This window comes from Anopheles moucheti (genome assembly GCF_943734755.1).
Source record: "Anopheles moucheti chromosome X unlocalized genomic scaffold, idAnoMoucSN_F20_07 X_unloc_8, whole genome shotgun sequence".
Classification (NCBI taxonomy): Eukaryota; Metazoa; Arthropoda; class Insecta; order Diptera; family Culicidae; genus Anopheles; species Anopheles moucheti.
In genome coordinates this window covers 62246-350603 of record NW_026453592.1, presented here as the reverse complement: position 1 = coordinate 350603, position 288358 = coordinate 62246, and the positions used below count along the sequence as shown (strand labels likewise).

Genomic DNA, 288358 nt, shown 5'->3' with positions numbered 1-288358 from the left:
ACCGCCGTGCCCGTTGCAGTGTGGCCGATGCTGATGTTCTTGTCGGCCGCTGGTCGAAGGCAGTTTAGCGCTGAACAGCACATAGCTGTGGTCGCTACCGGAGTATCTGCTACTCACACTCCAACTGCCTGGCTCCGCTACGCAGGGACTCGAGAAGCTCACATCGATGACGCTTTCCCGTGCAACACCGTTGCCCTTGAAAGTGGGTGTGTTCCCTCGGTTGAGCGTCCTAAGACCGAGGTGCTCAACAACACTCAACAAGTCCTCACCCTTCGCCGTGGTTCTTGAGCTGCCCCACTCCTGGTTCCAGGCATTAAAATCCCCAGCCAGAACCATGGGATCCTGCCCCGTGAGCGTGAGCTCAACCGCTTCCAGGTAGTCGCCGAGATCCGCTTGTCCGATGTTGGGGGACACATAGCAGCTGGCAAACGTTATCCCGGCTATGGTGGCAACTACCAGCCCAGGCACCGATGAACTCCCCAGTCGTTGGATGGGGTAGCCGCCAGTCGCCACTACCGCTACGCTCTGAGCCTCGTCGACCGCCCACCGCACGCTGTCTCTAGGTGGTTTGTACAGCTCGCACGCTATCACCACCTGCGCTCCGATCTCCCTAGCCGTCTGCAGCATGATGTCCTGCGCTGCACGGCTGCGCCCAAGGTTAATTTGCAAGACCTTCAGACCTTCCGGGTGCAGGACGGGTGTCCTACTCGGTGAGGGCCCTTGCAGACCGCACAACACACCTCCGCTGTGCAGGCTCGGGCCAGGTGACCCGGTTGGCCGCAGCGGATGCAGTGCGTCGATCGATCCGTCCCGCTCTTGCACTGGTGCCGCAGGTGTCCGTGCTCCAGGCATTTGAAGCACCGTAGCTGGCCCCGCGTCGGTGGTGTCAGTTTCGTCGCCAAGCATGAGGTGTGCAGCACTCGTACTCGCTGTTGGTGCATCAACTCCGCCGCCTTGAGTGTCATCCGAACGTACGCCGTCTGCGTACCGTTCCACGCCTTCACTAGGTGCACAGCGGATTCGCTCACCGACTCCGAACTGGTGGTCGTCACCGCCTTCGCCACATCCAATGCCACCGCTAAAGGGTCCACCTCATCAAGGCGGACCTCCACCGTTTCTGTCACCAGGCGGATGGTGGCCGGAGCTGCAGACTGTGCAAAGACCTCCTGCACTCGTTGCAGGATTGCTTCAGCATTGGCGCCGTCCTCCAAGTTCATGACCAGCCGGTCCCGCGTCGTTCGTCGTCCCACTCCAAGCTTGGCCTGGTCTTCGGCCATCGACGGAGCGCTGCGTATCAGCTGATACGCGTCGGTCCAAGACTGACCCTCGCCTGGGGCAACCTCGATGGCGTCCAGCTTCTTCTTCGCCGAATGCTTCGCCGCCGCAGATTGTGGTCGCGGCTTGGCCAGCTGCTGCTGTTGTTGTTGCTGCTGCGACTTCTGCGGTGCTTTACGAGGCCCCACCACCGTCCAAGAACCGCCCTGGGAAGCCTGCGTGCCGGATGTCTCGGCCGCCACGTTAGCATACGTCATCCGCTGCTGCTGCTGTTGTTGTTGCTGCTGTTGCGGTTGCTGCAGGGAGCTCTGCGATGTCACCTGCTTCGACGGAGGCCGTTGCTGTTGCTGTTTCTGCTGCCTCTGAGGCTGCTGCTGCGCAACAGCTGGCTGCGCCTGCTGCTGCGGTTGCAGAGCTTGGTTACCGCCGCAACCAAGCATCTGTGCCAGCAACTCCTGGTGGCACGCAGTCTCCTTTGCCAGCTCGCCTCTGAGACGCTGCGTCTCTTCATACCACTGGCGGGCCTGGTCCTTATTCCACTGCAGCTCCTGGTGGAATTTCTCTTGCGCCAGCTTAAATTCTTCGCGGGCCAGCTTCCGCTCCTCCCGGGCCATATCTTCGTTGGCCACGGTACGCTGTCGCAGCATCACCAGCTCTTGCTGCAGCTCCTTCACCATGGCCCGAAGCTGCTCATTGGCGAGGGACATTTCCCCGAGCACCTTTCGCAGTTCGACCATGTCCGGGTTCACCGACTTTGAGGCCAACGCCGAGGCTCTGGTGAGAATGACCTTCGGCTCTACCGCCGAAAGAGATCGCCCCGGCCTTTCCTCTGTCGATTCCGACCGAGGACGCGATGTACGAGTTGTCGCCATTTTAGAGACCCAAGCAGGTCTTAGTGGTCAGGGGGGGTGTTTCCCTGCTTGCAAACGCCTTTCCGAATTTTTGCAGTCGTTCCCAGATTTTTCCCGGCAATTTCCCGCACAAATCGGGAATTCGAGCAGTTTCGAGCTCGATAAAAACTGTCCGAATCGAGCAGATTCGAGCTGCCGATGACCCCCCACAGCTTCCCAGAATTTTCTGCGTCTTTTTTGGTTTCGAGCAGTTTTCGAGCAGAAACCGTCAATTTAAAAAATTGTCTGTTGGGGACTGCTCGCCTATCACTTTTTGTCTGTTGGGTCGTCCCGGGTTGTCACAAAAATGTCAAAAATTATTTTCGCGATTTTCACTATTTTTATGCACGGATCGTATTAAATGCACTAAAACTAGCACAACAGTGCAAACCGCAGCCAAATCGGACCAAAACTCGCGAAGTTATTAACGTTTTTGTATATACAACTGTCACTTCCAGAACACGTGCCGCAGCGGTAGCACCATGCGCGTTTTTGCCGTCACTGTTTTTTCCCAATTCTGCACCGATTTTCTTCCGGTTTTCGGCTATTGGGCGATCGGGGACACAGAATCTATCGTTTGCCACCTCATCCGGCCCGATTGGACCGGATTTTTGCGCAAACTCACAACACGCACGCACTATTGTTGTTGTTGTTGTTCCAAATGTATGCACAAATTTGCCACTCCGTATTTTTCGCTAAAATTCGCCGGCAAACACTGTTTATAGGTTGAAAACACTTCACTGGCGTCTATTTATGCGTTTTAAACGCAAACCGCGTTGATTTTCACCAATTTAGCACGGTTTTATGGCCAAAATTGTTCCCCATACAAAATGTATGGGGCAATGTTTTTCACTTTTTTGGCCCACTAATGCACCGATTTTCGTCCGGTTTTCACTAAAGTCACTCTAAACACCCTCTTATAGACTGATTATGAACAAATTCGAGACTTTCCGAGGTAATTTAACGCCACAATTTTTAACTCGCTCAGGAGCAAAATACACCACGTCCGAACAGCTCGACTGCTCGAATGTCACACACAGGGATAACTGGCTTGTGGCCGCCAAGCGTTCATAGCGACGTGGCTTTTTGATCCTTCGATGTCGGCTCTTCCTATCATTGTGAAGCAAAATTCACCAAGCGTAGGATTGTTCACCCTTTCAAGGGAACGTGAGCTGGGTTTAGACCGTCGTGAGACAGGTTAGTTTTACCCTACTGGTGTGTGCTGTTTGCCGCTATCTTAACGGAATTCCTGTGCAGTACGAGAGGAACCACAGGTACGGACCACTGGCTCAATACTAGTTCGACCGGACTTTGGTATGACGCTACGTCCGCTGGATTATGCCTGAACGCCTCTAAGGTCGTATCCAATCCGAGCTGATAGCGCTTCTCAAACCCATTAGGTGATCGGAAGCTAGCGGGCTTAACAACCCTCCGAGATCCGTCGGTGCTGCCCCGCGCACACTGACGTCTCATCCCCGCTATAGCACTAGACTGAGCCGCAACGGGCGGGAGCACGCTGCACGTGGAAGTACCTTACCACAGGGAACCCTGGTGGCTGTGTTTCCGTCGACCGTGGATACAACTAGTTTCGACACCTTCGACCGCCCGCAAACGACGGGACTACAGGCTGGGAGCTGCGAGTTGTAGAGATGCGTTCGCATCGATCCTCTCAGGCGACCCATGCTTGCTGGTGCTCGCGTTCACTTTGGGAATGGAGTGTTCGCGAGAGTGATTGTTGTGTTGTGTGTGTACAGTTGGTGCTTGCGTGCACTCCCATAGTGGAGTGTTCGCGAGCTTAAAACGCTAAGTCCCGATTAATACTCTCCTCGCAACATTATGTGCGTGGCTCCACGCCAAGTGGGATTAGCGGTGCGAAACGCGATTGGTAAAGTCGATGGTGATGTGCGTACCAACAGGCGATTTGTTAAGTCAAATGCGATCTGTGGTGCAACAGGCAATGTGTGTTTATTATCAGGTGTTGTTGGAAGTCAATACGATTTGACTTTCAAAAATTTTTCTAAGTCCCGATTTTTTTTCTCGTCGAGTAACTACAATGCACTATTTCTATCGCAGCGGACTTGTTGTTCATGGCCTAAATGATCGCGAACGAACACGTATTCGCAAAAAAATTTTTGTATGAAAAAGTCACCACTCGGGTACCTCCATACAAAAGTACCAAGTTCGGGTCGAGTGGTCGATGGACGTCGAAGGTGAAAATTTTTCATCATCGAAAATTTTTTCCAAAGTTGAAGCAATTGGGCCCTAGAGTATGAAAAGTGAAACCACGGATCGATATGAGAAATAAAAATTTTTGTATGAAAAAGTCACCACTCGGGTACCTCCATACAAAAGTACCAAGTTCGGGTCGAGTGGTCGATGGACGTCGAAGGCGAAAATTTTTCATCATCGAAAATTTTTTCCAAAGTTGAAGCAAATGGGCCCTAGAGTATGAAAAGTGAAACCACGGATCGATTTGAGAAATAAAAATTTTTTGTATGGGAGGGCCCCTGCTAGAACATTTTTCCCAAGTGCGACCATTTTACCCAGTGAGTCAAAAAAAATTTTTTTCACGGTGACTCAAAACTTCAATATTAGACTCCCCTGAGTATGAAAAGTGAAACGAAAATCATTTTTGAGAAGAAAAAATTTTTGTATGGGAGGGCCCCTGCTAGAACATTTTTACCAAGTGCGACCATTTTACCCGGTGAGTCAAAAAAAAATTTTTGTATGGGAGGGCCCCTGCTAGAACATTTTTCCCAAGTGCGTCGATTTTGGGTCACCGACACAAGCTCGGGTCAAAAAATTTTTTTTTTCACCGTGACTCAAAACATCAATTTTAGACTCCCCTGAGTATGAAAAGTGAAACGAAAATCATTTTTGAGAAGAAAAAAATTTTGTATGGGAGGGCCCCTGCTAGAACATTTTTCCCAAGTGCGTCGATTTTGGGTCGCCGACACAAGCTCGGGTCAAAAAAATTTTTTTTTCACGGTGACTCAAAACATCAATTTTAGACTCCCCTGAGTATGAAAAGTGAAACGAAAATCATTTTTGAGAAGAAAAAAATTTTGTATGGGAGGGCCCCTGCTAGAACATTTTTCCCAAGTGCGTCGATTTTGGGTCGCCGACACAAGCTCGGGTCAAAAAAATTTTTTTTTCACGGTGACTCAAAACATCAATTTTAGACTCCCCTGAGTATGAAAAGTGAAACGAAAATCATTTTTGAGAAGAAAAAATTTTTGTATGGGAGGGCCCCTGCTAGAACATATTTCCCAAGTGCGTCGATTTTTGGGTCGCCGACACAAGCTCGGGTCAAAAAAATTTTTTTTTCTCGGTGACTCAAAACATCAATTTTAGACTCCCCTGAGTATGAAAAGTGAAACGAAAATCATTTTTGAGAAGAAAAAATTTTTGTATGGGAGGGCCCCTGCTAGAACATTTTTCCCAAGTGCGTCGATTTTGGGTCGCCGACACAAGCTCGGGTCAAAAAATTTTTTTTTTCACGGTGACTCAAAACATCAATTTTAGACTCCCCTGAGTATGAAAAGTGAAACGAAAATCATTTTTGAGAAGAAAAAATTTTTGTATGGGAGGGCCCCTGCTAGAACATATTTCCCAAGTGCGTCGATTTTTGGGTCGCCGACACAAGCTCGGGTCAAAAAAATTTTTTTTTCTCGGTGACTCAAAACATCAATTTTAGACTCCCCTGAGTATGAAAAGTGAAACGAAAATCATTTTTGAGAAGAAAAAATTTTTGTATGGGAGGGCCCCTGCTAGAACATTTTTCCCAAGTGCGTCGATTTTGGGTCGCCGACACAAGCTCGGGTCAAAAAATTTTTTTTTTCACGGTGACTCAAAACATCAATTTTAGACTCCCCTGAGTATGAAAAGTGAAACGAAAATCATTTTTGAGAAGAAAAAATTTTTGTATGGGAGGGCCCCTGCTAGAACATTTTTCCCAAGTGAGTCGATTTTTGGGTCGCGACACAAGCTCGGGTCAAAAAAAATTTTTTTCACGGTGACTCAAAACTTCAATATTAGACTCCCCTGAGTATGAAAAGTGAAACGAAAATCATTTTTGAGAAGAAAAAATTTTTGTATGGGAGGGCCCCTGCTAGAACATTTTTACCAAGTGCGACCATTTTACCCGGTGAGTCAAAAAAAAATTTTTGTATGGGAGGGCCCCTGCTAGAACATTTTTCCCAAGTGCGTCGATTTTGGGTCACCGACACAAGCTCGGGTCAAAAAATTTTTTTTTTCACCGTGACTCAAAACATCAATTTTAGACTCCCCTGAGTATGAAAAGTGAAACGAAAATCATTTTTGAGAAGAAAAAATTTTTGTATGGGAGGGCCCCTGCTAGAACATATTTCCCAAGTGCGTCGATTTTGGGTCGCCGACACAAGCTCGGGTCAAAAAATTTTTTTTTTCACGGTGACTCAAAACATCAATTTTAGACTCCCCTGAGTATGAAAAGTGAAACGAAAATCATTTTTGAGAAGAAAAAAATTTTGTATGGGAGGGCCCCTGCTAGAACATTTTTCCCAAGTGCGTCGATTTTGGGTCGCCGACACAAGCTCGGGTCAAAAAAATTTTTTTTTCTCGGTGACTCAAAACATCAATTTTAGACTCCCCTGAGTATGAAAAGCGAAACGAAAATCATTTTTGAGAAGAAAAAATTTTTGTATGGGAGGGCCCCTGCTAGAACATATTTCCCAAGTGCGTCGATTTTGGGTCGCCGACACAAGCTCGGGTCAAAAAAATTTTTTTTTCACGGTGACTCAAAACATCAATTTTAGACTCCCCTGAGTATGAAAAGTGAAACGAAAATCATTTTTGAGAAGAAAAAATTTTTGTATGGGAGGGCCCCTGCTAGAACATTTTTCCCAAGTGCGTCGATTTTGGGTCGCCGACACAAGCTCGGGTCAAAAAAATTTTTTTTTCTCGGTGACTCAAAACATCAATTTTAGACTCCCCTGAGTATGAAAAGTGAAACGAAAATCATTTTTGAGAAGAAAAAATTTTTGTATGGGAGGGCCCCTGCTAGAACATTTTTCCCAAGTGCGTCGATTTTGGGTCGCCGACACAAGCTCGGGTCAAAAAAATTTTTTTTTCTCGGTGACTCAAAACATCAATTTTAGACTCCCCTGAGTATGAAAAGTGAAACGAAAATCATTTTTGAGAAGAAAAAAATTTGTATGGGAGGGCCCCTGCTAGAACATTTTTCCCAAGTAAATTCGATTTTACCCGGTGAGTCAAAAAATTTTGAAAAAAATATTTTTCCAAAATCGTGTTCATTGCCTATTATAAGGGACCAGGTCAGCTCACACGCATTTTTGGAGACCATATGGAAAGTGCGTCTGGGATTGCGGAAATTAAGTTTAGAGTGTTAAATGATGGTTTCGCAATCCCGAAAGGCTCAAAATCCACCCTAAGGTTCCCCGGGTGAAATGTGGTTTCCAAGGTGTGAGCACTATCGGTGATAGAGTTGGAATGTGATTTCCAGAGCGCAGGGCGACTGGGCTAGAGCGAAAATCATAGACAAGGGTAAGTATTGGACTGAACGACTCGAAGCAAACGAAAATCATAGACAAGGGTAATGGACTGAACGACTCGAAGCAAACGAAAACCACACACAAGAGTAATGGACTGAACAAATCGAAGCAAACGAAAATCACATACAAGAGTAATGGACTGAACGAATCGAAGCAAACGAAAACCACAGACAAGAGTAATAGAGTGAACGAATCGAAGCAAACGAAAGTCATGGACAAGAGTACTGAAAATCGGACCAAACCTCTCGAAGCACACGAAAACCATGAACACAGGGATAACTGAGAACGAACCTACCTATCAGAGCATGTGAAAGCATGGACAAGAGTACTGAAAATCGGACCAAACCTCAAGAAGCACACGAAAATCATGGACAAGAGTACTCAAAAACACGGACCAAACCTGTCGAAGCACACGAAAACCATGAACACAGGGATAACTGAAAACTGACTGTGAACCTATCAGAGCATGTGAAAGCATGGACAAGAGTACTGAAAATCGGACCAAACCTCAAGAAGCACACGAAAATCATGGACAAGAGTACTCAATAACACGGACCAAACCTGTCGAAGCACACGAAAACCATGAACACAGGGATAACTGAAAACGAACCGAACCTCTCGTAGCAAACGAAAAACATGGACAAAATTATTCGAAACGAACCGAAGCTCGATGCGAAAAATATGGAAAAGCAAGCCCGTAAGTCGCACTATCAAGCCCATAAGTCGCACTATCAAGCCCATAAGTCGCACTATCAAGCCCGTTAGTCGCACTATCAAGCCCATAGGTCGCACTATCAAGCCCGTTGGTCGCACTATCAAAGCCCGTTAGTCGCACTATCAGGCCCATAAGTCGCACTATCAGGCCCGTAAGTCGCACCAAAAAGCCCGTAAATTGCCCTATCAAGCCCGTTAGTCGCACTATCAGGCCCATAAGTCGCACCAACAAGCCCGTAAATTACCCTATCAAGCCCATAAGTCGCACCAAAAAGCCCGTAAATTGCCCTATCAAGCCCATAAGTCGCACCAAAAAGCCCGTAATTCGCACCAAAAAGCCCGTAAATTGCCCTATCAAGCCCGTTAGTCGCACTATCAGGCCCGTAAGTCGCACTATCAAGCTCGTAAATTGCCCGATAAAGCCCGTAAATTGCCCGATCAAGAGCCAGCGCTGCATTGTCGGTTAATCCCGTCGATCGCGTCGGCTATTTCTCAGAAGGTTGTACGGACACCATACCCGGTGGCAAGTACCGCGAAGTTTATAACGCAACAGAACGTTCGCCAGTCGGACACAAGAATTGGAAAAGCTCGTTGTAGTGTACAGGAATCGAACCGAACCTCCTAGCGAGAATAGGGTCCCGTGAGCAATCGCGCGGACCTATGTGAAATGGTTTAGAGTGTGATGTGATGTGATACACGGTGGAAGCGGTGCATGGTGACATGCATCACTCGGAGAGATATGTGGAACCGGTGGTCTTCCAGTTGCTTCAGTGCTTCGGTTGGCTTATGGTTAAAGAGTGTGAATTCGATTCACCCCGGTATCGAACGTGTGTGGGATACTCACGCCGGTACGAGAGAGAATTCTGGTTGATCCTACCAGTAATATACGCTTGTCTCAAAGGTTAAGCCATGCATGTCTAAGTACGAACATCAATGAATGTGAAACCGCATAAGGCTCAGTATAACAGCTATAATTTACAAGATCATAAACCCAATGAGTTAGTTGGATAACTGTGGAAAAGCCAGAGCTAATACATGCAACATGCCGGGACTGGTACCCTCGCCGGGTGCTGGAACTGGTGCACTTATTAGTTAAACCAATCGCCTCCGGGCGGCTTGAGTTGAAGTCTGGATAAGCTCGCAGATCGTATGGTCGCTCGCCGACTGACGACAGATCTTTCAAATGTCTGCCCTATCAACTATTGATGGTAGTGTAGAGGACTACCATGGTTGCGACGGGTAACGGGGAATCAGGGTTCGATTCCGGAGAGGGAGCCTGAGAAATGGCTACCACATCCAAGGAAGGCAGCAGGCGCGTAAATTACCCAATCCCGGCACGGGGAGGTAGTGACGAGAAATAACAATATGGACCTCTCTAACGATGGTCCATAATTGGAATGAGTTGAGTATAAATCCTTCAACAAGGATCAAGTGGAGGGCAAGTCTGGTGCCAGCAGCCGCGGTAATTCCAGCTCCACTAGCGTATATTAAAGTTGTTGCGGTTAAAACGTTCGAAGTTGATTCCCCGTCCAGACTCGCGACCGCCGCGGGCGCCCGGTTACACGCCGGGACCGTCCGTGAGCGAGCTCGCGGCTGCGACTCACAATGGTGTGCCTGGGCGTTTACTCCGTGAACGGGTATCGGTTAACCGGTTCAGTCCGGCCCGGCCCCTCATGGTGCTCAGGGTACTCACGTTTACCTTGAACAAATTAGAGTGCTCACAGCCTGATAACCCAAGGCAACCGCGGAAATCACATTCCATCAACACCCTCTTTGGTACACAGATTTCACAAAATTATTTTTAAAACATAAACACTTACACAGGCTCATCCTTTTTCCCACTCATACTGTATTCCGAGGAGCACGTCTGACCACTTGAACTGATAATCGCGGAATGATAACCGGGAAAGGATAATCGCAATAGGAATGGTATCGAAAAACGTGTTCATTATTTGCTACACTTTTTCCACGAATTTGGGTACCTGCTATTTGTTTGTACCCCAAGCCGATGCGTTTCTCTGTGTGCATAGAACAACCGCGTTGCGTGAGTAAGAAATGGTTTCCATCTCGCTTCTGCGTGCGTTGGTGTCGTATGCTGTGTTGTGGAAAGTGTCCATCGTTTTGTCCGTGTGAACTATTCGCGGAAGGTTGCAAACAAACATGATGATCATTTCCTTTGTGCAGTGCGTTGCCCGCGATGATTGTTCCGGTTTTTTTTTTCAAACCATAAACGTGGGGTGGTTGTTGTTTTTCTTTACACTCCATACTTGCTTCGACAAGCGCATTGAATTTGGAGCTAGGAAAAAAACATTCGGTGCATGTTGTGGGTAGCGCGTACTTCTTTTGCACACGAATCGGCATAAGCAGCATGAAGGATCGTGCCGTCTTTTCCTCTTATGGGGTTTTCTGCGTCGATCTGCTACAGTGCATTGTACTGATTAAAGGATGAATTTGGAGAATTTTTCTCTTCCGTTTAGATGTTGTCCTATGTTCTATGGGTTGAATTCCTTAGAAATGATGTTGTTTGCTGTATGTTGGTAGTGCGTCTTTACGCGTAAAAAATTGATTCGCACAGCTGTTTCACTTGGATTTCTTTAAAAAAAAAATAATAACAACAACAAAACGTTGGGGCGGTCAAATCCCATTCGGACCAAACCCCCGAATAAAGGACTGACTATCCGGCTACGTGGTAAAAATAAGTCGATACGATCAGGCCGTTCTAATGAAAAAAAACAAAACAAAACGTCCCTCTTTCGTTCCTATCCTGCACAACGTGCAAAAATGTAGCTGTGTTTGCATTCTACAAGCATGAAGTAAAAAAGGAATTGCACAAATGCGTGAGATATGCACATGTATCGTTAATGCTTTGGGTCATCCTGCTGTCTAGCTTTCGCGTATGTAAAGATGTGAACAAAGTATTGCAATTTTCATCAAGTTTCATAGTTAGGCTACGCAGTGTACAGAAAAACGATAAATAATTATGTGCATAATTTTATTATACATTTTTAAATAATCATTACAATAAATTTTAAAAGTGCACAAAATGCACCGAAAACGTCGTCGACCGAAAATTCGATACAAAAGCAATACATATGTTAATTTGTTAATTTTAACGACAGGCTATGAGACGTCGTAAAAATAAAGTCGTCAAAAGTGTACGCGAAACAAATTAATACCGTTTTTTCAAACAGCTCGAATTTGTTTCCTATGTGATTTGACAGCTATCGTCAACTGATTTAACAGTCGTCAATTTTAACAAAAATGACCATGGAATGAATTCGATTTAACAAAAATGAATTTTTGACGACGGTTAAAATTTGTTAAACCGTTCGCGATGCCGGCTACTATCTTTTTCAACTTATTTGGTCCATCCAAAACGAACTTTGCATTTTGCTATGTAGTTTCACAAGAAATGACTTTTCATATCAAAAACTATCTTTTTCAACTTATTTGGTCCATCCAAAACGAACTTTGCATTTTGCTATGAAGTTTCACAAGAAATGACTTTTCATATCAAAAACTATCTTTTTCAACTTATTTGGTCCATCCAAAACGAACTTTACATTTTGCTATGTAGTTTCACAAAAAATGACTTTTCATATCAAAAACTATCTTTTTCAACTTATTTGGTCCATCCAAAACGAACTTTGCATTTTGCTATGAAGTTTCACGAGAAATGACTTTTCATATCAAAAACTATCTTTTTCAACTTATTTGGTCCATCCAAAACGAACTTTGCATTTTGCTATGTAGTTTCACAAAAAATGACTTTTCATATCAAAAACTATCTATTTCAACTTATTTGGTCCATCCAAAACGAACTTTGCATTTTGCTATGTAGTTTCACAAAAAATGACTTTTCATATCAAAAACTATCTTTTTCAACTTATTTGGTCCATCCAAAACGAACTTCGCATTTTGCTATGTAGTTTCACAAAAAATGACTTTTCATATCAAAAACTATCTATTTCAACTTATTTGGTCCATCCAAAACGAACTTTGCATTTTGCTATGTAGTTTCACAAAAAATGACTTTTCATATCAAAAACTATCTATTTCAACTTATTTGGTCCATCCAAAACGAACTTTGCATTTTGCTATGTAGTTTCACAAAAAATGACTTTTCATACCAAAAACTATCTTTTTCAACTTATTTGGTCCATCCAAAACGAACTTTGCATTTTGCTATGTAGTTTCACAAAAAATGACTTTTCATATCAAAAACTATCTATTTCAACTTATTTGGTCCATCCAAAACGAACTTTGCATTTTGCTATGTAGTTTCACAAAAAATGACTTTTCATATCAAAAACTATCTTTTTTAACTTATTTGGTCCATCCAAAACGAACTTTGCATTTTGCTATGAAGTTTCACAAAAAATGACTTTTCATATCAAAAACTATCTTTTTCAACTTATTTGGTCCATCCAAAACGAACTTTGCATTTTGCTATGTAGTTTCACAAAAAATGACTTTTCATACCAAAAACTATCTTTTTCAACTTATTTGGTCCATCCAAAACGAACTTTGCATTTTGCTATGTAGTTTCACAAAAAATGACTTTTCATACCAAATACTATCTTTTTCAACTTATTTGGTCCATCCAAAACGAACTTTGCATTTTGCTATGAAGTTTCACAAAAAATGACTTTTCATATCAAAAACTATCTTTTTCAACTTATTTGGTCCATCCAAAACGAACTTCGCATTTTGCTATGTAGTTTCACAAAAAATGACTTTTCATATCAAAAACTATCTATTTCAACTTATTTGGTCCATCCAAAACGAACTTTGCATTTTGCTATGTAGTTTCACAAAAAATGACTTTTCATATCAAAAACTATCTATTTCAACTTATTTGGTCCATCCAAAACGAACTTTGCATTTTGCTATGTAGTTTCACAAAAAATGACTTTTCATACCAAAAACTATCTTTTTCAACTTATTTGGTCCATCCAAAACGAACTTTGCATTTTGCTATGTAGTTTCACAAAAAATGACTTTTCATATCAAAAACTATCTTTTTTAACTTATTTGGTCCATCCAAAACGAACTTTGCATTTTGCTATGAAGTTTCACAAAAAATGACTTTTCATACCAAAAACTATCTTTTTCAACTTATTTGGTCCATCCAAAACGAACTTTGCATTTTGCTATGTAGTTTCACAAAAAATGACTTTTCATACCAAAAACTATCTTTTTCAACTTATTTGGTCCATCCAAAACGAACTTTGCATTTTGCTATGTAGTTTCACAAAAAATGACTTTTCATACCAAATACTATCTTTTTCAACTTATTTGGTCCATCCAAAACGAACTTTGCATTTTGCTATGAAGTTTCACAAAAAATGACTTTTCATACCAAAAACTATCTTTTTCAACTTATTTGGTCCATCCAAAACGAACTTTGCATTTTGCTATGTAGTTTCACAAAAAATGACTTTTCATACCAAAAACTATCTATTTCAACTTATTTGGTCCATCCAAAACGAACTTTGCATTTTGCTATGTAGTTTCACAAAAAATGACTTTTCATACCAAAAACTATCTTTTTCAACTTATTTGGTCCATCCAAAACGAACTTTGCATTTTGCTATGTAGTTTCACAAAAAATGACTTTTCATACCAAAAACTATCTATTTCAACTTATTTGGTCCATCCAAAACGAACTTTGCATTTTGCTATGTAGTTTCACAAAAAATGACTTTTCATACCAAAAACTATCTATTTCAACTTATTTGGTCCATCCAAAACGAACTTTGCATTTTGCTATGAAGTTTCACAAAAAATGACTTTTCATATCAAAAACTATCTTTTTCAACTTATTTCGTCCATTCAAAGCGAACTTTGTATTTTGCTATGAAGTTACACAAGAAATGACTTTCATACCAAAAACTATCTATTTCAACTTATTTTGTCTATCCAAAGCGAACTTTGTATTTTGCTATGAAGTTTCACAAGAAGTGACTTTCATACCAAAAACTATCTTTTTCAACTTATTCCGTCCATTCAAAGCGAATTTAGCATTTTGCTATGAAGTTTCACAAGAAATGACTTTCATACCAAAAACTATCTATTTGAACTTATTTCGTCTATCCAAAGCGAACTTTGTATTTTGCTATGGAGTTTCACAAGAAAGGTCTTTCATACCAAATACTACCTTTTTCAACTTATTTCACCTATCCAAAGCGAACTTTGTATTTTGCTATGGAGTTTCACAAGAAATGTCTTTCATACCAAAAACTATCTATTTGAACTTATTTCGTCCATTCAAAGCGAACTTTGTATTTTGCTATGGAGTTTCACAAGAAATGTCTTTCATACCAAAAACTATCTATTTCAACTTATTTCGTCCATTCAAAGCGAACTTTACATTTTGCTATGAAGTTTCACAAGAAATGACTTTCATATCAAAAACTATCTATTTCAACTTATTTCGTCTATCCAAAACGAACTCTACATTTTGCTATGAAGTTTCACGAGAAGTGACTTTCATACCAAAAAATATCTATTTGAACTTATTTCGTCTATCCAAAGCGAACTTTGTATTTTGCTATGGAGTTTCACAAGAAAGGTCTTTCATACCAAATACTACCTTTTTCAACTTATTTCACCTATCCAAAGCGAACTTTGTATTTTGCTATGGAGTTTCACAAGAAATGTCTTTCATACCAAAAACTATCTATTTGAACTTATTTCGTCTATCCAAAGCGAACTTTGTATTTTGCTATGGAGTTTCACAAGAAATGTCTTTCATACCAAAAACTATCTATTTCAACTTATTTCGTCCATTCAAAGCGAACTTTACATTTTGCTATGAAGTTTCACAAGAAGTGACTTTCATACCAAAAACTATCTATTTGAACTTATTTCGTCCATTCAAAGCGAATTTAGCATTTTGCTATGAAGTTTCACGAGAAGTGACTTTCATACCAAAAACTATCTATTTGAACTTATTTCGTCTATCCAAAGCGAACTTTGTATTTTGCTATGGAGTTTCACAAGAAAGGTCTTTCATACCAAATACTACCTTTTTCAACTTATTTCACCTATCCAAAGCGAACTTTGTATTTTGCTATGGAGTTTCACAAGAAATGTCTTTCATACCAAAAACTATCTATTTGAACTTATTTCGTCTATCCAAAGCGAACTTTGTATTTTGCTATGGAGTTTCACAAGAAATGTCTTTCATACCAAAAACTATCTATTTCAACTTATTTCGTCCATTCAAAGCGAACTTTACATTTTGCTATGAAGTTTCACAAGAAATGACTTTCATATCAAAAACTATCTATTTCAACTTATTTCGTCTATCCAAAACGAACTCTACATTTTGCTATGAAGTTTCACGAGAAGTGACTTTCATACCAAAAAATATCTATTTGAACTTATTTCGTCTATCCAAAGCGAACTTTGTATTTTGCTATGGAGTTTCACAAGAAAGGTCTTTCATACCAAATACTACCTTTTTCAACTTATTTCACCTATCCAAAGCGAACTTTGTATTTTGCTATGGAGTTTCACAAGAAATGTCTTTCATACCAAAAACTATCTATTTGAACTTATTTCGTCTATCCAAAGCGAACTTTGTATTTTGCTATGGAGTTTCACAAGAAATGTCTTTCATACCAAAAACTATCTATTTCAACTTATTTCGTCCATTCAAAGCGAACTTTACATTTTGCTATGAAGTTTCACAAGAAGTGACTTTCATACCAAAAACTATCTATTTGAACTTATTTCGTCCATTCAAAGCGAATTTAGCATTTTGCTATGAAGTTTCACGAGAAGTGACTTTCATACCAAAAACTATCTATTTGAACTTATTTCGTCTATCCAAAGCGAACTTTGTATTTTGCTATGGAGTTTCACAAGAAAGGTCTTTCATACCAAATACTACCTTTTTCAACTTATTTCACCTATCCAAAGCGAACTTTGTATTTTGCTATGGAGTTTCACAAGAAATGTCTTTCATACCAAAAACTATCTATTTGAACTTATTTCGTCTATCCAAAGCGAACTTTGTATTTTGCTATGGAGTTTCACAAGAAATGTCTTTCATACCAAAAACTATCTATTTCAACTTATTTCGTCCATTCAAAGCGAACTTTACATTTTGCTATGAAGTTTCACGAGAAGTGACTTTCATATCAAAAACTATCTATTTCAACTTATTTCGTCTATCCAAAACGAACTCTACATTTTGCTATGAAGTTTCACGAGAAGTGACTTTCATACCAAAAACTATCTATTTGAACTTATTTCGTCCATTCAAAGCGAATTTAGCATTTTGCTATGAAGTTTCACGAGAAGTGACTTTCATACCAAAAACTATCTATTTGAACTTATTTCGTCTATCCAAAGCGAACTTTGTATTTTGCTATGGAGTTTCACAAGAAAGGTCTTTCATACCAAATACTACCTTTTTCAACTTATTTCACCTATCCAAAGCGAACTTTGTATTTTGCTATGGAGTTTCACAAGAAATGTCTTTCATACCAAAAACTATCTATTTCAACTTATTTCGTCCATTCAAAGCGAACTTTACATTTTGCTATGAAGTTTCACGAGAAGTGACTTTCATATCAAAAACTATCTATTTCAACTTATTTCGTCTATCCAAAACGAACTCTACATTTTGCTATGAAGTTTCACGAGAAGTGACTTTCATACCAAAAACTATCTATTTGAACTTATTTCGTCCATTCAAAGCGAATTTAGCATTTTGCTATGAAGTTTCACGAGAAGTGACTTTCATACCAAAAAATATCTATTTGAACTTATTTCGTCTATCCAAAGCGAACTTTGTATTTTGCTATGGAGTTTCACAAGAAAGGTCTTTCATACCAAATACTACCTTTTTCAACTTATTTCACCTATCCAAAGCGAACTTTGTATTTTGCTATGGAGTTTCACAAGAAATGTCTTTCATACCAAAAACTATCTATTTCAACTTATTTCGTCCATTCAAAGCGAACTTTACATTTTGCTATGAAGTTTCACGAGAAGTGACTTTCATATCAAAAACTATCTATTTCAACTTATTTCGTCCATTCAAAGCGAACTTTACATTTTGCTATGAAGTTTCACAAGAAGTGACTTTCATACCAAAAACTATCTATTTGAACTTATTTCGTCCATTCAAAGCGAATTTAGCATTTTGCTATGAAGTTTCACGAGAAGTGACTTTCATACCAAAAACTATCTATTTGAACTTATTTCGTCTATCCAAAGCGAACTTTGTATTTTGCTATGGAGTTTCACAAGAAAGGTCTTTCATACCAAATACTACCTTTTTCAACTTATTTCACCTATCCAAAGCGAACTTTGTATTTTGCTATGGAGTTTCACAAGAAATGTCTTTCATACCAAAAACTATCTATTTGAACTTATTTCGTCTATCCAAAGCGAACTTTGTATTTTGCTATGGAGTTTCACAAGAAATGTCTTTCATACCAAAAACTATCTATTTCAACTTATTTCGTCTATCCAAAACGAACTCTACATTTTGCTATGAAGTTTCACGAGAAGTGACTTTCATACCAAAAAATATCTATTTGAACTTATTTCGTCTATCCAAAGCGAACTTTGTATTTTGCTATGGAGTTTCACAAGAAAGGTCTTTCATACCAAATACTACCTTTTTCAACTTATTTCACCTATCCAAAGCGAACTTTGTATTTTGCTATGGAGTTTCACAAGAAATGTCTTTCATACCAAAAACTATCTATTTGAACTTATTTCGTCTATCCAAAGCGAACTTTGTATTTTGCTATGGAGTTTCACAAGAAAGGTCTTTCATACCAAATACTACCTTTTTCAACTTATTTCACCTATCCAAAGCGAACTTTGTATTTTGCTATGGAGTTTCACAAGAAATGTCTTTCATACCAAAAACTATCTATTTGAACTTATTTCGTCTATCCAAAGCGAACTTTGTATTTTGCTATGAAGTTTCACAAGAAGTGACTTTCATACCAAAAACTATCTTTTTCAACTTATTCCGTCCATTCAAAGCGAATTTAGCATTTTGCTATGAAGTTTCACAAGAAATGACTTTCATACCAAAAACTATCTATTTCAACTTATTTCGTCTATCCAAAACGAACTCTACATTTTGCTATGAAGTTTCACGAGAAGTGACTTTCATACCAAAAACTATCTATTTGAACTTATTTCGTCTATCCAAAGCGAACTTTGTATTTTGCTATGGAGTTTCACAAGAAATGTCTTTCATACCAAAAACTATCTATTTGAACTTATTTTGTCTATCCAAAGCGAACTTTGTATTTTGCTATGGAGTTTCACAAGAAATGTCTTTCATACCAAAAACTATCTATTTGAACTTATTTCGTCTATCCAAAGCGAACTTTGTATTTTGCTATGGAGTTTCACAAGAAATGTCTTTCATACCAAAAACTATCTATTTGAACTTATTTCGTCCATCCAAAGCGAACTTTGTATTTTGCTATGGAGTTTCACAAGAAATGTCTTTCATACCAAAAACTATCTATTTCAACTTATTTCGTCTATCCAAAACGAACTCTACATTTTGCTATGAAGTTTCACAAGAAGTGACTTTCATACCAAAAACTATCTTTTTCAACTTATTCCGTCCATTCAAAGCGAATTTAGCATTTTGCTATGAAGTTTCACAAGAAATGACTTTCATACCAAAAACTATCTATTTCAACTTATTTCGTCTATCCAAAACGAACTCTACATTTTGCTATGAAGTTTCACGAGAAGTGACTTTCATACCAAAAACTATCTATTTGAACTTATTTCGTCTATCCAAAGCGAACTTTGTATTTTGCTATGGAGTTTCACAAGAAATGTCTTTCATACCAAAAACTATCTATTTGAACTTATTTTGTCTATCCAAAGCGAACTTTGTATTTTGCTATGGAGTTTCACAAGAAATGTCTTTCATACCAAAAACTATCTTTTTCAACTTATTTCGTCTATCCAAAACGAACTCTACATTTTGCTATGAAGTTTCACAAGAAGTGACTTTCATACCAAAAACTATCTTTTTCAACTTATTCCGTCCATTCAAAGCGAATTTAGCATTTTGCTATGAAGTTTCACAAGAAATGACTTTCATACCAAAAACTATCTATTTCAACTTATTTCGTCTATCCAAAACGAACTCTACATTTTGCTATGAAGTTTCACAAGAAATGTCTTTCATACCAAAAACTATCTATTTGAACTTATTTCGTCTATCCAAAGCGAACTTTGTATTTTGCTATGGAGTTTCACAAGAAATGTCTTTCATACCAAAAACTATCTATTTGAACTTATTTCGTCTATCCAAAGCGAACTTTGTATTTTGCTATGGAGTTTCACAAGAAATGTCTTTCATACCAAAAACTATCTATTTGAACTTATTTCGTCCATCCAAAGCGAACTTTGTATTTTGCTATGGAGTTTCACAAGAAATGACTTTCATACCAAAAACTATCTATTTCAACTTATTTCGTCTATCCAAAACGAACTCTACATTTTGCTATGAAGTTTCACGAGAAGTGACTTTCATACCAAAAACTATCTATTTGAACTTATTTCGTCTATCCAAAGCGAACTTTGTATTTTGCTATGGAGTTTCACAAGAAATGTCTTTCATACCAAAAACTATCTATTTGAACTTATTTTGTCTATCCAAAGCGAACTTTGTATTTTGCTATGGAGTTTCACAAGAAATGTCTTTCATACCAAAAACTATCTTTTTCAACTTATTTCGTCTATCCAAAACGAACTCTACATTTTGCTATGAAGTTTCACGAGAAGTGACTTTCATACCAAAAACTATCTATTTGAACTTATTTCGTCTATCCAAAGCGAACTTTGTATTTTGCTATGGAGTTTCACAAGAAAGGTCTTTCATACCAAATACTACCTTTTTCAACTTATTTCACCTATCCAAAGCGAACTTTGTATTTTGCTATGGAGTTTCACAAGAAATGTCTTTCATACCAAAAACTATCTATTTGAACTTATTTCGTCTATCCAAAGCGAACTTTGTATTTTGCTATGGAGTTTCACAAGAAATGTCTTTCATACCAAAAACTATCTATTTCAACCTATTTCGTCCATTCAAAGCGAACTTTACATTTTGCTATGAAGTTTCACAAGAAATGACTTTCATATCAAAAACTATCTATTTCAACTTATTTCGTCTATCCAAAACGAACTCTACATTTTGCTATGAAGTTTCACAAAAAATGACTTTCATATCAAAAACTATCTATTTCAACTTATTTGGTCCATCCAAAACGAACTTTGCATTTTGCTATGTAGTTTCACAAAAAATGACTTTCATACCAAAAACTATCTTTTTCAACTTATTTCGTCCATTCAAAGCGAACTTTGTATTTTGCTATGAAGTTACACAAGAAATGTCTTTCATACCAAAAACTATCTATTTGAACTTATTTCGTCTATCCAAAGCGAACTTTGTATTTTGCTATGGAGTTTCACAAGAAATGACTTTCATACCAAAAACTATCTATTTCAACTTATTTCGTCCATTCAAAGCGAACTTTACATTTTGCTATGAAGTTTCACAAGAAATGACTTTCATATCAAAAACTATCTATTTCAACTTATTTGGTCCATCCAAAACGAACTTTGCATTTTGCTATGTAGTTTCACAAAAAATGACTTTCATACCAAAAACTATCTATTTCAACTTATTTCGTCCATTCAAAGCGAACTTTGTATTTTGCTATGAAGTTACACAAGAAATGACTTTCATACCAAAAACTATCTATTTCAACTTATTTTGTCTATCCAAAGCGAACTTTGTATTTTGCTATGAAGTTTCACAAGAAGTGACTTTCATACCAAAAACTATCTTTTTCAACTTATTCCGTCCATTCAAAGCGAATTTAGCATTTTGCTATGAAGTTTCACAAGAAATGACTTTCATACCAAAAACTATCTATTTCAACTTATTTCGTCTATCCAAAACGAACTCTACATTTTGCTATGAAGTTTCACGAGAAGTGACTTTCATACCAAAAACTATCTATTTGAACTTATTTCGTCTATCCAAAGCGAACTTTGTATTTTGCTATGGAGTTTCACAAGAAAGGTCTTTCATACCAAATACTACCTTTTTCAACTTATTTCACCTATCCAAAGCGAACTTTGTATTTTGCTATGGAGTTTCACAAGAAATGTCTTTCATACCAAAAACTATCTATTTGAACTTATTTCGTCTATCCAAAGCGAACTTTGTATTTTGCTATGGAGTTTCACAAGAAATGTCTTTCATACCAAAAACTATCTATTTCAACTTATTTCGTCCATTCAAAGCGAACTTTACATTTTGCTATGAAGTTTCACAAGAAATGACTTTCATATCAAAAACTATCTATTTCAACTTATTTGGTCCATCCAAAACGAACTTTGCATTTTGCTATGTAGTTTCACAAAAAATGACTTTCATACCAAAAACTATCTATTTCAACTTATTTCGTCCATTCAAAGCGAACTTTGTATTTTGCTATGAAGTTACACAAGAAATGACTTTCATACCAAAAACTATCTATTTCAACTTATTTCGTCCATTCAAAGCGAACTTTGTATTTTGCTATGAAGTTACACAAGAAATGACTTTCATACCAAAAACTATCTATTTCAACTTATTTCGTCCATCCAAAGCGAACTTTGTATTTTGCTATGAAGTTACACAAGAAATGACTTTCATACCAAAAACTATCTATTTCAACTTATTTCGTCCATTCAAAGCGAACTTTACATTTTGCTATGTAGTTTCACAAGAAATGACTTTCATATCAAAAACTATCTATTTCAACTTATTTGGTCCATCCAAAACGAACTTTGCATTTTGCTATGAAGTTACACAAGAAATGACTTTCATACCAAAAACTATCTATTTCAACTTATTTCGTCCATCCAAAGCGAACTTTGTATTTTGCTATGAAGTTACACAAGAAATGACTTTCATACCAAAAACTATCTATTTCAACTTATTTCGTCCATTCAAAGCGAACTTTACATTTTGCTATGTAGTTTCACAAGAAATGACTTTCATATCAAAAACTATCTATTTCAACTTATTTGGTCCATCCAAAACGAACTTTGCATTTTGCTATGAAGTTACACAAGAAGTGACTTTCATATCAAAAACTATCTATTTCAACTTATTTCGTCCATTCAAAGCGAACTTTACATTTTGCTATGAAGTTTCACAAGAAATGACTTTCATATCAAAAACTATCTATTTCAACTTATTTGGTCCATCCAAAACGAACTTTGCATTTTGCTATGAAGTTTCACAAGAAATGACTTTCATACCAAAAACTATCTATTTCAACTTATTTCGTCCATCCAAAGCGAACTTTGTATTTTGCTATGAAGTTACACAAGAAATGACTTTCATACCAAAAACTATCTATTTCAACTTATTTCGTCTATCCAAAACGAACTCTACATTTTGCTATGAAGTTTCACGAGAAGTGACTTTCATATCAAAAACTATCTATTTCAACTTATTTCGTCCATTCAAAGCGAACTTTACATTTTGCTATGAAGTTTCACAAGAAATGACTTTCATATCAAAAACTATCTTTTTCAACTTATTTGGTCCATCCAAAACGAACTTTGCATTTTGCTATGTAGTTTCACAAAAAATGACTTTCATACCAAAAACTATCTATTTCAACTTATTTCGTCCATCCAAAGCGAACTTTGTATTTTGCTATGAAGTTACACAAGAAATGACTTTCATACCAAAAACTATCTATTTCAACTTATTTCGTCCATCCAAAGCGAACTTTGTATTTTGCTATGAAGTTACACAAGAAATGACTTTCATACCAAAAACTATCTATTTCAACTTATTTCGTCCATCCAAAACGAACTTTGCATTTTGCTATGTAGTTTCACAAAAAATGACTTTTCGTATCAAAAACTATCTTTTTCAACTTATTTCGTCCATCCAAAGCGAACTTTGTATTTTGCTATGGAGTTTCACAAGAAAGGTCTTTCATACCAAATACTACCTTTTTCAACTTATTTCACCTATCCAAAGCGAACTTTGTATTTTGCTATGGAGTTTCACAAGAAATGTCTTTCATACCAAAAACTATCTATTTGAACTTATTTCGTCTATCCAAAGCGAACTTTGTATTTTGCTATGGAGTTTCACAAGAAATGTCTTTCATACCAAAAACTATCTATTTCAACTTATTTCGTCCATTCAAAGCGAACTTTACATTTTGCTACGAAGTTTCACAAGAAATGACTTTCATATCAAAAACTATCTTTTTCAACTTATTTGGTCCATCCAAAACGAACTTTGCATTTTGCTATGTAGTTTCACAAAAAATGACTTTCATACCAAAAACTATCTATTTCAACTTATTTCGTCCATCCAAAGCGAACTTTGTATTTTGCTATGAAGTTACACAAGAAATGACTTTCATACCAAAAACTATCTATTTCAACTTATTTCGTCCATCCAAAGCGAACTTTGTATTTTGCTATGAAGTTTCACAAAAAATGACTTTCATACCAAAAACTATCTATTTCAACTTATTTCGTCCATTCAAAGCGAACTTTGTATTTTGCTATGAAGTTACACAAGAAATGACTTTCATACCAAAAACTATCTATTTCAACTTATTTCGTCCATCCAAAGCGAACTTTGTATTTTGCTATGGAGTTTCACAAGAAAGGTCTTTCATACCAAATACTACCTTTTTCAACTTATTTCACCTATCCAAAGCGAACTTTGTATTTTGCTATGGAGTTTCACAAGAAATGTCTTTCATACCAAAAACTATCTATTTGAACTTATTTCGTCTATCCAAAGCGAACTTTGTATTTTGCTATGGAGTTTCACAAGAAATGTCTTTCATACCAAAAACTATCTATTTCAACTTATTTCGTCCATTCAAAGCGAACTTTACATTTTGCTAAGAAGTTTCACAAGAAATGACTTTTTATACCAAAAACTATCTATTTCAACTTATTTTGTCTATCCAAAGCGAACTTTGTATTTTGCTATGAAGTTTCACAAGAAGTGACTTTCATACCAAAAACTATCTTTTTCAACTTATTCCGTCCATTCAAAGCGAATTTAGCATTTTGCTATGAAGTTTCACAAGAAATGACTTTCATACCAAAAACTATCTTTTTCAACTTATTCCGTCCATTCAAAGCGAACTTTACATTTTGCTATGAAGTTTCACAAGAAATGACTTTCATACCAAAAACTATCTATTTCAACTTATGCCGTCCATTCAAAGCGAACTTTACATTTTGCTATGAAGTTTCACAAAAAATGACTTTCCATATCAAAAACTATCTTTTTCAACTTATGTGGTCCATCCAAAACGAACTTTGCATTTTGCTTTGTAGTTTCACAAAAAATGACTTTTCATACCAAAAACTATCTATTTCAAATTATTTCGTCCATCCAAAGCGAACTTTGTATTTTGCTATGAAGTTTCACAAGAAATGACTTTCATACCAAAAACTATCTTTTTCAACTTATTTGGTCCATCCAAAACGAACTTTGCATTTTGCTATGTAGTTTCACAAAAAATGACTTTTCATATCAAAAACTATCTATTTCAACTTATTTGGTCCATCCAAAACGAACTTTGTATTTTGCTATGAAGTTTCACAAAAAATGACTTTTCATACCAAAAACTATCTATTTCAAATTATTTCGTCCATCCAAAGCGAACTTTGTATTTTGCTATGAAGTTTCACAAGAAATGACTTTCATACCAAAAACTATCTTTTTCAACTTATGTGGTCCATCCAAAACGAACTTTGCATTTTGCTTTGTAGTTTTACAAAAAATGACTTTTCTTATCAAAAACTATCTTTTTCAACTTATTTGGTCCATCCAAAACGAACTTTGCATTTTGCTATGAAGTTTCACAAAAAATGACTTTCCATATCAAAAACTATCTTTTTCAACTTATTTGGTCCAGCCAAAACGAACTTTGCATTTTGCTATGTAGTTTCACAAGAAATGACTTTTCATATCAAAAACTATCTATTTCAACTTATTCCGTCCATCTAAAGCGAACTTTGCATTTTGCTATGAAGTTACACAAGAAATGACTTTCCTACCAAAAACTATCTATTTCAACTTATTCCGTCCATTCAAAGCGAACTTTGCATTTTGCTATAAAGTTTCACAAAAAATGACTTTTCATATCAAAAACTATCTATTTCAACTTATTTGGTCCATCCAAAACGAACTTTGCATTTTGCTATGAAGTTTCACAAGAAGTGACTTTCATACCAAAAACTATCTTTTTCAACTTATTCCGTCCATCCAAAGCGAACTTTACATTTTGCTATGAAGTTTCACAAGAAATGACTTTCATACCAAAAACTATCTATTTCAACTTATGCCGTCCATTCAAAGCGAACTTTACATTTTGCTATGAAGTTTCACAAGAAATGACTTTCATACCAAAAACTATCTATTTCAAATTATTTCGTCCATCCAAAGCGAACTTTGTATTTTGCTATGAAATTTCACAAGAAATGACTTTCATACCAAAAACTATCTATTTTAACTTATTTGGTCCATCCAAAACGAACTTTGCATTTTGCTATGTAGTTTCACAAAAAATGACTTTTCATACCAAAAACTATCTATTTCAAATTATTTCGTCCATCCAAAGCGAACTTTGTATTTTGCTATGAAGTTTCACAAGAAATGACTTTCATACCAAAAACTATCTTTTTCAACTTATGTGGTCCATCCAAAACGAACTTTGCATTTTGCTTTGTAGTTTCACAAAAAATGACTTTTCTTATCAAAAACTATCTTTTTCAACTTATTTGGTCCATCCAAAACGAACTTTGCATTTTGCTATGAAGTTTCACAAAAAATGACTTTCCATATAAAAAACTATCTTTTTCAACTTATTTGGTCCAGCCAAAACGAACTTTGCATTTTGCTATGTAGTTTCACAAGAAATGACTTTCCTACCAAAAACTATCTATTTCAACTTATTCCGTCCATTCAAAGCGAACTTTGCATTTTGCTATAAAGTTTCACAAAAAATGACTTTTCATATCAAAAACTATCTATTTCAACTTATTTGGTCCATCCAAAACGAACTTTGCATTTTGCTATGTCGTTTCACAAAAAATGACTTTTCATATCAAAAACTATCAATTTCAACTTATTTGGTCCATCCAAAACGAACTTCGCATTTTGCTATGTAGTTTCACAAAAAATGACTTTTCATATCAAAAACTATCTTTTTCAACTTATTTGGTCCATTCAAAACGAACTTTGCATTTTGCTATGTAGTTTCACAAAAAATGACTTTTCATACCAAAAACTATCTTTTTCAACTTATTTGGTCCATCCAAAACGAACTTTGCATTTTGCTATGTAGTTTCACAAGAAATGACTTTTCATATCAAAAACTATCTTTTTCAACTTATTTGGTCCATCCAAAACGAACTTTGCATTTTGCTATGTAGTTTCACAAAAAATGACTTTTCATATCAAAAACTATCTTTTTCAACTTATTTGGTCCATCCAAAACGAACTTTGCATTTTGCTATGTAGTTTCACAAAAAATGACTTTTCATATCAAAAACTATCTTTTTCAACTTATTTGGTCCATCCAAAACGAACTTTGCATTTTGCTATGTAGTTTCACAAGAAATGACTTTTCATATCAAAAACTATCTTTTTCAACTTATTTGGTCCATCCCAAACGAACTTTGCATTTTGCTATGTAGTTTCACAAAAAATGACTTTTCATATCAAAAACTATCTTTTTCAACTTATTTGGTCCATCCAAAACGAACTTTGCATTTTGCTATGTAGTTTCACAAAAAATGACTTTTCATATCAAAAACTATCTTTTTCAACTTATTTGGTCCATCCAAAACGAACTTTGCATTTTGCTATGTAGTTTCACAAGAAATGACTTTTCATACCAAAAACTATCTTTTTCAACTTATTTGGTCCATCCAAAACGAACTTTGCATTTTGCTATGTAGTTTCACAAAAAATGACTTTTCATATCAAAAACTATCTTTTTCAACTTATTTGGTCCATTCAAAACGAACTTTGCATTTTGCTATGTAGTTTCACAAAAAATGACTTTTCATACCAAAAACTATCTTTTTCAACTTATTTGGTCCATCCAAAACGAACTTTGCATTTTGCTATGTAGTTTCACAAGAAATGACTTTTCATATCAAAAACTATCTTTTTCAACTTATTTGGTCCATCCCAAACGAACTTTGCATTTTGCTATGTAGTTTCACAAAAAATGACTTTTCATATCAAAAACTATCTTTTTCAACTTATTTGGTCCATCCAAAACGAACTTTGCATTTTGCTATGTAGTTTCACAAAAAATGACTTTTCATATCAAAAACTATCTTTTTCAACTTATTTGGTCCATCCAAAACGAACTTTGCATTTTGCTATGTAGTTTCACAAAAAATGACTTTTCATATCAAAAACTATCTTTTTCAACTTATTTGGTCCATCCAAAACGAACTTTGCATTTTGCTATGAAGTTTCACAAAAAATGACTTTTCATACCAAAAACTATCTTTTTCAACTTATTTGGTCCATCCAAAACGAACTTTGCATTTTGCTATGTAGTTTCACAAAAAATGACTTTTCATATCAAAAACTATCTTTTTCAACGTATTTGGTCCATCCAAAACGAACTTTGCATTTTGCTATGTAGTTTCACAAAAAATGACTTTTCATATCAAAAACTATCTATTTCAACTTATTTGGTCCATCCAAAACGAACTTTGCATTTTGCTATGAAGTTTTACAAAAAATGACTTTCCATATCAAAAACTATCTTTTTCAACTTATTTGGTCCATCCAAAACGAACTTTGCATTTTGCTATGTAGTTTCACAAAAAATGACTTTTCATATCAAAAACTATCTATTTCAACGTATTTGGTCCATCCAAAACGAACTTTGCATTTTGCTATGTAGTTTCACAAAAAATGACATTTCATATCAAAAACTATCTATTGCAACTTATTTCGTCCATCCAAAGCGAACTTTGCATTTTGCTATGAAGTTTCACAAAAAATGACTTTTCATATCAAAAACTATCTATTTCAACTTATTTGGTCCATCCAAAACGAACTTTGCATTTTGCTATGTAGTTTCACAAAAAATGACTTTTCATACCAAAAACTATCTATTTCAACTTATTTGGTCCATCCAAAACGAACTTTGCATTTTGCTATGTAGTTTCACAAAAAATGACTTTTCATATCAAAAACTATCTTTTTCAACTTATTTGGTCCATCCAAAACGAACTTTGCATTTTGCTATGAAGTTTCACAAGAAATGACTTTTCATATCAAAAACTATCTATTTCAACTTATTTGGTCCATCCAAAACGAACTTTGCATTTTGCTATGTAGTTTCACAAAAAAAGACTTTTCATATCAAAAACTATCTTTTTCAACTTATGTGGTCCATCCAAAACGAACTTCGCATTTTGCTATGTAGTTTCACAAAAAATGACTTTTCATATCAAAAACTATCTATTTCAACTTATTTGGTCCATCCAAAACGAACTTTGCATTTTGCTATGTAGTTACACAAAAAATGACTTTTCATACCAAAAACTATCTATTTCAACTTATTTGGTCCATCCAAAACGAACTTTGCATTTTGCTATGAAGTTTCACAAAAAATGACTTTTCATATCAAAAACTATCTTTTTCAACTTATTTGGTCCATCCAAAACGAACTTTGCATTTTGCTATGTAGTTTCACAAAAAATGACTTTTCATATCAAAAACTATCTTTTTCAACTTATTTGGTCCATCCAAAACGAACTTTGCATTTTGCTATGTAGTTTCACAAAAAATGACTTTTCATATCAAAAACTATCTATTTCAACTTATTTGGTCCATCCAAAACGAACTTTGCATTTTGCTATGTAGTTTCACAAAAAATGACTTTTCATATTAAAAACTATCTTTTTCAACTTATTTGGTCCATCCAAAACGAACTTTGCATTTTGCTATGTAGTTTCACAAAAAATGACTTTTCATATCAAAAACTATCTTTTTCAACTTATTTGGTCCATCCAAAACGGACTTTGCATTTTGCTATGAAGTTTCACAAGAAATGACTTTTTATATCAAAAACTATCTTTTTCAACTTATTTGGTCCATCCAAAACGAACTTTGCATTTTGCTATGAAGTTTCACAAAAAATGACTTTTCATATCAAAAACTATCTTTTTCAACTTATTTGGTCCATCCAAAACGAACTTTGCATTTTGCTATGTAGTTTTACAAAAAATGACTTTTCATACCAAAAACTATCTTTTTCAACTTATTTGGTCCATCCAAAACGAACTTTGCATTTTGCTATAAAGTTACACAAGAAATGACTTTTCATATCAAAAACTATCTTTTTCAACTTATTTGGTCCATCCAAAACGAACTTTGCATTTTACTATGTAGTTTCACAAAAAATGACTTTTCATATCAAAAACTATCTTTTTCAACTTATTTGGTCCATCCAAAACGAACTTTGCATTTTGCTATGTAGTTTTACAAAAAATGACTTTTCATACCAAAAACTATCTTTTTCAACTTATTTGGTCCATCCAAAACGAACTTTGCATTTTGCTATGTCGTTTCACAAAAAATGACTTTTCATATCAAAAACTATCTTTTTCAACTTATTTGGTCCATCCAAAACGAACTTTGCATTTTGCTATGAAGTTTCACAAAAAATGACTTTTCATATCGAAAACTATCTTTTTCAACTTATTTGGTCCATCCAAAACGAACTTTGCATTTTGCTATGTAGTTTCACAAAAAATGACTTTTCATACCAAAAACTATCTATTTCAACTTATTCCGTCCATTCAAAGCGAACTTTACATTTTGCTATGAAGTTTCACAAAAAATGACTTTTCATACCAAAAACTATCTATTTCAACTTATTTGGTCCATCCAAAACGAACTTTGCATTTTGCTATGTAGTTTCACAAAAAATGACTTTTTATATCAAAAACTATCTATTTCAACTTATTTGGTCCATCCAAAACGAACTTTGCATTTTGCTATGAAGTTTCACAAGAAATGACTTTTCATATCAAAAACTATCTATTTCAACTCATTTCGTCCATCCAAAACGAACTTTGCATTTTGCTATGAAGTTTCACAAGAAATGACTTTTCATACCAAAAACTATCTATTTCAACTTATTCCGTCCATTCAAAGCGAACTTTACATTTTGCTATGAAGTTTCACAAAAAATGACTTTCATACCAAAAACTATCTATTTCAACTTATTCCGTACATCCAAAGCGAACTTTACATTTTGCTATGAAGTTTCACAAGAAATGACTTTCATACCAAAAACTATCTATTTCAACTTATTCCGTCCATTCAAAGCGAACTTTACATTTTGCTATGAAGTTTCACAAGAAATGACTTTCATACCAAAAACTATCTATTTCAACTTATTTCGTCCATTCAAAGCGAACTTTACATTTTGCTATGAAGTTTCACAAGAAATGACTTTCATACCAAAAACTATCTATTTCAACTTATTTCGTCCATTCAAAGCGAACTTTACATTTTGCTATGAAGTTACACAAGAAATGACTTTCATACCAAAAACTATCTATTTTAACTTATTCCGTCCATCCAAAGCGAACTTTGCATTTTGCTATGAAGTTTCACAAGAAATGACTTTCATACCAAAAACTATCTATTTCAACTTATTCCGTCCATTCAAAGCGAACTTTACATTTTGCTATGAAGTTTCACAAGAAATGACTTTCATACCAAAAACTATCTATTTCAACTTATTCCGTCCATTCAAAGCGAACTTTACATTTTGCTATGAAGTTTCACAAGAAATGACTTTCATACCAAAAACTATCTATTTTAACTTATTCCGTCCATCCAAAGCGAACTTTACATTTTGCTATGAAGTTACACAACAAATGACTTTCATACCAAAAACTATCTATTTCAACTTATTTTGTCCATCCAAAACGAACTTTGCATTTTGCTATGAAGTTTCACAAGAAATTACTTTTTATACCGAAAACTATCTTTTTCAACTTATTTGGTCCATCCAAAACGAACTTTGCATTTTGCTATGTAGTTTCACAAAAAATAACTTTTCATATCAAAAACTATCTTTTTCAACTAATTTGGTCCATCCAAAACGAACTTTGCATTTTGCTATGTAGTTTCACAAAAAATGACTTTTCATATCAAAAACTATCCATTTCAACTTATTTGGTCCATCCAAAACGGACTTTGCATTTTGCTATGTAGTTTCACAAGAAATGACTTTTCATACCAAAACCTATCTATTTCAACTTATTTGGTCCATCCAAAACGAACTTTGCATTTTGCTATGTAGTTTCACAAAAAATGACTTTTCATATCAAAAACTATCTTTTTCAACTTATTTGGTCCATCCAAAACGAACTTTGCATTTTGCTATGTAGTTTCACAAAAAATGACTTTTCATATCAAAAACTATCCATTTCAACTTATTTGGTCCATCGAAAACGAACTTTGCATTTTGCTATGTAGTTTCACAAGAAATGACTTTTCATACCAAAACCTATCTATTTCAACTTATTTGGTCCATCCAAAACGAACTTCGCATTTTGCTATGAAGTTTCACAAAAAATGACTTTTCATATCAAAAACTATCTTTTTCAACTTATTTGGTCCATCCAAAACGAACTTTGCATTTTGCTATGTAGTTTCACGAGAAATGACTTTTCATATCAAAAACTATCTTTCAACTTATTTGGTCCATCCAAAACGAACTTTGCATTTTGCTATGTAGTTTCACAAAAAATGACTTTTCATATCAAAAACTATCTTTTTCAACTTATTTGGTCCATCCAAAACGAACTTTGAATTTTGCAATGTAGTTTCACAAAAAATGACTTTTCATATCAAAAACTATCTTTTTCAACTTATTTGGTCCATCCAAAACGAACTTTGCATTTTGCTATGTAGTTTCACAAGAAATGACTTTTCATATCAAAAACTATCTATTTCAACTTATTCCGTCCATTCAAAGCGAACTTTACATTTTGCTATGAAGTTTCACAAGAAATGACTTTCATACCAAAAACTATCTATTTCAACTTATTCCGTCCATTCAAAGCGAACTTTACATTTTGCTATGAAGTTTCACAAGAAATGACTTTCATACCAAAAACTATCTATTTCAACTTATTTCGTCCATTCAAAGCGAACTTTACATTTTGCTATGAAGTTTCACAAGAAATGACTTTCATACCAAAAACTATCTATTTCAACTTATTTCGTCCATTCAAAGCGAACTTTACATTTTGCTATGAAGTTACACAAGAAATGACTTTCATACCAAAAACTATCTATTTTAACTTATTCCGTCCATCCAAAGCGAACTTTGCATTTTGCTATGAAGTTTCACAAGAAATGACTTTCATACCAAAAACTATCTATTTCAACTTATTCCGTCCATTCAAAGCGAACTTTACATTTTGCTATGAAGTTTCACAAGAAATGACTTTCATACCAAAAACTATCTATTTCAACTTATTCCGTCCATTCAAAGCGAACTTTACATTTTGCTATGAAGTTTCACAAGAAATGACTTTCATACCAAAAACTATCTATTTTAACTTATTCCGTCCATCCAAAGCGAACTTTACATTTTGCTATGAAGTTACACAACAAATGACTTTCATACCAAAAACTATCTATTTCAACTTATTTTGTCCATCCAAAACGAACTTTGCATTTTGCTATGAAGTTTCACAAGAAATTACTTTTTATACCGAAAACTATCTTTTTCAACTTATTTGGTCCATCCAAAACGAACTTTGCATTTTGCTATGTAGTTTCACAAAAAATAACTTTTCATATCAAAAACTATCTTTTTCAACTAATTTGGTCCATCCAAAACGAACTTTGCATTTTGCTATGTAGTTTCACAAAAAATGACTTTTCATATCAAAAACTATCCATTTCAACTTATTTGGTCCATCCAAAACGGACTTTGCATTTTGCTATGTAGTTTCACAAGAAATGACTTTTCATACCAAAACCTATCTATTTCAACTTATTTGGTCCATCCAAAACGAACTTCGCATTTTGCTATGAAGTTTCACAAAAAATGACTTTTCATATCAAAAACTATCTTTTTCAACTTATTTGGTCCATCCAAAACGAACTTTGCATTTTGCTATGTAGTTTCACAAAAAATGACTTTTCATATCAAAAACTATCCATTTCAACTTATTTGGTCCATCGAAAACGAACTTTGCATTTTGCTATGTAGTTTCACAAGAAATGACTTTTCATACCAAAACCTATCTATTTCAACTTATTTGGTCCATCCAAAACGAACTTCGCATTTTGCTATGAAGTTTCACAAAAAATGACTTTTCATATCAAAAACTATCTTTTTCAACTTATTTGGTCCATCCAAAACGAACTTTGCATTTTGCTATGTAGTTTCACGAGAAATGACTTTTCATATCAAAAACTATCTTTCAACTTATTTGGTCCATCCAAAACGAACTTTGCATTTTGCTATGTAGTTTCACAAAAAATGACTTTTCATATCAAAAACTATCTTTTTCAACTTATTTGGTCCATCCAAAACGAACTTTGAATTTTGCAATGTAGTTTCACAAAAAATGACTTTTCATATCAAAAACTATCTTTTTCAACTTATTTGGTCCATCCAAAACGAACTTTGCATTTTGCTATGTAGTTTCACAAGAAATGACTTTTCATACCAAAAACTATCTTTTTCAACTTATTTGGTCCATCCAAAACGAACTTTGCATTTTGCTATGTAGTTTCACAAAAAATGACTTTTCATATCAAAAACTATCTTTTTCAACTTATTTGGTCCATCCAAAACGAACTTTGCATTTTGCTATGAAGTTTCACAAAAAATGACTTTTCATGTCAAAAACTATCTTTTTCAACTTATTTGGTCCATCCAAAACGAACTTCGCATTTTGCTATGAAGTTCCACAAAAAATGACTTTTCATATCAAAAACTATCTTTTTCAACTTATTTGGTCCATCCAAAACGAACTTTGCATTTTGCTATGAAGTTTCACAAAAAATGACTTTTCATATCAAAAACTATCTTTTTCAACTTATTTGGTCCATCCAAAACGAACTTTGCATTTTGCTATGTAGTTTCACAAAAAATGACTTTTCATATCAAAAACTATCTTTTTCAACTTATTTGGTCCATCCAAAACGAACTTTGCATTTTGCTATGTAGTTTCACAAGAAATGACTTTTCATATCAAAAACTATCTATTTCAACTTATTTGGTCCATCCAAAACGAACTTTTTATTTTGCTATGTAGTTTCACAAAAAATGACTTTTCATATCAAAAACTATCTTTTTCAACTTATTTGGTCCATCCAAAACGAACTTTGCATTTTGCTATGTAGTTTCACAAAAAATGACTTTTCATATCAAAAACTATCCATTTCAACTTATTTGGTCCATCGAAAACGAACTTTGCATTTTGCTATGTAGTTTCACAAGAAATGACTTTTCATACCAAAACCTATCTATTTCAACTTATTTGGTCCATCCAAAACGAACTTCGCATTTTGCTATGTAGTTTCACAAGAAATGACTTTTCATATCAAAAACTATCTTTTTCAACTTATTTGGTCCATCCAAAACGAACTTTGCATTTTGCTATGTAGTTTCACAAAAAATGACTTTTCATATCAAAAACTATCTTTTTCAACTTATTTGGTCCATCCAAAACGAACTTTGCATTTTGCTATGTAGTTTCACAAGAAATGACTTTTCATAACAAAAACTATCTTTTTCAACTTATTTGGTCCATCCAAAACGAACTTTGCATTTTGCTATGTAGTTTCACAAAAAATGACTTTTCATATCAAAAACTATCTTTTTCAACTTATTTGGTCCATCCAAAACGAACTTTGCATTTTGCTATGTAGTTTCACGAGAAATGACTTTTCATATCAAAAACTATCTTTCAACTTATTTGGTCCATCCAAAACGAACTTTGCATTTTGCTATGTAGTTTCACAAAAAATGACTTTTCATATCAAAAACTATCTTTTTCAACTTATTTGGTCCATCCAAAACGAACTTTGAATTTTGCAATGTAGTTTCACAAAAAATGACTTTTCATATCAAAAACTATCTTTTTCAACTTATTTGGTCCATCCAAAACGAACTTTGCATTTTGCTATGTAGTTTCACAAGAAATGACTTTTCATACCAAAAACTATCTTTTTCAACTTATTTGGTCCATCCAAAACGAACTTTTTATTTTGCTATGTAGTTTCACAAGAAATGACTTTTCATATCAAAAACTATCTTTTTCAACTTATTTGGTCCATCCAAAACGAACTTTGCATTTTGCTATGTAGTTTCACATAAAATGACTTTTCATATCAAAAACTATCTTTTTCAACTTATTTGGTCCATCCAAAACGGACTTTGCATTTTGCTATGTAGTTTCACAAAAAATGACTTTTCATATCAAAAACTATCTTTTTCAACTTATTTGGTCCATCCAAAACGAACTTTGCATTTTGCTATGTAGTTTCACAAGAAATGACTTTTCATACCAAAAACTATCTTTTTCAACTTATTTGGTCCATCCAAAACGAACTTTTTATTTTGCTATGTAGTTTCACAAGAAATGACTTTTCATATCAAAAACTATCTTTTTCAACTTATTTGGTCCATCCAAAACGAACTTTGCATTTTGCTATGTAGTTTCACATAAAATGACTTTTCATATCAAAAACTATCTTTTTCAACTTATTTGGTCCATCCAAAACGAACTTTGCATTTTGCTATTAAGTTTCACAAGAAATGACTTTTCATATCAAAAACTATCTTTTTCAACTTATTTGGTCCATCCAAAACGGACTTTGCATTTTGCTATGTAGTTTCACAAAAAATGACTTTTCATATCAAAAACTATCTTTTTCAACTTATTTGGTCCATCCAAAACGAACTTTGCATTTTGCTATGTAGTTTCACAAAAAATGACTTTTCATACCAAAAACTATCTTTTTCAACTTATTTGGTCCATCCAAAACGGACTTTGCATTTTGCTATGTAGTTTCACAAAAAATGACTTTTCATACCAAAAACTATCTTTTTCAACTTATTTCGTCCATCCAAAACGAACTCTGCATTTTGCTATGAAGTTTCACAAGAAATGACTTTTCATATTAAAAACTATCTTTTTCAACTTATTTGGTCCATCCAAAGCGAACTTTGTATTTTGCTATGAAGTTACACAAGAAATGACTTTCATACCAAAAACTATCTTTTTCAACTTATTTGGTCCATAAAAAACGAACTTTGCATTTTGCTATGTAGTTTCACATAAAATGACTTTTCATATCAAAAACTATCTTTTTCAACTTATTTGGTCCATCCAAAACGGACTTTGCATTTTGCTATGTAGTTTCACAAAAAATGACTTTTCATATCAAAAACTATCTTTTTCAACTTATTTGGTCCATCCAGAACGAACTTTGCATTTTGCTATGTAGTTTCACAAAAAATGACTTTTCATATCAAAAACAATCTTTTTCAACTTATTTGGTCCATCCAAAACGAACTTCGCATTTTGCTATGAAGTTTCACAAGAAATGACTTTTCATATCAAAAACTATCTTTTTCAACTTATTTGGTCCATCCAAAACGAACTTTGCATTTTGCTATGAAGTTTCACAAGAAATGACTTTTCATATCAAAAACTATCTTTTTCAACTTATTTGGTCCAGCCAAAACGAACTTTGCATTTTGCTATGAAGTTTCACAAGAAATGACTTTTCATAACAAAAACTATCTATTTCAACTTATTTGGTCCAGCCAAAACGAACTTTGCATTTTGCTATTAAGTTTCACAAGAAATGACTTTTCATATCAAAAACTATCTTTTTCAACTTATCTGGTCCATCCAAAACGAACTTTGCATTTTGCTATGAAGTTTCACAAGAAATGACTTTTCATATCAAAAACTATCTTTTTCAACTTATTTGGTCCAGCCAAAACGAACTTTGCATTTTGCTATGTAGTTTCACAAGAAATGACTTTTCATAACAAAAACTATCTATTTCAACTTATTTGGTCCATCCAAAACGAACTTTGCATTTTGCTATGTAGTTTCACAAAAAATGACTTTTCATATCAAAAACTATCTTTTTCAACTTATTTGGTCCATCCAAAACGAACTTTGCATTTTGCTATGTAGTTTCACATAAAATGACTTTTCATATCAAAAACTATCTTTTTCAACTTATTTGGTCCATCCAAAACGGACTTTGCATTTTGCTATGTAGTTTCACAAAAAATGACTTTTCATATCAAAAACTATCTTTTTCAACTTATTTGGTCCATCCAGAACGAACTTTGCATTTTGCTATGTAGTTTCACAAAAAATGACTTTTCATATCAAAAACAATCTTTTTCAACTTATTTGGTCCATCCAAAACGAACTTCGCATTTTGCTATGAAGTTCCACAAAAAATGACTTTTCATATCAAAAACTATCTTTTTCAACTTATTTGGTCCATCCAAAACGAACTTTGCATTTTGCTATGAAGTTTCACAAGAAATGACTTTTCATATCAAAAACTATCTTTTTCAACTTATTTGGTCCATCCAAAACGAACTTTGCATTTTGCTATGAAGTTTCACAAGAAATGACTTTTCATAACAAAAACTATCTTTTTCAACTTATTTGGTCCAGCCAAAACGAACTTTGCATTTTGCTATGAAGTTTCACAAGAAATGACTTTTCATAACAAAAACTATCTATTTCAACTTATTTGGTCCAGCCAAAACGAACTTTGCATTTTGCTATTAAGTTTCACAAGAAATGACTTTTCATATCAAAAACTATCTTTTTCAACTTATCTGGTCCATCCAAAACGAACTTTGCATTTTGCTATGAAGTTTCACAAGAAATGACTTTTCATATCAAAAACTATCTTTTTCAACTTATTTGGTCCAGCCAAAACGAACTTTTTATTTTGCTATGTAGTTTCACAAGAAATGACTTTTCATATCAAAAACTATCTTTTTCAACTTATTTGGTCCATCCAAAACGAACTTTGCATTTTGCTATGTAGTTTCACAAAAAATGACTTTTCATATCAAAAACTATCTTTTTCAACTTATTTGGTCCATCCAAAACGAACTTTGCATTTTGCTATGTAGTTTCACAAGAAATGACTTTTCATATCAAAAACTATCTATTTCAACTTATTTGGTCCATCCAAAACGAACTTTTTATTTTGCTATGTAGTTTCACAAGAAATGACTTTTCATATCAAAAACTATCTTTTTCAACTTATTTGGTCCATCCAAAACGAACTTTGCATTTTGCTATGTAGTTTCACATAAAATGACTTTTCATATCAAAAACTATCTTTTTCAACTTATTTGGTCCATCCAAAACGGACTTTGCATTTTGCTATGTAGTTTCACAAAAAATGACTTTTCATATCAAAAACTATCTTTTTCAACTTATTTGGTCCATCCAGAACGAACTTTGCATTTTGCTATGTAGTTTCACAAAAAATGACTTTTCATATCAAAAACAATCTTTTTCAACTTATTTGGTCCATCCAAAACGAACTTCGCATTTTGCTATGAAGTTCCACAAAAAATGACTTTTCATATCAAAAAATATCTTTTTCAACTTATTTGGTCCATCCAAAACGAACTTTGCATTTTGCTATGTAGTTACACTAGAAATGACTTTTCATATCAAAAACTATCTTTTTCAACTTATTTGGTCCATCCAAAACGAACTTTGCATTTTGCTATGTAGTTTCACAAAAAATGACTTTTCATATCAAAAACTATCTATTTCAACTTATTTGGTCCATCCAAAACGGACTTTGCATTTTGCTATGTAGTTTCACAAAAAATGACTTTTCATACCAAAAACTATCTATTTCAACTGATTTGGTCCATCCAAAACGAACTTTGCATTTTGCTATGTAGTTTCACAAAAAATGACTTTTCATACCAAAAACTATCTATTTCAACTTATTTGGTCCATCCAAAACGAACTTTGCATTTTGATATGAAGTTTCACAAAAAATGACTTTTCATATCAAAAACTATCTTTTTCAACTTATTTGGTCCATCCAAACGAACTTTGAATTTTGCTATGTAGTTTCACAAAAAATGACTTTTCATATCAAAAACTATCTTTTTCAACTTATGTGGTCCATCCAAAACGAACTTTGCATTTTGCTTTGTAGTTTCACAAAAAATGACTTTTCATATCAAAAACTATCTTTTTCAACTTATTTGGTCCATCCAAAACGAACTTTGCATTTTGCTATGTAGTTTCACAAAAAATGACTTTTCATACCAAAAACTATCTATTTCAACTTATTTGGTCCATCCAAAACGGACTTTGCATTTTGCTATGTAGTTTCACAAAAAATGACTTTTTATATCAAAAACTATCTTTATCAACTTATTTGGTCCATGCAAAACGAACTTTGCATTTTGATATGAAGTTTCACAAAAAATGACTTTTCATACCAAAAACTATCTATTTCAACTTATTTGGTCCATCCAAAACGGACTTTGCATTTTGCTATGTAGTTTCACAAGAAATGACTTTTCATACCAAAAACTGTCTTTTTCAACTTATTTGGTCCATCCAAAACGGACTTTGCAGTTTGCTATGTAGTTTCACAAAAAATGACTTTTCATATCAAAAACTATCTTTTTCAACTTATTTGGTCCATCCAAAACGGACTTTGCATTTTGCTATGTAGTTTCACAAAAAATGACTTTTCATACCAAAAACTATCTATTTCAACATATTTGGTCCATCCAAAACGAACTTTGCATTTTGCTATGTAGTTTCACAAAAAATGACTTTTCATACCAAAAACTATCTATTTCAACATATTTGGTCCATCCAAAACGAACTTTGCATTTTGCTATGTAGTTTCACAAAAAATGACTTTTCATACCAAAAACTATCTATTTCAACATATTTGGTCCATCCAAAACGAACTTTGCATTTTGCTATGTAGTTTCACAAAAAATGACTTTTCATACCAAAAACAATCTATTTCAACTTATTTGGTCCATCCAAAACGAACTTTGCATTTTGCTATGTAGTTTCACAAAAAATGACTTTTCATACCAAAAACTATCTTTTTCAACTTATTTGGTCCATCCAAAACGGACTTTGCATTTTGCTATGTAGTTTCACAAAAAATGACTTTTCATACCAAAAACTATCTATTTCAACATATTTGGTCCATCCAAAACGAACTTTGCATTTTGCTATGTAGTTTCACAAAAAATGACTTTTCATATCAAAAGCTATCTATTACAACTTATTTGGTCCATCCAAAACGAACTTTGCATTTTGCTATGTAGTTTCACAAAAAATGACTTTTCATACCAAAAATTATCTATTTCAGCTTATTTGGTCCAGCCAAAACGAACTTTGCATTTTGCTATGTAGTTTCACAAAAAATGACTTTTCATATCAAAAACTATCTTTTTCAACTTATTTGGTCCATCCAAAACGAACTTTGCATTTTGCTATGTAGTTTCACAAAAAATGACTTTTCATACCAAAAATTATCTTTTTCAACTTATTTGGTCCATCCAAAACGAACTTTGCATTTTGCTATGTAGTTTCACAAAAAATGACTTTTCATACCAAAAATTATCTATTTCAGCTTATTTGGTCCAGCCAAAACGAACTTTGCATTTTGCTATGTAGTTTCACAAAAAATGACTTTTCATACCAAAAACTATCTATTTCAACTTATTTTTTCCAGCCAAAACGAACTTTGCATTTTGCTATGTAGTTTCACAAAAAATGACTTTTCATACCAAAAACTATCTATTTCAACTTATTTTTTCCAGCCAAAACGAACTTTGCATTTTGCTATGTAGTTTCACAAAAAATGACTTTTCATACCAAAAATTATCTATTTCAACTTATTTGGTCCAGCCAAAACGAACTTTGCATTTTGCTTTGTAGTTTCACAAAAAATGACTTTTCATACCAAAAACTATCTTTTTCAACTTATTTGGTCCATCCAAAACGAACTTTGCATTTTGCTATGTAGTTTCACAAAAAATGACTTTTCATACCAAAAATTATCTTTTTCAACTTATTTGGTCCATCCAAAACGAACTTTGCATTTTGCTATGTAGTTTCACAAAAAATGACTTTTCATACCAAAAATTATCTATTTCAGCTTATTTGGTCCAGCCAAAACGAACTTTGCATTTTGCTATGTAGTTTCACAAAAAATGACTTTTCATATCAAAAACTATCTTTTTCAACTTATTTGGTCCATCCAAAACGAACTTTGCATTTTGCTATGTAGTTTCACAAAAAATGACTTTCCATATCAAAAACTATCTTTTTCAACTTATTTGGTCCATCCAAAACGAACTTTGCATTTTGCTATGTAGTTTCACAAAAAATGACTTTTCATATCAAAAGCTATCTATTACAACTTATTTGGTCCATCCAAAACGAACTTTGCATTTTGCTATGTAGTTTCACAAAAAATGACTTTTCATATCAAAAGCTATCTATTACAACTTATTTGGTCCAGCCAAAACGAACTTTGCATTTTGCTATGTAGTTTCACAAAAAATGACTTTCCATATCAAAAACTATCTTTTTCAACTTATTTGGTCCATCCAAAACGAACTTTGCATTTTGCTATGTAGTTTCACAAAAAATGACTTTTCATATCAAAAGCTATCTATTACAACTTATTTGGTCCATCCAAAACGAACTTTGCATTTTGCTATGTAGTTTCACAAAAAATGACTTTTCATATCAAAAACTATCTTTTTCAACTTATTTGGTCCATCCAAAACGAACTTTGCATTTTGCTATGTAGTTTCACAAAAAATGACTTTTCATATCAAAAGCTATCTATTACAACTTATTTGGTCCATCCAAAACGAACTTTGCATTTTGCTATGTAGTTTCACAAAAAATGACTTTTCATACCAAAAATTATCTTTTTCAACTTATTTGGTCCATCCAAAACGAACTTTGCATTTTGCTATGTAGTTTCACAAAAAATGACTTTTCATATCAAAAACTATCTTTTTCAACTTATTTGGTCCATCCAAAACGAACTTTGCATTTTGCTATGAAGTTTCACAAAAAATGACTTTTCATATCAAAAACTATCTTTTTCAACTTATTTGGTCCATCCAAAACGAACTTTGCATTTTGCTATGTAGTTTCACAAAAAATGACTTTTCATATCAAAAACTATCTTTTTCAACTTATTTGGTCCATCCAAAACGAACTTTGCATTTTGCTATGTAGTTTCACAAAAAATGACTTTTCATATCAAAAGCTATCTATTACAACTTATTTGGTCCATCCAAAACGAACTTTGCATTTTGCTATGTAGTTTCACAAAAAATGACTTTTCATACCAAAAATTATCTATTTCAGCTTATTTGGTCCAGCCAAAACGAACTTTGCATTTTGCTATGTAGTTTCACAAAAAATGACTTTTCATATCAAAAACTATCTTTTTCAACTTATTTGGTCCATCCAAAACGAACTTTGCATTTTGCTATGTAGTTTCACAAAAAATGACTTTTCATACCAAAAATTATCTTTTTCAACTTATTTGGTCCATCCAAAACGAACTTTGCATTTTGCTATGTAGTTTCACAAAAAATGACTTTCCATATCAAAAACTATCTTTTTCAACTTATTTGGTCCATCCAAAACGAACTTTGCATTTTGCTATGTAGTTTCACAAAAAATGACTTTCCATATCAAAAACTATCTTTTTCAACTTATTTGGTCCATCCAAAACGAACTTTGCATTTTGCTATGTAGTTTCACAAAAAATGACTTTTCATATCAAAAGCTATCTATTACAACTTATTTGGTCCATCCAAAACGAACTTTGCATTTTGCTATGTAGTTTCACAAAAAATGACTTTTCATATCAAAAATTATCTATTTCAGCTTATTTGGTCCAGCCAAAACGAACTTTGCATTTTGCTATGTAGTTTCACAAAAAATGACTTTTCATATCAAAAACTATCTTTTTCAACTTATTTGGTCCATCCAAAACGAACTTTGCATTTTGCTATGTAGTTTCACAAAAAATGACTTTTCATACCAAAAATTATCTTTTTCAACTTATTTGGTCCATCCAAAACGAACTTTGCATTTTGCTATGTAGTTTCACAAAAAATGACTTTTCATACCAAAAATTATCTATTTCAGCTTATTTGGTCCAGCCAAAACGAACTTTGCATTTTGCTATGTAGTTTCACAAAAAATGACTTTTCATATCAAAAACTATCTTTTTCAACTTATTTGGTCCATCCAAAACGAACTTTGCATTTTGCTATGTAGTTTCACAAAAAATGACTTTTCATATCAAAAGCTATCTATTACAACTTATTTGGTCCATCCAAAACGAACTTTGCATTTTGCTATGTAGTTTCACAAAAAATGACTTTTCATACCAAAAACTATCTATTTCAACTTATTTTTTCCAGCCAAAACGAACTTTGCATTTTGCTATGTAGTTTCACAAAAAATGACTTTTCATACCAAAAATTATCTTTTTCAACTTATTTGGTCCATCCAAAACGAACTTTGCATTTTGCTATGTAGTTTCACAAAAAATGACTTTTCATATCAAAAACTATCTTTTTCAACTTATTTGGTCCATCCAAAACGAACTTTGCATTTTGCTATGTAGTTTCACAAAAAATGACTTTTCATATCAAAAGCTATCTATTACAACTTATTTGGTCCAGCCAAAACGAACTTTGCATTTTGCTATGTAGTTTCACAAAAAATGACTTTTCATACCAAAAACTATCTATTTCAACTTATTTTTTCCAGCCAAAACGAACTTTGCATTTTGCTATGTAGTTTCACAAAAAATGACTTTCCATATCAAAAACTATCTTTTTCAACTTATTTGGTCCATCCAAAACGAACTTTGCATTTTGCTATGTAGTTTCACAAAAAATGACTTTTCATATCAAAAGCTATCTATTACAACTTATTTGGTCCATCCAAAACGAACTTTGCATTTTGCTATGTAGTTTCACAAAAAATGACTTTTCATACCAAAAATTATCTTTTTCAACTTATTTGGTCCATCCAAAACGAACTTTGCATTTTGCTATGTAGTTTCACAAAAAATGACTTTCCATATCAAAAACTATCTTTTTCAACTTATTTGGTCCATCCAAAACGAACTTTGCATTTTGCTATGTAGTTTCACAAAAAATGACTTTTCATATCAAAAACTATCTTTTTCAACTTATTTGGTCCATCCAAAACGAACTTTGCATTTTGCTATGTAGTTTCACAAAAAATGACTTTTCATATCAAAAGCTATCTATTACAACTTATTTGGTCCAGCCAAAACGAACTTTGCATTTTGCTATGTAGTTTCACAAAAAATGACTTTTCATACCAAAAACTATCTATTTCAACTTATTTTTTCCAGCCAAAACGAACTTTGCATTTTGCTATGTAGTTTCACAAAAAATGACTTTTCATACCAAAAATTATCTTTTTCAACTTATTTGGTCCATCCAAAACGAACTTTGCATTTTGCTATGTAGTTTCACAAAAAATGACTTTCCATATCAAAAACTATCTTTTTCAACTTATTTGGTCCATCCAAAACGAACTTTGCATTTTGCTATGTAGTTTCACAAAAAATGACTTTTCATATCAAAAACTATCTTTTTCAACTTATTTGGTCCATCCAAAACGAACTTTGCATTTTGCTATGTAGTTTCACAAAAAATGACTTTTCATACCAAAAATTATCTATTTCAACTTATTTGGTCCAGCCAAAACGAACTTTGCATTTTGCTATGTAGTTTCACAAAAAATGACTTTTCATATCAAAAACTATCTTTTTCAACTTATTTGGTCCATCCAAAACGAACTTTGCATTTTGCTATGTAGTTTCACAAAAAATGACTTTTCATATCAAAAGCTATCTATTACAACTTATTTGGTCCATCCAAAACGAACTTTGCATTTTGCTATGTAGTTTCACAAAAAATGACTTTTCATACCAAAAATTATCTATTTCAGCTTATTTGGTCCAGCCAAAACGAACTTTGCATTTTGCTATGTAGTTTCACAAAAAATGACTTTTCATATCAAAAACTATCTTTTTCAACTTATTTGGTCCATCCAAAACGAACTTTGCATTTTGCTATGTAGTTTCACAAAAAATGACTTTTCATACCAAAAATTATCTTTTTCAACTTATTTGGTCCATCCAAAACGAACTTTGCATTTTGCTATGTAGTTTCACAAAAAATGACTTTCCATATCAAAAACTATCTTTTTCAACTTATTTGGTCCATCCAAAACGAACTTTGCATTTTGCTATGTAGTTTCACAAAAAATGACTTTTCATATTAAAAACTATCTTTTTCAACTTATTTGGTCCATCCAAAACGAACTTTGCATTTTGCTATGTAATTTCACAAAAAATGACTTTTCATATCAAAAACTATCTATTTCAACTGATTTGGTCCATCCAAAACGAACTTTGCATTTTGCTATGTAGTTTCACAAAAAATGACTTTTCATATCAAAAGCTATCTATTACAACTTATTTGGTCCATCCAAAACGAACTTTGCATTTTGCTATGTAGTTTCACAAAAAATGACTTTTCATACCAAAAATTATCTATTTCAGCTTATTTGGTCCAGCCAAAACGAACTTTGCATTTTGCTATGTAGTTTCACAAAAAATGACTTTCCATATCAAAAACTATCTTTTTCAACTTATTTGGTCCATCCAAAACGAACTTTGCATTTTGCTATGTAGTTTCACAAAAAATGACTTTTCATATCAAAAACTATCTTTTACAACTTATTTGGTCCATCCAAAACGAACTTTGCATTTTGCTATGTAGTTTCACAAAAAATGACTTTTCATATCAAAAGCTATCTATTACAACTTATTTGGTCCATCCAAAACGAACTTTGCATTTTGCTATGTAGTTTCACAAAAAATGACTTTTCATACCAAAAATTATCTATTTCAGCTTATTTGGTCCAGCCAAAACGAACTTTGCATTTTGCTATGTAGTTTCACAAAAAATGACTTTTCATACCAAAAACTATCTATTTCAACTTATTTTTTCCAGCCAAAACGAACTTTGCATTTTGCTATGTAGTTTCACAAAAAATGACTTTTCATACCAAAAATTATCTTTTTCAACTTATTTGGTCCATCCAAAACGAACTTTGCATTTTGCTATGTAGTTTCACAAAAAATGACTTTTCATATCAAAAACTATCTTTTTCAACTTATTTGGTCCATCCAAAACGAACTTTGCATTTTGCTATGTAGTTTCACAAAAAATGACTTTTCATATCAAAAGCTATCTATTACAACTTATTTGGTCCATCCAAAACGAACTTTGCATTTTGCTATGTAGTTTCACAAAAAATGACTTTTCATACCAAAAATTATCTATTTCAGCTTATTTGGTCCAGCCAAAACGAACTTTGCATTTTGCTATGTAGTTTCACAAAAAATGACTTTTCATATCAAAAACTATCTTTTTCAACTTATTTGGTCCATCCAAAACGAACTTTGCATTTTGCTATGTAGTTTCACAAAAAATGACTTTTCATATCAAAAGCTATCTATTACAACTTATTTGGTCCATCCAAAACGAACTTTGCATTTTGCTATGTAGTTTCACAAAAAATGACTTTTCATACCAAAAATTATCTATTTCAGCTTATTTGGTCCAGCCAAAACGAACTTTGCATTTTGCTATGTAGTTTCACAAAAAATGACTTTTCATATCAAAAACTATCTTTTTCAACTTATTTGGTCCATCCAAAACGAACTTTGCATTTTGCTATGTAGTTTCACAAAAAATGACTTTCCATATCAAAAACTATCTTTTTCAACTTATTTGGTCCATCCAAAACGAACTTTGCATTTTGCTATGTAGTTTCACAAAAAATGACTTTTCATATCAAAAGCTATCTATTACAACTTATTTGGTCCATCCAAAACGAACTTTGCATTTTGCTATGTAGTTTCACAAAAAATGACTTTTCATACCAAAAATTATCTATTTCAGCTTATTTGGTCCAGCCAAAACGAACTTTGCATTTTGCTATGTAGTTTCACAAAAAATGACTTTTCATATCAAAAACTATCTTTTTCAACTTATTTGGTCCATCCAAAACGAACTTTGCATTTTGCTATGTAGTTTCACAAAAAATGACTTTTCATACCAAAAATTATCTTTTTCAACTTATTTGGTCCATCCAAAACGAACTTTGCATTTTGCTATGTAGTTTCACAAAAAATGACTTTCCATATCAAAAACTATCTTTTTCAACTTATTTGGTCCATCCAAAACGAACTTTGCATTTTGCTATGTAGTTTCACAAAAAATGACTTTTCATATCAAAAACTATCTTTTTCAACTTATTTGGTCCATCCAAAACGAACTTTGCATTTTGCTATGTAGTTTCACAAAAAATGACTTTTCATATCAAAAGCTATCTATTACAACTTATTTGGTCCATCCAAAACGAACTTTGCATTTTGCTATGTAGTTTCACAAAAAATGACTTTTCATACCAAAAATTATCTATTTCAGCTTATTTGGTCCAGCCAAAACGAACTTTGCATTTTGCTATGTAGTTTCACAAAAAATGACTTTTCATACCAAAAACTATCTATTTCAACTTATTTTTTCCAGCCAAAACGAACTTTGCATTTTGCTATGTAGTTTCACAAAAAATGACTTTTCATACCAAAAATTATCTTTTTCAACTTATTTGGTCCATCCAAAACGAACTTTGCATTTTGCTATGTAGTTTCACAAAAAATGACTTTCCATATCAAAAACTATCTTTTTCAACTTATTTGGTCCATCCAAAACGAACTTTGCATTTTGCTATGTAGTTTCACAAAAAATGACTTTTCATATCAAAAACTATCTTTTTCAACTTATTTGGTCCATCCAAAACGAACTTTGCGTTTTGCTATGAAGTTTCACAAGAAATGACTTTTCATATCAAAAACTATCTTTTTCAACTTATTTGGTCCATCCAAAACGAACTTTGCATTTTGCTATGTAGTTTCACAAAAAATGACTTTTCATATCAAAAACTATCTTTTTCAACTTATTTGGTCCATCCAAAACGGACTTTGCATTTTGATATGAAGTTTCACAAGAAATGACTTTTCATATCAAAAACTATCTTTTTCAACTTATTTGGTCCATCCAAAACGAACTTCGCATTTTGCTATGTAGTTTCACAAGAAATGACTTTTCATATCAAAAACTATCTTTTTCAACTTATTTGGTCCATCCAAAACGAACTTTGCATTTTGCTATGAAGTTTCACAAAAAATGACTTTTCATATCAAAAACTATCTTTTTCAACTTATTTGGTCCATCCAAAACGAACTTTGCTTTTTGCTATGAAGTTTCACAAGAAATGACTTTTCATATCAAAAACTATCTTTTTCAACTTATTTGGTCCATCCAAAACGAACTTTGCGTTTTGCTATGTAGTTTCACAAAAAATGACTTTTCATATCAAAAACTATCTTTTTCAACTTATTTGGTCCATCCAAAACGAACTTTGTATTTTGATATGAAGTTTCACAAGAAATGACTTTTCATATCAAAAACTATCTTTTTCAACTTATTTGGTCCATCCAAAACGAACTTCGCATTTTGCTATGTAGTTTCACAAAAAATGACTTTTCATATCAAAAACTATCTTTTTCAACTTATTTGGTCCATCCAAAACGAACTTTGCGTTTTGCTATGAAGTTTCACAAGAAATGACTTTTCATATCAAAAACTATCTTTTTCAACTTATTTGGTCCATCCAAAACGAACTTTGCATTTTGCTATGTAGTTTCACAAAAAATGACTTTTCATATCAAAAACTATCTTTTTCAACTTATTTGGTCCATCCAAAACGAACTTTGTATTTTGATATGAAGTTTCACAAGAAATGACTTTTCATATCAAAAACTATCTTTTTCAACTTATTTGGTCCATCCAAAACGAACTTCGCATTTTGCTATGTAGTTTCACAAAAAATGACTTTTCATATCAAAAACTATCTTTTTCAACTTATTTGGTCCATCCAAAACGAACTTTGCATTTTGCTATGAAGTTTCACAAAAAATGACTTTTCATATCAAAAACTATCTTTTTCAACTTATTTGGTCCATCCAAAACGAACTTTGCATTTTGCTATGAAGTTTCACAAGAAATGACTTTTCATATCAAAAACTATCTTTTTCAACTTATTTGGTCCATCCAAAACGAACTTTGTATTTTGATATGAAGTTTCACAAAAAATGACTTTTTATATCAAAAACTATCTTTTTCAACTTATTTGGTCCATCCAAAACGAATTTCGCATTTTGCTATGTAGTTTCACAAGAAATGACTTTTCATATCAAAAACTATCTTTTTCAACTTATTTGGTCCATCCAAAACGAACTTTGCGTTTTGCTATGAAGTTTCACAAGAAATGACTTTTCATATCAAAAACTATCTTTTTCAACTTATTTGGTCCATCCAAAACGAACTTTGCATTTTGCTATGAAGTTTCACAAAAAATGACTTTTCATATCAAAAACTATCTTTTTCAACTTATTTGGTCCATCCAAAACGAACCTTGCATTTTGCTATGAAGTTTCACAAAAAATGACTTTTCATATCAAAAACTATCTTTTTCAACTTATTTGGTCCATCCAAAACGAACTTTGAATTTTGCTATGTCGTTTCACAAAAAATGACTTTTCATATCAAAAACTATCTTTTTCAACTTATTTGGTCCATCCAAAACGAACCTTGCATTTTGCTATGAAGTTTCACAAAAAATGACTTTTCATATCAAAAACTATCTTTTTCAACTTATTTGGTCCATCCAAAACGAACTTTGTATTTTGATATGAAGTTACACCAAAAGTGAGTGTTCATACCAAAAACTATCTATTTCAACTTATTTGGTCCATCCAAAACGAACTTTGAATTTTGCTATGTCGTTTCACAAAAAATGACTTTTCATATCAAAAACTATCTTTTTCAACTTATTTGGTCCATCCAAAACGAACTTTGCATTTTGCTATGAAGTTTCACAAAAAATGACTTTTCATATCAAAAACTATCTTTTTCAACTTATTTGGTCCATCCAAAACGAACTTTGCATTTTGCTATGAAGTTTCACAAAAAATGACTTTTAATACCAAAAACTATCTATTTCAACATATTTGGTCCATCCAAAACGAACTTTGAATTTTGCTATGTCGTTTCACAAAAAATGACTTTTCATATCAAAAACTATCTTTTTCAACTTATTTGGTCCATCCAAAACGAACCTTGCATTTTGCTATGAAGTTTCACAAAAAATGACTTTTCATATCAAAAACTATCTTTTTCAACTTATTTGGTCCATCCAAAACGAACTTTGCATTTTGCTATGAAGTTTCACAAAAAATGACTTTTCATATCAAAAACTATCTTTTTCAACTTATTTGGTCCATCCAAAACGAACTTTGTATTTTGATATGAAGTTTCACAAAAAATGACTTTTTATATCAAAAACTATCTTTTTCAACTTATTTGGTCCATCCGAAACGAACTTTGCATTTTGCTATGTAGTTTCACAAAAAATGACTTTTCATATCAAAAACTATCTTTTTCAACTTATTTGGTCCATCCAAAACGGACTTTGCCTTTTGCTATGTCGTTTCACAAAAAATGACTTTTCATATCAAAAACTATCGTTTTCAACTTATTTGGTCCATCCAAAACGAACTTTGCATTTTGCTATGTCGTTTCACAAAAAATGACTTTTCATATCAAAAACTATCTTTTTCAACTTATTTGGTCCATCCAAAACGAATTTCGCATTTTGCTATGTAGTTTCACAAGAAATGACTTTTCATATCAAAAACTATCTTTTTCAACTTATTTGGTCCATCCAAAACGAACTTTGCGTTTTGCTATGAAGTTTCACAAGAAATGACTTTTCATATCAAAAACTATCTTTTTCAACTTATTTGGTCCATCCAAAACGAACTTTGCATTTTGCTATGAAGTTTCACAAAAAATGACTTTTCATATCAAAAACTATCTTTTTCAACTTATTTGGTCCATCCAAAACGAACCTTGCATTTTGCTATGAAGTTTCACAAAAAATGACTTTTCATATCAAAAACTATCTTTTTCAACTTATTTGGTCCATCCAAAACGAACTTTGAATTTTGCTATGTAGTTTCACAAAAAATGACTTTTCATATCAAAAACTATCTTTTTCAACATATTTGGTCCATCCAAAACGAACTTTGCATTTTGCTATGAAGTTTCACAAAAAATGACTTTTCATATCAAAAACTATCTTTTTCAACTTATTTGGTCCATCCAAAACGAACTTTGAATTTTGCTATGTCGTTTCACAAAAAATGACTTTTCATATCAAAAACTATCTTTTTCAACTTATTTGGTCCATCCAAAACGAATTTCGCATTTTGCTATGTAGTTTCACAAGAAATGACTTTTTATATCAAAAACTATCTTTTTCAACTTATTTGGTCCATCCAAAACGAATTTCGCATTTTGCTATGTAGTTTCACAAGAAATGACTTTTCATATCAAAAACTATCTTTTTCAACTTATTTGGTCCATCCAAAACGAACTTTGCGTTTTGCTATGAAGTTTCACAAGAAATGACTTTTCATATCAAAAACTATCTTTTTCAACTTATTTGGTCCATCCAAAACGAACTTTGCATTTTGCTATGAAGTTTCACAAAAAATGACTTTTCATATCAAAAACTATCTTTTTCAACTTATTTGGTCCATCCAAAACGAACTTTGCATTTTGCTATGTAGTTTCACAAAAAATGACTTTTCATATCAAAAACTATCTATTTCAACTTATTTGGTCCATCCAAAACGAACTTTGCATTTTGCTATGAAGTTTCACAAAAAATGACTTTTCATACCAAAAACTATCTATTTCAACTTATTTGGTCCATCCAAAACGAACTTTGCATTTTGCTATGAAGTTTCACAAAAAATGACTTTTCATACCAAAAACTATCTATTTCAACTTATTTGGTCCATCCAAAACGAACTTTGCATTTTGCTATGTAGTTTCACAAAAAATGACTTTTCATATCAAAAACTATCTATTTCAACTTATTTGGTCCATCCAAAACGAACTTTGAGTTTTGCTATGAAGTTTCACAAAAAATGACTTTTCATATCAAAAACTATCTTTTTCAACTTATTTGGTCCATCTAAAACGAACTTTGCATTTTGCTATGAAGTTTCACAAAAAATGACTTTTCATACCAAAAACTATCTATTTCAACTTATTTGGTCCATCCAAAACGAACTTTGCATTTTGCTATGAAGTTTCACAAAAAATGACTTTTCATACCAAAAACTATCTATTTCAACTTATTTGGTCCATCCAAAACGAACTTTGCATTTTGCTATGAAGTTTCACAAAAAATGACTTTTCATACCAAAAACTATCAATTTCAACTTATTTGGTCCATCCAAAACGAACTTTGCATTTTGCTATGTAGTTTCACAAAAAATGACTTTTCATACCAAAAACTATCTATTTCAACTTATTTGGTCCATCCAAAACGAACTTTGCATTTTGCTATGAAGTTTCACAAAAAATGACTTTTCATACCAAAAACTATCTATTTCAACTTATTTGGTCCATCCAAAACGAACTTTGAATTTTGCTATGTAGTTTCACAAAAAATGACTTTTCATATCAAAAACTATCTTTTTCAACATATTTGGTCCATCCAAAACGAACTTTGAGTTTTGCTATGTAGTTTCACAAAAAATGACTTTTCATATCAAAAACTATCTTTTTCAACATATTTGGTCCATCCAAAACGAACTTTGAGTTTTGCTATGTAGTTTCACAAAAAATGACTTTTCATATCAAAAACTATCTTTTTCAACTTATTTGGTCCATCCAAAACGAACTTTGCATTTTGCTATGTAGTTTCACAAAAAATGACTTTTCATATCAAAAACTATCTTTTTCAACTTATTTGGTCCATCCAAAACGAACTTTGAATTTTGCTATGTAGTTTCACAAAAAATGACTTTTCATATCAAAAACTATCTTTTTCAACATATTTGGTCCATCCAAAACGAACTTTGAGTTTTGCTATGTAGTTTCACAAAAAATGACTTTTCATATCAAAAACTATCTTTTTCAACATATTTGGTCCATCCAAAACGAACTTTGAGTTTTGCTATGTAGTTTCACAAAAAATGACTTTTCATATCAAAAACTATCTTTTTCAACATATTTGGTCCATCCAAAACGAACTTTGAGTTTTGCTATGTAGTTTCACAAAAAATGACTTTTCATATCAAAAACTATCTTTTTCAACATATTTGGTCCATCCAAAACGAACTTTGCATTTTGCTATGTAGTTTCACAAAAAATGACTTTTCATATCAAAAACTATCTTTTTCAACTTATTTGGTCCATCCAAAACGAACTTTGCATTTTGCTATGTAGTTTCACAAAAAATGACTTTTCATACCAAAAACTATCTTTTTCAACTTATTTGGTCCATCCAAAACGGACTTTGCATTTTGCTATGTAGTTTCACAAAAAATGACTTTTCATACCAAAAACTATCTATTTCAACTTATTTGGTCCATCCAAAACGAACTTTGCATTTTGCTATGAAGTTTCACAAAAAATGACTTTTCATATCAAAAACTATCTTTTTCAACTTATGTGGTCCATCCAAAACGAACTTTGCATTTTGCTATGTAGTTTCACAAAAAATGACTTTTCATATCAAAAACTATCTTTTTCAACTTATTTGGTCCATCCAAAACGAACTTTGCATTTTGCTATGAAGTTTCACAAAAAATGACTTTTCATATCAAAAACTATCTTTTTCAACTTATGTGGTCCATCCAAAACGATTTTTGCATTTTGCTATGAAGTTTCACAAAAAATGACTTTTCTTATCAAAAACTATCTTTTTCAACTTATTTGGTCCATCCAAAACGAACTTTGCATTTTGCTATGAAGTTTCACAAAAAATGACTTTTCATATCAAAAACTATCTTTTTCAACTTATTTGGTCCATCCAAAACGATCTTTGCATTTTGCTATGAAGTTTCACAAAAAATGACTTTTCATATCAAAAACTATCTTTTTCAACTTATGTGGTCCATCCAAAACGAACTTTGCATTTTGCTATGAAGTTTCACAAAAAATGACTTTTCATATCAAAAACTATCTTTTTCAACTAATTTGGTCCATCCAAAACGAACTTTGCATTTTGCTATGAAGTTTCACAAAAAATGACTTTTCATATCAAAAACTATCTTTTTCAACTTATGTGGTCCATTCAAAACGATCTTTGCATTTTGCTATGAAGTTTCACAAAAAATGACTTTTCTTATCAAAAACTATCTTTTTCAACTTATTTGGTCCATCCAAAACGAACTTTGCATTTTGCTATGTAGTTTCACAAAAAATGACTTTTCATATCAAAAACTATCTTTTTCAACTTATTTGGTCCATCCAAAACGAACTTTGCATTTTGCTATGAAGTTTCACAAAAAATGACTTTTCATATCAAAAACTATCTTTTTCAACTTATTTGGTCCATCCAAAACGAACTTTGCATTTTGCTATGTAGTTTCACGAGAAATGACTTTTTATATCAAAAACTATCTTTTTCAACTTATTTGGTCCATCCAAAACGAACTTTGCATTTTGCTATGAAGTTTCACAAAAAATGACTTTTCATATCAAAAACTATCTTTTTCAACTTATTTGGTCCATCCAAAACGAACTTTGCATTTTGCTATGTAGTTTCACAAGAAATGACTTTTCATATCAAAAACTATCTTTTTCAACTTATTTGGTCCATCCAAAACGAACTTTGCATTTTGCTATGAAGTTTCACAAGAAATGACTTTTCATATCAAAAACTATCTTTTTCAACTTATTTGGTCCATCCAAAACGAACTTTGCATTTTGCTATGAAGTTTCACAAGAAATGACTTTTCATATCAAAAACTATCTTTTTCAACTTATTTGGTCCATCCAAAACGAACTTTGCATTTTGCTATGTAGTTTCACAAAAAATGACTTTTCATATCAAAAACTATCTTTTTCAACTTATTTGGTCCATCCAAAACGAACTTTGCATTTTGCTATTAAGTTTCACAAGAAATGACTTTTCATATCAAAAACTATCTTTTTCAACTTATTTGGTCCATCCAAAACGAACTTTGCATTTTGCTATGTAGTTTCACAAAAAATGACTTTTCATATCAAAAACTATCTTTTTCAACTTATTTGGTCCATCCAAAACGAACTTTGCATTTTGCTATGTAGTTTCACAAAAAATGACTTTTCATATCAAAACCTATCTTTTTCAACTTATTTGGTCCATCCAAAACGAACTTTGCATTTTGCTATTAAGTTTCACAAGAAATGACTTTTCATATCAAAAACTATCTTTTTCAACTTATTTGGTCCATCCAAAACGAACTTTGCATTTTGCTATGAAGTTTCACAAGAAATGACTTTTCATATCAAAAACTATCTTTTTCAACTTATTTGGTCCATCCAAAACGAACTTTGCATTTTGCTATGAAGTTTCACAAGAAATGACTTTTCATATCAAAAACTATCTTTTTCAACTTATTTGGTCCATCCAAAACGAACTTTGCATTTTGCTATTAAGTTTCACAAGAAATGACTTTTCATATCAAAAACTATCTTTTTCAACTTATTTGGTCCATCCAAAACGAACTTTGCATTTTGCTATGAAGTTTCACAAGAAATGACTTTTCATATCAAAAACTATCTTTTTCAACTTATTTGGTCCATCCAAAACGAACTTTGCATTTTGCTATGTAGTTTCACAAAAAATGACTTTTCATATCAAAACCTATCTTTTTCAACTTATTTGGTCCATCCAAAACGAACTTTGCATTTTGCTATTAAGTTTCACAAGAAATGACTTTTCATATCAAAAACTATCTTTTTCAACTTATTTGGTCCATCCAAAACGAACTTTGCATTTTGCTATGAAGTTTCACAAGAAATGACTTTTCATATCAAAAACTATCTTTTTCAACTTATTTGGTCCATCCAAAACGAACTTTGCATTTTGCTATGAAGTTTCACAAGAAATGACTTTTCATATCAAAAACTATCTTTTTCAACTTATTTGGTCCATCCAAAACGAACTTTGCATTTTGCTATGTAGTTTCACAAAAAATGACTTTTCATATCAAAAACTATCTTTTTCAACTTATTTGGTCCATCCAAAACGAACTTTGCATTTTGCTATTAAGTTTCACAAGAAATGACTTTTCATATCAAAAACTATCTTTTTCAACTTATTTGGTCCATCCAAAACGAACTTTGCATTTTGCTATGAAGTTTCACAAGAAATGACTTTTCATATCAAAAACTATCTTTTTCAACTTATTTGGTCCATCCAAAACGAACTTTGCATTTTGCTATGAAGTTTCACAAGAAATGACTTTTCATATCAAAAACTATCTTTTTCAACTTATTTGGTCCATCCAAAACGAACTTTGCATTTTGCTATGTAGTTTCACAAAAAATGACTTTTCATATCAAAACCTATCTTTTTCAACTTATTTGGTCCATCCAAAACGAACTTTGCATTTTGCTATGAAGTTTCACAAGAAATGACTTTTCATATCAAAAACTATCTTTTTCAACTTATTTGGTCCATCCAAAACGAACTTTGCATTTTGCTATGAAGTTTCACAAGAAATGACTTTTCATATCAAAAACTATCTTTTTCAACTTATTTGGTCCATCCAAAACGAACTTTGCATTTTGCTATGAAGTTTCACAAGAAATGACTTTTCATATCAAAAACTATCTTTTTCAACTTATTTGGTCCATCCAAAACGAACTTTGCATTTTGCTATGAAGTTTCACAAGAAATGACTTTTCATATCAAAAACTATCTTTTTCAACTTATTTGGTCCATCCAAAACGAACTTTGCATTTTGCTATGAAGTTTCACAAGAAATGACTTTTCATATCAAAAACTATCTTTTTCAACTTATTTGGTCCATCCAAAACGAACTTTGCATTTTGCTATGAAGTTTCACAAGAAATGACTTTTCATATCAAAAACTATCTTTTTCAACTTATTTGGTCCATCCAAAACGAACTTTGCATTTTGCTATGTAGTTGCACAAAAAATGACTTTTCATATCAAAACGTATCTTTTTCAACTTATTTGGTCCATCCAAAACGAACTTTGCATTTTGCTATTAAGTTTCACAAGAAATGACTTTTCATATCAAAAACTATCTTTTTCAACTTATTTCGTCCATCCAAAACGAACTTTGCATTTTGCTATGAAGTTTCACAAGAAATGATTTTCATACCAAAAACTATCTATTCCAACTTATTCCGTCCATCCAAAGCGAACTTTACATTTTGCTATGAAGTTACACAAGAAATGACTTTCATACCAAAAACTATCTATTTCAACTTATTTCGTCCATCCAAAGCGAACTTTACATTTTGCTATGAAGTTACACAAGAAATGACTTTCATACCAAAAACTATCTATTTCAACTTATTCCGTCCATCCAAAGCGAACTTTACATTTTGCTATGAAGTTACACAAGAAATGACTTTCATACCAAAAACTATCTATTTAAACTTATTTCGTCTATCCAAAGCGAACTTTGCATTTTGCTATGAAGTTACACAAGAAATGACTTTCATACCAAAAACTATCTATTTAAACTTATTTCGTCTATCCAAAGCGAACTTTACATTTTGCTATGAAGTTACACAAGAAATGACTTTCATACCAAAAACTATCTATTTCAACTTATTTCGTCCATCCAAAGCGAACTTTACATTTTGCTATGAAGTTACACAAGAAATGACTTTCATACCAAAAACTATCTATTTAAACTTATTTCGTCTATCCAAAGCGAACTTTGCATTTTGCTATGAAGTTACACAAGAAATGACTTTTCATACCAAAAACTATCTATTTAAACTTATTTCGTCTATCCAAAGCGAACTTTGCATTTTGCTATGAAGTTTCACAAGAAATGATTTTCATACCAAAAACTATCTATTTAAACTTATTTCGTCTATCCAAAGCGAACTTTGCATTTTGCTATGAAGTTACACAAGAAATGACTTTCATACCAAAAACTATCTATTTCAACTTATTTCGTCCATCCAAAGCGAACTTTACATTTTGCTATGAAGTTACACAAGAAATGACTTTCATACCAAAAACTATCTATTTCAACTTATTTCGTCCATCCAAAGCGAACTTTACATTTTGCTATGAAGTTTCACAAGAAATGATTTTCATACCAAAAACTATCTATTTAAACTTATTTCGTCTATCCAAAGCGAACTTTGCATTTTGCTATGAAGTTACACAAGAAATGACTTTCATACCAAAAACTATCTATTTCAACTTATTTCGTCCATCCAAAGCGAACTTTACATTTTGCTATGAAGTTTCACAAGAAATGATTTTCATACCAAAAACTATCTATTTAAACTTATTTCGTCTATCCAAAGCGAACTTTGCATTTTGCTATGAAGTTACACAAGAAATGACTTTCATACCAAAAACTATCTATTTAAACTTATTTCGTCTATCCAAAGCGAACTTTGCATTTTGCTATGAAGTTACACAAGAAATGACTTTCATACCAAAAACTATCTATTCCAACTTATTCCGTCTATCCAAAGCGAACTTTGCATTTTGCTATGAAGTTACACAAGAAATGACTTTCATACCAAAAACTATCTATTTAAACTTATTTCGTCTATCCAAAGCGAACTTTGCATTTTGCTATGAAGTTACACAAGAAATGACTTTCATACCAAAAACTATCTATTTCAACTTATTTCGTCCATTCAAAGCGAACTTTACATTTTGCTATGAAGTTTCACAAGAAATGATTTTCATACCAAAAACTATCTATTCCAACTTATTTCGTCTATCCAAAGCGAACTTTGCATTTTGCTATGAAGTTACACAAGAAATGACTTTCATACCAAAAACTATCTATTTAAACTTATTTCGTCTATCCAAAGCGAACTTTGCATTTTGCTATGAAGTTACACAAGAAATGACTTTCATACCAAAAACTATCTATTCCAACTTATTCCGTCCATCCAAAGCGAACTTTGCATTTTGCTATGAAGTTACATAAGAAATGATTTTCATACCAAAAACTATCTATTTAAACTTATTTCGTCTATCCAAAGCGAACTTTGCATTTTGCTATGAAGTTACACAAGAAATGACTTTCATACCAAAAACTATCTATTTAAACTTATTTCGTCTATCCAAAGCGAACTTTGCATTTTGCTATGAAGTTACACAAGAAATGACTTTCATACCAAAAACTATCTTTTTCAACTTATTTGGTCCATCCAAAACGAACTTTGCATTTTGCTATTAAGTTTCACAAGAAATGACTTTTCATATCAAAAACTATCTTTTTCAACTTATTTGGTCCATCCAAAACGAACTTTGCATTTTGCTATTAAGTTTCACAAGAAATGACTTTTTATATCAAAAACTATCTTTTTTAACTTATTTGGTCCATCCAAAACGAACTTTGCATTTTGCTATGTAGTTTCACGAGAAATGACTTTTTATATCAAAAACTATCTATTTCAACTTATTTGGTCCATCCAAAACGGACTTTGCATTTTGCTATGTAGTTTCACAAAAAATGACTTTTCATACCAAAAACTATCTATTTCAACTTATTTGGTCCATCCAAAACGGACTTTGCATTTTGCTATGTAGTTTCACAAAAAATGACTTTTCATATCAAAAACTATCTTTTTCAACTTATTTGGTCCATCCATAACGAACTTTGCATTTTGCTATGTAGTTTCACAAAAAATGACTTTTCATATCAAAAACTATCTTTTTAAACTTATTTGGTCCATCCAAAACGGACTTTGCATTTTGCTATGTAGTTTCACACAAAATGACTTTTCATATCAAAAACTATCTTTTTCAACTTATTTGGTCCAGCCAAAACGAACTTTGCATTTTGCTATGTAGTTTCACAAAAAATGACTTTTCATATCAAAAACTATCTTTTTCAACTTATTTGGTCCATCCAAAACGAACTTTGCATTTTGCTATGTAGTTTCACAAAAAATGACTTTTCATATCAAAAACTATCTTTTTCAACTTATTTGGTCCATCCAAAACGGACTTTGCATTTTGCTATGTAGTTTCACAAAAAATGACTTTTCATATCAAAAACTATCTTTTTCAACTTATTTGGTCCATCCAAAACGGACTTTGCATTTTGCTATGTAGTTTCACAAAAAATGACTTTTCATATCAAAAACTATCTTTTTCAACTTATTTGGTCCATCCAGAACGAACTTTGCATTTTGCTATGTAGTTTCACAAAAAATGACTTTTCATATCAAAAACTATCTTTTTCAACTTATTTGGTCCATCCAAAACGAACTTTGCATTTTGCTATTTAGTTTCACAAAAAATGACTTTTCATATCAAAAACTATCTTTTTCAACTTATTTGGTCCATCCAAAACGAACTTTGCATTTTGCTATTAAGTTTCACAAAAAATGACTTTTCATATCAAAAACTATCTATTTCAACTTATTTGGTCCATCCAAAACGAACTTTGCATTTTGCTATGTAGTTTCACAAAAAATGACTTTTCATATCAAAAACTATCTTTTTCAACTTATTTGGTCCATCCAAAACGGACTTTGCATTTTGCTATGTAGTTTCACAAAAAATGACTTTTCATATCAAAAACTATCTTTTTCAACTTATTTGGTCCATCCAAAACGAACTTTGCATTTTGCTATGTAGTTTCACAAAAAATGACTTTCCATATCAAAAACTATCTTTTTCAACTTATTTGGTCCATCCAAAACGAACTTTGCATTTTGCTATGTAGTTTCACAAAAAATGACTTTTCATATCAAAAACTATCTTTTTCAACTTATTTGGTCCATCCAAAACGAACTTTGCATTTTGCTATGTAGTTTCACAAAAAATGACTTTTCATATCAAAAACTATCTTTTTCAACTTATTTGGTCCATCCAAAACGAACTTTGCATTTTGCTATGTAGTTTCACAAAAAATGACTTTTCATATCAAAAACTATCTTTTTCAACTTATTTGGTCCATCCAAAACGAACTTTGCATTTTGCTATGTAGTTTCACAAAAAATGACTTTTCATATCAAAAACTATCTTTTTCAACTTATTTGGTCCATCCAAAACGAACTTTGCATTTTGCTATGTAGTTTCACAAAAAATGACTTTCCATATCAAAAACTATCTTTTTCAACTTATTTGGTCCATCCAAAACGAACTTTGCATTTTGCTATGTAGTTTCACAAAAAATGACTTTTCATATCAAAAACTATCTTTTTCAACTTATTTGGTCCATCCAAAACGAACTTTGCATTTTGCTATGTAGTTTCACAAAAAATGACTTTTCATATCAAAAACTATCTTTTTCAACTTATTTGGTCCATCCAAAACGAACTTTGCATTTTGCTATGTAGTTTCACAAAAAATGACTTTTCATATCAAAAACTATCTTTTTCAACTTATTTGGTCCATCCAAAACGAACTTTGCATTTTGCTATGTAGTTTCACAAAAAATGACTTTTCATATCAAAAACTATCTTTTTCAACTTATTTGGTCCATCCAAAACGGACTTTGCATTTTGCTATGTAGTTTCACAAAAAATGACTTTCCATATCAAAAACTATCTATTTCAACTTTTTCCGTCCATCCAAAGCGAACTTTGCATTTTGCTATGTAGTTTCACAAAAAATGACTTTTCATATCAAAAACTATCTTTTTCAACTTATTTGGTCCATCCAAAACGAACTTTGCATTTTGCTATGTAGTTTCACAAAAAATGACTTTTCATATCAAAAACTATCTTTTTCAACTTATTTGGTCCATCCAAAACGAACTTTGCATTTTGCTATGTAGTTTCACAAAAAATGACTTTTCATATCAAAAACTATCTTTTTCAACTTATTTGGTCCATCCAAAACGAACTTTGCATTTTGCTATGTAGTTTCACAAAAAATGACTTTTCATATCAAAAACTATCTTTTTCAACTTATTTGGTCCATCCAAAACGAACTTTGCATTTTGCTATGTAGTTTCACAAAAAATGACTTTTCATATCAAAAACTATCTTTTTCAACTTATTTGGTCCATCCAAAACGAACTTTGCATTTTGCTATGTAGTTTCACAAAAAATGACTTTTCATATCAAAAACTATCTTTTTCAACTTATTTGGTCCATCCAAAACGAACTTTGCATTTTGCTATGTAGTTTCACAAAAAATGACTTTTCATATCAAAAACTATCTTTTTCAACTTATTTGGTCCATCCAAAACGAACTTTGCATTTTGCTATGTAGTTTCACAAAAAATGACTTTCCATATCAAAAACTATCTTTTTCAACTTATTTGGTCCATCCAAAACGAACTTTGCATTTTGCTATGTAGTTTCACAAAAAATGACTTTCCATATCAAAAACTATCTATTTCAACTTTTTCCGTCCATCCAAAGCGAACTTTGCATTTTGCTATGTAGTTTCACAAGAAATGACTTTTCATATCAAAAACTATCTTTTTCAACTTATTTGGTCCATCCAAAACGAACTTTGCATTTTGCTATGTAGTTTCACAAAAAATGACTTTCCATATCAAAAACTATCTTTTTCAACTTATTTGGTCCATCCAAAACGAACTTTGCATTTTGCTATGTAGTTTCACAAAAAATGACTTTTCATATCAAAAACTATCTTTTTCAACTTATTTGGTCCATCCAAAACGAACTTTGCATTTTGCTATGTAGTTTCACAAAAAATGACTTTTCATATCAAAAACTATCTTTTTCAACTTATTTGGTCCATCCAAAACGAACTTTGCATTTTGCTATGTAGTTTCACAAAAAATGACTTTCCATATCAAAAACTATCTTTTTCAACTTATTTGGTCCATCCAAAACGAACTTTGCATTTTGCTATGTAGTTTCACAAGAAATGACTTTTCATATCAAAAACTATCTTTTTCAACTTATTTGGTCCATCCAAAACGGACTTTGCATTTTGCTATGTAGTTTCACAAAAAATGACTTTTCATATCAAAAACTATCTTTTTCAACTTATTTGGTCCATCCAAAACGAACTTTGCATTTTGCTATGTAGTTTCACAAGAAATGACTTTTCATATTAAAAACTATCTTTTTCAACTTATTTGGTCCATCCAAAACGAACTTTGCATTTTGTCATAAAGTTTCACAAAAAATGACTTTTCATATCAAAAACTATCTTTTTCAACTTATTTGGTCCATCCAAAACGAACTTTGCATTTTGCTATGTAGTTTCACAAAAAATGACTTTTCATATAAAAAACTATCTTTTTCAACTTATTTGGTCCATCCAAAACGAACTTTGCATTTTGCTATGAAGTTTCACAAAAAATGACTTTTCATATCAAAAACTATCTTTTTCAACTTATTTGGTCCATCCAAAACGAACTTTGCATTTTGCTATGTAGTTTCACAAAAAATGACTTTTCATATCAAAAACTATCTTTTTCAACTTATTTGGTCCATCCAAAACGAACTTTGCATTTTGTCATAAAGTTTCACAAAAAATGACTTTTCATATCAAAAACTATCTTTTTCAACTTATTTGGTCCATCCAAAACGAACTTTGCATTTTGCTATGAAGTTTCACAAAAAATGACTTTTCATATCAAAAACTATCTTTTTCAACTTATGTGGTCCATCCAAAACGAACTTTGCATTTTGCTATGTAGTTTCACAAAAAATGACTTTTCATATCAAAAACTATCTTTTTCAACTTATTTGGTCCATCCAAAACGAACTTTGCATTTTGCTATGTAGTTTCACAAAAAATGACTTTCCATATCAAAAACTATCTTTTTCAACTTATGTGGTCCATCCAAAACGAACTTTGCATTTTGCTATGAAGTTTCACAAAAAATTACTTTTCATATCAAAAACTATCTATTTCAACTTATTTAGTCCATCCAAAACGAACTTTGCATTTTGCTATGTAGTTTCACAAAAAATGACTTTTCATATCAAAAACTATCTTTTTCAACTTATTTGGTCCATCCAAAACGAACTTTGCATTTTGCTATGTAGTTTAACAAAAAATGACTTTTCATACCAAAAACTATCTATTTCAACTTATTTGGTCCATCCAAAACGAACTTTGCATTTTGCTATGTAGTTTCACAAAAAATGACTTTTCATATCAAAAACTATCTTTTTCAACTTATTTGGTCCATGCAAAACGAACTTTGCATTTTGCTATGAAGTTTCACAAAAAATGACTTTTCATATCAAAAACTATCTATTTCAACTTATTTAGTCCATCCAAAACGAACTTTGCATTTTGCTATGAAGTTTCACAAAAAATGACTTTTCATATCAAAAACTATCTATTTCAACTTATTTAGTCCATCCAAAACGAACTTTGCATTTTGCTATGAAGTTTCACAAAAAATTACTTTTCATATCAAAAACTATCTATTTCAACTTATTTAGTCCATCCAAAACGAACTTTGCATTTTGCTATGTAGTTTCACAAAAAATGACTTTTCATATCAAAAACTATCTTTTTCAACTTATTTGGTCCATCCAAAACGAACTTTGCATTTTGCTATGTAGTTTCACAAAAAATGACTTTCCATATCAAAAACTATCTTTTTCAACTTATGTGGTCCATCCAAAACGAACTTTGCATTTTGCTATGAAGTTTCACAAAAAATTACTTTTCATATCAAAAACTATCTATTTCAACTTATTTAGTCCATCCAAAACGAACTTTGCATTTTGCTATGTAGTTTCACAAAAAATGACTTTTCATATCAAAAACTATCTTTTTCAACTTATTTGGTCCATCCAAAACGAACTTTGCATTTTGCTATGTAGTTTCACAAGAAATGACTTTTCATATCAAAAACTATCTATTTCAACTTATTTGGTCCATCCAAAACGAACTTTGCATTTTGCTATGTAGTTTTACGAAAAATGACTTTTCATATCAAAAATTATCTATTTCAACTTATTTGGTCCATGCAAAACGAACTTTGCATTTTGCTATGAAGTTTCACAAAAAATGACTTTTCATATCAAAAACTATCTATTTCAACTTATTTGGTCCATCCAAAACGAACTTTGCATTTTGCTATGTAGTTTTACGAAAAATGACTTTTCATATCAAAAATTATCTATTTCAACTTATTTGGTCCATGCAAAACGAACTTTGCATTTTGCTATGAAGTTTCACAAAAAATGACTTTTCATATCAAAAACTATCTTTTTCAACTTATTTGGTCCATCCAAAACGAACTTTGCATTTTGCTATGTAGTTTCACAAAAAATGACTTTCCATATCAAAAACTATCTTTTTCAACTTATGTGGTCCATCCAAAACGAACTTTGCATTTTGCTATGTAGTTTTACGAAAAATGACTTTTCATATCAAAAATTATCTATTTCAACTTATTTGGTCCATGCAAAACGAACTTTGCATTTTGCTATGAAGTTTCACAAAAAATGACTTTTCATATCAAAAACTATCTTCTTCAACTTATTTGGTCCATCCAAAACGAACTTTGCATTTTGCTATGAAGTTTCACAAGAAATGACTTTTCATATCAAAAACTATCTTTTTCAACTTATTTGGTCCATCCAAAACGAACTTTGCATTTTGCTATGAAGTTTCACAAGAAATGACTTTTCATATCAAAAACTATCTTTTTCAACTTATTTGGTCCATCCAAAACGAACTTTGCATTTTGCTATGAAGTTTCACAAGAAATGACTTTTCATATCAAAAACTATCTTTTTCAACTTATTTGGTCCATCCAAAACGAACTTTGCATTTTGCTATGAAGTTTCACAAGAAATGACTTTTCATACCAAAAACTATCTTTTTCAACTTATTTGGTCCATCCAAAACGAACTTTGCATTTTGCTATGTAGTTTCACAAGAAATGACTTTTCATACCAAAAACTATCTATTTCAACTTATTTGGTCCATCCAAAACGAACTTTGCATTTTGCTATGTAGTTTTACGAAAAATGACTTTTCATATCAAAAACTATCTTTTTCAACTTATGTGGTCCATCCAAAACGAACTTTGCATTTTGCTATGAAGTTTCACAAGAAATGACTTTTCATACCAAAAACTATCTTTTTCAACTTATTTGGTCCATCCAAAACGAACTTTGCATTTTGCTATGTAGTTTCACAAAAAATGACTTTTCATACCAAAAACTATCTATTTCAACTTATTTGGTCCATCCAAAACGAACTTTGCATTTTGCTATGTAGTTTTACGAAAAATGACTTTTCATATCAAAAATTATCTATTTCAACTTATTTGGTCCATGCAAAACGAACTTTGCATTTTGCTATGAAGTTTCACAAAAAATGACTTTTCATATCAAAAACTATCTTTTTCAACTTATTTGGTCCATCCAAAACGAACTTTGCATTTTGCTATGTAGTTTTACGAAAAATGACTTTTCATATCAAAAACTATCTTTTTCAACTTATGTGGTCCATCCAAAACGAACTTTGCATTTTGCTATGAAGTTTCACAAGAAATGACTTTTCATACCAAAAACTATCTTTTTCAACTTATTTGGTCCATCCAAAACGAACTTTGCATTTTGCTATGTAGTTTCACAAAAAATGACTTTTCATACCAAAAACTATCTTTTTCAACTTATTTGGTCCATCCAAAACGAACTTTGCATTTTGCTATGTAGTTTAACAAAAAATGACTTTTCATACCAAAAACTATCTATTTCAACTTATTTCGTCCATCCAAAACGAACTTTGCATTTTGCTATGTAGTTTCACAAAAAATGACTTTTCATACCAAAAACTATCTTTTTCAACTTATTTGGTCCATCCAAAACGAACTTTGCATTTTGCTATGTAGTTTAACAAAAAATGACTTTTCATACCAAAAACTATCTATTTCAACTTATTTGGTCCATCCAAAACGAACTTTGCATTTTGCTATGTAGTTTCACAAAAAATGACTTTTCATATCAAAAATTATCTATTTCAACTTATTTGGTCCATGCAAAACGAACTTTGCATTTTGCTATGAAGTTTCACAAGAAATGACTTTTCATATCAAAAACTATCTTTTTCAACTTATTTGGTCCATCCAAAACGAACTTTGCATTTTGCTATGTAGTTTCACAAAAAATGACTTTTCATATCAAAAATTATCTATTTCAACTTATTTGGTCCATGCAAAACGAACTTTGCATTTTGCTATGAAGTTTCACAAGAAATGACTTTTCATACCAAAAACTATCTATTTCAACTTATTTGGTCCATCCAAAACGAACTTTGCATTTTGCTATGTAGTTTTACGAAAAATGACTTTTCATATCAAAAACTATCTTTTTCAACTTATGTGGTCCATCCAAAACGAACTTTGCATTTTGCTATGTAGTTTCACAAAAAATGACTTTTCATATCAAAAACTATCTTTTTCAACTTATTTGGTCCATCCAAAACGAACTTTGCATTTTGCTATGTAGTTTCACAAAAAATGACTTTTCATATCAAAAACTATCTATTTCAACTTATTTGGTCCAGCCAAAACGAACTTTGCATTTTGCTATGTAGTTTCACAAAAAATGACTTTTCATATCAAAAACTATCTTTTTCAACTTATTTGGTCCATCCAAAACGAACTTTGCATTTTGCTATGTAGTTTCACAAAAAATGACTTTTCATATCAAAAACTATCTTTTTCAACTTATTTGGTCCATCCAAAACGAACTTTGCATTTTGCTATGTAGTTTCACAAAAAATGACTTTTCATATCAAAAACTATCTTTTTCAACTTATTTGGTCCATCCAAAACGAACTTTGCATTTTGCTATGTAGTTTCACAAAAAATGACTTTTCATATCAAAAACTATCTATTTCAACTTATTTGGTCCATCCAAAACGAACTTTGCATTTTGCTATGTAGTTTCACGAGAAATGACTTTTCATATTAAAAACTATCTTTTTCAACTTATTTGGTCCATCCAAAACGAACTTTGCATTTTGCTATGTAGTTTCACGAGAAATGACTTTTCATATTAAAAACTATCTTTTTCAACTTATTTGGTCCATCCAAAACGAACTTTGCATTTTGCTATTTAGTTTCACAAAAAATGACTTTTCATATCAAAAACTATCTTTTTCAACTTATTTGGTCCATCCAAAACGAACTTTGCATTTTGCTATGTAGTTTCACGAGAAATGACTTTTCATATTAAAAACTATCTTTTTCAACTTATTTGGTCCATCCAAAACGAACTTTGCATTTTGCTATGTAGTTTCACGAGAAATGACTTTTCATATTAAAAACTATCTTTTTCAACTTATTTGGTCCATCCAAAACGAACTTTGCATTTTGCTATTTAGTTTCACAAAAAATGACTTTTCATATCAAAAACTATCTATTTCAACTTATTTGGTCCAGCCAAAACGAACTTTGCATTTTGCTATGTAGTTTCACAAAAAATGACTTTTCATATCAAAAACTATCTTTTTCAACTTATTTGGTCCATCCAAAACGAACTTTGCATTTTGCTATGTAGTTTCACAAAAAATGACTTTTCATATCAAAAACTATCTTTTTCAACTTATTTGGTCCATCCAAAACGAACTTTGCATTTTGCTATGTAGTTTCACAAAAAATGACTTTTCATATCAAAAACTATCTTTTTCAACTTATTTGGTCCATCCAAAACGAACTTTGCATTTTGCTATGTAGTTTCACAAAAAATGACTTTTCATATCAAAAACTATCTATTTCAACTTATTTGGTCCATCCAAAACGAACTTTGCATTTTGCTATTTAGTTTCACAAAAAATGACTTTTCATATCAAAAACTATCTTTTTAAACTTATTTGGTCCATCCAAAACGAACTTTGCATTTTGCTATGTAGTTTCACGAGAAATGACTTTTCATATTAAAAACTATCTTTTTCAACTTATTTGGTCCATCCAAAACGAACTTTGCATTTTGCTATTTAGTTTCACAAAAAATGACTTTTCATATCAAAAACTATCTTTTTAAACTTATTTGGTCCATCCAAAACGAACTTTGCATTTTGCTATTTAGTTTCACAAAAAATGACTTTTCATATCAAAAACTATCTTTTTCAACTTATTTGGTCCATCCAAAACGAACTTTGCATTTTGCTATGTAGTTTCACGAGAAATGACTTTTCATATTAAAAACTATCTTTTTCAACTTATTTGGTCCATCCAAAACGAACTTTGCATTTTGCTATTTAGTTTCACAAAAAATGACTTTTCATATCAAAAACTATCTTTTTAAACTTATTTGGTCCATCCAAAACGAACTTTGCATTTTGCTATGTAGTTTCACGAGAAATGACTTTTCATATTAAAAACTATCTTTTTCAACTTATTTGGTCCATCCAAAACGAACTTTGCATTTTGCTATTTAGTTTCACAAAAAATGACTTTTCGTATCAAAAACTATCTTTTTCAACTTATTTGGTCCATCCAAAACGAACTTTGCATTTTGCTATGTAGTTTCACAAAAAATGACTTTTCATATCAAAAACTATCTTTTTCAACTTATTTGGTCCATCCAAAACGAACTTTGCATTTTGCTATGTAGTTTCACGAGAAATGACTTTTCATATTAAAAACTATCTTTTTCAACTTATTTGGTCCATCCAAAACGAACTTTGCATTTTGCTATTTAGTTTCACAAAAAATGACTTTTCATATCAAAAACTATCTTTTTCAACTTATTTGGTCCATCCAAAACGAACTTTGCATTTTGCTATGTAGTTTCACGAGAAATGACTTTTCATATTAAAAACTATCTTTTTCAACTTATTTGGTCCAGCCAAAACGAACTTTGCATTTTGCTATGTAGTTTCACAAAAAATGACTTTTCATATCAAAAACTATCTTTTTAAACTTATTTGGTCCATCCAAAACGAACTTTGCATTTTGCTATGTAGTTTCACAAAAAATGACTTTTCATATCAAAAACTATCTTTTTAAACTTATTTGGTCCATCCAAAACGAACTTTGCATTTTGCTATGTAGTTTCACAAAAAATGACTTTTCATATCAAAAACTATCTTTTTCAACTTATTTGGTCCATCCAAAACGAACTTTGCATTTTGCTATGTAGTTTCACAAAAAATGACTTTTCATATCAAAAACTATCTTTTTCAACTTATTTGGTCCATCCAAAACGAACTTTGCATTTTGCTATGTAGTTTCACAAAAAATGACTTTTCATATCAAAAACTATCTTTTTCAACTTATTTGGTCCATCCAAAACGAACTTTGCATTTTGCTATGTAGTTTCACAAAAAATGACTTTTCATATCAAAAACTATCTTTTTCAACTTATTTGGTCCATCCAAAACGAACTTTGCATTTTGCTATGTAGTTTCACAAAAAATGACTTTTCATATCAAAAACTATCTTTTTCAACTTATTTGGTCCATCCAATACGAACTTTGCATTTTGCTATGAAGTTTCACAAGAAATGACTTTTCATATCAAAAACTATCTTTTTCAACTTATTTGGTCCATCCAAAACGAATTTTTCATTTTGCTATGTAGTTTCACAAAAAATGACTTTTAATATCAAAAACTATCTATTCCAACTTATTTGGTCCATCCAAAACGAACTTTGCATTTTGCTATGAAGTTTCACAAAAAATGACTTTTCATATCAAAAACTATCTTTTTCAACTTATTTGGTCCATCCAAAACGGACTTTGCATTTTGCTATGTAGTTTCACAAAAAATGACTTTTCATATCAAAAACTATCTTTTTCAACTTATTTGGTCCATCCAAAACGAACTTTGCATTTTGCTATGTAGTTTCACAAAAAATGACTTTTCATATCAAAAACTATCTTTTTCAACTTATTTGGTCCAGCCAAAACGAACTTTGCATGTTGCTATGTAGTTTCACAAAAAATGACTTTTCATATCAAAAACTATCTTTTTCAACTTATGTGGTCCATCCAAAACGAACTTTGCATTTTGCTATGTAGTTTCACAAAAAATGACTTTTCATATCAAAAACTATCTCTTTCATTTTATTTGGTCCATCCAAAACGGACTTTGCATTTTGCTATGTAGTTTCTCAAAAAATGACTTTTCATATCAAAAACTATCTTTTTCAACTTATTTGGTCCATCCAAAACGAACTTTGCATTTTGCTATGTAGTTTCACAAAAAATGACTTTTCATACCAAAAACTATCTATTTCAACTTATTTGGTCCATCCAAAACGGACTTTGCATTTTGCTATGTAGTTTCACAAAAAATGACTTTTCATATCAAAAACTATCTCTTTCATTTTATTTGGTCCATCCAAAACGGACTTTGCATTTTGCTATGTAGTTTCTCAAAAAATGACTTTTCATATCAAAAACTATCTTTTTCAACTTATTTGGTCCATCCAAAACGAACTTTGCATTTTGCTATGTAGTTTCACAAAAAATGACTTTTCATACCAAAAACTATCTATTTCAACTTATTTGGTCCATCCAAAACGGACTTTGCATTTTGCTATGTAGTTTCACAAAAAATGACTTTTCATATCAAAAACTATCTTTTTCAACTTATTTGGTCCATCCAAAACGAACTTTGCATTTTGCTATGTAGTTTAACAAAAAATGACTTTTCATATCAAAAACTATCTTTTTCAACTTATGTGGTCCATCCAAAACGAACTTTGCATTTTGCTATGAAGTTACACAAGAAATGACTTTTTATATCAAAAACTATCTTTTTAAACTTATTTGGTCCATCCAAAACGAACCTTGCATTTTGCTATGTAGTTTCACAAAAAATGACTTTTCATACCAAAAACTATCTTTTTCAACTTATTTGGTCCATCCAAAACGGACTTTGCATTTTGCTATGTAGTTTCACAAAAAATGACTTTTCATATCAAAAACTATCTTTTTCAACTTATTTGGTCCATCCAAAACGAACTTTGCATTTTGCTATGTAGTTTCACAAAAAATGACTTTTCATATCAAAAACTATCTTTTTCAACTTATTTGGTCCATCCAAAACGAACTTTGCATTTTGCTATGTAGTTTCACAAAAAATGACTTTTCATATCAAAAACTATCTTTTTCAACTTATTTGGTCCATCCAAAACGAACTTTGCATTTTGCTATGTAATTTCACAAAAAATGACTTTTCATATCAAAAACTATCTTTTTCAACGAATTTGGTCCATCCAAAACGAACTGTGCATTTTGCTATGTAGTTTCACAAAAAATTACTTTTCATATCAAAAACTATCTTTTTCAACTTATTTGGTCCATCCAAAACGGACTTTGCATTTTGCTATGTAGTTTCACAAAAAATTACTTTTCATACCAAAAACTATCTTTTTCAACTTATTTGGTCCATCCAAAACGAACTTTGCATTTTGCTATGTAGTTTCACAAAAAATGACTTTTCATATCAAAAACTATCTTTTTCAACTTATTTGGTCCATCCAAAACGAACTTTGCATTTTGCTATGTAGTTTCACAAAAAATTACTTTTCATACCAAAAACTATCTTTTTCAACTTATTTGGTCCATCCAAAACGAACTTTGCATTTTGCTATGTAGTTTCACAAAAAATTACTTTTCATATCAAAAACTATCTTTTTCAACTTATTTGGTCCATCCAAAACGAACTTTGCATTTTGCTATGTAATTTCACAAAAAATGACTTTTCATATCAAAAACTATCTTTTTCAACGAATTTGGTCCATCCAAAACGAACTGTGCATTTTGCTATGTAGTTTCACAAAAAATGACTTTTCATATCAAAAACTATCTTTTTCAACTTATTTGGTCCAGCCAAAACGAACTTTGCATGTTGCTATGTAGTTTCACAAAAAATGACTTTTCATATCAAAAACTATCTTTTTCAACTTATGTGGTCCATCCAAAACGAACTTTGCATTTTGCTATGTAGTTTCACAAAAAATGACTTTTCATATCAAAAACTATCTTTTTCAACTTATTTGGTCCATCCAAAACGGACTTTGCATTTTGCTATGTAGTTTCACAAAAAATGACTTTTCATATCAAAAACTATCTTTTTCAACTTATTTGGTCCATCCAAAACGAACTTTGCATTTTGCTATGTAGTTTCACAAAAAATGACTTTTCATACCAAAAACTATCTTTTTCAACTTATTTGGTCCATCCAAAACGGACTTTGCATTTTGCTATGTAGTTTCACAAAAAATGACTTTTCATATCAAAAACTATCTTTTTCAACTTATTTGGTCCATCCAAAACGAACTTTGCATTTTGCTATGTAGTTTCACAAAAAATGACTTTTCATATCAAAAACTATCTTTTTCAACTTATTTGGTCCAGCCAAAACGAACTTTGCATGTTGCTATGTAGTTTCACAAAAAATGACTTTTCATATCAAAAACTATCTTTTTCAACTTATGTGGTCCATCCAAAACGAACTTTGCATTTTGCTATGTAGTTTCACAAAAAATGACTTTTCATATCAAAAACTATCTTTTTCAACTTATTTGGTCCATCCAAAACGGACTTTGCATTTTGCTATGTAGTTTCACAAAAAATGACTTTTCATATCAAAAACTATCTTTTTCAACTAATTTGGTCCATCCAAAACGAACTTTGCATTTTGCTATGTAGTTTCACAAAAAATGACTTTTCATATCAAAAACTATCTTTTTCAACTTATTTGGTCCATCCAAAACGAACTTTGCATTTTGCTATGTAGTTTCACAAAAAATTACTTTCATACCAAAAACTATCTATTTCAACTTATTTGGTCCATCCAAAACGAACTTTGCATTTTGCTATGTAGTTTCACAAAAAATGACTTTTCATATCAAAAACTATCTTTTTCAACTTATTCGGTCCATCCAAAACGAACTTTGAATTTTGCTATGTAGTTTCACAAAAAATGACTTTTCATATCAAAAACTATCAATTTCAACTTATTTGGTCCATCCAAAACGAACTTTGCATTTTGCTATGTAGTTTCACAAAAAATTACTTTCATACCAAAAACTATCTATTTCAACTTATTTGGTCCATCCAAAACGAACTTTGCATTTTGCTATGTAGTTTCACAAAAAATGACTTTTCATATCAAAAACTATCTTTTTCAACTTATTTGGTCCAGCCAAAACGAACTTTGCATGTTGCTATGTAGTTTCACAAAAAATGACTTTTCATATCAAAAACTATCTTTTTCAACTTATGTGGTCCATCCAAAACGAACTTTGCATTTTGCTATGTAGTTTCACAAAAAATGACTTTTCATATCAAAAACTATCTCTTTCATTTTATTTGGTCCATCCAAAACGGACTTTGCATTTTGCTATGTAGTTTCTCAAAAAATGACTTTTCATACCAAAAACTATCTTTTTCAACTTATTTGGTCCATCCAAAACGAACTTTGCATTTTGCTATGTAGTTTCACAAAAAATGACTTTTCATACCAAAAACTATCTATTTCAACTTATTTGGTCCATCCAAAACGGACTTTGCATTTTGCTATGTAGTTTCACAAAAAATGACTTTTCATATCAAAAACTATCTTTTTCAACTTATTTGGTCCATCCAAAACGAACTTTGCATTTTGCTATGTAGTTTAACAAAAAATGACTTTTCATATCAAAAACTATCTTTTTCAACTTATTTGGTCCATCCAAAACGAACTTTGCATTTTGCTATGAAGTTTCACAAGAAATGACTTTTCATATCAAAAACTATCTTTTTCAACTTATTTGGTCCATCCAAAAAGAACTTTGCATTTTGCTATGAAGTTTCACAAGAAATGACTTTTCATATCAAAAACTATCTTTTTCAACTAATTTGGTCCATCCAAAACGAACTTTGCATTTTGCTATGTAGTTTCACAAAAAATGACTTTTCATATCAAAAACTATCTTTTTCAACTAATTTGGTCCATCCAAAACGAACTTTGCATTTTGCTATGTAGTTTCACAAAAAATGACTTTTCATACCAAAAACTATCTATTTCAACTTATTTGGTCCATCCAAAACGGACTTTGCATTTTGCTATGTAGTTTCACAAAAAATGACTTTTCATATCAAAAACTATCTTTTTCAACTTATTCGGTCCATCCAAAACGAACTTTGAATTTTGCTATGTCGTTTCACAAAAAATGACTTTTCATATCAAAAACTATCTTTTTCAACTTATTTGGTCCATCCAAAACGAACTTTGCATTTTGCTATGAAGTTTCACAAAAAATGACTTTTCATATCAAAAACTATCTTTTTCAACTTATTTGGTCCATCCAAAACGAACTTTGCATTTTGCTATGAAGTTTCACAAAAAATGACTTTTCATATCAAAAACTATCTTTTCAACTTATTTGGTCCATCCAAAACGAACTTTGCATTTTGCTATGTAGTTTCACAAGAAATGACTTTTCATATCAAAAACTATCTTTTTCAACTTATTTGGTCCATCCAAAACGAACTTTGCATTTTGCTATGAAGTTTCACAAAAAATGACTTTTCATATCAAAAACTATCTTTTTCAACTTATTTGGTCCATCCAAAACGAACTTTGCATTTTGCTATGAAGTTTTACAAGAAATGACTTTTCATATCAAAAACTATCTATTTCAACGTTATTGGTCCATCCAAAACGAAGTTTGCATTTTGCTATGAAGTTTCACAAAAAATGACTTTTCATATCAAAAACTATCTTTTTCAACTTATTTGGTCCATCCAAAACGAAGTTTGCATTTTGCTATGAAGTTTCACAAAAAATGACTTTTCATATCAAAAACTATCTTTTTCAACTTATTTGGTCCATCCAAAACGAACTTTGCATTTTGCTATGAAGTTTTACAAGAAATGACTTTTCATATCAAAAACTATCTATTTCAACGTTATTGGTCCATCCAAAACGAAGTTTGCATTTTGCTATGAAGTTTCACAAAAAATGACTTTTCATATCAAAAACTATCTTTTTCAACTTATTTGGTCCATCCAAAACGAACTTTGCATTTTGCTATGAAGTTTTACAAGAAATGACTTTTCATATCAAAAACTATCTTTTTCAACTTATTTGGTCCATCCAAAAGGAACTTTGCATTTTGCTATGAAGTTTTACAAGAAATGTCTTTTCATATCAAAAACTATCTTTTTCAACTTATTTGGTCCATCCAAAACGAACTTTGCATTTTGCTATGTAGTTTCACAAAAAATGACTTTTCATATCAAAAACTATCTTTTTCAACTTATTTGGTCCATCCAAAACGAACTTTGCATTTTGTTATGAAGTTTCACAAAAAATGACTTTTCATATCAAAAACTATCTTTTTCAACTTATTTGGTCCATCCAAAACGAACTTTGCATTTTGCTATGAAGTTTTACAAGAAATGACTTTTCATATCAAAAACTATCTATTTCAACGTTATTGGTCCATCCAAAACGAACTTTGAATTTTGCTATGTCGTTTCACAAAAAATGACTTTTCATACCAAAAACTATCTTTTTCAACTTATTTGGTCCATCCAAAACGAAGTTTGCATTTTGCTATGAAGTTTCACAAAAAATGACTTTTCATATCAAAAACTATCTTTTTCAACTTATTTGGTCCATCCAAAACGAACTTTGCATTTTGCTATGAAGTTTCACAAAAAATGACTTTTCATATCAAAAACTATCTTTTTCAACTTATTTGGTCCATCCAAAACGAACTTTGCATTTTGCTATGAAGTTTTACAAGAAATGACTTTTCATACCAAAAACTATCTATTTCAACTTATTCCGTCCATCCAAAACGAACTTTGCATTTTGCTATGAAGTTTCACAAAAAATGACTTTTCATATCAAAAACTATCTTTTTCAACTTATTTGGTCCATCCAAAACGAACTTTGCATTTTGCTATGAAGTTTTACAAGAAATGACTTTTCATATCAAAAACTATCTATTTCAACGTTATTGGTCCATCCAAAACGAACTTTGAATTTTGCTATGTCGTTTCACAAAAAATGACTTTTCATACCAAAAACTATCTTTTTCAACTTATTTGGTCCATCCAAAACGAAGTTTGCATTTTGCTATGAAGTTTCACAAAAAATGACTTTTCATATCAAAAACTATCTTTTTCAACTTATTTGGTCCATCCAAAACGAACTTTGCATTTTGCTATGAAGTTTCACAAAAAATGACTTTTCATATCAAAAACTATCTTTTTCAACTTATTTGGTCCATCCAAAACGAACTTTGCATTTTGCTATGAAGTTTTACAAGAAATGACTTTTCATATCAAAAACTATCTATTTCAACGTTATTGGTCCATCCAAAACGAACTTTGAATTTTGCTATGTCGTTTCACAAAAAATGACTTTTCATACCAAAAACTATCTTTTTCAACTTATTTGGTCCATCCAAAACGAAGTTTGCATTTTGCTATGAAGTTTCACAAAAAATGACTTTTCATATCAAAAACTATCTTTTTCAACTTATTTGGTCCATCCAAAACGAACTTTGCATTTTGCTATGAAGTTTCACAAAAAATGACTTTTCATATCAAAAACTATCTTTTTCAACTTATTTGGTCCATCCAAAACGAACTTTGCATTTTGCAATGAAGTTTTACAAGAAATGACTTTTCATACCAAAAACTATCTATTTCAACTTATTCCGTCCATCCAAAACGAACTTTGCATTTTGCTATGAAGTTTCACAAAAAATGACTTTTCATATCAAAAACTATCTTTTTCAACTTATTTGGTCCATCCAAAACGAACTTTGCATTTTGCTATGAAGTTTTACAAGAAATGACTTTTCATATCAAAAACTATCTATTTCAACGTTATTGGTCCATCCAAAACGAACTTTGAATTTTGCTATGTCGTTTCACAAAAAATGACTTTTCATACCAAAAACTATCTTTTTCAACTTATTTGGTCCATCCAAAACGAACTTTGCATTTTGCTATGAAGTTTTACAAGAAATGACTTTTCATATCAAAAACTATCTATTTCAACGTTATTGGTCCATCCAAAACGAACTTTGAATTTTGCTATGTCGTTTCACAAAAAATGACTTTTCATATCAAAAACTATCTTTTTCAACTTATTTGGTCCATCCAAAACGAACTTTGCATTTTGCTATGAAGTTTTACAAGAAATGACTTTTCATATCAAAAACTATCTTTTTCAACTTATTTGGTCCATCCAAAAGGAACTTTGCATTTTGCTATGAAGTTTTACAAGAAATGTCTTTTCATATCAAAAACTATCTTTTTCAACTTATTTGGTCCATCCAAAACGAACTTTGCATTTTGCTATGTAGTTTCACAAAAAATGACTTTTCATATCAAAAACTATCTTTTTCAACTTATTTGGTCCATCCAAAACGAACTTTGCATTTTGTTATGAAGTTTCACAAAAAATGACTTTTCATATCAAAAACTATCTTTTTCAACTTATTTGGTCCATCCAAAACGAACTTTGCATTTTGCTATGAAGTTTTACAAGAAATGACTTTTCATATCAAAAACTATCTATTTCAACGTTATTGGTCCATCCAAAACGAACTTTGCATTTTGCTATGTAGTTTCACAAAAAATGACTTTTCATACCAAAAACTATCTTTTTCAACTTATTTGGTCCATCCAAAACGAAGTTTGCATTTTGCTATGAAGTTTCACAAAAAATGACTTTTCATATCAAAAACTATCTTTTTCAACTTATTTGGTCCATCCAAAACGAACTTTGCATTTTGCTATGAAGTTTCACAAAAAATGACTTTTCATATCAAAAACTATCTTTTTCAACTTATTTGGTCCATCCAAAACGAACTTTGCATTTTGCTATGAAGTTTTACAAGAAATGACTTTTCATACCAAAAACTATCTATTTCAACTTATTCCGTCCATCCAAAACGAACTTTGCATTTTGCTATGAAGTTTCACAAGAAATGACTTTTCATATCAAAAACTATCTTTTTCAACTTATTTGGTCCATCCAAAACGAACTTTGCATTTTGCTAAGAAGTTTCACAAGAAATGTCTTTTCATATCAAAAACTATCTTTTTCAACTTATTTGGTCCATCCAAAACGAACTTTGCATTTTGCTATGTAGTTTCACAAAAAATGACTTTTCATATCAAAAACTATCTTTTTCAACTTATTTGGTCCATCCAAAACGAACTTTGCATTTTGTTATGAAGTTTCACAAAAAATGACTTTTCATATCAAAAACTATCTTTTTCAACTTATTTGGTCCATCCAAAACGAACTTTGCATTTTGCTATGAAGTTTTACAAGAAATGACTTTTCATATCAAAAACTATCTATTTCAACGTTATTGGTCCATCCAAAACGAACTTTGAATTTTGCTATGTCGTTTCACAAAAAATGACTTTTCATATCAAAAACTATCTTTTTCAACTTATTTGGTCCATCCAAAACGAACTTTGCATTTTGCTATGAAGTTTCACAAAAAATGACTTTTCATATCAAAAACTATCTTTTTCAACTTATTTGGTCCATCCAAAACGAACTTTGCATTTTGCTATGAAGTTTTACAAGAAATGACTTTTCATATCAAAAACTATCTTTTTCAACTTATTTGGTCCATCCAAAACGAACTTTGCATTTTGCTATGAAGTTTCACAAGAAATGACTTTTCATATCAAAAACTATCTTTTTCAACTTATTTGGTCCATCCAAAACGAACTTTGCATTTTGCTAAGAAGTTTCACAAGAAATGTCTTTTCATATCAAAAACTATCTTTTTCAACTTATTTGGTCCATCCAAAACGAACTTTGCATTTTGCTATGTAGTTTCACAAAAAATGACTTTTCATATCAAAAACTATCTTTTTCAACTTATTTGGTCCATCCAAAACGAACTTTGCATTTTGTTATGAAGTTTCACAAAAAATGACTTTTCATATCAAAAACTATCTTTTTCAACTTATTTGGTCCATCCAAAACGAACTTTGCATTTTGCTATGTAGTTTCACAAAAAATGACTTTTCATATCAAAAACTATCTTTTTCAACTTATTTGGTCTATCCAAAACGAACTTTGCATTTTGCTATGTAGTTTCACAAAAAATGACTTTTCATATCAAAAACTATCTATTTCAACGTTATTGGTCCATCCAAAACGAAGTTTGCATTTTGCTATGTAGTTTCACAAAAAATGACTTTTCATATCAAAAACTATCTTTTTCAACTTATTTGGTCCATCCAAAACGAACTTTGCATTTTGCTATGAAGTTTTACAAGAAATGACTTTTCATATCAAAAACTATCTATTTCAACGTTATTGGTCCATCCAGAACGAACTTTGAATTTTGCTATGTCGTTTCACAAAAAATGACTTTTCATATCAAAAACTATCTTTTTCAACTTATTTGGTCCATCCAAAACGAACTTTGCATTTTGCTATGAAGTTTTACAAGAAATGACTTTTCATATCAAAAACTATCTATTTCAACGTTATTGGTCCATCCAAAACGAAGTTTGCATTTTGCTATGAAGTTTCACAAAAAATGACTTTTCATATCAAAAACTATCTTTTTCAACTTATTTGGTCCATCCAAAACGAACTTTGCATTTTGCTATGAAGTTTTACAAGAAATGACTTTTCATATCAAAAACTATCTTTTTCAACTTATTTGGTCCATCCAAAACGAACTTTGCATTTTGCTATGAAGTTTTACAAGAAATGACTTTTCATATCAAAAACTATCTATTTCAACGTTATTGGTCCATCCAAAACGAACTTTGAATTTTGCTATGTCGTTTCACAAAAAATGACTTTTCATATCAAAAACTATCTTTTTCAACTTATTTGGTCCATCCAAAACGAACTTTGCATTTTGCTATGAAGTTTTACAAGAAATGACTTTTCATATCAAAAACTATCTATTTCAACGTTATTGGTCCATCCAAAACGAAGTTTGCATTTTGCTATGAAGTTTCACAAAAAATGACTTTTCATATCAAAAACTATCTTTTTCAACTTATTTGGTCCATCCAAAACGAACTTTGCATTTTGCTATGAAGTTTTACAAGAAATGACTTTTCATATCAAAAACTATCTTTTTCAACTTATTTGGTCCATCCAAAAGGAACTTTGCATTTTGCTATGAAGTTTCACAAAAAATGACTTTTCATATCAAAAACTATCTTTTTCAACTTATTTGGTCCATCCAAAACGAACTTTGCATTTTGCTATGAAGTTTTACAAGAAATGACTTTTCATATCAAAAACTATCTTTTTCAACTTATTTGGTCCATCCAAAACGAACTTTGCATTTTGCTATGAAGTTTTACAAGAAATGACTTTTCATATCAAAAACTATCTATTTCAACGTTATTGGTCCATCCAAAACGAACTTTGAATTTTGCTATGTCGTTTCACAAAAAATGACTTTTCATATCAAAAACTATCTTTTTCAACTTATTTGGTCCATCCAAAACGAACTTTGCATTTTGCTATGAAGTTTCACAAAAAATGACTTTTCATATCAAAAACTATCTTTTTCAACTTATTTGGTCCATCCAAAACGAACTTTGCATTTTGCTATGAAGTTTTACAAGAAATGACTTTTCATATCAAAAACTATCTATTTCAACGTTATTGGTCCATCCAAAACGAAGTTTGCATTTTGCTATGAAGTTTCACAAAAAATGACTTTTCATATCAAAAACTATCTTTTTCAACTTATTTGGTCCATCCAAAACGAACTTTGCATTTTGCTATGAAGTTTCACAAGAAATGACTTTTCATATCAAAAACTATCTTTTTCAACTTATTTGGTCCATCCAAAACGAACTTTGCATTTTGCTAAGAAGTTTCACAAGAAATGTCTTTTCCTATCAAAAACTATCTTTTTCAACTTATTTGGTCCATCCAAAACGAACTTTGCATTTTGCTATGTAGTTTCACAAAAAATGACTTTTCATATCAAAAACTATCTTTTTCAACTTATTTGGTCCATCCAAAACGAACTTTGCATTTTGTTATGAAGTTTCACAAAAAATGACTTTTCATATCAAAAACTATCTTTTTCAACTTATTTGGTCCATCCAAAACGAACTTTGCATTTTGCTATGTAGTTTCACAAAAAATGACTTTTCATATCAAAAACTATCTTTTTCAACTTATTTGGTCTATCCAAAACGAACTTTGCATTTTGCTATGTAGTTTCACAAAAAATGACTTTTCATATCAAAAACTATCTTTTTCAACTTATTTGGTCCATCCAAAACGAACTTTGCATTTTGTTATGAAGTTTCACAAAAAATGACTTTTCATATCAAAAACTATCTTTTTCAACTTATTTGGTCCATCCAAAACGAACTTTGCATTTTGCTATGTAGTTTCACAAAAAAAGACTTTTCATATCAAAAACTATCTTTTTCAACTTATTTGGTCCATCCAAAACGAACTTTGCATTTTGCTATGAAGTTTCACAAGAAATGACTTTTCATATCAAAAACTATCTTTTTCAACTTATTTGGTCCATCCAAAACGAACTTTGCATTTTGCTATGTAGTTTCACAAAAAAAGACTTTTCATATCAAAAACTATCTTTTTCAACTTATTTGGTCCAGTCAAAACGAACTTTGCATTTTGCTATGTAGTTTCACAAAAAATGACTTTTCATACCAAAAACTATCTATTTCAACTTATTTGGTCCAGCCAAAACGAACTTTGCATTTTGCTATGTAGTTTCACAAAAAATGACTTTTCATATCAAAAACTATCTATTTCAACTGATTTGGTCCATCCAAAACGAACTTTGCATTTTGCTATGTAGTTTCACAAAAAATGACTTTTCATATCAAAAACTATCTTTTTCAACTTATGTGGTCCATCCAAAACGAACTTTGCATTTTGCTATGTAATTTAACAAAAAATGACTTTTCATACCAAAAACTATCTTTTTCAACTTATTTGGTCCATCCAAAACGGACTTTGCATTTTGCTATGTAGTTTCACAAAAAATGACTTTTCATATCAAAAACTATCTTTTTAAACTTATTTGGTCCATCCAAAACGAACTTTGCATTTTGCTATGAAGTTTCACAAGAAATGACTTTTCATATCAAAAACTATCTTTTTCAACTTATTTGGTCCAGCCAAAACGAACTTTGCATTTTGCTATGTAGTTTCACAAAATATGACTTTTCATATCAAAAACTATCTTTTTCAACTTATTTGGTCCATCCAAAACGAACTTTGCATTTTGCTATGTAGTTTCACAAAAAATGACTTTTCATATCAAAAACTATCTATTTCAACTGATTTGGTCCATCCAAAACGAACTTTGCATTTTGCTATGTAGTTTCACAAAAAATGACTTTTCATACCAAAAACTATCTTTTTCAACTTATTTGGTCCATCCAAAACCAACTTTGCATTTTGCTATGTAGTTTCACAAAAAATGACTTTTCATACCAAAAACTATCTTTTTCAACTTATTTGGTCCATCCAAAACGAACTTTGCATTTTGCTATGTAGTTTCACAAAAAATGACTTTTCATACCAAAAACTATCTATTTCAACATAGTTGGTCCATCCAAAACGAACTTTGCATTTTGCTATGTAGTTTCACAAAAAATGACTTTTCATATCAAAAACTATCTTTTTCAACTTATTTGGTCCATCCAAAACGAACTTTGCATTTTGCTATGTAGTTTCACAAAAAATGACTTTTCATACCAAAAACTATCTATTTCAACTTATTTGGTCCATCCAAAACCAACTTTGCATTTTGCTATGTAGTTTCACAAAAAAATTACTTTTCATACCAAAAACTATCTATTTCAACATAGTTGGTCCATCCAAAACGAACTTTGCATTTTGCTATGTAGTTTCACAAAAAATGACTTTTCATATCAAAAACTATCTTTTTCAACTTATTTGGTCCATCCAAAACGAACTTTGCATTTTGCTATGTAGTTTCACAAAAAATGACTTTTCATACAAAAAACTATCTATTTCAACTTATTTGGTCCATCCAAAACCAACTTTGCATTTTGCTATGTAGTTTCACAAAAAATTACTTTTCATACCAAAAACTATCTTTTTCAACTTATTTGGTCCATCCAAAACGAACTTTGCATTTTGCTATGTAGTTTCACAAAAAATGACTTTTCATACCAAAAACTATCTTTTTTAACTTATTTGGTCCATCCCAAACGAACTTTGCATTATGCTATGTAGTTTCACAAAAACGACTTTTCATACCAAAAACTATCTTTTTCAACTTATTTGGTCCATCCAAAACGAACTTTGCATTTTGCTATGTAGTTTCACAAAAAATGACTTTTCATACCAAAAACTATCTTTTTCAACTTATTTGGTCCATCCAAAACGAACTTTGCATTTTGCTATGTAGTTTCACAAAAAATGACTTTTCATATCAAAAACTATCTTTTTCAATTTATTTGGTCCATCCAAAACGAACTTTGCATTTTGCTATGTAGTTTCACAAAAAATGACTTTTCATACCAAAAACTATCTTTTTCAACTTATTTGGTCCATCCAAAACGAACTTTGCATTTTGCTATGTAGTTTCACAAAAAATGACTTTTCATACCAAAAACTATCTTTTTCAACTTATTTGGTCCATCCAAAACGAACTTTGCATTTTGCTATGTAGTTTCACAAAAAATGACTTTTCATACCAAAAACTATCTTTTTCAACTTATTTGGTCCATCCAAAACGAACTTTGCATTTTGCTATGTAGTTTCACAAAAAATGACTTTTCATATCAAAAACTATCTTTTTCAACTTATTTGGTCCATTCAAAACGAACTTTGCATTTTGCTATGTAGTTTCACAAAAAATGACTTTTCATACCAAAAACTATCTATTTCAACTTATTTGGTCCATCCAAAACCAACTTTGCATTTTGCTATGTAGTTTCACAAAAAATTACTTTCATACCAAAAACTATCTATTTCAACATAGTTGGTCCATCCAAAACGAACTTTGCATTTTGCTATGTAGTTTCACAAAAAATGACTTTTCATATCAAAAACTATCTTTTTCAACTTATTTGGTCCATCCAAAACGAACTTTGCATTTTGCTATGTAGTTTCACAAAAAATGACTTTTCATACCAAAAACTATCTATTTCAACTTATTTGGTCCATCCAAAACGAACTTTGCATTTTGCTATGTAGTTTCACAAAAAATGACTTTTCATATCAAAAACTATCTTTTTCAACTTATTTGGTCCATCCAAAACGAACTTTGCATTTTGCTATGTAGTTTCACAAAAAATGACTTTTCATATCAAAAAATATCTTTTTCAACTTATTTGGTCCATCCAAAACGAACTTTGCATTTTGCTATGTAGTTTCACAAAAAATGACTTTTCATATCAAAAACTATCTTTTTCAACTAATTTGGTCCATCCAAAACCAACTTTGCATTTTGCTATGTAGTTTCACAAAAAAATTACTTTTCATACCAAAAACTATCTTTTTCAACTTATTTGGTCCATCCAAAACGAACTTTGCATTTTGCTATGTAGTTTCACAAGAAATGACTTTTCATATCAAAAACTATCTTTTTCAACTAATTTGGTCCATCCAAAACCAACTTTGCATTTTGCTATGTAGTTTCACAAAAAAATTACTTTTCATACCAAAAACTATCTTTTTCAACTTATTTGGTCCATCCAAAACGAACTTTGCATTTTGCTATGTAGTTTCACAAAAAATGACTTTTCATACCAAAAACTATCTTTTTCAACTTATTTGGTCCATCCAAAACGAACTTTGCATTTTGCTATGTAGTTTCACAAAAAATGACTTTTCATACCAAAAACTATCTTTTTTAACTTATTTGGTCCATCCAAAACGAACTTTGCATTTTGCTATGTAGTTTCACAAAAAATGACTTTTCATATCAAAAACTATCTTTTTCAACTTATTTGGTCCATCCAAAACGAACTTTGAATTTTGTCATGTCGTTTCACAAAAAATGACTTTTCGTATCAAAAACTATCTTTTTCAACTTATTTGGTCCATCCCAAACGAACTTTGTACTTTGCTATGAAGTTTCACAAAAAATGACTTTTTATATCAAAAACTATCTATTTCAACTTATTTGGTCCATCCAAAACGAACTTTGCATTTTGCTATGAAGTTTCACAAAAAATGACTTTTCGTATCAAAAACTATCTTTTTCAACTTATTTGGTCCATCCAAAACGAACTTTGCATTTTGCTATGTAGTTTCACAAGAAATGACTTTTCATATCAAAAACTATCTTTTTCAACTTATTTGGTCCATCCAAAACGAACTTTGTATTTTGCTATGAAGTTTCACAAAAAATGACTTTTCGTATCAAAAACTATCTTTTTAAACTTATTTGGTCCATCCAAAACGAACTTTGAATTTTGCTATGAAGTTTCACAAAAAATGACTTTCATACCAAAAACTATCTATTTCAACATAGTTGGTCCATCCAAAACGAACTTTGCATTTTGCTATGTAGTTTCACAAAAAATTACTTTTCATACCAAAAACTATCTATTTCAACTTATTTGGTCCATCCAAAACCAACTTTGCATTTTGCTATGTAGTTTCACAAAAAATGACTTTTCATATCAAAAACTATCTTTTTCAACTTATTTGGTCCATCCAAAACGAACTTTGCATTTTGCTATGAAGTTTCACAAAAAATGACTTTTCGTATCAAAAACTATCTTTTTCAACTTATTTGGTCCATCCAAAACGAACTTTGCATTTTGCTATGTAGTTTCACAAGAAATGACTTTTCATATCAAAAACTATCTTTTTCAACTTATTTGGTCCATCCAAAACGAACTTTGTATTTTGCTATGTAGTTTCACAAAAAATGACTTTTCATACCAAAAACTATCTTTTTCAACTTATTTGGTCCATCCAAAACGAACTTTGCATTTTGCTATGTAGTTTCACAAAAAATTACTTTCATACCAAAAACTATCTATTTCAACTTATTTGGTCCATCCAAAACCAACTTTGCATTTTGCTATGTAGTTTCACAAAAAATGACTTTTCATATCAAAAACTATCTTTTTCAACTTATTTGGTCCATCCAAAACGAACTTTGCATTTTGCTATGTAGTTTCACAAAAAATGACTTTTCATATCAAAAACTATCTTTTTCAACTTATTTGGTCCATCCAAAACGAACTTTGCATTTTGCTATGAAGTTTCACAAAAAATGACTTTTCGTATCAAAAACTATCTTTTTCAACTTATTTGGTCCATCCAAAACGAACTTTGCATTTTGCTATGAAGTTTCACAAAAAATGACTTTTCGTATCAAAAACTATCTTTTTCAACTTATTTGGTCCATCCAAAACGAACTTTGTACTTTGCTATGAAGTTTCACAAAAAATGACTTTTTATATCAAAAACTATCTATTTCAACTTATTTGGTCCATCCAAAACGAACTTTGCATTTTGCTATGAAGTTTCACAAAAAATGACTTTTCGTATCAAAAACTATCTTTTTCAACTTATTTGGTCCATCCAAAACGAACTTTGCATTTTGCTATGTAGTTTCACAAGAAATGACTTTTCATATCAAAAACTATCTTTTTCAACTTATTTGGTCCATCCAAAACGAACTTTGCATTTTGCTATGTAGTTTCACAAAAAATTACTTTTCATACCAAAAACTATCTATTTCAACTTATTTGGTCCATCCAAAACCAACTTTGCATTTTGCTATGTAGTTTCACAAAAAATGACTTTTCATATCAAAAACTATCTTTTTCAACTTATTTGGTCCATCCAAAACGAACTTTGCATTTTGCTATGAAGTTTCACAAAAAATGACTTTTCATATCAAAAACTATCTTTTTCAACTTATTTGGTCCATCCAAAACGAACTTTGCATTTTGCTATGAAGTTTCACAAAAAATGACTTTTCATATCAAAAACTATCTTTTTCAACTTATTTGGTCCAGCCAAAACGAACTTTGCATTTTGCTATGTAGTTTCACAAAAAATGACTTTTCATATCAAAAACTATCTTTTTCAACTTATTTGGTCCATCCAAAACGAACTTTGCATTTTGCTATGAAGTTTCACAAAAAATGACTTTTCGTATCAAAAACTATCTTTTTCAACTTATTTGGTCCATCCAAAACGAACTTTGCATTTTGCTATGAAGTTTCACAAAAAATGACTTTTCGTATCAAAAACTATCTTTTTCAACTTATTTGGTCCATCCAAAACGAACTTTGCATTTTGCTATGAAGTTTCACAAAAAATGACTTTTCGTATCAAAAACTATCTTTTTAAACTTATTTGGTCCATCCAAAACGAACTTTGCATTTTGCTATGTAGTTTCACAAAAAATGACTTTTCATATCAAAAACTATCTTTTTCAACTTATTTGGTCCATCCAAAACGAACTTTGCATTTTGCTATGAAGTTTCACAAAAAATGACTTTTCGTATCAAAAACTATCTTTTTCAACTTATTTGGTCCATCCAAAACGAACTTTGCATTTTGCTATGTAGTTTCACAAGAAATGACTTTTCATATCAAAAACTATCTTTTTCAACTTATTTGGTCCATCCAAAACGAACTTTGCATTTTGCTATGTAGTTTCACAAAAAATTACTTTTCATACCAAAAACTATCTATTTCAACTTATTTGGTCCATCCAAAACCAACTTTGCATTTTGCTATGTAGTTTCACAAAAAATGACTTTTCATATCAAAAACTATCTTTTTCAACTTATTTGGTCCATCCAAAACGAACTTTGCATTTTGCTATGAAGTTTCACAAAAAATGACTTTTCATATCAAAAACTATCTTTTTCAACTTATTTGGTCCATCCAAAACGAACTTTGCATTTTGCTATGAAGTTTCACAAAAAATGACTTTTCATATCAAAAACTATCTTTTTCAACTTATTTGGTCCATCCAAAACGAACTTTGCATTTTGCTATGTAGTTTCACAAAAAATTACTTTTCATACCAAAAACTATCTATTTCAACTTATTTGGTCCATCCAAAACCAACTTTGCATTTTGCTATGTAGTTTCACAAGAAATGACTTTTCATATCAAAAACTATCTTTTTCAACTTATTTGGTCCATCCAAAACGAACTTTGCATTTTGCTATGTAGTTTCACAAAAAATTACTTTTCATACCAAAAACTATCTATTTCAACTTATTTGGTCCATCCAAAACCAACTTTGCATTTTGCTATGTAGTTTCACAAAAAATGACTTTTCATATCAAAAACTATCTTTTTCAACTTATTTGGTCCATCCAAAACGAACTTTGCATTTTGCTATGTAGTTTCACAAAAAATGACTTTTCATACCAAAAACTATCTTTTTCAACTTATTTGGTCCATCCAAAACGAACTTTGCATTTTGCTATGTAGTTTCACAAAAAATTACTTTCATACCAAAAACTATCTATTTCAACTTATTTGGTCCATCCAAAACCAACTTTGCATTTTGCTATGTAGTTTCACAAAAAATGACTTTTCATATCAAAAACTATCTTTTTCAACTTATTTGGTCCATCCAAAACGAACTTTGCATTTTGCTATGTAGTTTCACAAAAAATGACTTTTCATATCAAAAACTATCTTTTTCAACTTATTTGGTCCATCCAAAACGAACTTTGCATTTTGCTATGAAGTTTCACAAAAAATGACTTTTCGTATCAAAAACTATCTTTTTCAACTTATTTGGTCCATCCAAAACGAACTTTGCATTTTGCTATGAAGTTTCACAAAAAATGACTTTTCGTATCAAAAACTATCTTTTTCAACTTATTTGGTCCATCCAAAACGAACTTTGTACTTTGCTATGAAGTTTCACAAAAAATGACTTTTTATATCAAAAACTATCTATTTCAACTTATTTGGTCCATCCAAAACGAACTTTGCATTTTGCTATGAAGTTTCACAAAAAATGACTTTTCGTATCAAAAACTATCTTTTTCAACTTATTTGGTCCATCCAAAACGAACTTTGCATTTTGCTATGTAGTTTCACAAGAAATGACTTTTCATATCAAAAACTATCTTTTTCAACTTATTTGGTCCATCCAAAACGAACTTTGCATTTTGCTATGTAGTTTCACAAAAAATTACTTTTCATACCAAAAACTATCTATTTCAACTTATTTGGTCCATCCAAAACCAACTTTGCATTTTGCTATGTAGTTTCACAAAAAATGACTTTTCATATCAAAAACTATCTTTTTCAACTTATTTGGTCCATCCAAAACGAACTTTGCATTTTGCTATGAAGTTTCACAAAAAATGACTTTTCATATCAAAAACTATCTTTTTCAACTTATTTGGTCCATCCAAAACGAACTTTGCATTTTGCTATGAAGTTTCACAAAAAATGACTTTTCATATCAAAAACTATCTTTTTCAACTTATTTGGTCCAGCCAAAACGAACTTTGCATTTTGCTATGTAGTTTCACAAAAAATGACTTTTCATATCAAAAACTATCTTTTTCAACTTATTTGGTCCATCCAAAACGAACTTTGCATTTTGCTATGAAGTTTCACAAAAAATGACTTTTCGTATCAAAAACTATCTTTTTAAACTTATTTGGTCCATCCAAAACGAACTTTGCATTTTGCTATGTAGTTTCACAAAAAATGACTTTTCATATCAAAAACTATCTTTTTCAACTATTTTGGTCCATCCAAAACGAACTTTGCATTTTGCTATGTAGTTTCACAAAAAATGACTTTTCATATTAAAAACTATCTTTTTCAACATATTTGGTCCATCCAAAACGAACTTTGCATTTTGCTATGAAGTTTCACAAAAAATGACTTTTCATATCAAAAACTATCTTTTTCAACTTATTTGGTCCATCCAAAACGAACTTTGCATTTTGCTATGTAGTTTCACAAGAAATGACTTTTCATATCAAAAACTATCTTTTTCAACTTATTTGGTCCATCCAAAACGAACTTTGTATTTTGCTATGTAGTTTCACAAAAAATGACTTTTCATACCAAAAACTATCTTTTTCAACTTATTTGGTCCATCCAAAACGAACTTTGCATTTTGCTATGTAGTTTCACAAAAAATTACTTTCATACCAAAAACTATCTATTTCAACTTATTTGGTCCATCCAAAACCAACTTTGCATTTTGCTATGTAGTTTCACAAAAAATGACTTTTCATATCAAAAACTATCTTTTTCAACTTATTTGGTCCATCCAAAACGAACTTTGCATTTTGCTATGTAGTTTCACAAAAAATGACTTTTCATATCAAAAACTATCTTTTTCAACTTATTTGGTCCATCCAAAACGAACTTTGCATTTTGCTATGAAGTTTCACAAAAAATGACTTTTCGTATCAAAAACTATCTTTTTCAACTTATTTGGTCCATCCAAAACGAACTTTGCATTTTGCTATGAAGTTTCACAAAAAATGACTTTTCGTATCAAAAACTATCTTTTTCAACTTATTTGGTCCATCCAAAACGAACTTTGTACTTTGCTATGAAGTTTCACAAAAAATGACTTTTTATATCAAAAACTATCTATTTCAACTTATTTGGTCCATCCAAAACGAACTTTGCATTTTGCTATGAAGTTTCACAAAAAATGACTTTTCGTATCAAAAACTATCTTTTTCAACTTATTTGGTCCATCCAAAACGAACTTTGCATTTTGCTATGTAGTTTCACAAGAAATGACTTTTCATATCAAAAACTATCTTTTTCAACTTATTTGGTCCATCCAAAACGAACTTTGCATTTTGCTATGTAGTTTCACAAAAAATTACTTTTCATACCAAAAACTATCTATTTCAACTTATTTGGTCCATCCAAAACCAACTTTGCATTTTGCTATGTAGTTTCACAAAAAATGACTTTTCATATCAAAAACTATCTTTTTCAACTTATTTGGTCCATCCAAAACGAACTTTGCATTTTGCTATGAAGTTTCACAAAAAATGACTTTTCATATCAAAAACTATCTTTTTCAACTTATTTGGTCCATCCAAAACCAACTTTGCATTTTGCTATGAAGTTTCACAAAAAATGACTTTTCATATCAAAAACTATCTTTTTCAACTTATTTGGTCCAGCCAAAACGAACTTTGCATTTTGCTATGTAGTTTCACAAAAAATGACTTTTCATATCAAAAACTATCTTTTTCAACATATTTGGTCCATCCAAAACGAACTTTGCATTTTGCTATGAAGTTTCACAAAAAATGACTTTTCATATCAAAAACTATCTTTTTCAACTTATTTGGTCCAGCCAAAACGAACTTTGCATTTTGCTATGTAGTTTCACAAAAAATTACTTTTCATACCAAAAACTATCTTTTTAAACTTATTTGGTCCATCCAAAACGAACTTTGCATTTTGCTATGTAGTTTCACAAAAAATGACTTTTCATATCAAAAACTATCTTTTTCAACTATTTTGGTCCATCCAAAACGAACTTTGCATTTTGCTATGTAGTTTCACAAAAAATGACTTTTCATATTAAAAACTATCTTTTTCAACATATTTGGTCCATCCAAAACGAACTTTGCATTTTGCTATGAAGTTTCACAAAAAATGACTTTTCATATCAAAAACTATCTTTTTCAACTTATTTGGTCCAGCCAAAACGAACTTTGCATTTTGCTATGTAGTTTCACAAAAAATTACTTTTCATACCAAAAACTATCTATTTCAACTTATTTGGTCCATCCAAAACCAACTTTGCATTTTGCTATGTAGTTTCACAAAAAATGACTTTTCATATCAAAAACTATCTTTTTCAACTTATTTGGTCCATCCAAAACGAACTTTGCATTTTGCTATGAAGTTTCACAAAAAATGACTTTTCGTATCAAAAACTATCTTTTTCAACTTATTTGGTCCATCCAAAACGAACTTTGCATTTTGCTATGTAGTTTCACAAGAAATGACTTTTCATATCAAAAACTATCTTTTTCAACTTATTTGGTCCATCCAAAACGAACTTTGTATTTTGCTATGTAGTTTCACAAAAAATGACTTTTCATACCAAAAACTATCTTTTTCAACTTATTTGGTCCATCCAAAACGAACTTTGCATTTTGCTATGTAGTTTCACAAAAAATGACTTTTCATACCAAAAACTATCTATTTCAACATAGTTGGTCCATCCAAAACGAACTTTGCATTTTGCTATGTAGTTTCACAAAAAATGACTTTTCATACAAAAAACTATCTTTTTCAACTTATTTGGTCCATCCAAAACCAACTTTGCATTTTGCTATGTAGTTTCACAAAAAATTACTTTTCATACCAAAAACTATCTTTTTCAACTTATTTGGTCCATCCAAAACGAACTTTGCATTTTGCTATGTAGTTTCACAAAAAATGACTTTTCATACCAAAAACTATCTATTTCAACTTATTTGGTCCATCCAAAACGAACTTTGCATTTTGCTATGTAGTTTCACAAAAAATGACTTTTCATACCAAAAACTATCTTTTTCAACTTATTTGGTCCATCCAAAACGAACTTTGCATTTTGCTATGTAGTTTCACAAAAAATGACTTTTCATATCAAAAACTATCTTTTTCAACTTATTTGGTCCATCCAAAACGAACTTTGCATTTTGCTATGTAGTTTCACAAAAAATTACTTTTCATACCAAAAACTATCTATTTCAACTTATTTGGTCCATCCAAAACGAACTTTGCATTTTGCTATGTAGTTTCACAAAAAATGACTTTTCATACCAAAAACTATCTTTTTCAACTTATTTGGTCCATCCAAAACGAACTTTGCATTTTGCTATGTAGTTTCACAAAAAATGACTTTTCATATCAAAAACTATCTTTTTCAACTTATTTGGTCCATCCAAAACCAACTTTGCATTTTGCTATGTAGTTTCACAAAAAATTACTTTTCATACCAAAAACTATCTATTTCAACTTATTTGGTCCATCCAAAACGAACTTTGCATTTTGCTATGTAGTTTCACAAAAAATTACTTTTCATACCAAAAACTATCTATTTCAACTTATTTGGTCCATCCAAAACGAACTTTGCATTTTGCTATGTAGTTTCACAAGAAATGACTTTTCATATCAAAAACTATCTTTTTCAACTTATTTGGTCCATCCAAAACGAACTTTGCATTTTGCTATGTAGTTTCACAAAAAATGACTTTTCATATCAAAAACTATCTTTTTCAACTTATTTGGTCCATCCAAAACGAACTTTGCATTTTGCTATGAAGTTTCACAAGAAATGACTTTTCATATCAAAAACTATCTTTTTCAACTTATTTGGTCCATCCAAAACGAACTTTACATTTTGCTATGAAGTTACACAAGAAATGACTTTCATACCAAAAACTATCTATTTGAACTTATTTGGTCCATCCAAAACGAACTTTGCATTTTGCTATGAAGTTTGACAAAAAATGACTTTTCATATCAAAAACTATCTATTTCAACTTATTTGGTCCATCCAAAACGAACTTTACATTTTGCTATGAAGTTACACAAGAAATGACTTTCATACCAAAACCTATCTATCTCAACTTATTTCGTCCATCCAAAACGAACTTTACATTTTGCTATGAAGTTACACAAGAAATGACTTTTCATATCAAAAACTATCTATTTCAACTTATTTGGTCCATCCAAAACGAACTTTGCATTTTGCTATGTAGTTTCACAAAAAATGACTTTTCATATCAAAAACTATCTTTTTCAACTTATTTGGTCCATCCAAAACGAACTTTGCATTTTGCTATGTAGTTTCACAAAAAATGACTTTTCATATCAAAAACTATCTTTTTCAACTTATTTGGTCCATCCAAAACGAACTTTGAATTTTGCTATGAAGTTTCACAAAAAATGACATTTCATATCAAAAACTATCTATTTCAACTTATTTGGTCCATCCAAAACGAACTTTGCATTTTGCTATGTAGTTTCACAAAAAATGACTTTTCATATCAAAAACTATCTTTTTCAACTTATTTGGTCCATCCAAAACGAACTTTGCATTTTGCTATGAAGTTTCACAAAAAATGACTTTTCATATCAAAAACTATCTTTTTCAACTTATTTGGTCCATCCAAAACGAACTTTGCATTTTGCTATGAAGTTTCACAAGAAATGACTTTTCATATCAAAAACTATCTTTTTCAACTTATTTGGTCCATCCAAAACGAACTTTGAATTTTGCTATGAAGTTTCACAAAAAATGACTTTTCATATCAAAAACTATCTATTTCAACTTATTTGGTCCATCCAAAACGAACTTTGCATTTTGCTATGAAGTTTGACAAAAAATGACTTTTCATATCAAAAACTATCTTTTTCAACTTATTTGGTCCATCCAAAACGAACTTTGCATTTTGCTATGAAGTTTCACAAGAAATGACTTTTCATATCAAAAACTATCTTTTTCAACTTATTTGGTCCATCCAAAACGAACTTTGAATTTTGCTATGAAGTTTCACAAAAAATGACTTTTCATATCAAAAACTATCTATTTCAACTTATTTGGTCCATCCAAAACGAACTTTGCATTTTGCTATGTAGTTTCACAAAACATGACTTTTCATATCAAAAACTATCTATTTCAACTTATTTGGTCCATCCAAAACGAACTTTGCATTTTGCTATGTAGTTTCACAAAAAATGACTTTTCATATCAAAAACTATCTTTTTCAACTTATTTGGTCCATCCAAAACGAACTTTGCATTTTGCTATGAAGTTTCACAAGAAATGACTTTTCATATCAAAAACTATCTTTTTCAACTTATTTGGTCCATCCAAAACGAACTTTGCATTTTGCTATGAAGTTTCACAAAAAATGACTTTTCATATCAAAAACTATCTTTTTCAACTTATTTGGTCCATCCAAAACGAACTTTGCATTTTGCTATGAAGTTTCACAAAAAATGACTTTTCATATCAAAAACTATCTATTTCAACTTATTTGGTCCATCCAAAACGAACTTTGCATTTTGCTATGAAGTTTGACAAAAAATGACTTTTCATATCAAAAACTATCTATCTCAACTTATTTCGTCCATCCAAAACGAACTTTACATTTTGCTATGAAGTTACACAAGAAATGACTTTTCATATCAAAAACTATCTATTTCAACTTATTTCGTCCATCCAAAACGAACTTTACATTTTGCTATGAAGTTACACAAGAAATGACTTTTCATATCAAAAACTATCTATTTCAACTTATTTGGTCCATCCAAAACGAACTTTGCATTTTGCTATGTAGTTTCACAAAAAATGACTTTTCATATCAAAAACTATCTTTTTCAACTTATTTGGTCCATCCAAAACGAACTTTGCATTTTGCTATGTAGTTTCACAAAAAATGACTTTTCATATCAAAAACTATCTTTTTCAACTTATTTGGTCCATCCAAAACGAACTTTGAATTTTGCTATGAAGTTTCACAAAAAATGACTTTTCATATCAAAAACTATCTATTTCAACTTATTTGGTCCATCCAAAACGAACTTTGCATTTTGCTATGTAGTTTCACAAAAAATGACTTTTCATATCAAAAACTATCTTTTTCAACTTATTTGGTCCATCCAAAACGAACTTTGCATTTTGCTATGAAGTTTCACAAGAAATGACTTTTCATATCAAAAACTATCTTTTTCAACTTATTTGGTCCATCCAAAACGAACTTTGAATGTTGCTATGTCGTTTCACAAAAAATGACTTTTCATATCAAAAACTATCTTTTTAAACTTATTTGGTCCATCCAAAACGAACTTTGCATTTTGCTTTGTAGTTTCACAAAAAATGACTTTTCATATCAAAAACTATCTTTTTCAACTTATTTGGTCCATCCAAAACGAACTTTGCATTTTGCTATGTAGTTTCACAAAAAATGACTTTTCATATCAAAAACTATCTTTTTCAACTTATTTGGTCCATCCAAAACGAACTTTGCATTTTGCTATGTAGTTTCACAAAAAATGACTTTTCATACCAAAAACTATCTATTTAAACTTATTTGGTCCATCCAAAACGAACTTTGCATTTTGCTATGTAGTTTCACAAAAAATGACTTTTCATATCAAAAATTATCTTTTTCAACTTATGTGGTCCATCCAAAACGAACTTTGCATTTTGCTATGAAGTTTCACAAAAAATGACTTTTCATATCAAAAACTATCTTTTTCAACTTATTTGGTCCATCCAAAACGAACTTTGAATTTTGCTATGTCGTTTCACAAAAAATGACTTTTCATATCAAAAACTATCTTTTTCAACTTATGTGGTCCATCCAAAACGAACTTTGCATTTTGCTTTGTAGTTTCACAAAAAATGACTTTTCATATCAAAAACTATCTTTTTCAACTTATTTGGTCCATCCAAAACGAACTTTGCATTTTGCTATGTAGTTTCACAAAAAATGACTTTTCATACCAAAAACTATCTATTTAAACTTATTTGGTCCATCCAAAACGAACTTTGCATTTTGCTATGTAGTTTAACAAAAAATGACTTTTCATATCAAAAATTATCTTTTTCAACTTATTTGGTCCATCCAAAACGAACTTTGCATTTTGCTATGTAGTTTCACAAAAAATGACTTTTCATATCAAAAACTATCTTTTTAAACTTATTTGGTCCATCCAAAACGAACTTTGCATTTTGCTATGAAGTTTCACAAGAAATGACTTTTCATATCAAAAACTATCTTTTTCAACTTATTTGGTCCATCCAAAACGAACTTTGCATTTTGCTTTGTAGTTTCACAAAAAATGACTTTTCATATCAAAAACTATCTTTTTCAACTTATTTGGTCCATCCAAAACGGACTTTGCATTTTGCTATGAAGTTTCACAAAAAATGACTTTTCATATCAAAAACTATCTTTTTCAACTTATTTGGTCCATCCAAAACGAACTTTGCATTTTGCTATGAAGTTTCACAAAAAATGACTTTTCATATCAAAAACTATCTTTTTCAACTTATTTGGTCCATCCAAAACGAACTTTGCATTTTGCTATGTAGTTTCACAAAAAATGACTTTTCATATCAAAAACTATCTTTTTCAACTTATTTGGTCCATCCAAAACGGACTTTGCATTTTGCTATGAAGTTTCACAAGAAATGACTTTTCATATCAAAAACTATCTTTTTCAACTTATTTGGTCCAGCCAAAACGAACTTTGCAGTTTGCTTTGAAGTTACACAAGAAATGACTTTCATACCACAAACTATCTTTTTCAACTTATTTGGTCCATCCAAAACGGACTTTGCATTTTGCTATGAAGTTTCACAAAAAATGACTTTTCATATCAAAAACTATCTTTTTCAACTTATTTGGTCCATCCAAAACGGACTTTGCATTTTGCTATGAAGTTTCACAAAAAATGACTTTTCATATCAAAAACTATCTTTTTCAACTTATTTGGTCCATCCAAAACGAACTTTGCATTTTGCTATGTAGTTTCACAAAAAATGACTTTTCATATCAAAAACTATCTTTTTCAACTTATTTGGTCCAGCCAAAACGAACTTTGCAGTTTGCTTTGAAGTTACACAAGAAATGACTTTTCATATCAAAAACTATCTTTTTCAACTTATTTGGTCCATCCAAAACGAACTTTGCAGTTTGCTTTGAAGTTTCACAAAAAATGACTTTTCATATCAAAAACTATCTTTTTCAACTTATTTGGTCCATCCAAAACGGACTTTGCATTTTGCTATGAAGTTTCACAAGAAATGACTTTTCATATTAAAAACTATCTTTTTCAACTTATTTGGTCCATCCAAAACGAACTTTGCATTTTGCTATGTAGTTTCACAAAAAATGACTTTTCATATCAAAAACTATCTTTTTCAACTTATTTGGTCCAGCCAAAACGAACTTTGCAGTTTGCTTTGAAGTTACACAAGAAATGACTTTCATACCAAAAACTATCTTTTTCAACTTATTTGGTCCATCCAAAACGAACTTTGCATTTTGCTATGTAGTTTCACAAAAAATGACTTTTCATATCAAAAACTATCTATTTCAACTTATTTGGTCCATCCAAAACGAACTTTGCATTTTGCTATGTAGTTTCACAAAAAATGACTTTTCATATCAAAAACTATCTTTTTCAACTTATTTGGTCCATCCAAAACGAACTTTGCATTTTGCTATGTAGTTTCACAAAAAATGACTTTTCATATCAAAAACTATCTTTTTCAACTTATTTGGTCCATCCAAAACGAACTTTGCATTTTGCTATGTAGTTACACAAAAAATGACTTTTCATATCAAAAACTATCTTTTTCAACTTATTTGGTCCATCCAAAACGAACTTCGCATTTTGCTATGTAGTTTCACGAGCAATGACTTTTCATACCAAAAACTTACTATTTCAACTCATTTCGTCCATCCAAAACGAACTTTGCATTTTGCTATGTAGTTTCACAAAAAATGACTTTTCATATTAAAAACTATCTTTTTCAACTTATTTGGTCCATCCAAAACGAACTTTGCATTTTGCTATGAAGTTTCACAAAAAATGACTTTTCATATCAAAAACTATCTTTTTCAACTTATTCGGTCCATCCAAAACGAACTTTGCATTTTGCTATGTAGTTTCACAAAAAATGAATTTTCATACCAAAAACTATCTTTTTCAACTTATTTGGTCCATCCAAAACGAACTTTGCATTTTGCTATGTAGTTTCACAAAAAATGACTTTTCATATCAAAAACTATCTTTTTCAACTTATTTGGTCCATCCAAAACGAACTTTGCATTTTGCTATGAAGTTTCAAAAGAAATGACTTTTTATACCAAAAACTATCTTTTTCAACTTATTTGGTCCATCCAAAACGAACTTTGCATTTTGCTATGTAGTTTCACAAAAAATGACTTTTCATATCAAAAACTATCTTTTTCAACTTATTTGGTCCATCCAAAACGAACTTTGCATTTTGCTATGAAGTTTCACAAGAAATGACTTTTCATATCAAAAACTATCTTTTTCAACTTATTTGGTCCATCCAAAACGAACTTTGCATTTTGCTATGTAGTTTCACAAAAAATGACTTTTCATATCAAAAACTATCTTTTTCAACTTATGTGGTCCATCCAAAACGAACTTTGCATTTTGCTATGTAGTTTCACAAAAAATGACTTTTCATACCAAAAACTATCTATTTCAACTTATTTGGTCCATCCAAAACGAACTTTGCATTTTGCTATGTAGTTTCACAAAAAATGACTTTTCATATCAAAAACTATCTTTTTCAACTTATTTGGTCCAGCCAAAACGAACTTTGCATTTTGCTATGTAGTTTCACAAAAAATGACTTTTCATATTAAAAACTATCTTGTTCAACTTATTTGGTCCAGCCAAAACGAACTTTGCATTTTGCTATGTAGTTACACAAAAAATGACTTTTCATATCAAAAACTATCTTTTTCAACTTATTTGGTCCATCCAAAACGAACTTTGCATTTTGCTATGTAGTTTCACAAAAAATAACTTTTCATATCAAAAACTACCTTTTTCAACTTATTTGGTCCATCCAAAACGAACTTTGCATTTTGCTATGAAGTTTCACAAGAAATGACTTTTCATATCAAAACCTATCTTTTTCAACTTATTTGGTCCATCCAAAACGAACTTTGCATTTTGCTATGTAGTTTCACAAGAAATGACTTTTCATATCAAAACCTATCTTTTTCAACTTATTTGGTACATCCAAAACGAACTTTGCATTTTGCTATGTAGTTTCACAAAAAATGACTTTTCATACCAAAAACTATCTTTTTCCACTTATTTGGTCCATCCAAAACGAACTTTGCATTTTGCTATGTAGTTTCACAAAAAATGACTGTTCATATCAAAAACTATCTTTTTCAACTTATTTGGTCCATCCAAAACGAACTTTGCATTTTGCTATGTAGTTTCACAAGAAATGACTTTTCATATCAAAAACTATCTTTTTCAACTTATTTGGTCCATCCAAAATGAACTTTGCATTTTGCTATGTAGTTTCACAAAAAATGACTTTTCATATCAAAAACTATCTTTTTCGACTTATTTGGTCCAGCCAAAACGAACTTTGCATTTTGCTATGTAGTTTCACAAAAAATGACTTTTCATATCAAAAACTATCTTTTTCAACTTATTTGGTCCATCCAAAACGAACTTTGCATTTTGCTATGTAGTTTCACAAAAAATGACTTTTCATATCAAAAACTATCTTTTTCGACTTATTTGGTCCATCCAAAACGATCTTTGCATTTTGCTATGAAGTTACACAAGAAATGACTTTTCATATCAAAAACTATCTATTTCAACGTATTTGGTCCATCCAAAACGAACTTTGCATTTTGCTATGAAGTTTCACAAGAAATGACTTTTCATATCAAAAACTATCTATTTCAACGTATTTGGTCCATCCAAAACGAACTTTGCATTTTGCTATGAAGTTTCACAAGAAATGACTTTTCATATCAAAAACTATCTATTTCAACTTATTTGGTCCAGCCAAAACGAACTTTGCATTTTGCTATGTAGTTTCACAAAAAATGACTTTTCATATCAAAAACTATCTTTTTCAACTTATTTGGTCCATCCAAAATGAACTTTGCATTTTGCTATGTAGTTTCACAAAAAATGACTTTTCATATCAAAAACTATCTTTTTCAACTAATTTGGTCCATCGAAAACGAACTTTGCATTTTGCTATGTAGTTTCACAAAAAATGACTTTTCATATCAAAAACTATCTTTTTCAACTTATTTGGTCCATCGAAAACGAACTTTGCATTTTGCTATGTAGTTTCACAAAAAATGACTTTTCATACCAAAAACTATCTTTTTCAACTTATTTGGTCCATCCCAAACGAACTTTGAATTTTGCTATGTAGTTTCACAAAAAATGACTTTTCATATCAAAAACTATCTTTTTCAACTTATTTGGTCCATCCAAAACGAACTTTGCATTTTGCTATGTAGTTTCACAAAAAATGACTTTTCATATCAAAAACTATCTATTTCAACTTATTTGGTCCATCCAAAACGAACTTTGCATTTTGCTATGTAGTTTCACAAAAAATGACTTTCCATATCAAAAACTATCTTTTTCAACTTATTTGGTCCATCCAAAACGAACTTTGCATTTTGCTATGTAGTTTCACAAAAAATGACTTTTCATATCAAAAACTATCTTTTTCAACTTATTTGGTCCATCCAAAACGAACTTTGCATTTTGCTATGTAGTTTCACAAAAAATGACTTTTCATATCAAAAACTATCTTTTTCGACTTATTTGGTCCAGCCAAAACGAACTTTGCATTTTGCTATGTAGTTTCACAAAAAATGACTTTTCATATCAAAAACTATCTTTTTCAACTTATTTGGTCCATCCAAAACGAACTTTGCATTTTGCTATGTAGTTTCACAAAAAATGACTTTTCATATCAAAAACTATCTTTTTCGACTTATTTGGTCCAGCCAAAACGAACTTTGCATTTTGCTATGTAGTTTCACAAAAAATGACTTTTCATATCAAAAACTATCTTTTTCAACTTATTTGGTCCATCGAAAACGAACTTTGCATTTTGCTATGTAGTTTCACAAAAAATGACTTTTCATATCAAAAACTATCTTTTTCAACTTATTTGGTCCATCCAAAACGAACTTTGCATTTTGCTATGTAGTTTCACAAAAAATGACTTTTCATATCAAAAACTATCTTTTTCAACTTATTTGGTCCATCCAAAACGAACTTTGCATTTTGCTATGTAGTTTCACAAAAAAAGACTTTTCATATTAAAAACTATCTTTTTCAACTTATTTGGTCCATCCAAAACGAACTTTGCATTTTGCTATGTAGTTTCACAAAAAATGACTTTTCATATCGAAAACTATCTTTTTCAACTTATTTGGTCCATCCAAAACGAACTTTGCATTTTGATATGTAGTTTCACAAAAAATGACTTTTCAAACCAAAAACTATCTATTTCAACTTATTTGGTCCATCCAAAACGAACTTTGCATTTTGCTATGTAGTTTCACAAAAAATGACTTTTCATACCAAAAACTATCTATTTCAACTTATTTGGTCCATCCAAAACGAACTTTGCATTTTGATATGAAGTTTCACAAAAAAATGACTTTTCATATCAAAAACTATCTTTTTCAACTTATTTGGTCCATCCAAAACGAACTTTGCATTTTGATATGAAGTTTCACAAAAAATGACTTTTCATACCAAAAACTATCTATTTCAACTTACTTGGTCCATCCAAAACGAACTTTGCATTTTGCTATGAAGTTTCACAAAAAATGACTTTTCATATCAAAAACTATCTATTTCAACTTATTTGGTCCATCCAAAACGAACTTTGCATTTTGCTATGTAGGTTCACAAAAAATGACTTTTCATATCAAAAACTATCTTTTTAAACTTATTTGGTCCATCCAAAACGAACTTTGCATTTTGATATGAAGTTTCACAAAAAATGACTTTTCATACCAAAAACTATCTATTTCAACTTATTTGGTCCATCCAAAACGAACTTTGCATTTTGCTATGTAGTTTCACAAAAAATGACTTTTCATATCAAAAACTATCTTTTTCAACTTATTTGGTCCATCCAAAACGAACTTTGCATTTTGCTATTAAGTTTCACAAGAAATGACTTTTCATATCAAAAACTATCTTTTTCAACTTATTTGGTCCATCCAAAACGAACTTTGCATTTTGCTATTAAGTTTCACAAGAAATGACTTTTCATATCAAAAACTATCTTTTTCAACTCATTTGGTCCATCCAAAACGAACTTTGAATTTTGCTATGTAGTTTCACAAAAAATGACTTTTCATATCAAAAACTATCTTTTTCAACTTATTTGGTCCATCCAAAACGAACCTTGCATTTTGCTATTAAGTTTCACAAGAAATGACTTTTCATATCAAAAACTATCTTTTTCAACTTATTTGGTCCATCCAAAACGAACTTTGCATTTTGCTATGAAGTTTCACAAAAAATGACTTTTCATATCAAAAACTATCTTTTTCAACTTATTTGGTCCATCCAAAACGAACTTTGAATTTTGCTATGAAGTTTCACAAAAAATGACTTTTCATATCAAAAACTATCTTTTTCAACTTATTTGGTCCATCCAAAACGAACTTTGCATTTTGCTATGTAGTTTCACAAAAAATGACTTTTCATATCAAAAACTATCTTTTTCAACTTATTTGGTCCATCCAAAACGAACTTTGCATTTTGCTATGAAGTTTTACAAAAAATGACTTTTCATATCAAAAACTATCTTTTTCAACTTATTTGGTCCATCCAAAACGAACTTTGCATTTTGCTATGTCGTTTCACAAAAAATGACTTTTCATATCAAAAACTATCTTTTTCAACTTATTTGGCCCATCCAAAACGAACTTTGCATTTTGCTATGTAGTTACACAAAAAATGACTTTTCATACCAAAAACTATCTTTTTAAACTTATTTGGTCCATCCAAAACGAACTTTGCATTTTGCTATGTAGTTTCACAAAAAATGACTTTTCATACCAAAAACTATCTTTTTCAACTTATTTGGTCCATCCAAAACGAACTTTGCATTTTGCTATGTAGTTTCACAAAAAATGACTTTTCATACCAAAAACTATCTTTTTCAACATATTTGGTCCATCCAAAACGAACTTTGAATTTTGCTATGTAGTTTCACAAAAAATGACTTTTCATATCAAAAACTATCTTTTTCAACTTATTTGGTCCATCCAAAACGAACTTTGCATTTTGCTATGTAGTTTCACAAAAAATGACTTTTCATATCAAAAACTATCTTTTTCAACTTATTTGGTCCATCCAAAACGAACTTTGCATTTTGCTATGTAGTTTCACAAGAAATGACTTTTCATATCAAAAACTATCTTTTTCAACTTATTTGGTCCATCCAAAACGAACTTTGCATTTTGCTATGAAGTTTCACAAAAAATGACTTTTCATATCAAAAACTATCTTTTTCAACTTATTTGGTCCATCCAAAACGAACTTTGCAGTTTGCTATGTAGTTTCACAAAAAATGACTTTTCATATCAAAAACTATCGTTATCAACTTATTTGGTCCATCTAAAACGAACTTTGCATTTTGCTATGTAGTTTCACAAAAAATGACTTTTCATATCAAAAACTATCTTTTTCAACTTATTTGGTCCAACCAAAACGAACTTTGCATTTTGCTATGTAGTTTCACAAAAAATGACTTTTCATATCAAAAACTATCTTTTTCAACTTATTTGGTCCATCCAAAACGAACTTTGCATTTTGCTATGTAGTTTCACAAAAAATGACTTTTCATATCAAAAACTATCTTTTTCAACTTATTTGGTCCATCCAAAACGAACTTTGCATTTTGCTATGTAGTTTCACAAGAAAAGACTTTTCATATCAAAAACTATCTTTTTCAACTTATTTGGTCCATCCAAAGCGAACTTTACATTTTGCTATGAAGTTTCACAAAAAATGACTTTTCATATCAAAAACTATCTTTTTCAACTTATTTGGTCCATCCAAAACGAACTTTGCATTTTGCTATGTAGTTTCACAAAAAATGACTTTTCATACCAAAAACTATCTTTTTCAACTTATTTGGTCCATCCAAAACGAACTTTGCATTTTGCTATGTAGTTTCACAAAAAATGACTTTTCATATCAAAAACTATCTATTTCAACTTATTTGGTCCATCCAAAACGAACTTTGCATTTTGCTATGTAGTTTCACAAAAAATGACTTTTCATACCAAAAACTATCTTTTTCAACTTATGTGGTCCATCCAAAACGAATTTCGCATTTTGCTTTGTAGTTTCACAAAAAATGACTTTTCATATCAAAAACTATCTTTTTCAACTTATTTGGTCTATCCAAAACGAACTTTGCATTTTGCTATGAAGTTTCACAAGAAATGACTTTTCATATCAAAAACTATCTTTTTCAACTTATTTGGTCCATCCAAAACGAACTTTGCATTTTGCTATGTAGTTTCACAAAAAATGACTTTTCATATCAAAAACTATCTTTTTCAACTTATTTGGTCTATCCAAAACGAACTTTGCATTTTGCTATGAAGTTTCACAAGAAATGACTTTTCATATCAAAAACTATCTTTTTCAACTTATTTGGTCCATCCAAAACGAACTTTGCATTTTGCTATGTAGTTTCACAAAAAATGACTTTTCAAATCAAAAACTATCTATTTCAACTTATTTGGTCCATCCACAACGGACTATGCATTTTGCTATGTAGTTTCACAAAAAATGACTTTTCATATCAAAAACTATCTTTTTCAACTTATTTGGTCCATCCAAAACGAACTTTGCATTTTGCTATGTAGTTTCACAAAAAATGACTTTTCATATCAAAAACTATCTTTTTCAACTTATTTGGTCCATCCAAAACGAACTTTGCATTTTGCTATGAAGTTTCACAAGAAATGACTTTTCATATCAAAAACTATCGTTTTCAACTTATTTGGTCCATCCAAAACGAACTTTGCATTTTGCTATGTAGTTTCACAAAAAATGACTTTTCATATCAAAAACTATCTATTTCAACTTATTTGGTCCATCCAAAACGAACTTTGCATTTTGCTATGTAGTTTCACAAAAAATGACTTTTCATACCAAAAGCTATCTATTTCAACTTATTTGGTCCATCCAAAACGAACTTTGCATTTTGCTATGTAGTTTCACAAAAAATGACTTTTCATATCAAAAACTATCTTTTTCAACTTATTTGGTCCATCCAAAACGAAGTTTGCATTTTGCTATGAAGTTTCACAAGAAATGACTTTTCATATCAAAAACTATCTTTTTCAACTTATTTGGTCCATCCAAAACGAACTTTGCATTTTGCTATGAAGTTTCACAAGAAATGACTTTTCATATCAAAAACTATCTTTTTCAACTTATTTGGTCCATCCAAAACGAACTTTGCATTTTGCAATTAAGTTTCACAAGAAATGACTTTTCATATCAAAAACTATCTTTTTCAACTTATTTGGTCCATCCAAAACGAACTTTGCATTTTGCTATGTAGTTTCACAAAAAATGACTTTTCATACCAAAAACTATCTATTTCATCTTATTTGGTCCAACCAAAACGAACTTTGCATTTTGCTATGTAGTTTCACAAGAAATGACTTTTCATATCAAAAACTATCTTTTTCAACATATTTGGTCCATCCAAAACGAACTTTGAGTTTTGCTATGTAGTTTCACAAAAAATGACTTTTCATACCAAAAACTATCTTTTTCAACTTATTTGGTCCATCCAAAACGAACTTTGCATTTTGCTATGAAGTTTCACAAGAAATGACTTTTCATATCAAAAACTATCTATTTCAACTTATTTGGTCCATCCAAAACGAACTTTGCATTTTGCTATGTAGTTTCACAAAAAATGACTTTTCATATCAAAAACTATCTTTTTCAACTTATTTGGTCCATCCAAAACGAACTTTGCATTTTGCTATGAAGTTTCACAAAAAATGCCTTTTCATATCAAAAACTATCTTTTTCAACTTATTTGGTCCATCCAAAACGAACTTTGCATTTTGCTATGAAGTTTCACAAGAAATGACTTTTCATATCAAAAACTATCTTTTTCAACATATTTGGTCCATCCAAAACGAACTTTGAATTTTGCTATGTAGTTTCACAAAAAATGACTTTTCATATCAAAAACTATCTATTTCAACTTATTTGGTCCATCCAAAACGAACTTTGCATTTTGCTATGTAGTTTCACAAAAAATGACTTTTCATATCAAAAACTATCTTTTTCAACTTATTTGGTCCATCCAAAACGAACTTTGCATTTTGCTATGAAGTTTCACAAAAAATGACTTTTCATACCAAAAACTATCTTTTTCAACATATTTGGTCCATCCAAAACGAACTTTGAATTTTGCTATGTAGTTTCACAAAAAATGACTTTTCATATCAAAAACTATCTTTTTCAACATATTTGGTCCATCCAAAACGAACTTTGAGTTTTGCTATGTAGTTTCACAAAAAATGACTTTTCATACCAAAAACTATCTATTTCAACTTATTTGGTCCATCCAAAACGAACTTTGAGTTTTGCTATGAAGTTTCACAAGAAATGACTTTTCATATCAAAAACTATCTTTTTCAACTTATTTGGTCCATCCAAAACGAACTTTGAATTTTGCTATGTAGTTTCACAAAAAATGACTTTTCATATCAAAAACTATCTTTTTCAACTTATTTGGTCCATCCAAAACGAACTTTGCATTTTGCTATGTAGTTTCACAAAAAATGACTTTTCATATCAAAAACTATCTATTTCAACTTATTTGGTCCATCCAAAACGAACTTTGCATTTTGCTATGTAGTTTCACAAAAAATGACTTTTCATATCAAAAACTATCTATTTCAACTTATTTGGTCCATCCAAAACGAACTTTGCATTTTGCTATGAAGTTTCACAAAAAATGACTTTTCATATCAAAAACTATCTATTTCAACTTATTTGGTCCATCCAAAACGAACTTTGAGTTTTGCTATGTAGTTTCACAAAAAATGACTTTTCATACCAAAAACTATCTATTTCAACTTATTTGGTCCATCCAAAACGAACTTTGCATTTTGCTATGAAGTTTCACAAAAAATGACTTTTCATACCAAAAACTATCTATTTCAACTTATTTGGTCCATCCAAAACGAACTTTGCATTTTGCTATGTAGTTTCACAAAAAATGACTTTTCATACCAAAAACTATCTTTTTCAACTTATTTGGTCCATCCAAAACGAACTTTGCATTTTGCTATGAAGTTTCACAAAAAATGACTTTTCATACCAAAAACTATCTTTTTCAACATATTTGGTCCATCCAAAACGAACTTTGAATTTTGCTATGTAGTTTCACAAAAAATGACTTTTCATACCAAAAACTATCTATTTCAACTTATTTGGTCCATCCAAAACGAACTTTGCATTTTGCTATGTAGTTTCACAAAAAATGACTTTTCATACCAAAAACTATCTTTTTCAACTTATTTGGTCCATCCAAAACGAACTTTGCATTTTGCTATGAAGTTTCACAAAAAATGACTTTTCATACCAAAAACTATCTTTTTCAACTTATTTGGTCCATCCAAAACGAACTTTGCATTTAACTATGAAGTTACACAAGAAATGACTTTCATACCAAAAACTATCTATTTCAACTTATTTCGTCCATCCAAAGCGAACTTTGCATTTTACTATGAAGTTACACAAGAAATGACTTTCATACCAAAAACTATCTATTTCAACTTATTTGGTCCATCCAAAACGAACTTTGCATTTTGCTATGTAGTTTCACAAAAAATGACTTTTCATATCAAAAACTATCTTTTTAAACTTATTTGGTCCATCCAAAACGAACTTTGCATTTTGCTATGTAGTTTCACAAAAAATGACTTTTCATATCAAAAACTATCTTTTTCAACTTATTTGGTCCATCCAAAACGAACTTTGCATTTTGCTATGTAGTTTTACAAAAAATGACTTTTCATATCAAAAACTATCTTTTTCAACTTATTTGGTCCATCCAAAACGAACTTTGCATTTTGCTATGTAGTTTCACAAAAAATGGCTTTTCATATCAAAAACTATCTTTTTTACTTATTTGGTCCATCCAAAACGAACTTTGCATTTTGCTATGTAGTTTCACAAAAAATGACTTTTCATATCAAAAACTATCTTTTTCAACTTATTTGGTCCATCCAAAACGAACTTTGCATTTTGCTATGTAGTTTCACAAAAAGTGACTTTTCATATCAAAACCTATCTATTTCAACTTATTTGGTCCATCCAAAACGAACTTTGCATTTTGCTATGAAGTTTCACAAAAAATGACTTTTCATACCAAAAACTATCTATTTCAACTTATTTGGTCCATCCAAAACGAACTTTGCATTTTGCTATGTAGTTTCACAAGAAATGACTTTTCATATCAAAAACTATCTTTTTCAACTTATTTGGTCCATCCAAAACGAACTTTGCATTTTGCTATGTAGTTTCACAAAAAATGACTTTTCATACCAAAAACTATCTTTTTCAACTTATTTGGTCCATCCAGAACGAACTTTGCATTTTGCTATGTAGTTTCACAAAAAATGACTTTTCATATCAAAAACTATCTTTTCAAACTTATTTGGTCCATCCAAAACGAACTTTGCATTTTGCTATGTAGTTTCACAAAAAATGACTTTTCATATCAAAAACTATCTTTTTCAACTTATGTGGTCCATCCAAAACGAACTTCGCATTTTGCTATGTAGTTTCACAAAAAATGACTTTTCATACCAAAAACTATCTTTTTCAACTTATTTGGTCCATCCAAAACGAACTTTTCATTTTGCTATGTAGTTTCACAAAAACTGACTTTTCATACCAAAAACTATCTTTTTCAACTTATTTGGTCCATCCAAAACGAACTTTGCATTTTGCTATGTAGTTTCACAAAAAATGATTTTTCATATCAAAAACTATCTTTTTCAACTTATTTGGTCCATCGAAAACGAACTTTGCATTTTGCTATGTAGTTTCACAAAAGATGACTTTTCATATCAAAAACTATCTTTTTCAACTTATTTGGTCCATCCAGAACGAACTTTGCATTTTGCTATGTAGTTTCACAAAAAATGACTTTTCATATCAAAAACTATCTTTTTCAACTTATTTGGTCCATCCAAAACGAACTTTGCATTTTGCTATGTAGTTTCACAAAAAATGACTTTTCATACCAAAAACTATCTTTTTCAACTTATTTGGTCCATCCAAAACGAACTTTTCATTTTGCTATGTAGTTTCACAAAAACTGACTTTTCATACCAAAAACTATCTTTTTCAACTTATTTGGTCCATCCAAAACGAACTTTGCATTTTGCTATGAAGTTTCACAAGAAATGACTTTTCATATCAAAAACTATCTTTTTCAACTTATTTGGTCCATCCAAAACGAACTTTGCATTTTGCTATGTAATTACACAAGAAATGACTTTCATACCAAAAACTATCTATTTCAACTTATTCCGTCCATTCAAAACGAACTTTGCATTTTGCTATGAAGTTTCACAAGAAATGACTTTTCATATCAAAAACTATCTATTTCAACGTATTTGGTCCATCCAAAACGAACTTTGCATTTTGCTATGAAGTTTCACAAGAAATGACTTTTCATATCAAAAACTATCTTTTTCAACTTATTTGGTCCATCCAAAACGAACTTTGCATTTTGCTATGAAGTTTCACAAAAAATGACTTTTCATATCAAAAACTATCTTTTTCAACTTATTTGGTCCATCCAAAACGAACTTTGCATTTTGCTATGAAGTTTCACAAAAAATGACTTTTCATATCAAAAACTATCTTTTTCAACTTATTTGGTCCATCCAAAACGAACTTTGCATTTTGCTATGAAGTTTCACAAGAAATGACTTTTCATATCAAAAACTATCTATTTCAACTTCTTTGGTCCATCCAAAACGAACTTTGCATTTTGCGATGAAGTTTCACAAGAAATGACTTTTCATATCAAAAACTATCTTTTTCAACTTATTTGGTCCATCCAAAACGAACTTTGCATTTTGCTATGAAGTTTCACAAAAAATGACTTTTCATATCAAAAACTATCTTTTTCAACTTATTTGGTCCATCCAAAACGAACTTTGCATTTTGCTATGTAGTTTCACAAAAAATGACTTTTCATATCAAAAACAATCTTTTTCAACTTATTTGGTCCATCCAAAACGAACTTTGCATTTTGCGATGAAGTTTCACAAGAAATGACTTTTCATATCAAAAACTATCTTTTACAACTTATTTGGTCCATCCAAAACGAACTTTGCATTTTGCTATGTAGTTTCACAAAAAATGACTTTTCATATCAAAAACTATCTTTTTCAACTTATTTGGTCCATCCAAAACGAACTTTGCATTTTGCTATGAAGTTTCACAAAAAATGACTTTTCATATCAAAAACTATCTTTTTCAACTTAATTGGTCCATCCAAAACGAACTTTGCATTTTGCTATGTAGTTTCACAAAAAATGACTTTTCATATCAAAAACAATCTTTTTCAACTTATTTGGTCCATCCAAAACGAACTTTGCATTTTGCGATGAAGTTTCACAAGAAATGACTTTTCATATCAAAAACTATCTTTTACAACTTATTTGGTCCATCCAAAACGAACTTCGCATTTTGCTATGAAGTTTCACAAGAAATGACTTCCATACTAAAAACTATCTATTTCAACTTATTTGGTCCATCCAAAACGAACTTTGCATTTTGCGATGAAGTTTCACAAGAAATGACTTTTCATATCAAAAACTATCTTTTTCAACTTATTTGGTCCATCCAAAACGAACTTTGCATTTTGCGATGAAGTTTCACAAGAAATGACTTTTCATATCAAAAACTATCTTTTTCAACATATTTGGTCCATCCAAAACGAACCTTGCATTTTGCTATGAAGTTTCACAAAAATGACTTTTCATATCAAAAACTATCTTTTTCAACTTATTTGGTTCATCCAAAACGAACTTTGAATTTTGCTATGTCGTTTCACAAAAAATGACTTTTCATATCAAAAACTATCTTTTTCAACTTATTTGGTCCATCCAAAACGAACTTTGCATTTTGCTATGTAGTTTCACAAAAAATGACTTTTCATACCAAAAACTATCTATTTCAACTTATTTGGTCCATCCAAAACGAACTTTGCATTTTGCTATGAAGTTTCACAAGAAATGACTTTTCATATCAAAAACTATCTTTTTCAACTTATTTGGTCCATCCAAAACGAACTTTGCATTTTGCTATGAAGTTTCACAAGAAATGACTTTTCATATCAAAAACTATCTATTTCAACTTATTTGGTCCATCCAAAACGAACTATGCATTTTGCGATGAAGTTTCACAAGAAATGACTTTTCATATCAAAAACTATCTTTTTCAACATATTTGGTCCATCCAAAACGAACCTTGCATTTTGCTATGAAGTTTCACAAAAATGACTTTTCATATCAAAAACTATCTTTTTCAACTTATTTGGTTCATCCAAAACGAACTTTGAATTTTGCTATGTAGTTTCACAAAAAATGACTTTTCATATCAAAAACTATCTTTTTCAACTTATTTGGTCCATCCAAAACGAACTTTGCATTTTGCTATGTAGTTTCACAAAAAATGACTTTTCATATCAAAAACAATATTTTTCAACTTATTTGGTCCATCCAAAACGAACTTTGCATTTTGCGATGAAGTTTCACAAGAAATGACTTTTCATATCAAAAACTATCTTTTTCAACTTATTTGGTCCATCCAAAACGAACTTTGCATTTTGCTATGAAGTTTCACAAGAAATGACTTTTCATATCAAAAACTATCTATTTCAACTTATTTGGTCCATCCAAAACGAACTATGCATTTTGCGATGAAGTTTCACAAGAAATGACTTTTCATATCAAAAACTATCTTTTTCAACTTATTTGGTCCATCCAAAACGAACTTTGCATTTTGCTATGAAGTTTCACAAAAAATGACTTTTCATATCAAAAACTATCTTTTTCAACTTATTTGGTCCATCCAAAACGAACTTTGCATTTTGCTATGTAGTTTCACAAAAAATGACTTTTCATATCAAAAACTATCTTTTTCAACTCATTTCGTCCATCCAAAACGAACTTTGAATTTTGCTATGTAGTTTCACAAAAAATGACTTTTCATATCAAAAACTATCTTTTTCAACTTATTTGGTCCATCCAAAACGAACTTTGCATTTTGCTATGTAGTTTCACAAAAAATGACTTTTCATATCAAAAACTATCTTTTTAAACTTATTTGGTCCATCCAAAACGAACTTTGCATTTTGCTATGAAGTTTCACAAAAAATGACTTTTCATATCAAAAACTATCTTTTTCAACTTATTTGGTCCATCCAAAACGAACTTTGCATTTTGCTATGTAGTTTCACAAAAAATGACTTTTCATATCAAAAACAATCTTTTTCAACTTATTTGGTCCATCCAAAACGAACTTTGCATTTTGCTATGTAGTTTCACAAAAAATGACTTTTCATATCAAAAACTATCTTTTTCAACTTATTTGGTCCATCCAAAACGAACTTTGCATTTTGCTATTTAGTTTCACAAAAACTGACTTTTCATATCAAAAACTATCTTTTTCTACTTATTTGGTCCATCCAAAACGAACTTTGCATTTTGCTATGAAGTTTCACAAGAAATGACTTTCATACCAAAAACTATCTATTTCAACTTATTTGGTCCATCCAAAACGAACTTTGCATTTTGCTATGAAGTTTCACAAGAAATGACTTTTCATATCAAAAACTATCTATTTCAACTTATTTCGTCCATCCAAAACGAACTTTGCATTTTGCTATGAAGTTTTACAAGAAATGACTTTTCGTATCAAAAACTATCTATTACAACGTATTTGGTCCATCCAAAACGAACTTTGCATTTTGCTATGAAGTTTTACAAGAAATGACTTTTCATATCAAAAACTATCTATTTCAACTTATTTCGTCCATCCAAAACGAACTTTTTACTTTGCTATGAAGTTACACCAGAAGTGACTTTTCATATCAAAAACTATCTATTACAACTTATTTGGTCCATCCAAAACGAACTTTGCATTTTGCTATGTAGTTTCACAAGAAATGACTTTTCGTATCAAAAACTATCTATTACAACGTATTTGGTCCATCCAAAACGAACTTTGCATTTTGCTATGTAGTTTCACAAGAAATGACTTTCATACCAAAAACTATCTATTTCAACTTATTTGGTCCATCCAAAACGAACTTTGCATTTTGCTATGAAGTTTCACAAGAAATGACTTTTCATATCAAAAACTATCTATTTCAACTTATTTCGTCCATCCAAAACGAACTTTGCATTTTGCTATGAAGTTTTACAAGAAATGACTTTTCATATCAAAAACTATCTATTTCAACTTATTTCGTCCATCCAAAACGAACTTTTTACTTTGCTATGAAGTTACACCAGAAGTGACTTTTCATATCAAAAACTATCTATTACAACGTATTTGGTCCATCCAAAACGAACTTTGCATTTTGCTATGTAGTTTCACAAGAAATGACTTTCATACCAAAAACTATCTATTTCAACTTATTTGGTCCATCCAAAACGAACTTTGCATTTTGCTATGAAGTTTTACAAGAAATGACTTTTCGTATCAAAAACTATCTATTACAACGTATTTGGTCCATCCAAAACGAACTTTGCATTTTGCTATGTAGTTTCACAAGAAATGACTTTCATACCAAAAACTATCTATTTCAACTTATTTGGTCCATCCAAAACGAACTTTGCATTTTGCTATGAAGTTTTACAAGAAATGACTTTTCGTATCAAAAACTATCTATTACAACGTATTTGGTCCATCCAAAACGAACTTTGCATTTTGCTATGAAGTTTCACAAGAAATGACTTTCATACCAAAAACTATCTATTTCAACTTATTTGGTCCATCCAAAACGAACTTTGCATTTTGCTATGAAGTTTCACAAGAAATGACTTTTCATATCAAAAACTATCTATTTCAACTTATTTCGTCCATCCAAAACGAACTTTGCATTTTGCTATGAAGTTTTACAAGAAATGACTTTTCATATCAAAAACTATCTATTTCAACTTATTTCGTCCATCCAAAACGAACTTTTTACTTTGCTATGAAGTTACACCAGAAGTGACTTTTCATATCAAAAACTATCTATTACAACGTATTTGGTCCATCCAAAACGAACTTTGCATTTTGCTATGTAGTTTCACAAGAAATGACTTTTCGTATCAAAAACTATCTATAACAACGTATTTGGTCCATCCAAAACGAACTTTGCATTTTGCTATGAAGTTACACCAGAAGTGACTTTTCATATCAAAAACTATCTATAACAACGTATTTGGTCCATCCAAAACGAACTTTGCATTTTGCTATGAAGTTTCACAAGAAATGACTTTTCGTATCAAAAACTATCTATTACAACGTATTTGGTCCATCCAAAACGAACTTTGCATTTTGCTATGAAGTTTTACAAGAAATGACTTTTCATATCAAAAACTATCTATTTCAACTTATTTCGTCCATCCAAAACGAACTTTGCATTTTGCTATGTAGTTTCACAAAAAATGACTTTTCATATCAAAAACTATCTTTTTAAACTTATTAGGTCCATCCAAAACGAACTTTGCATTTTGCTATGTAGTTTCACGAGAAATGACTTTTTATATCAAAAACTATCTATTTCAACTTATTTGGTCCATCCAAAGCGAACTTTACATTTTGCTATGAAGTTACACAAGAAATGACTTTCATACCAAAAACTATCTATTTCAACTTATTCCGTCCATCCAAAACGAACTTTGCATTTTGCTATGAAGTTTCACAAAAAATGACTTTTCATATCAAAAACTATCTTTTTAAACTTATTTGGTCCATCCAAAACGAACTTTGCATTTTGCTATGTAGTTTCACGAGAAATGACTTTTCATACCAAAAACTATCTATTTCAACTTATTCCGTCCATCCAAAGCGAACTTTACATTTTGCTATGAAGTTACACAAGAAATGACTTTCATACCAAAAACTATCTATTTCAACTTATTCCGTCCATCCAAAACGAACTTTGCATTTTGCTATGAAGTTTCACAAAAAATGACTTTTCATATCAAAAACTATCTTTTTCAACTTATTTGGTCCATCCAAAACGAACTTTGCATTTTGCTATGTAGTTTCACAAAAAATGACTTTTCATATCAAAAACTATCTTTTTCAACTTATTTGGTCCATCCAAAACGAACTTTGCATTTTGCTATGTAGTTTCACGAGAAATGACTTTTTATATCAAAAACTATCTATTTCAACTTATTTGGTCCATGCAAAACGAACTTTGCATTTTGCTATGTAGTTTCACGAGAAATGACTTTTCTTATCAAAAACTATCTTTTTCAACTTATTTGGTCCATCCAAAACGAACTTTACATTTTGCTATGAAGTTTCACAAGAAATGACTTTTCATATCAAAAACTATCTTTTTCAACTTATTTGGTCCATCCAAAACGAACTTTGCATTTTGCTATGAAGTTTCACAAGAAATGACTTTTCATATCAAAAACTATCTATTTCAACTTATTTGGTCCATCCAAAACGAACTTTGCATTTTGCTATGTAGTTTCACAAAAAATGACTTTTCATATCAAAAACTATCTTTTTCAACTTATTTCGTCCATCCAAAACGAACTTTGCATTTTGCTATGAAGTTTCGGCAAAAGTGAGTTTTCATTCCAAAAACTATCTATTTCAACTTATTTCGTCCATCCAAAGCGAACTTTGCATTTTGCTATGAAGTTTCACAAGAAATGACTTTCATACCAAAAACTATCTATTTCAACTTATTTCGTCCATCCAAAACGAACTTTACATTTTGCTATGAAGTTACACAAGAAATGACATTCATACCAAAAACTAACTATTTCAACTCATTTCGTCCATCCAAAACGAACTTTGCATTTTGCTATGAAGTTACACAAGAAATGACTTTCATACCAAAAACTAACTATTTCAACTCATTTCGTCCATCCAAAACGAACTTTACATTTTGCTAAGAAGTTACACAAGAAATGACTTTCATACCAAAAACTATCTATTTCAACTCATTTCGTCCATCCAAAACGAACTTTTTACTTTGCTATGAAGTTTCACAAGAAATGACTTTCATACCAAAAACTATCTATCTCAACTTATTCCGTCCATCCAAAGCGAACTTTACATTTTGCTATGAAGTTACACAAGAAATGACTTTTCCTACCAAAAACTATCTATTTCAACTCATTTCGTCCATCCAAAGCGAACTTTACATTTTGCTATGAAGTTACACAAGAAATGACATTCATACCAAAAACTATCTATTTCAACTTATTCCGTCCATCCAAAACGATTTTTGCATTTTGCTATGAAGTTTCACAAAAAATGACTTTTCATACCAAAAACTATCTATTTCAACTTATTTCGTCCATCCAAAATGAACTTTGCATTTTGCTATGAAGTTACACAAGAAATGACTTTTCATATCAAAACTATCTATTTCAACGTATTTGGTCCATCCAAAACGAACTTTGCATTTTGCTATGAAGTTACACAAGAAATGACTTTCATACCAAAAACTATCTATTTCAACTTATGTCGTCTATCCAAAGCGAACTTTGCATTTTGCTATGAAGTTTCACAAGAAATGACTTTCATACCAAAAACTATCTGTTTTAACTTATTCCGTCCATTCAAAGCGAATTTTGCATTTTGCTATGAAGTTACACAAGAAATGACTTTCATACCAAAAACTATCTATTTCAACTTATGTCGTCTATCCAAAGCGAACTTTGCATTTTGCTATGAAGTTTCACAAGAAATGACTTTCATACCAAAAACTATCTATTTCAACTTATTCCGTCCATTCAAAGCGAACTTTGCATTTTGCTATGAGGTTACACAAGAAATGACTTTTCATATCAAAAACTATCTTTTTCAACTTATTTGGTCCATCCAAAACGAACTTTGCATTTTGCTATGTAGTTTCACAAAAAATGACTTTTCATATCAAAAACTATCTATTTCAACTTATTTGGTCCATCCAAAACGAACTTTGCATTTTGCTATGTAGTTTCACAAGAAATGACTTTCATACCAAAAACTATCTATTTCAACTTATTTCGTCCATTCAAAGCGAACTTTACATTTTGCTATGAAGTTTCACAAGAAATGACTTTCATACCAAAAACTATCTATTTCAACTTATTTCGTCCATCCAAAGCGAACTTTGCATTTTGCTATGAAGTTTCACAAGAAATGACTTTTCATATCAAAAACTATCTATTTCAACTTATTTCGTCCATCCAAAGCGAACTTTGCATTTTGCTATGAAGTTTCACAAGAAATGACTTTCATACCAAAAACTATCTATTTCAACTTATTTCGTCCATCCAAAGCGAACTTTGCATTTTGCTATGAAGTTTCACAAGAAATGACTTTCATACCAAAAACTATCTATTTCAACTTATTTCGTCCATCCAAAGCGAACTTTGCATTTTGCTATGAAGTTTCACAAAAAATGACTTTTCATATCAAAAACTATCTTTTTCAACTTATTTCGTCCATCCAAAATGAACTTTGCATTTTGCTTTGGAGTTTCACAAGAAATGACTTTCATACCAAAAACTATCTATTTCAACTTATTTCGTCCATCCAAAGCGAACTTTGCATTTTGCTATGTAGTTTCACAAGAAATGACTTTCATACCAAAAACTATCTATTTCAACTTATTTCGTCCATTCAAAGCGAACTTTACATTTTGCTATGAAGTTTCACAAGAAATGACTTTCATACCAAAAACTATCTATTTCAACTTATTTCGTCCATCCAAAGCGAACTTTGCATTTTGCTATGAAGTTTCACAAGAAATGACTTTTCATATCAAAAACTATCTATTTCAACTTATTTCGTCCATCCAAAGCGAACTTTACATTTTGCTATGAAGTTTCACAAGAAATGACTTTCATACCAAAAACTATCTATTTCAACTTATTTCGTCCATCCAAAGCGAACTTTGCATTTTGCTATGAAGTTTCACAAGAAATGACTTTCATACCAAAAACTATCTATTTCAACTTATTTCGTCCATCCAAAGCGAACTTTGCATTTTGCTATGAAGTTTCACAAAAAATGACTTTTCATATCAAAAACTATCTTTTTCAACTTATTTCGTCCATCCAAAATGAACTTTGCATTTTGCTTTGGAGTTTCACAAGAAATGACTTTCATACCAAAAACTATCTATTTCAACTTATTTCGTCCATCCAAAGCGAACTTTGCATTTTGCTATGTAGTTTCACAAGAAATGACTTTCATACCAAAAACTATCTATTTCAACTTATTTCGTCCATTCAAAGCGAACTTTACATTTTGCTATGAAGTTTCACAAGAAATGACTTTCATACCGAAAACTATCTATTTCAACTTATTTCGTCCATCCAAAGCGAACTTTGCATTTTGCTATGAAGTTTCACAAGAAATGACTTTCATACCAAAAACTATCTATTTCAACTTATTTCGTCCATCCAAAGCGAACTTTGCATTTTGCTATGTAGTTTCACAAGAAATGACTTTTCATACCAAAAACTATCTATTTCAACTTATTTCGTCCATCCAAAGCGAATTTTGCATTTTGCTATGAAGTTTCACAAGAAATGACTTTTCATACCAAAAACTATCTATTTCAACTTATTTCGTCCATCCAAAGCGAATTTTGCATTTTGCTATGAAGTTTCACAAGAAATGACTTTTCATACCAAAAACTATCTGTTTTAACTTATTCCGTCCATTCAAAGCGAATTTTGCATTTTGCTATGAAGTTACACAAGAAATGACTTTCATACCAAAAACTATCTATTTCAACTTATGTCGTCTATCCAAAGCGAACTTTGCATTTTGCTATGAAGTTTCACAAGAAATGACTTTCATACCAAAAACTATCTATTTCAACTTATTCCGTCCATTCAAAGCGAACTTTGCATTTTGCTATGAGGTTACACAAGAAATGACTTTTCATATCAAAAACTATCTTTTTCAACTTATTTGGTCCATCCAAAACGAACTTTGCATTTTGCTATGAAGTTTCACAAGAAATGACTTTTCATATCAAAAACTATCTTTTTCAACTTATTTGGTCCATCCAAAACGAACTTTGCATTTTGCTATGAAGTTTCACAAGAAATGACTTTTCATATCAAAAACTATTTTTTTTAACTTATTTGGTCCATCCAAAACGAACTTTGCATTTTGCTATGTAGTTTCACAAAACATGACTTTTCATATCAAAAACTATCTTTTTCAACTTATTTGGTCCATCCAAAACGAACTTTGCATTTTGCTATGAAGTTTCACAAAAAATGACTTTTCATATCAAAAACTATCTTTTTCAACTTATTTGGTCCATCCAAAACGAACTTTGCATTTTGCTATGAAGTTTCACAAGAAATGACTTTTCATATCAAAAACTATCTTTTTCAACTTATTTGGTCCATCCAAAACGAACTTTGCATTTTGCTATGAAGTTTCACAAGAAATGACTTTTCATATCAAAAACTATCTTTTTCAACTTATTTGGTCCAGCCAAAACGAACTTTGCATTTTGCTATGAAGTTTCACAAGAAATGACTTTTCATATCAAAAACTATCTTTTTCAACTTATTTGGTCCATCCAAAACGAACTTTGCATTTTGCTATGAAGTTTCACAAAAAATGACTTTTCATATCAAAAACTATCTTTTTCAACTTATTTGGTCCATCCAAAACGAACTTTGCATTTTGCTATGAAGTTTCACAAAAAATGACTTTTCATATCAAAAACTATCTTTTTCAACTTATTTGGTCCATCCAAAACGAACTTTGCATTTTGCTATGAAGTTTCACAAGAAATGACTTTTCATATCAAAAACTATCTTTTTCAACTTATTTGGTCCATCCAAAACGAACTTTGCATTTTGCTATGAAGTTTCACAAAAAATGACTTTTCATATCAAAAACTATCTTTTTCAACTAATTTGGTCCATCCAAAACGAACTTTGCATTTTGCTATGTAGTTTCACAAAAAATGACTTTTCATATCAAAAACTATCTTTTTCAACTTATTTGGTCCATCCAAAACGAACTTTGCATTTTGCTATGAAGTTTCACAAAAAATGACTTTTCATATCAAAAACTATCTTTTTCAACTTATTTGGTCCATCCAAAACGAACTTTGCATTTTGCAATGTGGTTTCACAAAAAATGACTTTTCATATCAAAAACTATCTTTTTCAACTTATTTGGTCCATCCAAAAGGAACTTTGCATTTTGCAATGTGGTTTCACAAAAAATAACTTTTCATATCAAAAACTATCTTTTTCAACTTATTTGGTCCATCCAAAACGAACTTTGCATTTTGCTATGAAGTTTCACAAAAAATGACTTTTCATATCAAAAACTATCTTTTTCAACTTATTTGGTCCATCCAAAACGAACTTTGCATTTTGCTATGTAGTTTCACAAAAAATGACTTTTCATATCAAAAACTATCTTTTTCAACTTATTTGGTCCATCCAAAACGAACTTTGCATTTTGCTATGAAGTTTCACAAGAAATGACTTTTTATATCAAAAACTATCTTTTTCAACGTATTTGGTCCATCCAAAACAAACTTTGCATTTTGCTATGAAGTTTCACAAGAAATGACTTTTCATATCAAAAACTATCTATTTCAACGTATTTGGTCCATCCAAAACAAACTTTGCATTTTGCTATGAAGTTTCACAAAAAATGACTTTTCATATCAAAAACTATCTATTTCGACGTATTTGGTCCATCCAAAACGAAATTTGCATTTTGCTATGAAGTTACACAAGAAATGACTTTTCATATCAAAAACTATCTATTTCAACGTATTTGGTCCATCCAAAACGAACTTTGCATTTTGCTATGAAGTTTCACAAGAAATGACTTTTCATATCAAAAACTATCTATTTCAACGTATTTGGTCCATCCAAAACAAACTTTGCATTTTGCTATGAAGTTACACAAGAAATGACTTTTCATATCAAAAACTATCTATTTCAACGTATTTGGTCCATCCAAAACGAACTTTGCATTTTGCTATGAAGTTACACAAGATGTGACTTTTCATATCAAAAACTATCTATTACAACGTATTTGGTCCATCCAAAAAAAACTTTGCATTTTGCTATGAAGTTTCACAAGAAATGACTTTCATATCAAAAACTATCTATTTCAACGTATTTGGTCCATCCAAAACAAACTTTGCATTTTGCTATGAAGTTTCACAAGAAATGACTTTTCATATCAAAAACTATCTATTTCAACGTATTTGGTCCATCCAAAACGAACTTTGCATTTTGCTATGAAGTTTCACAAGAAATGACTTTTCATATCAAAAACTATCTATTTCAACGTATTTGGTCCATCCAAAACAAACTTTGCATTTTGCTATGAAGTTTCACAAGAAATGACTTTTCATATCAAAAACTATCTTTTTCAACTTATTTGGTCCATCCAAAACGAACTTTGCATTTTGCTATGAAGTTTCACAAGAAATGACTTTTCATATCAAAAACTATCTATTTCAACGTATTTGGTCCATCCAAAACGAACTTTGCATTTTGCTATGAAGTTTCACAAGAAATGACTTTTCATATCAAAAACTATCTATTTCAACGTATTTGGTCCATCCAAAACAAACTTTGCATTTTGCTATGAAGTTACACCAGAAATGACTTTTCATATCAAAAACTGTCTATTTCAACTAACTTTGTCCATCCGATTCGAACTTTTTACTTTGCTATGTAGTTTCACAAGAAGTGACTTTTCATATCAAAAACTATCTATTTCAACGTATTTGGTCCATCCAAAACGAACTTTGCATTTTGCTATGAAGTTTCACAAGAAGTGACTTTTCATGCACAAACTATCTATTTCAACTTATTTCGTCCATCCAAAACGCACTTTGTACTTTGCTATGAAGTTACACCAGAAGTGACTTTTCATGCACAAACTATCTATTTCAACTTATTTGGTCCATGCAAAACGAACTTTGTACTATGCTATGAAGTTACACCAGAAGTAACTTTTCATGCAGAAACTATCTATTTCAACTTATTTGGTCCATGCAAAACGAACTTTGTACTATGCTATGAAGTTACACCAGAAGTGACTTTTCATGCAGAAACTATCTATTTCAACTTATTTGGTCCATGCAAAACGAACTTTGTACTATGCTATGAAGTTACACCAGAAGTAACTTTTCATGCAGAAACTATCTATTTCAACTTATTTGGTCCATGCAAAACGAACTTTGTACTATGCTATGAAGTTACACCAGAAGTAACTTTTCATGCAGAAACTATCTATTTCAACTTATTTGGTCCATCCAAAACGAACTTTGCATTTTGCTATTTACTTTCACAAAAAATTACTTTTCATACCAAAAACTATCTATTTCAACTTATTTGGTCCATCCAAAACGAACTTTGCATTTTGCTATGTAGTTTCACAAAAAATGACTTTTCATACCAAAAACTATCTATTTCAACTTATGTGGTCCATCCAAAACGAACTTTGCATTTTGCTATGTAGTTTCACAAAAAATGACTTTTTCTACCAAAAACTATCTATTTCAACTTATGTGGTCCATCCAAAACGAACTTTGCATTTTGCTATGTAGTTTCACAAAAAATGACTTTTCATATCAAAAACTATCTTTTTCAACTTATTTGGTCCATCCAAAACGAACTTTGCATTTTGCTATGTAGTTTCACAAAAAATGACTTTTTCTACCAAAAACTATCTATTTCAACTTATTTGGTCCATCCAAAACGAACTTTGCATTTTGCTATGTAGTTTCACAAAAAATGACTTTTCATATCAAAAACTATCTTTTTCAACTTATTTGGTCCATCCAAAACGAACTTTGCATTTTGCTATGTAGTTTCACAAAAAATGACTTTTCATACCAAAAACTATCTATTTCAACTTATGTGGTCCATCCAAAACGAACTTTGCATTTTGCTATGTAGTTTCACAAAAAATGACTTTTTCTACCAAAAACTATCTATTTCAACTTATGTGGTCCATCCAAAACGAACTTTGCATTTTGCTATGTAGTTTCACAAAAAATGACTTTTTCTACCAAAAACTATCTATTTCAACTTATTTGGTCCATCCAAAACGAACTTTGCATTTTGCTATGTAGTTTCACAAAAAATGACTTTTCATATCAAAAACTATCTTTCTCAACTTATTTGGTCCATCCAAAACGAACTTTGCATTTTGCTATGTAGTTTCACAAAAAATGACTTTTCATATCAAAAACTATCTTTTTCAACTTATTTGGTCCATCCAAAACGAACTTTGCATTTTGCTATGTAGTTTCACAAAAAATGACTTTTCATATCAAAAACTATCTTTTTCAACTTATTTGGTCCATCCAAAACGAACTTCGCATTTTGCTATGTAGTTTCACAAAAAATGACTTTTCATATCAAAAACGATCTTTTTCAACTTATTTGGTCCAGCCAAAACGAACTTTGCATTTTGCTATGTAGTTTCACAAAAAATGACTTTTCATATTAAAAACTATCTTTTTCAACTTATTTGGTCCATCCAAAACGAACTTTGCATTTTGCTATGTAGTTTCACGAGAAATGACTTTTCATACCAAAAACTATCTTTTTCAACTTATTTGGTCCATCCAAAACGAACTTTGCATTTTGCTATGAAGTTTCACAAGAAATGACTTTTCATATCAAAAACTATCTTTTTCAACTTATTTGGTCCATCCAAAACGAACTTTGCATTTTGCTATGTAGTTTCACAAAAAATGACTTTTCATATCAAAAACTATCTTTTTCAACTTATTTGGTCCATCCAAAACGAACTTCGCATTTTGCTATGTAGTTTCACAAAAAATGACTTTTCATATCAAAAACGATCTTTTTCAACTTATTTGGTCCAGCCAAAACGAACTTTGCATTTTGCTATGTAGTTTCACAAAAAATGACTTTTCATATCAAAAACTATCTTTTTCAACTTATTTGGTCCATCCAAAACGAACTTCGCATTTTGCTATGTAGTTTCACAAAAAATGACTTTTCATATCAAAAACTATCTATTTCAACTTATTTGGTCCATCCAAAACGAACATTGCATTTTGCTATGTAGTTTCACAAAAAATGACTTTTCATATCAAAAACTATCTTTTTCAACTTATTTGGTCCATCCAAAACGAACTTTTTACTTTGCTATGAAGTTACACCAGAAGTGACTTTTCATGCAAAAACTATCTATTTCAAGTCATTTCGTCCATCCAAAACGAACTTTTTACTTTGCTATGAAGTTACACCAGAAGTGACTTTTCCTTCCAAAAACTATTTATTTCAACTCATTTCGTCCATTCAAAACGAACTTTGTACTTTGCTATGCAGTTACAGCAGAAGTGACTTTTCATGCACAAACTATCAATTTCAACTCATTTCGTCCATCCAAAACGAACTTTTTACTTTGCTATGAAGTTACACCAGAAGTGACTTTTCATACCAAAAACTATCTATTTCAACTCATTTCGTCCATCCAAAACGAACTTTTTACTGTGCTATGAAGTTACACCAGAAGTGACTTTTCATGCACAAACTGTCCATTTAAACTCATTTCGTCCATCCAAAACGAACTTTTTACTTTGCTATGAAGTTACACCAGAAGTGACTTTTCATGCAGAAACTATCTATTTCAACTTATTTGGTCCATGCAAAACGAACTTTGTACTATGCTATGAAGTTACACCAGAAGTAACTTTTCATGCAGAAACTATCTATTTCAACTTATTTGGTCCATGCAAAACGAACTTTGTACTATGCTATGAAGTTACACCAGAAGTAACTTTTCATGCAGAAACTATCTATTTCAACTTATTTGGTCCATCCAAAACGAACTTTGCATTTTGCTATTTACTTTCACAAAAAATTACTTTTCATACCAAAAACTATCTATTTCAACTTATTTGGTCCATCCAAAACGAACTTTGCATTTTGCTATGTAGTTTCACAAAAAATGACTTTTCATACCAAAAACTATCTATTTCAACTTATTTGGTCCATCCAAAACGAACTTTGCATTTTGCTATGTAGTTTCACAAAAAATGACTTTTCATACCAAAAACTATCTATTTCAACTTATGTGGTCCATCCAAAACGAACTTTGCATTTTGCTATGTAGTTTCACAAAAAATGACTTTTTCTACCAAAAACTATCTATTTCAACTTATGTGGTCCATCCAAAACGAACTTTGCATTTTGCTATGTAGTTTCACAAAAAATGACTTTTCATATCAAAAACTATCTTTTTCAACTTATTTGGTCCATCCAAAACGAACTTTGCATTTTGCTATGTAGTTTTACAAGAAATGACTTTTCATATCAAAAACTATCTTTTTCAACTTATTTGGTCCATCCAAAACGAATTTTGCATTTTGCTATGAAGTTTCACAAAAAATGACTTTTCATATCAAAAACTATCTTTTTCAACTTATTTGGTCCATCCAAAACGAACTTTGCATTTTGCTATGTAGTTTCACAAAAAATGACTTTTTCTACCAAAAACTATCTATTTCAACTTATTTGGTCCATCCAAAACGAACTTTGCATTTTGCTATGTAGTTTCACAAAAAATGACTTTTCATATCAAAAACTATCTTTTTCAACTTATTTGGTCCATCCAAAACGAACTTTGCATTTTGCTATGTAGTTTCACAAAAAATGACTTTTTCTACCAAAAACTATCTATTTCAACTTATTTGGTCCATCCAAAACGAACTTTGCATTTTGCTATGTAGTTTCACAAAAAATGACTTTTCATATCAAAAAACTATCTTTCTCAACTTATTTGGTCCATCCAAAACGAACTTTGCATTTTGCTATGTAGTTTCACAAAAAATGACTTTTCATATCAAAAACTATCTTTTTCAACTTATTTGGTCCATCCAAAACGAACTTCGCATTTTGCTATGTAGTTTCACAAAAAATGACTTTTCATATCAAAAACGATCTTTTTCAACTTATTTGGTCCAGCCAAAACGAACTTTGCATTTTGCTATGTAGTTTCACAAAAAATGACTTTTCATATTAAAAACTATCTTTTTCAACTTATTTGGTCCATCCAAAACGAACTTTGCATTTTGCTATGTAGTTTCACGAGAAATGACTTTTCATACCAAAAACTATCTTTTTCAACTTATTTGGTCCATCCAAAACGAACTTTGCATTTTGCTATGAAGTTTCACAAGAAATGACTTTTCATATCAAAAACTATCTTTTTCAACTTATTTGGTCCATCCAAAACGAACTTTGCATTTTGCTATGTAGTTTCACAAAAAATGACTTTTCATATCAAAAACTATCTTTTTCAACTTATTTGGTCCATCCAAAACGAACTTCGCATTTTGCTATGTAGTTTCACAAAAAATGACTTTTCATATCAAAAACGATCTTTTTCAACTTATTTGGTCCAGCCAAAACGAACTTTGCATTTTGCTATGTAGTTTCACAAAAAATGACTTTTCATATCAAAAACTATCTTTTTCAACTTATTTGGTCCATCCAAAACGAACTTCGCATTTTGCTATGTAGTTTCACAAAAAATGACTTTTCATATCAAAAACTATCTATTTCAACTTATTTGGTCCATCCAAAACGAACATTGCATTTTGCTATGTAGTTTCACAAAAAATGACTTTTCATATCAAAAACTATCTTTTTCAACTTATTTGGTCCATCCAAAACGAACTTTGCATTTTGCTATGTAGTTTCACAAAAAATGACTTTTCATATCAAAAACTATCTTTTTCAACTTATTTGGTCCATCCAAAACGAACTTTGCATTTTGCTATGAAGTTTCACAAAAAATGACTTTTCATATCAAAAACTATCTTTTTCAACTTATTTGGTCCATCCAAAACGAACTTTGCATTTTGCTATTTAGTTTCATAAAAACTGACTTTTCATACCAAAAACTATCTTTTTCAACTTATTTGGTCCATCCAAAACGAACTTTGCATTTTGCTATTTAGTTTCATAAAAACTGACTTTTCATACCAAAAACTATCTTTTTCAACTTATTTGGTCCATCCAAAACGAACTTTGCATTTTGCTATTTAGTTTCATAAAAACTGACTTTTCATACCAAAAACTATCTTTTTCAACTTATTTGGTCCATCCAAAACGAACTTTGCATTTTGCTATGTAGTTTCACAAAAAATGACTTTTCATATCAAAAACTATCTTTTTCAACTTATGTGGTCCATCCAAAACGAACTTTGCATTTTGCTATGTAGTTTCACAAAAAATGACTTTTCATATCAAAAACTATCTTTTTCAACTTATTTGGTCCATCCAAAACGAACTTTGCATTTTGCTATTTAGTTTCATAAAAACTGACTTTTCATACCAAAAACTATCTTTTTCAACTTATTTGGTCCATCCAAAACGAACTTTGCATTTTGCTATTTAGTTTCATAAAAACTGACTTTTCATACCAAAAACTATCTTTTTCAACTTATTTGGTCCATCCAAAACGAACTTTGCATTTTGCTATTTAGTTTCATAAAAACTGACTTTTCATACCAAAAACTATCTTTTTCAACTTATTTGGTCCATCCAAAACGAACTTTGCATTTTGCTATGAAGTTTCACAAAAAATGACTTTTCATATCAAAAACTATCTTTTTCAACTTATTTGGTCCATCCAAAACGAACTTTGCATTTTGCTATTTAGTTTCATAAAAACTGACTTTTCATACCAAAAACTATCTTTTTCAACTTATTTGGTCCATCCAAAACGAACTTTGCATTTTGCTATTTAGTTTCATAAAAACTGACTTTTCATACCAAAAACTATCTTTTTCAACTTATTTGGTCCATCCAAAACGAACTTTGCATTTTGCTATGTAGTTTCACAAAAAATGACTTTTCATATCAAAAACTATCTTTTTCAACTTATTTGGTCCATCCAAAACGAACTTTGCATTTTGCTATGTAGTTTCACAAAAAATGACTTTTCATATCAAAAACTATCTTTTTCAACTTATTTGGTCCATCCAAAACGAACTTTGCATTTTGCTATGTAGTTTCACAAAAAATGACTTTTCATATCAAAAACTATCTTTTTCAACTTATTTGGTCCATCCAAAACGAACTTTGCATTTTGCTATTTAGTTTCATAAAAACTGACTTTTCATACCAAAAACTATCTTTTTCAACTTATTTGGTCCATCCAAAACGAACTTTGCATTTTGCTATGTAGTTTCACAAAAAATGACTTTTCATATCAAAAACTATCTTTTTCAACTTATTTGGTCCATCCAAAACGAACTTTGCATTTTGCTATGTAGTTTCACAAAAAATGACTTTTCATATCAAAAACTATCTTTTTCAACTTATTTGGTCCATCCAAAACGAACTTTGCATTTTGCTATGTAGTTTCACAAAAAATGACTTTTCATATCAAAAACTATCTTTTTCAACTTATTTGGTCCATCCAAAACGAACTTTGCATTTTGCTATGTAGTTTCACAAAAAATGACTTTTCATATCAAAAACTATCTTTTTCAACTTATTTGGTCCATCCAAAACGAACTTTGCATTTTGCTATTTAGTTTCATAAAAACTGACTTTTCATACCAAAAACTATCTTTTTCAACTTATTTGGTCCATCCAAAACGAACTTTGCATTTTGCTATGAAGTTTCACAAAAAATGACTTTTCATATCAAAAACTATCTTTTTCAACTTATTTGGTCCATCCAAAACGAACTTTGCATTTTGCTATTTAGTTTCATAAAAACTGACTTTTCATACCAAAAACTATCTTTTTCAACTTATTTGGTCCATCCAAAACGAACTTTGCATTTTGCTATTTAGTTTCATAAAAACTGACTTTTCATACCAAAAACTATCTTTTTCAACTTATTTGGTCCATCCAAAACGAACTTTGCATTTTGCTATTTAGTTTCATAAAAACTGACTTTTCATACCAAAAACTATCTTTTTCAACTTATTTGGTCCATCCAAAACGAACTTTGCATTTTGCTATGTAGTTTCACAAAAAATGACTTTTCATATCAAAAACTATCTTTTTCAACTTATGTGGTCCATCCAAAACGAACTTTGCATTTTGCTATGTAGTTTCACAAAAAATGACTTTTCATATCAAAAACTATCTTTTTCAACTTATTTGGTCCATCCAAAACGAACTTTGCATTTTGCTATTTAGTTTCATAAAAACTGACTTTTCATACCAAAAACTATCTTTTTCAACTTATTTGGTCCATCCAAAACGAACTTTGCATTTTGCTATTTAGTTTCATAAAAACTGACTTTTCATACCAAAAACTATCTTTTTCAACTTATTTGGTCCATCCAAAACGAACTTTGCATTTTGCTATGTAGTTTCACAAAAAATGACTTTTCATATCAAAAACTATCTTTTTCAACTTATGTGGTCCATCCAAAACGAACTTTGCATTTTGCTATGTAGTTTCACAAAAAATGACTTTTCATATCAAAAACTATCTTTTTCAACTTATTTGGTCCATCCAAAACGAACTTTGCATTTTGCTATTTAGTTTCATAAAAACTGACTTTTCATACCAAAAACTATCTTTTTCAACTTATTTGGTCCATCCAAAACGAACTTTGCATTTTGCTATTTAGTTTCATAAAAACTGACTTTTCATACCAAAAACTATCTTTTTCAACTTATTTGGTCCATCCAAAACGAACTTTGCATTTTGCTACGAAGTTTCACAAAAAATGACTTTTCATATCAAAAACTATCTTTTTCAACTTATTTGGTCCATCCAAAACGAACTTTGCATTTTGCTACGAAGTTTCACAAAAAATGACTTTTCATATCAAAAACTATCTTTTTCAACTTATTTGGTCCATCCAAAACGAACTTTGCATTTTGCTATGAAGTTTCACAAAAAATGACTTTTCATATCAAAAACTATCTTTTTCAACTTATTTGGTCCATCCAAAACGAACTTTGCATTTTGCTATGTAGTTTCACAAAAAATGACTTTTCATATCAAAAACTATCTTTTTCAACTTATTTGGTCCATCCAAAACGAACTTTGCATTTTGCTATGTAGTTTCACAAAAAATGACTTTTCATATCAAAAACTATCTTTTTCAACTTATTTGGTCCATCCAAAACGAACTTTGCATTTTGCTATTTAGTTTCATAAAAACTGACTTTTCATACCAAAAACTATCTTTTTCAACTTATTTGGTCCATCCAAAACGAACTTTGCATTTTGCTATGAAGTTTCACAAAAAATGACTTTTCATATCAAAAACTATCTTTTTCAACTTATTTGGTCCATCCAAAACGAACTTTGCATTTTGCTATTTAGTTTCATAAAAACTGACTTTTCATACCAAAAACTATCTTTTTCAACTTATTTGGTCCATCCAAAACGAACTTTGCATTTTGCTATGTAGTTTCACAAAAAATGACTTTTCATATCAAAAACTATCTTTTTCAACTTATTTGGTCCATCCAAAACGAACTTTGCATTTTGCTATGTAGTTTCACAAAAAATGACTTTTCATATCAAAAACTATCTTTTTCAACTTATTTGGTCCATCCAAAACGAACTTTGCATTTTGCTATTTAGTTTCATAAAAACTGACTTTTCATACCAAAAACTATCTTTTTCAACTTATTTGGTCCATCCAAAACGAACTTTGCATTTTGCTATTTAGTTTCATAAAAACTGACTTTTCATACCAAAAACTATCTTTTTCAACTTATTTGGTCCATCCAAAACGAACTTTGCATTTTGCTACGAAGTTTCACAAAAAATGACTTTTCATATCAAAAACTATCTTTTTCAACTTATTTGGTCCATCCAAAACGAACTTTGCATTTTGCTACGAAGTTTCACAAAAAATGACTTTTCATATCAAAAACTATCTTTTTCAACTTATTTGGTCCATCCAAAACGAACTTTGCATTTTGCTATGAAGTTTCACAAAAAATGACTTTTCATATCAAAAACTATCTTTTTCAACTTATTTGGTCCATCCAAAACGAACTTTGCATTTTGCTATGTAGTTTCACAAAAAATGACTTTTCATATCAAAAACTATCTTTTTCAACTTATTTGGTCCATCCAAAACGAACTTTGCATTTTGCTATGTAGTTTCACAAAAAATGACTTTTCATATCAAAAACTATCTTTTTCAACTTATTTGGTCCATCCAAAACGAACTTTGCATTTTGCTATGTAGTTTCACAAAAAATGACTTTTCATATCAAAAACTATCTTTTTCAACTTATTTGGTCCATCCAAAACGAACTTTGCATTTTGCTATTTAGTTTCATAAAAACTGACTTTTCATACCAAAAACTATCTTTTTCAACTTATTTGGTCCATCCAAAACGAACTTTGCATTTTGCTATTTAGTTTCATAAAAACTGACTTTTCATACCAAAAACTATCTTTTTCAACTTATTTGGTCCATCCAAAACGAACTTTGCATTTTGCTATGTAGTTTCACAAAAAATGACTTTTCATATCAAAAACTATCTTTTTCAACTTATGTGGTCCATCCAAAACGAACTTTGCATTTTGCTATGTAGTTTCACAAAAAATGACTTTTCATATCAAAAACTATCTTTTTCAACTTATTTGGTCCATCCAAAACGAACTTTGCATTTTGCTATTTAGTTTCATAAAAACTGACTTTTCATACCAAAAACTATCTTTTTCAACTTATTTGGTCCATCCAAAACGAACTTTGCATTTTGCTATTTAGTTTCATAAAAACTGACTTTTCATACCAAAAACTATCTTTTTCAACTTATTTGGTCCATCCAAAACGAACTTTGCATTTTGCTACGAAGTTTCACAAAAAATGACTTTTCATATCAAAAACTATCTTTTTCAACTTATTTGGTCCATCCAAAACGAACTTTGCATTTTGCTACGAAGTTTCACAAAAAATGACTTTTCATATCAAAAACTATCTTTTTCAACTTATTTGGTCCATCCAAAACGAACTTTGCATTTTGCTATGAAGTTTCACAAAAAATGACTTTTCATATCAAAAACTATCTTTTTCAACTTATTTGGTCCATCCAAAACGAACTTTGCATTTTGCTATGTAGTTTCACAAAAAATGACTTTTCATATCAAAAACTATCTTTTTCAACTTATTTGGTCCATCCAAAACGAACTTTGCATTTTGCTATGTAGTTTCACAAAAAATGACTTTTCATATCAAAAACTATCTTTTTCAACTTATTTGGTCCATCCAAAACGAACTTTGCATTTTGCTATTTAGTTTCATAAAAACTGACTTTTCATACCAAAAACTATCTTTTTCAACTTATTTGGTCCATCCAAAACGAACTTTGCATTTTGCTATGAAGTTTCACAAAAAATGACTTTTCATATCAAAAACTATCTTTTTCAACTTATTTGGTCCATCCAAAACGAACTTTGCATTTTGCTATTTAGTTTCATAAAAACTGACTTTTCATACCAAAAACTATCTTTTTCAACTTATTTGGTCCATCCAAAACGAACTTTGCATTTTGCTATGTAGTTTCACAAAAAATGACTTTTCATATCAAAAACTATCTTTTTCAACTTATTTGGTCCATCCAAAACGAACTTTGCATTTTGCTATGTAGTTTCACAAAAAATGACTTTTCATATCAAAAACTATCTTTTTCAACTTATTTGGTCCATCCAAAACGAACTTTGCATTTTGCTATTTAGTTTCATAAAAACTGACTTTTCATACCAAAAACTATCTTTTTCAACTTATTTGGTCCATCCAAAACGAACTTTGCATTTTGCTATGAAGTTTCACAAAAAATGACTTTTCATATCAAAAACTATCTTTTTCAACTTATTTGGTCCATCCAAAACGAACTTTGCATTTTGCTATTTAGTTTCATAAAAACTGACTTTTCATACCAAAAACTATCTTTTTCAACTTATTTGGTCCATCCAAAACGAACTTTGCATTTTGCTATGTAGTTTCACAAAAAATGACTTTTCATATCAAAAACTATCTTTTTCAACTTATGTGGTCCATCCAAAACGAACTTTGCATTTTGCTATGAAGTTTCACAAGAAATGACTTTTCATATCAAAAATCATCTTTTTCAACTTATTTGGTCCATCCAAAACGGACTTTGCATTTTGCTATGTAGTTTCACAAAAAATGACTTTTCATATCAAAAACTATCTTTTTCAACTTATGTGGTCCATCCAAAACGAACTTCGCATTTTGCTATGAAGTTTCACAAAAAATGACTTTTCATATCAAAAACTATCTTTTTCAACTTATTTGGTCCATCCAAAACGAACTTTGCATTTTGCTATTTAGTTTCATAAAAACTGACTTTTCATACCAAAAACTATCTTTTTCAACTTATTTGGTCCATCCAAAACGAACTTTGCATTTTGCTACGAAGTTTCACAAAAAATGACTTTTCATATCAAAAACTATCTTTTTCAACTTATTTGGTCCATCCAAAACGAACTTTGCATTTTGCTATGAAGTTTCACAAAAAATGACTTTTCATATCAAAAACTATCTTTTTCAACTTATTTGGTCCATCCAAAACGAACTTTGCATTTTGCTATGAAGTTTCACAAAAAATGACTTTTCATATCAAAAACTATCTTTTTCAACTTATTTGGTCCATCCAAAACGAACTTTGCATTTTGCTATGTAGTTTCACAAAAAATGACTTTTCATACCAAAAACTATCTATTTCAACTTATTTGGTCCATCCAAAACGAACTTTGCATTTTGCTATGTAGTTTCACAAGAAATGACTTTTCATATCAAAAACTATCTTTTTCAACTTATTTGGTCCATCCAAAACGAACTTTGCATTTTGCTATGTCGTTTCGCAAAAAATGACTTTTCATATCAAAAACTATCTTTTTCAACTTATTTGGTCCATCCAAAACGAACTTTGAATTTTGCTATGTAGTTTCACAAAAAATGACTTTTCATATCAAAAACTATCTTTTTCAACTTATTTGGTCCATCCAAAACGAACTTTGCATTTTGCTATGTAGTTTCACAAAAAATGACTCTCATATCAAAAACTATCTTTTTCAACTTATTTGGTCCATCCAAAACGAACTTTGCATTTTGCTATGAAGTTTCACAAGAAATGACTTTTCATATCAAAAACTATCTTTTTCAACTTATTTGGTCCATCCAAAACGAACTTTGCATTTTGCTATGTAGTTTCACAAGAAATGACTTTTCATATTAAAAACTTTCTTTTTCAACTTATTTGGTCCATCCAAAACGAACTTTGCATTTTGCTATGAAGTTTCACAAGAAATGACTTTTCATATCAAAAACTATCATTTTCAACTTATTTGGTCCATCCAAAACGAACTTTGCATTTTGCTATGAAGTTTCACAAAAAATGACTTTTCATAACAAAAACTATCTTTTTCAACTTATTTGGTCCATCCAAAACGAACTTTGCATTTTGCTATGAAGTTTCACAAAAAATGACTTTTCATATCAAAAACTATCTATTTCAACTTATTTGGTCCATCCAAAACGAACATTGCATTTTGCTATGTAGTTTCACAAGAAATGACTTTTCATACCAAAAACTATCTATTTCAATTTATTTGGTCCATCCAAAACGAACTTTGCATTTTGCTATGTAGTTTCACAAGAAATGACTTTTCATACCAAAAACTATCTATTTCAACTTATTTGGTCCATCCAAAACGAACTTTGCATTTTGCTATGTACTTTCACAAAAAATGACTTTTCATACCAAAAACTATCTATTTCAACTTATTTGGTCCATCCAAAACGAACTTTGCATTTTGCTATGTAGTTTCACAAAAAATGACTTTTCATACCAAAAACTATCTTTTTCAACTTATTTGGTCCATCCAAAACGAACTTTGCATTTTGCTATGTAGTTTCACAAAAAATGACTTTTCATAACAAAAACTATCTTTTTCAACTTATTTGGTCCATCCAAAACGAACTTTGCATTTTGCTATGAAGTTTCACAAAAAATGACTATTCATACCAAAAACTATCTTTTTCAACTTATTTGGTCCATCCAAAACGAACTTTGCATTTTGCTATGTAGTTTCACAAAAAATGACTTTTCATACCAAAAACTATCTATTTCAACTTATTTGGTCCATCCAAAACGAACTTTGCATTTTGCTATGTAGTTTCACAAAAAATGACTTTTCATATCAAAAACTATCTTTTTCAACTTATTTGGTCCATCCAAAACGAACTTTGAATTTTGCTATGTAGTTTTACAAAAAATTACTTTTCATATCAAAAACTATCTTTTTCAACTTATTTGGTCCATCTAAAACGAACTTTGCATTTTGCTATTTAGTTTAACAAAAAATGACTTTTCATACCAAAAACTATCTATTTCAACTTATTTGGTCCATCCAAAACGAACTTTGCATTTTGCTATGTAGTTTCACAAAAAATGACTTTTCATACCAAAAACTATCTATTTCAACTTATTTGGTCCATCCAAAACGAACTTTGCATTTTGCTATTTAGTTTCACAAAAACTGACTTTTCATACCAAAAACTGTCTATTTCAACTTATTTGGTCCATCCAAAACGAACTTTGCATTTTGCTATGTAGTTTCACAAAAAATGACTTTTCATATCAAAAACTATCTTTTTCAACTTATTTGGTCCATCCAAAACGAACTTTGCATTTTGCTATGTAGTTTCACAAAAAATGACTTTTCATACCAAAAACTATCTATTTCAACTTATTTGGTCCATCCAAAACGAACTTTGCATTTTGCTATGTAGTTTCACAAAAAATGACTTTTCATACCAAAAACTATCTATTTCAACTTATTTGGTCCATCCAAAACGAACTTTGCATTTTGCTATGTAGTTACACAAAAAATGACTTTTCATATCAAAAACTATCTTTTTCAACTTATTTGGTCCATCCAAAACGAACTTTGCATTTTGCTATTTAGTTTCACAAAAAATGACTATTCATACCAAAAACTATCTTTTTCAACTTATTTGGTCCATCCAAAACGAACTTTGCATTTTGCTATGTAGTTACACAAAAAATGACTTTTCATATCAAAAACTATCTTTTTCAACTTATTTGGTCCATCCAAAACGAACTTTGCATTTTGCTATTTAGTTTCACAAAAAATGACTATTCATACCAAAAACTATCTATTTCAACTTATTTGGTCCATCCAAAACGAACTTTGCATTTTGCTATGTAGTTTCACAAAAAATGACTTTTCATATCAAAAACTATCTTTTTCAACTTATTTGGTCCATCCAAAACGAACTTTGAATTTTGCTTTGTAGTTTTACAAAAAATTACTTTTCATATCAAAAACTATCTTTTTCAACTTATTTGGTCCATCTAAAACGAACTTTGCATTTTGCTTTTTAGTTTAACAAAAAATGACTTTTCATATCAAAAACTATCTATTTCAACTTATTTGGTCCATCCAAAACGAACTTTGCATATTGCTATGTAGTTTCACAAAAAATGGCTTTTCATATCAAAAACTATCTTTTTCAACTTATTTGGTCCATCCAAAACGAACTTTGCATTTTGCTATTTAGTTTCACAAAAACTGACTTTTCATACCAAAAACTGTCTATTTCAACTTATTTGGTCCATCCAAAACGAACTTTGCATTTTGCTATGTAGTTTCACAACAAATGACTTTTCATACCAAAAACTATCTATTTCAACTTATTTGGTCCATCCAAAACGAACTTTGCATTTTGCTATGTAGTTTCACAAAAAATGACTTTTCATACCAAAAACTATCTTTTTCAACTTATTTGGTCCATCCAAAACGAACTTTGCATTTTGCTATGTAGTTTCACAAAAAATGACTTTTCATATCAAAAACTATCTTTTTCAACTTATTTGGTCCATCCAAAACGAACTTTGCATTTTGCTATGTAGTTTCACAAAAAATGACTTTTCATACCAAAAACTATCTTTTTCAACTTATTTGGTCCAACCAAAACGAACTTTGCATTTTGCTATGTAGTTTCACAAAAAATGACTTTTCATATCAAAAACTATCTTTTTCAACTTATTTGGTCCATCCAAAACGGACTTTGCATTTTGCTATGTAGTTTCACAAAAAATGACTTTTCATACCAAAAACTATCTATTTCAACTTATTTAGTCCATCCAAAACGAACTTTGCATTTTGCTATGTAGTTTCACAAAAAATGACTTTTCATATCAAAAACTATCTTTTTCAACTTATTTGGTCCATCCAAAACGGACTTTGCATTTTGCTATGTAGTTTCACAAAAAATGACTTTTCATATCAAAAACTATCTTTTTCAACTTATTTGGTCCATCCAAAACGGACTTTGCATTTTGCTATGTAGTTTCACAAAAAATGACTTTTCATATCAAAAACTATCTTTTTCAACTTATTTGGTCCATCCAAAACGAACTTTGAATTTTGCTATGTAGTTTCACAAAAAATGACTTTTCATATCAAAAACTATCTTTTTCAACTTATTTGGTCCATCCAAAACGAACTTTGCATTTTGCTATGAAGTTTCATAAGAAATGACTTTTCATATCAAAAACTATCTTTTTCAACTTATTTGGTCCATCCAAAACGAACTTTGCATTTTGCTATGTAGTTTCACAAAAAATGACTTTTCATATCAAAAACTATCTTTTTCAACGTATTTCGTCCATCCAAAACGAACTTTTTACTTTGCTATGAAGTTACACCAGAAGTGACTTTTCCTACCAAAAACTATCTATTTCAACTCATTTCGTCCATCCAAAACGAACTTTTTACTTTGCTATGAAGTTTCACAAGAAATGACTTTTTATACCAAAAACTATCTATTTCAACTCATTTCGTCCATCCAAAACGAACTTTGCATTTTGTAATGAAGTTTCACAAGAAATGACTTTCATACCAAAAACTATCTATTTCAACTTATTTCGTTCATCCAAAACGAACTTTGCATTTTGCTATGAAGTTTCACTAGAAATGACTTTCATACCAAAAACTATCTGTTTCAACTTATTTCGTCCATCCAAAACGAACTTTGCATTTTGTAATGAAGTTTCACAAGAAATGACTTTCATACCAAAAACTATCTATTTCAACTTATTTCGTTCATCCAAAACGAACTTTGCATTTTGCTATGAAGTTTCACAAGAAATGACTTTTTATACCAAAAACTATCTATTTCAACTTATTTCGTCCATCCAAAACGAACTTTGCATTTTGTAATGAAGTTTCACAAGAAATGACTTTCATACCAAAAACTATCTATTTCAACTTATTTCGTCTATCCAAAACGAACTTTGCATTTTGCTATGAAGTTTCACAAGAAATGACTTTCATACCAAAAACTATCTGTTTCAACTTATTTCGTCCATTCAAAACGAACTTTGCATTATGCTATGAAGTTTCACTAGAAATGACTTTCATACCAAAAACTATCTATTTCAACTTATTTCGTCCATCCAAAACGAACTTTGCATTTTGTAATGAAGTTTCACAAGAAATGACTTTCATACCAAAAACTATCTATCTCAACTTATTTCGTCCACCAAAAGCGAACTTTGCATTTTGCTATGAAGTTTCACTAGAAATGACTTTCATACCAAAAACTATCTGTTTCAACTTATTTCGTCCATCCAAAACGAACTTTGCATTTTGCTATGAAGTTTCACAAGAAATGACTTTCATACCAAAAACTATCTATTTCAACTTATTTCGTCCATCCAAAACGAACTTTGCATTTTGTAATGAAGTTTCACAAGAAATGACTTTCATACCAAAAACTATCTATCTCAACTTATTTCGTCCACCAAAAGCGAACTTTGCATTTTGCTATGAAGTTTCACTAGAAATGACTTTCATACCAAAAACTATCTATCTCAACTTATTTCGTCTATCCAAAGCGAACTTTGCATTTTGCTATGAAGTTTCACAAGAAATGACTTTCATACCAAAAACTATCTGTTTCAACTTATTTCGTCAATGCAAAACGAATTTTGTACTTTGCTATGAAGTTTCACTAGAAATGACTTTCATACCAAAAACTATCTATTTCAACTTATTTCGTCCATCCAAAACGAACTTTGCATTTTGTAATGAAGTTTCACAAGAAATGACTTTCATACCAAAAATTATCTATCTCAACTTATTTCGTCCACCAAAAGCGAACTTTGCATTTTGCTATGAAGTTACACAAGAAATGACTTTCATACCAAAAACTATCTATCTCAACTAATTCCGTCCATCCAAAGCGAACTTAACATTTTGCTATGAAGTTTCACAAGAAATGACTTTCATACCAAAAACTATCTATCTCAACTAATTCCGTCCATCCAAAAGCGAACTTTGCATTTTGCTATGAAGTTTCACTAGAAATGACTTTCATACCAAAAACTATCTGTTTCAACTTATTTCGTCCATCCAAAACGAACTTTGCATTTTGCTATGTAGTTTCACAAGAAATGACTTTCATACCAAAAACTATCTATCTCAACTTATTTCGTCTATCCAAAGCGAACTTTGCATTTTGCTATGAAGTTTCACAAGAAATGACTTTCATACCAAAAACTATCTGTTTCAACTTATTTCGTCCATTCAAAACGAACTTTGCATTATGCTATGAAGTTTCACTAGAAATGACTTTCATACCAAAAACTATCTATTTCAACTTATTTCGTCCATCCAAAACGAACTTTGCATTTTGTAATGAAGTTTCACAAGAAATGACTTTCATACCAAAAACTATCTATCTCAACTTATTTCGTCCACCAAAAGCGAACTTTGCATTTTGCTATGAAGTTTCACTAGAAATGACTTTCATACCAAAAACTATCTGTTTCAACTTATTTCGTCCATCCAAAACGAACTTTGCTCTTTGCTATGAAGTTTCACAAAAAATGACTTTTCATATCAAAAACTATCTTTTTCAACTTATTTGGTCCATCCAAAACGAACTTTGCATTTTGCTATGTAGTTTCACAAAAAATGACTTTTCATACCAAAAACTATCTTTTTAAACTTATTTGGTCCATCCAAAACGAACTTTGCATTTTGCTATGAAGTTTCACAAGAAATGACTTTTCATATCAAAAACTATCTATTTCAACTTATTTGGTCCATCCAAAACGAACTTTGCATTTTGCTATGTAGTTACACTAGATATGACTTTCATACCAAAAACTATCTTTTTCAACTTATTTGGTCCATCCAAAACGAACTTTGCATTTTGCTATGTAGTTTCACAAGAAATGACTTTTCATATCAAAAACTATCTTTTAAAACTTATTTGGTCCATCCAAAACGAACTTTGCATTTTGCTATGTAGTTTCACAAAAAATGACTTTTCATACCAAAAACTATCTATTTCAACTTATTTGGTCCATCCAAAACGAACTTTGCATTTTGCTATGAAGTTACACCAGAAGTGACTTTTCATGCACAAACTATCTATTTCAACTCATTTCGTTCATCCAAAACGAACTTTTTACTTTGCTATGAAGTTACACCAGAAGTGACTTTTCTTACCAAAAACTATCAATTTCAACTAAATTCCTCCATCCATAACGAACTTTTGTACTTTGCTATGAAGTTACACCAGGAGTGAGTTTTCATGCAAAAACTATCAATTTTAACTAAATGCCTCCATCCATAACGAACTTTTGTACTTTGCTATGAAGTTACACCAGAAGTGACTTTTCATGCAAAAACTATCAATTTTAACTAAATTCCTCCATCCATAACGAACTTTTGTAGTTTGCTATGAAGTGACACCAGAAGTGACTTTTCTTACCAAAAACTATCAATTTCAACTAAATTCCTCCATCCATAACGAACTTTTTACTTTGCTATGAAGTTACACCAGAAGTGACTTTTCATGCAAAAACTATCTATTTCAACTTATTACGTCCATCCAAAACGAACTTTGTACTTTGCTATGAAGTTCCACCAGAAGTGACTTTTCATACCAAAAACTATCTATTTCAACTTATTACGTCCATTCAAAACGAACTTTTTACTTTGCTATGAAGTTACACCAGAAGTGACTTTTCCTACCAAAAACTATCTATTTTAACTCATTTCGTCCATCCAAAACGAACTTTTTACTTTGCTATGAAGTTACACCAGAAGTGACTTTTCCTACCAAAAACTATCTATTTTAACTCATTTCGTCCATCCAAAACGAACTTTTTACTTTCCTATGAAGTTACACCAGAAGTGACTTTTCCTACCAAAAACTATCTATTTTAACTCATTTCGTCCATTCAAAACGAACTTTTTACTTTCCTATGAAGTTACACCAGAAGTGACTTTTCCTACCAAAAACTATCTATTTCAACTTATTTGGTCCATCCAAAACGAACTTTTTACTTTGCTATGAAGTTACACCAGAAGTGACTTTTCATGCAAAAACTATCTATTTCAACTCATTTCGTCCATCCAAAACGAACTTTTTACTTTGGTATGAAGTTACACAAGAAGTGACTTTTCATGCAAAAACTATCTATTTCAACTTATTACGTCCATTCAAAACGAACTTTTTACTTTGCTATGAAGTTACACCAGAAGTGACTTTTCCTACCAAAAACTATCTATTTCAACTCATTTCGTCCATCGAAAACGAACTTTTTACTTTGCTATGAAGTTACACCAGAAGTGACTTTTCCTACCAAAAACTATCTATTTCAACTCATTTCGTCCATCCAAAACTAACTTATTACTTTGCTATGAAGTTACACCAGAAGTGACTTTTCATAACAAAAACTATCTATTTCATTTCATTTCGTCCATCCAAAACGAACTTTACATTTTGCTATGAAGTTACACCAGAAATGACATTCATACCAAAAACTAACTATTTCAACTCATTTCGTCCATCCAAAACGAACTTTACATTTTGCTATGAAGTTACACAAGAAATGACATTCATACCAAAAACTAACTATTTCAACTCATTTCGTCCATCCAAAACGAACTTTACATTTTGCTATGAAGTTACACAAGAAATGACATTCATACCAAAAACTAACTATTTCAACTCATTTCGTCCATCCAAAACGAACTTTGCATTTTGCTATGAAGTTACACCAGAAATGACATTCATACCAAAAACTAACTATTTCAACTCATTTCGTTCATCCAAAACGAACTTTACATTTTGCTATGAAGTTACACAAGAAATGACATTCATACCAAAAACTATCTATTTCAACTCATTTCGTCCATCCAAAACGAACTTTACATTTTGCTATGAAGTTACACCAGAAATGACATTCATACCAAAAACTAACTATTTCAACTCATTTCGTCCATCCAAAACGAACTTTACATTTTGCTATGAAGTTACACAAGAAATGACATTCATACCAAAAACTAACTATTTCAACTCATTTCGTCCATCCAAAACGAACTTTACATTTTGCTATGAAGTTACACAAGAAATGACATTCATACCAAAAACTAACTATTTCAACTCATTTCGTCCATCCAAAACGAACTTTGCATTTTGCTATGAAGTTACACCAGAAATGACATTCATACCAAAAACTAACTATTTCAACTCATTTCGTTCATCCAAAACGAACTTTACATTTTGCTATGAAGTTACACAAGAAATGACATTCATACCAAAAACTATCTATTTCAACTCATTTCGTCCATCCAAAACGAACTTTGCATTTTGCTATGAAGTTACACAAGAAATGACATTCATACCAAAAACTAACTATTTCAACTTATTTCGTCCATCCAAAGCGAACTTTACATTTAGCTATGAAGTTACACAAGAAATGACTTTCATACCAAAGACTATCTATTTCAACTCATTTCGTCCATCCAAAACGAACTTTACATTTTGCTATGAAGTTACACCAGAAATGACATTCATACCAAAAACTAACTATTTCAACTCATTTCGTCCATCCAAAACGAACTTTACATTTTGCTATGAAGTTTCACAAGAAATGACATTCATACCAAAAACTAACTATTTCAACTCATTTCGTCCATCCAAAGCGAACTTTACATTTAGCTATGAAGTTACACAAGAAATGACATTCATACCAAAAACTAACTATTTCAACTCATTTCGTCCATCCAAAACGAACTTTACATTTTGCTATGAAGTTACACCAGAAATGACATTCATACCAAAAACTAACTATTTCAACTCATTTCGTCCATCCAAAACGAACTTTGCATTTTGCTATGAAGTTACACAAGAAATGACATTCATACCAAAAACTAACTATTTCAACTTATTTCGTCCATCCAAAGCGAACTTTACATTTAGCTATGAAGTTACACAAGAAATGACATTCATACCAAAAACTAACTATTTCAACTCATTTCGTCCATCCAAAACGAACTTTACATTTTGCTATGAAGTTACACCAGAAATGACATTCATACCAAAAACTAACTATTTCAACTCATTTCGTCCATCCAAAACGAACTTTACATTTTGCTATGAAGTTACACAAGAAATGACATTCATACCAAAAACTAACTATTTCAACTCATTTCGTCCATCCAAAACGAACTTTACATTTTGCTATGAAGTTACACCAGAAATGACATTCATACCAAAAACTAACTATTTCAACTCATTTCGTCCATCCAAAACGAACTTTACATTTTGCTATGAAGTTACACCAGAAATGACATTCATACCAAAAACTAACTATTTCAACTCATTTCGTCCATCCAAAACGAACTTTACATTTTGCTATGAAGTTTCACAAGAAATGACATTCATACCAAAAACTAACTATTTCAACTCATTTCGTCCATCCAAAACGAACTTTACATTTTGCTATGAAGTTACACAAGAAATGACATTCATACCAAAAACTAACTATTTCAACTCATTTCGTCCATCCAAAACGAACTTTACATTTTGCTATGAAGTTACACCAGAAATGACATTCATACCAAAAACTAACTATTTCAACTCATTTCGTCCATCCAAAACGAACTTTACATTTTGCTATGAAGTTACACCAGAAATGACATTCATACCAAAAACTAACTATTTCAACTCATTTCGTCCATCCAAAACGAACTTTACATTTTGCTATGAAGTTACACCAGAAATGACATTCATACCAAAAACTAACTATTTCAACTCATTTCGTCCATCCAAAACGAACTTTACATTTTGCTATGAAGTTACACAAGAAATGACATTCATACCAAAAACTAACTATTTCAACTCATTTCGTCCATCCAAAACGAACTTTACATTTTGCTATGAAGTTTCACAAGAAATGACATTCATACCAAAAACTAACTATTTCAACTCATTTCGTCCATCCAAAACGAACTTTACATTTTGCTATGAAGTTACACAAGAAATGACATTCATACCAAAAACTAACTATTTCAACTCATTTCGTCCATCCAAAACGAACTTTACATTTTGCTATGAAGTTACACCAGAAATGACATTCATACCAAAAACTAACTATTTCAACTCATTTCGTCCATCCAAAACGAACTTTACATTTTGCTATGAAGTTACACCAGAAATGACATTCATACCAAAAACTAACTATTTCAACTCATTTCGTCCATCCAAAACGAACTTTACATTTTGCTATGAAGTTTCACAAGAAATGACATTCATACCAAAAACTAACTATTTCAACTCATTTCGTCCATCCAAAACGAACTTTACATTTTGCTATGAAGTTACACAAGAAATGACATTCATACCAAAAACTAACTATTTCAACTCATTTCGTCCATCCAAAACGAACTTTACATTTTGCTATGAAGTTACACCAGAAATGACATTCATACCAAAAACTAACTATTTCAACTCATTTCGTCCATCCAAAACGAACTTTACATTTTGCTATGAAGTTACACCAGAAATGACATTCATACCAAAAACTAACTATTTCAACTCATTTCGTCCATCCAAAACGAACTTTACATTTTGCTATGAAGTTACACCAGAAATGACATTCATACCAAAAACTAACTATTTCAACTCATTTCGTCCATCCAAAACGAACTTTACATTTTGCTATGAAGTTACACAAGAAATGACATTCATACCAAAAACTAACTATTTCAACTCATTTCGTCCATCCAAAACGAACTTTACATTTTGCTATGAAGTTACACCAGAAATGACATTCATACCAAAAACTAACTATTTCAACTCATTTCGTCCATCCAAAACGAACTTTACATTTTGCTATGAAGTTACACAAGAAATGACATTCATACCAAAAACTAACTATTTCAACTCATTTCGTCCATCCAAAACGAACTTTACATTTTGCTATGAAGTTACACCAGAAATGACATTCATACCAAAAACTAACTATTTCAACTCATTTCGTCCATCCAAAACGAACTTTACATTTTGCTATGAAGTTACACCAGAAATGACATTCATACCAAAAACTAACTATTTCAACTCATTTCGTCCATCCAAAACGAACTTTACATTTTGCTATGAAGTTACACAAGAAATGACATTCATACCAAAAACTAACTATTTCAACTCATTTCGTCCATCCAAAACGAACTTTACATTTTGCTATGAAGTTACACCAGAAATGACATTCATACCAAAAACTAACTATTTCAACTCATTTCGTCCATCCAAAACGAACTTTACATTTTGCTATGAAGTTACACCAGAAATGACATTCATACCAAAAACTAACTATTTCAACTCATTTCGTCCATCCAAAACGAACTTTACATTTTGCTATGAAGTTACACCAGAAATGACATTCATACCAAAAACTAACTATTTCAACTCATTTCGTCCATCCAAAACGAACTTTACATTTTGCTATGAAGTTACACCAGAAATGACATTCATACCAAAAACTAACTATTTCAACTCATTTCGTCCATCCAAAACGAACTTTACATTTTGCTATGAAGTTTCACAAGAAATGACATTCATACCAAAAACTAACTATTTCAACTCATTTCGTCCATCCAAAACGAACTTTACATTTTGCTATGAAGTTACACAAGAAATGACATTCATACCAAAAACTAACTATTTCAACTCATTTCGTCCATCCAAAACGAACTTTACATTTTGCTATGAAGTTACACCAGAAATGACATTCATACCAAAAACTAACTATTTCAACTCATTTCGTCCATCCAAAACGAACTTTACATTTTGCTATGAAGTTTCACAAGAAATGACTTTCATACCAAAAACTATCTATCTCAACTTATTTCGTCCACCAAAAGCGAACTTTGCATTTTGCTATGAAGTTTCACTAGAAATGACTTTCATACCAAAAACTATCTATCTCAACTTATTTCGTCTATCCAAAGCGAACTTTGCATTTTGCTATGAAGTTTCACAAGAAATGACTTTCATACCAAAAACTATCTGTTTCAACTTATTTCGTCAATGCAAAACGAATTTTGTACTTTGCTATGAAGTTACACAAGAAATGACATTCATACCAAAAACTAACTATTTCAACTCATTTCGTCCATCCAAAACGAACTTTACATTTTGCTATGAAGTTACACCAGAAATGACATTCATACCAAAAACTAACTATTTCAACTCATTTCGTCCATCCAAAACGAACTTTACATTTTGCTATGAAGTTACACCAGAAATGACATTCATACCAAAAACTAACTATTTCAACTCATTTCGTCCATCCAAAACGAACTTTGCATTTTGCTATGAAGTTACACAAGAAATGACATTCATACCAAAAACTAACTATTTCAACTTATTTCGTCCATCCAAAGCGAACTTTACATTTAGCTATGAAGTTACACAAGAAATGACTTTCATACCAAAGACTATCTATTTCAACTCATTTCGTCCATCCAAAACGAACTTTACATTTTGCTATGAAGTTACACCAGAAATGACATTCATACCAAAAACTAACTATTTCAACTCATTTCGTCCATCCAAAACGAACTTTACATTTTGCTATGAAGTTACACCAGAAATGACATTCATACCAAAAACTAACTATTTCAACTCATTTCGTCCATCCAAAACGAACTTTACATTTTGCTATGAAGTTACACAAGAAATGACATTCATACCAAAAACTAACTATTTCAACTCATTTCGTTCATCCAAAACGAACTTTACATTTTGCTATGAAGTTACACAAGAAATGACATTCATACCAAAAACTAACTATTTCAACTCATTTCGTTCATCCAAAACGAACTTTGCATTTTGCTATGAAGTTACACCAGAAATGACATTCATACCAAAAACTAACTATTTCAACTCATTTCGTCCATCCAAAACGAACTTTACATTTTGCTATGAAGTTACACAAGAAATGACATTCATACCAAAAACTAACTATTTCAACTCATTTCGTTCATCCAAAACGAACTTTACATTTTGCTATGAAGTTACACCAGAAATGACATTCATACCAAAAACTAACTATTTCAACTCATTTCGTTCATCCAAAACGAACTTTACATTTTGCTATGAAGTTACACCAGAAATGACATTCATACCAAAAACTAACTATTTCAACTCATTTCGTTCATCCAAAACGAACTTTACATTTTGCTATGAAGTTACACCAGAAATGACATTCATACCAAAAACTAACTATTTCAACTCATTTCGTCCATCCAAAACGAACTTTGCATTTTGCTATGAAGTTTCACAAGAAATGACATTCATACCAAAAACTAACTATTTCAACTCATTTCGTTCATCCAAAACGAACTTTACATTTTGCTATGAAGTTACACCAGAAATGACATTCATACCAAAAACTAACTATTTCAACTCATTTCGTCCATCCAAAACGAACTTTGCATTTTGCTATGAAGTTACACCAGAAATGACATTCATACCAAAAACTAACTATTTCAACTCATTTCGTTCATCCAAAACGAACTTTACATTTTGCTATGAAGTTACACCAGAAATGACATTCATACCAAAAACTAACTATTTCAACTCATTTCGTTCATCCAAAACGAACTTTACATTTTGCTATGAAGTTACACCAGAAATGACATTCATACCAAAAACTAACTATTTCAACTCATTTCGTCCATCCAAAACGAACTTTGCATTTTGCTATGAAGTTTCACAAGAAATGACATTCATACCAAAAACTAACTATTTCAACTCATTTCGTTCATCCAAAACGAACTTTACATTTTGCTATGAAGTTACACCAGAAATGACATTCATACCAAAAACTAACTATTTCAACTCATTTCGTCCATCCAAAACGAACTTTGCATTTTGCTATGAAGTTTCACAAGAAATGACATTCATACCAAAAACTAACTATTTCAACTCATTTCGTTCATCCAAAACGAACTTTACATTTTGCTATGAAGTTACACAAGAAATGACATTCATACCAAAAACTAACTATTTCAACTCATTTCGTTCATCCAAAACGAACTTTACATTTTGCTATGAAGTTACACAAGAAATGACATTCATACCAAAAACTAACTATTTCAACTCATTTCGTTCATCCAAAACGAACTTTGCATTTTGCTATGAAGTTACACAAGAAATGACATTCATACCAAAAACTAACTATTTCAACTCATTTCGTCCATCCAAAACGAACTTTACATTTTGCTATGAAGTTACACAAGAAATGACATTCATACCAAAAACTAACTATTTCAACTCATTTCGTTCATCCAAAACGAACTTTACATTTTGCTATGAAGTTACACCAGAAATGACATTCATACCAAAAACTAACTATTTCAACTCATTTCGTTCATCCAAAACGAACTTTACATTTTGCTATGAAGTTACACAAGAAATGACATTCATACCAAAAACTAACTATTTCAACTCATTTCGTCCATCCAAAACGAACTTTGCATTTTGCTATGAAGTTACACCAGAAATGACATTCATACCAAAAACTAACTATTTCAACTCATTTCGTTCATCCAAAACGAACTTTACATTTTGCTATGAAGTTACACCAGAAATGACATTCATACCAAAAACTAACTATTTCAACTCATTTCGTTCATCCAAAACGAACTTTGCATTTTGCTATGAAGTTACACAAGAAATGACATTCATACCAAAAACTAACTATTTCAACTCATTTCGTCCATCCAAAACGAACTTTACATTTTGCTATGAAGTTACACCAGAAATGACATTCATACCAAAAACTAACTATTTCAACTCATTTCGTCCATCCAAAACGAACTTATTACTTTACTATGAAGTTACACCAGAAGTGACTTTTCATGCAAAAACTATCTATTTCAACTCATTTCGTCCATCCAAAACGAACTTATTACTTTACTATGAAGTTACACCAGAAGTGACTTTTCATGCAAAAACTATCTATTTCAACTTATTTCGTCCATCCAAAACGAACTTATTACTTTGCTATGAAGTTACACCAGAAGTGACTATTCCTACCAAAAACTATCCATTTCAACTCATTTCGTCCATCCAAAACGAACTTTGCATTTTGCTATGAAGTTACACCAGAAGTGACTTTTCATGCAAAAACTATCTATTTAAACTCATTTCGTCCATCCAAAACGAACTTATTACTTTACTATGAAGTTACACCAGAAGTGACTTTTCATGCAAAAACTATCTATTTCAACTTATTTCGTCCATCCAAAACGAACTTATTACTTTGCTATGAAGTTACACCAGAAGTGACTTTTCATGCAAAAACTATCCATTTCAACTCATTTCGTCCATCCAAAACGAACTTTTTACTTTGCTATGAAGTTACACCAGAAGTGACTATTCCTACCAAAAACTATCTATTTCAACTCATTTCGTCCATCCAAAACGAACTTTTTACTTTGCTATGAAGTTACACCAGAAGTGACTTTTCATGCAAAAACTATCTATTTAAACTCATTTCGTCCATCCAAAACGAACTTATTACTTTACTATGAAGTTACACCAGAAGTGACTTTTCATGCAAAAACTATCTATTTCAACTCATTTCGTCCATCCAAAACGAACTTATTACTTTACTATGAAGTTACACCAGAAGTGACTTTTCATGCAAAAACTATCTATTTCAACTTATTTCGTCCATCCAAAACGAACTTATTACTTTGCTATGAAGTTACACCAGAAGTGACTTTTCATGCACAAACTATCTATTTCAACTCATTTCGTCCATCCAAAACGAACTTTTTACTTTGCTATGAAGTTACACCAGAAGTGACTTTTCATGCAAAAACTATCTATTTCAACTCATTTCGTCCATCCAAAACGAACTTATTACTTTACTATGAAGTTACACCAGAAGTGACTTTTCATGCAAAAACTATCTATTTCAACTTATTTCGTCCATCCAAAACGAACTTATTACTTTGCTATGAAGTTACACCAGAAGTGACTTTTCATGCAAAATCTAACTATTTCAACTTAATTCGTCCATCCAAAACGAACTTTTTACTTTGCTATGAAGTTACACCAGAAGTGACTTTTCATGCAAAAACTATCTATTTAAACTTATTTCGTCCATCCAAAACGAACTTATTACTTTGCTATGAAGTTACACCAGAAGTGACTTTTCATGCACAAACTGTCTATTTCAACTCATTTCGTCCATCCAAAACGAACTTTGCATTTTGCTATGAAGTTACACCAGAAGTGACTTTTCATGCAAAAACTATCTATTTAAACTCATTTCGTCCATCCAAAACGAACTTATTACTTTACTATGAAGTTACACCAGAAGTGACTTTTCATGCAAAAACTATCTATTTCAACTCATTTCGTCCATCCAAAACGAACTTATTACTTTACTATGAAGTTACACCAGAAGTGACTTTTCATGCAAAAACTATCCATTTCAACTCATTTCGTCCATCCAAAACGAACTTTTTACTTTGCTATGAAGTTACACCAGAAGTGACTATTCCTACCAAAAACTATCTATTTCAACTCATTTCGTCCATCCAAAACGAACTTATTACTTTACTATGAAGTTACACCAGAAGTGACTTTTCATGCAAAAACTATCTATTTCAACTCATTTCGTCCATCCAAAACGAACTTATTACTTTACTATGAAGTTACACCAGAAGTGACTTTTCATGCAAAAACTATCTATTTCAACTTATTTCGTCCATCCAAAACGAACTTATTACTTTGCTATGAAGTTACACCAGAAGTGACTTTTCATGCACAAACTGTCTATTTCAACTCATTTCGTCCATCCAAAACGAACTTTGCATTTTGCTATGAAGTTACACCAGAAGTGACTTTTCATGCAAAAACTATCTATTTAAACTCATTTCGTCCATCCAAAACGAACTTATTACTTTACTATGAAGTTACACCAGAAGTGACTTTTCATGCAAAAACTATCTATTTCAACTCATTTCGTCCATCCAAAACGAACTTATTACTTTACTATGAAGTTACACCAGAAGTGACTTTTCATGCAAAAACTATCTATTTCAACTCATTTCGTCCATCCAAAACGAACTTTTTACTTTGCTATGAAGTTACACCAGAAGTGACTTTTCATGCACAAACTATCTATTTCAACTCATTTCGTCCATCCAAAACGAACTTTTTACTTTGCTATGAAGTTACACCAGAAGTGACTATTCCTACCAAAAACTATCCATTTCAACTCATTTCGTCCATCCAAAACGAACTTTTTACTTTGCTATGAAGTTACACCAGAAGTGACTATTCCTACCAAAAACTATCTATTTCAACTCATTTCGTCCATCCAAAACGAACTTTTTACTTTGCTATGAAGTTACACCAGAAGTGACTTTTCATGCAAAAACTATCTATTTAAACTCATTTCGTCCATCCAAAACGAACTTTTTACTTTGCTATGAAGTTACACCAGAAGTGACTATTCCTACCAAAAACTATCTATTTCAACTCATTTCGTCCATCCAAAACGAACTTTTTACTTTGCTATGAAGTTACACCAGAAGTGACTTTTCATGCAAAAACTATCTATTTAAACTCATTTCGTCCATCCAAAACGAACTTATTACTTTACTATGAAGTTACACCAGAAGTGACTATTCCTACCAAAAACTATCTATTTCAACTCATTTCGTCCATCCAAAACGAACTTTTTACTTTGCTATGAAGTTACACCAGAAGTGACTTTTCATGCAAAAACTATCTATTTAAACTCATTTCGTCCATCCAAAACGAACTTATTACTTTACTATGAAGTTACACCAGAAGTGACTTTCATACCCAAAACTATCTATTTCAACTCATTTCGTCCATCCAAAACGAACTTTTTACTTTGCTATGAAGTTACACCAGAAGTGACTTTTCATGCAAAAACTATCTATTTAAACTCATTTCGTCCATCCAAAACGAACTTATTACTTTACTATGAAGTTACACCAGAAGTGACTATTCCTACCAAAAACTATCCATTTCAACTCATTTCGTCCATCCAAAACGAACTTTTTACTTTGCTATGAAGTTACACCAGAAGTGACTATTCCTACCAAAAACTATCTATTTCAACTCATTTCGTCCATCCAAAACGAACTTTTTACTTTGCTATGAAGTTACACCAGAAGTGACTTTTCATGCAAAAACTATCTATTTCAACTCATTTCGTCCATCCAAAACGAACTTATTACTTTACTATGAAGTTACACCAGAAGTGACTTTTCATGCAAAAACTATCCATTTCAACTCATTTCGTCCATCCAAAACGAACTTTTTACTTTGCTATGAAGTTACACCAGAAGTGACTTTTCATGCAAAAACTATCTATTTCAACTCATTTCGTCCATCCAAAACGAACTTATTACTTTACTATGAAGTTACACCAGAAGTGACTTTCATACCCAAAACTATCTATTTCAACTCATTTCGTCCATCCAAAACGAACTTTTTACTTTGCTATGAAGTTACACCAGAAGTGACTTTTCATGCAAAAACTATCTATTTAAACTCATTTCGTCCATCCAAAACGAACTTATTACTTTACTATGAAGTTACACCAGAAGTGACTATTCCTACCAAAAACTATCCATTTCAACTCATTTCGTCCATCCAAAACGAACTTTTTACTTTGCTATGAAGTTACACCAGAAGTGACTATTCCTACCAAAAACTATCTATTTAAACTCATTTCGTCCATCCAAAACGAACTTATTACTTTACTATGAAGTTACACCAGAAGTGACTTTTCATGCAAAAACTATCTATTTCAACTCATTTCGTCCATCCAAAACGAACTTATTACTTTACTATGAAGTTACACCAGAAGTGACTTTTCATGCAAAAACTATCCATTTCAACTCATTTCGTCCATCCAAAACGAACTTTTTACTTTGCTATGAAGTTACACCAGAAGTGACTTTTCATGCAAAAACTATCTATTTCAACTCATTTCGTCCATCCAAAACGAACTTATTACTTTACTATGAAGTTACACCAGAAGTGACTTTTCATGCAAAAACTATCTATTTCAACTTATTTCGTCCATCCAAAACGAACTTATTACTTTGCTATGAAGTTACACCAGAAGTGACTATTCCTACCAAAAACTATCCATTTCAACTCATTTCGTCCATCCAAAACGAACTTTGCATTTTGCTATGAAGTTACACCAGAAGTGACTTTTCATGCAAAAACTATCTATTTAAACTCATTTCGTCCATCCAAAACGAACTTATTACTTTACTATGAAGTTACACCAGAAGTGACTTTTCATGCAAAAACTATCTATTTCAACTTATTTCGTCCATCCAAAACGAACTTATTACTTTGCTATGAAGTTACACCAGAAGTGACTTTTCATGCAAAAACTATCCATTTCAACTCATTTCGTCCATCCAAAACGAACTTTTTACTTTGCTATGAAGTTACACCAGAAGTGACTATTCCTACCAAAAACTATCCATTTCAACTCATTTCGTCCATCCAAAACGAACTTTGCATTTTGCTATGAAGTTACACCAGAAGTGACTTTTCATGCAAAAACTATCTATTTAAACTCATTTCGTCCATCCAAAACGAACTTATTACTTTACTATGAAGTTACACCAGAAGTGACTTTTCATGCAAAAACTATCTATTTCAACTTATTTCGTCCATGCAAAACGAACTTTTTACTTTGCTATGAAGTTACACCAGAAGTGACTTTTCATGCAAAAACTATCCATTTCAACTCATTTCGTCCATCCAAAACGAACTTTTTACTTTGCTATGAAGTTACACCAGAAGTGACTTTTCATGCAAAAACTATCTATTTCAACTCATTTCGTCCATCCAAAACGAACTTATTACTTTACTATGAAGTTACACCAGAAGTGACTTTTCATGCAAAAACTATCTATTTCAACTTATTTCGTCCATCCAAAACGAACTTATTACTTTGCTATGAAGTTACACCAGAAGTGACTATTCCTACCAAAAACTATCCATTTCAACTCATTTCGTCCATCCAAAACGAACTTTGCATTTTGCTATGAAGTTACACCAGAAGTGACTTTTCATGCAAAAACTATCTATTTAAACTCATTTCGTCCATCCAAAACGAACTTATTACTTTACTATGAAGTTACACCAGAAGTGACTTTTCATGCAAAAACTATCTATTTCAACTTATTTCGTCCATCCAAAACGAACTTATTACTTTGCTATGAAGTTACACCAGAAGTGACTTTTCATGCAAAAACTATCCATTTCAACTCATTTCGTCCATCCAAAACGAACTTTTTACTTTGCTATGAAGTTACACCAGAAGTGACTTTTCATGCAAAAACTATCTATTTAAACTCATTTCGTCCATCCAAAACGAACTTATTACTTTACTATGAAGTTACACCAGAAGTGACTTTTCATGCAAAAACTATCTATTTCAACTCATTTCGTCCATCCAAAACGAACTTATTACTTTACTATGAAGTTACACCAGAAGTGACTTTTCATGCAAAAACTATCTATTTCAACTTATTTCGTCCATCCAAAACGAACTTATTACTTTGCTATGAAGTTACACCAGAAGTGACTTTTCATGCACAAACTATCTATTTCAACTCATTTCGTCCATCCAAAACGAACTTTTTACTTTGCTATGAAGTTACACCAGAAGTGACTTTTCATGCAAAAACTATCTATTTCAACTCATTTCGTCCATCCAAAACGAACTTATTACTTTACTATGAAGTTACACCAGAAGTGACTTTTCATGCAAAAACTATCTATTTCAACTTATTTCGTCCATCCAAAACGAACTTATTACTTTGCTATGAAGTTACACCAGAAGTGACTTTTCATGCAAAAACTATCCATTTCAACTCATTTCGTCCATCCAAAACGAACTTTGCATTTTGCTATGAAGTTACACCAGAAGTGACTTTTCATGCAAAAACTATCTATTTAAACTCATTTCGTCCATCCAAAACGAACTTATTACTTTACTATGAAGTTACACCAGAAGTGACTTTTCATGCAAAAACTATCTATTTCAACTTATTTCGTCCATCCAAAACGAACTTATTACTTTGCTATGAAGTTACACCAGAAGTGACTTTTCATGCAAAAACTATCCATTTCAACTCATTTCGTCCATCCAAAACGAACTTTTTACTTTGCTATGAAGTTACACCAGAAGTGACTATTCCTACCAAAAACTATCTATTTCAACTCATTTCGTCCATCCAAAACGAACTTTTTACTTTGCTATGAAGTTACACCAGAAGTGACTTTTCATGCACAAACTATCTATTTCAACTCATTTCGTCCATCCAAAACGAACTTTTTACTTTGCTATGAAGTTACACCAGAAGTGACTTTTCATGCAAAAACTATCTATTTAAACTCATTTCGTCCATCCAAAACGAACTTATTACTTTACTATGAAGTTACACCAGAAGTGACTTTTCATGCAAAAACTATCTATTTCAACTCATTTCGTCCATCCAAAACGAACTTATTACTTTACTATGAAGTTACACCAGAAGTGACTTTTCATGCAAAAACTATCTATTTCAACTTATTTCGTCCATCCAAAACGAACTTATTACTTTGCTATGAAGTTACACCAGAAGTGACTTTTCATGCAAAAACTATCCATTTCAACTCATTTCGTCCATCCAAAACGAACTTTTTACTTTGCTATGAAGTTACACCAGAAGTGACTTTTCATGCAAAAACTATCTATTTCAACTCATTTCGTCCATCCAAAACGAACTTATTACTTTACTATGAAGTTACACCAGAAGTGACTTTTCATGCAAAAACTATCTATTTCAACTTATTTCGTCCATCCAAAACGAACTTATTACTTTGCTATGAAGTTACACCAGAAGTGACTTTTCATGCAAAAACTATCCATTTCAACTCATTTCGTCCATCCAAAACGAACTTTGCATTTTGCTATGAAGTTACACCAGAAGTGACTTTTCATGCAAAAACTATCTATTTAAACTCATTTCGTCCATCCAAAACGAACTTATTACTTTACTATGAAGTTACACCAGAAGTGACTTTTCATGCAAAAACTATCTATTTCAACTCATTTCGTCCATCCAAAACGAACTTATTACTTTACTATGAAGTTACACCAGAAGTGACTTTTCATGCACAAACTATCTATTTTAACTCATTTCGTCCATCCAAAACGAACTTTTTACTTTGCTATGAAGTTACACCAGAAGTGACTTTTCATGCACAAACTATCTATTTTAACTCATTTCGTCCATCCAAAACGAACTTTTTACTTTGCTATGAAGTTACACCAGAAGTGACTTTTCATGCAAAAACTAACTATTTCAACTCATTTCGTCCATCCAAAACGAACTTTTTACTTTGCTATGAAGTTACACCAGAAGTGACTTTTCATGCAAAAACTAACTATTTCAACTCATTTCGTCCATCCAAAACGAACTTTTTACTTTGCTATGAAGTTACACCAGAAGTGACTTTTCATGCACAAACTATCTATTTTAACTCATTTCGTCCATCCAAAACGAACTTTTTACTTTGCTATGAAGTTACACCAGAAGTGACTTTTCATGCACAAACTATCTATTTTAACTCATTTCGTCCATCCAAAACGAACTTTTTACTTTGCTATGAAGTTACACCAGAAGTGACTTTTCATGCAAAAACTATCTATTTTAACTCATTTCGTCCATCCAAAACGAACTTTTTACTTTGCTATGAAGTTACACCAGAAGTGACTTTTCATGCAAAAACTATCTATTTCAACTCATTTCGTCCATCCAAAACGAACTTATTACTTTGCTATGAAGTTACACCAGAAGTGACTTTTCATGCAAAAACTATCCATTTCAACTCATTTCGTCCATCCAAAACGAACTTTTTACTTTGCTATGAAGTTACACCAGAAGTGACTATTCCTACCAAAAACTATCTATTTCAACTCATTTCGTCCATCCAAAACGAACTTTTTACTTTGCTATGAAGTTACACCAGAAGTGACTTTTCATGCACAAACTATCTATTTCAACTCATTTCGTCCATCCAAAACGAACTTTTTACTTTGCTATGAAGTTACACCAGAAGTGACTTTTCATGCAAAAACTATCTATTTAAACTCATTTCGTCCATCCAAAACGAACTTATTACTTTACTATGAAGTTACACCAGAAGTGACTTTTCATGCAAAAACTATCTATTTCAACTTATTTCGTCCATCCAAAACGAACTTATTACTTTGCTATGAAGTTACACCAGAAGTGACTTTTCATGCAAAAACTATCCATTTCAACTCATTTCGTCCATCCAAAACGAACTTTTTACTTTGCTATGAAGTTACACCAGAAGTGACTTTTCATGCAAAAACTATCTATTTCAACTCATTTCGTCCATCCAAAACGAACTTATTACTTTACTATGAAGTTACACCAGAAGTGACTTTTCATGCAAAAACTATCTATTTCAACTTATTTCGTCCATCCAAAACGAACTTATTACTTTGCTATGAAGTTACACCAGAAGTGACTTTTCATGCAAAAACTATCTATTTCAACTCATTTCGTCCATCCAAAACGAACTTATTACTTTACTATGAAGTTACACCAGAAGTGACTTTTCATGCACAAACTAACTATTTCAACTCATTTCGTCCATCCAAAACGAACTTATTACTTTACTATGAAGTTACACCAGAAGTGACTTTTCATGCAAAAACTATCTATTTAAACTCATTTCGTCCATCCAAAACGAACTTATTACTTTACTATGAAGTTACACCAGAAGTGACTTTTCATGCAAAAACTATCTATTTCAACTCATTTCGTCCATCCAAAACGAACTTATTACTTTACTATGAAGTTACACCAGAAGTGACTTTTCATGCACAAACTATCTATTTTAACTCATTTCGTCCATCCAAAACGAACTTTTTACTTTGCTATGAAGTTACACCAGAAGTGACTTTTCATGCACAAACTATCTATTTTAACTCATTTCGTCCATCCAAAACGAACTTTTTACTTTGCTATGAAGTTACACCAGAAGTGACTTTTCATGCAAAAACTAACTATTTCAACTCATTTCGTCCATCCAAAACGAACTTTTTACTTTGCTATGAAGTTACACCAGAAGTGACTTTTCATGCAAAAACTAACTATTTCAACTCATTTCGTCCATCCAAAACGAACTTTTTACTTTGCTATGAAGTTACACCAGAAGTGACTTTTCATGCACAAACTATCTATTTTAACTCATTTCGTCCATCCAAAACGAACTTTTTACTTTGCTATGAAGTTACACCAGAAGTGACTTTTCATGCACAAACTATCTATTTCAACTCATTTCGTCCATCCAAAACGAACTTTTTACTTTGCTATGAAGTTACACCAGAAGTGACTTTTCATGCAAAAACTAACTATTTCAACTCATTTCGTCCATCCAAAACGAACTTTTTACTTTGCTATGAAGTTACACCAGAAGTGACTTTTCATGCAAAAACTAACTATTTCAACTCATTTCGTCCATCCAAAACGAACTTTTTACTTTGCTATGAAGTTACACCAGAAGTGACTTTTCATGCAAAAACTAACTATTTCAACTCATTTCGTCCATCCAAAACGAACTTTTTACTTTGCTATGAAGTTACACCAGAAGTGACTTTTCATGCACAAACTATCTATTTTAACTCATTTCGTCCATCCAAAACGAACTTTTTACTTTGCTATGAAGTTACACCAGAAGTGACTTTTCATGCACAAACTATCTATTTTAACTCATTTCGTCCATCCAAAACGAACTTTTTACTTTGCTATGAAGTTACACCAGAAGTGACTTTTCATGCAAAAACTATCTATTTTAACTCATTTCGTCCATCCAAAACGAACTTTTTACTTTGCTATGAAGTTACACCAGAAGTGACTTTTCATGCAAAAACTATCCATTTCAACTCATTTCGTCCATCCAAAACGAACTTTGCATTTTGCTATGAAGTTACACCAGAAGTGACTTTTCATGCAAAAACTATCTATTTAAACTCATTTCGTCCATCCAAAACGAACTTATTACTTTACTATGAAGTTACACCAGAAGTGACTTTTCATGCAAAAACTATCTATTTCAACTTATTTCGTCCATCCAAAACGAACTTATTACTTTGCTATGAAGTTACACCAGAAGTGACTTTTCATGCAAAAACTATCCATTTCAACTCATTTCGTCCATCCAAAACGAACTTTTTACTTTGCTATGAAGTTACACCAGAAGTGACTATTCCTACCAAAAACTATCTATTTCAACTCATTTCGTCCATCCAAAACGAACTTTTTACTTTGCTATGAAGTTACACCAGAAGTGACTTTTCATGCACAAACTATCTATTTCAACTCATTTCGTCCATCCAAAACGAACTTTTTACTTTGCTATGAAGTTACACCAGAAGTGACTTTTCATGCAAAAACTATCTATTTAAACTCATTTCGTCCATCCAAAACGAACTTATTACTTTACTATGAAGTTACACCAGAAGTGACTTTTCATGCAAAAACTATCTATTTCAACTCATTTCGTCCATCCAAAACGAACTTATTACTTTACTATGAAGTTACACCAGAAGTGACTTTTCATGCAAAAACTATCTATTTCAACTTATTTCGTCCATCCAAAACGAACTTATTACTTTGCTATGAAGTTACACCAGAAGTGACTTTTCATGCAAAAACTATCCATTTCAACTCATTTCGTCCATCCAAAACGAACTTTTTACTTTGCTATGAAGTTACACCAGAAGTGACTTTTCATGCAAAAACTATCTATTTCAACTCATTTCGTCCATCCAAAACGAACTTATTACTTTACTATGAAGTTACACCAGAAGTGACTTTTCATGCAAAAACTATCTATTTCAACTTATTTCGTCCATCCAAAACGAACTTATTACTTTGCTATGAAGTTACACCAGAAGTGACTTTTCATGCAAAAACTATCCATTTCAACTCATTTCGTCCATCCAAAACGAACTTTGCATTTTGCTATGAAGTTACACCAGAAGTGACTTTTCATGCAAAAACTATCTATTTAAACTCATTTCGTCCATCCAAAACGAACTTATTACTTTACTATGAAGTTACACCAGAAGTGACTTTTCATGCAAAAACTATCTATTTCAACTCATTTCGTCCATCCAAAACGAACTTATTACTTTACTATGAAGTTACACCAGAAGTGACTTTTCATGCACAAACTAACTATTTTAACTCATTTCGTCCATCCAAAACGAACTTTTTACTTTGCTATGAAGTTACACCAGAAGTGACTTTTCATGCACAAACTATCTATTTTAACTCATTTCGTCCATCCAAAACGAACTTTTTACTTTGCTATGAAGTTACACCAGAAGTGACTTTTCATGCAAAAACTAACTATTTCAACTCATTTCGTCCATCCAAAACGAACTTTTTACTTTGCTATGAAGTTACACCAGAAGTGACTTTTCATGCAAAAACTAACTATTTCAACTCATTTCGTCCATCCAAAACGAACTTTTTACTTTGCTATGAAGTTACACCAGAAGTGACTTTTCATGCACAAACTATCTATTTTAACTCATTTCGTCCATCCAAAACGAACTTTTTACTTTGCTATGAAGTTACACCAGAAGTGACTTTTCATGCACAAACTATCTATTTTAACTCATTTCGTCCATCCAAAACGAACTTTTTACTTTGCTATGAAGTTACACCAGAAGTGACTTTTCATGCAAAAACTATCTATTTTAACTCATTTCGTCCATCCAAAACGAACTTTTTACTTTGCTATGAAGTTACACCAGAAGTGACTTTTCATGCAAAAACTATCTATTTTAACTCATTTCGTCCATCCAAAACGAACTTTTTACTTTGCTATGAAGTTACACCAGAAGTGACTTTTCATGCACAAACTATCTATTTCAACTCATTTCGTCCATCCAAAACGAACTTTTTACTTTGCTATGAAGTTACACCAGAAGTGACTTTTCATGCAAAAACTAACTATTTCAACTCATTTCGTCCATCCAAAACGAACTTTTTACTTTGCTATGAAGTTACACCAGAAGTGACTTTTCATGCAAAAACTAACTATTTCAACTCATTTCGTCCATCCAAAACGAACTTTTTACTTTGCTATGAAGTTACACCAGAAGTGACTTTTCATGCACAAACTATCTATTTTAACTCATTTCGTCCATCCAAAACGAACTTTTTACTTTGCTATGAAGTTACACCAGAAGTGACTTTTCATGCACAAACTATCTATTTTAACTCATTTCGTCCATCCAAAACGAACTTTTTACTTTGCTATGAAGTTACACCAGAAGTGACTTTTCATGCACAAACTATCTATTTTAACTCATTTCGTCCATCCAAAACGAACTTTTTACTTTGCTATGAAGTTACACCAGAAGTGACTTTTCATGCAAAAACTATCTATTTTAACTCATTTCGTCCATCCAAAACGAACTTTTTACTTTGCTATGAAGTTACACCAGAAGTGACTTTTCATGCACAAACTATCTATTTCAACTCATTTCGTCCATCCAAAACGAACTTTTTACTTTGCTATGAAGTTACACCAGAAGTGACTTTTCATGCAAAAACTAACTATTTCAACTCATTTCGTCCATCCAAAACGAACTTTTTACTTTGCTATGAAGTTACACCAGAAGTGACTTTTCATGCAAAAACTAACTATTTCAACTCATTTCGTCCATCCAAAACGAACTTTTTACTTTGCTATGAAGTTACACCAGAAGTGACTTTTCATGCACAAACTATCTATTTTAACTCATTTCGTCCATCCAAAACGAACTTTTTACTTTGCTATGAAGTTACACCAGAAGTGACTTTTCATGCACAAACTATCTATTTTAACTCATTTCGTCCATCCAAAACGAACTTTTTACTTTGCTATGAAGTTACACCAGAAGTGACTTTTCATGCAAAAACTAACTATTTCAACTCATTTCGTCCATCCAAAACGAACTTTTTACTTTGCTATGAAGTTACACCAGAAGTGACTTTTCATGCACAAACTATCTATTTTAACTCATTTCGTCCATCCAAAACGAACTTTTTACTTTGCTATGAAGTTACACCAGAAGTGACTTTTCATGCACAAACTATCTATTTTAACTCATTTCGTCCATCCAAAACGAACTTTTTACTTTGCTATGAAGTTACACCAGAAGTGACTTTTCATGCACAAACTATCTATTTTAACTCATTTCGTCCATCCAAAACGAACTTTTTACTTTGCTATGAAGTTACACCAGAAGTGACTTTTCATGCACAAACTATCTATTTTAACTCATTTCGTCCATCCAAAACGAACTTTTTACTTTGCTATGAAGTTACACCAGAAGTGACTTTTCATGCAAAAACTATCTATTTTAACTCATTTCGTCCATCCAAAACGAACTTTTTACTTTGCTATGAAGTTACACCAGAAGTGACTTTTCATGCACAAACTATCTATTTCAACTCATTTCGTCCATCCAAAACGAACTTTTTACTTTGCTATGAAGTTACACCAGAAGTGACTTTTCATGCAAAAACTAACTATTTCAACTCATTTCGTCCATCCAAAACGAACTTTTTACTTTGCTATGAAGTTACACCAGAAGTGACTTTTCATGCACAAACTAACTATTTCAACTCATTTCGTCCATCCAAAACGAACTTTTTACTTTGCTATGAAGTTACACCAGAAGTGACTTTTCATGCAAAAACTAACTATTTCAACTCATTTCGTCCATCCAAAACGAACTTTTTACTTTGCTATGAAGTTACACCAGAAGTGACTTTTCATGCACAAACTATCTATTTTAACTCATTTCGTCCATCCAAAACGAACTTTTTACTTTGCTATGAAGTTACACCAGAAGTGACTTTTCATGCACAAACTATCTATTTTAACTCATTTCGTCCATCCAAAACGAACTTTTTACTTTGCTATGAAGTTACACCAGAAGTGACTTTTCATGCAAAAACTATCTATTTTAACTCATTTCGTCCATCCAAAACGAACTTTTTACTTTGCTATGAAGTTACACCAGAAGTGACTTTTCATGCAAAAACTATCTATTTTAACTCATTTCGTCCATCCAAAACGAACTTTTTACTTTGCTATGAAGTTACACCAGAAGTGACTTTTCATGCAAAAACTAACTATTTCAACTCATTTCGTCCATCCAAAACGAACTTTTTACTTTGCTATGAAGTTACACCAGAAGTGACTTTTCATGCAAAAACTAACTATTTCAACTCATTTCGTCCATCCAAAACGAACTTTTTACTTTGCTATGAAGTTACACCAGAAGTGACTTTTCATGCAAAAACTAACTATTTCAACTCATTTCGTCCATCCAAAACGAACTTTTTACTTTGCTATGAAGTTACACCAGAAGTGACTTTTCATGCACAAACTATCTATTTTAACTCATTTCGTCCATCCAAAACGAACTTTTTACTTTGCTATGAAGTTACACCAGAAGTGACTTTTCATGCAAAAACTATCTATTTTAACTCATTTCGTCCATCCAAAACGAACTTTTTACTTTGCTATGAAGTTACACCAGAAGTGACTTTTCATGCAAAAACTAACTATTTCAACTCATTTCGTCCATCCAAAACGAACTTTTTACTTTTTGCTATGAAGTTACACCAGAAGTGACTTTTCATGCACAAACTATCTATTTCAACTCATTTCGTCCATCCAAAACGAACTTAGTACTATGCTATGAAGTTACACCAGAAGTGACTCTTCATGCAAAAACTATCTATTTCAACTCATTACGTCCATCCAAAACGAACTTTTTACTTTGCTATGAAGTTAAACCAGAAGTGACTTTTCATGCAAAAACTATCTATTTCAACTCATTTCGTCCATCCAAAACGAACTTAGTACTATGCTATGAAGTTACACCAGAAGTGACGTTTCATGCAAAAACTATCTATTTCAACTCATTTCGTCCATCCAAAACGAACTTTTTACTTTGCTATGAAGTTACACCAGAAGTGACTTTTCATACAAAAACTATCTATTTCAACTCATTTCGTCAATCCAAAACGAACTTTTTACTTTGCTATGAAGTTACACCAGAATTGACTTTTCATGCACAAACTATCTATTTCAACTCATTTCGTCCATCCAAAACGAACTTTTTACTTTGCTATGAAGTTACACCAGAATTGACTTTTCATGCACAAACTATCTATTTCAACTCATTTTGTCCATCCAAAACGAACTTTTTACTTTGCTATGAAGTTACACCAGAAGTAACTTTTCATGCAAAAACTGTCTATTTCAACTCATTTTGTCCATCCAAAACGAACTTTTTACTTTGCTATGAAGTTACACCAGAAGTGACTTTTCCTACCAAAAACTATTTATTTCAACTCATTTTGTCCATCCAAAACGAACTTTTTACTTTGCTATGAAGTTACACCAGAAGTGACTTTTCATGCAAAAACTGTCTATTTCAACTCATTTTGTCCATCCAAAACGAACTTTTTACTTTGCTATGAAGTTACACCAGAAGTGACTTTTCATGCAAAAACTGTCTATTTCAACTCATTTTGTCCATCCAAAACGAACTTTTTACTTTGCTATGAAGTTACACCAGAAGTGACTCTTCATGCAAAAACTATCTATTTCAACTCATTTTGTCCATCCAAAACGAACTTTTTACTTTGCTATGAAGTTACACCAGAAGTGACTTTTCATGCAAAAACTGTCCATTTCAACTTATTTCGTCCATCCAAAACGAACTTTTTACTTTGCTATGAAGTTACACCAGAAGTGACTTTTCATGCAAAAACTATCTATTTCAACTCATTTTGTCCATCCAAAACGAACTTTTTACTTTGCTATGAAGTTACACCAGAAGTGACTTTTCGTGCACAAACTATCGATTTCAACTCATTTCGTCCATTCAAAACGAACTTTGTACTTTGCTATGAAGTTACACCAGAAGTAACTTTTCATGCAAAAACTGTCTATTTCAACTCATTTTGTCCATCCAAAACGAACTTTTTACTTTGCTATGAAGTTACACCAGAAGTAACTTTTCATGCAAAAACTGTCTATTTCAACTCATTTTGTCCATCCAAAACGAACTTTTTACTTTGCTATGAAGTTACACCACAAGTAACTTTTCATGCAAAAACTGTCTATTTCAACTCATTTTGTCCATCCAAAACGAACTTTTTACTTTGCTATGAAGTTACACCAGAAGTGACTTTTCATGCAAAAACTGTCCATTTCAACTTATTTCGTCCATCCAAAACGAACTTTTTACTTTGCTATGAAGTTACACCAGAAGTGACTTTTCATGCAAAAACTATCTATTTCAACTCATTTTGTCCATCCAAAACGAACTTTTTACTTTGCTATGAAGTTACACCAGAAGTGACTTTTCGTGCACAAACTATCTATTTCAACTCATTTCGTCCATTCAAAACGAACTTTGTACTTTGCTATGCAGTTACAGCAGAAGTGACTTTTCATGCACAAACTATCAATTTCAACTCATTTCGTCCATCCAAAACGAACTTTTTACTTTGCTATGAAGTTACACCAGAAGTGACTTTTCATACCAAAAACTATCTATTTCAACTCATTTCGTCCATCCAAAACGAACTTGTTACTTTGCTATGAAGTTACACCAGAAGTGACTTTTCATGCAAAAACTATCTATTTCAACTCATTTCGTCCATTCAAAACGAACTTTGTACTTTGCTATGAAGTTACACCAGAAGTGACTTTTCATGCAAAAACTATCTATTTCAACTCATTTTGTCCATCCAAAACGAACTTTTTACTTTGCTATGAAGTTACACCAGAAGTGACTTTTCGTGCACAAACTATCTATTTCAACTCATTTCGTCCATTCAAAACGAACTTTGTACTTTGCTATGCAGTTACAGCAGAAGTGACTTTTCATGCACAAACTATCAATTTCAACTCATTTCGTCCATCCAAAACGAACTTTTTACTTTGCTATGAAGTTACACCAGAAGTGACTTTTCATACCAAAAACTATCTATTTCAACTCATTTCGTCCATCCAAAACGAACTTGTTACTTTGCTATGAAGTTACACCAGAAGTGACTTTTCATGCACAAACTGTCCATTTCAACTCATTTCGTCCATCCAAAACGAACTTTTTACTTTGCTATGAAGTTACACCAGAAGTGACTTTTCGTGCACAAACTATCTATTTCAACTTAATTCGTCCATCCAAAACGAACTTTTTACTTTGCTATGAAGTTACACCAGAAGTGACTTTTCATGCACAAACTATCTATTTCAACTTAATTCGTCCATCCAAAACGAACTTTTTACTTTGCTATGAAGTTACACCAGAAGTGACTTTTCATGCAAAAACTGTCTATTTCAACTCATTTCGTCCATTCAAAACGAACTTTGTACTTTGCTATGCAGTTACAGCAGAAGTGACTTTTCATGCACAAACTATCAATTTCAACTCATTTCGTCCATCCAAAACGAACTTTTTACTTTGCTATGAAGTTACACCAGAAGTGACTTTTCATACCAAAAACTATCTATTTCAACTCATTTCGTCCATCCAAAACGAACTTGTTACTTTGCTATGAAGTTACACCAGAAGTGACTTTTCATGCAAAAACTATCTATTTCAACTCATTTCGTCCATTCAAAACGAACTTTGTACTTTGCTATGAAGTTACACCAGAAGTGACTTTTCATGCAAAAACTATCAATTTCAACTCATTTCGTCCATCCAAAACGAACTTTTTACTTTGCTATGAAGTTACACCAGAAGTGACTTTTCGTGCACAAACTATCTATTTCAACTTAATTCGTCCATCCAAAACGAACTTTTTACTTTGCTATGAAGTTACACCAGAAGTGACTTTTCATGCACAAACTATCTATTTCAACTTAATTCGTCCATCCAAAACGAACTTTTTACTTTGCTATGAAGTTACACCAGAAGTGACTTTTCATGCAAAAACTGTCTATTTCAACTCATTTTGTCCATCCAAAACGAACTTTTTACTTTGCTATGAAGTTACACCAGAAGTGACTTTTCCTACCAAAAACTATTTATTTCAACTCATTTCGTCCATCCAAAACGAACTTTTTACTTTGCTATGAAGTTACACCAGAAGTGACTTTTCCTACCAAAAACTATTTATTTCAACTCATTTCGTCCATCCAAAACGAACTTTTTACTTTGCTATGAAGTTACACCAGAAGTGACTTTTCCTGCAAAAACTATTTATTTCAACTCATTTCGTCCATCCAAAACGAACTTTTTACTTTGCTATGAAGTTACACCAGAAGTGACTTTTCATGCAAAAACTATCTATTTCAACTCATTTCGTCCATTCAAAACGAACTTTGTACTTTGCTATGAAGTTACACCAGAAGTGACTTTTCATACCAAAAACTATCTATTTCAACTCATTTCGTCCATCCAAAACGAACTTTTTACTGTGCTATGAAGTTACACCAGAAGTGACTTTTCATGCACAAACTGTCCATTTAAACTCATTTCGTCCATCCAAAACGAACTTTTTACTTTGCTATGAAGTTACACCAGAAGTGACTTTTCCTACCAAAAACTATTTATTTCAACTCATTTCGTCCATCCAAAACGAACTTTTTACTTTGCTATGAAGTTACACCAGAAGTGACTTTTCCTACCAAAAACTATTTATTTCAACTCATTTCGTCCATCCAAAACGAACTTTTTACTTTGCTATGAAGTTACACCAGAAGTGACTTTTCCTACCAAAAACTATTTATTTCAACTCATTTCGTCCATCCAAAACGAACTTTTTACTTTGCTATGAAGTTACACCAGAAGTGACTTTTCTTGCAAAAACTATTTATTTCAACTCATTTCGTCCATCCAAAACGAACTTTTTACTTTGCTATGAAGTTACACCAGAAGTGACTTTTCATGCACAAACTATCTATTTCAACTTAATTCGTCCATCCAAAACGAACTTTTTACTTTGCTATGAAGTTACACCAGAAGTGACTTTTCCTACCAAAAACTATTTATTTCAACTCATTTCGTCCATCCAAAACGAACTTTTTACTTTGCTATGAAGTTACACCAGAAGTGACTTTTCATACCAAAAACTATCTATTTCAACTCATTTCGTCCATCCAAAACGAACTTTTTACTGTGCTATGAAGTTACACCAGAAGTGACTTTTCTTGCAAAAACTATTTATTTCAACTCATTTCGTCCATCCAAAACGAACTTTTTACTTTGCTATGAAGTTACACCAGAAGTGACTTTTCTTGCAAAAACTATTTATTTCAACTCATTTCGTCCATCCAAAACGAACTTTTTACTTTGCTATGAAGTTACACCAGAAGTGACTTTTCATGCACAAACTATCTATTTCAACTTAATTCGTCCATCCAAAACGAACTTTTTACTTTGCTATGCAGTTACAGCAGAAGTGACTTTTCATGCACAAACTATCAATTTCAACTCATTTCGTCCATCCAAAACGAACTTTTTACTTTGCTATGAAGTTACACCAGAAGTGACTTTTCATACCAAAAACTATCTATTTCAACTCATTTCGTCCATCCAAAACGAACTTTTTACTTTGCTATGAAGTTACACCAGAAGTGACTTTTCATACCAAAAACTATCTATTTCAACTCATTTCGTCCATCCAAAACGAACTTTTTACTGTGCTATGAAGTTACACCAGAAGTGACTTTTCATGCACAAACTGTCCATTTAAACTCATTTCGTCCATCCAAAACGAACTTTTTACTTTGCTATGAAGTTACACCAGAAGTGACTTTTCATGCACAAACTATCTATTTCAACTTAATTCGTCCATCCAAAACGAACTTTTTACTGTGCTATGAAGTTACACCAGAAGTGACTTTTCCCACCAAAAACTATCAATTTCAACTCATTTCGTTCATCCAAAACGAACTTTGTACTTTGCTATGCAGTTACACCAGAAGTGACTTTTCCTGCAAAAACTATTTATTTCAACTCATTTCGTCCATCCAAAACGAACTTTGTACTTTGCTATGCAGTTACAGCAGAAGTGACTTTTCATGCACAAACTATCAATTTCAACTCATTTCGTCCATCCAAAACGAACTTTTTACTTTGCTATGAAGTTACACCAGAAGTGACTTTTCATACCAAAAACTATCTATTTCAACTCATTTCGTCCATCCAAAACGAACTTTTTACTTTGCTATGAAGTTACACCAGAAGTGACTTTTCATACCAAAAACTATCTATTTCAACTCATTTCGTCCATCCAAAACGAACTTTTTACTGTGCTATGAAGTTACACCAGAAGTGACTTTTCATGCACAAACTGTCCATTTAAACTCATTTCGTCCATCCAAAACGAACTTTTTACTTTGCTATGAAGTTACACCAGAAGTGACTTTTCCTACCAAAAACTATTTATTTCAACTCATTTCGTCCATCCAAAACGAACTTTTTACTTTGCTATGAAGTTACACCAGAAGTGACTTTTCTTGCAAAAACTATTTATTTCAACTCATTTCGTCCATCCAAAACGAACTTTTTACTTTGCTATGAAGTTACACCAGAAGTGACTTTTCCTACCAAAAACTATTTATTTCAACTCATTTCGTCCATCCAAAACGAACTTTTTACTTTGCTATGAAGTTACACCAGAAGTGACTTTTCATGCACAAACTATCTATTTCAACTTAATTCGTCCATCCAAAACGAACTTTTTACTTTGCTATGAAGTTACACCAGAAGTGACTTTTCCTACCAAAAACTATTTATTTCAACTCATTTCGTCCATCCAAAACGAACTTTTTACTTTGCTATGAAGTTACACCAGAAGTGACTTTTCATACCAAAAACTATCTATTTCAACTCATTTCGTCCATCCAAAACGAACTTTTTACTGTGCTATGAAGTTACACCAGAAGTGACTTTTCTTGCAAAAACTATTTATTTCAACTCATTTCGTCCATCCAAAACGAACTTTTTACTTTGCTATGAAGTTACACCAGAAGTGACTTTTCCTACCAAAAACTATTTATTTCAACTCATTTCGTCCATCCAAAACGAACTTTTTACTTTGCTATGAAGTTACACCAGAAGTGACTTTTCTTGCAAAAACTATTTATTTCAACTCATTTCGTCCATCCAAAACGAACTTTTTACTTTGCTATGAAGTTACACCAGAAGTGACTTTTCATGCACAAACTATCTATTTCAACTTAATTCGTCCATCCAAAACGAACTTTTTACTTTGCTATGAAGTTACACCAGAAGTGACTTTTCCTACCAAAAACTATTTATTTCAACTCATTTCGTCCATCCAAAACGAACTTTTTACTTTGCTATGAAGTTACACCAGAAGTGACTTTTCTTGCAAAAACTATTTATTTCAACTCATTTCGTCCATCCAAAACGAACTTTTTACTTTGCTATGAAGTTACACCAGAAGTGACTTTTCATGCACAAACTATCTATTTCAACTTAATTCGTCCATCCAAAACGAACTTTTTACTGTGCTATGAAGTTACACCAGAAGTGACTTTTCCCACCAAAAACTATCAATTTCAACTCATTTCGTTCATCCAAAACGAACTTTGTACTTTGCTATGCAGTTACACCAGAAGTGACTTTTCCTGCAAAAACTATTTATTTCAACTCATTTCGTCCATCCAAAACGAACTTTGTACTTTGCTATGCAGTTACAGCAGAAGTGACTTTTCATGCACAAACTATCAATTTCAACTCATTTCGTCCATCCAAAACGAACTTTTTACTTTGCTATGAAGTTACACCAGAAGTGACTTTTCATACCAAAAACTATCTATTTCAACTCATTTCGTCCATCCAAAACGAACTTTTTACTTTGCTATGAAGTTACACCAGAAGTGACTTTTCATACCAAAAACTATCTATTTCAACTCATTTCGTCCATCCAAAACGAACTTTTTACTGTGCTATGAAGTTACACCAGAAGTGACTTTTCATGCACAAACTGTCCATTTAAACTCATTTCGTCCATCCAAAACGAACTTTTTACTTTGCTATGAAGTTACACCAGAAGTGACTTTTCCTACCAAAAACTATTTATTTCAACTCATTTCGTCCATCCAAAACGAACTTTTTACTTTGCTATGAAGTTACACCAGAAGTGACTTTTCCTTCCAAAAACTATTTATTTCAACTCATTTCGTCCATTCAAAACGAACTTTGTACTTTGCTATGCAGTTACAGCAGAAGTGACTTTTCATGCACAAACTATCAATTTCAACTCATTTCGTCCATCCAAAACGAACTTTTTACTTTGCTATGAAGTTACACCAGAAGTGACTTTTCATACCAAAAACTATCTATTTCAACTCATTTCGTCCATCCAAAACGAACTTTTTACTGTGCTATGAAGTTACACCAGAAGTGACTTTTCATGCACAAACTGTCCATTTAAACTCATTTCGTCCATCCAAAACGAACTTTTTACTTTGCTATGAAGTTATACCAGAAGTGACTTTTCATGCACAAACTATCTATTTCAACTTATTTCGTCCATCCAAAACGAACTTTTTACTTTACTATGAAGTTCCACCAGAAGTGACTTTTCATGCAAAAACTATCTATTTCAACTCATTTCGTCCATCCAAAACGAACTTGTTACTTTGCTATGAAGTTCCACCAGAAGTGACTTTTCATGCAAAAACTATCTATTTCAACTCATTTCGTCCATCCAAAACGAACTCTTTACTTTGCTATGAAGTTACACCAGAAGTGACTTTTCCTACCAAAAACTATCTATTTCAACTCATTTCGTCCATCCAAAACGAACTTGTTACTTTGCTATGAAGTTCCACCAGAAGTGACTTTTCATGCAAAAACTATCTTTTTCAACTCATTTCGTCCATCCAAAACGAACTTTTTACTTTGCTATGAAGTTACACCAGAAGTGACTTTTCATGCACAAACTATCTATTTCAACTTATTTCGTCCATCCAAAACGAACTTTTTACTTTGCTATGAAGTTACACCAGAAGTGACTTTTCCCACCAAAAACTATCTATTTCAACTCATTTCGTCAATCCAAAACGAACTTTTTACTTTGCTATGAAGTTACACCAGAAGTGACTTTTCATACCAAAAACTATCTATTTCAACTCATTTCGTCCATCCAAAACGAACTTTTTACTGTGCTATGAAGTTACACCAGAAGTGACTTTTCCTACCAAAAACTATCTAATTCAACTCATTTCGTCCATCCAAAACGAACTTTTTACTTTGCTATGAAGTTACACCAGAAGTGACTTTTCCTACCAAAAACTATCTAATTCAACTCATTTCGTCCATCCAAAACGAACTTTTTACTTTGCTATGAAGTTACACCAGACGTGACTTTTCATGCAAAAACTATCTATTTCAACTCATTTCGTCCATCCAAAACGAACTTTTTACTTTGCTATGAAGTTACACCAGAAGTGACTTTTCCTACCAAAAACTATCTATTTCAACTCATTTCGTCCATCCAAAACGAACTTTTTACATTGCTATGAAGTTACACCAGAAGTGACTTTTCCTACCAAAAACTATCTATTTCAACTCATTTCGTTCATCCAAAACAAACTTTTTACTTTGCTATGAAGTTACACCAGAAGTGACTTTTCCTACCAAAAACTATCTATTTCAACTCATTTCGTCCATCCAAAACGAACTTTTTACTTTGCTATGAAGTTACACCAGAAGTGACTTTTCATGCAAAAACTATCTAATTCAACTTATTTCGTCCATCCAAAACGAACTTTTTACTTTGCTACGAAGTTCTACCAGGAACGAGTTTTCATGCAAACACTATCTATTTCAACTCATTTCGTTCATCCAAAACGAACTTTGCATTTTGCTATGAAGTTTCACAAGAAATGACTTTTCATACCAAAAACTATCTATTTCAACTTATTTGGTCCATCCAAAACTAACTTTGCATTTTGCTATGTAGTTTCACAAGAAATGACTTTTCATATCAAAAACTATCTATTTCAACTTATGTGGTCCATCCAAAACGAACTTTGCATTTTGCTATGTAGTTTCACAAAAAATGACTTTTCATATCAAAAACTATCTTTTTCAACTTATTTGGTCCATCCAAAACGAACTTTGCATTTTGCTATGAAGTTTCACAAAAAATGACTTTTCATATCAAAAACTGACTATTTCAACTTATTTCGTCCATCCAAAACGAACATTGCATTTTTCTATGAAGTTTCACAAAAAATGACTTTTCATATCAAAAACTATCTTTTTCAACTTATTTGGTCCATCCAAAACGAACTTTGCATTTTTCTATGAAGTTTCACAAAAAATGACTTTTCATATCAAAAACTATCTTTTTCAACTTATTTGGTCCATCCAAAACGAACTTTGAATTTTGCTATGTCGTTTCACAAAAAATGACTTTTCATATCAAAAACTATCTTTTTCAACTTATTTGGTCCATCCAAAACGAACTTTGCATTTTGCTATGTAGTTTTACAAGAAATGACTTTTCATACCAAAAACTATCTATTTCAACTTATTTGGTCCATCCAAAACGAACTTTGCATTTTGCTATGTCGTTTCACAAAAAATGACTTTTCATATCAAAAACTATCTTTTTCAACTTATTTGGTCCATCCAAAACGAACTTTGCATTTTTCTATGAAGTTTCACAAAAAATGACTTTTCATATCAAAAACTATCTTTTTCAACTTATTTGGTCCATCCAAAACGAACTTTGCATTTTTCTATGAAGTTTCACAAAAAATGACTTTTCATATCAAAAACTATCTTTTTCAACTTATTTGGTCCATCCAAAACGAACTTTGAATTTTGCTATGTCGTTTCACAAAAAATGACTTTTCATATCAAAAACTATCTTTTTCAACTTATTTGGTCCATCCAAAACGAACTTTGCATTTTGCTATGTAGTTTTACAAGAAATGACTTTTCATACCAAAAACTATCTATTTCAACTTATTTGGTCCATCCAAAACGAACTTTGCATTTTTCTATGAAGTTTCACAAAAAATGACTTTTCATATCAAAAACTATCTTTTTCAACTTATTTGGTCCATCCAAAACGAACTTTGCATTTTGCTATGTCGTTTCACAAAAAATGACTTTTCATATCAAAAACTATCTTTTTCAACTTATTTGGTCCATCCAAAACGAACTTTGCATTTTGCTATGTAGTTTTACAAGAAATGACTTTTCATACCAAAAACTATCTATTTCAACTTATTTGGTCCATCCAAAACGAACTTTGCATTTTGCTATGTAGTTTCACAAAAAATGACTTTTCATATCAAAAACTATCTTTTTCAACTTATTTGGTCCATCCAAAACGAACTTTGCATTGTGCTATGAAGTTTCACAAGAAATGACTTTTCATATCAAAAACTATCTTTTTCAACTTATTTGGTCCATCCAAAACGAACTTTGCATTTTGCTATGTAGTTTCACAAAAAATGACTTTTCATATCAAATACTATCTTTTTCAACTTATTTGGTCCATCCAAAACGAACTTTGCATTTTGCTATGTAGTTTCACAAAAAATGACTTTTCATACCAAAAACTATCTATTTCAACTTATTTGGTCCATCCAAAACGAACTTTGCATTTTGATATGTAGTTTCACAAGAAATGACTTTTCATATCAAAAACTATCTTTTTCAACTTATTTGGTCCATCCAAAACGAACTTTGCATTTTGCTATGTAGTTTCACAAAAAATGACTTTTCATATCAAAAACTATCTTTTTCAACTTATTTGGTCCATCCAAAACGAACTTTGCATTTTGCTATGTAGTTTCACAAAAAATGACTTTTCATATCAAAAACTATCTTTTTCAACTTATTTGGTCCATCCAAAACGAACTTTGCATTTTGCTATGTAGTTTCACAAAAAATGACTTTTCATATCAAAAACTATCTTTTTCAACTTATTTGGTCCATCCAAAACGAACTTTGCATTTTGCTATGTAGTTTCACAAGAAATGACTTTTCATATCAAAAACTATCTTTTTCAACTTATTTGGTCCATCCAAAACGAACTTTGCATTTTGCTATGTAGTTTCACAAAAAATGACTTTTCATACCAAAAACTATCTTTTTCAACTTATTTGGTCCATCCAAAACGGACTTTGCATTTTGCTATGTAGTTTCACAAAAAATGACTTTTCATACCAAAAACTATCTATTTCAACTTATTTGGTCCATCTAAAACGAACTTTGCATTTTGCTATGTAGTTTCACAAAAAATGACTTTTCATATCAAAAACTATCTTTTTCAACTTATTTGGTCCATCCAAAACGAACTTTGCATTTTGCTATGTAGTTTCACAAAAAATGACTTTTCATATCAAAAACTATCTTTTTCAACTTATTTGGTCCATCCAAAACGAACTTTGCATTTTGCTATGTAGTTTCACAAGAAATGACTTTTCATATCAAAAACTATCTTTTTCAACTTATTTGGTCCATCCAAAACGAACTTTGCATTTTGCTATGTAGTTTCACAAAAAATGACTTTTCATACCAAAAACTATCTTTTTCAACTTATTTGGTCCATCCAAAACGGACTTTGCATTTTGCTATGTAGTTTCACAAAAAATGACTTTTCATACCAAAAACTATCTATTTCAACTTATTTGGTCCATCTAAAACGAACTTTGCATTTTGCTATGTAGTTTCACAAAAAATGACTTTTCATACCAAAAACTATCTTTTTCAACTTATTTGGTCCATCCAAAACGAACTTTGCATTTTGCTATGTAGTTTCACAAAAAATGACTTTTCATACCAAAAACTATCTTTTTCAACTTATTTGGTCCATCCAAAACGAACTTTGCATTTTGCTATGTAGTTTCACAAAAAATGACTTTTCATATCAAAAACTATCTATTTCAACTTATTTGGTCCATCCAAAACGAACTTTGCATTTTGCTATGAAGTTTCACAAGAAATGACTTTTCATATCAAAAACTATCGATTTCAACTTATTTGGTCCATCCAAAACGAACTTTGCATTTTGCTATGTAGTTTCACAAAAAATGACTTTTCATATCAAAAACTATCTTTTCCAACTTATTTGGTCCATCCAAAACGAACTTTGCATTTTGCTATGAAGTTACACAAGAAATGACTTTTCATATCAAAAACTGTCTATTTCATCTTACTCCGTCCATTCAAAGCGAACTTTACATTTTGCTATGAAGTTTCACAAAAAATGACTTTTCATATCAAAAACTATCTTTTTCAACTTATTTGGTCCATCCAAAACGAACTTTGCATTTTGCTATGAAGTTACACAAGAAATGACTTTTCATATCAAAAACTATCTTTTTCAACTTATTTGGTCCATCCAAAACGAACTTTGCATTTTGCTATGAAGTTACACAAGAAATGACTTTTCATATCAAAAACTATCTTTTTCAACTTATTTGGTCCATCCAAAACGAACTTTGCATTTTGCTATGTAGTTTCACAAGAAATGACTTTTCATATCAAAAACTATCTTTTTCAACTTATTTGGTCCATCCAAAACGAACTTTGCATTTTGCTATGTAGTTTCACAAGAAATGACTTTTCATATCAAAAACTATCTTTTTCAACTTATTTGGTCCATCCAAAACGAACTTTGCATTTTGCTATGTAGTTTCACAAAAAATGACTTTTCATATCAAAAACTATCTTTTTCAACTTATTTGGTCCATCCAAAACGAACTTTGCATTTTGCTATGAAGTTTCACAAGAAATGACTTTTCATATCAAAAACTATCTTTTTCAACTTATTTGGTCCATCCAAAACGAACTTTGCATTTTGCTATGTAGTTTCACAAAAAATGACTTTTCATATCAAAAACTATCTTTTTCAACTTATTTGGTCCATCCAAAACGAACTTTGCATTTTGCTATGTAGTTTCACAAGAAATGACTTTTCATATCAAAAACTATCTATTTCAACTTATTTGGTCCATCCAAAACGAACTTTGCATTTTGCTATGTAGTTTCACAAAAAATGACTTTTCATATTAAAAACTATCTTTTTCAACTTATTTGGTCCATCCAAAACGAACTTTGCATTTTGCTATGAAGTTTCACAAGAAATGACTTTTCATATCAAAAACTATCTTTTTCAACTTATTTGGTCCATCCAAAACGAACTTTGCATTTTGCTATGTAGTTTCACAAAAAATGACTTTTTATATCAAAAACTATCTATTTCAACTTATTTGGTCCATCCAAAACGAACTTTGCATTTTGCTATGAAGTTTCACAAGAAATGACTTTTCATATTAAAAACTATCTTTTTCAACTTATTTGGTCCATCCAAAACGAACTTTGCATTTTGCTATGTAGTTTCACAAAAAATGACTTTTCATATCAAAAACTATCTTTTTCAACTTATTTGGTCCATCCAAAACGAACTTTGCATTTTGCTATGTAGTTTCGCAAAAAATGACTTTCATACCAAAAACTATCTATTTCAACTTATTTGGTCCATCCAAAACGAAATACGCATTTTGCTATGTAGTTACACAAGAAATGACTTTCATACCAAAAACTATCTTTTTCAACTTATTTCGTCCATCCAAAGCGAACTTTGCATTTTGCTATGAAGTTTCACAAAAAATGACTTTTCATGTCAAAAACTATCTTTTTCAACTTATTTGGTCCATCCAAAACGAACTTTGTATTTTGCTATGTAGTTTCACAAAAAATGACTTTTCATACCAAAAACTATCTATTTCAACTTATTTGGTCCATCCAAAACGAACTTTGCATTTTGCTATGTAGTTTCACAAGAAATGACTTTTCATATCAAAAACTATCTATTTCAACTTATTTGGTCCATCCAAAACGAACTTTGCATTTTGCTATGTAGTTTCACAAAAAATGACTTTTCATACCAAAAACTATCTATTTCAACTTATTTGGTCCATCCAAAACGAACTTTGCATTTTGCTATGTAGTTTCACAAAAAATGACTTTTCATATCAAAAACTATCTATTTCAACTTATTTGGTCCATCCAAAACGAACTTTGCATTTTGCTATGTAGTTTCGCAAAAAATGACTTTCATACCAAAAACTATCTATTTCAACTTATTTGGTCCATCCAAAACGAAATACGCATTTTGCTATGTAGTTACACAAGAAATGACTTTCATACCAAAAACTATCTTTTTCAACTTATTTCGTCCATCCAAAGCGAACTTTGCATTTTGCTATGAAGTTTCACAAAAAATGACTTTTCATATCAAAAACTATCTTTTTCAACTTATTTGGTCCATCCAAAACGAACTTTGCATTTTGCTATGTAGTTTCACAAAACATGACTTTTCATATCAAAAACTATCTATTTCAACTTATTTGGTCCATCCAAAACGAACTTTGCATTTTGCTATGAAGTTTCACAAAACATGACTTTTCATATCAAAAACTATCTATTTCAACTTATTTGGTCCATCCAAAACGAACTTTGCATTTTGCTATGTAGTTTCACAAAAAATGACTTTTTATATCAAAAACTATCTTTTTCAACTTATTTGGTCCATCCAAAACGAACTTTGCATTTTGCTATGTAGTTTCACAAAAAATGACTTTTCATATCAAAAACTATCTTTTTCAACTTATTTAGTCCATCCAAAACGAACTTTGAATTTTGCTATGTAGTTTCACAAAAAATGACTTTTCATATCAAAAACTATCTATTTCAACTTATTTGGTCCATCCAAAACGAACTTTGCATTTTGCTATGTAGTTTCACAAAAAATGACTTTTCATATCAAAAACTATCTTTTTCAACTTATTTAGTCCATCCAAAACGAACTTTGAATTTTGCTATGTAGTTTCACAAAAAATGACTTTTCATATCAAAAACTATCTTTTTCAACTTATTTGGTCCATCCAAAACGAACTTTGCATTTTGCTATGTAGTTTCACAAAAAATGACTTTTCATATCAAAAACTATCTTTTTCAACTTATTTGGTCCATCCAAAACGAACTTTGCATTTTGCTATGTAGTTTCACAAAAAATGACTTTTCATATCAAAAACTATCTTTTTCAACTTATTTGGTCCATCCAAAACGAACTTTGCATTTTGCTATGTAGTTTCACAAAAAATGACTTTTCATATCAAAAACTATCTTTTTCAACTTATTTGGTCCATCCAAAACGAACTTTGCATTTTGCTATGTAGTTTCACAAAAAATGACTTTTCATATCAAAAACTATCTTTTTCAACTTATTTGGTCCATCCAAAACGAACTTTGAAGTTTGCTATGTCGTTTCACAAAAAATGACTTTTCATATCAAAAACTATCTTTTTCAACTTATTTGGTCCCTCCAAAACGAACTTTGCATTTTGCTATGTAGTTTCGCAAAAAATGACTTTCATACCAAAAACTATCTATTTCAACTTATTTGGTCCATCCAAAACGAAATACGCATTTTGCTATGTAGTTACACAAGAAATGACTTTCATACCAAAAACTATCTTTTTCAACTTATTTCGTCCATCCAAAGCGAACTTTGCATTTTGCTATGAAGTTTCACAAAAAATGACTTTTCATATCAAAAACTATCTTTTTCAACTTATTTGGTCCATCCAAAACGAACTTTGCATTTTGCTATGTAGTTTCACAAAAAATGACTTTTCATACCAAAAACTATCTATTTCAACTTATTTGGTCCATCCAAAACGAACTTTGCATTTTGCTATGTAGTTTCACAAGAAATGACTTTTCATATCAAAAACTATCTTTTTCAACTTATTTGGTCCATCCAAAACGAACTTTGCATTTTGCTATGTAGTTTCGCAAAAAATGACTTTCATACCAAAAACTATCTATTTCAACTTATTTGGTCCATCCAAAACGAAATACGCATTTTGCTATGTAGTTACACAAGAAATGACTTTCATACCAAAAACTATCTTTTTCAACTTATTTCGTCCATCCAAAGCGAACTTTGCATTTTGCTATGAAGTTTCACAAAAAATGACTTTTCATATCAAAAACTATCTTTTTCAACTTATTTGGTCCATCCAAAACGAACTTTGCATTTTGCTATGTAGTTTCACAAAAAATGACTTTTCATACCAAAAACTATCTATTTCAACTTATTTGGTCCATCCAAAACGAACTTTGCATTTTGCTATGTAGTTTCACAAAAAATGACTTTTCATATCAAAAACTATCTATTTCAACTTATTTGGTCCATCCAAAACGAACTTTGCATTTTGCTATGTAGTTTCGCAAAAAATGACTTTCATACCAAAAACTATCTATTTCAACTTATTTGGTCCATCCAAAACGAAATACGCATTTTGCTATGTAGTTACACAAGAAATGACTTTCATACCAAAAACTATCTTTTTCAACTTATTTCGTCCATCCAAAGCGAACTTTGCATTTTGCTATGAAGTTTCACAAAAAATGACTTTTCATATCAAAAACTATCTTTTTCAACTTATTTGGTCCATCCAAAACGAACTTTGCATTTTGCTATGTAGTTTCACAAAACATGACTTTTCATATCAAAAACTATCTATTTCAACTTATTTGGTCCATCCAAAACGAACTTTGCATTTTGCTATGAAGTTTCACAAAACATGACTTTTCATATCAAAAACTATCTATTTCAACTTATTTGGTCCATCCAAAACGAACTTTGCATTTTGCTATGTAGTTTCACAAAAAATGACTTTTTATATCAAAAACTATCTTTTTCAACTTATTTGGTCCATCCAAAACGAACTTTGCATTTTGCTATGTAGTTTCACAAAAAATGACTTTTCATATCAAAAACTATCTTTTTCAACTTATTTAGTCCATCCAAAACGAACTTTGAATTTTGCTATGTAGTTTCACAAAAAATGACTTTTCATATCAAAAACTATCTATTTCAACTTATTTGGTCCATCCAAAACGAACTTTGCATTTTGCTATGTAGTTTCACAAAAAATGACTTTTCATATCAAAAACTATCTTTTTCAACTTATTTGGTCCATCCAAAACGAACTTTGCATTTTGCTATGTAGTTTCACAAAAAATGACTTTTCATATCAAAAACTATCTTTTTCAACTTATTTGGTCCATCCAAAACGAACTTTGCATTTTGCTATGTAGTTTCACAAAAAATGACTTTTCATATCAAAAACTATCTTTTTCAACTTATTTGGTCCATCCAAAACGAACTTTGCATTTTGCTATGTAGTTTCGCAAAAAATGACTTTCATACCAAAAACTATCTATTTCAACTTATTTGGTCCATCCAAAACGAAATACGCATTTTGCTATGTAGTTACACAAGAAATGACTTTCATACCAAAAACTATCTTTTTCAACTTATTTCGTCCATCCAAAGCGAACTTTGCATTTTGCTATGAAGTTTCACAAAAAATGACTTTTCATATCAAAAACTATCTTTTTCAACTTATTTGGTCCATCCAAAACGAACTTTGCATTTTGCTATGTAGTTTCACAAAACATGACTTTTCATATCAAAAACTATCTATTTCAACTTATTTGGTCCATCCAAAACGAACTTTGCATTTTGCTATGAAGTTTCACAAAACATGACTTTTCATATTAAAAACTATCTATTTCAACTTATTTCGTCCATCCAAAACGAACTTTGCATTTTGCTATGAAGTTTCACAAAACATGACTTTTCATATCAAAAACTATCTATTTCAACTTATTTGGTCCATCCAAATCGAACTTTGCATTTTGCTATGTAGTTTCACAAAAAATGACTTTTCATATTAAAAACTATCTTTTTCAACTTATTTGGTCCATCCAAAACGAACTTTGCATTTTGCTATGAAGTTTCACAAGAAATGACTTTTCATATCAAAAACTATCTTTTTCAACTTATTTGGTCCATCCAAAACGAACTTTGCATTTTGCTATGTAGTTTCACAAAAAATGACTTTTTATATCAAAAACTATCTATTTCAACTTATTTGGTCCATCCAAAACGAACTTTGCATTTTGCTATGAAGTTTCACAAGAAATGACTTTTCATATTAAAAACTATCTTTTTCAACTTATTTGGTCCATCCAAAACGAACTTTGCATTTTGCTATGTAGTTTCACAAAACATGACTTTTCATATCAAAAACTATCTATTTCAACTTATTTGGTCCATCCAAAACGAACTTTGCATTTTGCTATGAAGTTTCACAAAACATGACTTTTCATATCAAAAACTATCTATTTCAACTTATTTGGTCCATCCAAAACGAACTTTGCATTTTGCTATGAAGTTTCACAAAACATGACTTTTCATATCAAAAACTATCTATTTCAACTTATTTGGTCCATCCAAAACGAACTTTGCATTTTGCTATGTAGTTTCACAAAAAATGACTTTTCATACCAAAAACTATCTATTTCAACTTATTTGGTCCATCCAAAACGAACTTTGCATTTTGCTATGTAGTTTCACAAGAAATGACTTTTCATATCAAAAACTATCTATTTCAACTTATTTGGTCCATCCAAAACGAACTTTGCATTTTGCTATGTAGTTTCACAAAAAATGACTTTTCATACCAAAAACTATCTATTTCAACTTATTTGGTCCATCCAAAACGAACTTTGCATTTTGCTATGTAGTTTCACAAAAAATGACTTTTCATATCAAAAACTATCTTTTTCAACTTATTTGGTCCATCCAAAACGAACTTTGCATTTTGCTATGTAGTTTCGCAAAAAATGACTTTCATACCAAAAACTATCTATTTCAACTTATTTGGTCCATCCAAAACGAAATACGCATTTTGCTATGTAGTTACACAAGAAATGACTTTCATACCAAAAACTATCTTTTTCAACTTATTTCGTCCATCCAAAGCGAACTTTGCATTTTGCTATGAAGTTTCACAAAAAATGACTTTTCATATCAAAAACTATCTTTTTCAACTTATTTGGTCCATCCAAAACGAACTTTGCATTTTGCTATGTAGTTTCACAAAAAATGACTTTTCATACCAAAAACTATCTATTTCAACTTATTTGGTCCATCCAAAACGAACTTTGCATTTTGCTATGTAGTTTCACAAAAAATGACTTTTCATATCAAAAACTATCTTTTTCAACTTATTTGGTCCATCCAAAACGAACTTTGCATTTTGCTATGTAGTTTCACAAAAAATGACTTTTCATACCAAAAACTATCTATTTCAACTTATTTGGTCCATCCAAAACGAACTTTGCATTTTGCTATGTAGTTTCACAAAAAATGACTTTTCATATCAAAAACTATCTTTTTCAACTTATTTGGTCCATCCAAAACGAACTTTGCATTTTGCTATGTAGTTTCGCAAAAAATGACTTTCATACCAAAAACTATCTATTTCAACTTATTTGGTCCATCCAAAACGAAATACGCATTTTGCTATGTAGTTACACAAGAAATGACTTTCATACCAAAAACTATCTTTTTCAACTTATTTCGTCCATCCAAAGCGAACTTTGCATTTTGCTATGAAGTTTCACAAAAAATGACTTTTCATATCAAAAACTATCTTTTTCAACTTATTTGGTCCATCCAAAACGAACTTTGCATTTTGCTATGTAGTTTCACAAAACATGACTTTTCATATCAAAAACTATCTATTTCAACTTATTTGGTCCATCCAAAACGAACTTTGCATTTTGCTATGAAGTTTCACAAAACATGACTTTTCATATCAAAAACTATCTATTTCAACTTATTTGGTCCATCCAAAACGAACTTTGCATTTTGCTATGTAGTTTCACAAAAAATGACTTTTCATATTAAAAACTATCTTTTTCAACTTATTTGGTCCATCCAAAACGAACTTTGCATTTTGCTATGAAGTTTCACAAGAAATGACTTTTCATATCAAAAACTATCTTTTTCAACTTATTTGGTCCATCCAAAACGAACTTTGCATTTTGCTATGTAGTTTCACAAAAAATGACTTTTTATATCAAAAACTATCTATTTCAACTTATTTGGTCCATCCAAAACGAACTTTGCATTTTGCTATGAAGTTTCACAAGAAATGACTTTTCATATTAAAAACTATCTTTTTCAACTTATTTGGTCCATCCAAAACGAACTTTGCATTTTGCTATGTAGTTTCACAAAACATGACTTTTCATACCAAAAACTATCTTTTTCAACTTATTTGGTCCATCCAAAACGAACTTTGCATTTTGCTATGTAGTTTCACAAAACATGACTTTTCATATCAAAAACTATCTATTTCAACTTATTTGGTCCATCCAAAACGAACTTTGCATTTTGCTATGTAGTTTCACAAAACATGACTTTTCATATCAAAAACTATCTATTTCAACTTATTTGGTCCATCCAAAACGAACTTTGCATTTTGCTATGTAGTTTCACAAAAAATGACTTTTCATATCAAAAACTATCTTTTTCAACTTATTTGGTCCATCCAAAACGAACTTTGCATTTTGCTATGAAGTTTCACAAGAAATGACTTTTCATATTAAAAACTATCTTTTTCAACTTATTTGGTCCATCCAAAACGAACTTTGCATTTTGCTATGTAGTTTCACAAAACATGACTTTTCATATCAAAAACTATCTATTTCAACTTATTTGGTCCATCCAAAACGAACTTTGCATTTTGCTATGTAGTTTCACAAAAAATGACTTTTCATATCAAAAACTATCTTTTTAAACTTATTTGGTCCATCCAAAACGAACTTTGCATTTTGCTATGAAGTTTCACAAGAAATGACTTTTCATATTAAAAACTATCTTTTTCAACTTATTTGGTCCATCCAAAACGAACTTTGCATTTTGCTATGAAGTTTCACAAGAAATGACTTTTCATATTAAAAACTATCTTTTTCAACTTATTTGGTCCATCCAAAACGAACTTTGCATTTTGCTATGTAGTTTCACAAAACATGACTTTTCATACCAAAAACTATCTATTTCAACTTATTTGGTCCATCCAAAACGAAATACGCATTTTGCTATGTAGTTTCACAAAAAATGACTTTTCATATCAAAAACTATCTTTTTAAACTTATTTGGTCCATCCAAAACGAACTTTGCATTTTGCTATGAAGTTTCACAAAAAATGACTTTTTATATCAAAAACTATCTTTTTCAACTTATTTGGTCCATCCAAAACGAACTTTGCATTTTGCTATGTAGTTTCACAAAAAATGACTTTTCATATCAAAAACTATCTTTTTCAACTTATTTAGTCCATCCAAAACGAACTTTGAATTTTGCTATGTAGTTTCACAAAAAATGACTTTTCATATCAAAAACTATCTATTTCAACTTATTTGGTCCATCCAAAACGAACTTTGCATTTTGCTATGTAGTTTCACAAAAAATGACTTTTCATATCAAAAACTATCTTTTTCAACTTATTTGGTCCATCCAAAACGAACTTTGCATTTTGCTATGTAGTTTCACAAAAAATGACTTTTCATATCAAAAACTATCTTTTTCAACTTATTTGGTCCATCCAAAACGAACTTTGCATTTTGCTATGAAGTTTCACAAAAAATGACTTTTCATATCAAAAACTATCTTTTTCAACTTATTTGGTCCATCCAAAACGAACTTTGCATTTTGCTATGAAGTTTCACAAGAAATGACTTTCATACCAAATACTATCTATTTCAACTTATTCCGTCCATCCAAAGCGAACTTTGCATTTTGCTATGAAGTTACACAAGAAATGACTTTCATACCAAAAACTATCTATTTCAACTTATTCCGTCCATCCCAAGCGCACTTTGCATTTTGCTATGAAGTTTCACAAGAAATGACTTTCATACCAAATACTATTTATTTCAACTTATTCCGTCCATCCAAAGCGAACTTTGCATTTTGCTATGAAGTTACACAAGAAATGACTTTCATACCAAATACTATCTATTTCAACTTATTCCGTCCATCCAAAGCGAATTTTGCATTTTGCTATGAAGTTACACAAGAAATGACTTTCATACCAAAAACTATCTATTTCAACTTATTCCGTCCATCCAAAGCGAACTTTGCATTTTGCTATGAAGTTACACAAGAAATGACTTTCATACCAAATACTATCTATTTCAACTTATTCCGTCCATCCAAAGCGAACTTTGCATTTTGCTATGAAGTTACACAAGAAATGACTTTCATACCAAAAACTATCTATTTCAACTTATTCCGTCCATCCCAAGCGCACTTTGCATTTTGCTATGAAGTTTCACAAGAAATGACTTTCATACCAAATACTATTTATTTCAACTTATTCCGTCCATCCAAAGCGAACTTTGCATTTTGCTATGAAGTCACACAAGAAATGACTTTCATACCAAATACTATCTATTTCAACTTATTCCGTCCATCCCAAGCGCACTTTGCATTTTGCTATGAAGTTACACAAGAAATGACTTTCATACCAAATACTATCTATCTCAACTTATTTCGTCCATCCAAAGCGAACTTTACATTTTGCTATGAAGTTTCACAAGAAATGACTTTCATACCAAAAACTATCTATTTCAACTTATTTCGTCCATCCAAAGCGAACTTTACATTTTGCTATGAAGTTTCACAAGAAATGACTTTCATACCAAAAACTATCTATTTCAACTCATTTCGTCCATCCAAAGCGAACTTTGCATTTTGCTATGAAGTTACACAAGAAATGACTTTCATACCAAAAACTATCTATTTCAACTTATTTCGTCCATCCAAAGCGAACTTTGCATTTTGCTATGAAGTTTCACAAGAAATGACTTTCATACCAAAAACTATCTATCTCAACTTAATTCGTCCATCCAAAGCGAACTTTGCATTTTGCTATGAAGTTTCACAAGAAATGTCTTTCATACCAAAAACTATCTATTCCAACTTATTTCGCCTATCCAAAGCGAACTTTGCATTTTGCTATGAAGTTTCACAAGAAATGTCTTTCATACCAAAAACTATCTATTCCAACTTATTCCGTCCATCCAAAGCGAACTTTGCATTTTGCTATGAAGTTTCACAAGAAATGTCTTTCATACCAAATACTATCTATTTCAACTTATTTCGCCTATCCAAAGCGAACTTTGCATTTTGCTATGAAGTTTCACAAGAAATGTCTTTCATACCAAATACTATCTATTCCAACTTATTCCGTCCATCCAAAGCAAACTTTGCATTTTGCTATGAAGTTTCACAAGAAATGACTTTTCATATCAAAAACTATCTTTTTCAACTTATTTGGTCCATCCAAAACGAACTTTGCATTTTGCTATGTAGTTTCACAAAAAATGACTTTTCATATCAAAAACTATCTATTTCAACTTATTTCGTCCATCCAAAACGAACTTTACATTTTGCTATGGAGTTACACAAGAAATGACTTTCATACCAAAAACTATCTATTCCAACTTATTTCGCCTATCCAAAGCGAACTTTACATTTTGCTATGAAGTTTCACAAGAAATGTCTTTCATACCAAATACTATCTATTCCAACTTATTCCGTCCATCCAAAGCAAACTTTGCATTTTGCTATGAAGTTTCACAAGAAATGACTTTTCATATCAAAAACTATCTTTTTCAACTTATTTGGTCCATCCAAAACGAACTTTGCATTTTGCTATGAAGTTACACAAGAAATGACTTTCATACCAAATACTATCTATTTCAACTTATTTCGTCCATCCAAAACGAACTTTACATTTTGCTATGGAGTTACACAAGAAATGACTTTCATACCAAAAACTATCTATTCCAACTTATTTCGCCTATCCAAAGCGAACTTTACATTTTGCTATGGAGTTACACAAGAAATGTCTTTCATACCAAAAACTATCTATTCCAACTTATTCCGTCCATCCAAAGCGAACTTTGCATTTTGCTATGAAGTTTCACAAGAAATGTCTTTCATACCAAATACTATCTATTTCAACTTATTTCGCCTATCCAAAGCGAACTTTGCATTTTGCTATGAAGTTTCACAAGAAATGTCTTTCATACCAAATACTATCTATTCCAACTTATTCCGTCCATCCAAAGCAAACTTTGCATTTTGCTATGAAGTTTCACAAGAAATGACTTTTCATATCAAAAACTATCTTTTTCAACTTATTTGGTCCATCCAAAACGAACTTTGCATTTTGCTATGTAGTTTCACAAAAAATGACTTTTCATATCAAAAACTATCTTTTTCAACTTATTTGGTCCATCCAAAACGAACTTTGCATTTTGCTATGAAGTTACACAAGAAATGACTTTCATACCAAAAACTATCTATTTCAACTTATTTCGCTTATCCAAAGCAAACTTTGCATTTTGCTATGAAGTTTCACAAGAAATGACTTTTCATATCAAAAACTATCTATCTCAACTTATTTGGTCCATCCAAAACGAACTTTGCATTTTGCTATGTAGTTTCACAAAAAATGACTTTTCATATCAAAAACTATCTATTTCAACTAATTTGGTCCATCCAAAACGAACTTTGCATTTTGCTATGAAGTTTCACAAGAAATGACTTTCATACCAAAAACTATCTATTTCAACGCATTTCGTCCATCCAAAGCGAACTTTTTACTTTGCTATGAAGTTACACCAGAAGTGACTTTTCATGCAAAAACTATCTATTTCAACTCATTTCGTCCATCCAAAACGAACTTTACATTTTGCTATGAAGTTTCACAAGAAATGACTTTCATACCAAAAACTATCTATTTCAACTTATTCCGTTCATTCAAAGCGAACTTTACATTTTGCTATGAAGTTTCACAAGAAATGACTTTCATACCAAAAACTATCTATTTCAACTTATTTCGTCCATCCAAAGCGAACTTTTTACTTTGCTATGGAGTTACACAAGAAATGACTTTCATACCAAAAACTATCTATTTCAACTAATTTGGTCCATCCAAAACGAACTTTGCATTTTGCTATGAAGTTTCACAAGAAATGACTTTCATACCAAAAACTTTCTATTTCAACGCATTTCGTCCATCCAAAGCGAACTTTACATTTTGCTATGAAGTTTCACAAAAAATGACTTTTCATATCAAAAACTATCTATTTCAACTAATTTGGTCCATCCAAAACGAACTTTACATTTTGCTATGGAGTTACACAAGAAATGACTTTCATACCAAAAACTATCTATTTCAACGCATTTCGTCCATCCAAAACGAACTTTACATTTTGCTATGAAGTTTCACAAGAAATGACTTTCATACCAAATACTATCTATTTCAACTTATTTCGTCCATCCAAAACGAACTTTACATTTTGCTATGGAGTTACACAAGAAATGACTTTCATACCAAAAACTATCTATCTCAACTTATTTCGTCCATTCAAAGCGAACTTTGCATTTTGCTATGAAGTTTCACAAGAAATGACTTTCATACCAAAAACTATCTATTTCAACGCATTTCGTCCATCCAAAACGAACTTTACATTTTGCTATGAAGTTTCACAAGAAATGACTTTCATACCAAATACTATCTATTTCAACTTATTTCGTCCATCCAAAACGAACTTTACATTTTGCTATGGAGTTACACAAGAAATGACTTTTCATATCAAAAACTATCTATTTCAACTAATTTGGTCCATCCAAAACGAACTTTGCATTTTGCTATGGAGTTTCACAAGAAATGACTTTCATACCAAAAACTATCTATTTCAACTAATTTGGTCCATCCAAAACGAACTTTGCATTTTGCTATGAAGTTTCACAAGAAATGACTTTCATACCAAAAACTATCTATTTCAACGCATTTCGTCCATCCAAAGCGAACTTTACATTTTGCTATGAAGTTTCACAAAAAATGACTTTTCATATCAAAAACTATCTATTTCAACTAATTTGGTCCATCCAAAACGAACTTTACATTTTGCTATGGAGTTACACAAGAAATGACTTTTCATATCAAAAACTATCTATTTCAACTAATTTGGTCCATCCAAAACGAACTTTGCATTTTGCTATGAAGTTTCACAAGAAATGACTTTCATACCAAAAACTATCTATTTCAACGCATTTCGTCCATCCAAAGCGAACTTTACATTTTGCTATGAAGTTTCACAAAAAATGACTTTTTATATCAAAAATTATCTTTTTCAACTTATTTGGTCCATCCAAAACGAACTTTGCATTTTGTTATGTAGTTTCACAACAAATGACTTTTCATATCAAAAACTATCTTTTTCAACTTATTTGGTCCATCCAAAACGAACTTTGCATTTTGCTATGTAGTTTCACAAGAAATGACTTTTCATATCAAAAACTATCTTTTTCAACTTATTTGGTCCATCCAAAACGAACTTTGCATTTTGCTATGAAGTTTCACAAAAAATGACTTTTCATATCAAAAACTATCTTTTTCAACTTATTTGGTCCATCCAAAACGAACTTTGCATTTTGCTATGTAGTTTCACAAAAAATGACTTTTCATATCAAAAACTATCTTTTTCAACTTATTTGGTCCATCCAAAACGAACTTTGCATTTTGCTATGACGTTTCACAAGAAATGACTTTTCATACCAAAAACTATCTATCTCAACTGATTTGGTCCATCCAAAACGAACTTTGCATTTTGCTATGTAGTTTCACAAAAAATGACTTTTTATATCAAAAATTATCTTTTTCAACTTATTTGGTCCATCCAAAACGAACTTTGCATTTTGTTATGTAGTTTCACAAGAAATGACTTTTCATATCAAAAACTATCTTTTTCAACTTATTTGGTCCATCCAAAACGAACTTTGCATTTTGCTATGAAGTTTCACAAAAAATGACTTTTCATATCAAAAACTATCTATTTCAACTTATTTGGTCCATCCAAAACGAACTTTGAAGTTTGCTATGTCGTTTCACAAAAAATGACTTTTCATATCAAAAACTATCTTTTTCAACTTATTTGGTCCCTCCAAAACGAACTTTGCATTTTGCTATGTAGTTTCACAAAAAATGACTTTTCATATCAAAAACTATCTTTTTCAACTGATTTGGTCCATCCAAAACGAACTTTGCATTTTGCTATGTAGTTTCACAAAAAATGACTTTTCATATCAAAAACTATCTTTTTCAACTTATTTGATCAATCCAAAACGAACTTTGCATTTTGCTATGTAGTTTCACAAAAAATGACTTTTTATATCAAAAATTATCTTTTTCAACTTATTTGGTCCATCCAAAACGAACTTTGCATTTTGTTATGTAGTTTCACAAAAAATGACTTTTCATAACAAAAACTATCTTTTTCAACTTATTTGGTCCATCCAAAACGAACTTTGCATTTTGCTATGACGTTTCACAAGAAATGACTTTTCATATCAAAAACTATCTATTTCAACTTATTTGGTCCATCCAAAACGAACTTTGCATTTTGCTATGAAGTTTCACAAGAAATGACTTTTCATATCAAAAACTATCTTTTTCAACTTATTTGGTCCATCCAAAACGAACTTTGCATTTTGCTCTGAAGTTTCACAAAAAATGACTTTTCATATCAAAAACTATCTTTTTCAACTTATTTGGTCCATCCAAAACGAACTTTGCATTTTGCTATGTAGTTTCACAAGAAATGACTTTTCATATCAAAAACTATCTATTTCAACTTATTTGGTCCATCCAAAACGAACTTTGCATTTTGCTATGACGTTTCACAAGAAATGACTTTTCATATCAAAAACTATCTATTTCAACTTATTTGGTCCATCCAAAACGAACTTTGCATTTTGCTCTGAAGTTTCACAAAAAATGACTTTTCATATCAAAAACTATCTTTTTCAACTTATTTGGTCCATCCAAAACGAACTTTGCATTTTGCTATGAAGTTTCACAAAAAATGACTTTTCATATCAAAAACTATCTTTTTCAACTTATTTGGTCCATCCAAAACGAACTTTGCATTTTGCTATGAAGTTACACAAGAAATGACTTTTCATATTAAAAACTATCTTTTTCAACTTACTTGGTCCATCCAAAACAAACTTTGCATTTTGCTATGAAGTTTTACAAGAAATGACTTTTCATATCAAAAACTATCTTTTTCAACTTATTTGGTCCAGCCAAAACGAACTTTGCATTTTGCTATGAAGTTTCACAAGAAATGACTTTTCATATCAAAAACTATCTTTTTCAACTTATTTGGTCCAGCCAAAACGAACTTTGCATTTTGCTATGAAGTTTCACAAGAAATGACTTTTCATATCAAAAACTATCTTTTTCAACTTATTTCGTCCATCCAAAACAAACTTTGCATTTTGCTATGTAGTTTCACAAAAAATGACTTTTCATATCAAAAACTATCTATTTCAACTTATTTGGTCCATCCGAAACGGACTTTGCATTTTGCTATGTAGTTTCACAAAAAATGACTTTTCATATCAAAAACTATCTGTTTCAACTTATTTGGTCCGTCCAAAACGAACTTTGCATTTTGCTATGTAGTTTCACAAAAAATGACTTTTCATATCAAAAACTATCTGTTTCAACTTATTTGGTCCGTCCAAAACGAACTTTGCATTTTGCTATGTAGTTTCACAAAAAATGACTTTTCATATCAAAAACTATCTTTTTCAACTTATTTGGTCCATCCAAAACGAACTTTGCATTTTGCTATGTAGTTTCACAAAAAATGACTTTTCATACCAAAAACTATCTATTTCAACTTATTTGGTCCATCCAAAACGAACTTTGCATTTTGCTATGAAGTTTCACAAAAAATGACTTTTCATATCAAAAACTATCTTTTTCAACTTATTTGGTCCATCCAAAACGAACTTTGCATTTTGCTATGAAGTTTCACAGGAAATGACTTTTTATATCAAAAACTATCTTTTTCAACTTATTTGGTCCATCCAAAACGAACTTTGCATTTTGCTATGAAGTTTCACAAAAAATGACTTTTCATATCAAAAACTATCTTTTTCAACTTATTTGGTCCATCCAAAACGAACTTTGCATTTTGCTATGAAGTTTCACAAAAAATGACTTTTCATACCAAAAACTATCTTTTTCAACTTATTTGGTCCATCCAAAACGAACTTTGCATTTTGCTATGTAGTTTCACAAAAAATGACTTTTCATATCAAAAACTATCTTTTTCAACTTATTTGGTCCATCCAAAACGAACTTTGCATTTTGCTATGAAGTTTCACAAAAAATGACTTTTCATACCAAAAACTATCTTTTTCAACTTATTTGGTCCATCCAAAACGAACTTTGCATTTTGCTATGAAGTTTCACAAAAAATGACTTTTCATACCAAAAACTATCTTTTTCAACTTATTTGGTCCATCCAAAACGAACTTTGCATTTTGCTATGAAGTTTCACAAGAAATGACTTTTCATATCAAAAACTATCTTTTTCAACTTATTTGGTCCATCCAAAACGAACTTTGCATTTTGCTATGTAGTTTCACAAGAAATGACTTTTCATATCAAAAACTATCTTTTTCAACTTATTTGGTCCATCCAAAACGAACTTTGCATTTTGCTATGAAGTTTCACAAAAAATGACTTTTCATATCAAAAACTATCTTTTTCAACTTATTTGGTCCATCCAAAACGAACTTTGCATTTTGCTATGAAGTTTCACAGGAAATGACTTTTTATATCAAAAACTATCTTTTTCAACTTATTTGGTCCATCCAAAACGAACTTTGCATTTTGCTATGAAGTTTCACAAAAAATGACTTTTCATATCAAAAACTATCTTTTTCAACTTATTTGGTCCATTCAAAACGAACTTTGCATTTTGCTATGAAGTTTCACAAGAAATGACTTTTCATATCAAAAACTATCTTTTTCAACTTATTTGGTCCATCCAAAACGAACTTTGCATTTTGCTATGAAGTTTCACAAAAAATGACTTTTCATATCAAAAACTATCTTTTTCAACTTATTTGGTCCATCCAAAACGAACTTTGCATTTTGCTATGTAGTTTCACAAGAAATGACTTTTCATATCAAAAACTATCTTTTTCAACTTATTTGGTCCATCCAAAACGAACTTTGCATTTTGCTATGAAGTTTCACAAGAAATGACTTTTCATATCAAAAACTATCTTTTTCAACTTATTTGGTCCATTCAAAACGAACTTTGCATTTTGCTATGAAGTTTCACAAGAAATGACTTTTCATATCAAAAACTATCTTTTTCAACTTATTTGGTCCATCCAAAACGAACTTAGCATTTTGCTATGTAGTTTCACAAAAAATGACTTTTCATATCAAAAACTATCTTTTTCAACTTATTTGGTCCAGCCAAAACGAACTTTGCATTTTGCTATGTAGTTTCACAAAAAATGACTTTTCATATCAAAAACTATCTTTTTAAACTTATTTGGTCCAGCCAAAACGAACTTTGCATTTTGCTATGAAGTTTCACAAGAAATGACTTTTGATATCAAAAACTATCTTTTTCAACTTATTTGGTCCATCCAAAACGAACTTTGCATTTTGCTATTAAGTTTCACAAGAAATGACTTTTCATATCAAAAACTATCTATTTCAACTTATTTGGTCCATCCAAAACGAACTTTGCATTTTGCTATGAAGTTTCACAAGAAATGACTTTTCATATCAAAAACTATCTTTTTCAACTTATTTGGTCCATCCAAAACGAACTTTGCATTTTGCTATGAAGTTTCACAAGAAATGACTTTTCATATCTAAAACTATCTTTTTCAACTTATTTGGTCCATCCAAAACGAACTTTGCATTTTGCTATGAAGTTTCACAAAAAATGACTTTTCATATCAAAAACTATCTTTTTAAACTTATTTGGTCCATCCAAAACGAACTTAGCATTTTGCTATGTAGTTTCACAAAAAATGACTTTTCATATCAAAAACTATCTTTTTCAACTTATTTGGTCCATCCAAAACGAACTTTGCATTTTGCTATGAAGTTTCACAAAAAATGACTTTTCATATCAAAAACTATCTTTTTCAACTTATTTGGTCCATCCAAAACGAACTTTGCATTTTGCTATGTAGTTTCACAAAAAATGACTTTTCATATCAAAAACTATCTTTTTCAACTTATTTGGTCCATCCAAAACGAACTTTGCATTTTGCTATGTAGTTTCACAAGAAGTGACTTTTCATATCAAAAACTATCTTTTTCAACTTATTTGGTCCATCCAAAACGAACTTTGCATTTTGCTATGAAGTTTCACAAAAAATGACTTTCCATATCAAAAACTATCTTTTTCAACTTATTTGGTCCATCCAAAACGAACTTTGCATTTTGCTATGAAGTTTCACAAAAAATGACTTTTCATATCAAAAACTATCTTTTTCAACTTATTTGGTCTATTAAAAACGAACTTTGCATTTTGCTATGAAGTTTCACAAGAAATGACTTTTCATATCAAAAACTATCCTTTTCAACTTATTTGGTCCATCCAAAACGAACTTTGCATTTTGCTATGAAGTTTCACAAAAAATGACTTTTCATATCAAAAACTATCTTTTTCAACTTATTTGGTCCATCCGAAACGAACTTTGCATTTTGCTATGTAGTTTCACAAAAAATGACTTTTCATATCAAAAACTATCTTTTTCAACTTATTTGGTCCATCCAAAACGAACTTTGAATTTTGCTACGTCGTTTCACAAAAAATGACTTTTCATACCAAAAACTATCTTTTTCAACTTATTTGGTCCATCCAAAACGAACTTTGCATTTTGCTACGTAGTTTCACAAGAAATGACTTTTCATATCAAAAACTATCTTTTTCAACTTATTTGGTCCATCCAAAACGAACTTCGCATTTTGCTATGAAGTTTCACAAGAAATGACTTTTCATATCAAAAACTATCTTTTTCAACTTATTTGGTCCATCCAAAACGAACTTTGCATTTTGCTATGTAGTTTCACAAAAAATGACTTTTCATATCAAAAACTATCTTTTTCAACTTATTTCGTCCATCCAAAACGAACTTTGCATTTTGCTATGAAGTTTCACAAGAAATGACTTTTCATATCAAAAACTATCTTTTTCAACTTATTTGGTCCATCCAAAACGAACTTTGCATTTTGCTATGAAGTTACACAAGAAATGACTTTCATACCAAAAACTATCTTTTTCAACTTATGTGGTCCATCCAAAACGAACTTTGCATTTTGCTATGTAGTTTCACAAAAAAATGACTTTTCATATCAAAAACTATCTTTTTCAACTTATTTGGTCCATCCAAAACGATCTTTGCATTTTGCTATGTAGTTTCACAAAAAAATGACTTTTCATATCAAAAACTATCTTTTACAACTTATTTGGTCCATCCAAAACGAACTTCGCATTTTGCTATGAAGTTTCACAAAAAATGACTTTTCATATCAAAAACTATCTTTTTCAACTTATTTGGTCCATCCAAAACGAACTTTGCATTTTGCTATGAAGTTTCACAAAAAATGACTTTTCATATCAAAAACTATCTTTTTCAACTTATTTGGTCCATCCAAAACGAACTGTGCATTTTGCTATGTAGTTTCACAAAAAAATGACTTTTCATATCAAAAACTATCTTTTTCAACTTATTTGGTCCATCCAAAACGAACTTTGCATTTTGCTATGAAGTTTCATAAGAAATGACTTTTCATATTAAAAACTATCTTTTTCAACTTATTTGGTCCATCCAAAACGAACTTTGCATTTTGCTATGAAGTTTCATAAGAAATGACTTTTCATATTAAAAACTATCTATTTCAACTCATTTCGTCTATCCAAAGCGAACTTTACATTTTGCTATGAAGTTTCACAAGAAATGACTTTCATACCAAAAACTATCTATTTCAACTTATTCCGTCCATTCAAAGCGAACTTTACATTTTGCTATGAAGTTTCACAAGAAATGACTTTTCATACCAAAAACTATCTTTTTCAACTTATTTGGTCCATCCAAAACGAACTTTGCATTTTGCTATGAAGTTACACAAGAAATGACTTTCATACCAAAAACTAACTATTTCAACTTATTCCGTCCATTCAAAGCGAACTTTACATTTTGCTATGAAGTTTCACAAGAAATGACTTTTCATACCAAAAACTATCTTTTTCAACTTATTTGGTCCATCCAAAACGAACTTTGCATTTTGCTATGTAGTTTCACAAAAAATGACTTTTCATATCAAAAACTATCTTTTTCAACTTATTTGGTCCATCCAAAACGAACTTTGCATTTTGCTATGTAGTTTCACAAAAAATGACTTTTCATATCAAAAATTATCTTTTTCAACTTATTTGGTCCATCCAAAACGAACTTTGCATTTTGCTATGAAGTTTCACAAGAAATGACTTTTCATATCAAAAACTATCTTTTTCAACTTATTTGGTCCATCCAAAACGAACTTTGCATTTTGCTATGTAGTTTCACAAAAAATGACTTTTCATATCAAAAATTATCTTTTTCAACTTATTTGGTCCATCCAAAACGAACTTTGCATTTTGCTATGAAGTTTCACAAGAAATGACTTTTCATATCAAAAACTATCTTTTTCAACTTATTTGGTCCATCCAAAACGAACTTTGCATTTTGCTATGTAGTTTCACAAAAAATGACTTTTCATATCAAAAACTATCTATTTCAACTTATTTGGTCCATCCAAAACGAACTTTGCATTTTGCTATGTAGTTTCACAAAAAATGACTTTTCATATCAAAAACTATCTTTTTCAACTTATTTGGTCCATCCAAAACGAACTTTGCATTTTGCTATGTAGTTTCACAAAAAATGACTTTTCATATCAAAAACTATCTATTTCAACTTATTTGGTCCATCCAAAACGAACTTTGCATTTTGCTATGTAGTTTCACAAGAAATGACTTTTCATATCAAAAACTATCTTTTTCAACTTATTTGGTCCATCCAAAACGAACTTTGCATTTTGCTATGTAGTTTCACAAAAAATGACTTTTCATATCAAAAATTATCTTTTTCAACTTATTTGGTCCATCCAAAACGAACTTTGCATTTTGCTATGAAGTTTCACAAGAAATGACTTTTCATATCAAAAACTATCTTTTTCAACTTATTTGGTCCATCCAAAACGAACTTTGCATTTTGCTATGTAGTTTCACAAAAAATGACTTTTCATATCAAAAACTATCTATTTCAACTTATTTGGTCCATCCAAAACGAACTTTGCATTTTGCTATGTAGTTTCACAAAAAATGACTTTTCATATCAAAAATTATCTTTTTCAACTTATTTGGTCCATCCAAAACGAACTTTGCATTTTGCTATGAAGTTTCACAAGAAATGACTTTTCATATCAAAAACTATCTTTTTCAACTTATTTGGTCCATCCAAAACGAACTTTGCATTTTGCTATGTAGTTTCACAAAAAATGACTTTTCATATCAAAAATTATCTTTTTCAACTTATTTGGTCCATCCAAAACGAACTTTGCATTTTGCTATGTAGTTTCACAAAAAATGACTTTTCATACCAAAAACTATCTATTTCAACTTATTTGGTCCATCCAAAACGAACTTTGCATTTTGCTATGTAGTTTCACAAGAAATGACTTTTCATACCAAAAACTATCTATTTCAACTTATTTGGTCCATCCAAAACGAACTTTGCATTTTGCTATGTAGTTTCACAAAAAATGACTTTTTATATCAAAAACTATCTTTTTCAACTTATTTGGTCCATCCAAAACGAACTTTGCATTTTGCTATGTAGTTTCACAAAAAATGACTTTTCATACCAAAAACTATCTTTTTCAACTTATTTGGTCCATCCAAAACGAACTTTGCATTTTGCTATGTAGTTTCACAAAAAATGACTTTTCATACCAAAAACTATCTTTTTCAACTTATTTGGTCCATCCAAAACGAACTTTGCATTTTGCTATGAAGTTTCACAAAAAATGACTTTTCATATCAAAAACTATCTTTTTCAACTTATTTGGTCCATCCAAAACGAACTTTGCATTTTGCTATGAAGTTTCACAAAAAATGACTTTTCATATCAAAAACTATCTTTTTCTACTTATTTCGTCCATGCAAAACGAACTTTGCATTTTGCTATGAAGTTTCACAAGAAATGACTTTTCATATCAAAAACTATCTTTTTCAACTTATTTGGTCCATCCAAAACGAACTTTGCATTTTGCTATGAAGTTTCACAAAAAATGACTTTTCATATCAAAAACTATCTTTTTCAACTTATTTCGTCCATGCAAAACGAACTTTGCATTTTGCTATGAAGTTTCACAAGAAATGAATTTTCATATCAAAAACTATCTTTTTCAACTTATTTGGTCCATCCAAAACGAACTTTGCATTTTGCTATGTAGTTTCACAAGAAATGACTTTTCATACCAAAAACTATCTATTTCAACTTATTTGGTCCATCCAAAACGAACTTTGCATTTTGCTATGTAGTTTCACAAAAAATGACTTTTTATATCAAAAACTAACTATTTCAACTCATTTCGTCCATCCAAAACGAACTTTGCATTTTGCTATGAAGTTTCACAAGAAATGAATTTTCATATCAAAAACTATCTTTTTCAACTTATTTGGTCCATCCAAAACGAACTTTGCATTTTGCTATGAAGTTTCACAAAAAATGACTTTTCATATCAAAAACTATCTTTTTCAACTTATTTCGTCCATGCAAAACGAACTTTGCATTTTGCTATGAAGTTTCACAAAAAATGACTTTTCATATCAAAAACTATCTTTTTCTACTTATTTCGTCCATGCAAAACGAACTTTGCATTTTGCTATGAAGTTTCACAAGAAATGACTTTTCATATCAAAAACTATCTTTTTCAACTTATTTGGTCCATCCAAAACGAACTTTGCATTTTGCTATGAAGTTTCACAAAAAATGACTTTTCATATCAAAAACTATCTTTTTCAACTTATTTCGTCCATGCAAAACGAACTTTGCATTTTGCTATGAAGTTTCACAAGAAATGAATTTTCATATCAAAAACTATCTTTTTCAACTTATTTGGTCCATCCAAAACGAACTTTGCATTTTGCTATGAAGTTTCACAAAAAATGACTTTTCATATCAAAAACTATCTTTTTCAACTTATTTGGTCCATCCAAAACGAACTTTGCATTTTGCTATGAAGTTTCACAAAAAATGACTTTTCATACCAAAAACTATCTATTTCAACTCATTTCGTCCAACCAAAACGAACTTTGCATTCAGCTATGAAGTTTCACTAGAAGTCAGTTTTCATGCAAAAACTATCTATTTCAACTCATTTCGTCCATCCAAAACGAACTTTGTATTTAGCTATGAAGTTTCACTAAAAGTCAGTTTTCATGCAAAAACTAACTATTTCAACTCATTTCGTCCATCCAAAACGAACTTTGTATTCAGCTATGAAGTTTCACTAAAAGTCAGTTTTCATGCAAAAACTAACTATTTCAACTCATTTCGTCCAACCAAAACGAACTTTGCATTCAGCTATGAAGTTTCACTAGAAGTCAGTTTTCATGCAAAAACTATCTATTTCAACTCATTTCGTCCATCCAAAACGAACTTTGTATTTAGCTATGAAGTTTCACTAAAAGTCAGTTTTCATGCAAAAACTAACTATTTCAACTCATTTTGTCCATCCAAAACGAACTTTGTATTCAGCTATGAAGTTTCACTAAAAGTCAGTTTTCTTGCAAAAACTATCTATTTCAACTCATTTCGTCCATCCAAAACGAACTTTGTATTTAGCTATGAAGTTTCACTAAAAGTCAGTTTTCATGCAAAAACTATCTATTTCAACTCATTTCGTCCATCCAAAACGAACTTTGTATTTAGCTATGAAGTTTCACTAGAAGTCAGTTTTCATGCAAAAACTATCTATTTCAACTCATTTCGTCCATCCAAAACGAACTTTGTATTTAGCTATGAAGTTTCACTAAAAGTCAGTTTTCATGCAAAAACTAACTATTTCAACTCATTTCGTCCATCCAAAACGAACTTTGTATTCAGCTATGAAGTTTCACTAAAAGTCAGTTTTCATGCAAAAACTAACTATTTCAACTCATTTCGTCCAACCAAAACGAACTTTGCATTCAGCTATGAAGTTTCACTAGAAGTCAGTTTTCATGCAAAAACTATCTATTTCAACTCATTTCGTCCATCCAAAACGAACTTTGTATTCAGCTATGAAGTTTCACTAAAAGTCAGTTTTCATACCAAAAACTAACTATTTCAACTTATTTCGTCCATGCGATTCGAACTTTGCATTTTGATATGAAGTTACGCTAGAAGTCAGTTTTCATGCAAAAACTATCCATTTAAACTCATTTCGTCCATCCAAAACGAACTTTTTACTTTGCTATGAAGTTATACTAGAAGTGACTTTTCCTACCAAAAACTATCTATTTCAACTCATTTCGTCCATCCAAAACGAACTTTTTACTTTGCTATGAAGTTATACTAGAAGTGACTTTTCCTACCAAAAACTATCTATTTCAACTTATTTCGTCCATCCAAAACGAACTTTTTACTTTGCTATGAAGTTACACCAGAAGTGACTTTTCATGCAAAAACTATCTATTTCAACTCATTTCGTCCATCCAAAACGAACTTTTTTTTTGCTATGAAGTTACACCAGAAGTGACTTTTCATGCAAAAACTATCTATTCCAACTCATTTCGTCCATCCAAAACGAACTTTGTACTATGCTATGAAGTTACACCAGAAGTGACTTTTCCTTCCAAAAACTATCTATTTCAACTCATTTCGTCCATCCAAAACGAACTTTTTACTTTGCTATGAAGTTACACCAGAAGTGACTTTTCATGCACAAACTATCTATTTCAACTCATTTCGTCCATCCAAAACTAACTTTTTACTTTGCTATGAAGTTACACCAGAAGTGACTTTTCATGCACAAACTGTCCATTTAAACTCATTTCGTTCATCCAAAACGAACTTTTTACTTTGCTATGAAGTTACACCAGTAGTGACTTTTCCTACCAAAGACTATCTATTTCAACTTATTTCGTCCATCCAAAACGAACTTTTTACTTTGCTATGAAGTTACACCAGAAGTGACTTTTCCTACCAAAAACTATCTATTTCAACTTATTACGTCCATCCAAAACGAACTTTTTACTTTGCTATGAAGTTACACCAGAAGTGACTTTTCATACCAAAAACTATCTATTTCAATTCATTTCGTCCATCCAAAACGAACTTTTTACTTTGCCATGAAGTTACACCAGAAGTGACTTTTTATGCAAAAACTATCTATTTCAACTCATTTCGTCCATCCAAAACGAACTTTTTACTTTGCTATGAAGTTACACCAGTAGTGACTTTTCCTACCAAAAACTATCTATTTCAACTTATTTCGTCCATTCAAAACTAACTTTTTACTTTGCTATGAAGTTACACCAGTAGTGACTTTTCATACCAAAAACTATCTATTTCAACTTATTTCGTCCATTCAAAACTAACTTTTTACTTTGCTATGAAGTTACACCAGTAGTGACTTTTCCTACCAAAAACTATCTATTTCAACTCATTTCGTCCATTCAAAACGAACTTTTTACTTTGCTATGAAGTTACACCAGTAGTGACTTTTCCTACCAAAAACTATCTATTTCAACTCATTTCGTCCATTCAAAACGAACTTTTTACTTTGCTATGAAGTTACACCAGTAGTGACTTTTCCTACCAAAAACTATCTATTTCAACTTATTTCGTCCATCCAAAACGAACTTTTTACTTTGCTATGAAGTTACACCAGTAGTGACTTTTCATACCAAAAACTATCTATTTCAACTTATTTCGTCCATCCAAAACGAACTTTTTACTTTGCTATGAAGTTACACCAGTAGTGACTTTTCCTACCAAAAACTATCTATTTCAACTCATTTCGTCCATTCAAAACGAACTTTTTACTTTGCTATGAAGTTACACCAGTAGTGACTTTTCCTACCAAAAACTATCTATTTCAACTTATTTCGTCCATCCAAAACGAACTTTTTACTTTGCTATGAAGTTACACCAGTAGTGACTTTTCATGCACAAACTGTCCATTTAAACTCATTTCGTTCATCCAAAACGAACTTTTTACTTTGCTATGAAGTTACACCAGTAGTGACTTTTCCTACCAAAGACTATCTATTTCAACTTATTTCGTCCATCCAAAACGAACTTTTTACTTTGCTATGAAGTTACACCAGAAGTGACTTTTCCTACCAAAAACTATCTATTTCAACTTATTACGTCCATCCAAAACGAACTTTTTACTTTGCTATGAAGTTACACCAGAAGTGACTTTTCATACCAAAAACTATCTATTTCAATTCATTTCGTCCATCCAAAACGAACTTTTTACTTTGCCATGAAGTTACACCAGAAGTGACTTTTTATGCAAAAACTATCTATTTCAACTCATTTCGTCCATCCAAAACGAACTTTTTACTTTGCTATGAAGTTACACCAGTAGTGACTTTTCCTACCAAAAACTATCTATTTCAACTCATTTCGTCCATTCAAAACGAACTTTTTACTTTGCTATGAAGTTACACCAGTAGTGACTTTTCATACCAAAAACTATCTATTTCAACTTATTTCGTCCATTCAAAACTAACTTTTTACTTTGCTATGAAGTTACACCAGTAGTGACTTTTCCTACCAAAAACTATCTATTTCAACTCATTTCGTCCATTCAAAACGAACTTTTTACTTTGCTATGAAGTTACACCAGTAGTGACTTTTCCTACCAAAAACTATCTATTTCAACTCATTTCGTCCATTCAAAACGAACTTTTTACTTTGCTATGAAGTTACACCAGTAGTGACTTTTCCTACCAAAAACTATCTATTTCAACTTATTTCGTCCATCCAAAACGAACTTTTTACTTTGCTATGAAGTTACACCAGTAGTGACTTTTCATACCAAAAACTATCTATTTCAACTTATTTCGTCCATCCAAAACGAACTTTTTACTTTGCTATGAAGTTACACCAGTAGTGACTTTTCCTACCAAAAACTATCTATTTCAACTCATTTCGTCCATTCAAAACGAACTTTTTACTTTGCTATGAAGTTACACCAGTAGTGACTTTTCCTACCAAAAACTATCTATTTCAACTTATTTCGTCCATCCAAAACGAACTTTTTACTTTGCTATGAAGTTACACCAGTAGTGACTTTTCATACCAAAAACTATCTATTTCAACTTATTTCGTCCATCCAAAACGAACTTTTTACTTTGCTATGAAGTTACACCAGTAGTGACTTTTCATGCAAAAACTATCTATTTCAACTCATTTCGTCCATCCAAAACGAACGTTTTACTTTGTTATGAAGTTACACCAGAAGTGACTTTTCATACCAAAAACTATCTATTTCAACTTGTTGGGAGTAGCGTCGGATGGTGCAATAAAATATGAGACACTTTTTAAATCTCCTTACGCCGCGTGGTTTCGCACTCGCGTAAGTGTGTGCGTGTGCGTGCGCGCGATAAAAAACTGTAGATAAAAACTTGTCTGCTTTTATTCTGTGATCCTTTCTCTTTTACTTATCTCTCGCTACTACTCGGGTTTGAGAAGCGTTCTCCCACATCAGCCCGATCGCCGTCAGCGGTACGTTGCCAGTGCCGTTTACTAGCTCTAATCCACTTCTCTCGCGGTCGTACGCAACATATGAAAAAGTCACTTTTAGTGAAGCTACGTACAAAAGTACTAAGTTTGGATTGGATATTTGATGAACATCGAAGTTAACAACTTTTGTATGAAAAAGTCACTTTTAGTGAAGCTACGTACAAAAGTACTAAGTTTGGATTGGATATTTGATGAACATCGAATTTAACAACTTTTGTATGAAAAAGTCACTTTTAGTGAAGCTACGTACAAAAGTACTAAGTTTGGATTGGATATTTGATGAACATCGAAGTTAACAAATTTTGTATGAAAAAGTCACTTTTAGTGAAGCTACGTACAAAAGTACTAAGTTTGGATTGGATATTTGATGAACATCGAAGTTAACAACTTTTGTTTGAAAAAGTAACTTTTAGTGAAGCTACGTACAAAAGTACTAAGTTTGGATTGGATATTTGATGAACATCGAAGTTAACAACTTTTGTATGAAAAAGTCACTTTTAGTGAAGCTACGTACAAAAGTACTAAGTTTGGATTGGATATTTGATGAACATCGAAGTTAACAACTTTTGTTTGAAAAAGTAACTTTTAGTGAAGCTACGTACAAAAGTACTAAGTTTGGATTGGATATTTGATGAACATCGAAGTTAACAACTTTTGTATGAAAAAGTCACTTTTAGTGAAGCAACGTACAAAAGTACTAAGTTTGGATTGGATATTTGATGAACATCGAAGTTAACAACTTTTGTATGAAAAAGTCACTTTTAGTGAAGCTACGTACAAAAGTACTAAGTTTGGATTGGATATTTGATGAATATCGAAGTTAACAACTTTTGTATGAAAAAGTTACTTTTAGTGAAGCTACGTACAAAAGTACTAAGTTTGGATTGGATATTTGATGAACATCGAAGTTAACAACTTTTGTATGAAAAAGTCACTTTTAGTGAAGCAACGTACAAAAGTACTAAGTTTGGATTGGATATTTGATGAATATCGAAGTTAACAACTTTTGTATGAAAAAGTCACTTTTAGTGAAGCAACGTACAAAAGTACTAAGTTTGGATTGGATATTTGATGAACATCGAAGTTAACAACTTTTGTATGAAAAAGTCACTTTTAGTGAAGCTACGTACAAAAGTACTAAGTTTGGATTGAATATTTGATGAACATCGAAGTTAACAACTTTTGTATGAAAAAGTCACTTTTAATGAAGCTACGTACAAAATTACTAAGTTTGGATTGGATATTTGATGAACATCGAAGTTAACAACTTTTGTTTGAAAAAGTCACTTTTAGTGAAGCTACGTACAAAAGTACTAAGTTTGGATTGAATATTTGATGAACATCGAAGTTAACAACTTTTGTTTAAAAAAGTCACTTTTAGTGAAGCTACGTACAAAAGTACTAAGTTTGGATTGGATATTTGATGAACATCGAAGTTAACAACTTTTGTTTGAAAAAGTCACTTTTAGTGAAGCTACGTACAAAAGTACTAAGTTTGGATTGGATATTTGATGAACATCGAAGTTAACAACTTTTGTATGAAAAAGTCACTTTTAGTGAAGCTACGTACAAAAGTACTAAGTTTGGATTGAATATTTGATGAACATCGAAGTTAACAACTTTTGTATGAAAAAGTCACTTTTAGTGAAGCTACGTACAAAAGTACTAAGTTTGGATTGGATATTTGATGAACATCGAAGTTAACAACTTTTGTATGAAAAAGTCACTTTTAGTGAAGCTACGTACAAAAGTACTAAGTTTGGATTGGATATTTGATGAACATCGAAGTTAACAACTTTTGTTTGAAAAAGTCACTTTTAGTGAAGCTACGTACAAAAGTACTAAGTTTGGATTGAATATTTGATGAACATCGAAGTTAACAACTTTTGTTTGAAAAAGTCACTTTTAGTGAAGCTACGTACAAAAGTACTAAGTTTGGATTGGATATTTGATGAACATCGAAGTTAACAACTTTTGTATGAAAAACTCACTTTTAGTGAAGCTACGTACAAAAGTACTAAGTATGGATTGGATATTTGATGAACATCGAAGTTAACAACTTTTGTATGAAAAAGTCACTTTTAGTGAAGCTGCATACAAAAGTACTAAGTTTGGATTGGATATTTGATGAACATCGAAGTTAACAACTTTTGTATGAAAAAGTCACTTTTAGTGAAGCTACGTACAAAAGTACTAAGTTTGGATTGGATATTTGATGAACATCGAAGTTAACAACTTTTGTATGAAAAAGTCACTTTTAGTGAAGCTACGTACAAAAGTACTAAGTATGGATTGGATATTTGATGAACATCGAAGTTAACAACTTTTGTATGAAAAAGTCACTTTTAGTGAAGTTGCATACAAAAGCACTAAGTTTGGATTGGATATTTGATGAACATCGAAGTTAACAACTTTTGTATGAAAAAGTCATTATTAGTGAAGCTGCATACAAAAGTACTAAGTTTGGATTGGATATTTGATGAACATCGAAGTTAACAACTTTTGTATGAAAAAGTCACTTTTAGTGAAGCTGCATACAAAAGTACTAAGTTTGGATTGGATATTTGATGAACATCGAAGTTAACAACTTTTGTATGAAAAAGTCACTTTTAGTGAAGCTACGTACAAAAGTACAAAGTTTGGATTGGATATTTGATTAACATCGAAGTTAACAACTTTTGTATGAAAAAGTCACTTTTAGTGAAGCTGCATACAAAAGTACTAAGTTTGGATTGGATATTTGATGAACATCGAAGTTAACAACTTTTGTATGAAAAAGTCATTATAAGTGAAGCTGCATACAAAAGTACTTAGTTTGGATTGGATATTTGATGAACATCGAAGTTAGCAACTTTTGTATGAAAAAGTCACTTTTAGTGAAGCTACGTACAAAAGTACTAAATTTGGATTGGATATTTGATTAACATCGAAGTTAACAACTTTTGTATGAAAAAGTCACTTTTAGTGAAGTTGCATACAAAAGTACTTAGTTTGGATTGGATATTTGATGAACATCGAAGTTAACAACTTTTGTATGAAAAAGTCACTTTTAGTGAAGCTACGTACAAAAGTACTAAGTTTGGATTGGATATTTGATGAACATCGAAGTTAACAACTTTTGTATGAAAAAGTCATTATAAGTGAAGCTGCATACAAAAGTACTAAGTTTGGATTGGATATTTGATGAACATCGAAGTTAACAACTTTTGTATGAAAAAGTCACTTTTAGTGAAGCTACGTACAAAAGTACTAAGTTTGGATTGGATATTTGATGAACATCGAAGTTAACAACTTTTGTATGAAAAAGGCACTTTTAGTGAAGCTACGTACAAAAGTACTAAGTTTGGATTGGATATTTGATGAACATCGAAGTTAACAACTTTTGTATGAAAAAGTCACTTTTAGTGAAGCTACGTACAAAAGTACTAAGTTTGGATTGGATATTTGATTAACATCGAAGTTAACAACTTTTGTATGAAAAAGTTACAAAAGTACTAAGTTTGGATTGGATATTTGATGAACATCGAAGTTAACAACTTTTGTATGAAAAAGTCATAATAAGTGAAGCTGCATACAAAAGTACTTAGTTTGGATTGGATATTTGATGAACATCGAAGTTAGCAACTTTTGTATGAAAAAGTCACTTTTAGTGAAGCTACGTACAAAAGTACTAAATTTGGATTGGATATTTGATTAACATCGAAGTTAACAACTTTTGTATGAAAAAGTCACTTTTAGTGAAGCTACGTACAAAAGTACTAAGTTTGGATTGGATGTTTGATGAACATCGAAGTTAACAACTTTTGTATGAAAAAGTCACTTTTAGTGAAGCTGCATACAAAAGTACTAAGTTTGGATTGGATATTTGATGAACATCGAAGTTAACAACTTTTGTATGAAAAAGTCACTTTTAGTGAAGCTACGTACAAAAGTACTAAGTTTGGATTGGATATTTGATGAACATCGAAGTTAACAACTTTTGTATGAAAAAGTCACTTTTAGTGAAGCTGCATACAAAAGTACTAAGTTTGGATTGGATATTTGATGAACATCGAAGTTAACAACTTTTGTATGAAAAAGTCACTTTTAGTGAAGCTACGTACAAAAGTACTAAGTTTGGATTGGATATTTGATGAACATCGAAGTTAACAACTTTTGTATGAAAAAGTCACTTTTAGTGAAGCTACGTACAAAAGTACTAAGTTTGGATTGGATATTTGATGAACATCGAAGTTAACAACTTTTGTATGAAAAAGTCACTTTTAGTGAAGCTACGTACAAAAGTACTAAGTTTGGATTGGATATTTGATGAACATCGAAGTTAACAACTTTTGTATGAAAAAGTCACTTTTAGTGAAGCTGCATACAAAAGTACTAAGTTTGGATTGGATATTTGATGAACATCGAAGTTAACAACTTTTGTATGAAAAAGTCACTTTTAGTGAAGTTGCATACAAAAGTACTAAGTTTGGATTGGATATTTGATGAACATCGAAGTTAACAACTTTTGTATGAAAAAGTCACTTTTAGTGAAGCTGCATACAAAAGTACTAAGTTTGGATTGGATATTTGATGAACATCGAATTTAACAACTTTTGTATGAAAAAGTCATTATTAGTGAAGCTGCATACAAAAGTACTAAGTTTGGATTGGATATTTGATGAACATCGAAGTTAACAACTTTTGTATGAAAAAGTCACTTTTAGTGAAGCTGCATACAAAAGTACTAAGTTTGGATTGGATATTTGATGAACATCGAAGTTAACAACTTTTGTATGAAAAAGTCACTTTTAGTGAAGCTGCATACAAAAGTACTAAGTTTGGATTGGATATTTGATGAACATCGAAGTTAACAACTTTTGTATGAAAAAGTCACTTTTAGTGAAGCTGCATACAAAAGTACTAAGTTTGGATTGGATATTTGATGAACATCGAAGTTAACAACTTTTGTATGAAAAAGTCACTTTTAGTGAAGCTACGTACAAAAGTACTAAGTTTGGATTGGATATTTGATGAACATCGAAGTAAACAACTTTTGTATGAAAAAGTCACTTTTAGTGAAGCTGCATACAAAAGTACTAAGTTTGGATTGGATATTTGATGAACATCGAAGTTAACAACTTTTGTATGAAAAAGTCATTATTAGTGAAGCTGCATACAAAAGTACTTAGTTTGGATTGGATATTTGATGAACATCGAAGTTAACAACTTTTGTATGAAAAACTCACTTTTAGTGAAGCTGCATACAAAAGTACAAAGTTTGGATTGGATATTTGATGAACATCGAAGTTAACAACTTTTGTATGAAAAAGTCACTTTTAGTGAAGCTGCATACAAAAGTACTAAGTTTGGATTGGATATTTGATGAACATCGAAGTTAACAACTTTTGTATGAAAAAGTCACTTTTAGTGAAGCTGCATACAAAAGTACTAAGTTTGGATTGGATATTTGATGAACATCGAAGTTAACAACTTTTGTATGAAAAAGTCACTTTTAGTGAAGCTACGTACAAAAGTACTAAGTTTGGATTGGATATTTGATGAACATCGAAGTTAACAACTTTTGTATGAAAAAGTCACTTTTAGTGAAGCTGCATACAAAAGTACTAAGTTTGGATTGGATATTTGATGAACATCGAAGTTAACAACTTTTGCATGAAAAAGTCACTGTTAGTGAAGCTACGTACAAAAGTACTAAGTTTGGATTGGATATTTGATGAACATCGAAGTTAACAACTTTTGTATGAAAAAGTCACTTTTAATGAAGCTGCATACAAAAGTACTAAGTTTGGATTGGATATTTGATGAACATCGAAGTTAACAACTTTTGTATGAAAAAGTCATTATTACTGAAGCTGCATACAAAAGTACAAAGTTTGGATTGGATATTTGATGAACATCGAAGTCAACAACTTTTGTATGAAAAAGTCACTTTTAGCGAAGCTGCATACAAAAGTACTAAGTTTGGATTGGATATTTGATGAACATCGAAGTTAACAACTTTTGCATGAAAAAGTCACTGTTAGTGAAGCTGCATACAAAAGTACTAAGTATGGATTGGATATTTGATGAACATCGAAGTTAACAACTTTTGTATGAAAAAGTCACTTTTAGTGAAGCTGCATACAAAAGTACTAAGTTTGGATTGGATATTTGATGAACATCGAAGTTAACAACTTTTGTATGAAAAAGTCATTATTAGTGAAGCTACGTACAAAAGTACTAAGTTTGGATTGGATATTTGATGAACATCGAAGTTAACAACTTTTGTATGAAAAAGTCACTTTTAGTGAAGCTGCATACAAAAGTACAAAGTTTGGATTGGATATTTGATGACCATCGAAGTTAACAACTTTTGTATGAAAAAGTCATTATTACTGAAGCTGCATACAAAAGTACAAAGTTTGGATTGGATATTTGATGAACATCGAAGTCAACAACTTTTGTATGAAAAAGTCACTTTTAGCGAAGCTGCATACAAAAGTACTAAGTTTGGATTGGATATTTGATGAACATCGAAGTCAACAACTTTTGTATGAAAAAGTCACTTTTAGTGAAGCTGCATACAAAAGTACAAAGTTTGGATTGGATATTTGATGACCATCGAAGTTAACAACTTTTGTATGAAAAAGTCACTTTTAGTGAAGCTGCTTACAAAAGTACTAAGTTTGTATTGGATATTTGATGAACATCGAAGTTAACAACTTTTGTATGAAAAAGTCACTTTTAGTGAAGCTACGTACAAAAGTACTAAGTTTGGATTGGATATTTGATGAACATCGAAGTTAACAACTTTTGTATGAAAAAGTAACTTTTAGTGAAGCTGCATACAAAAGTACTAAGTTTGGATTGGATATTTGATGAACATCGAAGTTAACAATTTTTGTATGAAAAAGTCACTTTTAGTGAAGCTGCATACAAAAGTACTAAGTTTGGATTGGATATTTGATGAACATCGAAGTTAACAACTTTCGTATGAAAAAGTCACTTTTAGTGAAGCTGCATACAAAAGTACTAAGTTTGGATTGGATATTTGATGAACATCGAAGTTAACAACTTTTGTATGAAAAAGTCACTTTTAGTGAAGCTGCATACAAAAGTACTAAGTATGGATTGGATATTTGATGAACATCGAAGTTAACAACTTTCGTATGAAAAAGTCACTTTTAGTGAAGCTGCATACAAAAGTACTAAGTTTGGATTGGATATTTGATGAACATCGAAGTTAACAACTTTCGTATGAAAAAGTCACTTTTAGTGAAGCTGCATACAAAAGTACTAAGTTTGGATTGGATATTTGATGAACATCGAAGTTAACAACTTTTGTATGAAAAAGTCACTTTAAGTGAAGCTACGTACAAAAGTACTAAGTATGGATTGGATATTTGATGAACATCGAAGTTAACAACTTTCGTATGAAAAAGTCACTTTTAGTGAAGCTGCATACAAAAGTACTAAGTTTGGATTGGATATTTGATGAACATCGAAGTTAACAACTTTCGTATGAAAAAGTCACTTTTAGTGAAGCTGCATACAAAAGTACTAAGTTTGGATTGGATATTTGATGAACATCGAAGTTAACAACTTTTGTATGAAAAAGTCACTTTTAGTGAAGCTGCATACAAAAGTACTAAGTTTGGATTGGATATTTGATGAACATCGAAGTTAACAACTTTTGTATGAAAAAGTCACTTTAAGTGAAGCTACGTACAAAAGTACTAAGTTTGGATTGGATATTTGATGAACATCGAAGTTAACAACTTTTGTATGAAAAAGTCACTTTTAGTGAAGCTGCATACAAAAGTACTAAGTATGGATTGGATATTTGATGAACATCGAAGTTAACAACTTTCGTATGAAAAAGTCACTTTTAGTGAAGCTGCATACAAAAGTACTAAGTTTGGATTGGATATTTGATGAACATCGAAGTTAACAACTTTTGCATGAAAAAGTCACTTTTAGTGAAGCTGCATACAAAAGTACTAAGTTTGGATTGGATATTTGATGAACATCGAAGTCAACAACTTTTGTATGAAAAAGTCACTTTTAGTGAAGCTGCATACAAAAGTACTAAGTTTGGATTGGATATTTGATGAACATCGAAGTTAACAACTTTTGTATGAAAAAGTCATTATTAGTGAAGCTGCATACAAAAGTACTAAGTTTGGATTAGATATTTGATGAACATCGAAGTTAACAACTTTTGTATGAAAAAGTCACTTTTAGTGAAGCTGCATACAAAAGTACAAAGTTTGGATTGGATATTTGATGAACATCGAAGTTAACAACTTTTGTATGAAAAAGTCATTATTAGTGAAGCTGCATACAAAAGTACTAAGTTTGGATTGGATATTTGATGAACATCGAAGTCAACAACTTTTGTATGAAAAAGTCACTTTTAGTGAAGCTGCATACAAAAGTACTAAGTTTGGATTGGATATTTGATGAACATCGAAGTTAACAACTTTTGTATGAAAAAGTCACTTTTAGTGAAGCTGCATACAAAAGTACTAAGTTTGGATTGGATATTTGATGAACATCGAAGTTAACAACTTTTGTATGAAAAAGTCACTTTTAGTGAAGCTGCATACAAAAGTACTAAGTTTGGATTGGATATTTGATGAACATCGAAGTTAACAACTTTTGTATGAAAAAGTCACTTTTAGTGAAGCTGCATACAAAAGTACTAAGTTTGGATTGGATATTTGATGAACATCGAAGTTAACAACTTTTGTATGAAAAAGTCACTTTTAGTGAAGCTGCATACAAAAGTACTAAGTTTGGATTGGATATTTGATGAACATCGAAGTCAACAACTTTTGTATGAAAAAGTCACTTTTAGTGAAGCAACGTACAAAAGTACTAAGTTTGGATTGGATATTTGATGAACATCGAAGTTAACAACTTTTGCATGAAAAAGTCACTTTTAGTGAAGCTGCATACAAAAGTACTAAGTTTGGATTGGATATTTGATGAATATCGAAGTTAACAACTTTTGTATGAAAAAGTCACTTTTAGTGAAGCTGCATACAAAAGTACTAAGTTTGGATTGGATATTTGATGAACATCGAAGTTAACAACTTTTGTATGAAAAAGTCACTTTTAGTGAAGCTGCATACAAAAGTACTAAGTTTGGATTGGATATTTGATGAACATCGAAGTTAACAACTTTTGTATGAAAAAGTCACTTTTAGTGAAGCTGCATACAAAAGTACTAAGTTTGGATTGGATATTTGATGAACATCGAAGTTAACAACTTTTGTATGAAAAAGTCACTTTTAGTGAAGCTGCATACAAAAGTACTAAGTTTGGATTGGATATTTGATGAACATCGAAGTCAACAACTTTTGTATGAAAAAGTCACTTTTAGTGAAGCTGCATACAAAAGTACTAAGTTTGGATTGGATATTTGATGAACATCGAAGTTAACAACTTTTGTATGAAAAAGTCACTTTTAGTGAAGCTGCATACAAAAGTACTAAGTTTGGATTGGATATTTGATGAACATCGAAGTTAACAACTTTTGTATGAAAAAGTCACTTTTAGTGAAGCTGCATACAAAAGTACTAAGTTTGGATTGGATATTTGATGAACATCGAAGTTAACAACTTTTGTATGAAAAAGTCACTTTTAGTGAAGCTGCATACAAAAGTACTAAGTTTGGATTGGATATTTGATGAACATCGAAGTCAACAACTTTTGTATGAAAAAGTCACTTTTAGTGAAGCAACGTACAAAAGTACTAAGTTTGGATTGGATATTTGATGAATATCGAAGTTAACAACTTTTGCATGAAAAAGTCACTTTTAGTGAAGCTGCATACAAAAGTACTAAGTTTGGATTGGATATTTGATGAATATCGAAGTTAACAACTTTTGTATGAAAAAGTCACTTTTAGTGAAGCTGCATACAAAAGTACTAAGTTTGGATTGGATATTTGATGAACATCGAAGTTAACAACTTTTGTATGAAAAAGTCACTTTTAGTGAAGCTGCATACAAAAGTACTAAGTTTGGATTGGATATTTGATGAACATCGAAGTTAACAACTTTTGTATGAAAAAGTCACTTTTAGTGAAGCTGCATACAAAAGTACTAAGTTTGGATTGGATATTTGATGAACATCGAAGTCAACAACTTTTGTATGAAAAAGTCACTTTTAGTGAAGCTGCATACAAAAGTACTAAGTTTGGATTGGATATTTGATGAATATCGAAGTTAACAACTTTTGCATGAAAAAGTCACTTTTAGTGAAGCTGCATACAAAAGTACTAAGTTTGGATTGGATATTTGATGAATATCGAAGTTAACAACTTTTGTATGAAAAAGTCATTTTTAGTGAAGCTGCATACAAAAGTACAAAGTTTGGATTCAATATTTGATGAATATCGAAGTTAACAACTTTTGCATGAAAAAGTCACTTTTAGTGAAGCTGCATACAAAAGTACTAAGTTTGGATTGGATATTTCATGAACATCGAAATTAACAACTTTTGTATGAAAAAGTCATTATTAGTGAAGCTGCATACAAAAGTACTAAGTTTGGATTGGATATTTGATGAATATCGAAGTTAACAACTTTTGTATGAAAAAGTCACTTTTAGTGAAGCTGCATACAAAAGTACAAAGTTTGGATTGGATATTTGATGAATATCGAAGTTAACAACTTTTGTATGAAAAAGTCACTTTTAGTGAAGCTGCATACAAAAGTACTAAGTTTGGATTGGATATTTGATTAACATCGAAGTTAACAACTTTTGTATGAAAAAGTCACTTTTAGTGAAGCAACGTACAAAAGTACTAAGTTTGGATTGGATATTTGATGAACATCGAAGTCAACAACTTTTGTATGAAAAAGTCACTTTTAGTGAAGCTGCATACAAAAGTACAAAGTTTGGATTGGATATTTGATGAACATCGAAGTCAACAACTTTTGTATGAAAAAGTCACTTTTAGTGAAGCAACGTACAAAAGTACTAAGTTTGGATTGGATATTTGATGAACATCGAAGTCAACAACTTTTGTATGAAAAAGTCACTTTTAGTGAAGCTGCATACAAAAGTACTAAGTTTGGATTGGATATTTGATGAATATCGAAGTTAACAACTTTTGCATGAAAAAGTCACTTTTAGTGAAGCTGCATACAAAAGTACTAAGTTTGGATTGGATATTTGATGAATATCGAAGTTAACAACTTTTGTATGAAAAAGTCACTTTTAGTGAAGTTGCATACAAAAGTACTAAGTTTGGATTGGATATTTGATGAATATCGAAGTTAACAACTGTTGTTTGAAAAAGTCACTTTTAGTGAAGCTACGTACAAAAGTACTAAGTTTGGATTGGATATTTGATGAATATCGAAGTTAACAACTGTTGTTTGAAAAAGTCACTTTTAGTGAAGCTACGTACAAAAGTACTAAGTTTGGATTGGATATTTGATGAACATCGAAGTTAACAACATTTGTATGAAAAAGTCACTTTTAGTGAAGCTACGTACAAAAGTACTAAGTTTGGATTGGATATTTGATGAACATCGAAGTTAACAACTTTTGTATGAAAAAGTCACTTTTAGTGAAGCTACGTACAAAAGTACTAAGTTTGGATTGGATATTTGATGAACATCGAAGTTAACAACTTTTGTATGAAAAAGTCACTTTTAGTGAAGCTACGTACAAAAGTACTAAGTTTGGATTGGATATTTGATGAACATCGAAGTTAACAACTGTTGTTTGAAAAAGTCACTTTTAGTGAAGCTACGTACAAAAGTACTAAGTATGGATTGGATATTTGATGAACATCGAAGTTAACAACTTTTGTATGAAAAAGTCACTTTTAGTGAAGCTACGTACAAAAGTACTAAGTTTGGATTGGATATTTGATGAACATCGAAGTTAACAACATTTGTATGAAAAAGTCACTTTTAGTGAAGCTACGTACAAAAGTACTAAGTTTGGATTGGATATTTGATGAACATCGAAGTTAACAACTTTTGTATGAAAAAGTCACTTTTAGTGAAGCTACGTACAAAAGTACTAAGTTTGGATTGGATATTTGATGAACATCGAAGTTAACAACTGTTGTTTGAAAAAGTCACTTTTAGTGAAGCTACGTACAAAAGTACTAAGTATGGATTGGATATTTGATGAACATCGAAGTTAACAACTTTTGTATGAAAAAGTCACTTTTAGTGAAGCTACGTACAAAAGTACTAAGTTTGGATTGGATATTTGATGAACATCGAAGTTAACAACATTTGTATGAAAAAGTCACTTTTAGTGAAGCTACGTACAAAAGTACTAAGTTTGGATTGGATATTTGATGAATATCGAAGTTAACAACTGTTGTTTGAAAAAGTCACTTTTAGTGAAGCTACGTACAAAAGTACTAAGTTTGGATTGGATATTTGATGAACATCGAAGTTAACAACTTTTGTATGAAAAAGTCACTTTTAGTGAAGCTACGTACAAAAGTACTAAGTTTGGATTGGATATTTGATGAACATCGAAGTTAACAACTGTTGTTTGAAAAAGTCACTTTTAGTGAAGCTACGTACAAAAGTACTAAGTTTGGATTGGATATTTGATGAACATCGAAGTTAACAACTGTTGTTTGAAAAAGTCACTTTTAGTGAAGCTACGTACAAAAGTACTAAGTTTGGATTGGATATTTGATGAACATCGAAGTTAACAACTGTTGTTTGAAAAAGTCACTTTTAGTGAAGCTACGTACAAAAGTACTAAGTTTGGATTGGATATTTGATGAACATCGAAGTTAACAACTTTTGTATGAAAAAGTCACTTTTAGTGAAGCTACGTACAAAAGTACTAAGTTTGGATTGGATATTTGATGAACATCGAAGTTAACAACTTTTGTATGAAAAAGTCACTTTAGTGAAGCTACGTACAAAAGTACTAAGTTTGGATTGGATATTTGATGAACATCGAAGTTAACAACTTTTGTTTGAAAAAGTCACTTTTAGTGAAGCTACGTACAAAAGTACTAAGTTTGGATTGGATATTTGATGAACATCGAAGTTAACAACTGTTGTTTGAAAAAGTCACTTTTAGTGAAGCTACGTACAAAAGTACTAAGTTTGGATTGGATATTTGATGAACATCGAAGTTAACAACTTTTGTATGAAAAAGTCACTTTTAGTGAAGCTACGTACAAAAGTACTAAGTTTGGATTGGATATTTGATGAACATCGAAGTTAACAACTTTTGTATGAAAAAGTCACTTTTAGTGAAGCTACGTACAAAAGTACTAAGTTTGGATTGGATATTTGATGAATATCGAAGTTAACAACTTTTGTTTGAAAAAGTCACTTTTAGTGAAGCTACGTACAAAAGTACTAAGTTTGGATTGGATATTTGATGAACATCGAAGTTAACAACATTTGTATGAAAAAGTCACTTTTAGTGAAGCTACGTACAAAAACACTAAGTTTGGATTGGATATTTGATGAATATCGAAGTTAACAACTTTTGTATGAAAAAGTCACTTTTAGTGAAGCTACGTACAAAAGTACTAAGTTTGGATTGGATATTTGATGAATATCGAAGTTAACAACTTTTTTATGAAAAAGTCACTTTTAGTGAAGCTACGTACAAAAGTACTAAGTTTGGATTGGATATTTGATGAATATCGAAGTTAACAACTTTTGTTTGAAAAAGTCACTTTTAGTGAAGCTACGTACAAAAGTACTAAGTTTGGATTGGATATTTGATGAACATCGAAGTTAACAACTGTTGTTTGAAAAAGTCACTTTTAGTGAAGCTACGTACAAAAGTACTAAGTTTGGATTGGATTTTTGATGAATATTGAAGTTAACAACTTTTGTATGAAAAAGTCACTTTTAGTGAAGTTGCATACAAAAGTACTAAGTTTGGATTGGATATTTGATGAACATCGAAGTTAACAACTTTTGTATGAAAAAGTCACTTTTAGTGAAGCTACGTACAAAAACACTAAGTTTGGATTGGATATTTGATGAATATCGAAGTTAACAACTTTTGTATGAAAAAGTCACTTTTAGTGAAGCTACGTACAAAAGTACTAAGTTTGGATTGGATATTTGATGAACATCGAAGTTAACAACTTTTGTTTGAAAAAGTCACTTTTAGTGAAGCTACGTACAAAAGTACTAAGTTTGGATTGGATATTTGATGAACATCGAAGTTAACAACTTTTGTTTGAAAAAGTCACTTTTAGTGAAGCTACGTACAAAAGTACTAAGTTTGGATTGGATATTTGATGAACATCGAAGTTAACAACTTTTGTATGTAAAAGTCACTTTTAGTGAAGCTACGTACAAAAGTACTAAGTTTGGATTGGATATTTGATGAACATCGAAGTTAACAACTTTTGTATGAAAAAGTCACTTTTAGTGAAGCTACGTACAAAAGTACTAAGTTTGGATTGGATATTTGATGAACATCGAAGTTAACAACTTTTGTATGAAAAAGTCACTTTTAGTGAAGCTACGTACAAAAGTACTAAGTTTGGATTGGATATTTGATGAACATCGAAGTTAACAACTTTTGTTTGAAAAAGTCACTTTTAGTGAAGCTACGTACAAAAGTACTAAGTTTGGATTGGATATTTGATGAACATCGAAGTTAACAACTTTTGTATGTAAAAGTCACTTTTAGTGAAGCTACGTACAAAAGTACTAAGTTTGGATTGGATATTTGATGAACATCGAAGTTAACAACTTTTGTATGAAAAAGTCACTTTTAGTGAAGCTGCATACAAAAGTACTAAGTTTGGATTGGATATTTGATGAACATCGAAGTTAACAACTTTTGTATGAAAAAGTCACTTTTAGTGAAGCTGCATACAAAAGTACTAAGTTTGGATTGGATATTTGATGAACATCGAAGTTAACAACTTTTGTATGAAAAAGTCACTTTTAGTGAAGCTGCATACAAAAGTACTAAGTTTGGATTGGATATTTGATGAACATCGAAGTTAACAACTTTTGTATGAAAAAGTCACTTTTAGTGAAGCTACGTACAAACGTACTAAGTTTGGATTGGATATTTGATGAACATCGAAGTTAACAACTTTTGTATGAAAAAGTCACTTTTAGTGAAGCTGCATACAAAAGTACTAAGTTTGGATTGGATATTTGATTAACATCGAAGTTAACAACTTTTGTATGAAAAAGTCACTTTTAGTGAAGCTGCATACAAAAGTACTAAGTTTGGATTGGATATTTGATTAACATCGAAGTTAACAACTTTTGTATGAAAAAGTCACTTTTAGTGAAGCTACGTACAAAAGTACTAAGTTTGAATTGGATATTTGATGAACATCGAAGTTAACAACTTTTGTATGAAAAAGTCACTTTTAGTGAAGCTGCATACAAAAGTACTAAGTTTGGATTGGATATTTGATTAACATCGAAGTTAACAACTTTTGTATGAAAAAGTCACTTTAAGTGAAGCTGCATACAAAAGTACTAAGTTTGGATTGGATATTTGATGAACATCGAAGTTAACAACTTTTGTATGAAAAAGTCACTTTTAGTGAAGCTACGTACAAAAGTACTAAGTTTGAATTGGATATTTGATGAACATCGAAGTTAACAACTTTTGTATGAAAAAGTCACTTTTAGTGAAGCTGCATACAAAAGTACTAAGTTTGGATTGGATATTTGATGAACATCGAAGTTAACAACTTTTGTATGAAAAAGTCACTTTTAGTGAAGCTACGTACAAAAGTACTAAGTTTGGATTGGATATTTGATGAACATCTGAGTTAACAACTTTTGTATGAAAAAGTCACTTTTAGTGAAGCTACGTACAAAAGTACTAAGTTTGGATTGGATATTTGATGAATATCGAAGTTAACAACTTTTGTATGAAAAAGTCACTTTTAGTGAAGCTACGTACAAAAGTACTAAGTTTGGATTGGATATTTGATGAACATCTGAGTTAACAACTTTTGTATGAAAAAGTCACTTTTAGTGAAGCTACGTACAAAAGTACTAAGTTTGGATTGGATATTTGATGAATATCGAAGTTAACAACTTTTGTATGAAAAAGTCACTTTTAGTGAAGCTGCATACAAAAGTACTAAGTTTGAATTGGATATTTGATGAACATCGAAGTTAACAACTTTTGTATGAAAAAGTCACTTTTAGTGAAGCTACGTACAAAAGTACTAAGTTTGGATTGGATATTTGATTAACATCGAAGTTAACAACTTTTGTATGAAAAAGTCACTTTTAGTGAAGCTACGTACAAAAGTACTAAGTTTGAATTGGATATTTGATGAACATCGAAGTTAACAACTTTTGTATGAAAAAGTCACTTTTAGTGAAGCTGCATACAAAAGTACTAAGTTTGGATTGGATATTTGATTAACATCGAAGTTAACAACTTTTGTATGAAAAAGTCACTTTTAGTGAAGCTACGTACAAAAGTACTAAGTTTGAATTGGATATTTGATGAACATCGAAGTTAACAACTTTTGTATGAAAAAGTCACTTTTAGTGAAGTTGCATACAAAAGTACTAAGTTTGGATTGGATATTTGATGAACATCGAAGTTAACAACTTTTGTATGAAAAAGTCACTTTTAGTGAAGCTACGTACAAAAGTACTAAGTTTGGATTGGATATTTGATGAACATCGAAGTTAACAACTTTTGTATGAAAAAGTCACTTTTAGTGAAGCTACGTACAAAAGTACTAAGTTTGGATTGGATATTTGATGAACATCGAAGTTAACAACTTTTGTATGAAAAAGTCACTTTTAGTGAAGCTGCATACAAAAGTACTAAGTTTGGATTGGATATTTGATGAACATCGAAGTTAACAACTTTTGTATGAAAAAGTCACTTTTAGTGAAGCTGCATACAAAAGTACTAAGTTTGGATTGGATATTTGATGAACATCGAAGTTAACAACTTTTGTATGAAAAAGTCACTTTTAGTGAAGCTGCATACAAAAGTACTAAGTTTGGATTGGATATTTGATGAACATCGAAGTTAACAACTTTTGTATGAAAAAGTCACTTTTAGTGAAGCTACGTACAAACGTACTAAGTTTGGATTGGATATTTGATGAACATCGAAGTTAACAACTTTTGTATGAAAAAGTCACTTTTAGTGAAGCTACGTACAAAAGTACTAAGTTTGGATTGGATATTTGATGAACATCGAAGTTAACAACTTTTGTATGAAAAAGTCACTTTTAGTGAAGCTACGTACAAAAGTACTAAGTTTGGATTGGATATTTGATGAACATCGAAGTTAACAACTTTTGTATGAAAAAGTCACTTTTAGTGAAGTTGCATACAAAAGTACTAAGTTTGGATTGGATATTTGATTAACATCGAAGTTAACAACTTTTGTATGAAAAAGTCACTTTTAGTGAAGCTGCATACAAAAGTACTAAGTTTGGATTAGATATTTGATGAACATCGAAGTTAACAACTTTTGTATGAAAAAGTCACTTTTAGTGAAGCTACGTACAAAAGTACTAAGTTTGGATTGGATATTTGATGAACATCGAAGTTAACAACTTTTGTATGAAAAAGTCACTTTTAGTGAAGCTACGTACAAAAGTACTAAGTTTGGATTGGATATTTGATGAACATCGAAGTTAACAACTTTTGTATGAAAAAGTCACTTTTAGTGAAGTTGCATACAAAAGTACTAAGTTTGGATTGGATATTTGATTAACATCGAAGTTAACAACTTTTGTATGAAAAAGTCACTTTTAGTGAAGCTGCATACAAAAGTACTAAGTTTGGATTAGATATTTGATGAACATCGAAGTTAACAACTTTTGTATGAAAAAGTCACTTTTAGTGAAGCTACGTACAAACGTACTAAGTTTGGATTGGATATTTGATGAACATCGAAGTTAACAACTTTTGTATGAAAAAGTCACTTTTAGTGAAGCTACGTACAAAAGTACTAAGTTTGGATTGGATATTTGATGAACATCGAAGTTAACAACTTTTGTATGAAAAAGTCACTTTTAGTGAAGCTACGTACAAAAGTACTAAGTTTGGATTGGATATTTGATGAACATCGAAGTTAACAACTTTTGTATGAAAAAGTCACTTTTAGTGAAGCTGCATACAAAAGTACTAAGTTTGGATTGGATATTTGATGAACATCGAAGTTAACAACTTTTGTATGAAAAAGTCACTTTTAGTGAAGCTACGTACAAACGTACTAAGTTTGGATTGGATATTTGATGAACATCGAAGTTAACAACTTTTGTATGAAAAAGTCACTTTTAGTGAAGCTACGTACAAAAGTACTAAGTTTGGATTGGATATTTGATGAACATCGAAGTTAACAACTTTTGTATGAAAAAGTCACTTTTAGTGAAGCTACGTACAAAAGTACTAAGTTTGGATTGGATATTTGATGAACATCGAAGTTAACAACTTTTGTATGAAAAAGTCACTTTTAGTGAAGTTGCATACAAAAGTACTAAGTTTGGATTGGATATTTGATTAACATCGAAGTTAACAACTTTTGTATGAAAAAGTCACTTTTAGTGAAGCTGCATACAAAAGTACTAAGTTTGGATTAGATATTTGATGAACATCGAAGTTAACAACTTTTGTATGAAAAAGTCACTTTTAGTGAAGTTGCATACAAAAGTACTAAGTTTGGATTGGATATTTGATGAACATCGAAGTTAACAACTTTTGTATGAAAAAGTCACTTTTAGTGAAGCTACGTACAAAAGTACTAAGTTTGGATTGGATATTTGATGAACATCGAAGTTAACAACTTTTGTATGAAAAAGTCACTTTTAGTGAAGCTGCATACAAAAGTACTAAGTTTGGATTGGATATTTGATGAACATCGAAGTTAACAACTTTTGTATGAAAAAGTCACTTTTAGTGAAGCTGCATACAAAAGTACTAAGTTTGGATTGGATATTTGATGAACATCGAAGTTAACAACTTTTGTATGAAAAAGTCACTTTTAGTGAAGCTACGTACAAAAGTACTAAGTTTGGATTGGATATTTGATGAACATCGAAGTTAACAACTTTTGTATGAAAAAGACACTTTTAGTGAAGTTGCATACAAAAGTACTAAGTTTGGATTGGATATTTGATTAACATCGAAGTTAACAACTTTTGTATGAAAAAGTCACTTTTAGTGAAGTTGCATACAAAAGTACTAAGTTTGGATTAGATATTTGATGAACATCGAAGTTAACAACTTTTGTATGAAAAAGTCACTTTTAGTGAAGCTGCATACAAAAGTACTAAGTTTGGATTGGATATTTGATGAACATCGAAGTTAACAACTTTTGTATGAAAAAGTCACTTTTAGTGAAGCTACGTACAAAAGTACTAAGTTTGAATTGGATATTTGATGAACATCGAAGTTAACAACTTTTGTATGAAAAAGTCACTTTTAGTGAAGTTGCATACAAAAGTACTAAGTTTGGATTGGATATTTGATGAACATCGAAGTTAACAACTTTTGTATGAAAAAGTCACTTTTAGTGAAGCTACGTACAAAAGTACTAAGTTTGGATTGGATATTTGATGAACATCGAAGTTAACAACTTTTGTATGAAAAAGTCACTTTTAGTGAAGCTACGTACAAAAGTACTAAGTTTGGATTGGATATTTGATGAACATCGAAGTTAACAACTTTTGTATGAAAAAGTCACTTTTAGTGAAGCTACGTACAAAAGTACTAAGTTTGGATTGGATATTTGATGAACATCGAAGTTAACAACTTTTGTATGAAAAAGTCACTTTTAGTGAAGCTGCATACAAAAGTACTAAGTTTGGATTGGATATTTGATGAACATCGAAGTTAACAACTTTTGTATGAAAAAGTCACTTTTAGTGAAGCTACGTACAAACGTACTAAGTTTGGATTGGATATTTGATGAACATCGAAGTTAACAACTTTTGTATGAAAAAGTCACTTTTAGTGAAGCTACGTACAAAAGTACTAAGTTTGGATTGGATATTTGATGAACATCGAAGTTAACAACTTTTGTATGAAAAAGTCACTTTTAGTGAAGCTACGTACAAAAGTACTAAGTTTGGATTGGATATTTGATGAACATCGAAGTTAACAACTTTTGTATGAAAAAGTCACTTTTAGTGAAGTTGCATACAAAAGTACTAAGTTTGGATTGGATATTTGATTAACATCGAAGTTAACAACTTTTGTATGAAAAAGTCACTTTTAGTGAAGCTGCATACAAAAGTACTAAGTTTGGATTAGATATTTGATGAACATCGAAGTTAACAACTTTTGTATGAAAAAGTCACTTTTAGTGAAGCTACGTACAAAAGTACTAAGTTTGGATTGGATATTTGATGAACATCGAAGTTAACAACTTTTGTATGAAAAAGTCACTTTTAGTGAAGTTGCATACAAAAGTACTAAGTTTGGATTGGATATTTGATGAACATCGAAGTTAACAACTTTTGTATGAAAAAGTCACTTTTAGTGAAGCTACGTACAAAAGTACTAAGTTTGGATTGGATATTTGATGAACATCGAAGTTAACAACTTTTGTATGAAAAAGTCACTTTTAGTGAAGCTGCATACAAAAGTACTAAGTTTGGATTGGATATTTGATGAACATCGAAGTTAACAACTTTTGTATGAAAAAGTCACTTTTAGTGAAGCTGCATACAAAAGTACTAAGTTTGGATTGGATATTTGATGAACATCGAAGTTAACAACTTTTGTATGAAAAAGTCACTTTTAGTGAAGCTACGTACAAAAGTACTAAGTTTGGATTGGATATTTGATGAACATCGAAGTTAACAACTTTTGTATGAAAAAGACACTTTTAGTGAAGTTGCATACAAAAGTACTAAGTTTGGATTGGATATTTGATTAACATCGAAGTTAACAACTTTTGTATGAAAAAGTCACTTTTAGTGAAGTTGCATACAAAAGTACTAAGTTTGGATTAGATATTTGATGAACATCGAAGTTAACAACTTTTGTATGAAAAAGTCACTTTTAGTGAAGCTGCATACAAAAGTACTAAGTTTGGATTGGATATTTGATGAACATCGAAGTTAACAACTTTTGTATGAAAAAGTCACTTTTAGTGAAGCTGCATACAAAAGTACTAAGTTTGGATTGGATATTTGATTAACATCGAAGTTAACAACTTTTGTATGAAAAAGTCACTTTAAGTGAAGCTACGTACAAAAGTACTAAGTTTGGATTGGATATTTGATTAACATCGAAGTTAGCAACTTTTGTATGAAAAAGTCACTTTTAGTGAAGCTACGTACAAAAGTACTAAGTTTGAATTGGATATTTGATGAACATCGAAGTTAACAACTTTTGTATGAAAAAGTCACTTTTAGTGAAGCTACGTACAAAAGTACTAAGTTTGGATTGGATATTTGATTAACATCGAAGTTAACAACTTTTGTATGAAAAAGTCACTTTTAGTGAAGCTACGTACAAAAGTACTAAGTTTGAATTGGATATTTGATGAACATCGAAGTTAACAACTTTTGTATGAAAAAGTCACTTTTAGTGAAGCTGCATACAAAAGTACTAAGTTTGGATTGGATATTTGATTAACATCGAAGTTAACAACTTTTGTATGAAAAAGTCACTTTTAGTGAAGCTACGTACAAAAGTACTAAGTTTGGATTGGATATTTGATGAACATCGAAGTTAACAACTTTTGTATGAAAAAGTCACTTTTAGTGAAGCTGCATACAAAAGTACTAAGTTTGGATTGGATATTTGATTAACATCGAAGTTAACAACTTTTGTATGAAAAAGTCACTTTTAGTGAAGCTACGTACAAAAGTACTAAGTTTGGATTGGATATTTGATTAACATCGAAGTTAACAACTTTTGTATGAAAAAGTCACTTTTAGTGAAGCTACGTACAAAAGTACTAAGTTTGAATTGGATATTTGATGAACATCGAAGTTAACAACTTTTGTATGAAAAAGTCACTTTTAGTGAAGCTGCATACAAAAGTACTAAGTTTGGATTGGATATTTGATTAACATCGAAGTTAACAACTTTTGTATGAAAAAGTCACTTTTAGTGAAGCTACGTACAAAAGTACTAAGTTTGAATTGGATATTTGATGAACATCGAAGTTAACAACTTTTGTATGAAAAAGTCACTTTTAGTGAAGTTGCATACAAAAGTACTAAGTTTGGATTGGATATTTGATGAACATCGAAGTTAACAACTTTTGTATGAAAAAGTCACTTTTAGTGAAGCTACGTACAAAAGTACTAAGTTTGGATTGGATATTTGATGAACATCGAAGTTAACAACTTTTGTATGAAAAAGTCACTTTTAGTGAAGCTACGTACAAAAGTACTAAGTTTGGATTGGATATTTGATGAACATCGAAGTTAACAACTTTTGTATGAAAAAGTCACTTTTAGTGAAGCTGCATACAAAAGTACTAAGTTTGGATTGGATATTTGATGAACATCGAAGTTAACAACTTTTGTATGAAAAAGTCACTTTTAGTGAAGCTGCATACAAAAGTACTAAGTTTGGATTGGATATTTGATGAACATCGAAGTTAACAACTTTTGTATGAAAAAGTCACTTTTAGTGAAGCTGCATACAAAAGTACTAAGTTTGGATTGGATATTTGATGAACATCGAAGTTAACAACTTTTGTATGAAAAAGTCACTTTTAGTGAAGCTACGTACAAACGTACTAAGTTTGGATTGGATATTTGATGAACATCGAAGTTAACAACTTTTGTATGAAAAAGTCACTTTTAGTGAAGCTGCATACAAAAGTACTAAGTTTGGATTGGATATTTGATTAACATCGAAGTTAACAACTTTTGTATGAAAAAGTCACTTTTAGTGAAGCTGCATACAAAAGTACTAAGTTTGGATTGGATATTTGATTAACATCGAAGTTAACAACTTTTGTATGAAAAAGTCACTTTTAGTGAAGCTACGTACAAAAGTACTAAGTTTGAATTGGATATTTGATGAACATCGAAGTTAACAACTTTTGTATGAAAAAGTCACTTTAAGTGAAGCTACGTACAAAAGTACCAAGTTTGGATTGGATATTTGATGAACATCGAAGTTAACAACTTTTGTATGAAAAAGTCACTTTTAGTGAAGCTGCATACAAAAGTACTAAGTTTGGATTGGATATTTGATTAACATCGAAGTTAACAACTTTTGTATGAAAAAGTCACTTTTAGTGAAGCTGCATACAAAAGTACTAAGTTTGGATTGGATATTTGATTAACATCGAAGTTAACAACTTTTGTATGAAAAAGTCACTTTTAGTGAAGCTACGTACAAAAGTACTAAGTTTGAATTGGATATTTGATGAACATCGAAGTTAACAACTTTTGTATGAAAAAGTCACTTTTAGTGAAGCTACGTACAAAAGTACTAAGTTTGGATTGGATATTTGATGAACATCGAAGTTAACAACTTTTGTATGAAAAAGTCACTTTTAGTGAAGCTACGTACAAAAGTACTAAGTTTGGATTGGATATTTGATGAACATCGAAGTTCACAACTTTTGTATGAAAAAGTCACGTTTAGTGAAGCTGCATACAAAAGTACTAAGTATGGATTGGATATTTGATGAACATCGAAGTTAACAACTTTTGTATGAAAAAGTCACTTTTAGTGAAGCTACGTACAAAAGTACTAAGTTTGGATTGGATATTTGATGAACATCGAAGTTAACAACTTTTGTATGAAAAAGTCACTTTTAGTGAAGCTACGTACAAAAGTACTAAGTTTGGATTGGATATTTGATGAACATCGAAGTTAACAACTTTTGTATGAAAAAGTCACTTTAAGTGAAGCTACGTACAAAAGTACCAAGTTTGGATTGGATATTTGATGAACATCGAAGTTAACAACTTTTGTATGAAAAAGTCACTTTTAGTGAAGCTGCATACAAAAGTACTAAGTATGGATTGGATATTTGATGAACATCGAAGTTAACAACTTTTGTATGAAAAAGTCACTTTTAGTGAAGCTGCATACAAAAGTACTAAGTTTGGATTGGATATTTGATGAACATCGAAGTTAACAACTTTTGTATGAAAAAGTCACTTTTAGTGAAGCTGCATACAAAAGTACAAAGTTTGGATTGGATATTTGATGAACATCGAAGTTAACAACTTTTGTATGAAAAAGTCACTTTTAGTGAAGCTGCATACAAAAGTACTAAGTTCGGATTGGATATTTGATGAACATCGAAGTCAACAACTTTTGTATGAAAAAGTCAATTTTAGTGAAGCTGCATACAAAAGTACTAAGTTTGGATTGGATATTTGATGAATATCGAAGTTAACAACTTTTGTATGAAAAAGTCACTTTTAGTGAAGCTGCATACAAAAGTACTAAGTTTGGATTGGATATTTGATGAACATCGAAGTTAATAACTTTTGTATGAAAAAGTCACTTTTAGTGAAGCTGCATACAAAAGTACAAAGTTTGGATTGGATATTTGATGAACATCGAAGTTAACAACTTTTGTATGAAAAAGTCATTATAAGTGAAGCTGCATACAAAAGTACTAAGTTTGGATTGGATATTTGATGAACATCGAAGTTAACAACTTTTGTATGAAAAAGTCACTTTTAGTGAAGCTGCATACAAAAGTACTAAGTTTGGATTGGATATTTGATGAACATCGAAGTTAACAACTTTTGTATGAAAAAGTCATTATTAGTGAAGCTGCATACAAAAGTACTAAGTTTGGATTGGATATTTGATGAACATCGAAGTTAACAACTTTTGTATGAAAAAGTCATTATTAGTGAAGCTGCATACAAAAGTACTAAGTTTGGATTGGATATTTGATGAACATCGAAGTTAACAACTTTTGTATGAAAAAGTCACTTTTAGTGAAGCTGCATACAAAAGTACTAAGTTTGGATTGGATATTTGATGAACATCGAAGTCAACAACTTTTGTATGAAAACGTCACTTTTAGTGAAGCTGCATACAAAAGTACTAAGTATGGATTGGATATTTGATGAACATCGAAGTCAACAACTTTTGTATGAAAAAGTCACTGTTGCGATTTGGAATTTTTTGGATCGAAGTAACCATAGGAAAAAGTAATATTGTAAGCCGCATGAAAAATAGTTTAAGGAAGCTATGATTTTTTGTTAAAATGGGTATATAAGCGGGAGCAATTGTTGAATAAAGTAGTTTTCGTTAATCGGTTGAAGTAGAAACAGCGAAGAGTGAAGGTTTCTTTTATCAGAGCTCTGGTTTTCGGCACCTTACCCCCTTCTGTCTGAATAGGCTCCCCAAGCATTGGATAAGGAGCAACTAGCGGGAAGGTCTGGTAAGCGGGACGAATAACCACCTCTGCTTCACCGGGAAAACTCCGTTACCGTCGCACTGAGTCTTCAGCAAAAGGATCAGTCCTTCGCGTGGTCTGCCGAAGAAGCTCGGCGTGTAACATTTGGTGGCTCCAGAGAGGAAGAAATCAAAAGACGTCGTACCGTCGAACCGAGAAAAGAAGATATCGTTTTGAAAACAGAATCGTTCTATCGAAGAATCTGTGACGTAAAACATTTCGATTGAAGATAACTGATTATTCCTGTTCATCGGAAAGGAATCTGCGTTTTGATTAACAATTGCGCAGGTATACTAACTTTCAACCATGGCGAACAGGAAACTATATTTCGTGGAAAATGAAAACGGAAATTGTCGTTTGTGCTACGAAGCTGACGATCCCAATGAAATGGTACGCTGCGATGAATGTGATCGCTGGTATCACGCTTCATGTGCAAAGATACTGCGATTACCGAAATATGATGAAACATTTACGTGTGAGAAGTGTAACGACGATAGAGCTGAATATTCACGGATGTCCAAGAATGATTCAACAATCCAAGCGTTAGTAGAAGCTTTGAAAGCAAGTGGTCTTAACGCAGCAACGAGTATGAAGCGCATGTCGCTTAGCAAATTGCCATATTTTGATGGAAAACCCAAAGATTGGTCCAAGTTCAAACGAACCTTTGAAGAAACCGCTAAGGAAGGAGAATTCAGCAATTTAGAGAATCTTAACCGTCTTCAGCATGCATTGAAAGGAGATGCGGAACGATGTGTTCGGAGATTATTCCTTGATCCGGATAATGTTCCAACCATCATTTTGAAACTAGAAGAACAATTTGGAAGACCAAAACAAGTGTACAACGATTTGTTAAAAGAAGTCTTGAGAGTGAAGCTCGATAACGAAATGAAGATTCCCGAGCTATCAGATGCATTAGAAGACATGATTACTAACCTCAAGGCTATGAAATGGGAGGCGTATTTACAAGAACATCGTTTAGTAGATGAATTAGCCTTCAAGTTATCAACAAGCAAGCAATTAAAATGGATAGAATACAAAGAACATATTGAGAAAGCCTACGAAGTACCGAACGTGCTACATTTCAGCCAATGGCTTCTTCCTATTGCTGAAAAGATTAGAAAGCTGCCAAAAAACGCAGAACGACCACGACAATCGGTAAATTTTAACCAGCCTCAAAATGTAAGTGTTCCATCGAATCACCAACGTCCTCCACAATTGAATTATAAACGGCCTATATATCCTCGAAATACACCATCAGGACAGCAACCGCGAAACACTCGACCATTCGTAAAACCATCTAATTCACACCAAGGAAGCATTCAACCGCGTATCCCTCAACAATCATGCCCACTTTGCAACGGATGCCATGCATTGCATCGATGTGAACGTTTTAAGAATATTCCAGCAGATGAGCGGCTCAAGGTAGCTATAGACAGCAAACAGTGTCAAGCATGTTTAAAATCTAACAATCATAATATGAGCAACTGTTACGCGGCCAAGGAATGTGGTATTCAAGGTTGCAAAGAACACCATCATCAGTTGTTGCACATTGAAAACACAGCGAGGATGAATTATCATCAGACTATACAGAACGTATATTATCAAATCGTTCCTGTTGTGTTACGAAATGGGAATATTACTGTGAAAACCCACGCTTTCCTGGATGCTGGATCATCACTAACATTAATTGAAGAAAAGATGGCAAATAAATTAAAGTTGGACGGAGCGAAGGACCCTCTTATGCTTACATGGACGCAAAATCTTTCGATGAAAGAAGATAATAGCAGAAGAGTAAACTGCATGATCCGTGGCGTCAACGAAAAGAAAGAGCACGAGTTAAAAGGCATTCGAACGGTGAAGAACTTACAATTGCCAAACCAGTCACTGTCTGGGACAAAGCTAGCAGTTCGATATCCGTATCTGAAAGATATTAAAATAACGGATTATGAAAAGGCATATCCTACTATATTGATTGGATTGAATCATAGCCATTTATTAATGCCATTAGGCCGGAAAATGGGACGACCAGATGAACCAATGGCGATTAAAACAAAGCTTGGTTGGTTGATTTTTGGCATTGACAAATCAAACGCAAAAATGGAAGAGAATCACATAATGATTCATAAAAGCGAAGAATTGATGACCGATATGATAAAAAGATATTTTTCAACCGAGGAGTTTGGAGTGAAACCTGTGAAAACAGTGAAATGTCAAGCGATAGAAAGAGCCAAGTCTATTATTCAGCAAACACTCAAGAAAAAGGATGGTCGATACGAAGTAGGCTTGCTTTGGAAGAATGACGACATCGTTTTACCGAATAGCTATAACAACGCACTTCGTCGCTTGGTAACACAAGAAAAGCAACTAGATAAAAACCCGGAATTGAAAACGTGGCTGTGCAATACCTTCAAGGAGTATCAGCAGAAAGGATATCTGCGTAAGCTGAGTCAGGAAGAAATATCTCGACACTCTCCAAGAACATTCTACATCCCACATTTCGTGATAGTAAACAAAAATAAGCCAATTCCGAAACCAAGGTTAGTTTTCGACGCCGCAGCAACGATTAACGGTGTTTCTTTAAATTCAGTATTGCTAACTGGACCAGATGAAATGGCACCATTGTTTGGAGTACTTTTGAGATTCCGTGAAGGACCCATCTGTATATGCGGGGACATCAAGGAGATGTTTCATCAAGTAAGAATACGTCCAGAGGATCAAGACGCACAGCGAATTTTATGGCGAGACGGCAACTCTAGTAAGAATCCCGATACCTACGTCATGCAGGTTATGACGTTTGGAGCAACGTGTTCACCAGCGTGTGCTCAGGTTGCGAAAAATCGAAATGCCGAGGAGAACAAAAACAAGTATCCGTTAGCACTCGAACCTATTAAAAATCAACACTATGTGGATGATTACCTCGATAGTTTCTTTTCGATGGAGAAAGCAATCGCAACAGTAAAACAAGTCATCGAAGCCCACGATGATGGAGGATTTTATATTCGAAACTTTGTGTCAAACAAACAGGAGTTAATGAACAATATCTCGCAAGAACGCCATCAAGTAAGAACTTTGGTTGATATTAAAGAAAAGGATGAAGCCATGGAAAAGATTTTAGGTGTTCAATGGAATACTCGAAATGATTATTTTAGCTACAAAGTCGATCTGAAACGTATTGATGCAGAAAAGAAGCCTACTAAGAGAGAAGCATTGAGCTTTGTAATGAGTGCTTATGATCCACTTGGACTCATTAGCCACATCACCATACATGGTCGAATAATTATGCAAGCTATCAACATTGCCACGGAAGATTGGGATGGAAAGATTCCCGATGCATTGTATGAAAAGTGGCGTGAATGGCTGAAAATGATTGAAAGTGCTAGACACCTGGCCATCCCAAGACCAATAGTAGCGTCGATCACGAGTCCAGTTGAAATACATACATTTGTTGATGCATCACTAGAAGCATTTGCTGCTGCTGTTTATGCGAGAAGTAATATCAATGGATGCTACGTAGTACGTTTGATAGCCGCAAAATCTAGAGTGGCACCAACGAAAGCACTATCAATTCCGAAGCTGGAACTACAGGCAGCTGTTCTTGGAACGAGGCTGACCGCCACTGTAAAAAAGGAGCTTCGTTTGAACATTAGCAGAACTATTTATTGGAGTGACTCGAAGACTGTGCTATCGTGGATAAATAGTGAACAACGAAAATACGACGTGTTTGTATCTCATCGCATAAGTGAGATACTTGATTCAACTAGTATGGATCAATGGAGATGGGTACCATCTAAGGAAAATCCCGCTGATGTCGCCACGAAGATGAGCAATAATTCGTGGATGTGGTTTAATGGACCTGAATTTTTATTAGAAAAGGAACAAGAATGGCCAGGAGTTACAGAGATAGCTCACATAAAGAACGTAGTAGCTGTTCAAAAAGAAAGAGTGATACCAGAAAACCAGTTTTCTTCATGGGAAAAATTGCTGAGACATACTGTTATTATGAAGAAGTTCGTAGATTTTTTGAAGAATCGCAACGCATTTTCCCGCGTTATTTCCGTCGAAGATGTGAAAGTCGCAAAGAATGCACTTTTTCGAAGAGCCCAGTGGGAAGGATTTCCGGAAGAAATGCAGGCGTTATGCAGCAAGAAGGAAATTTCAAACAAAAGCAGCATTCGATCGTTGATGCCGTTCATCGACGAATTTGGAGTATTAAGATCACGAGGACGATTAGAAAATGCAACGCAACTGCCATCTAATACACGAACACCAATTTTATTACCACAAAAGGTACGCATCGTGAAATTACTCGTTCGAAGTTATCACGAGAATTACTTACATCAAGGAGATAATGCAGTCATCGCAGTGCTAAGACAAACGTTTTGGATCGTAAATTTGCGAAATGTATTACGAAACATCAAAAGCTGCTGCCAAAAATGCATTCTGAATACAGCAGCTCCGAAAGCACCATTAATGGCACCTTTACCTTCCTTTCGTACTCATCCGTATAATCCACCATTCATGCATACGGGAGTAGATTATTTCGGACCAATTGATGTCACTGTGAAGAGATCGACTGAGAAACGCTGGGGAGCGATTTTTACATGTATGAACACGAGAGCGGTACATTTAGAATTGGCAGAGAAATTGGATACTGATAGCTTCATGGTATGTTTAAAGAATTTTCTTCATCGGCGCGGAAAGATTACGCATTTATATAGTGACAATGGAACAAATTTCGTGGGAGCCGAAAAAGAATTGAAGAAAATTGTTCAAGATATAGACCAGCGAATGGGGCGCGAAGCAGCAATACATTACAACATTGAATGGAAGTTTAACCCGCCAGCTTCACCGCACTTTGGAGGTTCCTGGGAGCGTCTAATTCAAATAATTAAAAAGCACTAAGACATATGGTAGCAGAATGGAAATTACGAAACCCAACGCCAGAAACGCTCAGGTCAACGCTCATTCAAATTGAATCCTTAATCAATTCGCGACCTTTAACACATATACCATTAACTTCAGAAGATGAAGAAGTACTAACACCATTCCATTTCCTTATCGGAAGAGGTGTAAATTGTTTGCCGTCCCCGGAAGATTCCTCACCTATTTCCCGTCAGCAATATAAATTAATCGAACACAACGCCAAAGTATTCTGGGATCGATGGAAAAAAGAATATCTGCCTACATTATTAAAAAGAAACAAATGGACTTGCAAAATAGAACCTATCAAGATCGGCGATATCGTGGTGGTCAGTAATGACAATGCTCCACCTGGAAAATGGTTAAAGGGAAAGGTAGTGGAAACAGCAATAGCCCCGGATGGACAGGTACGATCGGTTATTGTAAAAACTATACAAGGATTGATAAAAAGACCAGCTATAAAGGTTGCAGTCATAGATGTGACGCCGAAAGAGCATCTTCTAGTAGTAAACCAATTTTCAAAGAAACCTGGCAAAAGAGATCAATCGGATAATGCGAGCAGCCAAATGAAGAAGAAGTACAAGATCGAATCGCGCAATTAAGAATCAAGGAAATTGAAACAAAATCACAACGCTGAAGATATTATATTGCATAATTCACCGGGTTGAATTATGGAGGGGAGAATGTTGCGATTTGGAATTTTTTGGATCGAAGTATCCATAGGAAAAAGTAATATTGTAAGCCGCATGAAAAATAGTTTAAGGAAGCTATGATTTTTTGTTAAAATGGGTATATAAGCGGGAGCAATTGTTGAATAAAGCAGTTTTCGTTAATCGGTTGAAGTAGAAACAGCGAAGAGTGAAGGTTTCTTTTATCAGAGCTCTGGTTTTCGGCACCTTACCCCCTTCTGTCTGAATAGGCTCCCCAAGCATTGGATAAGGAGCAACTAGCGGGAAGGTCTGGTAAGCGGGACGAATAACCACCTCTGCTTCACCGGGAAAACTCCGTTACCGTCGCACTGAGTCTTCAGCAAAAGGATCAGTCCTTCGCGTGGTCTGCCGAAGAAGCTCGGCGTGTAACATGAACCATCGTACAAAAGTACCAAATTCGGATGGAATACTCAATGTTCGTTGAAATCAGTAACTTATGTATGAAAAAGTCACTACTCGTGAACCATCGTACAAAAGTACCAAATTCGGATGGAATACTCATTGTACGTTGAAATCAGTAACTTATGTATGAAAAAGTCACTACTCGTGAACCATCATACAAAAGTACCAAATTCGGATGGAATACTCATTGTACGTTGAAATCAGTAACTTATGTATGAAAAAGTCACTACTCGTGAACCATCGTACAAAAGTACCAAATTCGGATGGAATACTCAATGTTCGTTGAAATCAGTAACTTTTGTATGAAAAAGTCACTACTCGTGAACCATCGTACAAAAGTACCAAATTCGGATGGAATACTCAATGTTCGTTGAAATCAGTAACTTATGTATGAAAAAGTCACTACTCGTGAACCATCGTACAAAAGTACCAAATTCGGATGGAATACTCATTGTACGTTGAAATCAGTAACTTATGTATGAAAAAGTCACTACTCGTGAACCATCGTACAAAAGTACCAAATTCGAATGGAATACTCAATGTTCATTGAAATCAGTAACTTATGTATGAAAAAGTCACTACTCGTGAACCATCATACAAAAGTACCAAATTCGGATGGAATACTCAATGTACGTTGAAATCAGTAACTTTTGTATGAAAAAGTCACTACTCTTGAACCATCGTACAAAAGTACCAAATTCGGATGGAATACTCAATGTACGTTGAAATCAGTAACTTATGTATGGAAAAGTCACTACTCGTGAACCATCATACAAAAGTACCAAATTCGGATGGAATACTCAATGTACGTTGAAATCAGTAACTTATGTATGGAAAAGTCACTACTCTTGAACCATCATACAAAAGTACCAAATTCGAATGGAATACTCAATGTACGTTGAAATCAGTAACCTTTGTATGAAAAAGTCACTACTCGTGAACCATCGTACAAAAGTACCAACTTCGGATGTAATACTCAATGTACGTTGAAATCAGTAACTTATGTATGAAAAAGTCACTACTCGTGAACCATCGTACAAAAGTACCAAATTCGGATGGAATACTCAATGTACGTTGAAATCAGTAACTTATGTATGAAAAAGTCACTACTCGTGAACCATCGTACAAAAGTACCAAATTCGGTTGGAATACTCAATGTACGTTGAAATCAGTAACTTATGTATGAAAAAGTCACTACTCTTGAACCATCGTACAAAAGTACCAAATTCGGATGGAATACTCAATGTACGTTGAAATCAGTAACTTATGTATGGAAAAGTCACTACTCTTGAACCATCATACAAAAGTACCAAATTCGAATGGAATACTCAATGTACGTTGAAATCAGTAACCTTTGTATGAAAAAGTCACTACTCGTGAACCATCGTACAAAAGTACCAAATTCGGATGGAATACTCAATGTACGTTGAAATCAGTAACTTATGTATGAAAAAGTCACTACTCGTGAACCATCGTACAAAAGTACCAAATTCGGTTGGAATACTCAATGTACGTTGAAATCAGTAACTTATGTATGAAAAAGTCACTACTCGTGAACCATCGTACAAAAGTACCAACTTCGGATGTAATACTCAATGTACGTTGAAATCAGTAACTTATGTATGGAAAAGTCACTACTCGTGAACCATCATACAAAAGTACCAAATTCGGATGGAATACTCAATGTTCATTGAAATCAGTAACTTATGTATGAAAAAGTCACTACTCGTGAACCATCATACAAAAGTACCAAATTCGGATGGAATACTCAATGTACGTTGAAATCAGTAACTTATGTATGAAAAAGTCACTACTCGTGAACCATCGTACAAAAGTACCAAATTCGGATGGAATACTCAATGTACGTTGAAATCAGTAACTTTTGTATGGAAAAGTCACTACTCTTGAACCATCGTACAAAAGTACCAAATTCGAATGGAATACTCATTGTACGTTGAAATCAGTAACTTATGTATGAAAAAGTCACTACTCGTGAACCATCGTACAAAAGTACCAACTTCGGATGTAATACTCAATGTACGTTGAAATCAGTAACTTATGTATGAAAAAGTCACTACTCGTGAACCATCATACAAAAGTACCAAATTCGGATGGAATACTCAATGTTCATTGATATCAGTATGTTGACAAACATCAACGTCGATGACAGCCGGTTTGACAGAAAGCGCGGGCGTGAGTGAATCTAGCCCTGAGTGGAGAAAGTCCGGCGCGCTCACTCACACACGAAGGAAAAGGGATGACCTGTTGGCAAAGGCGATGACCGGAGGACACGCGTGCAATCAGGCGAACTGGGCCCCAGTAACAAGCCAACCGCGCTAAAGAACACGCTTGATTTTTTAATTCGTCCCCGTGAGCCTACGATTAAGGTATTAAATAAACGTATTAAGAAAAGTGAATTTTCTCGTGTCGCGTGTTTGTTGCCCTGTTGCGTTCGCAACACAGTAACTTATGTATGAAAAAGTCACTACTCGCGAACCATCATACAAAAGTACCAAATTCGAATGGAATACTCATTGTACGTTGAAATCAGTAACTTATGTATGAAAAAGTCACTACTCGTGAACCATCGTACAAAAGTACCAAATTCGAATGGAATACTCAATGTACGTTGAAATCAGTAACTTATGTATGAAAAAGTCACTACTCGTGAACCATCGTACAAAAGTACCAAATTCGAATGGAATACTCAATGTACGTTGAAATCAGTAACTTATGTATGAAAAAGTCACTACTCGTGAACCATCGTACAAAAGTACCAAATTCGAATGGAATACTCAATGTACGTTGAAATCAGTAACTTATGTATGAAAAAGTCACTACTCGTGAACCATCGTACAAAAGTACCAAATTCGGATGGAATACTCAATGTACGTTGAAATCAGTAACTTTTGTATGGAAAAGTCACTACTCTTGAACCATCATACAAAAGTACCAAATTCGAATGGAATACTCAATGTACGTTGAAATCAGTAACTTATGTATGGAAAAGTCACTACTCTTGAACCATCGTACACAAGTACCAAATTCGGATGGAATACTCAATGTACGTTGAAATCAGTAACTTATGTATGAAAAAGTCACTACTCGTGAACCATCATACAAAAGTACCACATTCGGATGGAATAATCAATGTACGTTGAAATCAGTAACTTATGTATGAAAAAGTCACTACTCGTGAACCATCGTACAAAAGTACCAAATTCGAATGGAATACTCATTGTACGTTGAAATCAGTAACTTATGTATGAAAAAGTCACTACTCGTGAACCATCGTACAAAAGTACCAACTTCGGATGTAATACTCAATGTACGTTGAAATCAGTAACTTATGTATGAAAAAGTCACTACTCGTGAACCATCATACAAAAGTACCAAATTCGGATGGAATACTCAATGTTCATTGATATCAGTAACTTATGTATGAAAAAGTCACTACTCGCGAACCATCATACAAAAGTACCAAATTCGAATGGAATACTCATTGTACGTTGAAATCAGTAACTTATGTATGAAAAAGTCACTACTCGTGAACCATCGTACAAAAGTACCAAATTCGAATGGAATACTCATTGTACGTTGAAATCAGTAACTTATGTATGAAAAAGTCACTACTCGTGAACCATCATACAAAAGTACCAAATTCGAATGGAATACTCAATGTACGTTGAAATCAGTAACTTATGTATGGAAAAGTCACTACTCTTGAACCATCGTACACAAGTACCAACTTCGGATGTAATACTCAATGTACGTTGAAATCAGTAACTTATGTATGAAAAAGTCACTACTCGTGAACCATCATACAAAAGTACCAAATTCGGATGGAATACTCAATGTTCATTGATATCAGTAACTTATGTATGAAAAAGTCACTACTCGCGAACCATCATACAAAAGTACCAAATTCGAATGGAATACTCATTGTACGTTGAAATCAGTAACTTATGTATGAAAAAGTCACTACTCGTGAACCATCGTACAAAAGTACCAAATTCGAATGGAATACTCATTGTACGTTGAAATCAGTAACTTATGTATGAAAAAGTCACTACTCGTGAACCATCATACAAAAGTACCAAATTCGAATGGAATACTCATTGTACGTTGAAATCAGTAACTTATGTATGAAAAAGTCACTACTCGTGAACCATCGTACAAAAGTACCAACTTCGGATGTAATACTCAATGTACGTTGAAATCAGTAACTTATGTATGAAAAAGTCACTACTCGTGAACCATCATACAAAAGTACCAAATTCGGATGGAATACTCAATGTTCATTGATATCAGTAACTTATGTATGAAAAAGTCACTACTCGCGAACCATCATACAAAAGTACCAAATTCGAATGGAATACTCATTGTACGTTGAAATCAGTAACTTATGTATGAAAAAGTCACTACTCGTGAACCATCGTACTAAAGTACCAAATTCGAATGGAATACTCAATGTACGTTGAAATCAGTAACTTATGTATGAAAAAGTCACTACTCGTGAACCATCATACAAAAGTACCAAATTCGAATGGAATACTCAATGTACGTTGAAATCAGTAACTTATGTATGGAAAAGTCACTACTCTTGAACCATCGTACACAAGTACCAACTTCGGATGTAATACTCAATGTACGTTGAAATCAGTAACTTATGTATGAAAAAGTCACTACTCGTGAACCATCGTACACAAGTACCAAATTCGGATGGAATACTCAATGTACGTTGAAATCAGTAACTTATGTATGAAAAAGTCACTACTCGTGAACCATCGTACAAAAGTACCAACTTCGGATGTAATACTCAATGTACGTTGAAATCAGTAACTTATGTATGAAAAAGTCACTACTCGTGAACCATCATACAAAAGTACCAAATTCGGATGGAATACTCAATGTTCATTGAAATCAGTAACTTATGTATGAAAAAGTCACTACTCGTGAACCATCATACAAAAGTACCAAATTCGAATGGAATACTCATTGTACGTTGAAATCAGTAACTTATGTATGAAAAAGTCACTACTCGTGAACCATCGTACAAAAGTACCAAATTCGAATGGAATACTCAATGTACGTTGAAATCAGTAACTTATGTATGGAAAAGTCACTACTCGTGAACCATCATACAAAAGTACCAAATTCGGATGGAATACTCAATGTACGTTGAAATCAGTAACTTTTGTATGAAAAAGTCACTACTCTTGAACCATCGTACAAAAGTACCAAATTCGGATGGAATACTCAATGTACGTTGAAATCAGTAACTTATGTATGAAAAAGTCACTACTCGTGAACCATCATACAAAAGTACCAAATTCGGATGGAATACTCAATGTACGTTGAAATCAGTAACTTATGTATGGAAAAGTCACTACTCGTGAACCATCGTACAAAAGTACCAAATTCGGATGGAATACTCAATGTTCATTGAAATCAGTAACTTATGTATGAAAAAGTCACTACTCGTGAACCATCGTACAAAAGTACCAAATTCGAATGGAATACTCAATGTACGTTGAAATCAGTAACTTATGTATGAAAAAGTCACTACTCGTGAACCATCATACAAAAGTACCAAATTCGGATGGAATACTCAATGTACGTTGAAATCAGTAACTTATGTATGGAAAAGTCACTACTCGTGAACCATCGTACAAAAGTACCAAATTCGGATGGAATACTCAATGTTCATTGAAATCAGTAACTTATGTATGAAAAAGTCACTACTCGTGAACCATCGTACAAAAGTACCAAATTCGAATGGAATACTCAATGTACGTTGAAATCAGTAACTTATGTATGAAAAAGTCACTACTCGTGAACCATCATACAAAAGTACCAAATTCGGATGGAATACTCAATGTACGTTGAAATCAGTAACTTATGTATGGAAAAGTCACTACTCGTGAACCATCGTACAAAAGTACCAAATTCGGATGGAATACTCAATGTTCATTGAAATCAGTAACTTATGTATGAAAAAGTCACTACTCGTGAACCATCATACAAAAGTACCAAATTCGGATGGAATACTCAATGTACGTTGAAATCAGTAACTTATGTATGGAAAAGTCACTACTCGTGAACTATCATACAAAAGTACCAAATTCGGATGGAATACTCAATGTACGTTGAAATCAGTAACTTTTGTATGAAAAAGTCACTACTCTTGAACCATCGTACAAAAGTACCAAATTCGGATGGAATACTCAATGTACGTTGAAATCAGTAACTTATGTATGAAAAAGTCACTACTCGTGAACCATCGTACAAAAGTACCAAATTCGGATGGAATACTCAATGTACGTTGAAATCAGTAACTTATGTATGAAAAAGTCACTACTCGTGAACCATCGTACAAAAGTACCAAATTCGGATGGAATACTCAATGTACGTTGAAATCAGTAACTTTTGTATGAAAAAGTCACTACTCTTGAACCATCGTACAAAAGTACCAAATTCGGATGGAATACTCAATGTTCATTGAAATCAGTAACTTATGTATGAAAAAGTCACTACTCGTGAACCATCATACAAAAGTACCAAATTCGGATGGAATACTCAATGTACGTTGAAATCAGTAACTTATGTATGAAAAAGTCACTACTCGTGAACCATCGTACAAAAGTACCAAATTCGAATGGAATACTCAATGTACGTTGAAATCAGTAACTTATGTATGGAAAAGTCACTACTCGTGAACCATCGTACAAAAGTACCAAATTCGGATGGAATACTCAATGTACGTTGAAATCAGTAACTTTTGTATGGAAAAGTCACTACTCTTGAACCATCGTACAAAAGTACCAAATTCGGATGGAATACTCAATGTACGTTGAAATCAGTAACTTATGTATGGAAAAGTCACTACTCGTGAACCATCATACAAAAGTACCAAATTCGGATGGAATACTCAATGTACGTTGAAATCAGTAACTTATGTATGAAAAAGTCACTACTCGTGAACCATCGTACAAAAGTACCAAATTCGGATGGAATACTCAATGTACGTTGAAATCAGTAACTTTTGTATGGAAAAGTCACTACTCTTGAACCATCGTACAAAAGTACCAAATTCGGATGGAATACTCAATGTACGTTGAAATCAGTAACTTATGTATGAAAAAGTCACTACTCGTGAACCATCGTACAAAAGTACCAAATTCGAATGGAATACTCAATGTACGTTGAAATCAGTAGCTTATGTATGGAAAAGTCACTACTCGTGAACCATCGTACAAAAGTACCAAATTCGGATGGAATACTCAATGTACGTTGAAATCAGTAACTTATGTATGAAAAAGTCACTACTCGTGAACCATCATACAAAAGTACCAAATTCGGATGGAATACTCAATGTACGTTGAAATCAGTAACTTATGTATGGAAAAGTCACTACTCGTGAACCATCATACAAAAGTACCAAATTCGGATGGAATACTCAATGTACGTTGAAATCAGTAACTTATGTATGGAAAAGTCACTACTCTTGAACCATCATACAAAAGTACCAAATTCGAATGGAATACTCAATGTACGTTGAAATCAGTAACCTTTGTATGAAAAAGTCACTACTCGTGAACCATCGTACAAAAGTACCAACTTCGGATGTAATACTCAATGTACGTTGAAATCAGTAACTTATGTATGAAAAAGTCACTACTCGTGAACCATCGTACAAAAGTACCAAATTCGGATGGAATACTCAATGTACGTTGAAATCAGTAACTTATGTATGAAAAAGTCACTACTCGTGAACCATCGTACAAAAGTACCAAATTCGGTTGGAATACTCAATGTACGTTGAAATCAGTAACTTATGTATGAAAAAGTCACTACTCGTGAACCATCATACAAAAGTACCAAATTCGGTTGGAATACTCAATGTACGTTGAAATCAGTAACTTATGTATGAAAAAGTCACTACTCTTGAACCATCGTACAAAAGTACCAAATTCGGATGGAATACTCAATGTACGTTGAAATCAGTAACTTATGTATGAAAAAGTCACTACTCGTGAACCATCATACAAAAGTACCAAATTCGGATGGAATACTCAATGTTCATTGAAATCAGTAACTTATGTATGAAAAAGTCACTACTCGTGAACCATCGTACAAAAGTACCAAATTCGGATGGAATACTCAATGTACGTTGAAATCAGTAACTTATGTATGAAAAAGTCACTACTCGTGAACCATCATACAAAAGTACCAAATTCGAATGGAATACTCAATGTTCATTGAAATCAGTAACTTATGTATGAAAAAGTCACTACTCGTGAACCATCGTACAAAAGTACCAAATTCGGATGGAATACTCAATGTACGTTGAAATCAGTAACTTATGTATGAAAAAGTCACTACTCGTGAACCATCGTACAAAAGTACCAAATTCGGATGGAATACTCAATGTACGTTGAAATCAGTAACTTATGTATGAAAAAGTCACTACTCGTGAACCATCATACAAAAGTACCAAATTCGGTTGGAATACTCAATGTACGTTGAAATCAGTAACTTATGTATGGAAAAGTCACTACTCGTGAACCATCGTACAAAAGTACCAAATTCGGATGGAATACTCAATGTACGTTGAAATCAGTAACTTATGTATGAAAAAGTCACTACTCGTGAACCATCGTACAAAAGTACCAAATTCGGTTGGAATACTCAATGTACGTTGAAATCAGTAACTTATGTATGAAAAAGTCACTACTCGTGAACCATCATACAAAAGTACCAAATTCGGTTGGAATACTCAATGTACGTTGAAATCAGTAACTTATGTATGAAAAAGTCACTACTCTTGAACCATCGTACAAAAGTACCAAATTCGGATGGAATACTCAATGTACGTTGAAATCAGTAACTTATGTATGAAAAAGTCACTACTCGTGAACCATCATACAAAAGTACCAAATTCGAATGGAATACTCAATGTTCATTGAAATCAGTAACTTTTGTATGAAAAAGTCACTACTCGTGAACCATCATACAAAAGTACCAAATTCGGATGGAATACTCAATGTACGTTGAAATCAGTAACTTATGTATGAAAAAGTCACTACTCGTGAACCATCATACAAAAGTACCAAATTCGGATGGAATACTCAATGTACGTTGAAATCAGTAACTTATGTATGAAAAAGTCACTACTCGTAAACCATCGTACAAAAGTACCAAATTCGGATGTATTACTCAATGTTCATTGAAATCAGTAACTTATGTATGAAAAAGTCACTACTCGTGAACCATCGTACAAAAGTACCAAATTCGGATGGAATACTCAATGTACGTTGAAATCAGTAACTTATGTATGAAAAAGTCACTACTCGTGAACCATCATACAAAAGTACCAAATTCGAATGGAATACTCAATGTACGTTGAAATCAGTAACTTATGTATGAAAAAGTCACTACTCGTGAACCATCATACAAAAGTACCAAATTCGAATGGAATACTCAATGTTCATTGAAATCAGTAACTTATGTATGAAAAAGTCACTACTCGTGAACCATCGTACAAAAGTACCAAATTCGGATGGAATACTCAATGTACGTTGAAATCAGTAACTTATGTATGAAAAAGTCACTACTCGTGAACCATCGTACAAAAGTACCAAATTCGGATGGAATACTCAATGTACGTTGAAATCAGTAACTTATGTATGAAAAAGTCACTACTCGTGAACCATCATACAAAAGTACCAAATTCGAATGGAATACTCAATGTACGTTGAAATCAGTAACTTATGTATGGAAAAGTCACTACTCGTGAACCATCGTACAAAAGTACCAAATTCGGATGGAATACTCAATGTACGTTGAAATCAGTAACTTATGTATGAAAAAGTCACTACTCGTGAACCATCATACAAAAGTACCAAATTCGAATGGAATACTCAATGTTCATTGAAATCAGTAACTTTTGTATGAAAAAGTCACTACTCGTGAACCATCATACAAAAGTACCAAATTCGAATGAAATACTCAATGTACGTTGAAATCAGTAACTTATGTATGGAAAAGTCACTACTCGTGAACCATCGTACAAAAGTACCAAATTCGGATGGAATACTCAATGTACGTTGAAATCAGTAACTTATGTATGAAAAAGTCACTACTCGTGAACCATCATACAAAAGTACCAAATTCGGATGGAATACTCAATGTACGTTGAAATCAGTAACTTATGTATGAAAAAGTCACTACTCGTGAACCATCATACAAAAGTACCAAATTCGAATGGAATACTCAATGTTCATTGAAATCAGTAACTTTTGTATGAAAAAGTCACTACTCGTGAACCATCATACAAAAGTACCAAATTCGGATGGAATACTCAATGTACGTTGAAATCAGTAACTTATGTATGAAAAAGTCACTACTCGTGAACCATCGTACAAAAGTACCAAATTCGGATGGAATACTCAATGTACGTTGAAATCAGTAACTTTTGTATGGAAAAGTCACTACTCGTGAACCATCGTACAAAAGTACCAAATTCGGATGTAATACTCAATGATCATTGAAATCAGTAACTTATGTATGAAAAAGACACTACTCGTGAACCATCGTACAAAAGTACCAAATTCGGATGTAATACTCAATGATCATTGAAATCAGTAACTTATGTATGAAAAAGACACTACTCGTGAACCATCGTACAAAAGTACCAAATTCGGATGGAATACTCATTGTACGTTGAAATCAGTAACTTATGTATGAAACAGTCACTACTCGTGAACCATCGTACAAAAGTACCAAATTCGAATGGAATACTCATTGTACGTTGAAATCAGTAACTTTTGTATGAAAAAGTCACTACTCGTGAACCATCGTACAAAAGTACCAAATTCGGATGGAATACTCATTGTACGTTGAAATCAGTAACTTTTGTAAGAAAAAGTCACTACTCGTGAACCATCATACAAAAGTACCAAATTCGGATGGAATACTCATTGTACGTTGAAATCAGTAACTTTTGTATGAAAAAGTCACTACTCGTGAACCTTCGTACAAAAGTACCAAATTCGGATGGAATACTCAATGTACGTTGAAATCAGTAACTTATGTATGAAAAAGTCACTACTCGTGAACCATCATACAAAAGTACCAAATTCGGATGGAATACTCAATGTACGTTGAAATCAGTAACTTTTGTATGAAAAAGTCACTACTCGTGAACCATCGTACAAAAGTACCAAATTCGGATGGAATACTCAATGTACGTTGAAATCAGTAACTTATGTATGAAAAAGACACTACTCGTGAACCATCGTACAAAAGTACCAAATTCGGATGTAATACTCAATGATCATTGAAATCAGTAACTTATGTATGAAAAAGACACTACTCGTGAACCATCGTACAAAAGTACCAAATTCGGATGGAATACTCAATGATCATTGAAATCAGTAACTTATGTATGAAAAAGACACTACTCGTGAACCATCGTACAAAAGTACCAAATTCGGATGGAATACTCATTGTACGTTGAAATCAGTAACTTATGTATGAAAAAGTCACTACTCGTGAACCATCGTACAAAAGTACCAAATTCGGATGTAATACTCAATGATCATTGAAATCAGTAACTTATGTATGAAAAAGTCACTACTCGTGAACCATCGTACAAAAGTACCAAATTCGGATGTAATACTCAATGATCATTGAAATCAGTAACTTATGTATGAAAAAGACACTACTCGTGAACCATCGTACAAAAGTACCAAATTCGGATGTAATACTCAATGATCATTGAAATCAGTAACTTATGTATGAAAAAGACACTACTCGTGAACCATCGTACAAAAGTACCAAATTCGGATGGAATACTCATTGTACGTTGAAATCAGTAACTTATGTATGAAAAAGTCACTACTCGTGAACCATCGTACAAAAGTACCAAATTCGAATGGAATACTCAATGTACGTTGAAATCAGTAACTTTTGTATGAAAAAGTCACTACTCGTGAACCATCGTACAAAAGTACCAAATTCGGATGGAATACTCATTGTACGTTGAAATCAGTAACTTTTGTAAGAAAAAGTCACTACTCGTGAACCATCATACAAAAGTACCAAATTCGGATGGAATACTCATTGTACGTTGAAATCAGTAACTTTTGTATGAAAAAGTCACTACTCGTGAACCTTCGTACAAAAGTACCAAATTCGGATGGAATACTCAATGTACGTTGAAATCAGTAACTTATGTATGAAAAAGTCACTACTCGTGAACCATCATACAAAAGTACCAAATTCGGATGGAATACTCAATGTACGTTGAAATCAGTAACTTTTGTATGAAAAAGTCACTACTCGTGAACCATCGTACAAAAGTACCAAATTCGGATGGAATACTCAATGTACGTTGAAATCAGTAACTTATGTATGAAAAAGACACTACTCGTGAACCATCGTACAAAAGTACCAAATTCGGATGTAATACTCAATGATCATTGAAATCAGTAACTTATGTATGAAAAAGACACTACTCGTGAACCATCGTACAAAAGTACCAAATTCGGATGTAATACTCAATGATCATTGAAATCAGTAACTTATGTATGAAAAAGTCACTACTCGTGAACCATCGTACAAAAGTACCAAATTCGGATGGAATACTCATTGTACGTTGAAATCAGTAACTTTTGTATGAAAAAGTCACTACTCGTGAACCATCGTACAAAAGTACCAAATTCGGATGTAATACTCAATGATCATTGAAATCAGTAACTTATGTATGAAAAAGTCACTACTCGTGAACCATCGTACAAAAGTACCAAATTCGGATGGAATACCCAATGTACGTTGAAATCAGTAACTTATGTATGAAAAAGTCACTACTCGTGAACCATCATACAAAAGTACCAAATTCGGATGGAATACTCATTGTACGTTGAAATCAGTAACTTATGTATGAAAAAGTCACTACTCGTGAACCATCGTACAAAAGTATCAAATTCGGATGGAATACTCATTGTACGTTGAAATCAGTAACTTATGTATGAAAAAGTCACTACTCGTGAACCATCGTACAAAAGTACCAAATTCGGATGGAATACTCATTGTACGTTGAAATCAGTAACTTATGTATGAAAAAGTCACTACTCGTGAACCATCATACAAAAGTACCAAATTCGGATGTAATACTCAATGATCATTGAAATCAGTAACTTATGTATGAAAAAGTCACTACTCGTGAACCATCATACAAAAGTACCAAATTCGGATGGAATACTCATTGTACGTTGAAATCAGTAACTTATGTATGAAAAAGTCACTACTCGTGAACCATCGTACAAAAGTACCAAATTCGAATGGAATACTCAATGTACGTTGAAATCAGTAACTTTTGTATGAAAAAGTCACTACTCGTGAACCATCGTACAAAAGTACCAAATTCGGATGGAATACTCATTGTACGTTGAAATCAGTAACTTTTGTAAGAAAAAGTCACTACTCGTGAACCATCGTACAAAAGTACCAAATTCGGATGGAATACTCATTGTACGTTGAAATCAGTAACTTATGTATGAAAAAGACACTACTCGTGAACCATCGTACAAAAGTACCAAATTCGGATGTAATACTCAATGATCATTGAAATCAGTAACTTATGTATGAAAAAGTCACTACTCGTGAACCATCGTACAAAAGTACCAAATTCGGATGGAATACTCATTGTACGTTGAAATCAGTAACTTTTGTATGAAAAAGTCACTACTCGTGAACCATCGTACAAAAGTACCAAATTCGGATGTAATACTCAATGATCATTGAAATCAGTAACTTATGTATGAAAAAGTCACTACTCGTGAACCATCGTACAAAAGTACCAAATTCGGATGGAATACTCATTGTACGTTGAAATCAGTAACTTTTGTATGAAAAAGTCACTACTCGTGAACCATCGTACAAAAGTACCAAATTCGAATGGAATACTCAATGTACGTTGAAATCAGTAACTTATGTATGAAAAAGTCACTACTCGTGAACCATCGTACAAAAGTACCAAATTCGGATGGAATACTCAATGTACGTTGAAATCAGTAACTTATGTATGAAAAAGTCACTACTCGTGAACCATCGTACAAAAGTACCAAATTCGGATGGAATACTCAATGTACGTTGAAATCAGTAACTTTTGTATGAAAAAGTCACTACTCGTGAACCTTCGTACAAAAGTACCAAATTCGGATGGAATACTCAATGTACGTTGAAATCAGTAACTTATGTATGAAAAAGTCACTACTCGTGAACCATCATACAAAAGTACCAAATTCGGATGGAATACTCATTGTACGTTGAAATCAGTAACTTATGTATGAAAAAGTCACTACTCGTGAACCATCGTACAAAAGTACCAAATTCGAATGAAATACTCAATGTACTTTGAAATCAGTAACTTTTGTATGAAAAAGTCACTACTCGTGAACCATCGTACAAAAGTACCAAATTCGGATGGAATACTCATTGTACGTTGAAATCAGTAACTTATGTATGAAAAAGTCACTACTCGTGAACCATCGTACAAAAGTACCAAATTCGGATGGAATACTCAATGTACGTTGAAATCAGTAACTTTTGTATGAAAAAGTCACTACTCGTGAACCTTCGTACAAAAGTACCAAATTCGGATGGAATACTCAATGTACGTTGAAATCAGTAACTTATGTATGAAAAAGTCACTACTCGTGAACCATCATACAAAAGTACCAAATTCGGATGGAATACTCATTGTACGTTGAAATCAGTAACTTATGTATGAAAAAGTCACTACTCGTGAACCATCGTACAAAAGTACCAAATTCGAATGAAATACTCAATGTACTTTGAAATCAGTAACTTTTGTATGAAAAAGTCACTACTCGTGAACCATCGTACAAAAGTACCAAATTCGAATGAAATACTCAATGTACGTTGAAATCAGTAACTTTTGTATGAAAAAGTCACTACTCGTGAACCATCGTACAAAAGTACCAAATTCGGATGTAATACTCAATGATCATTGAAATCAGTAACTTATGTATGAAAAAGTCACTACTCGTGAACCATCGTACAAAAGTACCAAATTCGGATGGAATACTCATTGTACGTTGAAATCAGTAACTTATGTATGAAAAAGTCACTACTCGTGAACCATCGTACAAAAGTACCAAATTCGAATGAAATACTCAATGTACTTTGAAATCAGTAACTTTTGTATGAAAAAGTCACTACTCGTGAACCATCGTACAAAAGTACCAAATTCGGATGAAATACTCAATGTAATTTGAAATCAGTAACTTTTGTATGAAAAAGTCACTACTCGTGAACCATCGTACAAAAGTACCAAATTCGAATGAAATACTCAATGTACGTTGAAATCAGTAACTTTTGTATGAAAAAGTCACTACTCGTGAACCATCGTACAAAAGTACCAAATTCGAATGAAATACTCAATGTACTTTGAAATCAGTAACTTATGTATGAAAAAGTCACTACTCGTGAACCATCGTACAAAAGTACCAAATTCGAATGAAATACTCAATGTACTTTGAAATCAGTAACTTATGTATGAAAAAGTCACTACTCGTGAACCATCGTACAAAAGTACCAAATTCGAATGAAATACTCAATGTACGTTGAAATCAGTAACTTTTGTATGAAAAAGTCACTACTCGTGAACCATCGTACAAAAGTACCAAATTCGAATGAAATACTCAATGTACTTTGAAATCAGTAACTTTTGTATGAAAAAGTCACTACTCGTGAACCATCGTACAAAAGTACCAAATTCGAATGAAATACTCAATGTACTTTGAAATCAGTAACTTATGTATGAAAAAGTCACTACTCGTGAACCATCGTACAAAAGTACCAAATTCGAATGAAATACTCAATGTACTTTGAAATCAGTAACTTATGTATGAAAAAGTCACTACTCGTGAACCATCGTACAAAAGTACCAAATTCGAATGAAATACTCAATGTACGTTGAAATCAGTAACTTTTGTATGAAAAAGTCACTACTCGTGAACCATCGTACAAAAGTACCAAATTCGAATGAAATACTCAATGTACTTTGAAATCAGTAACTTATGTATGAAAAAGTCACTACTCGTGAACCATCGTACAAAAGTACCAAATTCGAATGAAATACTCAATGTACTTTGAAATCAGTAACTTATGTATGAAAAAGTCACTACTCGTGAACCATCGTACAAAAGTACCAAATTCGAATGAAATACTCAATGTACTTTGAAATCAGTAACTTTTGTATGAAAAAGTCACTACTCGTGAACCATCGTACAAAAGTACCAAATTCGAATGAAATACTCAATGTACGTTGAAATCAGTAACTTTTGTATGAAAAAGTCACTACTCGTGAACCATCGTACAAAAGTACCAAATTCGAATGAAATACTCAATGTACGTTGAAATCAGTAACTTTTGTATGAAAAAGTCACTACTCGTGAACCATCGTACAAAAGTACCAAATTCGAATGAAATACTCAATGTACGTTGAAATCAGTAACTTTTGTATGAAAAAGTCACTACTCGTGAACCATCGTACAAAAGTACCAAATTCGAATGAAATACTCAATGTACGTTGAAATCAGTAACTTTTGTATGAAAAAGTCACTACTCGTAAACCATCGTACAAAAGTACCAAATTCGGATGAAATACTCAATGTAATTTGAAATCAGTAACTTTTGTATGAAAAAGTCACTACTCGTGAACCATCGTACAAAAGTACCAAATTCGAATGAAATACTCAATGTACGTTGAAATCAGTAACTTTTGTATGAAAAAGTCACTACTCGTGAACCATCGTACAAAAGTACCAAATTCGAATGAAATACTCAATGTACTTTGAAATCAGTAACTTATGTATGAAAAAGTCACTACTCGTGAACCATCGTACAAAAGTACCAAATTCGAATGAAATACTCAATGTACTTTGAAATCAGTAACTTATGTATGAAAAAGTCACTACTCGTGAACCATCGTACAAAAGTACCAAATTCGAATGAAATACTCAATGTACTTTGAAATCAGTAACTTTTGTATGAAAAAGTCACTACTCGTGAACCATCGTACAAAAGTACCAAATTCGAATGAAATACTCAATGTACGTTGAAATCAGTAACTTTTGTATGAAAAAGTCACTACTCGTAAACCATCGTACAAAAGTACCAAATTCGAATGAAATACTCAATGTACGTTGAAATCAGTAACTTTTGTATGAAAAAGTCACTACTCGTAAACCATCGTACAAAAGTACCAAATTCGGATGGAATACTCAATGTACGTTGAAATCAGTAACTTTTGTATGAAAAAGTCACTACTCGTGAACCATCGTACAAAAGTACCAAATTCGAATGAAATACTCAATGTACGTTGAAATCAGTAACTTATGTATGAAAAAGTCACTACTCGTGAACCATCGTACAAAAGTACCAAATTCGAATGAAATACTCAATGTACGTTGAAATCAGTAACTTATGTATGAAAAAGTCACTGCTCGTGAACCATCGTACAAAAGTACCAAATTCGGATGGAATACTCAATGTACGTTGAAATCAGTAACTTATGTATGAAAAAGTCACTGCTCGTGAACCATCGTACAAAAGTACCAAATTCGAATGAAATACTCAATGTACGTTGAAATCAGTAACTTATGTATGAAAAAGTCACTGCTCGTGAACCATCGTACAAAAGTACCAAATTCGGATGGAATACTCAATGTACGTTGAAATCAGTAACTTATGTATGAAAAAGTCACTGCTCGTGAACCATCGTACAAAAGTACCAAATTCGAATGAAATACTCAATGTACGTTGAAATCAGTAACTTTTGTATGAAAAAGTCACTACTCGTGAACCATCGTACAAAAGTACCAAATTCGAATGAAATACTCAATGTACGTTGAAATCAGTAACTTATGTATGAAAAAGTCACTACTCGTGAACCATCGTACAAAAGTACCAAATTCGAATGAAATACTCAATGTACGTTGAAATCAGTAACTTATGTATGAAAAAGTCACTGCTCGTGAACCATCGTACAAAAGTACCAAATTCGAATGAAATACTCAATGTACGTTGAAATCAGTAACTTTTGTATGAAAAAGTCACTACTCGTGAACCATCGTACAAAAGTACCAAATTCGAATGAAATACTCAATGTACGTTGAAATCAGTAACTTTTGTATGAAAAAGTCACTACTCGTGAACCATCGTACAAAAGTACCAAATTCGAATGAAATACTCAATGTACGTTGAAATCAGTAACTTATGTATGAAAAAGTCACTACTCGTGAACCATCGTACAAAAGTACCAAATTCGAATGAAATACTCAATGTACGTTGAAATCAGTAACTTTTGTATGAAAAAGTCACTACTCGTGAACCATCGTACAAAAGTACCAAATTCGAATGAAATACTCAATGTACGTTGAAATCAGTAACTTTTGTATGAAAAAGTCACTACTCGTGAACCATCGTACAAAAGTACCAAATTCGGATGGAATACTCAATGTACGTTGAAATCAGTAACTTATGTATGAAAAAGTCACTACTCGTGAACCATCGTACAAAAGTACCAAATTCGAATGAAATACTCAATGTACGTTGAAATCAGTAACTTATGTATGAAAAAGTCACTACTCGTGAACCATCGTACAAAAGTACCAAATTCGAATGAAATACTCAATGTACGTTGAAATCAGTAACTTATGTATGAAAAAGTCACTGCTCGTGAACCATCGTACAAAAGTACCAAATTCGAATGAAATACTCAATGTACGTTGAAATCAGTAACTTTTGTATGAAAAAGTCACTACTCGTGAACCATCGTACAAAAGTACCAAATTCGAATGAAATACTCAATGTACGTTGAAATCAGTAACTTTTGTATGAAAAAGTCACTACTCGTGAACCATCGTACAAAAGTACCAAATTCGAATGAAATACTCAATGTACGTTGAAATCAGTAACTTTTGTATGAAAAAGTCACTACTCGTGAACCATCGTACAAAAGTACCAAATTCGAATGAAATACTCAATGTACGTTGAAATCAGTAACTTTTGTATGAAAAAGTCACTACTCGTGAACCATCGTACAAAAGTACCAAATTCGAATGAAATACTCAATGTACTTTGAAATCAGTAACTTATGTATGAAAAAGTCACTACTCGTGAACCATCGTACAAAAGTACCAAATTCGAATGAAATACTCAATGTACGTTGAAATCAGTAACTTATGTATGAAAAAGTCACTGCTCGTGAACCATCGTACAAAAGTACCAAATTCGAATGAAATACTCAATGTACGTTGAAATCAGTAACTTTTGTATGAAAAAGTCACTACTCGTGAACCATCGTACAAAAGTACCAAATTCGAATGAAATACTCAATGTACGTTGAAATCAGTAACTTTTGTATGAAAAAGTCACTACTCGTGAACCATCGTACAAAAGTACCAAATTCGAATGAAATACTCAATGTACGTTGAAATCAGTAACTTTTGTATGAAAAAGTCACTACTCGTGAACCATCGTACAAAAGTACCAAATTCGAATGAAATACTCAATGTACGTTGAAATCAGTAACTTTTGTATGAAAAAGTCACTACTCGTGAACCATCGTACAAAAGTACCAAATTCGAATGAAATACTCAATGTACGTTGAAATCAGTAACTTTTGTATGAAAAAGTCACTACTCGTGAACCATCGTACAAAAGTACCAAATTCGAATGAAATACTCAATGTACGTTGAAATCAGTAACTTTTGTATGAAAAAGTCACTACTCGTGAACCATCGTACAAAAGTACCAAATTCGAATGAAATACTCAATGTACGTTGAAATCAGTAACTTTTGTATGAAAAAGTCACTACTCGTGAACCATCGTACAAAAGTACCAAATTCGAATGAAATACTCAATGTACGTTGAAATCAGTAACTTTTGTATGAAAAAGTCACTACTCGTGAACCATCGTACAAAAGTACCAAATTCGAATGAAATACTCAATGTACGTTGAAATCAGTAACTTTTGTATGAAAAAGTCACTACTCGTGAACCATCGTACAAAAGTACCAAATTCGAATGAAATACTCAATGTACGTTGAAATCAGTAACTTTTGTATGAAAAAGTCACTACTCGTGAACCATCGTACAAAAGTACCAAATTCGAATGAAATACTCAATGTACGTTGAAATCAGTAACTTTTGTATGAAAAAGTCACTACTCGTGAACCATCGTACAAAAGTACCAAATTCGAATGAAATACTCAATGTACTTTGAAATCAGTAACTTATGTATGAAAAAGTCACTACTCGTGAACCATCGTACAAAAGTACCAAATTCGAATGAAATACTCAATGTACGTTGAAATCAGTAACTTTTGTATGAAAAAGTCACTACTCGTGAACCATCGTACAAAAGTACCAAATTCGAATGAAATACTCAATGTACGTTGAAATCAGTAACTTTTGTATGAAAAAGTCACTACTCGTGAACCATCGTACAAAAGTACCAAATTCGAATGAAATACTCAATGTACGTTGAAATCAGTAACTTTTGTATGAAAAAGTCACTACTCGTGAACCATCGTACAAAAGTACCAAATTCGAATGAAATACTCAATGTACGTTGAAATCAGTAACTTTTGTATGAAAAAGTCACTACTCGTGAACCATCGTACAAAAGTACCAAATTCGAATGAAATACTCAATGTACGTTGAAATCAGTAACTTTTGTATGAAAAAGTCACTACTCGTGAACCATCGTACAAAAGTACCAAATTCGAATGAAATACTCAATGTACGTTGAAATCAGTAACTTTTGTATGAAAAAGTCACTACTCGTGAACCATCGTACAAAAGTACCAAATTCGAATGAAATACTCAATGTACGTTGAAATCAGTAACTTTTGTATGAAAAAGTCACTACTCGTGAACCATCGTACAAAAGTACCAAATTCGAATGAAATACTCAATGTACGTTGAAATCAGTAACTTTTGTATGAAAAAGTCACTACTCGTGAACCATCGTACAAAAGTACCAAATTCGAATGAAATACTCAATGTACGTTGAAATCAGTAACTTTTGTATGAAAAAGTCACTACTCGTGAACCATCGTACAAAAGTACCAAATTCGAATGAAATACTCAATGTACGTTGAAATCAGTAACTTTTGTATGAAAAAGTCACTACTCGTGAACCATCGTACAAAAGTACCAAATCGAATGAAATACTCAATGTACGTTGAAATCAGTAACTTTTGTATGAAAAAGTCACTACTCGTGAACCATCGTACAAAAGTACCAAATTCGAATGAAATACTCAATGTACGTTGAAATCAGTAACTTTTGTATGAAAAAGTCACTACTCGTGAACCATCGTACAAAAGTACCAAATTCGAATGAAATACTCAATGTACGTTGAAATCAGTAACTTTTGTATGAAAAAGTCACTACTCGTGAACCATCGTACAAAAGTACCAAATTCGAATGAAATACTCAATGTACGTTGAAATCAGTAACTTTTGTATGAAAAAGTCACTACTCGTGAACCATCGTACAAAAGTACCAAATTCGAATGAAATACTCAATGTACGTTGAAATCAGTAACTTTTGTATGAAAAAGTCACTACTCGTGAACCATCGTACAAAAGTACCAAATTCGAATGAAATACTCAATGTACGTTGAAATCAGTAACTTTTGTATGAAAAAGTCACTACTCGTGAACCATCGTACAAAAGTACCAAATTCGAATGGAATACTCAATGTACGTTGAAATCAGTAACTTTTGTATGAAAAAGTCACTACTCGTGAACCATCGTACAAAAGTACCAAATTCGAATGAAATACTCAATGTACGTTGAAATCAGTAACTTTTGTATGAAAAAGTCACTACTCGTGAACCATCGTACAAAAGTACCAAATTCGAATGAAATACTCAATGTACGTTGAAATCAGTAACTTTTGTATGAAAAAGTCACTACTCGTGAACCATCGTACAAAAGTACCAAATTCGAATGAAATACTCAATGTACGTTGAAATCAGTAACTTTTGTATGAAAAAGTCACTACTCGTGAACCATCGTACAAAAGTACCAAATTCGAATGAAATACTCAATGTACGTTGAAATCAGTAACTTTTGTATGAAAAAGTCACTACTCGTGAACCATCGTACAAAAGTACCAAATTCGAATGAAATACTCAATGTACTTTGAAAATCAGTAACTTATGTATGAAAAAGTCACTACTCGTGAACCATCGTACAAAAGTACCAAATTCGAATGAAATACTCAATGTACGTTGAAATCAGTAACTTTTGTATGAAAAAGTCACTACTCGTGAACCATCGTACAAAAGTACCAAATTCGAATGAAATACTCAATGTACGTTGAAATCAGTAACTTATGTATGAAAAAGTCACTACTCGTGAACCATCGTACAAAAGTACCAAATTCGAATGAAATACTCAATGTACTTTGAAATCAGTAACTTTTGTATGAAAAAGTCACTACTCGTGAACCATCGTACAAAAGTACCAAATTCGAATGAAATACTCAATGTACTTTGAAATCAGTAACTTATGTATGAAAAAGTCACTACTCGTGAACCATCGTACAAAAGTACCAAATTCGAATGAAATACTCAATGTACGTTGAAATCAGTAACTTTTGTATGAAAAAGTCACTACTCGTGAACCATCGTACAAAAGTACCAAATTCGAATGAAATACTCAATGTACGTTGAAATCAGTAACTTTTGTATGAAAAAGTCACTACTCGTGAACCATCGTACAAAAGTACCAAATTCGAATGAAATACTCAATGTACGTTGAAATCAGTAACTTTTGTATGAAAAAGTCACTACTCGTGAACCATCGTACAAAAGTACCAAATTCGAATGAAATACTCAATGTACTTTGAAATCAGTAACTTTTGTATGAAAAAGTCACTACTCGTGAACCATCGTACAAAAGTACCAAATTCGAATGAAATACTCAATGTACGTTGAAATCAGTAACTTTTGTATGAAAAAGTCACTACTCGTAAACCATCGTACAAAAGTACCAAATTCGGATGAAATACTCAATGTAATTTGAAATCAGTAACTTTTGTATGAAAAAGTCACTACTCGTGAACCATCGTACAAAAGTACCAAATTCGGATGGAATACTCAATGTACGTTGAAATCAGTAACTTATGTATGAAAAAGTCACTACTCGTGAACCATCGTACAAAAGTACCAAATTCGGATGGAATACTCAATGTACGTTGAAATCAGTAACTTATGTATGAAAAAGTCACTACTCGTGAACCATCGTACAAAAGTACCAAATTCGGATGGAATACTCAATGTACGTTGAAATCAGTAACTTTTGTATGAAAAAGTCACTACTCGTGAACCATCATACAAAAGTACCAAATTCGGATGGAATACTCAATGTACGTTGAAATCAGTAACTTATGTATGAAAAAGTCACTACTCGTGAACCATCGTACAAAAGTACCAAATTCGGATGGAATACTCAATGTACGTTGAAATCAGTAACTTTTGTATGAAAAAGTCACTACTCGTGAACCATCGTACAAAAGTACCAAATTCGAATGAAATACTCAATGTACTTTGAAATCAGTAACTTTTGTATGAAAAAGTCACTACTCGTGAACCATCGTACAAAAGTACCAAATTCGAATGAAATACTCAATGTACTTTGAAATCAGTAACTTTTGTATGAAAAAGTCACTACTCGTGAACCATCGTACAAAAGTACCAAATTCGGATGGAATACTCAATGTACGTTGAAATCAGTAACTTTTGTATGAAAAAGTCACTACTCGTGAACCATCGTACAAAAGTACCAAATTCGAATGAAATACTCAATGTACTTTGAAATCAGTAACTTTTGTATGAAAAAGTCACTACTCGTGAACCATCGTACAAAAGTACCAAATTCGAATGAAATACTCAATGTACTTTGAAATCAGTAACTTTTGTATGAAAAAGTCACTACTCGTGAACCATCGTACAAAAGTACCAAATTCGAATGAAATACTCAATGTACGTTGAAATCAGTAACTTTTGTATGAAAAAGTCACTACTCGTGAACCATCGTACAAAAGTACCAAATTCGAATGAAATACTCAATGTACGTTGAAATCAGTAACTTTTGTATGAAAAAGTCACTACTCGTGAACCATCGTACAAAAGTACCAAATTCGAATGAAATACGCAATGTACTTTGAAATCAGTAACTTATGTATGAAAAAGTCACTACTCCGTGAACCATCGTACAAAAGTACCAAATTCGAATGAAATACTCAATGTACGTTGAAATCAGTAACTTATGTATGAAAAAGTCACTACTCGTGAACCATCGTACAAAAGTACCAAATTCGAATGAAATACTCAATGTACGTTGAAATCAGTAACTTTTGTATGAAAAAGTCACTACTCGTGAACCATCGTACAAAAGTACCAAATTCGAATGAAATACTCAATGTACGTTGAAATCAGTAACTTTTGTATGAAAAAGTCACTACTCGTGAACCATCGTACAAAAGTACCAAATTCGAATGAAATACTCAATGTACTTTGAAATCAGTAACTTTTGTATGAAAAAGTCACTACTCGTGAACCATCGTACAAAAGTACCAAATTCGAATGAAATACTCAATGTACGTTGAAATCAGTAACTTTTGTATGAAAAAGTCACTACTCGTGAACCATCGTACAAAAGTACCAAATTCGAATGAAATACTCAATGTACTTTGAAATCAGTAACTTATGTATGAAAAAGTCACTACTCGTGAACCATCGTACAAAAGTACCAAATTCGAATGAAATACTCAATGTACGTTGAAATCAGTAACTTTTGTATGAAAAAGTCACTACTCGTGAACCATCGTTACAAAAGTACCAAATTCGAATGAAATACTCAATGTACGTTGAAATCAGTAACTTTTGTATGAAAAAGTCACTACTCGTAAACCATCGTACAAAAGTACCAAATTCGGATGGAATACTCAATGTACGTTGAAATCAGTAACTTATGTATGAAAAAGTCACTACTCGTGAACCATCATACAAAAGTACCAAATTCGGATGTAATACTCAATGTACGTTGATAATCAGTAACTTTTTGTATGAAAAAGTCACTACTCGTGAACCATCGTACAAAAGTACCAAATTCGAATGAAATACTCAATGTACTTTGAAATCAGTAACTTATGTATGAAAAAGTCACTACTCGTGAACCATCGTACAAAAAGTACCAAATTCGGATGAAATACTCAATGTAATTTGAAATCAGTAACTTTGTATGAAAAAGTCACTACTCGTGAACCATCGTACAAAAGTACCAAATTCGAATGAAATACTCAATGTACGTTGAAATCAGTAACTTTTGTATGAAAAAGTCACTACTCGTGAACCATCGTACAAAAGTACCAATTCGAATGAAATACTCAATGTACTTTGAAATCAGTAACTTTTGTATGAAAAAGTCACTACTCGTGAACCATCGTACAAAAGTACCAAATTCGAATGAAATACTCAATGTACGTTGAAATCAGTAACTTTTGTATGAAAAAGTCACTACTCGTAAACCATCGTACAAAAGTACCAAATTCGGATGAAATACTCAATGTAATTTGAAATCAGTAACTTTTGTATGAAAAAGTCACTACTCGTGAACCATCGTACAAAAGTACCAAATCGAATGAAATACTCAATGTACGTTGAAATCAGTAACTTTTTGTATGAAAAAGTCACTACTCGTGAACCATCGTACAAAAGTACCAAATTCGAATGAAATACTCAATGTACTTTGAAATCAGTAACTTATGTATGAAAAAGTCACTACTCGTGAACCATCGTACAAAAGTACCAAATTCGAATGAAATACTCAATGTACTTTGAAATCAGTAACTTTTGTATGAAAAAGTCACTACTCGTGAACCATCGTACAAAAGTACCAAATTCGAATGAAATACTCAATGTACGTTGAAATCAGTAACTTTTGTATGAAAAAGTCACTACTCGTGAACCATCGTACAAAAGTACCAAATTCGAATGAAATACTCAATGTACTTTGAAATCAGTAACTTATGTATGAAAAAAGTCACTACTCGTGAACCATCGTACAAAAGTACCAAATTCGGATGAAATACTCAATGTAATTTGAAATCAGTAACTTTTGTATGAAAAGTCACTACTCGTGAACCATCGTACAAAAGTACCAAATTCGAATGAAATACTCAATGTACGTTGAAATCAGTAACTTTTGTATGAAAAAGTCACTACTCGTGAACCATCGTACAAAAGTACCAAATTCGAATGAAATACTCAATGTACTTTGAAATCAGTAACCTTTTGTATGAAAAAGTCACTACTCGTGAACCATCGTACAAAAGTACCAAATTCGAATGAAATACTCCAATGTACGTTGAAATCAGTAACTTTTGTATGAAAAAGTCACTACTCGTAAACCATCGTACAAAAGTACCAAATTCGAATGAATACTCAATGTACGTTGAAATCAGTAACTTTTGTATGAAAAAGTCACTACTCGTGAACCATCGTACAAAAGTACCAAATTCGAATGAAATACTCAATGTACTTTGAAATCAGTAACTTTTGTATGAAAAAGTCACTACTCGTGAACCATCGTACAAAAGTACCAAATTCGAATGAAATACTCAATGTACTTTGAAATCAGTAACTTATGTATGAAAAAGTCACTACTCGTGAACCATCGTACAAAGTACCAAATTCGAATGAAATACTCAATGTACTTTGAAATCAGTAACTTATGTATGAAAAAGTCACTACTCGTGAACCATCGTACAAAAGTACCAAATTCGAATGAAATACTCAATGTACTTTGAAATCAGTAACTTATGTATGAAAAAGTCACTACTCGTGAACCATCGTACAAAAGTACCAAATTCGAATGAAATACTCAATGTACGTTGAAATCAGTAACTTTTGTATGAAAAAGTCACTACTCGTGAACCATCGTACAAAAGTACCAAATTCGAATGAAATACTCAATGTACTTTGAAATCAGTAACTTATGTATGAAAAAGTCACTACTCGTGAACCATCGTACAAAAGTACCAAATTCGAATGAAATACTCAATGTACGTTGAAATCAGTAACTTTTGTATGAAAAAGTCACTACTCGTGAACCATCGTACAAAAGTACCAAATTCGAATGAAATACTCAATGTACGTTGAAATCAGTAACTTTTGTATGAAAAAGTCACTACTCGTGAACCATCGTACAAAAGTACCAAATTCGAATGAAATACTCAATGTACTTTGAAATCAGTAACTTATGTATGAAAAAGTCACTACTCGTGAACCATCGTACAAAAGTACCAAATTCGAATGAAATACTCAATGTACTTTGAAATCAGTAACTTTTGTATGAAAAAGTCACTACTCGTGAACCATCGTACAAAAGTACCAAATTCGAATGAAATACTCAATGTACTTTGAAATCAGTAACTTTTGTATGAAAAAGTCACTACTCGTGAACCATCGTACAAAAGTACCAAATTCGAATGAAATACTCAATGTACGTTGAAATCAGTAACTTATGTATGAAAAAGTCACTACTCGTGAACCATCGTACAAAAGTACCAAATTCGAATGAAATACTCAATGTACTTTGAAATCAGTAACTTATGTATGAAAAAGTCACTACTCGTGAACCATCGTACAAAAGTACCAAATTCGAATGAAATACTCAATGTACTTTGAAATCAGTAACTTTTGTATGAAAAAGTCACTACTCGTGAACCATCGTACAAAAGTACCAAATTCGAATGAAATACTCAATGTACGTTGAAATCAGTAACTTATGTATGAAAAAGTCACTACTCGTGAACCATCATACAAAAGTACCAAATTCGGATGGAATACTCAATGTACGTTGAAATCAGTAACTTATGTATGAAAAAGTCACTACTCGTGAACCATCGTACAAAAGTACCAAATTCGGATGGAATACTCAATGTACGTTGAAATCAGTAACTTATGTATGAAAAAGTCACTACTCGTGAACCATCGTACAAAAGTACCATATTCGAATGAAATACTCAATGTACTTTGAAATCAGTAACTTTTGTATGAAAAAGTCACTACTCGTGAACCATCATACAAAAGTACCAAATTCGGATGGAATACTCAATGTACGTTGAAATCAGTAACTTATGTATGAAAAAGTCACTACTCGTGAACCATCGTACAAAAGTACCAAATTCGAATGAAATACTCAATGTACGTTGAAATCAGTAACTTATGTATGAAAAAGTCACTACTCGTGAACCATCGTACAAAAGTACCAAATTCGAATGAAATACTCAATGTACTTTGAAATCAGTAACTTATGTATGAAAAAGTCACTACTCGTGAACCATCGTACAAAAGTACCAAATTCGAATGAAATACTCAATGTACTTTGAAATCAGTAACTTTTGTATGAAAAAGTCACTACTCGTGAACCATCGTACAAAAGTACCAAATTCGAATGAAATACTCAATGTACGTTGAAATCAGTAACTTATGTATGAAAAAGTCACTACTCGTGAACCATCATACAAAAGTACCAAATTCGGATGGAATACTCAATGTACGTTGAAATCAGTAACTTATGTATGAAAAAGTCACTACTCGTGAACCATCGTACAAAAGTACCAAATTCGGATGGAATACTCAATGTACGTTGAAATCAGTAACTTATGTATGAAAAAGTCACTACTCGTGAACCATCGTACAAAAGTACCATATTCGAATGAAATACTCAATGTACTTTGAAATCAGTAACTTATGTATGAAAAAGTCACTACTCGTGAACCATCGTACAAAAGTACCAAATTCGAATGAAATACTCAATGTACGTTGAAATCAGTAACTTTTGTATGAAAAAGTCACTACTCGTAAACCATCGTACAAAAGTACCAAATTCGGATGGAATACTCAATGTACGTTGAAATCAGTAACTTTTGTATGAAAAAGTCACTACTCGTGAACCATCGTACAAAAGTACCCAATTCGGATGGAATACTCAATGTACGTTGAAATCAGTAACTTATGTATGAAAAAGTCACTACTCGTGAACCATCGTACAAAAGTACCAAATTCGAATGAAATACTCAATGTACTTTGAAATCAGTAACTTATGTATGAAAAAGTCACTACTCGTGAACCATCATACAAAAGTACCAAATTCGAATGAAATACTCAATGTACGTTGAAATCAGTAACTTTTGTATGAAAAAGTCACTACTCGTAAACCATCGTACAAAAGTACCAAATTCGGATGAAATACTCAATGTACTTTGAAATCAGTAACTTTTGTATGAAAAAGTCACTACTCGTGAACCATCGTACAAAAGTACCAAATTCGAATGAAATACTCAATGTACGTTGAAATCAGTAACTTATGTATGAAAAAGTCACTACTCGTGAACCATCATACAAAAGTACCAAATTCGGATGGAATACTCAATGTACGTTGAAATCAGTAACTTATGTATGAAAAAGTCACTACTCGTGAACCATCGTACAAAAGTACCAAATTCGGATGGAATACTCAATGTACGTTGAAATCAGTAACTTTTGTATGAAAAAGTCACTACTCGTAAACCATCGTACAAAAGTACCCAATTCGGATGGAATACTCAATGTACGTTGAAATCAGTAACTTATGTATGAAAAAGTCACTACTCGTGAACCATCATACAAAAGTACCAAATTCGGATGGAATACTCATTGTACGTTGAAATCAGTAACTTTTGTATGAAAAAGTCACTACTCGTGAACCATCGTACAAAAGTACCAAATTCGGATGGAATACTCATTGTACGTTGAAATCAGTAACTTATGTATGAAAAAGTCACTACTCGTGAACCATCATACAAAAGTACCAAATTCGGATGGAATTCTCAATGTACGTTGAAATCAGTAACTTCTGTATGAAAAAGTCACTACTCGTGAACCATCATACAAAAGTACCAAATTCGGATGGAATACTCATTGTACGTTGAAATCAGTAACTTTTGTATGAAAAAGTCACTACTCGTGAACCATCGTACAAAAGTACCAAATTCGGATGGAATACTCATTGTACGTTGAAATCAGTAACTTCTGTATGAAAAAGTCACTACTCGTGAACCATCGTACAAAAGTACCAAATTCGGATGGAATACTCAATGTACGTTGAAATCAGTAACTTATGTATGAAAAAGTCACTACTCGTGAACCATCGTACAAAAGTACCAAATTCGGATGGAATACTCAATGTACGTTGAAATCAGTAACTTATGTATGAAAAAGTCACTACTCGTGAACCATCGTACAAAAGTACCAAATTCGGATGGAATACTCAATGTTCATTGAAATCAGTAACTTATGTATGAAAAAGTCACTACTCGTAAACCATCGTACAAAAGTACCAAATTCGGATGGAATACTCAATGTACGTTGAAATCAGTAACTTATGTATGAAAAAGTCACTACTCGTGAACCATCATACAAAAGTACCAAATTCGAATGAAATACTCAATGTACTTTGAAATCAGTAACTTATGTATGAAAAAGTCACTACTCGTGAACCATCGTACAAAAGTACCAAATTCGGATGGAATACTCAATGTTCATTGAAATCAGTAACTTATGTATGAAAAAGTCACTACTCGTGAACCATCATACAAAAGTACCAAATTCGGATGGAATACTCATTGTACGTTGAAATCAGTAACTTTTGTATGAAAAAGTCACTACTCGTGAACCATCGTACAAAAGTACCAAATTCGGATGGAATACTCATTGTACGTTGAAATCAGTAACTTATGTATGAAAAAGTCACTACTCGTGAACCATCATACAAAAGTACCAAATTCGGATGGAATTCTCAATGTACGTTGAAATCAGTAACTTCTGTATGAAAAAGTCACTACTCGTGAACCATCATACAAAAGTACCAAATTCGGATGGAATACTCATTGTACGTTGAAATCAGTAACTTTTGTATGAAAAAGTCACTACTCGTGAACCATCGTACAAAAGTACCAAATTCGGATGGAATACTCATTGTACGTTGAAATCAGTAACTTCTGTATGAAAAAGTCACTACTCGTGAACCATCGTACAAAAGTACCAAATTCGGATGGAATACTCAATGTACGTTGAAATCAGTAACTTATGTATGAAAAAGTCACTACTCGTGAACCATCGTACAAAAGTACCAAATTCGGATGTAATACTCAATGATCATTGAAATCAGTAACTTATGTATGAAAAAGACACTACTCGTGAACCATCGTACAAAAGTACCAAATTCGGATGGAATACTCAATGTTCATTGAAATCAGTAACTTATGTATGAAAAAGTCACTACTCGTGAACCTTCGTACAAAAGTACCAAATTCGGATGGAATACTCAATGTTCATTGAAATCAGTAACTTATGTATGAAAAAGTCACTACTCGTGAACCATCATACAAAAGTACCAAATTCGGATGGAATACTCAATGTACGTTGAAATCAGTAACTTTTGTATGAAAAAGTCACTACTCGTGAACCATCATACAAAAGTACCAAATTCGGATGGAATACTCAATGTACGTTGAAATCAGTAACTTTTGTATGAAAAAGTCACTACTCGTGAACCATCATACAAAAGTACCAAATTCGGATGGAATACTCAATGTACTTTGAAATCAGTAACTTATGTATGAAAAAGTCACTACTCGTGAACCATCGTACAAAAGTACCAAATTCGGATGGAATACTCAATGTTCATTGAAATCAGTAACTTATGTATGAAAAAGTCACTACTCGTGAACCATCATACAAAAGTACCAAATTCGGATGGAATACTCATTGTACGTTGAAATCAGTAACTTTTGTATGAAAAAGTCACTACTCGTTAACCATCGTACAAAAGTACCAAATTCGAATGAAATACTCAATGTACTTTGAAATCAGTAACTTATGTATGAAAAAGTCACTACTCGTGAACCATCATACAAAAGTACCAAATTCGGATGGAATACTCAATGTACTTTGAAATCAGTAACTTATGTATGAAAAAGTCACTACTCGTGAACCATCATACAAAAGTACCAAATTCGGATGGAATACTCAATGTACTTTGAAATCAGTAACTTATGTATGAAAAAGTCACTACTCGTGAACCATCATACAAAAGTACCAAATTCGAATGAAATACTCAATGTACTTTGAAATCAGTAACTTATGTATGAAAAAGTCACTACTCGTGAACCATCATACAAAAGTACCAAATTCGGATGGAATACTCAATGTTCATTGAAATCAGTAACTTATGTATGAAAAAGTCACTACTCGTGAACCATCGTACAAAAGTACCAAATTTGAATGAAATACTCAATGTACTTTGAAATCAGTAACTTATGTATGAAAAAGTCACTACTCGTGAACCATCATACAAAAGTACCAAATTCGGATGGAATACTCAATGTACTTTGAAATCAGTAACTTATGTATGAAAAAGTCACTACTCGTGAACCATCATACAAAAGTACCAAATTCGGATGTAATACTCAATGTACGTTGAAATCAGTAACTTATGTATGAAAAAGTCACTACTCGTGAACCATCATACAAAAGTACCAAATTCGGATGGAATACTCATTGTACGTTGAAATCAGTAACTTATGTATGAAAAAGTCACTACTCGTGAACCATCGTACAAAAGTACCAAATTCGGATGGAATACTCAATGTACGTTGAAATCAGTAACTTATGTATGAAAAAGTCACTACTCGTGAACCATCATACAAAAGTACCAAATTCGGATGTAATACTCAATGTACGTTGAAATCAGTAACTTATGTATGAAAAAGTCACTACTCGGGAACCATCGTACAAAAGTACCAAATTCGGATGGAATACTCAATGTACGTTGAAATCAGTAACTTATGTATGAAAAAGTCACTACTCGTGAACCATCATACAAAAGTACCAAATTCGGATGGAATACTCATTGTACGTTGAAATCAGTAACTTATGTATGAAAAAGTCACTACTCGTGAACCATCGTACAAAAGTACCAAATTCGGATGGAATACTCAATGTACGTTGAAATCAGTAACTTATGTATGAAAAAGTCACTACTCGTGAACCATCATACAAAAGTACCAAATTCGGATGGAATACTCAATGTACGTTGAAATCAGTAACTTATGTATGAAAAAGTCACTACTCGTGAACCATCATACAAAAGTACCAAATTCGGATGGAATACTCAATGTTCATTGAAATCAGTAACTTATGTATGAAAAAGTCACTACTCGTGAACCATCATACAAAAGTACCAAATTCGGATGGAATACTCATTGTACGTTGAAATCAGTAACTTATGTATGAAAAAGTCACTACTCGTGAACCATCGTACAAAAGTACCAAATTCGGATGGAATACTCAATGTACGTTGAAATCAGTAACTTATGTATGAAAAAGTCACTACTCGTGAACCATCGTACAAAAGTACCAAATTCGGATGGAATACTCAATGTACGTTGAAATCAGTAACTTATGTATGAAAAAGTCACTACTCGTGAACCATCATACAAAAGTACCAAATTCGGATGTAATACTCAATGTACGTTGAAATCAGTAACTTATGTATGAAAAAGTCACTACTCGTGAACCATCGTACAAAAGTACCAAATTCGGATGGAATACTCAATGTACGTTGAAATCAGTAACTTATGTATGAAAAAGTCACTACTCGTGAACCATCATACAAAAGTACCAAATTCGGATGTAATACTCAATGTACGTTGAAATCAGTAACTTATGTATGAAAAAGTCACTACTCGTGAACCATCATACAAAAGTACCAAATTCGGATGGAATACTCATTGTACGTTGAAATCAGTAACTTATGTATGAAAAAGTCACTACTCGTGAACCATCGTACAAAAGTACCAAATTCGGATGGAATACTCAATGTACGTTGAAATCAGTAACTTATGTATGAAAAAGTCACTACTCGTGAACCATCATACAAAAGTACCAAATTCGGATGGAATACTCAATGTACGTTGAAATCAGTAACTTATGTATGAAAAAGTCACTACTCGTGAACCATCGTACAAAAGTACCAAATTCGGATGGAATACTCAATGTACGTTGAAATCAGTAACTTATGTATGAAAAAGTCACTACTCGTGAACCATCGTACAAAAGTACCAAATTCGGATGGAATACTCAATGTACGTTGAAATCAGTAACTTATGTATGAAAAAGTCACTACTCGTGAACCATCATACAAAAGTACCAAATTCGGATGGAATACTCAATGTACGTTGAAATCAGTAACTTATGTATGAAAAAGTCACTACTCGTGAACCATCGTACAAAAGTACCAAATTCGGATGGAATACTCAATGTACGTTGAAATCAGTAACTTATGTATGAAAAAGTCACTACTCGTGAACCATCGTACAAAAGTACCAAATTCGAATGGAATACTCAATGTACGTTGAAATCAGTAACTTATGTATGAAAAAGTCACTACTCGTGAACCATCATACAAAAGTACCAAATTCGGATGGAATACTCAATGTACGTTGAAATCAGTAACTTATGTATGAAAAAGTCACTACTCGTGAACCATCGTACAAAAGTACCAAATTCGGATGGAATACTCAATGTACGTTGAAATCAGTAACTTATGTATGAAAAAGTCACTACTCGTGAACCATCATACAAAAGTACCAAATTCGGATGGAATACTCAATGTACGTTGAAATCAGTAACTTATGTATGAAAAAGTCACTACTCGTGAACCATCATACAAAAGTACCAAATTCGGATGGAATACTCAATGTTCATTGAAATCAGTAACTTATGTATGAAAAAGTCACTACTCGTGAACCATCGTACAAAAGTACCAAATTCGGATGGAATACTCAATGTACGTTGAAATCAGTAACTTATGTATGAAAAAGTCACTACTCGTGAACCATCATACAAAAGTACCAAATTCGGATGGAATACTCATTGTACGTTGAAATCAGTAACTTATGTATGAAAAAGTCACTACTCGTGAACCATCGTACAAAAGTACCAAATTCGAATGGAATACTCAATGTACGTTGAAATCAGTAACTTATGTATGAAAAAGTCACTACTCGTGAACCATCGTACAAAAGTACCAAATTCGGATGGAATACTCAATGTACGTTGAAATCAGTAACTTATGTATGAAAAAGTCACTACTCGTGAACCATCGTACAAAAGTACCAAATTCGAATGGAATACTCAATGTACGTTGAAATCAGTAACTTATGTATGAAAAAGTCACTACTCGTGAACCATCATACAAAAGTACCAAATTCGGATGTAATACTCAATGTACGTTGAAATCAGTAACTTATGTATGAAAAAGTCACTACTCGTGAACCATCATACAAAAGTACCAAATTCGGATGGAATACTCATTGTACGTTGAAATCAGTAACTTATGTATGAAAAAGTCACTACTCGTGAACCATCGTACAAAAGTACCAAATTCGGATGGAATACTCAATGTACGTTGAAATCAGTAACTTATGTATGAAAAAGTCACTACTCGTGAACCATCATACAAAAGTACCAAATTCGGATGGAATACTCAATGTACGTTGAAATCAGTAACTTATGTATGAAAAAGTCACTACTCGTGAACCATCGTACAAAAGTACCAAATTCGGATGGAATACTCAATGTACGTTGAAATCAGTAACTTATGTATGAAAAAGTCACTACTCGTGAACCATCATACAAAAGTACCAAATTTGAATGAAATACTCAATGTACTTTGAAATCAGTAACTTATGTATGAAAAAGTCACTACTCTTGAACCATCGTACAAAAGTACCAAATTCGAATGGAATACTCAATGTACGTTGAAATCAGTAACTTATGTATGAAAAAGTCACTACTCGTGAACCATCGTACAAAAGTACCAAATTCGGATGGAATACTCATTGTACGTTGAAATCAGTAACTTATGTATGAAAAAGTCACTACTCGTGAACCATCGTACAAAAGTACCAAATTCGGATGGAATACTCAATGTACGTTGAAATCAGTAACTTATGTATGAAAAAGTCACTACTCGTGAACCATCATACAAAAGTACCAAATTCGGATGGAATACTCAATGTACGTTGAAATCAGTAACTTATGTATGAAAAAGTCACTACTCGTGAACCATCGTACAAAAGTACCAAATTCGAATGGAATACTCAATGTACGTTGAAATCAGTAACTTATGTATGAAAAAGTCACTACTCGTGAACCATCATACAAAAGTACCAAATTCGGATGGAATACTCAATGTACGTTGAAATCAGTAACTTATGTATGAAAAAGTCACTACTCGTGAACCATCATACAAAAGTACCAAATTCGGATGGAATACTCAATGTACGTTGAAATCAGTAACTTATGTATGAAAAAGTCACTACTCGTGAACCATCGTACAAAAGTACCAAATTCGGATGGAATACTCAATGTACGTTGAAATCAGTAACTTATGTATGAAAAAGTCACTACTCGTGAACCATCGTACAAAAGTACCAAATTGGAATGGAATACTCAATGTACGTTGAAATCAGTAACTTATGTATGAAAAAGTCACTACTCGTGAACCATCGTACAAAAGTACCAAATTCGAATGAAATACTCAATGTACTTTGAAATCAGTAACTTATGTATGAAAAAGTCACTACTCGTGAACCATCGTACAAAAGTACCAAATTCGAATGGAATACTCAATGTACGTTGAAATCAGTAACTTATGTATGAAAAAGTCACTACTCGTGAACCATCGTACAAAAGTACCAAATTCGGATGGAATACTCAATGTACGTTGAAATCAGTAACTTATGTATGAAAAAGTCACTACTCGTGAACCATCATACAAAAGTACCAAATTCGGATGGAATACTCAATGTACGTTGAAATCAGTAACTTATGTATGAAAAAGTCACTACTCGTGAACCATCGTACAAAAGTACCAAATTCGGATGGAATACTCAATGTACGTTGAAATCAGTAACTTATGTATGAAAAAGTCACTACTCGTGAACCATCATACAAAAGTACCAAATTCGGATGGAATACTCAATGTACGTTGAAATCAGTAACTTATGTATGAAAAAGTCACTACTCGTGAACCATCGTACAAAAGTACCAAATTCGGATGGAATACTCAATGTACGTTGAAATCAGTAACTTATGTATGAAAAAGTCACTACTCGTGAACCATCGTACAAAAGTACCAAATTCGAATGGAATACTCAATGTACGTTGAAATCAGTAACTTATGTATGGAAAAGTCACTACTCGTGAACCATCGTACAAAAGTACCAAATTCGGATGGAATACTCAATGTACGTTGAAATCAGTAACTTATGTATGAAAAAGTCACTACTCGTGAACCATCGTACAAAAGTACCAAATTCGGATGGAATACTCAATGTACGTTGAAATCAGTAACTTATGTATGAAAAAGTCACTACTCGTGAACCATCATACAAAAGTACCAAATTCGGATGGAATACTCAATGTACGTTGAAATCAGTAACTTATGTATGAAAAAGTCACTACTCGTGAACCATCATACAAAAGTACCAAATTCGGATGGAATACTCAATGTACGTTGAAATCAGTAACTTATGTATGAAAAAGTCACTACTCGTGAACCATCGTACAAAAGTACCAAATTCGGATGGAATACTCAATGTACGTTGAAATCAGTAACTTATGTATGAAAAAGTCACTACTCGTGAACCATCGTACAAAAGTACCAAATTCGGATGGAATACTCAATGTACGTTGAAATCAGTAACTTATGTATGAAAAAGTCACTACTCGTGAACCATCATACAAAAGTACCAAATTCGGATGGAATACTCAATGTACGTTGAAATCAGTAACTTATGTATGAAAAAGTCACTACTCGTGAACCATCATACAAAAGTACCAAATTCGGATGGAATACTCAATGTACGTTGAAATCAGTAACTTATGTATGAAAAAGTCACTACTCGTGAACCATCGTACAAAAGTACCAAATTCGGATGGAATACTCAATGTACGTTGAAATCAGTAACTTATGTATGAAAAAGTCACTACTCGTGAACCATCATACAAAAGTACCAAATTCGGATGGAATACTCAATGTACGTTGAAATCAGTAACTTATGTATGAAAAAGTCACTACTCGTGAACCATCGTACAAAAGTACCAAATTCGGATGGAATACTCAATGTACGTTGAAATCAGTAACTTATGTATGAAAAAGTCACTACTCGTGAACCATCGTACAAAAGTACCAAATTCGAATGGAATACTCAATGTACGTTGAAATCAGTAACTTATGTATGAAAAAGTCACTACTCGTGAACCATCATACAAAAGTACCAAATTCGGATGGAATACTCAATGTACGTTGAAATCAGTAACTTATGTATGAAAAAGTCACTACTCGTGAACCATCATACAAAAGTACCAAATTCGGATGGAATACTCAATGTACGTTGAAATCAGTAACTTATGTATGAAAAAGTCACTACTCGTGAACCATCGTACAAAAGTACCAAATTCGGATGGAATACTCAATGTACGTTGAAATCAGTAACTTATGTATGAAAAAGTCACTACTCGTGAACCATCGTACAAAAGTACCAAATTCGGATGGAATACTCAATGTACGTTGAAATCAGTAACTTATGTATGAAAAAGTCACTACTCGTGAACCATCATACAAAAGTACCAAATTCGGATGGAATACTCAATGTACGTTGAAATCAGTAACTTATGTATGAAAAAGTCACTACTCGTGAACCATCGTACAAAAGTACCAAATTCGGATGGAATACTCAATGTACGTTGAAATCAGTAACTTATGTATGAAAAAGTCACTACTCGTGAACCATCGTACAAAAGTACCAAATTCGAATGGAATACTCAATGTACGTTGAAATCAGTAACTTATGTATGAAAAAGTCACTACTCGTGAACCATCGTACAAAAGTACCAAATTCGGATGGAATACTCAATGTACGTTGAAATCAGTAACTTATGTATGAAAAAGTCACTACTCGTGAACCATCGTACAAAAGTACCAAATTCGAATGGAATACTCAATGTACGTTGAAATCAGTAACTTATGTATGAAAAAGTCACTACTCGTGAACCATCATACAAAAGTACCAAATTCGGATGTAATACTCAATGTACGTTGAAATCAGTAACTTATGTATGAAAAAGTCACTACTCGTGAACCATCATACAAAAGTACCAAATTCGGATGGAATACTCATTGTACGTTGAAATCAGTAACTTATGTATGAAAAAGTCACTACTCGTGAACCATCGTACAAAAGTACCAAATTCGGATGGAATACTCAATGTACGTTGAAATCAGTAACTTATGTATGAAAAAGTCACTACTCGTGAACCATCATACAAAAGTACCAAATTCGGATGGAATACTCAATGTACGTTGAAATCAGTAACTTATGTATGAAAAAGTCACTACTCGTGAACCATCGTACAAAAGTACCAAATTCGGATGGAATACTCAATGTACGTTGAAATCAGTAACTTATGTATGAAAAAGTCACTACTCGTGAACCATCATACAAAAGTACCAAATTTGAATGAAATACTCAATGTACTTTGAAATCAGTAACTTATGTATGAAAAAGTCACTACTCTTGAACCATCGTACAAAAGTACCAAATTCGAATGGAATACTCAATGTACGTTGAAATCAGTAACTTATGTATGAAAAAGTCACTACTCGTGAACCATCGTACAAAAGTACCAAATTCGGATGGAATACTCATTGTACGTTGAAATCAGTAACTTATGTATGAAAAAGTCACTACTCGTGAACCATCGTACAAAAGTACCAAATTCGGATGGAATACTCAATGTACGTTGAAATCAGTAACTTATGTATGAAAAAGTCACTACTCGTGAACCATCATACAAAAGTACCAAATTCGGATGGAATACTCAATGTACGTTGAAATCAGTAACTTATGTATGAAAAAGTCACTACTCGTGAACCATCGTACAAAAGTACCAAATTCGAATGGAATACTCAATGTACGTTGAAATCAGTAACTTATGTATGAAAAAGTCACTACTCGTGAACCATCGTACAAAAGTACCAAATTCGGATGGAATACTCATTGTACGTTGAAATCAGTAACTTATGTATGAAAAAGTCACTGCTCGTGAACCATCGTACAAAAGTACCAAATTCGAATGGAATACTCAATGTACGTTGAAATCAGTAACTTATGTATGAAAAAGTCACTACTCGTGAACCATCGTACAAAAGTACCAAATTCGGATGGAATACTCAATGTACGTTGAAATCAGTAACTTATGTATGAAAAAGTCACTACTCGTGAACCATCATACAAAAGTACCAAATTCGGATGGAATACTCATTGTACGTTGAAATCAGTAACTTATGTATGAAAAAGTCACTACTCGTGAACCATCGTACAAAAGTACCAAATTCGAATGGAATACTCAATGTACGTTGAAATCAGTAACTTATGTATGAAAAAGTCACTACTCGTGAACCATCGTACAAAAGTACCAAATTCGGATGGAATACTCATTGTACGTTGAAATCAGTAACTTATGTATGAAAAAGTCACTGCTCGTGAACCATCGTACAAAAGTACCAAATTCGAATGGAATACTCAATGTACGTTGAAATCAGTAACTTATGTATGAAAAAGTCACTACTCGTGAACCATCATACAAAAGTACCAAATTCGGATGGAATACTCAATGTACGTTGAAATCAGTAACTTATGTATGAAAAAGTCACTGCTCGTGAACCATCGTACAAAAGTACCAAATTCGGATGGAATACTCAATGTACGTTGAAATCAGTAACTTATGTATGAAAAAGTCACTACTCGTGAACCATCATACAAAAGTACCAAATTCGGATGGAATACTCAATGTACGTTGAAATCAGTAACTTATGTATGAAAAAGTCACTGCTCGTGAACCATCGTACAAAAGTACCAAATTCGAATGGAATACTCAATGTACGTTGAAATCAGTAACTTATGTATGAAAAAGTCACTACTCGTGAACCATCATACAAAAGTACCAAATTCGGATGGAATACTCAATGTACGTTGAAATCAGTAACTTATGTATGAAAAAGTCACTGCTCGTGAACCATCGTACAAAAGTACCAAATTCGGATGGAATACTCATTGTACGTTGAAATCAGTAACTTATGTATGAAAAAGTCACTACTCGTGAACCATCGTACAAAAGTACCAAATTCGGATGGAATACTCAATGTACGTTGAAATCAGTAACTTATGTATGAAAAAGTCACTACTCGTGAACCATCATACAAAAGTACCAAATTCGGATGGAATACTCAATGTACGTTGAAATCAGTAACTTATGTATGAAAAAGTCACTACTCGTGAACCATCGTACAAAAGTACCAAATTCGAATGGAATACTCAATGTACGTTGAAATCAGTAACTTATGTATGAAAAAGTCACTACTCGTGAACCATCGTACAAAAGTACCAAATTCGGATGGAATACTCATTGTACGTTGAAATCAGTAACTTATGTATGAAAAAGTCACTACTCGTGAACCATCGTACAAAAGTACCAAATTCGGATGGAATACTCATTGTACGTTGAAATCAGTAACTTATGTATGAAAAAGTCACTACTCGTGAACCATCGTACAAAAGTACCAAATTCGGATGGAATACTCAATGTACGTTGAAATCAGTAACTTATGTATGAAAAAGTCACTACTCGTGAACCATCATACAAAAGTACCAAATTCGGATGGAATACTCATTGTACGTTGAAATCAGTAACTTATGTATGAAAAAGTCACTACTCGTGAACCATCGTACAAAAGTACCAAATTCGAATGGAATACTCAATGTACGTTGAAATCAGTAACTTATGTATGAAAAAGTCACTACTCGTGAACCATCGTACAAAAGTACCAAATTCGGATGGAATACTCATTGTACGTTGAAATCAGTAACTTATGTATGAAAAAGTCACTGCTCGTGAACCATCGTACAAAAGTACCAAATTCGAATGGAATACTCAATGTACGTTGAAATCAGTAACTTATGTATGAAAAAGTCACTACTCGTGAACCATCATACAAAAGTACCAAATTCGGATGGAATACTCAATGTACGTTGAAATCAGTAACTTATGTATGAAAAAGTCACTGCTCGTGAACCATCGTACAAAAGTACCAAATTCGGATGGAATACTCAATGTACGTTGAAATCAGTAACTTATGTATGAAAAAGTCACTACTCGTGAACCATCATACAAAAGTACCAAATTCGGATGGAATACTCAATGTACGTTGAAATCAGTAACTTATGTATGAAAAAGTCACTACTCGTGAACCATCGTACAAAAGTACCAAATTCGGATGGAATACTCAATGTACGTTGAAATCAGTAACTTATGTATGAAAAAGTCACTACTCGTGAACCATCGTACAAAAGTACCAAATTCGGATGGAATACTCAATGTACGTTGAAATCAGTAACTTATGTATGAAAAAGTCACTACTCGTGAACCATCATACAAAAGTACCAAATTCGGATGGAATACTCAATGTACGTTGAAATCAGTAACTTATGTATGAAAAAGTCACTACTCGTGAACCATCGTACAAAAGTACCAAATTCGGATGGAATACTCAATGTACGTTGAAATCAGTAACTTATGTATGAAAAAGTCACTACTCGTGAACCATCGTACAAAAGTACCAAATTCGAATGGAATACTCAATGTACGTTGAAATCAGTAACTTATGTATGAAAAAGTCACTACTCGTGAACCATCATACAAAAGTACCAAATTCGGATGGAATACTCAATGTACGTTGAAATCAGTAACTTATGTATGAAAAAGTCACTACTCGTGAACCATCGTACAAAAGTACCAAATTCGGATGGAATACTCAATGTACGTTGAAATCAGTAACTTATGTATGAAAAAGTCACTACTCGTGAACCATCATACAAAAGTACCAAATTCGGATGGAATACTCAATGTACGTTGAAATCAGTAACTTATGTATGAAAAAGTCACTACTCTTGAACCATCGTACAAAAGTACCAAATTCGGATGGAATACTCAATGTACGTTGAAATCAGTAACTTATGTATGAAAAAGTCACTACTCGTGAACCATCATACAAAAGTACCAAATTCGGATGGAATACTCAATGTACGTTGAAATCAGTAACTTATGTATGAAAAAGTCACTACTCGTGAACCATCGTACAAAAGTACCAAATTCGGATGGAATACTCAATGTACGTTGAAATCAGTAACTTATGTATGAAAAAGTCACTACTCGTGAACCATCATACAAAAGTACCAAATTCGGATGGAATACTCAATGTACGTTGAAATCAGTAACTTATGTATGAAAAAGTCACTACTCGTGAACCATCGTACAAAAGTACCAAATTCGGATGGAATACTCAATGTACGTTGAAATCAGTAACTTATGTATGAAAAAGTCACTACTCGTGAACCATCGTACAAAAGTACCAAATTCGAATGGAATACTCAATGTACGTTGAAATCAGTAACTTATGTATGAAAAAGTCACTACTCGTGAACCATCATACAAAAGTACCAAATTCGGATGGAATACTCAATGTACGTTGAAATCAGTAACTTATGTATGAAAAAGTCACTACTCGTGAACCATCGTACAAAAGTACCAAATTCGGATGGAATACTCAATGTACGTTGAAATCAGTAACTTATGTATGAAAAAGTCACTACTCGTGAACCATCATACAAAAGTACCAAATTCGGATGGAATACTCAATGTACGTTGAAATCAGTAACTTATGTATGAAAAAGTCACTACTCTTGAACCATCGTACAAAAGTACCAAATTCGGATGGAATACTCAATGTACGTTGAAATCAGTAACTTATGTATGAAAAAGTCACTACTCGTGAACCATCATACAAAAGTACCAAATTCGGATGGAATACTCAATGTACGTTGAAATCAGTAACTTATGTATGAAAAAGTCACTACTCGTGAACCATCATACAAAAGTACCAAATTCGGATGGAATACTCAATGTACGTTGAAATCAGTAACTTATGTATGAAAAAGTCACTACTCGTGAACCATCATACAAAAGTACCAAATTCGGATGGAATACTCAATGTACGTTGAAATCAGTAACTTATGTATGAAAAAGTCACTACTCGTGAACCATCATACAAAAGTACCAAATTCGGATGGAATACTCAATGTACGTTGAAATCAGTAACTTATGTATGAAAAAGTCACTACTCGTGAACCATCGTACAAAAGTACCAAATTCGGATGGAATACTCAATGTACGTTGAAATCAGTAACTTATGTATGAAAAAGTCACTACTCGTGAACCATCGTACAAAAGTACCAAATTCGGATGGAATACTCAATGTACGTTGAAATCAGTAACTTATGTATGAAAAAGTCACTACTCGTGAACCATCATACAAAAGTACCAAATTCGGATGGAATACTCAATGTACGTTGAAATCAGTAACTTATGTATGAAAAAGTCACTACTCGTGAACCATCGTACAAAAGTACCAAATTCGGATGGAATACTCAATGTACGTTGAAATCAGTAACTTATGTATGAAAAAGTCACTACTCGTGAACCATCGTACAAAAGTACCAAATTCGAATGGAATACTCAATGTACGTTGAAATCAGTAACTTATGTATGAAAAAGTCACTACTCGTGAACCATCATACAAAAGTACCAAATTCGGATGGAATACTCAATGTACGTTGAAATCAGTAACTTATGTATGAAAAAGTCACTACTCGTGAACCATCGTACAAAAGTACCAAATTCGGATGGAATACTCAATGTACGTTGAAATCAGTAACTTATGTATGAAAAAGTCACTACTCGTGAACCATCATACAAAAGTACCAAATTCGGATGGAATACTCAATGTACGTTGAAATCAGTAACTTATGTATGAAAAAGTCACTACTCGTGAACCATCATACAAAAGTACCAAATTCGGATGGAATACTCAATGTTCATTGAAATCAGTAACTTATGTATGAAAAAGTCACTACTCGTGAACCATCGTACAAAAGTACCAAATTCGAATGGAATACTCAATGTACGTTGAAATCAGTAACTTATGTATGAAAAAGTCACTACTCGTGAACCATCGTACAAAAGTACCAAATTCGGATGGAATACTCAATGTACGTTGAAATCAGTAACTTATGTATGAAAAAGTCACTACTCGTGAACCATCATACAAAAGTTACCAATTCGGATGGAATACTCAATGTACGTTGAAATCAGTAACTTATGTATGAAAAAGTCACTACTCGTGAACCATCGTACAAAAGTACCAAATTCGATGGAATACTCAATGTACGTTGAAATCAGTAACTTATGTATGAAAAAGTCACTACTCGTGAACCATCATACAAAAGTACCAAATTCGGATGGAATACTCAATGTTCATTGAAATCAGTAACTTATGTATGAAAAAGTCACTACTCGTGAACCATCATACAAAAGTACCAAATTCGGATGGAATACTCAATGTACGTTGAAATCAGTAACTTATGTATGAAAAAGTCACTACTCGTGAACATCATACAAAAGTACCAAATTCGGATGTAATACTCAATGTACGTTGAAATCAGTAACTTATGTATGAAAAAGTCACTACTCGTGAACCATCATACAAAAGTACCAAATTCGGATGGAATACTCATTGTACGTTGAAATCAGTAACTTATGTATGAAAAAGTCACTACTCGTGAACCATCGTACAAAAGTACCAAATTCGGATGGAATACTCAATGTACGTTGAAATCAGTAACTTATGTATGAAAAAAGTCACTACTCGTGAACCATCGTACAAAAGTACCAAATTCGGATGGAATACTCAATGTACGTTGAAATCAGTAACTTATGTATGAAAAAGTCACTACTCGTGAACCATCGTACAAAAGTACCAAATTCGGATGGAATACTCAATGTTCATATGAAATCAGTAACTTATGTATGAAAAAGTCACTACTCGTAAACCATCGTACAAAAGTACCAAATTCGGATGAATACTCAATGTACGTTGAAATCAGTAACTTATGTATGAAAAAGTCACTACTCGTGAACCATCATACAAAAGTACCAAATTCGAATGAAATACTCAATGTACTTTGAAATCAGTAACTTATGTATGAAAAAGTCACTACTCGTGAACCCATCATACAAAAGTACCAAATTCGGATGGAATACTCAATGTTCATTGAAATCAGTAACTTATGTATGAAAAAGTCACTACTCGTGAACCTTCGTACAAAAGTACCAAATTCGGATGGAATACTCAATGTTCATTGAAATCAGTAACTTATGTATGAAAAAGTCACTACTCGTGAACCATCATACAAAAGTACCAAATTCGGATGGAATACTCAATGTACGTTGAAATCAGTAACTTTTGTATGAAAAAGTCACTACTCGTGAACCATCATACAAAAGTACCAAATTCGGATGGAATACTCAATGTACGTTGAAATCAGTAACTTTTGTATGAAAAAGTCACTACTCGTGAACCATCATACAAAAGTACCAAATTCGGATGGAATACTCAATGTACTTTGAAATCAGTAACTTATGTATGAAAAAGTCACTACTCGTGAACCATCGTACAAAAGTACCAAATTCGGATGGAATACTCAATGTTCATTGAAATCAGTAACTTATGTATGAAAAAGTCACTACTCGTGAACCATCATACAAAAGTACCAAATTCGGATGGAATACTCATTGTACGTTGAAATCAGTAACTTTTGTATGAAAAAGTCACTACTCGTGAACCATCGTACAAAAGTACCAAATTCGAATGAAATACTCAATGTACGTTGAAATCAGTAACTTATGTATGAAAAAGTCACTACTCGTGAACCATCATACAAAAGTACCAAATTCGGATGGAATACTCAATGTACGTTGAAATCAGTAACTTTTGTATGAAAAAGTCACTACTCGTGAACCATCATACAAAAGTACCAAATTCGGATGGAATACTCAATGTACGTTGAAATCAGTAACTTATGTATGAAAAAGTCACTACTCGTGAACCATCATACAAAAGTACCAAATTCGGATGGAATACTCAATGTACGTTGAAATCAGTAACTTTTGTATGAAAAAGTCACTACTCGTGAACCATCATACAAAAGTACCAAATTCGGATGGAATACTCAATGTACGTTGAAATCAGTAACTTATGTATGAAAAAGTCACTACTCGTGAACCATCGTACAAAAGTACCAAATTCGGATGGAATACTCAATGTACGTTGAAATCAGTAACTTATGTATGAAAAAGTCACTACTCGTAAACCATCATACAAAAGTACCAAATTCGGATGGAATACTCAATGTACGTTGAAATCAGTAACTTATGTATGAAAAAGTCACTGCTCGTGAACCATCGTACAAAAGTACCAAATTCGAATGAAATACTCAATGTACTTTGAAATCAGTAACTTATGTATGAAAAAGTCACTACTCGTGAACCATCATACAAAAGTACCAAATTCGGATGGAATACTCAATGTACGTTGAAATCAGTAACTTTTGTATGAAAAAGTCACTACTCGTGAACCATCATACAAAAGTACCAAATTCGGATGGAATACTCAATGTACGTTGAAATCAGTAACTTATGTATGAAAAAGTCACTACTCGTGAACCATCGTACAAAAGTACCAAATTCGGATGGAATACTCAATGTACGTTGAAATCAGTAACTTATGTATGAAAAAGTCACTACTCGTAAACCATCATACAAAAGTACCAAATTCGGATGGAATACTCAATGTACGTTGAAATCAGTAACTTATGTATGAAAAAGTCACTGCTCGTGAACCATCGTACAAAAGTACCAAATTCGAATGAAATACTCAATGTACTTTGAAATCAGTAACTTATGTATGAAAAAGTCACTACTCGTGAACCATCATACAAAAGTACCAAATTCGGATGGAATACTCAATGTACGTTGAAATCAGTAACTTATGTATGAAAAAGTCACTACTCGTGAACCATCGTACAAAAGTACCAAATTCGAATGAAATACTCAATGTACTTTGAAATCAGTAACTTTTGTATGAAAAAGTCACTTACTCGTGAACCATCATACAAAAGTACCAAATTCGGATGGAATACTCAATGTACGTTGAAATCAGTAACTTATGTATGAAAAAGTCACTACTCGTGAACCATCATACAAAAGTACCAAATTCGGATGGAATACTCAATGTACGTTGAAATCAGTAACTTATGTATGAAAAAGTCACTACTCGTAAACCATCATACAAAAGTACCAAATTCGGATGGAATACTCAATGTACTTGAAATCAGTAACTTATGTATGAAAAAGTCACTGCTCGTGAACCATCGTACAAAAGTACCAAATTCGAATGGAATACTCAATGTACGTTGAAATCAGTAACTTATGTATGAAAAAGTCACTGCTCGTGAACCATCGTACAAAAGTACCAAATTCGAATGGAATACTCAATGTACGTTGAAATCAGTAACTTATGTATGAAAAAGTCACTACTCGTGAACCATCTACAAAAGTACCAAATTCGAATGGAATACTCAATGTACGTTGAAATCAGTAACTTATGTATGAAAAAGTCACTGCTCGTGAACCATCGTACAAAAGTACCAAATTCGAATGGAATACTCAATGTACGTTGAAATCATTAACTTATGTATGAAAAAGTCACTACTCGTGAACCATCATACAAAAGTACCAAATTCGGATGGAATACTCAATGTACGTTGAAATCAGTAACTTATGTAATGAAAAAGTCACTACTCGTGAACCATCATACAAAAGTACCAAATTCGGATGGAATACTCAATGTTCATTGAAATCAGTAACTTATGTATGAAAAAGTCACTACTCGTGAACCATCGTACAAAAGTACCAAATTCGAATGAAATACTCAATGTACTTTGAAATCAGTAACTTATGTATGAAAAAGTCACTACTCGTGAACCATCATACAAAAGTACCAAATTCGGATGGAATACTCAATGTACTTTGAAATCAGTAACTTATGTATGAAAAAAGTCACTACTCGTGAACCATCATACAAAAGTACCAAATTCGGATGGAATACTCAATGTACTTTGAAATCAGTAA

The 288358-nt window shown here is 31.7% G+C and overlaps 1 protein-coding gene across 1 annotated transcript in view; it reads right to left on the bottom strand.

The window, feature by feature from the left end:
* The window catches only part of LOC128309014 (adenylate cyclase, terminal-differentiation specific-like), a gene marked incomplete at its 3' end in the record, with an annotated part of 135086 nt that extends 133074 nt beyond the window's left edge, over positions 1 to 2012 (bottom strand). The window contains exons 1-2 of the mRNA XM_053045541.1: positions 1671 to 2012; positions 1368 to 1595 (exon numbers count right to left, since the gene is read on the bottom strand). Of these exons, the coding sequence (XP_052901501.1) occupies positions 1368 to 1595; positions 1671 to 2012 (570 nt within the window). The remainder of the gene's footprint in view (positions 1 to 1367; positions 1596 to 1670) is intronic.
* Between the last annotated feature and the right edge of the window lie 286346 nt (positions 2013 to 288358).